General features: G+C 58.9%; 4 protein-coding genes and 1 long non-coding RNA gene across 5 annotated transcripts; 1 reads left to right on the top strand and 4 right to left on the bottom strand.

Annotated features, from left to right (window-relative positions):
- Positions 1-56,881: 56,881 nt before the first annotated feature.
- Positions 56,882-61,730, bottom strand: LOC123646248. Its single transcript, XM_045563017.1, has 2 exons — positions 59,399-61,730; positions 56,882-58,333 (listed from the first exon to the last, which is right to left on the bottom strand). Exons 1-2 carry the CDS (start codon positions 59,871-59,873, stop codon positions 58,155-58,157), a joined length of 654 nt encoding a protein of 217 aa, XP_045418973.1. The 5' UTR covers positions 59,874-61,730; the 3' UTR covers positions 56,882-58,154.
- LOC123645641 (ficolin-1-like) lies at positions 61,618-66,300 on the top strand. Its single transcript, XM_045562096.1, has 6 exons — positions 61,618-61,699; positions 63,077-63,160; positions 63,343-63,470; positions 63,907-64,040; positions 64,852-64,988; positions 66,053-66,300. The coding sequence occupies exons 1-6, from the start codon at positions 61,618-61,620 to the stop codon at positions 66,298-66,300; spliced, it is 813 nt and encodes a 270-aa protein (XP_045418052.1).
- A 5,223-nt stretch (positions 66,301-71,523) lies between these two features.
- Positions 71,524-74,128, bottom strand: LOC123645988. The gene is made up of 2 exons (XR_006737753.1): positions 72,881-74,128; positions 71,524-71,671 (listed from the first exon to the last, which is right to left on the bottom strand). It is a non-coding gene; the product is annotated as an uncharacterized LOC123645988 (long non-coding RNA).
- A 1,396-nt stretch (positions 74,129-75,524) lies between these two features.
- Positions 75,525-82,840, bottom strand: FCN2 (ficolin 2). Its single transcript, XM_045563037.1, has 9 exons — positions 82,686-82,840; positions 80,856-80,969; positions 80,020-80,073; positions 79,665-79,700; positions 78,893-78,925; positions 78,346-78,473; positions 77,779-77,908; positions 76,794-76,928; positions 75,525-76,233 (listed from the first exon to the last, which is right to left on the bottom strand). Exons 1-9 carry the CDS (start codon positions 82,753-82,755, stop codon positions 75,974-75,976), a joined length of 960 nt encoding a protein of 319 aa, XP_045418993.1. The 5' UTR covers positions 82,756-82,840; the 3' UTR covers positions 75,525-75,973.
- A 13,301-nt stretch (positions 82,841-96,141) lies between these two features.
- COL5A1 (collagen type V alpha 1 chain) lies at positions 96,142-244,820 on the bottom strand. The gene is given in 67 exon segments (XM_045563967.1): positions 96,142-98,476; positions 103,330-103,563; positions 107,572-107,640; positions 110,647-110,759; positions 111,629-111,884; positions 112,700-112,753; positions 113,096-113,131; positions 113,999-114,052; positions 115,206-115,313; positions 116,259-116,312; positions 116,402-116,455; positions 116,550-116,597; positions 116,599-116,658; positions 117,359-117,412; positions 118,089-118,142; positions 119,093-119,146; positions 119,432-119,485; positions 120,137-120,244; positions 120,925-120,978; positions 122,169-122,276; positions 122,376-122,429; positions 123,228-123,335; positions 123,438-123,491; positions 124,438-124,491; positions 125,515-125,622; positions 128,012-128,119; positions 129,087-129,140; positions 129,249-129,338; positions 130,737-130,844; positions 131,680-131,733; positions 134,995-135,048; positions 136,069-136,122; positions 136,575-136,619; positions 137,574-137,627; positions 137,757-137,801; positions 141,430-141,483; positions 143,761-143,814; positions 144,629-144,736; positions 146,069-146,122; positions 147,006-147,050; positions 151,982-152,035; positions 152,893-152,937; positions 157,216-157,269; positions 158,187-158,231; positions 158,470-158,523; positions 159,193-159,237; positions 159,936-159,989; positions 161,580-161,624; positions 163,558-163,611; positions 164,793-164,846; positions 166,193-166,246; positions 166,530-166,583; positions 166,945-166,998; positions 167,807-167,863; positions 169,299-169,391; positions 170,837-170,911; positions 173,609-173,671; positions 173,901-173,942; positions 177,771-177,827; positions 178,178-178,345; positions 179,349-179,588; positions 180,529-180,666; positions 181,870-182,001; positions 196,519-196,681; positions 197,608-197,821; positions 204,599-204,766; positions 244,307-244,820. Coding segments are annotated over 67 exon segments (5,529 nt in total). The 5' UTR covers positions 244,428-244,820; the 3' UTR covers positions 96,142-98,329.
- Positions 244,821-281,175: the final 36,355 nt, after the last annotated feature.

Genomic DNA, 281,175 nt, shown 5'->3' with positions numbered 1-281,175 from the left:
CTGGAAACATTACTGTGACATTGTCATGTATTTTCTCATAAAAGTGCGTGTGTGTGTGTGTGTGTGTGTGTGTGCGTGTGTGTGTGTGTGTGTGTTATTTCCGTCCGTCTTAAAGGCACAGAAACAGTGAGCGACTCAGTAGCAATGAACATCCTTAACATGCAAATTATGGTCTCTAAATACCAGGTTCCCTCTCTAGGAACCCAGGGTTCTTTGGAGAAATAGCTTGGTCCAGTCTGGGGGCAAGAACTGTGCCCGTCCGTGCCTGCGTGGGGAGCCCACTCCTCTATCCCACCCTTTCTCCTCACCTGCTTAACTTGCCTCCAGTCACACAGGCAATAGGACATTTGTAAAACTATAAGCATCACTTTTTAAAAAAAATAATCAATCCCCACTAAGCTTTCTTTGCGCAATGCACCGTGTGCCACCCCGTGCTGGTGCCCAGTCCTGAGACGTGGACAGGGCTGGTGCCTTTACGGAAGTCCCCGGGAGACACACCGCACAGGCAACAGAGAGGAATTTGGTGAACTCTCCTATGTACCGTGATGGGTGGAGCCAACAATGAGACCCTCAGTGTGACAGCCTGGGGGGCTTCCAGAAGCGAAGCTGCACTGAGGCAGGCGGGAGCCGCACCCCCCCACCCCCTACGCCCCCACCCCCGCCACAGGCTTCTCTCCCACATTGTCCCGGGGCGGGGGGTGGGGAAGAGTTTCGAATAGATTCTTCTGACGCAGTGACATACAGACTAGAAAGAGGGAACCAAACATCCCTGTGGCTTCACAGGGCAGGCAGGTTTTTTGAAGGAATTCGCTATAAATAATTGATGTTGACTTCTTCAGTTTCATAGAACGAAAATATTTCTTTGGTTGTCCTCTTTTTATAAGCTTGTTTGTTGGTATTTACTGCAGGATTTTAAATGCATGCATATTCACATTTCCATTTTTGATATTTTTAAATTATACTTAAAATGAAATTCTGTACCACAAATGAAAGGAAATAACTTCCTCAGCTTTTCGCCTTTAAAGCAGCGGCGCCAACCCCACCGCACGCCCGCGCTGCCTGCGCTTCCTGCCGCGCCTCACCAAGCAGGTGCCACAGGAAGCTTGGGACAACGGCTGAACAGGTGTGTAACCCGAAAATCGTCACCCAGACATCCTGGGGCCTTGCATAGCTCGGTGGACTCTCAGCCTGATTCTGACTGGATTTTTCATGGAAACCCCATCAGAGCAGGAGTAGGGAGCCGGATTGGGGGTGTGAGCTCACCTTTCTGTATAAAAGGTCCCCTTGGGGTCCAGATCTGTCCAGACATGGCGGGCGCCCTCAGAGCTGGGTGCCTGAGGATGGGACGTGAGTCAGAGGTGTCCACGGCTGAAGCGTGGCCAGCAGTGGCCTTCCACAGTGGGACAGCTCAGAGGAACCTGTGAGCTGAGGTTCAGCATCTGTCGGGGGCCTGGGCCCCTCAGCGACAGAGGCCGACAGAGCTGCTCACCCGCCCAGAGTGCTGTGGGTTCCTCTGGAAGATGCAAATCTCAGGACGCTGGCTCCAGGCACTTTGGTCGCCTCAGCGGAGAGCAGGAGCCGGTGACTGTGAGAATTTGCCCTGGGGACAGGGAGTGTCTATGTGTCCACAGCAAAACTCCTCAGAGAAGAATCGGCCTGTCCCGCGGGCCTGAGCTAACACGACAACCACAACCGCTATTTGGCACTCTGCAAGCACAGCTTCTGCTCCCCTGCCTCAGCATCTGGAGAGAGGGAGCCACAATGGCTTGTCACTCGTCCCCAGTGTCCTAGTGTCCCTCAGAGGACCTGCTCAGCATGGCCTGGCGAGGCTGGGGGCTCCCATCCACGGGATGAAGACGTGCAGAGCAGGCGGCGCTGGAGGCTGCGGGTCTGGATCCAGCCATGGGTAGTGGCTTGCTCATGTTGTCCCCTAGCCTGGGTGTGGGCGTGTCCAGCCGCGTCCACCTGGACCCCGAGGCCTGCGTCTCTGCAGCAAGCATCCTGGGCTCCAGCGTTCACTCCTAGCTGCCACTTTGGGAGTCACAGAAGGTGGGCTGTTCTGGGACAGTGGCCTTCTCTGTGCCCCTGGTGGCTCCCACTCGTGCACATGCATGAATTGTCTGCCTCAGAGCGTGTCCAGCCCCTTTGCCCAGCGGTCCCAGCACAGGGTGAGAATGTGGGACTCGTGAAGCCCTGTCCCAGGAAAGCCCCAAACGTTACAGCTGACTGCGGTCTCCTCAAGGAGGCTGTAGCCCTAGGATAAAAATTGCAAAAATTGTAATCATTCCTTTAAGACCTGACTCAATTCTAACCACCGGGCTTTGCTCGGGATGAGGATGGGCCAGACCAAGGGCCCAACGGCCACACGCATGTTCTGTTCCTTCACCTGTGTCGTCCCTGGGGGCCACACCACTGGGACCCCCAAGCTGTTTCTGGAGAGCTGGCTTGCAGCCTCCCAGCCCCCACCCTGAGAGCCTGGCAAAGCCCGTGTCTCCAGCAAAGGTCAGGCGAGAAGGAGGGTCAAGGAGCCAGGAGCACTGGAGGTGCACAGGGTCCCTGGATTAGACCAGAGATACGGGAATCGTGACCAGTGGGTCCCCATCAGAGACTGACTTTGTAGGAACTGAAAATTGGTTTTTAAGGGAGACATATGGATTTTTTAAAAGCAAAATATTTTATAGAAGACACAGCTTGAAGATGCACCCACTGTCCATGATGAGACAATTGGGCATAAAAATAACAACTGTGATAGATGAAAACACATCTAATATGTTGAAAATTCATGAGCTTGTAACTAAGCTAAAGAAAGCCACACTGGTCCCCGGGGAAGTTCTTCATCCAAGTCCTCCAGCTTAGACACTTGGGAAGGACGTGGCAGCAGCTGTCCTGGGCCTCCGGGAGGAAGACCGGGGGGCTTCAGATGCGTCACTGAGGCTGACGGCGTCTCAGCCCCGTACAGAGATGACGGGACGCCCTCCCACCGCAGCGCCCAGCGAGTGACCGCTCCACCCACGAAGAGCTCTTGCCGAAAAATCCAGCCCCCCTCTCATCAAGGCTCCGGGCCTAAAGATGTTACGGGAGATCCAGGGGACAGAGGGACATTTGGATGACAACACATGTGCAGCCAGCAAACTCCAGACTGTGGGGGATTCTATAGGGCAGATAATCTCATTCCTACAACAACAAATAGTAAGAAATAAAATGTGGGGGAGACCTGCTGTCCTAGTCTGCTGAGGCCCCCAGAACAAAACGCCACAGGCTGGGTGGCTGAAACAGCAGACATTTACTTCTCACGGTTCTGGAGCCGGGACGTCCGAGGTGTCCGCAGATCCCCGTCTGTCGAGGGCTCTCTTCCTGGATTGCGGACGGCCACCTCCTCGCTGTGTCCTCACACGAGAGCAGGCGAGCCCTCTGGTCGTTTCTTAACAAGGGCACTAATCTCACCCTGGGGGTCCCACCCTCAGGGCCTCACCTAAACCCACCTATTTCCCAAAGGTCCCGGCTCCTGATGCCCTCACATTGTGGGGTAGAGTTTCCACATGTGAGTTTCGGGAGGACACAAATATTGAGTCCATAACAACAGCATATTGAGGAAGCCCCTGAAAATCTGCCGATGAGATGCCCCGTGTGGACCCTGGATCCCGAGTCAAACGAGCCCACCGTAGAGACATTTCAGAAAAGCAGAGGGAACCTGAACACCCTCTGCTGGGTGATGTCAGGAAACTGGCGTTCATTTCATCAGCAGTGACCATGGTATCATGAGACGGTTCAAGAAAGCCTTTGTTAGAGAAACATCCAGAACCAACCAACAGATATAAATCTGGGATTTGCTCTCCAATGACCCAGCGTGGCGTGGGGAGTAGGCAGGGTATAAATTAACCGGTTACGTGTCGATAATTGCTTCATCTGGGTCATAGATAGGTACATGGTCGTTCATCACACTATGCTCTCAATTTTATATGTTTGAAACATTCCTTAATGAAAGGTTTTTCTCATTAAATTTTAAAATGAATTAGTATTGCTCTTGAATGGATTAATTTATCGACTTACCATATTTTTTTCGCCTGCAGGCCTGGCACCTGGGCCCAATCCTGGCCTCACCTGCACCTGTCCTGGTGCCCTGGGTGGGGGTGGGGGGGACCCCCCTGGGCCGTGCTCTGAGCGCTGGAAGCTGGCACTCCTGGGGAGGGGGCGGTGGCCCACCCACACCAGGGGACACCGAGGCCCCCTCCCCTCCCCAGCTGCGCTGACTCAGTTGCCCTGAGTGCAGATCTTAGCCACGGACTGTTCCATGACCTTGAGTGATGACATCACCTGAGCGTCAACCTCCTCTTCGGTACGTGCAGGGACAGAGCATGCTCAGAGTTGCCGTGCTGAGCGCACAGGGTGGGCACTCGCCAAGGATTCAGCACCGTGATCCTGGCAGAGACCGCCTGTGTGGTCGCAGTGTGTGTGGAGCTCTTCTTGCCACCCTCCGCCTCTGTCCCCTCCCTCCTGGGCCCGCTGGTGGTAAAGCCCGGGCCGAATGGGACCTGCAGGGTTGTGCTAACGGGCCCACGGTCCCCATTTAGATGAGAACCTTAAAATTCCAGGGCCGGCCCTGTTCTCAAGACCACCAGACTCCCCCTCCACCCCCAGCTTGACTCCCCTCTTCAGCGCCTGTCCTGCCCCGTCCCCGGTGTCAGAGATCTGCCCTAGCAGGGGCTCAGCGCTGCTCGGCCCCAGGGGCTCACGCCGGAACCTACGTGGAGACATGATGGGGACTCTTTGTGCAAGGCTGCAGCCAGCAGTCAGGACTGACTGCCAAGATCCGACTGGCCGGCCTCGGGGGGTGTAAGAAGACCAGACAGCGCCACAGGGATGCAGCGAGGGGACTCGAGTACTGTGTGTGCACATGTATGCGTGTGTGCATGCGTACATGTATGTGTGCATTGCTCGAGTGTGTGCAGGCACGTGCACATGTTTGTGTGTGATCCTGATGGGGAGAGAGGAGGGTGTGGGAAGCCCCCCAGCCCTGCAACCCTTTTCTCCTGATGGTGCAGACAGTGAGGAGGCTGCCTCCACCCTGGGAATCAGCTCTGAGATTCTGGTTTTTCTTGCGCCATCCTGTCCCGTGGAGTCAGCCAGACACTCCCCAGCGGTGCATAACACACGGGGGGCTACGCCGAGCTCTTACCACGTAGGGTCCCTCCTCCCACCCCTCCCCCTGGTATGCTGGACACGTTTAGGCAGAGGTTCAGGCCACCCAAGGTGTGTGCCTGAATGCTCATTCCTGGAAGCTGCCTTACCCGCCCCTACTTGGCCCCCCGCAGGAAATGGGAACAGGTGTGAGTGACTTTGAGGTATAACCTGCTCTCGAGACAGGGAGCAGCCCCACCTTCCCTCTCAATGGTCTCTCCCTCCACCCGCCCCAGAATCTGCAAACAAAGCTGTCTGGAGCAGGGCCAGGCAGGCAGCAATGCTGATTAGGGGAAGGTCCTCATCCACCCACCCAGGAGGGCTCATGGGCCCTGCCCGGAGAAGGAGTTGGCCACACGTATAGATGCTGGAGCTCAGAGGTGGGAGGGAGAGGCAGACGCCCTGACGAACTGCAGCTGGCTGTGCCCACCAGTGCCGTGACGTGGCGTGTAAGGCAGGAGCAGAGGTTGAGACCCAACCTAGCTGGGGGCTGGGAACTGCTCCCACCGAGGCAGAGGCAGGAAGTTTCCCTCTAGCAGGTGGTGGGAGGAGGGATCTCATGGCTGGGGGAGCCTGGGCCCCAGGGGCTGGTGCGCCCGGCAGCCCGAGGACCTGCCCAGGGGGGACGCCGGAGGTGGGGATCCCGCCTCTCTGTGCTCCCCCTGCCCCACTGGCCTCTGGCGAGTGGGTTTCAGTGCCCACTCCCAAGACAGGACGCCAAGTGGCCAGCGCAGTGGCTGCCTCTGAGCAAGGTCCCCTCCTGGCCCAGTCAGCTTTTGCAGGAGGGCCTGAGAGACGGTAATCTGGGATGTAGCACTGTGTCTTCTAGAAGCTTCTGGAAGAAGAGTTAAGTTGATGAGAGTGGGCCTGCTCTCTGCTCAGGGAGGGAAATGGGCTCCCATGGCCTGGGCAAGCGTAGCAGGCCCAGGTCCTTGGAGCAAAACTCCCCAAAACAGGGGGACCCGGCGGCACCCCGCGTTGCTGCCCCTGGGATCTAGGCTGCCAACTGATGTTCTCTCCCCATGGGTCCTGAGGACAGCTGGGGAGAGGATGGGGCGCTCATCTGGAGAGGGCAGGTCTGGTGGGGGCAGCTTCCACCACCCAAGCCGGCCCCCAGCAGGCAGGGCGAGGGTGAGGGTGGGGGGCGGAGGGCAGGGGCGGAGTGAGGGTCGAGGTGAGGGTGCACTATTTGGGGCAGGGGCCGGAGCCGCAGGGCTTCTCTGGGACAGGAGCAGCCCCACGGTGCAGGCCCTGCCCCTTGTGTCCTTCCCTCTGGGGCGGGGTGTGCAGCGGGAGCTCAGGACTGGGGTGGATTTCGGGCTGCACCCTCCTGCGCCAGCGTGTGGCCTGGGATGGGCTGAAGTGCGGCTTTGGAGCCGAGCACCCCTGCAGACCCCAGCGTGGACCTGAGGCCGGACGCGCCCGCCCCCACGGCTGCAGGCACTCACGGCCCCTCGCTGCCAGGCACTGAGGCTATTTCCACTTTTGCTCCTTGCAGGGCGATGCCGGGAGGGACAGCCCTGTGCCTGGCTGTGTGGGCGTGCCCACCTCACGTGCTAAGGGCGAGTGCTCGGGGCAGGACTGCAGGGGCCCTTGAAGGACGCTTCCTTCCTAGATTCTTTTCTGTGGGAGAGAAGGGACATGCTAGACCAGGAGAGCCTTGTTTTCCCTTTTTGAGACAGTGCCCACAGGGCAGCAGCCCCAAAAGGGGCTTCAGCGAGGGCTGCCAGGGGGCCCTGCAGCACCCAGCACCCGGGCCACCCTGTTCCTCTGCTGGGGCCCTCGGCGTCTGGCTGCACGGCCGCCTGCTCCCAGGAGAGCCGCGGGGGCGACCGAGGCGGCAGAGGCTGCATATTCATGAGGGCCACGCTGCAGATGCATCGCGGTTCTGGTTGTCATATTTCATGCTCATTTGCAGCACCAAGCCGGCTGCAGCCTGCCGCGCACTCCGCGGAAAATCCCCCTGGAGACTCGGGGCGGTGGCGCCTGCCCCAGCACTGGGAGTGTCTGCCCAGCAGCCGGGGGTTCTGGGCCAGGCAGGGGTCTGGGCACCTGACAGGGCCGTGGGGGCAGGACCGGGCTCCTCCCTGCAGAGGTGGCTCTGCTCTGTGCCGTGAGCACGACAGCAGGGACAGCCCCTCCGGGCCACCCCGCGGGGCCAGTGTCCCCTCATCCCCAGTCAGAAGTACTTCTCTGCCCCCGGTTTCTAGTCTTCACCCAGACCTGTCTTGCTGGGCAGCAGGGAAGGCGCCCCAAGTTCTAGCCGCCCTCCCCCCTTCACACTCACCAAGACGTTCCACCCACCCCCCACCCCCTCTCCCTCGCTGGTGCTAAGTAGCCAAGAACACAAGTCCACGCTGCTGTCACGAGGACTCTCCGCCACCCGCCCACTCCACCCCATGTCAGGCCGTGGGCTCAGCCTGGGAATAGAGGGGACCCGCGCCCAGAAGAGTGGAGTCAGGAGGAGATCGGGGCACGCCGGCACACAGAGGGGGTGACAGGGCGGGCTCTGGGAGGCGTGTGGAGACGCAGGACCCAGGCAGAGGGACAGCTTGCGGCAGGAAAGGCGGCAGCAGGCACGTGCAGAGCCTCCTGTCTCCTGTGCCAACATATGGGACTTTCCGTGGGAACCTTCTGGAGACAGTGTTTGTGCCCAAGTGTGATTCGAGGTGGAATTTTAGGCAGCCTCACAGGGCTGGAGAGCAAAGATGTTTTTTACTTGGAAAAGACCTTGCAGTGCCTTTCAAAGTACAGCCTGCTCCACCTTTGAATCCCTCTTGCCAGGGGCAAAGCAGCTCGCAGCTGGCCGTATCCCCAGAGACGTGCCCAGGAGACATCTCGCTCCTGCCCCGTGCGCGGCGGGGAGGACGCGGGGCTCCAGCTAAAGAGCAGGTTCAAAAATAGTCCCCTTCGCTCGCTCAGATCCCGTCAAAGCCAGAGCCCGAGAGACAGGTGGGTACCCACCGCTGAACCTTCCGATTCTGCTGCAGGACTTTGCAAGTGCTCCAGTGTGCAAGGACACACCAAGGACAGCTGGAACGGGCGGTAGGACGGGGACAGTGGAGCCAGCACAAAGCCCCATCGCTGTGCACCTCCCCACGGCTCTCACCCCGCCTCTGCTCTGGCCCTCCCAGGATGCCCGGGGCCGTGGGCAGCAGCAGCCCTGGCCACTGGGCCCGTGCGAGTAGCCCCGGGTCAGGGACAGGCCTGTGCTCTCTGGAACGGTCACTCTGCTCCGCCCACACATAAAGGCCGGGAGTTTTGCCCGCCTTCCTGAGGGCATAAACTGTTTGGAATCCCTCTGCGTCAGAAATGTGTCTCTGCTTCTCCATTTATGTATTGATTCAGTCATTTATTTATAACCAATGGAGTCGTGGATATTATTTTATACTTTGGATTATAATCTGACATGCTTTCTTTTGTTGTTCAAAGGTTTCCAGCTTGGGCCACTGGGCATACTTGCAGCCGTCCCCTGTGCCTCTGTGACATGTCCCCATCGTTGCGGGATGTTTTATTTGAGTGCCTCACTACTCCAGGGCACCACGAGTCTGCGCTCCAGGCCCACCTTGCCCCAGGGCTAGAAGCAGCCGTTGCTCCGGTTCCTCTAACTGCAGAACTGTGTTAGAGGCCGAGATCCGGGCACGGGGCATGTGTGTGGGCACTGTCAGTTGACAGTGAAGGGATGTCTGCGTGTTCACTAACCCGTGTCTGTGTGTGGATCTGTGAACGGTTCTCAGTGTGGCCCTCGGTGTCCGTATTGCGCCCTCGCGGGCACAGACCCCTGTCTCCAGCCGCAGGCCAGCGACACAGGGGTCCCAAGCAGGGGTGTCTGAGCTCAGGGAGACTGAACGGTGTAGGGCCCACCTGGGGGCCCCTGCAGTGAGGGGAAGCAGGAGCCCCTCGGTGCCCCCCTGCCCATACCCCATGGCGTCAGTCCAGGTTACTGGAATTGGCTCACAGTGATGGAGGCCAGGAAGTCCCCTAACCTGCCACCTGCAGGCTGGAGACCCAGGAAGGCCGGTGGGGTAGGTGGGTCTGTGTGTGCGCGCCCTCCAGGGAAGCCGACGACGGTGGAAGTCCTGGGCCAGCCGCGAAGGCCGGAGAGCCAGCGTCCCGGGGCAGGAGACGACGCTCCGGCTTGAGAAGAGAAGAAATGAGCGACCCCCTCCTCACCTGGCTGTCCTCATCGGGCCCTCGAGGGCTGGGGGAGGCCCACACTGGCGAGGACCGTCCCCTTGACTCACCCACCAGTGCAAACGCCAGTCAATTCCAGAAAGCCCCCACGACACACCCGGACAGGGCATTTTACCAGCCCTCTGGGCACCCCGCAGTCCAGTCGGGTTGACACATGAAATTAGCATCACAGCCACCATGGGGCTGTGATCCGTGTCATCTCCAGGGTGCTCCTGTAAGACTTGCTTGAAGAAAATCCTGTGGCAACACGAAGTTTGGAAACCACTGGCCTGGAGCGTGAGGAGGCTCGGCGGGAGGCTACGCGGGGCCTCCCCGCTGTGCCAGGCAGGTGGGTCACACTCTGACTGACAACGGTCAGGACCAGGAGCAGGCGCCCTGGCAGCCAGGTGGAGGACGGACGTGGGGCTGGAGCCAGAGGGACCAGTCTGTAAACTCGAAGAGGACGTAACCTTCCCCCAGGAGGAAAAGCAGGCGGCCCGAGCTCCGCAGTGTGATGGGGAGGGTGGGGATTAGAAAGGACAGGGGTGGGGTGGGGGAGGGGATGCCCAGACATGGTGTGAAGCTGGCCCCAGTGGCTTACAGGCTGTGGGACCTCGGGCCAGAAATAGCTTACCTGTCATGCAGTACAGGTCACCCTGTCACACACTTGACAAATTGATAGTTGTGTATCCGCCAGCACAGATCCGTAACAGAACAGCCCCATTGCTCAAACATTCCCCTGGACTGCCCTTCTGAGGTCAGCCCTCCTCACTCCATCCCCTGGCAACCGCTCACCTGTTCTCCAGCACTATAGTTTCGCCTTTTCCAGAATTTTACATAAATGCAATTGTACAGTATACAGCCTTGGGCCTGGCTTCTTCCACTCAGCAACATGTGGTGCATGTATTCATGCTGTTGCACAAACCAATGGTTCGCTCCTTTTCATTGCTGAGTGATTTTCCATTGTGTGGTGGTGCCACGGTTGGTTTATCCACGCACCTGCAGGACATCTGGGTGTTTCTGGCTTTCAGTGTTTGCAGATAAAGCTGCTATAATCATTTGCATATAGGTTTTTGTGTGAATTTAAGTTTTCATTTCACTTAGGTAAATAACCAGGAGCAGGATGGCTGGGTCCTAGGATAAGTGTGTATTTAACTTCACAAGAAACTGCCAAACTGTTTTCCAAAGCAGCCGTAGCTTTCTACATCCCACCAGTTGTGCAAGAGAGTGCCAGTTGCTCTGCCTCCTTGTCAGCACTTGGTATTGTCAGGTTTTTTTTTAATAATTTAGCCATTCTAATTAAAATATAGTGGCATCTCATGGCTTTAATTTTCATTTCCCTAGTGATCCACAACGTTGAATATCTGTTAGATGCTTGTTTGTCCTCTATGTGTCTTCCTTGGTAAAATGCAGGCTGAGATGTTTTGTTGAATTTTTTTATTTTCTTATGATTGAGTTTTGAAAGTTCTTCAATATTTTGGACGCAAAGCCATGCTTGCCTTGTTTCTAGTGTTAGGGTAAAAAACTCAGTATTTCACCGTTGAGTATGATGTCAGCTGTAGGATTTTTGGAGATGGCCTTTAGCGGGTTAAGAAAGTCTCTTTCTACACTTAGTTTACTGAGAATCTTATCATGAATGGATATTGTTAAATTTTGCAAAGTGCTTTTTTTATATCTATTGTAAGAATAATGTTTTTCTTCTTTAATGTGTTACTATGGTGAATTATATTAATTGATTTTTGAAGTATTAAACTAGCCTTGCTAAACCCCACTTAGTCGTGGCATGTTATCTTTTCTGCGTATTTGTTGGATTAAACTTGCCGACATTTTTTGACAATTTTTGCATCTATGTTCATGAGGGATACTGTTGTGTAGTTTTCTTTTCCTGTAATGTCTTTGTCTTATTTGGTAGTAGGATGATGCTGGCCTCATGAAATGAGGTGGGAGGGGTTTCCTCCTCTTCTGCGTTCTGGAAGAGGTGGTGCAGAATTGGCATTATCTCCTCCTTAACTATGGCTGGAATTCACCAGTAAAATCATTTGGGCCATAGGTTTTATTTCTGAGGATATTTTAACTATTAATTCAATTTCTTTATTTGATATAGAAATATTCAGGTTATCTATTTATTGTTGAATGAGTTTAATAATTTTTTGTCTTTCAAGGAATTGGTACCTTTTATCTACGTACTCAGATTTGTAGGCAGAGTTGTTCATAGCATTCTGGTAGCATACTTTTAATATTTGTAGAGTCAGTAGTGATAGTGTCCCTTTCATTCCTAATATTCATGTGTGTGTGTCTCTTTCTCTCCTGCCCTGCTCAATGTGACAAGAGATTTATCAATTTTAATCAATGTTTTCAAAGAATCAGATTTTGGATTTATAGATTTTTCTCTATCGTTTCTCTCTTCAATTGTATTAATTACCGCTCTTACTGCTATTATTCCCTTCCTTCTTCTTGCTTTGGATTTAATCTGCGCTTCTTTTTCTAGATTTTTAAGGTGGAAGCTTAGATTACTGATTCAAGACCTTCCTTCTTTTCTGTTATAGCATTTAAAGCTATAAATTTCATTGTAAGAGCTGCTTTACCTGCATCCCACAAATTTTGACGTGGGCTATTCTTATTTTCATCCAGTTCAAAATAGTGTGCCTTGAGATTTCCTCTTTGACTCGCAGGTCATTCAGAAAGATGTCTAATTTCTTAATACTTGGGGATTTTCCACATATCTTTCTGTTACTCATTTCTATGTTAAGGCTATCACAGTGTGAGGACTTACTTTCTATGATTTCTACTCTCAATCTGTTAAGATTTGTTTCATAGCCCATAACATGGTTTTTCTTAGTGAGGGTTCCATGCACCCCTGGGGAGGAACATGCATTCTGCTACTGTCGGGTGGAGTGTACTACATGTGCCAAGGAGGTCAAGCTGGTTGACAGGGTCACCCACACCCTTGCTGATGTTCTGTCGATTACTGAGACCACGATTGTTTAAAGCTCCTAAAATTATAGATTTGTCTATTTTACTTTTCAGTTCTATCAGTTTTTGCTTCAGGTATTTTGAAGCTATGTTCCTAAGTACGTGCATGTACTTTAGATGTTTATGTCTTCTCAGAAAATTGACTCTTTCATCATTATGTAATGTCCCTCTTCATCTCTGATAATTTTCCTTCTGAAGTCTACTTTGCCTGGTGTTAATATAGCTACTCCAGCTATAGTTGGGCCAGCACCCAAGAATATGCAATTCTAACACTTCTCGGTTAATTTTTATGCACATTTTAAGTGTGAGAACCCTGGCTGGAGGCATCATGAGCTCAGTGGGTGGAGATGGCTTGTCTCCTCTATTGAGCCACGCAGGAAGTGTGCTGCCAGGCACAGACGTGGTGTCAGGGGACCGGAGAGCTCCTGATGGGAGCTCTGGGGCCCATCCCTCCAGACTCCGTCCTCACAGTGTCGCATTCACGCCCCACTTCACAGCGCCAGACTCCAGCCCACCGCCTCCGCTTCCCCTCTGCCTTCCCGCCTTTGCTTCCACCATCGGGAATTTTGCCTTCTGGTCGGTGGAGACGCAGCACCCAACACTGCACTTCTGCGTGTCCTCTTTCCCCTCCCGGGAACGCTCCTTCCCCACGCACCGCCTGCGGGCAGACCGCTCCTTTCCAGTACCCTGTGCCACCACTGTCCCCGGGGACGCTTTCTCAGACCGGACCCTCCAGGGGCCCCTTCCTTGGGCGTGTCCCCACCAGGTCCTGGGCTGTGTGTGTGACAGGTGGCTCTCCAGCCCTGCGTCCTCCCTGTGTGGCCACAGCAGGCGCTCAGGAACATGCACATCGCCCGAGCGAGTGCTGAGATGAGACGGTGGCATCGATTTGCTAGACATTCTGGAAACAAGTGCCCTTCACAGTTCTTTAGAAAGGCAAGGCTGGTGATGGGGAAGGCAGTGCCGGCAAACACAATCTCCACGCTTGCTTGGAAGCATGTAGGTCAATATTTCCATTTCAAGGATGCAGCCGTCCCGTCAGTCCTGCCCGTCACTAAGTGGCGGGCGTGGAGAGCAGATGGAGCCCGGCCGCAGGAGCCGAGAGAGCCCCACGTGGGCAGCTCCGCTCCAGAAGGGTGAGGTGTTCTCTTCAGAAACGCCACAGTGAGTCACAGGTCCTCATTAGCGAGAGAAGTCAGAAATCTGGCTTTGAGCAGAAGGGAGGGGGCCGGCCGGCTCCGCTCTGGAAAGCGTTCCCGGGACTGGGGAGCCCAGCCCGCAGGACTGACGTCTCGTGGAGCGAACCTCAGTCTCCAGGAGGGAAGAGCAGACACGCCCCATCAGAGCTGAGCCAGGCGGGCACCGTGGCTGGGTTTAAAGTCGGTTACTGTTTTCCTGATTATGAAAGGGATACATAGCCATGATAGAAAATTGAGAAAATAACCCACATGGCGTGACAAAGGAAGTGCGTGCCCACAAGCTCACCAGAGATCATGAGTGCAGCTGCTGGGCACACACGGTGCTGGGCACACGTGCACCATCTCCCTCAATCCTCCCAAACCTGGACATAGTTTTCTTAACCTTCTGAGCCTCACTTTACCGACAAGGAGACTCAGACCTAGAGAGGCGAGGTGGCCTGTCCCTCACATGCCCCCGATGCCCTTGTGCAGCGGCAAAGACAAGGCCAAGCTGGGGCTGGCACCCAGGCCTGCAGGCCCCGCCTAGCCCCCCGCCTGGCCCCCACCTGGCCCCCACCTGGCCCCCCTACCTGCCGGGCGGTGCTGCAGCGGCTCCGTGCACTTCCGTGCCACCTTCTGTGCAGTCCAGCAAGCCTGGTGAGTTTGCTTTATAGAGCTGAGGTCTCACTGCACAGGTGGAAGGTGCATCTTCTGTTCCCTGTGTCATCTCCTACCATGCGTGTATCCTCCCCAGAATGCCCCGGGTGACAATGTCGTAGGGGCGGCCCTCAGCACAGGCAGCGGAGTTGGGCTGGGGAGCACGCCAGGCCCCGTGGTGACGGGGTGAACCGACGGGAAGTCTGAGGATCTGCGGTTGTGGTTCCGGTCCCTTTGCCCCTCAGTTTCCCCAAATCTGACAACAGGTCAGGTGCTTCCAGGATGCTGGGGGACACCACTGGAACAGGGGTCTCCAGGGACGGGGCCTCTGCTATTCCTGTCTTCAACCGCTGCCAACCAGTTTCCGGTGCTGCAGGAAGCTGGGGGGCTTCACACAAGATGCTGAGAAGGAGCAGTCAGCGACGTGGCAAGAGGCCCAAGAAGGCCGAGAGAGGCTAGGTGTTGGGGTCCCAGGTGGTGGAGGATTGGGGCGCAGGGATTGGGTGTGGGTTCCTGGCAGGTGGAGGTAGTGCTGGCCGAGGGGCCCGAAGACCAGGCCCAGATGCTAGGGTGCGATCCGGATGCACCGGAAGGCTGGTCTCTCTGCCTCTGCGGGTTTGCGAACCTCGTCTTCCCGTGTGAGCTCGAATGCCTCTGCCATTCCGTCTCCGGGGTCTTTTGTAAGGACAGAATGAATGGAAGGTGCGAGAGTGCTTTGTAAGCCGTAAAGCACTATACAAATGGGAGCTAATATTACTATTATTGCTATAATTATTGTTATTCCGAGTGCACAAAGATGACGGATAGCCTGCCCGGAGAGTCCAATCTGCCAAGAAATCCCTATATTTCAGCATGAAAATGCTTTGAAATCCGTGGAGGAAAGAGGCTTATAAACAAAGGCATTTGATTATCATTGTATTTGAGTTAACTCACATAAGACCTGACTTCACACAGGAAAAAGTCATCCACAAAAAATTAAGCTGGGCTTTCCCCCATCCCTTCCTGCCGTCACAAAACTCCGGGGCTTAAGAGATAAAAGTGCGGAATCCAATCAAGACGAGGCTTTCCGGAAATCCTGTCCCAGCAGGCAGCCATTAAACCACCTTTCCCCTTAGTCAGCTGGGGCTTAGGAGAAGGAAGTGCAAATGATTACCTAATGCCCTTCCAAGCCCAGCACCAGGTGCTGCTCATTGGCGTCCCAGCCAAGACCGGCTTGAAGGTCACACTGCACTGGCCCTGTGGCCACTGGTGCCTGGAGCCAAGGTCAGAAGGGTCTGCAGGGGCTGGAGCAGGCGTCCAGGCCCAGGCTGTGGGGCACAGCCCAGACAGCAAAGGAGGGGCCGGGACTTTTCTGACAGCTCTGTGTCCAGCCCAAACGCACCTCCTGGAGTATAGTAGCTGCTCAGTAAACGCACCTTGAGTGAAGGAGCAGAAAAAGCCATGTGAGAAACAGGCAGAGAGTCCTCGGCGGGGCGCTTGGGGCCATAAGAAACGCCCGTGGCCCAGGGCAACTGTTCCTGAATGTCACCCACCTCTGGGGACTTGAGGGTAGGGAGCACATGACCAGAGTCAGGCAGCTGCCATGCAGCACTCTGCCCTAAATGCTGGCAGGTGCCCATTGTCCACCACAGCCCCTAAGCCCCTTGTCCTAAAAGGCGCTGGGCCTGGCCCGCGATCTGGCACCCAGCCCCACTGCTGCCCACCCGTCACTCTCCCGAGGGAGGTGGGGCCCTTATGGCACCGTGGGCCCTGCATGAAAGGATTGGCCCAGCTGGGGCTCTGTGACCAGCCGTGAAGGACAGTGGGGCCGAGGGTCAGCTGCTGGCCCAGCCCTGGGCTAACGAGAACAGCGCCATCCTACGGTCCCCACTGAAGTCATCTGGCCCCCGGAATGTTGTCCAAATGGGACCCTGGGACCCAGGTGGAGGAGTGGCTGTGAGGAGCTTTGCCCAAACCTCCTTTGACGGCAGAAACAGCCACCGGCTCAGAGCATCAAAGGTCAGCTGCCACCGGGGTTTCGGGGATGCCAGATTTTCCCGGATCTTATGTTAGGAGCAAGCCTCATCACTCCTCTTTCTTACACCCCAGAAATCACCAGAACACAGGCTCCGCTGAGGCCCCCCTTTCTAAGGAAGTGTGTAGAGTTGGCATGGCCCGGGGAGAAAGCGTGAAGCAACGGGAACCCAAAGCGGAGAAAGCAGGCGTGTGCACGGCCTGGGCCCGGGAGAACGGCCTGTCGGCTGGGTCTGAAGTTGGGAACCCTGGGCCATCGGGGCAGGGAAGGTGTCCAGCTCAGCCCCCGCCTCCGGGAGTGTGTTAGATGCGTCACCTGTGACAAATGACCACAAACTGGTGGCTTAAAACCACAGAGGCTTATTTTCTCCCAGCTCTGGAGGGCAGAGGCCCAGGGTCAAGGTGTGGGAGGCCCATGCTCCCTCCGGGCTCTGGGAAGGATCCTCCCTCCGGGAGGCGCCAGGTGTTCCTCAGCTCGTGGCCACGTCACTCCAGCCTCTGCCTCCGTCTTCACGTGGCCTTCTCTGTGTCGAATCTCTCTCCCTTCCTCCCAGAAGGACCCTCGTGATAACGTTGGACCCACCCAGATCGTCGGAGCTCATCTCCCACTGTGACATCCCTGATCAGGTCTGCAAAGGCCCCGCTGCCGTATGAGGTAGTATTTGCAGGCTCGGGCCCCGGGACCTGACGCTTTGGGTGGGATCACAGCTGCCCCAGGCCGAGCAGACCCAGACAGGCCCCACCAGAGCAGGAGCCCGCAGCCCAAGTGCAGCGATGTCACAGGCTCCCGATGCACAATTCTCCGCAGCCGTTTTTTAGTTTAATTGGTCCGAGACGGATTTGGCTGGAAGGGACGTCCCAGGTGACAAATGGATGCAATAACACGCCCGTGAGTGGAGACCGGGCCAGCTCTGCCACTGTCCCCTCAGCTCCTCACGGCACGGGGGAGGCTGTGGTCCCGCCTGACGGAGGACCCTCAGGTATGGTGGCCACCCCGGAGGGGCCAGGACTCGTCCCTTGTTTCCCCTGGGACTCACCACCTGCCCCAGGCCAGCATTGGTCCTTCAAATCCACTTTCCTCGCCCAGGTGCATGTGATTCGATTCCCTTACCCAGTAACGCCCGGCTGGCTCCCTAGCAGAGGGCTCTGCGGCTTGGGCGACGACGGTGCTTAGATCACTCGCTGTCCCCGCTTCTCAAGTGGCCACTGGAGTACCAGCTAATCCCGTCATTTCTGTCTCCAGCCCAGACCTCGGGGGGCTGGGGACCCGGAGATAGGACTCCGCCCCGGACGTCTCTGGAACGTCCCTGCTGCAGGAGCAGAGGACACTGCACACAGGTGCCCATCGCCCTCGCCCCACGGCTGCCGTCTGGGGAGGACGAACCAGGATGGCCACGGAGGCACATCCTCGCTCAGGCTCCACGCAGGGGGTGGGCTCGCCTGCCTGGTCTACTTAGGGAAAGATCGAGTACAACAAAGACATGAATGTGCTTGGGCAGGAGGGAGGCTAGTGGGGTCCGCCCTTGTGAGCTTGTACACAACCCTGCCTCCGAGGGTCTGAAAGTGCCACCCAGGAAAAGGCTATTTCGAAGAAGAGTTAGAGCCACCCCCGCCCTTTCTCTGTCCCCCAAGAGGGTGGCCTGGCCCCAGGCGAGGGGGTCTGGGGAGGAAGGCCGGAGGTGATCCCTCCATCCTCGCTCGTGTCTTGTCTCGGAAGAAGACCTGTAGTTGTTTTCAAGGAATTATATACAATCAAATAACACGGGCTAATGAGCACACGCTTGGAGAGATACAGCCTGGTTTGGGTTCCTGCTGCGTCATCTGTTACACGCACGGACTTCAGCAAGTTGCTTCCCTTCTCTGAGCACTTACCTGCCTCCCTGTACCAGAGGGTAAGCGCGAACTCCTGACCTACGTTGTAGCCTCGCTTGCTGTTACCCACCCGCTTGCGGTCCCCAGAATAAATTCCCTTCCTTCCCCTCCTCTCCCCTCCCTCCTCCCGCAAACCCAGCCACGAGAGGACAGTGCGGGGCACACACACAAGCCAGACCGGGACACGGCGTCGGGGAGGCCCAAGCAAGGGCATTTCCGGAATGAGGCTTCCGCAAATATCCCAGAGAAGACCTCAGCTGTCAGCAGAACTGCCCCCCCCCACTCTCTGCAGCCTAATAGATGCTTTTTTATAAAAATCACTCCTGTCTTCATTCCCTGTTCCCTTTAGGGAGATCAGACAGCACTTCCTAAAGCTGTCTGCTCCCTTTCACGATGGGGCATTTGGTGCTACAAGACTTGGTCGTCTGCACCCCAGGCCCGGGGGCAGCCCCTGGCGGCAGCCCACCTGGAGCCGCCTGCAGACTGGCCGCCAGGTCCCAGGAGTCAGCTCCGTTGCGGAACTCTGAGCATCATCCTGGCCACTCCCCCGGGGAGCAGGCCACCTTCACCAGGCTCCCACGACTCGGGGGTTCAACTCCAGCCTGGGGAGTCTGAGGAGGGGGGGACTCCAGTGCCTACTGAGTGGGCAGCTGCGTCCTCACAGAGACCTGCAGGCAAAGCCCATGTCTTGGCTCGTGTCCAGATGCCTTTTGCTCTGTAAGGTCCGTGAGGAGGAGGTCCGAGTTGTCCAGCCGCACGCTGCACCCACCAGCAGGTGCCAGCCGTAGCCCGGGGGGGCCTGCAGCCAGGACCTCTGCCCACCCCATGCACGATCTGGGCCACAGCTGGGTGTGAGCCCGTCTTCCCAACTGCGTGACAGACTCTGGGCTCTCAAGCCCAGGCTCTAGCTGGTGTCAGAACGTCGCTCTTTCCCTGGCTAAGTCATGCTCCATTGCGTGTGTGCCGCATTCTGTTCACCCAGGCATCGGTTGATGGTGACGGAAACGCCCTCCTTGACCAAACCGTGCCGGCTCCTCTGAGTCCTCTTCTCGAGGAGGCCTTGACCTTGGCCTTGTGCCCTGCCCATGGCCTGCCAAGCCCAGCTTTAGCAAAAATCTTGCTGAATGGGTTTATTGAGAATCCTGTACTCTTAACACCCCGTTGTGTTCTGCATCCCCCACCCCTGCATCTAAATCCTTGGCCGGCCTTTAGCAAGAATGCTGTTAAGCCAGTGTAGCAACAGTTCCCTGCCCTTGACACCCCTGGGTTCCTCCTAGGCAGGGTCCCTGCACTGACCCCTCACTGCTCATTGGCTCACAGTCCCCAGCCGCCCCTGCTATATTCACAGCTGAGCTCAGCTCTACACCGAAGTCTTTTTCTCCAATTGCAGCAGCTCGAATAAAATCTGTCTTGCTATTTTTAACAAGTGTCTGGTGCAAATATTTTTTTTTTTACCTGGGGATGGGCCATGATTTCTGAGAAGGAAGAAGATTCTGGAAAAGACCCACCCAGGCACAGAAAGAGGCAGAGAAGGAGGGAGACAGGAGAGGGGAGACGTGGAAGGGGCAGGTGAGCTGTCCTGCAGGTCAGGGGCGGCCTGGCCCTGGGCCGTGCGGAGGGGAAGAGGCATCCGCACCTGCCTCTAGCAGCAAACCTGCCTTTGGGTCCCCTGGAGAGGATTTGATTTTTAGATCAAGGATTTGATTTTTAGAGGAGGAGCACAGTGGCTCAGGGTCCCACTCCGTTCTCTCTAATCAAGGGCCGCAGGGAAACAGCATTCGCTCTGAAACAGCCCCTGGCCCTCCCGCCCTTCTCCACTTTAATTGCAGTCAGGGCCAGCCACAGTGAGCAGCAGTAAATCAGGCGTCCATTGCGAGATCTGGGCCCCTTGAAAGTGAGGAATGGCAGGGCTGAGAAATAATTATTTGAAAAGGGCAGAGACGCCATGAAATTGCATCCCCGGGCTCTGTGAGTACGGATTTTAGCTCCATTTGTCTCCGTGCTCGCCTCTGACACACGGCCCTGTGCAGTCCGGCTGCGCGGCCAGGGCCCTGGTGGCCCCGAGGAGGGTCGCCCTGTGCCACCGGGCGGACAGCCTGTCCTACGCCCTTCCCTCACAGGCCTGCAGCACCCGTGGGACGACAGGGAGACAGGGCAGGGGTCACAGGCCCCTCTTAGGATCCTCTGGAGGGGGAGGCCACCACACGCACCAGTGCCCTCATGGGTAGGTGACAGGTAACAGACGCACCTCAGGAGATTCACGGGCCCCAGTGCATCTGTGCCTACAGGAAATGCTAGTAACATAAGATACCCTTTCTGGAAAAATGGAAGTAACTCAGTGGGGAAACCTGACAGCTCGACCTCAGCCAGTGGTCAAGCCCAGCACCAGCAGTGACGAGTCACGTTGACAGTGCGTAGCCCTGGCTGACGGGATGTGGTGGCAGGCATGTCCTCTCTGAGGGCTTTCTCCCCAGACCCCGTACCCCCGGCTAACCATGAGCAAAACAGCAGACGGATCCCCTGAGGGGTGTTCTCCAAATGCCTGCCCAGCACTCCCCGAAACCCTCGAGTTCATGACAGACAAGGGAAGTCTGAGAAACCATCACAGCCATGTGGCAACTAAATGTCATGTGCTGTCCTGGATGTGGTCCTGGGAGAGAGAAAGGACATCAGCAGAACAATTAGTGAAATCTTGATGAAGTCTAAAGTTTAACTGACACCATTGTGCTAGTGTTGCTCTTTTGGTTGTGACAAACATACGACGGTCATGGATGATGTTAACGGGAAGGACAGCAGGAGAAGGAGCTACAGGGACATTGCAGACACCTGGGCCCCTCCCTGGCCCCACACATAGGATGTGAGAAGAGCAAGACCCTGGAGACCCCTGGGCAGGACCTGGGCCCTCCTGCCCACCCGTCCCACTCCCTGCACCCGCGCCGCTGGCCCTGCCGCTTCCTCAGCTGCCCCAAGCGTAGCCCTGATGAAGGAAATTTAGGACATGGTGCCAGCAACACGGAGTTCTAATTGTCGAGTTGCCTTCGTGTACCAAATCCAACTTACTGACACACGGACCATCTGCCCCCGTGGGTCTCCCCAGCCCGCGGCAGGCCCGTGCCGAGCAACGCGGACTGACCTTCGGCCTTGGTGGAGGCCGGGGCGGAAGGTCTCCTGGACCTGCCTCGGACAGAAGAAATTCCGGGATCCTTGACACAAAGTCCAAGATGCTTGACAGGCCACGCCAGAGCTGTTACCTGGGACACGAAAGACGGCATCTCGCTCTTTGCTCAAACCTCTCGAGCCTCACTGAGTGGACACAGAAAGGAAGGAGGGCCGTTGTGGCCAGGAAGAGAGCTGTGTCCTTTATACCAGCGGGTCACCCCCAGGAGGGTGGCCAGCGGAGGGGCAGACCCCGCCTCGCAGCCCAGAGGAGAGACCCGAGGCGTTAGTGTCCTGCGGCCACTGCGCAAAGTTCCAGGAACTACACAGAGTAGCTACCAGCCCGCGCTCTCCCGCCGTGCCGCAGGCTGGACATCTGTCACCCAGTGCCGGCGGACACATCACGCAGTCTCTGCCCCACCGTGGAGCGGCCACCCGACCCCGCCCAGCCCCGTAGGTCTATGTCTCTCTCCCTTCCCACGAGGACCCCAGTCATGTAGCATGAGGGCCCCCCCACTCTGGTATGCCCTCTTCCTAACTAGGTACCTCTCTGCAAAGACCCTGTTCCCAAGTATGGTCGCATCTGAGGTGTCCAGGTTAGGGCTCCAACATATCTTCGCGGGAAGTCACGCGTGAGTCTCACACCTGCTGAAGATTTCCAGCTCTTTGTCAAAGACAAGCCATCTCCTTTCTTTCTCTCCCTCCTGGCAATGCCTCCAGGGCTGACTTCAATCCCTTTGTTACCACGAGGGGTCTGTGGGCCGGGGGAGGCACGCACTGGGGGTCACGCATCCTGGCGCCTCAGCCCCCAGCGCGGATCCCCCGCGAAGCCCACCCTTGCTGCGCGCACCTTTCCCACGTGGCCGGCGGAGCCTGAGAGACCCCACTGCTCCCCACCGTGCGAACAAGTCGCTGTGCTGCGTGAGGGATATTTTCAGCCACATGAAAAATATCCTTGTGGGAGGGAATTTTTAAGATCTCAAAGAAAAATAATAGCTGCGTACCACATCTGTTATTAAGTCTATTTTTGGAGAACTTTGCTGGTGCCTTTAGTCCCACCTTAACTACGGGTTAGAGAGAGTGATGTATAACCTCGCCGGCAAAGTCGAAACCCTGGTGGGATTCTGGGTTTGATTTATCTATTCAGGGCAAGGAGGCTTTTAACGTCACTGTCACTTCCCATCACCCACCACTTGGCAGGGAAAGACCACAAAGTCCAGGGGCAGGGAGTGGGGAGTGGACCCTGTGCTGACAGCGACAGCCACCTGCAACCTCTGCCGGAGGTGGCCGAGGGAGGCATCATGGGGACCCAGACCCTCCAGGGAGGAGCTGAGTCCTGGGCTCGGGCTGCCTGGAGCGAGGGTCACCGTGGCTGCCTGGGCTTGGGTGGACCACAGGAGGCCTGGGGGCTCGCCGGGGAGAGGCGCACACCGCACGTGTCATTTGCCCGCCAGCCGGAGGAGGAAGGGCCAGGCTGTCCTGCCATGGGCCTGTCCCGCTGTGCCTCATGTCCATCCACCTCAGCATCCCCCTCTCTGCTTCACGTTGGAAAACCCGGCAGCTTTCAAAGCTGCCAAGCCCAGATCCTGCCCCCGGCTCCGAAGGTGTGGCCTGGCACTGGGCTTCTCCCCGAGGGCAGGTGCAGAGCCTGCCAGGGCTCTCCGGGTGGGGCCCTGTGTCCAGAATGCGTCTCTGAGTCACTGTCCTCCCCAGACTCCTGCAAGCCAGGCAGTGGCTCCCACCCACCCGCCCACAAGACAGAAATAGGGGGTCACCGCCTGCTCCTGCCCCTCACCCCCCCTTCAGGGCCCCCGGCAGGTAGAGAGCATCCTTCTCTACTCCCTGAGCTCCGGCTTCCTCCAGGCCCCCTGCTGTGTGCAGCCCGTCCCCCTCCTGGCCAGTGTTCTCCTCCTTTTCCAGGACTTGCCTTAGAAGGTCCCTCCTTGGGAGACCCCCGACCCTCTCAAGCTGAGAGATGCCCAGGTACCCTGAAGTGCAGCTCCGGCTCCCCAGGGGTCAAGGGTGGGGAGCAGGTGTGCCCTAGCACAGCAGCTGGCACAAGGTGGGACCCCCACAGGTATGACCAGCGGAGGGATATCTGGAAGAGCTGTGGTCTCAGAAACCCGGAGGCTGCCAGAGGGGACGTGTGGCCTCAGGCACCAGCCCCAAGTCCTTGTGGGGACAATGAACTAGCTGGGGAGGGGGCGGCCAGAAGCTTGTTCCGCTCTCTGCTCCCCCGAGGAGAGCGCACAGGAGCCCTCCCTGTGCTAAGCTCAGGCCGTTTTCCCACACTGCCGCCTCCCGGCTGGAACTCTTTGCGAGGGGCCAACGATTTTTCCAAACCTTTAGTTGCTGGCCTCCTGGGGGTGGGTAGAAACCCACAAACACACACGAATTTGCACCGGGCTTCTTGCTGTTTGCCTTGCAGTTAATTACTCTGTGTGTCCTCTCCAAGCAGAGCTGGACTGCAGGCCAGGGGGCCTGGAATTGTCCTCAGAAGCTTAGACAAATGTCTCTCCTCTGCCCACGGAGGCCTTGGAACTGACCGGCTGAGAGAGGGCTGGAGAAGGCGGGACCGGAAAGCAGGCCTGGAAAGAGGTGGCAGGCGGGTGCCTGCAGGGGTCTCTGCAGCCGCTGCCTGGGCAAGGGCTCCTTCCAGCTCCACGAGGCCCGGGGCTGCTACCCAGGACCTAGAGATCTTTTCTGCCAGCAGTTTTCAAACTCTTTGCGTCAGAACCTGACACAGCACAGTCGTCCCTCAGTACCCCTGGGGGATGGGTGCCAGGACCCCCTGCAGATACCAAAAACCAGGACCGCTCAAGTCCCTGAATATAACATGCTGTAGCATTTGCATACCCTGCACACACCCTCTCGAATGCTAAAGCATCTCCAGGTCACTTCTAACACCTGATACAACGGGAATGCTACCTAAGCCGTTGTCCCACTGCATTGTCCAGGGAATAGTGACAAGGGAAAAGGTCTATGCATCTCATTACAGATGCAAACATCCGTTTCTTTCCCAACTATTTCTGGTCCACAGCTGGTTGAATCCACAGATCTGAAGCCCCCAGATGTGGAGGCCAGCTCTGTATAAACGGGAGAAACGTGGGAACACTCACTTGCTCCTCCCCTCCACCTCAGGTGGGGGTCCCAGATTTAACAAAATTGCAGGACGCCCAGTTAAACTTGAATTCCAGATAAATAACAAATAACTTTTAATATAAGCATGTCTCCCACAATATTTAAGACGTACTAAAAGATTAATGTTGTTTTTCTGAAATTCAAACTTACCTAGGATTTTATCTGGCAACTCTTCTCTCAGGTATCCACCACGTTCCCTGTGGCAGCCCCAGGGCCACCTCCACGGAGCTCTCAGGGCCTCACAACACTGAGAACAACCCATTGCTCTCCTGGACCAACCACAGTACTCAGACGGGGAAGCAATCCCAGAGAGTCTAACGGACAGACAAAAGACTATATATAGTCAGCTCTCCTGACTTACCTACCAACCATCCATCCATTTATCTACCTACCCAATGTATCTACCCATCCATCCATTTACTCATCCATCGATCCATCCATCCACCCATCCTTCCACCCATCCACCTATCCATCCATCCGTCCATCCACCCATCCACCCATCCATCCATTTGTCTACCTGCCAATGTATCTACCCATCCATACACTTACCCATCCATCCATCCATCCATCCACCCACCCATCTATCTAGCCAGCCAGAGCAAACAGTTATCCAGTACCAGTTAGCCTCTGGGCTTTGTACTGGCTTCTGAAAAAACAGAGCTAAACAAGATGGCGTTTACATCTGCCCATGGGCTCCACCAGCCACTGGGGGAACAGACAGTAGCCCACGCTGGCCTGCCAGGCAGGTGCCCTGGGTGAGAGCTGTAATCACAGTGGGCGTGGAGCCTGGGAGCCCTGGAGCTTTACGGGAGAGGGCCCCATGCTCTGCCATAGGGAGGGGCTGCCCCTGAAAGTGATCCCGAGGCTGTGTCTTAAAGGAGAGAAGGTAGAGGGAGGAGGGAAAGATCTTCCAGGCAACGGGAGCGGTGGACACATGGGGCCATGCAAAGCGCCAACTCTGGGTTGAGTTTCGTTCCGCCCCACGCACTGGGTTTGCTCCAGCATCAGACACTGGATTAGGGCCAGGAGTCTCCACCTCAACACGATGGACATCTTTAGACCAGATAATTCTTTGTTTAGCAGCATCCTTGGCCTCTACCCGCTAGATGCCTCAGAAGTTGTGACAACCAAAAATATCTCCAGATGTTGCTAATGTCCCCTAGGGGAGGGGTGGACTCTTCCCCAGCTGAGAACCACGGTGCTAGAGGCTGTGGGGTGGGGGGGCAAAGATCAAACAGGTGAGGCTCTTCTTCCCGGGGAGTTATGGGAATTTTCTTCTTAGAAACTCAGTGTAGCTGCAGTTGGTTGGGAAGTAGTTAGAAGAAAGTCAGTTATAACATACCCTGGATTGCAATATCATTTAAATATCTGTCATACCACAAGCAAACGCCGTGAAAATGCATAATAGTCCGCCCTTATCCACAGGAGATCTGTTCCAAGACCCCCAGTGGAGCCCTGGGCAGACCATGTTTTTCCTAGTCATGCACACCTGCGATAAATTTAATCTATAAATCAGGCACAGTGAGAGACTAACAACAATATCTAATAATAAAATAGGATTACAGCAATACACTGTAATGAAACTTATGCAAACGTGTCCTCTCTCCAAATATCTTACTGTACTGTGCTCACCCACGGTCGGGCCTTGGCCATGGGAAATGGAAACCTCGAAAACAAAACTGCATATCAGGGCAGACTGCCGTGTAACTATTCCACAGAGGGTAGCGACGTGAATTAGACCACTACTGTTAAACATATATCAGTAATATATATGTGTGTGTGTGTGTAAACAGTCAATAACATACTGAATTTTTTCACACTGTTTATAGAGCATAATTTGCAGCTGGTCTGTATTTGATTAAATACCATCATCTTTTATGTACAACTTACATAAGTAAATAGAGAAATCATTTACAGTCCGATGCCTCATGCAGAATTAATCTCGGCTCTGTCCTCACCGCAGCTCTCCGTGGCTGGGGACATGTGGTTAATTGAATTTGGGGGGGGATGGGGTGTCATCCGAGGCGGGCTGTAAACATCATTTCTCCGTTTTAATTTGTTGGAAGCTTCAAAAATTTTCTGTGAATGTGTGGATTAAAAACTGTAGTCGATCGTAATTTAATCAAATAAATCTTGTAGAAGTTTCAAAATAAGAAATTATTTAGCATGCTACTAGACAGGAAACCTCTCTTGGGAAATTATTTCCTTAGTTGTAACAACCCCAGTGTTTGACAGCAGATCGCCGGCGCTGGTCGTGGGCCAACGTCACAGCTCGGTTCTCACAGTCGGGGCAGGCTGCCTTGGCCGCAGTCCCTGGGGGGCAACCAGCTCCCCCCGAGCTCGGTTCTCAGGCTGGGAGCGCCCTTGGGCTGGCAGCCAGGCCCCTGGATGCTGCGGTGGGCACGCTGCCCCGCTCCTGGCGGGTGGGCCTCCAATCCTGCCTACGGTTCCGCAGAGCCCGTGTCCAGAGCCACGTGGTAGAGGGGACAGTCCAGGGACCAGACAGGCAGGTGGATACAAGAAAGACTCAAGCTGGTCCTCTTTCCAGGAGCCTCCAGAGAGCCCAGATTCTAGGACAGCGTCGGTTTTCTGAGCACTCTGCAGGAGTGACCTCCACATTTCACCCCCACAGGTGAGTTCCTGGGGCTGCCATGACTAAGTCCCACAAACTGGTGACTTCCAGCAACAGAAACTCCTTCTCTCACAATTCTGACGGGCAGAAGCCCAGAATTACGGTGTCGGCAGGGCCACCTTCCCTCTGGAGGCTCCAGGGAGGATCCTTCCTACTTCTTAGCTCCTGGTGGCTCCAGGCAGCCCTGGGCTTGTGGCTACATCACCCCGTCACTGCCTCCCTCTTCAGTCTCTCCTCTGTGTGTCTCGTCTTGTCATTGGATTTAGTGCCCACCCGGGTAATCCAGAACCATCTCATCTGGGGACCCTTAATTTAATTACATCCACAAAGACCTTTATTTTCTTCCAAATAAAGTCACAGTCAGAGGCTCCAGGAGGCACCTTCTGTTGTGACAAAGGAGGGCACTGCAGGCACTAAAGCCACCAGAGCCACCTCGTCTGTAGCCCTCTCCAGCTCACAGCATTCACTCCCTGCCCCAAATTCTTTGCTGGCCATTGTCCTTTGGTTCTTAGATGATCTTGCACGCCTCCTGTCCCCTCCTCACAAGGACTTCCTTGTTGTCACCACTGTACTTACACATGGGTGCTCAAACGTGCCCCAGAGAATCATCACTGTGAACTGTAGCAGAGGCAGCTAGAATGTCTCCAAACTGCTTCCTGCTCCCCCGGGGCCACGCGAGGCAGCGTCCCCAGCCTCTGGGTGGCTAAGTGTGGCCACGTGGCTGGGAAGTCGGTGGTAGTGTGAGCTCCTTCCATGGGGTCCACAGATCCTCCCAAGAGAGACCCTCTGGGATGCTGGAAGCCACGGTGAGTGGGGATGATGCAGACCCCCTGTCCCCTCTGGGAAGACACCTTCCTCCCTACCAGGGAGTCTCAGTCTCGACTTCACATGGGTGAAAAATAGGCACGGGGTGTTTGAGCTATTATACGTTAACTGTTATTAACTATTATTTATTATTCAATTGTCCCAAGCCAGCCCTGTACACCTACTAAGAAGAGTTACTCTGGCTCCTGGGTGCAGGGTGTGGGGTGCTGGGTACTGGGTGCAGGGTGCTGGGTGCAAGGTGCTGGGTACAGGGTACAGGGTATAGGGTTCAGGGTATAGGGCGCAGGGTGCTGGGTGGAGGGTGCAGGGTATAGGGTACAGGGTGCTGGGTGCAGGTCACAGGGTGCAGGGTATAGGGTGGAGGGTACAGGGTACAGGGTGCTGGGTGCAGGGAACAGGGTGCAGGGTATAGGGCAGAAGGTGGAGGGTACGGGTACAGGGTGCTGGATACTGGGTGCAGGTCACAGGGTGCAGGGTATAGGGTGGAGGGTGCAGGGTATAGGGTGCTGGGTGCAGGGTGCATGGTGCTGGGTGCAGGGTACAGGGTGCTGCATGCTGGGTGCTGAGTTTTATTCCCAAAACACAATCTGGACCATGTCATTTCTTTGCTTTAAAAATCTGTTGATGACAAGAAGCCTTTACCCAGCGGTGCCGAGGCTCCCACTGCACTCTGGGCAACCCAAGCTCCCAGGCAGCCCACAGTGGGGGCCTCCACCCCTGTCCTGCCCTGCTAACTGCCCAGCCTCCTCCTGACAGCTCTGCCCCTCAAGATGCCTGGGGGACCTCCTTCCTGGCCCTGCCCAGCCCCGCCTCCACTGTCCTGCTGCCTAGTGCAAAGCTTTCCACCGGAGTCACCTCTCCGGTGACCCCACCATCCAAGGCCCCCCAAGTCCTGTCCATGTCAACCTGCCATAGCGTCTTCTCAGCCTGTCCCCGGCTGGTCTGCTTGTCACTGCCTCTCCCCAACCCCCACCCCAGTTCCACTCCCCCCCATCCCCACAACGTGTCTCCTGACCACACAGTGTCCCCTACCTGGCACACAGTAGGGATTCAGCAAACACCTGTCATACGAATGCCACCAATCTCTGAGGGTAGCTAGGAACAGACAAAAATGAGTATGTGAAGCACTGAATACCAAGGGCCATCCTCTCCTGGGGCAAGGCCACCAGGAGGGCCTCTGACCTGGGCCGAGGACACACTTATTGATCTGCCCAGGAGGTGGCTCAGCCCTGACCGAGTATGCCGGGCCCTGAGGGGACAGACACCTGGACAGGCTCATCGGCTCCATCTGCTCCCCGAAGTGCAGGCTGCTGAGCAAAGGAACGGCTTCAATTTGCTAAAAAACGATTGATTTGGCTTTGTTCATGGAAGTATGAGTCATTTTAATTAGCACTATCTGATACTGTTGGAGATGAATTTTGCAAATGTTAGCAGCTCCATTTTTTCTCTTCCCAAAGTTATTGCAATAAAGTTAAAGAGGAGGCTGGGGGAGAAGCCCGGCGGCTCAGCCGGGGTGTGCCTGGGCCCATGCGTGGCCTTGCACGTTGCTGGGACTCCAGCGGTGCCGGTAGGGAAGGGGTGTTTCCTCCCTTACAGAAAGGCGTGGGCCGCACCGACAGAGAGCTGACTGTCCTTGGGTCTGGCCGAGGTCACATCAGGCCCACACCCTCCGTGGCCGGGAGAAAGTCACGTTGGTGGTGGCTCAGACACCAAGTTGTGCAGATTCATCCGCTGTTTGCGGAGTGAGTCCTCCTGCCGGACGCTGGCCGCAGCCTTTTGCCAGCGTGAGATTTTGTTCATTGCTCTCAGCCGCCTGGGACCCGCTGCGTATCATCTGTGAGCTGGGTAGACGGGGCAGTGGGGTCCCATCGGTGTCCCCTTGAGGGCCGTCCTTGTCCTCAGTAGCTGGGCTGCCAGCCCCGAGGGAGCTCCAGCCTGAGAACCGGGGTTGGAGGGAAGTGGTCGCCCCCAGGGGCGCAGCCAGCGCAGCGGGCGCCGGCCGTGAGAGCCGGAGCCGTGCAGGTGGCTGACGACCAGCTCGGGGGTCTGCTGTCAGACCTGCCTGGGGCTGCCACAGCTGGGGAAATAATTTCCCAAGAGAGGTTCGTCCCACCCTGGGCACCCTGCGGGCGGAGAGGATCAGCCCTGATCTACCAAGTCCCTGTGTTCTGTTCAGCACTCACCCTCTGTGCAGCCTGATTCCAGCCCAGTCCTGGTGCAGACGCCCACACGCAGCCTTTGCTGCTTGTGCGTCCATGTTTGTGTCCTCACTGTCAGCCTCGCGCTCCGGAACGTCGGCCCATGACAGCAAGGATCCTGCCCACGGGGATTGGGGAGTGTCTGTGACATAAACCAACAAGCAAATTAGTTCATGGAGCTTCCTGAAGATGGAGACTATTTTTTGGCAACTTTGCATTCCCCTGATACCTAGCACAGCACGCCGGACAGACGCCCCGTAAGTGTCCGTGGACGGAGGGAGGGAGAAGGGAGGGAGGGAAGATTCTTTCTAGACTCCGTTGCACATGACCAGCGTTGCAGCCTACAGAGTCCACTGAGTCCCACTCGGCGCCTGCGCTGTGAGGCTTTGGGCTGCACCTGGGTCCCAAGGGCCAGCTTAGACCCGTGAGACACCAGCGTGCCTCTTCTGCTGAGCCACAGCCCAGGCCCCCTGATGGGCTGTGTCTAGGCTCTGGAGTCGGCCCCCAGCCTCCGGCCCTGCCCCTGCTGTCCCCTAGGCAGGTACCCTGCACCTCTTGGAGACACTTTCCTCAGTGGTCAGATGAGGACCGTGACCCTCCCAGGATGGCCGTGAGGGTGGAGGGGCCAGGCCCGTCTGCTTGAGCCCTGGGACTGTCACGGACAGTGAGGGAGGACAGTCACGTATGTGGCAGGAGCATGTCTCCTCCCCGCTCAGTTTCTCTCTCCCAGCCCCAGGCACCGGTCACAGTGCAGGGCAGAGACGTCACCCCGCACAAGGATCCGCGCACGGGCTCCGTGTGAGCAGGCTGTGCCTCCCTGGATGCCCCGGGGCTGGGGTGGACACGCCCTCCCCAGAACGGATTCAGGCCAGCCCAGCCCATGCCTTTGGCTGGGCTGTATCCTCGGTCCCTGCCTCCAGGTTTGGGTGCTCAGCCGCCACCAAGGCTTTCCAGAGCAGCAGTGGCCGCTGGTGCGTCTTAGCAACACGGACCCACGTAATCCATAAGGCTTGTCGGGGACGATTTGGCTGGAGGAGCTGAGCACACAGACCTCTGGGGAGGGACGGGATTATTAAGGCTCTTCCTAGATTTTGCTCGAGATTTAGGCATTCTAAAAACCAGGCCAGAGGACAAGGAGAGGAAATGGGAATGTAACTCAAGATGGGACTGACGCTCGGTCTCCCCGATGTGGCTGCCGGGACCCAGGGCTTCCCCTGCTGCTAGAAGTGGGACGTGTCCTTCTGCGCCAACTGCAATTTGTGGTTAGCTACGCTTAGGCCCAGGCAACCGGAGCTTTCTGAGACGCCATCAGAAAACCCTCCGTGGACAGCAGATCTCGGTCTCCGAGCTCTCTCACCCGTCCTCTCGCTCGCACAGGGAGCTGTTGTTCACTGGAGCTCAGCGCGTGCCAGCCCTGGGCAGAACGCACGAGGCGGTGGTGTCTGGTCCCACTGCCAGGCAGCTGCTCGGGAATTCTCGTTACTGTGGTTCTGCCAGTCAGGGGTCAGAAATCCAGAGAGGTTAATTTACCTGCCTGGGGTCACACAGTGAAGGGGCTGAGACATTAGCCCGAGTCCTTATGTTCCCAAGGCCACTGCTCCCAGTCCCCCTGACACCGGCCAGCGGGCCGGCCATGCTCACCTGACAAGAGAGCTACACGATGACGAGACAGTGACAAGGCTGGCCGTGGCCGATGTCGGGTTAGAGGTACGTGAGGAATTCGTTACACGCTCCTGTCTACGTCAGTGTTTTCGAAGATGTTCATAATTAAGTTTAAAAAACTAAATAAACTCTAGATGTGCCCAGGACACTCCCAGAGCTATAGATTTGTGGTTTCAAAAGCTTTAGATAAAATGGCAAAACGACAGTTAAAGCAAACCTTCACCCCCACTCCCTTGCTACACAGGGAATTTCACTTGTGCCTTTGAGCCGCACTTGCTGGCTCTGCTGCTCGGGTAGCGGCCAGGAAGGGGACACGGCAGGACTCGGGCCTGTGAGTGCACCGGGGTCTGACGCCCAGTCGCTGCCGGGACCACAGCTGTGCTGGCGGCAGAGGGTGTCCTGGGCCGGCCCCGCCAGACCCCCACTGTGCAGGTTTCCTCCCTTCGCCCTAAAGTGGGGGCCTCCTCCAACCTCGGTGGAATCTTAGAGCAGCTGCCCTCCATTTAAATAATTTTTTAATTAAAAAATAAAGAGAAATTTTTAAATTCACATAATTAAACTGAAAACGCAGTGATCGCTGCCACCTTGCTGTCCGTCCTCCCAGGCTCCCTCTCCTCCCAGTCAAAGTAGGCACAGTAGTCGCCCCTTACGGGGGGCTACAAATCCCACCACGTGTTTTATAGGTGTCATCTCATCTCCAGCTTACAGCAGTCCTGCCGTAATTATTGCCTTTCGAATGCGAGGATCAGAGAGGGTAAGAAACTTGCCCAAGGTCACCCAGGATTCACCTGCAAAGGCGCTGATCTTCCTCTCAATGCTACCAACGGTCCTCACACGGGCAGGTCCCTTTGCAAACTGCAGTTCGTTCCCTGGGCCTTCCGTGCCACGCCCCTCTGCCCGGGCGGGAGGTCGGCTGCTGCAGCTTTCTCCCCCGCAGTTCTTGGACAGGCCGCGGGCTGTGACCCACGTGGTGTGTGGGAGCCTCGTCACGCAGGCAGCTGGCCAAGACCCCTCCCTGACCACACCTGAGTGAGGCTGCTCGGAGCCCCCTTCCCACCCAGCCTCGACCTCGATTCCGTGTCTGTGGCCACCGAGAACCCACCCACCCTCGCTACCGGATCAGACCCCTCACGCCCACCATCGACACCTAAACCCTCGGCCTGTCTGTGGCAAGAACCCCCTGCCCTTGACGCCTAACCGAGTTAGTAAGAACCCCCTGCCCTTGACGCCTAACCGAGTTACTAACCGAGTTAGTAATTTTCCATCCACTGATGCCCTCACGCTGCTCATTGGCCATAAATCCCCGGTTGTCTTGGCTGCATTTGGATCGAGCTCAGTTCTAAAAGTCTTTACCTACTGCAGCAGCTCGAATGAAATCTGCCTTGCTGTTTTTTACAAGTGTCAGATACAAAGTTATTCTTCTGCCAAGGTTATTTCTTTTGGGTAGTTGCTGAAGGAGATTTTGCCGGCAGAGAATGTGCGTTCTAAGGACTTGGTACGCCTTGCTGAGTTGCTCTGCACAAAGAAACAAAATGGGTCAGCCTGCACACCCACCGGCAGCAGGTGCTGGGGGCGGCACTGGTTTGATCGGCCCCTTTCTTCCAGGGCTGGCTCCTGGGCTCCCTTAGGTTGCTACGATTCTGTGGCTAAACCTGATCTCTGCAGTGACATCCCCCACCTGGCCTCCCAGGCCCCCATCACCCCAGCAGAGGTTTAGAAAGTGCTTCCCCCACTTCTTTAATTATAGAGTCAACAAATGCCCTGACTGCAGTGGTGAGGCTATTTTTGCTCTTTCCCCGGGAGGTTCTGTCTGGCTGTGTCCCCAGGTGCAAGGCCCTGTGCTGGGAAGACTTCACCCCTCAGATGTGGGGTCATCGGACTCCAGTGCCTGCGGCTTTCCAGGGCCTGGCCGGGCTCTCCAGGTGGACAGGCCTGGGCAGGGAGGCTCCCACGAGCCCACGGCCCGGCACCCCTAGGAGGGACTTTGCCCCGGGGTCTGTGAGTTTGGATGGGAAGAACATTACACCTTCATTTCCTCTTTTCCCTTAGTGATGGTATAGATAAGCACAGTAGCTGTGACTTTGTGCACAGGGAAAACAACATTTTCACATCTCAAGTGAGCTATTGCTGATATCTCTGAATACCCTCTATGTACACCACCACGTGGGAACCATGGGGCTGCCACGCCCACTGCCAGCCCCACGTGTGGCAGTCATCTTCCTGCCGTGGGACCAGGCAAGGGGCCGGCAGGGATCAGCCCACTGTGTCCCCCTTGAAGAAAATATTCATAACAGAATTTTCATGCAAGTAGTTTACTTTGTAATCCTGAGTATTTCATGTTAAGAATTTAAAAACCGACTTCTGAACAGGGCTCCATAGGCTCCACCAGAAGCCAAGGGGACCTATGGCCCAGAAGCTGTGACAAACGCCTGCCCCACAGGTGGGAGGGTCCCCTTCACAACTCAAGCACAACCTGAGGTCACTTAAAGACGGAGGCAACTCCCAGGGGCCCAGGAAACAGAGCAGGGCACCAGGAGGCTGGACGGATTCTTTCTGGACAGAAAATTGGATCCTGGACACGCCAGGCTCCCCTGAGTCCTGCCCTGCCGTGAATCCACATCCTGTTTGCACAGGGAGGACTGTATGAGCTGTTTCCCCCACACGTCTGGCCTGAGCGATTCGTGTATTTTTTATTGGCTTTATTGAGGTACAACTGATGTACAATAAACCGCACGTATTTAAAGTGTGCAATTTGGTAGGTTGTGACATGTGCACATACTCACGAAGCCACCACCACTGTCATGGCGACCAGCACGTGCCTCCCCGCACCAGTTTCCTTGCGCCCCTTGGAAGCTCCTCCCGCCCACTGCGCCCCGCGTCTTCCCTCCCTTCCAGGCAACTACTCACCTCCTTTTGGCCGCGGTAGATTAGTCTGCGTTTACACAAATGGCTCCTGTCCCTGAGCATAGTGACGCTGAGAGTCATCCAAATCCCTTTGAGCATCCACAGTTCGCTCCTCTGCACTGCTGAGCTGGAGCCCACGATGTAGACACACCATTTGTCCCCTTCCTCACTTGTTGGTGGCCATCTGGGTTTCCCGGTTTTTGACTGTTACAGACAAAGCTGAGAGCGCTGGAGTGCACGTCTTTGCGTGGACGCTTTCCCGTCTCTTGGGCAAATGCGGGTGCAGGGAGCGGCTGGGTCATACGGTGGGAGGATGTTTGTTTTCCGAAGTCCTGTTCCATCTCACGTCCACCAGCGGTGGGCAAGGGCTCCAGGTCTCCCCTGTCCTCACCAGCGCTCACCACGGGCAGGCCTCTCGACAGGCCTGTTCTTTTATTCATTTTAACAGGTGTTCAGTGATGTCTCATTGGGGTCACTACCGCATTTCCCTGGGGACTAAACGATACTGAACATTTTTACATGCTGTTTGTCACACGTATATCTTCTTAGGTGAGCTTTCCTCCATTTATTTGTGTTGTTTGTTGACTTATGATTGAGTTTTGAGATTTCTTTAGATATTCTGGTTATAAGTTCTTTAGCAGATAGGAGATTTGAAATTATTTTCTCACAGTCTGCGGTTTGTCTCTTAATGGTGTCTTTGGAAGAGCAGAAGTTCTTAATCTGTTTTTTTTTTTTTTTTTTGAGACAGGGTTTTCCTCTGTTACCTGGGCTAGAGTGCTGTGGAGTCAGCCTAGCTCACTGCAGCCTCCAACTCCTGGGCTCAGGTGATCCTCCTGCCTCAGCCTCCTGAATAGCTGGGACTACAGGTGTGTGCCACCATGTCCAGCTAATTTTTTCTATTTTTAGTAGAGACGGGGTGGTTACAGGGAGGGGGGAGAGGAACAAAGGCCGGGCTCTGGGGCAGGAAGGCACATGCAACCTGGGAGGAAGAGAGGGTGGCAGGTGCCGGGAGAGGGAGTGGACAGAGGGGCTCTGGCTGGACGAGGGTCCCGTGAGTGCCTTCCCTTGGGTGAGGACTGAGCGTCCACACCTATGAAGAACCATCTGAGTGTCTTGGTTGAATGGGAAGCTGGCTTGGGACAAGGGGTAGATCAGATGACCCTGAGATTAAATAGATTAAAATCCCTCATTTTTCTAGGTCATCTTTGAAAATTGGAACAAAGTTAGAGAAGACGTTCCCACGGTTGTGTGGAGACCTCCCGGCCAGGAGGTTTCTGCCGAGTGTCTGGTTCCTCCGTTGAGCACTTGGGGAGCCCCTTCCCCGTTCCGGCCCTGGGGATGCACCGAAAGCTCACGGCCAGGCGAAGAGCCGAGTGCGACGCCCTGCTCACCTGCTCACGTGCTGTGGAAGATTCCGACAAGGCCCCGGGGTGGGGGCTGCTCGGTTTCTCCTCCACTGGGAACAGGACAAGACGCAGACGCGGGGACTTCACCCGTACACCTGCCCACTCTCTGCCCCAGCGGAGAAAATGGGGATTTTTCAGGGACTCCAAGACTTGAACAGGACAATCACCTGGAAGTGCCTGTTCCTTGGTCACGCCCCTGAGTTGATCGGGAGGAGGACGGTGCCCAGGAACCAGGGAGGAAAGTGTCCCAGGACAGCTCTGTCTCCCAGAAGCATAAATCAGGTCCCAGGACAGTCCAGGCCCAGCCCGGCTCTGCCCCGCCCTGTCCTCTGCTCCAGCCCCGAGCTGTACTGTTCACCAGGGCCGGCGGGACCTTGGCACAGAGAAGAAACTTTCTACCGTGGCAAACTCACCAGACACCTTGTGTGTTCGGGCTGCTGGTCTCCAGGGACTGCAGATGCCACAACAAACACTCGTAGCCCGGCCATTTCATTTTTTCTTTCCTGCCTCCTGCGTAGCCCAGATACTCAAAACATCAGTGCAAAAGCAGCCACGGGGCCTGCTCTTCCCCGCCTCGCCCTTTAGGTGGGAAACGAGACTCAGATTAGGAGGGAGGGCTCCACCGAGGTCCCACAGGGAGGTAAAGACATAGCTGGGCGTCCAGTGACTCCCCCAAGTCCCCCGATGTCCAGTCCCGACTGCCTCCTCACTGGCCCACGTGTGCGGTCCCTTCCTGAGCCGGGAGTCTGTCTGGCCACGCTGGGTGGGGTGGGCGGAGCAGTTCCCGACACGCACGCTCGACCCCAGCGCACGTTACTGGCCCTTCATTCCCCAGCAGCACTGATGTCCTTGTCCCAAACTGTCCTGAAAAGCGCCGACCCACCAACACTCAGCCCTTGCTGGCAGGACCCGCTGCCATTTATTATCCATACCAGGGAGGCTTTAGGAGGGGCCGGGCGCTCATCGACCAGGAAGTATAATTATCGTTTCATTAAAGATTGATTACACATGTGGCTGGTCATTTAAATAATAGCTGTGCTGACACCGTTAATTGAATGATAAACGATCCCACCCTTGCTCCTCTGAGTCAATACAGAGAGGTGAGGCCAGCCCTTCCCTCCGCCCTGAGGTCCGACGGGGACCGGGGAAGGGCAGGCAAAGCTCAGGCCACAAACGACAGCAGCTTGAGGGTCAGAGATGCCAGGTGGGGGACACGCCAGCCTAACCAAGAGTTCATGGTTCATGTGGACACACGAAGCTGCCAAGAACTCAGTCAACTTTAAATGTCTCTGTGAGAAACTTAATTTCAATTTAACAAGACAGATACTGTGTGTGGTTTAATGTCACTTCATCATTAAAAGCAGATTGATGGTGGCTTATGGCGTCAGATGGCCCCACGCGGGATCGTGAGGTCAGCGTGGTCCTGCCAGAACTGAGAGCGCACCACGGCCGTGGGAGCCAGAGGGGGCCATCCAGGTGTGAGTGCATTCATTCACGAGTTCCTTCATTCATTCGCATCGCACGTGTCCCGCGTCCCGTGCTGTGAAGGGGTAAATGCGGGAGGCGGAACCCACAGCCCTCGCCATTCCCGGCTCCCAGCCAAGGGGGGAGGGAGGACGTTCAACAGGAAGGACCAGGCGGGGAGGCCTCATGCCTGTGAGAGCAGGGAGGGTACAGACCTGCGCTGGGATAGGGGGTTGGTGACCTGAGAACCGGTTACACGAGGAAGGCAGTCAGCACAGGCCCCCAGCCCAGCAGAGCATAAGCCCGGCTGTCCCCAAGCTTCCTTAGGGCCACAGCTGGAGCTGCCAGCAGAGAGCAGCCCGGCCAGCCGTCTGCAGTTGGGATCGGAGAGCGCAGGCGCGGCTGGGTCGTACGGGAGAGGGGAGGGTCCAGGGTGGCCGGCAGGAAGGTCAGGATGCAAGAGGGGGACGTTCAGGACCCCCAAGCCCAGGTGCTGAGCAGCAGGGAGGACAGGGCATTCTCGTCAGGTTGTCAAGGACTGGGGCTTGGGCCCCTCAAAACAACTGAGGGAACAGAGCCAAGACGGGGTCCCGCTGTGGTGCTTCTCTGCAGGCGGGGCTGGGAAGCAGGACTCTGGGCAGACTTCCTGGAGGAGGTGGCCTCTGGGTGGGCCAGGCATTCGGCATGTTCCAAGGGACAAGCACCCCCTGAGCCTTCCCTTCTCCCGTACTCAGTGGTGGGCTTCCTTCAGAATCTCCAGGGAAGTCGAGTCTCCGGCCAGACTGTGCTTCCCACTCACCCTTCCTGTCCCCAGGCCGGGTTTGAGCCCCAGAGGCTCTGCCTCCCGGGCCCCATCTGGCTTCTCCCACTGTGAACCGGGGGCGAGACCGGGGCCCTGGCCCGGCCCAGCACAGCCTTGCTCCGCGCTCTTCCCAGGGTTACCCCGGCCCCGCTCCACCGGGTCCCACTGCGAGAGGTGCCGATGGGCTGCTTCTCTGTCCCGCCCGAGAGCAGAGCTGCGGGCCAGCGGCGCGGCCACGCTCACACCGGAAGAGCCACGCTGGAGCCTCGCCGCCGGGGTAACGAGGGCGTGGTGTCCGCCAGGTGCTCCGGCTTCCCAGGCACTGCCACACCCCGCTTCCTCCCGCGTCTCAGGGGCCAATCCCCACCGGCAAGCGGACCAGGGCTCAGCCAGGCAGGCTGCAGTCACATGACCATCAGCAAAGGCACCAGGACCTGAGCCTTTCCCACGACAGAACTTTCTGGACCCTACACGTGGTTGGATCTCACACCAGTGAGGCCTTGGGGTGCCCTCAGGAGACGTCCCTCTTTGTCCTGGTCCTGGGTGTGCCTCAAGTCAGTGCAGCCGGCTCCAGAGGCTGTTTCGGGGATGATGCGACTGACCTTTCTGCACCGGAGCCACCTCGGCAGCCCTGGGATGTGGCGGGTGTGTGGGGGCACGGTCTGCACGGGGTGGGCTTCCCGCTGCTGCCCGTCAGCACCGTGGCCGTGGGCGGCTCACTTCCCCGGATATCTTGTGTTTGACAGGCGTCCCCAGCCTGGGCCCACCTGCTCATTTCCCGCCAATTCCCAGGCTGGGGCAGGAGCAGAGCCCGGCCCTAGCCACGCACATTCCAGGCCCAGGAGGTCCCCAAGGCAGCAGCACTTAACATGCACCTTGGGGGACCAGAGTCCCCGCTCAGTGTCACGGAGTCAGCATTTCCTGCAGCCACCGGCCTTGCTCCTCATTTCCTTGCATCAGGTGACCAGCGCCTGAGTTGTCACCACTAAGAAGCAGATGCGGGTTAAGTGCGCGGCCAGGCTCTGCGCCTAGTGAGCTGCGGGGATTGGCACCGCCGGGCGGCTGCTCTGCAGTTAGGACGGAGCAGGGTCCCTGGTGCCTCGGGGACACTGGGGAGGGAGGCAGCCGGGAACAGTCGGCCGAAGTTCTGCAGAAATCTGGGCTTTGTTTTTTCCTCTCTAATCACTGAGTTCTTATCCATTAAGTAGCAAACAATTGCTTTGTGGAAGTACACCTTGAGGTCAAATAAGCGAGTATATACAATAGAGAAGTGGCCCGATTATGTCTCTCTCTCTCTCTTTTTTTTCAAGGAAAAGGGACTAAAATGCAGCACTGTGGAAAATTAAAATCTTGAAAAGGCAGGATTAGAAAAATACCAGTTTGCCTCCCAAGCGGCCCTCCCTCCTTGAATAATCAGGCGAGATTCTGCTCCGCGCAGGCTGTTTTTGCTGAGGCTGCGGTTTGGGGCTCCAGGAGGGAGCTTCCTCGTGGGCGGCCCCGCGCCGGGGACAGGCCTGCCGGGCCACCCCACTTCCCACTCTGAGCTGCCAGCAGCCGCCCCGCCAGGGCCCAGGCCGGCCGCAGACACACTCTCTGCAGACCGGAGACGCCGTCCCCCTTCTCACAGTGGGGCAGCCTGGCCAGGGAGGGACACGGGTGCAGGCGGGTGTCCCGAGGGACCTGCATTCTCTCCGGCTCCAGGACGCGGTGGGGACGGCAGGAGGGGCCGATCCTTCCTTCAAGGTCAAGGGGAAAAGCAGGCATTTCCCAAGAGCATTTTAATGTGTCCTTTAAAGTTGATGAGAAATGAAAGCAGTCTCGTCGTGAAGAGCGAATGTGACAGTGGTAAGGTTCCGGGCGGGGGTGCCCTGCCGTGGGGCGGCTTCCCTCCTTTCACCCTGCGGCAGCCCTGAGGGAGGCACTGCCTTGTCCCCTATTACAGGAGGAACGTGAGACTCAGGGACGGGCCAATGTCCCCCAAGGAGGCTTGGCAGTGGGGCCCACACAGCTGGAGGCTTTCTCGGGGTCGCTGTGCTCAGCCTGGGTGGAGGGGGTTGGGCACCCGCCTGCCCCATCTGGGCTGGGAGCACTCTGGAGCCTATTTATTGCTTTCACATCGGGTGACCCCGGCTCCAAAGCCACTCCCTGGACCAGAGCCGCACAGGGTGTCTGCAGAGCCCGTGGGGTCCCCCCGGGCCTCCGGTACAGGGGAGGAAACGGCCGGACCTGCGGGAGTGTGAGGCGGGAGGCCCAGGCCTCCACTGCCACTGCCCACCTAGCCCTGCAAAGCCACCGTCCCCACCAGGGCCACGGCTGCTAAGTGCAGAGCAGGCCCGGCGGGCCCCCTGCTGCTGGGAGTCCCTCTCCCGCCTCCCTCTGTCCCCAGAGCAAGGCCTGGGGCCCACAAGGGCCTGCAGGTGCCACTCTCGAGGTCTCGTTCTGTGGGACAAATGGGCCGGAAACTGGTTCTCGGATAGGCTGTGGCCTCAGGCCGTTCGGCGCCCGCCCGGCCCGGGCACAGCCGCCTGTGCCGGGAAGGCCCAGTAGCGCAGCAGGTGGCATGTTCCAAGGCCGAGGACACTCCCACCTGGCGTCACCGACCTTGTTTCCTCCCCTCCCAGCCCGCTGGACTCGCTCTTCTGACCGAGCAGAGCCCACTTCCGCCCCGCAGAGCAGCCCCTGCGCCAGGCCGGTGAGTGGTGACACGGGAACACGCAGCCCTCGCAGAGCCAGCGTCCCGGGCGGTCCCCTGCAGCGGCGTTGGGAACTGAAGGCGCCGTACCCCCTCTCTGCTCGTTCCGGAGCCTTCAGAGTACCAGTCAGTCCCTGCATCAGCACAATCGCTTTAGGATCTTTATCTCCCAGTCTTAAAGCCACGCGTGTTAATCACGTAAGGCCACATGGCAGACAGAGCCCGAGTTCCTTCGCTCCACTCCGTGCCCGGCACGCAGATGCCTGTCCAGCTGGCACAGGTGGCACGGGTGGCACAGGGCCAGGCAAGCAGCAGTTCCGGTGGCTCCCCAAGGCCCACGTTCCAGACCCAGGTCCTTGCACAGGACGGTGGGAGGGCTGGGCAGACCCTGAGGGCAGGAGGGGCAGGCCTGGTGCCACAGAGCCACCCGAGAGACCGGGTCGGGGTGTGACACCCACGCGGCTGGTTACGCTCTCAGGCTGCCCGGCCCCGGCAGGTCCCACTCGGACGGCACAGGGAGGGAAGGGGGGCTGGAGTCCCCACCTCTCCCTCGCAAAGATGGCACATTCGTCACCTACTGCTGGGTAGCAAATCCCCTTAAGCAGTAGATGTCCTTGTCTCACGGTGTCTGTGCTTCAGGGATCAAGGGCAGCTGAGCGGTGGCTCTGCCCGGGGTCTGTCCCGGAGCTGCAGTCAGCTGTGGGCGGGGCGAGGGCGGGGCTGCCCAAATGGTCCAACTGGTTCTGCTCAGCACTGTCACCAACATCAACGGGCTACTCCGTGTAATCCCGGAGCAGTGGACACCTGGGGCTGCCCTGTGCACAGGGCCAGGGCTACCTCTGCCCCTGCTGTGGCCACACCGTCCTGTTGACTGGTGACTCCGTCCTAGCCTCCTCCGTGGGCACCGGGCTCCTGGCGGGCAGCTCTGCCTTGGTCCAGCTTAGCACCCGGTAGGCGCTGGGGACAGGTATCCTGTAAATGACTAAAAACAGGAGTGAGCGAGTAAGCATGAAGCCATCCCCACCGCAGACTCCCGTTAACGCCCTAACCCCCAGGACACCAGGATGGGACACATTTGGACACAGGACTTTCCCAGAGCTGCCTAAGTTAAAATGGGGCCATCAGGGTGGGTCCTAAGCCAGTCTGCCTGCTGTCCTTACAAGAAGAGGGGATGAGGACACAGACACCCAGAGAGGGCTGACCCTGTGCAGACACGGGCGAAGACGCCACCTACAAGCCAAGGAGAGAAGCCTCAGGTGGGGTCAGCCCTGCCGACACCTTGATCTCAGACTTGCAGCCTCAGAACCGGGGAGAGATGAATTCCCACTGTTTGAGCCACGGGTCTGCCGTGTGCTGTGTGTGGCGCCCGAGCGGGGTGCACAGAGGGCTTTGGAGCCGAGCGGGCGTGTGGCGGAGGGAGGGCCGACACCTTCAGCGTGTGGAGGATCAAGGGTGCGCCTGTCACAGGTTCCCGCAGGCCTGCCCGCGGCCCGCCCGCCTTGCCGCGGCCCCGCTCCCACCTGCCATCCCGGTCTCTGGCTCAGAGCCTGCTGGTTTGCCCTCATTAGCTGCTCCCGATCCCACTTTTAGTGCTTTTATTTCCACACCTCCGAGACGTCAGCACATTTCATTTGAGCGCCAGTGCGAGCCGAGAAGGCCAATTATTCCCCATTTGGAACAAGTTCTCTTCAGCGTGAAGAACTTCACATAAAAAGTTATTCATTTTATTTCAGGCAACTCGGAGAGAAGTTATGCCCCATGATGTGTTATAGGGGAAAGGTGCGAGCAAACGTGTGCGTGTGCGTGTGCGTGTGTGTGGTGCGTGGACGTATGTCCATGCAACACACGCAGGAGCCGGGCTGCAGACCCTGTGGCCCAGAGGGCTTCGCGTTTGCTGGGAGAGTCACTGTCACACAAGAGACCAGGGGCTGAATCTGGGCTCAGCCCCTTTCTGCACGATCAAGGGCAAGTTACTTAACCCCTCTGGGCCTCAGTTTCCCCATCTGCATATGTGGATAACGACCATTTCCATCTCAGACGTATAAAGGGATCAGCACGGTGCCACCCGGACAGTCGGCCAACTGCGCTGTCACTGCCATCGCTATGTGGCTTGTCCCTTCTGATAATCCGTGAGGCAGGCGGCATAGACGTTTCTAATGCTCCCATTATGCAGAAGAGGAAAGTGAGGCTCAAAAATGCTAGGGGTGTGTGAGCCGGGGCTCAAATGTGGTCTTCCGATGTCAAGCATGCTGCCCTGTAGGACAGGGGGGACAGGCGCCCCTCAGGGCAGAGACGGCGGCCACCTGGCCTGGACCGTGGAGGCCGTGAGCGCTACCCAAAGGAAGGGCGAGCCTCGCACAGGCGTGACTGACGTGGGAGATGCTTGTTTCAAGTCAGCACCTTCGTGTCCTCAGCAAGTTACCAGAGAGTTTTGTCAAGGGCATGTGGTTGCTTTTGTGGCCTTTAAAAAGCCCAGTTAAAGTTCATAGCTTCGGACGTGAGAGCTCACTCCCCCTGGTTGTGGAGTCTGCAGGTGGAGTGGTCTCGGGAGGGGACTGTCCTTGCCTCCTCCCGCTGGCCGCAGCGCCAGCCTGACGCCAGCCTCCCGGGAGGCGCCCGGCCGCGGGACGGACAGGGCAGATGAGGATGCACAGAGCGAGCCCAGCATGTTCTTCTGTGCGATCCCCAGACCGCGTCTGGGTCAGATCTCGGCCCCGAGGGCGGGGCTGCAGAGCACCCACACTGGTCACTGCCTGGGTGGGACATAGGCATCGGGGTCTCCAAAGGGGCTCCTGGCTGGGATCATGATGGTGACTTCAAACCTTTCCATCACCTCCCGCTGAGGGTGTGTCTGCAAACTGCTGGAGCATCGCGGACGTCCGTTTCCTGTGTCGTGTCCCGCCAGTAGCTGCAGGACACCGGGCAGTAGAGAAGAGCTGGCAGGGCCCGTCCGTGTGCCCAGCACCCTGCAGGGCAGAGGCCAGACAAAATTCCCGCCATGTCTGCGGGGCTGGCGGCGTAGCGGGGAAGAAAGGCCAGGAGCCAGCGTGTCCACTGACGGGTGTCCAGGCAGAGAGCAGGAGGGAGAGCAGGAGTGGGTTAGCCGCGGGAGGGGCCCGGGAGGCTGTGGGCCTGGCAGGGACTCAGAAGCAGGGGCGGGAATGGGACGCGGGAACTGCCGACCGCAGCACACACCGGTGCATCATGGACCTGGTAGGAGGCCGCGAGAGAAGGCCTCCTGAAGCAACACAGCTGGTGTCTTTGTCAGTCAGTGTGGTGGCAACGGCACATTATTCTGAGCTCTTAACAGACGACCAGGAGCCCTGGGTCCTGGCCCCAGCTCGCCACCAGCCTATGCCTGGCCCCTGGGCACGGCCCCTCCTGGCCTCATCTGCCCTCCCAGGAAACCAGGAGCTTGGGAGAGTTGGCTCCCGAGGCAGGCCGGCTGGAAAGTTCTCTGATTTTGTGACACATGGTGACGTCAGCCAGGAAGGGGCAGTGGGGCTGTGGGGTCCTGGGTGCCCAGCTGAGGGCTGACTGTCCACAGGGATCTGCCCGCCTCCCAGGAGCGTGGCGGGGCCTTGCTGCCGGGCGCCCATTGCCCTCCCCCGTCACACGGATCAGGGCAGCCCCTCCGCTGAGGAGCCGCTCACTGTCCGCCTTGGTCCTGGGCTTGTGCTGGGAATTAGCAATTTCTAAGGTCCTTTGTGGGTTAGGGACACAAGCTCTGCATTAGAGCCAGCGGGGAGCAAACGTCTGCAGTGTCCCCCTGTGGGGGCCACATCCAGGAGCGGAGAGGCTGGGACCTCCTTCCTGGCCCAGCCTCAGGCCCCCTCCTCCAAGCAGCTTTGGCAGAGCCCTGGGTACACCCGCAAAGCCCACGGCTGCCAAGGAGCTGCGGGGAAAGGTCATGTCGCCCTTGCCTGTGCAGCGCGGCTCTGCAGAAAGGGCCTAATTACTAATTAAAATCCGGGCGGCCCACGCTGGAATACTAATCCGTACAGCTGCACGGGCCGTAACGATGCATCTGCCCGCACGTCCTACAGAGCAGGGCGGCTGGGAGGGGAGGTGCTGGTTTCCACTGGCTTCAGGTTTCCAGCCCGGGACAGCCCCCCTCCTCCGCTTCTCCAAGCCCCCGCGGAGGGCCGGACTCACTCTTTCCTGGGGCCACAGGCAGAAGTGGGGCCTCCCAGAGAGTCGGGGCCTCTGCCCTACAACAGTCTTCTTGCTTCTGCCCAAGGAAACCCCTTCAGCCGGGAGAGCCCAGCTCGGGCCTGGCCTGGAAGGGACGTGATCCCTCTGAAGGGACCGGCAGCTTTGCCCAGGTGTCCCCACCCGTGACCCTGGGGTGAGGGCCCGTGGAGGAGCATCTCTGGGGCCTAGAAAAGCGCACTTTCCCCAGCACTGTGTGTGGGGAGGGTGAACAGCGCAGCTTGAGCGGCTCAGGGGTCGGCCTGGCTGGCAGCAGGAGGGCTGACGGCCCTGGGCCCCTCCCCGGGTCTCGCCTGGGCCACTCTCTCCTTCAGCCCCTGCACCCCAGCCACATCCCTTCCTTCCACCTGGCCCAGGTGGCCACGGCTGGCTGGTCCTCACGCTTCAGGCCCCCATGGGTGCCGTCTGCAGAGAGCAACCAGCCGGCCCCACCGACGGAGGTCCCCCCTGCAGTAGGTTTTGGTGGCCTCCCCCTTTGTTTTGTTCAGGGCCTTTGTCACCGTCTGAGATGGACTTACGCAATCTATGGTCAAGGGGCTCGTCCTTCCCCTGGGAGTGGCAGCTTCGTCGTGGCAGGGCCCTGCTTGGCTTGCTCACGGTCAGCGTGAGAAGCCAGCCCCCAGCACCTCGATGAACGGATGAAGGAACGACAGATGGTCGGACGGCCCCTGCCACCAGTACGTGGGCCAAAGAGTATGGCGGGCGCTGCATGGGGGCCCAGGGCTGGAGCCAGGAGCTGCAGCCATGGCCAAGGTGGTGTGGGACGACCCTATCGGGAGCCACGGCTGCCCAGGGACGCCTCAGCCTGCCCCAGCAGGAGAGAACCTTCCTGAGGTCTCGGAAGGAGGGCCAGGCAGGGTGGCCGTAGCGTAGACCCCTCTGCTCACTGGCTCCAAGATCCCCCAGGGCAGCCCAAGGCCAGGGCCACATGCCATCTGGAAGGCCCGGGTGGCACTTGGGGCTCTGGAAGGCCCGGGTGGAGGCACCCACCTTCCCCTCGGGATGATCCTCAGCTCGGCGCTGACGGAGAGCTCCTGCCCACACAGGAGCACTCCTGGTGCTCCAGATGCTTCCGGAATGAGGATTCGGGTCACCCCACCAGGCGAGGACCCACCGAGGGACCTGCCGAGGGCACAGGGAAGGTGGACGGCAATGGAAGGAAGCAGCTATAACACCAGCCACGGTCACGTGACCGGTTACAGACTCGAGGTGTGTGTTACGAGTTTTTATTTCTCATTTGGATTATTTGGACGTGAATCTGTCTGTGTTTCATCAGCCTCTTCCGTGTCCCTGCCGTGTCCCTGAGGTTGCACTGATATCGGTGGTGGGCAGCCCCCAAGATGGCCCCATGACCCACCTTGGTACTCGTGGCCTTTGCAGTCCCCTCCTCAGGCATGGGCTGGACCCAGGGCCTCACTTGTAATGGACGGTTAGACTGTGGCAAAGTGGGTTGTCACTTCCGTGACTAGAGACTGGGTTACACAGAGAGGGTGACCTCCACTTAGTGTGCCTGCCTTGCTTCCTCTCTCTGGGAGGAGCAAGCGGCCGCGTTATGAGTGGCCCCACGGAGAGACTCAGGCCAACAGCCACGTGCGAGATCTTGGGAGAGGATCCCGTCCACCCAGCGGGAGCCTTCGCAGCTGCCCGTGAGGTGCCGTGAGCGACGGCCGCCAGCTGCACCACGCCCTGATTCCGTCCACAGGAGGAGTGACACATTTGCCGTTTGAGGCCTCTAAGCTTCACACAGCGATAGATAATAAACACGCTCGGTACTTACATCCCAGGCACCAGAAGGGGAGTGTGACTTAGCTGGAAGAGGAATGGACGTCACCGAAGGGGAGAAAGGGACTTTGTGTCCTGCTCTGGGCAGGGGGTCGGTGTGTTTCCGGTGCAGCAGGCGCGAGCAGGGCTTTTGCGTGTGCCTGTATTTGGGCGTTAAGTGTGTGTAACTGTGCTCGCGTGGGCGCCAGGCTGACAAGTGGTGGTGGGGTCACGTTGTGTCCGCCCACCTGGGAGGAGCTGCACTGTGCAGACCGGGTCCGTCTGTGCCGAGAGGCTTTGTGCACGGGGGGTGGAGCAGCCCTGGGGAGGGGCTGCAGCCCCGCTGCTGTCGCGGGGGGTGGGGGCGCTTTGTCGCAGTGGCAGCAGCCGGGCCCGTGGCAACAACTGCTGCTCCCGCGGCTTCCTCTGCGGGTTCTCACACCCCCGGCCAGGCGTGTCCTTGAGCTCCCGTTGAAGGGCCTCAGCTTCCCCTGCGGGGCCCCCGCGTGGGCGAGGCCGTGGCAGTGAGATGGCCCTGCAGGGGACTGTCCAGCAGTGTCCAGGGTGTCCTGCACCCACCAGACAGGCGCTCTCGGTCCCGCCCGCCCTGCTGAACCCGGCTGCAGCACAGACCCACACAAGCGCCTCCGCAGACCGCAGTCGCATCAGGACAAATCCTACCGCAAATCCCTGAAATACATCTCCTGGCGGTTCTGCCTCTCTCACCAAAGCCTGATGCAAACCTAATCCCCGCGTAGTGAAACCCTGTCCTGCTACTCCCGCAGGGTAAGAAAGCTGCTCTTTGTGGCGTGCAGCAGCCACTGGGAGGACAGTGACAACGTCTGAGGCCAGCCAGACCTTCCGGCGAAAGCATCGTACAGGACACGGCTCCCACTCCAGCCCTGAGTCCTGCAAGGCGAGGAGGAAGAGGGGAGGGCGCACATCAAACCTGGGCACACAGGGGAACGGCCGCAGAAAAGGGTCCACCTGTGGGCATATCCTCCACGACCAGGGTCCACGCTGGAGCGGGGGTGACCCAGAGCCTGCCTCAGCCCCAGGCCAGCCTCACCAGTGCGCTCCGTGGGCCCCGGCCGGCAGCCAGCTCTGGCCCTCTCCAGGGACACGCGCCGGGTATTTAGGGCATGACAGCAATGCCCCTCCCAGGGCCGTTTGGAGAAATACGATTTTTGTTGCTGCTGCTGCTGTTTCCTAACACAGCTTGGTCTGGGCCCTCCAAGGGGCAGTTTATAGACACTGTAAATTGGTGGGTTTCTAAGGAAACCTGTCAGGACAGAACTTGGGTTTCAGGGATGGATCTGAGGCAGGCGTGGCCTAAAAGTGCCACGTGCTTTTGTAATATCACTTGCTTCCTGCTATTTGTGAGCACCGGCTGCTCTGAATGTGTTGTTACAAATCCAGGGCAAGAACAGCGTGGCTCTGTGCCTCAACTGCGCCAGAGCTATGTGGGGCTGCCCCGGAGAAGCCTCGGCCCTGGAGGGGTGCCCAGCCTCTCCCACCGGGAGCAGCAGTTCTTGGGCACACCCGACAGGTTCCCTTGTGAGTGTCACCTAAAGATCAAGAGACATTTATCATCCCCCCATGGCCCCCAGGAGGAGAAGGGAGCAGGAGGGCCACAGGGTTAGAGCCCAGCTCTGCAGGCAGGGTGTGACCTTGTGTAGGGAGCTCAAGGGCGAGCTCAGTTTCCCAGCCATATAATGGGCTTAAGGGTCTACCCAGGGTGGGAGACACCTGCATCCACACAGGTGGGCTGTTGGGTGGCCCTGAGCCACGCGGGATGCTGGCAGACTGGCCGCTGGGGTCGGGGAGGAGGTGGAGCTGCAGCTGCTGGGAGAGCCCAGCGGGGAGGGGAGGGCGCGGGTGGGTCAGCGCGAAAGTGCGGCGCTCCGGAGTTCTGGAATCTGAGCCAGAGCACGGCGACAGCTGAGCCAAAACGTGCTCAGTAAAAATACGGGAAGGAAGGATCGCAAATGCTAACAGCAGTTATTTCTAGGTGCTCTTTAATTTTCGTCGTTAATTTTCTGCATTTTGCCAAACTTTCTATAATGAGCACGCGTAGCCTTTATAATCAGAAGACTGAGAAAATCACCGTGATCAAAGCCACACTCATCAGAGCTGCTGTTGCTTGTGGTGGGGCACACACCGGGCCGTCCCGGCTGTTTGCATGTGTCAAGGCTCTTAGCTCATCCCCCGCCTGCAGGTGAGGAAGGGGCACAGGTGGAGGAAGTTGTGCCAGGTCATGTGGCTGGTGACTGCAGAAAAGCAATTCTTGGTCACACACTAACTTTTCAATGTCATCTGGGTTACCAGCGCCCGGTGGTATTTACAGAACGCCGTGGTCTGGACCGACTGCACGTCAGGCCCGAGTGGGTTCTGGGATGAGCGGGAGCCTGACCCGGCGGTGCCTCCCCAGACAGAGGCCATCAGTGACTGGCCCTGCAGCCCCCCAGCTGGGCCGGACAGCACCCCGTGCACCGGCACTGCCCCACCAGGGCCAGGGTGGGGGGTCCCCAGGTGGGCGCAGGGTGAAGTGCTTCAGGGAGCCAAAGGGCTTGAGGGAGGCGTGGGTGGACTGGGGCAGCCAGCGGGCCTGCGGCCCACGGCTCGCTGTCTGTGGCCTCCACGGTGCCTCTGCCGCCCCTGGGGGGGGGGGGTCCAGCCGGCCCTGACCCTCCCCCTCGGTGGGGCCGAGAGCCCCCAGGAGGGATATTGGAGCAGGGCCCGCTTTGGGGCCAGGAAGCCTCACTTAAGCCGTAGTGACTCGTCCAGCTGCAGGTGACACAGGGCCCGCGGCTGCACCAGGCAGGGCGGGGCACTTTTGTCCAATTCGGAGCTGAATCTTCCAGGCCCGTGGGACCTAGTGCAGTGTCCCCACAGCCGTGTGAGAAACCAGGTCGCCCACAGGGGATTGTGCGGGCAGCGCTGGCAGCTGGCAAGTGAGGCCGCCCACAGGGGCTCCTCTTGAAGGGAGGGACTTTCTAGCGCCTTCCCAGGGAGCCGAAGCCCCCGTGCTGCTATCGCTGCCCCCAGAGACACCAGGAGGGTGGTTCTGGTGGGGCTCAGCATCTGCATGTGAGAAATCTGTGTGGGGTCCCGACACAGAGCGGTGGGGGCCGTGCACCCCGTGGTAAGGAAATGGAGACTCCAAGGAGTTGCTTAAGGTCGCACATCGAGGATTGGTGTGAGCCGGGCCAGCAGATCTGCCCCAGGGGCTCTTCCTGTCCAAGATGCCCTGTGGCCTCCGTTTCCACCAGCAAGGGCTGGGGACAGCGGCTCTCCCACACCCCGGGGAGAGACACCACTTCCCAGGGTCTGCGAGGAGCAGACTGACCGGAGCAGACTGCGCTCAGAGGACAGCGTGTGGGGAGGGCCCGGCTCGCTCCAGAAATCTCCTCCCACCCTCAGTTTCCCCCTGTGTCAAATGACAGGCTCTGAGCTCTGAGGGTCGACTATATTATTGGAGAAAACACTGCAGAGAAGCCCTGACTCGGGAAAGCACCCCCCCACACACACTGCCCCCACCCCCCACCCCTCGGCAGGTTGACCCAGTGCTGCTCCTCTCCTGGCCCCGCCAGACACGCAGGTCACCTTTGCGCGTCGGTGGCAGGTGCAGAGCAGTCTGCTCCACGGCCACTGTTGGGGCACAGTGGGGCAAAAGGAATGTTTAATTTATTACCAGTTCCAAGAAGGGGGGAAATAATATTAATTCTGTCTTGAGCACCGAGAGCACTTTATTTACAGCCCCAAACTTTCACAACAATCTGAATGCGAAACAGGACGAGCCGTATTTTTAGCAGTTTGTCCCAATTGGAAAAGAAGGCATTTGCGAGCAACACGGCACCTTCCTTTAAACTGCTGGCTGAGAAAATGGCAAGACAGTCAGCGTTCTGGGGCGGCCGGGAAGATGTGCAGGTACCGGAGAGAGCAGAACAAAGCCACGTGCGAGACGCTCAAAGTCAACGGCAGCCCGCGCCACACAGAGCTGGGCGGCTTTCTTCTTATTTAAAATAACATCTCTATTGATTCCCGAATCCTTGCCCTGCGAGCTGGGGATGCAGGGAGATGCTCCGTGGATGAGCCTCGGGGGCAAGAGGCATCGTCCCTTCCTGAGCAAGCCCTACGGGACCCCTTCCGCTCTGCACCACGGTGGGCAGGCAGCGGGCACAGCTGACTCAGTTTCCCTGCTCTCAAGAGGAGAACCAGCACTGCTCTCCCCCGGGGGCTGAGATGATTAATGAACAGCGGAGCAGAGCTCTGCAGATGAAAAACATCCCCGCCGTCCCGGGGATTAATCATATGATGCATGTTCCATAACTGTGTGGCGACTTAATTACCTGGAGTCGACAAAATGATTTTCCTCTGGCTCCTCTCGGGAGAAACGGTCCCATTTTGGAGCCTGCGGTACAGATTCTCGGCAGAGAATCAAAGCTCTCTTTGCAGCAACAGAAAAGCTCGAGAGTGTTTTTATAGAATGAGAGAGAACAAAAGCAGCCTCCGCGGGCGCTCAGATTCTGGGGGGCAGAGCAGGGAGAGACAGAAGTGGCTCCTATTTTGTGATTTTAAAAAAATAGGACTTGGTCCTGCTTCCTCTGCGGCCCACCACGAAGAGTCCCTGGGCCCTCAGACAGCCTGCCCCAGGGCACAGGGGGCGAGGGGTGTGCGTGTGGCCTCGCCAGATGTGGCCTCTGTGCTGTCCTGGCTGGAACGCTCCAGCCAGTTTTGGGAGCGTGATCCCAAGACCCCTCATCAGGGAGTCTTGGGGGCAGGGGACTTGCCCTGTTGGCCTGCCCTGAGGCAATAACCACTGGGCTCCCCTCCCTGCTTGTCTGAAGGTTTGTCCTAGGTACACACAGCTCAGAGTCCCTGTAGATTGCCACGTGCCACTCAAACGTGAGCTGGTGGCCTCTGTGCTCTGTCACGAGGAGGGTTCCCGAGGCTCAGTCTGGTCATTCTTTAATGTCTGTGAAGCTTGCGGGGGCCCCTTCCCTGCAGAGGGTCCCAGTCGTCCCACCTCTGGAAGGGGACATTTGAGCGAGTCTGAAAGATCAGATACAGGTTTTGTTCCTATTTTTTGCACCTGGTAATTAAAGTAATAAATTCCCACTGCATAAGATTTGAAAAGCAAAGAGAAATAATCTAAGAAGCAGGGAAGCCGCCCCGGCGCACTGATGTCTTAGGGCGTTTATCTCCCGTCTTCCTCCCGCCACTGAGTTCTCCCACGCAGCTGGGGCGCCTTGAACAGGCGTCCGGCTTGACCTTCTCTCCTCGTGGGGAGGGAGGGCACAGGCACAGGGCGACCGGGTGGGATTTCTGGAGGATGCGTGGGCCTCTGCTCAGACGCCACCTCGGCAGAGGCCTCTGGGCCACTGTGGGCATGGGCTCCCCCAACACGGGGCTCCCGAGCGCCGGCTGCCTCTCCCACCACCCGGGGCAAGGTCGGGGAGCTCCTGAGAGGGGACCCGCCCTTGCATTCAGGGCTCTATTTCTAGGACAGGGCTGGGCCGAGGACCGGCGCTCAGCACAGGTGCCGAAGGGTGCAGGGCACTCCAGGAGGGGGCAGGGCAGGAGGAGCAGGGGTGGCCAGCTGCCCAGTGTCCTCGTCCCCCTGGAAACACACATGGCAGGTGCCAGCGAGAGTCCTTCCTGCTGCCTCTGCCTTTGCCCTGTGATTAGAGAATCATATTTCACCCTTGAGCCCCCGTGCTGGTGTCGGGAGGCCTCTTGCCCGTGTAGAATGTTGCCCAACACCGGCCCGTCTCGGGGTCCACTTGAAGGATGATGCTGTTAGCCATGGAGCGTGGGCTCTGCACGAATGGCAAGGACAGGGACAGAGAGCCCAGACCAGCGCCCAGAGCAACTGAGCTGCAGCCCATCTACGCAGAACAGAAGGATGCCCGAGGTCTGTCCCGGATGGCCAGCCCGGCCCTTAGTGGGGTGCTGGGAGCACCCTGTCTCCAGAGTTTGAGGTGCTGGAGCCTCTGTAGCTGTGGGCCCCACCCGCCCACCGTGTGCACTGCATCCTCCGGGGGGTGACCCTGTCCGGGGCCCATCGACAAGGGCAATTCCGCCTGTGCCTCTGTCCTCTCCCGCTGGAGGCACAGGGGGCTCAGTGGCCACGCCTCCCATCTGCCTTCAGAGCGGGAAAACCACCCTCCGGCTTTAATCAAGTCCCCGAGCCAGTTTCAGGCCTGCAGGGACCCCTTGAGACCAGTCTTCGCATATGTACCCGTCATTCCTCCACCAGTGGTCGCGAGTCAGTGACACGCCCAGCCTGAGCCAAGTGCGGGGCCACGACACTCAGGAAACGGGTACAGGCCGGAGACGAAGGTGCTGACCAGGCCATCCGGCCCCTCCATGAGCAAGACCCTGGCCCTGGGCTCCCCGCCGCCAGGGCAGTGAGGGCCACACCCATCTCTCTGGGCCCGCGCAGGGCTTTGACGGGCAGGGAAGCCAGTCCTGGTCCGGCCCAAGGTTTGGGTTTGCAGCCACCGGGCCGAGCAGGGAAGAGCCTCAGTGACTGGAGGAGCCTCGGCTCTCCCCTGTGTGATCCTGCACTGACCAACCCAGCACTGGCAGCTACAGTGAGGAGAGCACCGTGCGGCCATCGCCCACGACCGCCCAGGGCCTGCACTATAGCCGGGGCCGCACCTCCGACCCCGCCTGGCGTCTCTCAAAGGCTTAAAGCCCGTCCTGAGCTCCAGCTTAGGAACAAAACCTCCCACCTTGCCGGATGGGCCATGGCAGCCTGGATCCCAAATGCACCCTGCAGAGCACTGTCCTCCAGCCTCGGGTCCCAGTGGGCCAGCCAGGGACAGGGGAATCCCTGGACTGAGTCAGCTCCCTGGTTTACTCATCTGTTTGGTAGTGGAAGCACGTTCTAAAGGAAGGAGAAAAAGCAAACAAAACTCTTCCTTAAAGGTTAAGCTTACTGCTCTTTAGAGAGAGTAAATTATTTCAATCAGGTAATTTTTGTCACCTTTCTAGCCGAGCTAAACCAGAGAGGTGTGATTGGAGGAAACAGGGCTCCTTTGAAAGGTGAGCCAGGGTCGGGAGGTTCCCAGAGGGTGCTGGGGCAGTCAGGACCCTCCTCCTTGCAAAGCAGAGGGCGTGAGGACGAGGAAAGACGATTTGGTTGTTAGCACCATGGCAGGGAGTGTCAATCCAAGTCCCCTACTACTGTAAGGTCACCGTGAATATTATTCTCATCAACGGTGGCTGCAGCCTGCGTCTGGGCAGCGACCGCTCTGCAGTGACCCGAGGCCCCACCAGGCTCAGCACTAAGTAAAAACAACCCCGGGGCCACTCCAGGCATCCGCACCCTCGGGGACCAAATGCCCTCCTCCGTGCCTGTCCATGCGGTGGGCTGCCCAGGCCTTGGCCCCCTTGCTCACAGGAGAGGGGGCTGAAGAGACCTAGGCGTCCAGACCACCCTGAGGTCCACGACAGTCTCTGTCGGGCGCACAGGAGCGTGAGTGGCTGCACCCTGACTTTCCCTTAGGAGGACTTGCAGGTGGAGAGACTGTCGTAGCTGCCACCACAGCGTGTGTCATCCCAGACGGTCACCACGGCAGCCCCTGGTTTGCAACGCTCAAAAGAGGAGCCTTTCACCTCCCACGAGGCTGGGGAGTCAGCCAGTTTCCAAAGGCGGTTTGGGTTTAAACCACGAGATGCTGCAGGGATTTGCACTGCGCTGGGGAAAACCACGAGGCGCACTCTGACCTTGTTTCACTTCTTATTTGTTGCTGCTTTTGAAAGGTCTCTTACTGAAGCAATCTGTGGGCAAATCACACAAGCAAAGTGCTTGAGAAACAGGTTATAAGGTTATAACCTGCTTATCCAACTTGCTGATCAGATTTGGAAATTTCTAGAAGGATTCTTGCACTTAGAATGACCAACCCCCACTGTGGTTTGGCCAGAACTGAAGAGTTTGCCGGACATGGGACATTCACTGCTGGGACGGTGACAGTCCCAGGCAAACCAGGCAGGTGGACCAGCCTGAGTCCTGGTCATGCCCCTCGCCCCTCGCCACGATGAGTGGCAGGTGACCAGCCAGTCTGTCTGCCCTGGGATTCGTCACTTGGGGTGGGCGGGGCACACCCTCTCTTGCCCCCCGGTTCACAGAATAGAATGGAGGTGACTCAGTGGTGACTGTGGCCAGGTTCTCTCTGCCTCCCAAGGAGCGTCCTTCTGTAGCAGGAGAGAAAGACCCAAACAGGGCTGCGAGTGTGCACGTGTGAGCCTGCAGACCCGGCCGCCCGCCCACAGCTGTCTCCTGTGACCAGGACCAGGGACGCTGGAGGGTGGAAGGAGCCTCAGGGCCGGCGTCCTCCCCTCTGCTGTGGCGGAGAACCTGCTGCACAGAGGGGCTGTTCGGGGACCAGGGAAGCAGAGGAGCAGGTATTTATGTGCAATAAACATTTAATTCCACCCAGGGCTTCTCCTGTAGCATCGCGTATCTGAGATTAGTTTTATACATTCTACCCACATCACAATACCCTTCAGCAAGGTTAATCCTGTCCTAATGCGAGTTTAAAAATTAAATCCACTTCGACGAACAAATGTCCTGGGCGGCCTCATCCCGTTCTTTTATGCAGAGTAAATATGTTTGCGCAGCGGCTCAGGGCACAGACTCCGATCGGGTAACACCCGTGTCCAACACGGCCCCCGGCCCCCGGCCCATGCATTATATATGACGGGTCCCATCCTGCCTCGCCACTGCGCTGGCAAGCAGGCAGCGGCCTGTCAGTGTGTTTAAATCAGGAGTAAAACAGATTGTGTACCAGCTCCCGAGAACAAAAAGCAGTGGAATCATTTTGATTTTAAGAACAGCTGGTTTAACTTAGGTGAGAACATCCTCCTGGATCTTTCTTGTCTACTCAAGAATATATATATATATATAAAACTTAAAATATATATATATGTAAGTAAGCAAGAGCCACAGAAAAACACCTTGCACCCCCCAATCTACCTCCTTCCCCGGTTCCCCTGAGTTTCCAGAGGGTGACAATGACCTGTCCCCTACGCAGAGCTGAAGGGGGCACCGTGCGGCTTGTTCTCCCCACAGTGTTCCAGGGCTCGTAGTCTCCATTAAGACATTAAAACAGAACTCGGCAGACAGGCTCCTGCAGGGACTGCTGTCCTCGTTCACGTCTTCAGCGAGCGTCTCTGCAAGCACTTCCAGTCCCGGGGACGCTGGGGCGTTCTAACGGGGATTATCTGCCTCCTGAGGTATAAATTCCAATTTACTCTGACACAAACTATTACCCTGCAAACACTGGTCATCTGTCTTCAGGTGCCTGGCAGATATCCGGTGCCGGCATTATTATCTCTGGGAAATTAAAACGGGCCGCAGGGTGAGGGATGCTTCCTGCCCGAGCCCCAGGAACCTCTGCCCGGAGGTCGGGCTGACCTGGGCAGCGCCAGGTTGGCGTTCTCCTCCTGGGGCTGGCAGTGCCAGCGCCTCGCTCTCAACCCCCGCCCCTCACTAGGGCTGCCGAGCGCCTTGTTCCACAGCTGCCTGCAAGGGGCCCTATAGGGGCTGGTGCTCTGCAGCCCAGGGGTCCCGGCAGGGAGGAGGTGGCGAGCGGGGAGCAGGCAAGACAAGAAAAAGGAAGCAGGGAGCAGCGGGTAGGGCCCTGTCCCACCCTGAAATACCAGGAAGAGAAGTCACCCCGTCATGGTCTTCAGCATCAGCCCTCCCCCTGTGTCCAAGGACCCCGGGCCGGGTCCCTGGGTGTCGGGGACGCCCAGCAGCACCGTCTTCCCAGAATAGTGCTATTAAGACGTAATTCACATCCCATACAATTCCCTATTTAAAGGGCACAATTCCGTGGTTTTTAGCATATTCACAGAACTGTGCAGCCGTCACCATATTCTAGTTTTAGAACAGTGTCATCACCTAGAGAAAGCCTGTCGCTTGGCTGTCATCCCTCAGTCCCCCTGCCCCAGGCCACTGGCAACTTTCTGTGTCTGTGGATTCGCCCATTCTGGACACGTCACATAAACGGAGTCAAGACCGTGTGGTCTGCCCTCTTGGGCTTAGCGTGCCTTGAAGGGCCATCCGCATGGTGGCATGAGTCAAGCTCCACCCCTCCTACGGCCGACGGGACACCACCGACGGGTGGGCTACGTCTTGTTCATCCCTTCGTTACCGGGGGGCCTAGCGTTGCTGCCGCCTTTGGTTATTATGACTGATGCCGCGGCGAGCACGCACGTGCAGGTGTTTGTGTGGGGGTGTGTTTTTGCTTCTCTTGGGAACACACCGGGGAGGGCCACTGCGGGCCTGTGGTGACCCACGTGCGAGGAGCTGCCGGCCGGGTCCCATCTCACCCACCTGCTGAGCGCACTTCTGCTGTGCACAAGCACTGGGACAACCCCCCATGGGCAAGTGTGGCTTTCCCTGGACCCAATTCCCACGCAAGTTAGGACACTTTGCCCCAAATAAAACCCTGACACGAGAGCTGGGGGCCTGTTCCACGAGAGCTGAGTAACATCGCTCTAACCAGAAGGCTCCCAAGACACCACACTCTCGGACGGGAAGACCTAGTGTTACAAACATGTCAAGTGTCTGCCAATTAACCCATAAACAGTGCAATCCCAACCAAAAACAAGGACTTCAAAAGTGAGCCAAGGTTTCAGGTCCACAGATAGCTATATCAGCTTAGATAAGAAGAGTTAAGACGGTGGGCTTGTCCTGTGAGACGGTAAGACGTCCTGCAAAGATGCAGAAACACACACCAGGCGATATTGTCACAGACAGCAGGGCCAGAGCCGAGCGCTCAGGCATCCGGCTGGCATTGACCCCCGTGGGACGTTCAGACCCCACGAAGGTGGCGCCACAGAACACATATTTTGGTAGATGGCTGCTCGCTAGACAGAAGGCATTGATGAACTCAAAAACCGTAAGGGCTAAGTCAGTGGAGAGAGAGCTGGTCGGATGGAAGAAGATCCTTGCAAGTCTTAAGCCAACAAATGATCCATATCTCGAGTTCAAGGCGTACACCGTGAGAGGCAGCAGCCCTACGAGAAAAAAAATGGGCAAAAGCTATGAAGGAACAGTTTATATGAGAGAAAGTTACACCGGTAGCCTTGAAGCTAAGGAGTCTGGGCAAGAGGTTCAAAGTCACCAGCAGTGTTTGGAAAGCCAAGAGTTCAGCGTCAGTAGGGAGGCATAGAATCCCGCACAGCCCCCCACGGGGGCCAAGCCGTTCCAAACAGTCCAGCTTCACTTGGCCAAATTAAGATGCATTTGACCCAGAAATCCCAGTCTCGGTGTGAGCCAGGGGACTCTGGCACAGGCCCTTGGGGGGCTTCACTGCAGCGTGGGCAGTGGTGAGGGTGGGCCAGAGCCCCCTGGGTTGCCAGACCGGGCAGGTGGACAGGGAAAGGCAGTGGATGTGTCCAGGGATGGGCTTGCCTGCAGAACACAAGGGACGAAATTAGACACGCCACGGTGAAGCTGACAAAAGCCACACACACACACTGCTGGTGCCAGGGAAGTGGGATTCGGGAGGAGGTGCAACAAATGCCCCATCTACCTAAGTTAAAATACACAAGCTCATTTTGCAAGAACATGGTTAAAATATAAAGATGCCCACGGAACACATTAAAATGGGTGCTTAGGCGTGGAGAGGGGTGGGGAGGGAGCGTGGGGGCGGGAGGGAGAGAGAGGAGTCAGTGAGGACAGGATGGCAGGTGAGGGGCCCACCCCAGTCCTGGGGCTTCCAGGCGGATTTTCCACCTCTGGAGTGTGTGCTGGTGTTTGTGGAGCCCTGAGCATTCTCGGAGCATCCTGGGAGCATCCTCACACCCTGCACCCTGCTTTCTTCACCAGCATCCCCACCACAGCTCCCGGGGCACCAAGTCCACCACTCTTCCCTGGAGGCCCCGAAAGAGGACTGGGTCCCATCTGGGCGCTCCCTTGCTGGAGGGCCACGGCCGCCCGGCTGGGAGACCGAGCAAAGGGAGGAAGGCCAAGGAAACCGGTGTTGGACTGGGCGGGATCCACCCACACCTGACTCTACGTGGGGGATTTCAAAGGCTCAGCTGCACTCGTGTTTCCCCCAAGGGGCCTTTGGGTTAAGGGACAGCCCCTGACATCCCCGGAGACGTCAGTCGTAGCTGGGAAGGTCAGGTCCCAGCTCTTCTGAGCACGATGGGCTGGAATGTCCAAGTCACAAGGAATCCAGAGCCAGCAGCCCCGTCCCTGGGGACAGGCCTTGCTCAAAGACAGGCCCCTGCCCACACCGGACGGCCGACTCCACAGGCCAACGGACCGCCCGGAGTGGCTCCCCAGGTCGTGCCCACCCTTGGAACACTCCCGGGGGGGTGGCCTCAGCCTCCTTCCAGCCAGCCAGGCCCTCTCCACAGTGCCCACAAAGCCCTGTCCCCTGGTGGATGCTGAGTGAGGCCTGAGCAGGGTCCACCCTGGGCAGCACGGCACCACTGTCCCCCTCTCTCAGTACCTGTCTCCTGCTTGTACCTGCCGTCATCCACGCAGCCTGCAGGGAGGTGGCCCAAGGTCCACGTCCTGAATCAGCAGAACCGGGTCTGGGGGCGCCCAGGCCCTGCTCCTCACCCAGGGCTGCTGCTGCCAGGTGAGGCCCAGGGGCCTGGGCCAGAGGGGGGACCAGGGCTCCCTGAGGGTGACACCAGGAGGTGGGGGTGGGGGGCCCAGGGCTAGAAGGACCCTGATGGAGCGAGGTGGTGGAGCTCAGGCTGCAGCCACTCCGTGACCTGAGGGTCCTGCGGGAGGTTGGGGTGGAAGGTGCTCCGGCTCGCCCCTCCGCTCCTGTCCTGGAGCCAGCGCACAGCAGACCGGGCCGTCCTCTCTGGCGCAGGGACGAGGAGGTGGCAGCGTTGCAGCTGAGGCTGGAGCGGGCCAGGAAGCCCACAGGGAGGAAGTAGGGGTGGCGCGTCGGAGGCTGGAGAGGGAGCCCAGGGTGGACATTGCTCATTCATCCTACTCCCAGGTGCAGCCCCTGTGGATCCCACCCCCAAATCCGTGCCCTGGCAGGCTCTGGACCCCAACCTTTGACCTTTACCACTGCAAGATTATGAAAGCAACTGCCCAACTTTTCAGCTGTCATTGGGGATTAGCAAATCACTGTGGCAAAAGAGGCCCCAAATACTGGTTTCACTTCTGCGAGGTCTCCGTCCTTCCTTTGCTGCAGGGTGATCCTGCCCTGCATCGCTGGCTGGACCACGCCTTCAAGCAAATCTCTTCTTTAATGTTCTCTGTGCTTGTCCCCAGTAGGAGGCGGGGCCCCAGATACCTGAACTACCACTGCCAGAAGTCAAATGACTCTCACTGATCCAACTTTAAGATACTTTAACTTGTCAGAATCTTGCATTCTTTTATATTCTTAGGCGCTCATACTCTTGGAACATTGACTGGATATCTGGCTGCATTGTTGACATTGAACCTGAAATAATCCCATTGACAACACAAAGAAAAGTAAGTCCCCTCACACCTAGGGGGCTGCTGGCAGGTGGAGTGGAGGGACACAGGCCTGCTGGCTCGCTCCCTGTCCTAACTCAACCCTAGGTGACTCTCGCTCCTGAACTGGCTCTTCTCCGAGAAAGGAGGTTGTACTGCTGATGTCCAGACCTGTCCCGCCTGGTGCCTAGCTCAGGGACACTAAATGGCATCTGAGTCAGTGAAACCTACCCCCCCCTTGCCCCACCAATAGGCTGAAGCCACCCACAGAAGTATGCAAAGTCTAGTGTGGCAGTCCACAGAGGCTGGACACAAAGTCCTATGTGCCCTGAGCCGTCCCCTGCTTTGCTAAGCCCCTTGTCCGGCCATCAGTCCACTTCTCTCCCACTTGGGTTGGAAGCCCCAGCTACACACGCTGGGCCAGAGACACGGCAAACCAGTAACAGCTCCTCTCTGCTCGTCCCCTCCCGTGACCTTCCAGCTCTTCGTAGTGCCTGTTCCTCCATGTCCTCTGAAGCCCTTCTTGCCCACATGGTGTCCAGGCTGAGTGCGATTCACTGCACAAGATGCGGAATACGGCCTCAAAGATTTGGGGGGACAAGAAGTATCTTTACCATCAGGTGTAAGGAACAAGAACAACCCCAGTGATCCACAGGGTTCCAGACAGGGGATTCCAACGTCCGGCTCTTACTAGCCATGAGACTTCAATTTCTCCACCTGTAGTTGTCAGATAATTTGCTCTGCTCATTGGGGCTGGTGTGAGGATCATAAGGTGTCAGCAGCAATTGGGATACAAGAGGTGCTTAGCACTTTCTTCTCTCCCTTCCTGTTGACTGCCCAAGGACCATCTCAAACTCTGAATTTTCTGGAAATCAGATAAGGCAGGAAACCTTCTTCCGCAAAACCTTCCTTATCTCAGGGTATTGCTTGGGTGTAGCTGGGAATGAGAAGGGGGCTTGGCGGATGGGCTTTCCTTAAGCCACGAACCAGGCAGACTCTTGCCGGAGGGCTTGGGAGCTCTCTGGACTAGGAACAGGGTGTCTCTGTAGGGAAGCGAGCCCAGCTACGCAGGCGGCTTGCGGGGGCCTAGCTGGAAGGGAACATCTGCCTGTTGGTGCAACTGAACAACCTGTAGGAAGTGCGTGTCCCCAAGGGAACTGAGAAACCGCAGCCGTAACTAGGGCTGGCTTCCCCTGCCCTATGAGAGCTGGGAGCCTCTCTGCAGTCACAGCCCAGAGGGCAGGGAGCAGAGCAGAGTCGCCATGGCCCCAGGGGTCACAGTCCTGGTTGTCCTCTTCCTGCACGTCAAGGACCTGCCTGCCTGGGCTGCCGACACCTGTCCAGGTGAGACGAACACAGGTTCCCTGGTCTGTGAAAGCTGGTGACAACCCACTTAGTAACCGCCTCGGGTGTCCCGGGCAAAGCCCCCAGCACAGGACGTCTCAGGAACACGCACAGCAGCTCAGCCGCCCTCAGGCAGGGGGAGGGAGGCTCAGAAGAGCTGGGTCTTGGCGGGAGAGGAGATGGGGTTGCACTTTGAGTCCGTCTGCCCCTGAACCCCGGGATTTGCCCCGGGAACCCACAGACAGTTCCGGACTCTGTCACTCAGAAGGAAGAAAATACCGTTGACTTTTTCCATTTTCTTAAGGGCTTATTCTAGAGGCACTCTGAGATTTTCTAATCCAGTGGCCGCCGCACAGATGTTGGAAATGCGGGTCTCTGGCCGTGTCCCCAGAAAGCCTGACACGGGCAGGGGCCGAAAGGCAGTGACGGCTCCTCGCAGACGCCGCAGCGGCTGGCTCTGCGGACGCGGCGAGAGTGCTCCTGAGGACAGCTGGCCGCCCCGCGCGGGACTTATTTATGGGGGAAACATAAATAGTAAATTGCAGCCCGCTCTGGTGATCGAGGACCAGAGCACAGGAGGAAACATACCCCAGCGGCAGCTGCCGTGTCTCCCCGGGAGAGCACGGCCTAATTCTGTGGTTCCCAAGCTCTCCCTCGGGGGGACGTGTTAATTTTGTCACCCACAAAATTTAAAATGTACTTTTCAAAGAAGGAAACAATCTCTGTCCGGTCCCAGCAGTGCCACAGCTCGCTCTGTGTCCCTGGACCAGAAACGTCCTCTCTCCAGGTGACCCAGAAGACTCCTCGGCAGCCCAGTAACTCCACGATCATGTCCAAGGTCGGGCAGTGAAAATACTCATGTGAACCCAAATTCCCTGAGTTTCCGAGAAATATTTATTGTCGCTGTTTATTGAAACCACCCACTGTTAATGAAGCTCTTCCTAAAGGTCTTGAATTCTATAAGATTTTTGAAATTTTGTTCTATAATCCAATCCTTGCCATAGCCCTGTCATCAGCCCCACATGTCGCTGAGAGCACAGAGAGGGCAGGTGACGTGCCAGGACACACAGCACGGAGGAGGGGTCACCCTCAGGCAGGGTGGCCTCCAAGGCCAGGGCTCTGCCCCACATGTCTTCCCCGGGGGGAGGACAGACCAAGTCCCCACCACGCTGGGAAACCCGCACTCCCAGGCCCAGCCTGCAGCTGAGGCAGGTGGCTCTGGCTGCAGCCACCTGTCCAGACCCGATGTCACCAAGGGGGCCGGTGTCCCCGGTGGGGGTGGCTTCCCTGCAGGTCTGAGGGCCGTCAGCCCAGGGCGCTGGCGCTGACCCGGCACTCGTGTTTCCCTGCAGAGGTGAAGCTGTGTCCATGTCGCAGAGCACGGGCAGGGGCCTGCAGTCGGGCAGGTAGATGGTGTGCCAGCCACTCAGGAGGTGGCCCTGGCTAAGCAGCTCCCGACAGGTCCGCGGGCCTGGGGGGAAGCGGGGATGGACGCGGGCCCGGAGCCCTGGGCAGGGCAGGGGAGGGGGAGGCAGGCCCAGGGGGGAGAAGCAGGGGGATGGGGTCTGCAGGGAGGGTGGACGTGGAGGCCAGGACAGAGACAGGGCCCCAGCCCCCCCGCGTCCATCCCCGCTTCCCCCCAGGCCCGCGGACCTGTCGGGAGCTGCTCAGCCAGGGCCACCTCCTGAGTGGCTGGCACACCATCTACCTGCCCGACTGCAGGCCCCTGCCCGTGCTCTGCGACATGGACACAGACGGAGGGGGCTGGACCGTGAGTGTGGTCTGAGGGTCCCTGCGCTCAGGGGGCAGCCTGGGAATTCTGGAGACCGGGCTGTATGCCTGGCGGGAGAACACTCTGGAATTCTCTAGTCCCCTCCGAGTCTCAGGGAGACCCCCCTTCCCTGAGGATGAGGAGAATCAGAATGAGGAGGAGGTGACCTGGGGGTAAAAGTCCAGGCTGCAGGGTGAGGCTGGGGGAGGGGAGCCTCTGGCCTCCTGCTGTGTGGCGTTGCCCTTGTTGCCTGCCCTCTCTGAGCCTCCATTTCCTCCTTCCTCACGTGGGCTCTGAGATGAGACCGGGTGGGTGTGCTTGTGGCGCCGGCCTGCAGTGCTCTGCGAACTGTCAATTCCTGCTCCCGGGGAGGCCGGGGCCCCCTGTGCTGGGGACGTCGGCCTGGCCTCCTGTGTCCCGTCCCGCCTCTGTGCAGGTTTTCCAGCGGAGGGTGGACGGCTCCGTGGACTTCCATCGGGACTGGGCCTCGTACAAGCGGGGCTTCGGCAGTCAGCTGGGGGAGTTCTGGCTGGGGAACGACAACATCCACAGCCTGACCGCCCAGGGTAGGCCGGGCTGGGACTCGGGTGGGCCTGGGCCTGGACGCAGCTGCCCTGTCCCTGAGACCGGGCCATCTGGAACGTAGGATTGTCCTCTGTGCCTGCAGGGGGTCAGACTCTGAGCACACAGGGTCACACTGTTCCATCCTAGGACACGCATTCCCTGCTGTGGGCCCTGCGGGCTGGGATCAGAGGGTGTTCGAGCTTTGGGGTGAAGGCCTCTGCCAGGCTTGGTGCCACCTGTACCTTAGAGGCTGAGAGTGGGATCGAGAGAGACCTCCCCCCGTCTCCCACGGGTGGTCTGTCTTTGAAGCTGGCGCCATAGTTCCAGGGAAGCCCCTCCCTTGCCTTTTCTGCTCCGGCTCTGACAGGCCCCCAAACAGCCACACTCGCCTGAGTGAGAGGTCCTCCCCCACCCTCTGGTGCGTGGCAATTAGCCTCCCCCCGCCCCGCCCCGTCCCCCTGCCCCGTGGCAAGATGGGAGCCTCCACGCAGGTGCCGCAGTTTTGCGAAAGACGCTGCATTTCAGCTTCTCACCTGGCTGTGCTGGGGGCCTGCGCCGCCTGCCGGAGAGCTGGCACCTCGGGAGTGCCGCAGATGGGCGCCAACGGCGGATGTTCAGGCCTGGCTTACGAAGTTGCAGGGAAGGTGGAGAAGTGGGGGCCATCCCCGAGCTTCTCACGTCGGCAGGGTGTTCCCACATTCCCAGTTCATTTTTCCTGGATGCCCAGCTCGGACATCCCTTAAGAATTCACCCGACTTCGCCTCTGGTTCCTGGTGACAGAAGACCACCAGGCTGTTACCTTAAAATCTTTGTCCAGCAAGAACCTCGAGCTCCGTGTGGACCTTGTGGACTTCGAGGGCACCCGCCACTCTGCCAAGTACGGCTCGTTCCAGGTGGCGGGCGAGGCGGACAAGTACAAGCTGGCCCTGGGCACATTTGTCGAGGGCAACGCAGGTGCATGTCTGCGCTGGCCCGTGTGGCCTGGGCTGCAGAGCGGGGTCTGGGCAGCAGGGACAACCTGGCTCTGTGTCCCCCGGCGACCATGGGCTGGAGACCTCGCCTATTCGAGCCTGGTCTCTCCAGCCGCCATGCAGACCTAACGCCTGTGTCTCGGCAGCGTGGGATCACAGGGCACAGCTGGTTAATACACTACAGCTGTGTCTGCCCCACGTGTGCTGGGTGGGGCCTGAGACACTGACCGTCATCAAAGCTGGAAGAGGGTGGTCATTTCCCACAGGGCCTGAGAGCCCCGCTTCCCAAACTGTGTTCTGTGGAACACCAGCCCCGTGGGACATCCTTTACTGAAAAGGACTCAGGCCACAGGATTTGGGGAGGCATTTCCGACAGAGCATCCACCTGGGGAATTCCCAAAGCACATTCGCTCATTAAAGTCTCTGAGAACGGCCTCAGCGCGAGCCTGTTTACTGTGTTGTGCCCAGAGCTGCACAGAGCAAGGGGCTCCCCGGGGAAACGTCAGTGACGAGGGCCTTGCAGTTTGTACACCCCTGTTGTATGCATGATCCCCTGCGAGACCTCTGGGCAGGGAAGCAGAGCAGGCGGCAGCACCCCATTGCGTGGGTGGCACAGCAAGGCTCGGGTGACGCTGCTCACCTGGGGATGCAGAGCTGAGCTGCAGGCTCAGGGCACAGCAGCGGGCACGATGAGCCACGGAGGAGGCTGGCTGTACCCGCCCAGGGACCACCAGGGCAGAGGCAAGGTGCAGGCTGGAGGGTGGGGGGCGCTTCAGGGGAGAGAGTGGTCCCAACAGTTCTGGGGAACCCTGGAGGGAGGAAGGAGAAAAGGGTTGCGGGGATGAATTCCCAGACCAGGTGGGGAGAGATTACTTTTCACTCTCCTGCAGCCCCAAGCCTGGGCAGGTCGTGGATGCACCTGGCCCGCAGCTGACTCAGCTTTGCGGGGAAGCTGGCACCAGCTAGAGGCAGCCCCAGGGCCAGGGGATGGCCTCAGGATGCCTGGGCTGCTCTAACAGCCACAAACCCCACATTTTCTCTGAGCAGGTGACTCTCTGACATTCCACAACAACAATTTCTTCTCCACCAAACACAAGGACAACGACCTGAGCTCTTCCAGCTGCTCTGTGCTGTACCAGGGGGCCTGGTGGTACTCCGAATGCCACAAGTCTAACCTGAACGGTCACTACCTCCGGGGGCCGCACGAGAGCTATGCCAGTGGCATCAACTGGAAGATGGGCAGAGGCTACAACTACAGCTACAAGGTGTCGGAGATGAAGGTGCGGCTCACCTAGCCCACTGGGGCCTCGTCCACGGGCACCTGCTGGGGGAGCCACACCCGCAGACACGGTGGCATCAGACGTCCCCCTGTGTCCCCAGCAGGAACATGCTCATGCAGTGCTCCGTGGCTGGTCCTTTGCCCCTGCCCTGTAAACCCAACACACACGCCCCACAGCCTCACCAAAGAAAGAACTACACTCCTAAAAAATGTTTGCTTTCTGACAAGTTTTTCCAGATTAAATTTGTGTTTCCTGTGTACACTGGTTCTGAGCATTTTCCCACACCTGCTAAACAGCGTCACCCGGAGTCAGGACGGCCACTTAGCAGATCGCATGGCTGATGGCCAAAGAGACTGGGTGGCTTTTACATGGACTTTCAACCTCCCTTACTTGATGTGGGGTGACCCCCCCCCACTCCCAAGTCTCCAGTGGCCCCTCGTGACTCACAGCAGTTGACACGTCTTCAGGAAGGTTGCTTTGGCCTCGAAAACGCTCATAAACCCGGGGGAAGTTACGAAGTGGCCTTTTGTCTGGCCGCGGTGGCAGAGGTGGTGCTCTGGGCGCTGCCCACAGCAAAGAGACAAAACACCCGACGGCAGTGCCGGAGGAGGAGGGAGCGCATGGGACAGCTGGCTCCCACGGAGAAGGACGGAAGGGTCTTCCCCACTCACGAAGCCCTGGGCTCGGGGAGCTGCAGGCCTCCTCGCGGGAGCAGCACCAGCCTTCCGGGAGGCAAGGGAGGCGAGAGTCCCCCATCTCGCAGCAGGGGCGGGGTTTTCTCGGGACGCAAGAGGCACCAGGCACAAAGGGAACGTTGATGGGTGTGACCACGTTCAAGCCGAGAACCCCTGCTACCAAAGGACACTTTGAGCAAATACAACGGAAGTCACAGGGGGCAGAGTCGCTGTGCAAATGTGTACCTTTAGTTTTCTACTGTTGCTACAGCTAGTCACCACAAATGCAGTGGTTTAAAACAACAGGAAGTTGTTCCCTCGCAGCTCTGTGGGTTAGGAGTCCGCCAGAGGTCTTACTGGGTTGGAAGCGGGATATCTGCAGGGTTGGGTCCTTCCGGTGGCTCTAGGGAAGAAGCCGTGTCCTTGGCAGCTTCCCCGGGCTCTGGCCCTCCTTGGCTGGGCCCCTCCTCCAGCGGCACAGGCAGCTGCGCCACGGCTCTCCCTCTGGGCACAGCCAGGGACAGTTCTCCACGTTCACCATCTACACGATCGGACTGGGCCTCCCCGGCTAGTGCGAGATGACCCGTCTCCAGGTCTACACCCTTAATCGCATCAGCACGGTCTCTTTGCCGTGGATGTGTTCATACGTCTCAGGGCCGGGAATCTTTGGTGGCGATGCAGGCACATATCTGAAAGAACTCCTGCAAAAAAAAAAAAAAGAAAAAAAAGCTTGAAATAAAAAACAATTTTGAGAAATGTCTAGAAATGATTAATATAATGAAAGCCATAGAATTATGACTTTTGTGTTAAGGAATCTGGACAGATTTGGTATTTCATACTCTTACAATGTTTAAAGAATTCGGCCTATTATAAAGAAAGTTTCATCAATCCAATCTAAAATATGTAATTAACTAATTGACTTAGTCTTATAATATGACAAGGAAATCTTAGTGCATTTATACACAGTATTGGAATATTTAAGAGACTTTGGGCCCGTTGAGTTTCTAAGTTTAATTATTAGATTTCTTAAAATTAATTAGTACTAAGAAAGCTTTGTTCATTAGACAACTGAAATACTTAAGAAGAAATCTGAATATATTCCACTTATAATTGCCATCTAAAATATCTGAAGGCGTTTAATGAACTCAATTTGTAGTATCCAAAAGCCCTTAAAACGTGACTATGAAGATTTGCAGATCTTATAAATAGAAAAACCAGATCCGCAAGCCAAACTTAAAATATTAAGGATAAACTAAGTTTTTTAATCTATAGCTTTCAGAAACTAAACATTAATTTGAAGAAGCAAAGCAAACCTACAAAAAGTCTTTTCTAATCAACCAATTTTTCCCCGAACTCACATCATCAAAACTCAGTGAGTCTTTGTAATCTGAGGGATGGAATGAAATGCGTGAAAAGACAGCAGAGCCTCTTCCTCTCCAGCCCCTGCTGTTCTTCCCAGCCGGCGTCTCCCAAGCCGGAGTGCAGGCACAGCCCCATCCAGCAACGCCTGGGCATTTGTGGCCTTCTACACAGTGTTGTTCTTGTTCCTTTTTCTTTCCTTGTTGGCCACCTTTTGTATTAGTCGAATATTTTTATTATCCCATCTTCCCTCTATTAGCTTATAACTTGTCCATTCCTTTCCTATTCTTTGTTGTTTATGTTTGAGTTTGCAACGTATTTCCTGGGCTTCCTACAGTTTAACATAAATTATTCCTCCTACCACTTTGCCAACAAAGACCTTAAACACCTTTAACGACATCGAACCCCTTCCTGCCTTTCGTGCCTTTGTCACTTATCCCAACCATACATTTGTTTCCAACCCTACGATCCTTATTCAGACGGTTTTTCTAATATTTGAGTTTACTTTGGTTCAGACCACTGTCACCTTGTGTTCTGCGGGGTGGCTGGGGGCCTGGGGGCATGCAGCAGGCTCAGCTGTCAGCTCTGCCCACATGATGTGCTGCCACGTGGTTTCCTGCCACGGGTCATCATCCGAATGGACAGGAAGGGCTCCCGGTATCACCCGCTGAGATCTGGGTTTCAAAGATCTGGGATGGGGCCTCTGAGGAGTCTCCCAGGCGGCTCTGATGGGCAGTCAGGCGTGGGGACCACTGAGGTGCAAGTTTCAGAGAGCCGGGCGGGCAGCTTGATGATCTCAGCGCAAGCAAACCAAAGCCAGAGACCCTCTGACTCATCAGAGCAAAACTCGCACGAAAGAAGACAGCAGTCCTGGAAGGGAAAAGAGAGCTGCTCAATCTGACGCATATAGGTTTCTGTCGGCATCCGCGCTCACACGGCCCGGAGAAGCAAGAGCTGTGCAGCGGGTGGTTGGCAGGGACAGGCGGGGACAACACCTGGCCGCTCGCAGTCCTGAGCTTGTTGGGCTTGGGAAACGCCGCTTAGCTACTGAGGTGCTGCACCTGGAGCCAGGCGTGCCTGGCGTGTGATGGTATGGGGCTTTTGGGGGGTTGTTTTTTGTTTTCTCAGATAAGCATTCTGCCCTTTCTGGCAATACTGGCACACGACCTTGGAATTACTGCCCTACAGTTCACTCGGCCCACTCGAAAGTCAGCTCTTCCGGAGAAGCAGAGCTGGATTTGACAAGAGGAAGACCTTCCGATGTCAGCAACGGTCCGGGCCAGGCTGGGCTGGTGGTGGCTGTCCAGGACGGCAGTGGGCTGGGCTGGTGGCTGTCCAGGGCGGCAGGGAGCCTCTGGCACCTGCGGGTCTGTCCGGAGCCGCGGAGGCAGCGACTCCGGTTCTGGACCACGGCAGCTGCACCTTGTCTTCCAGTTCTGAGGTTCAATGGTTTATATCTGGACCCCAGTTAAAGTCTCGAACACCCTCCTGTCGGGGAAGGCGCTGGACTCCAGTGGCCCCGTCTGCTGCCCTGGGACAGATGGACTGTTCCAGATTGTTCCCGTTCCTGCTTCCTGACGGGACTTGTGCCACATCTCAGGGTGGGTGTGTGGGGCTCCCGGCCTCCTGTGAAGCTCCAGGAATCAGATAACTGGCCGCCCCCCACCCATATGGCCTTAGGCTGATTAGTCACAGTGACAATGGAAACCAAACTGGGTAGCCCAAGTGCGGCCGCAGAACTGGGGAGGCGAGGCTGGCACGGAGCCCGGAGTGCGCTTTAGAACCGGCAGGAGGAAGTAGGTTTCTTCTCTTCTCTCCCGCACCCCTGCCCTCGCCTGGCCACCTCCCTGCGAGGCTCGGGAACAGCAGCTGTCGAAACAAACTCGGGGCCCAGCACAGCGAGAGTCCGTTTCTTGCCGCAGCCTAGCGTGGCACGGAGGGAGGGCTGCTCTGCAGGGACACCGGGAGCCGGGTCCCCTCGCTGCATGGCTCTGTGTCTTCTCTTCCCGAGACCCGTCTCCACGCATATGTGCTTCGTCGCGAATTGTCCCTGTACCTGCCGTCTTAGGGCGTCTGTCTGCCTTGAAGCTGCAGTTGGGCAGGAAGGAGCTTTGCTACAAGGCTGAATCATTTTTTTCAAAAGTACATTTCACTGGTCTTTGTTATTCAAGAGCTTTAAAAATCTCCCCTCTTACTGTTCAGGGTCTGTAAATGTTCAGGCACTCTCCAGCCCTTCCAGACCTGCAATGCCCAGAGTCTTCATTCCGCTTTATTCCTGCTTGCAGCCTGCTGAGTTCTTCCCTAAGCTCTTCTTTCTCTTGTACCGCCTTGCGGGGTGTCTAACCTCTGCGGAATGGTCTGGCCACAGTGTGGAGGCCGGGAGGAGAGAGAGGAAGGACAGGCTGCGAGGCTCTTGGAGCACGTGGGCCGTGGCTTCACGTGGCTTCACGTGGCTTCACGTGGCTACAGGGCAAACCGTGCTGAGCTGAAGGTGTTTACTGCCAGTTCTAAAGCAACCACCAAAAGAACAGCTTCCGACACAGTCAAGCCACACAAAGTGCGTTCTCAGACCACCATGGAATTAATTATTATAGAAATAAAAAAAAGAAAGAATTCTAGAAAATCTGCACAAAATCCCCAATATCTGGATACCAAATAACATTCTTCTAAATAACACATGGTACACAGAAGAGGTTACGGGAGAAGTTAGGAAGCATTTTGAATTGAATAGAACCAAAACTGCGAGAGATCAGAATTTGCGGTGCGATGCCCAGGAGGAAATCACAGCCCCTTGCCCCTGGCCCCGGATCCATCCCTCAGCTCCCACCGTGAGAAGGAAGGAACGAAAAGCAATTTAAATCCAAAGTGAGGCAGAGAGAGTGAATAATAATGAAAAGGAACAGAAAATAGATGGAGAAAATCAATATGACCAAAAGCTAATTCTTTGAGGTCAATAAAATTTATAAACCTCTCACCAGACTGAGAAAAAAATGAGAGAGAGAGAGAGAGAAGCACAAAATATCACGACCAGGAAGAGAGAGATGATGTCCCTGCATAATCTGCAGATATTGCAAGAACTAGAAGGGATATTCTGAGCTATTTTGCGATGATACATTCAGCAACAGAAACGAATAATTCCTTGAACCACCTCAGTCACAGACACACCTGAGCAACCCTAGACGTAGAAAATGAACTGAAATTGTCATTAAGGCTTTATTTTTATTATAAAAAAAACTTTATCAAGATAATCTGGTACTGATGTGACAGTAGACATATAAACCAACGGAGCAGAACGGACAGTCCACAAACGGTTTCCAGCCCCAGTGCCTTTGCCGGTGAGGTCTACCAAACATCTAAGGAAGAAATACAATAATAGCAATTCTTCCCACACTCTTCCTGAAAACCAAAAAGTTAGAACTACTGCCCCACTCATTCTGAGACCAGCGTTTCCCCAACAGCAAAACTAGAAAAAAATCATTGCAAGAAAAACATAACTGTAGACCAATACCGCCCATGAACGCAGATACGACAATTTCGGGCAAAATCTTAGCAAATCGAACCCAGCAACATATTAAAAGAATCTATCACGAGCAAGTGAGGTTTAGCCCCGAATGGAAGGTTTGTTTACCATTTGAAAATCAATGTCATTCTTCATCTTAGTAAACTAACAAAGGAAAATCATACGATCATCTCAAAAACAAACAAACAAAAAAAGCCCCAGAAACATATTTGATAATCTCCGTCCATTCTACATGTTTTGACAGGCTCTCAGCAAGTAAGGAATGGAAAGTAATCGTTCTATCGGCGAGTAACAAGCTACGGCATCTTGTTGTCTTTTATCATCGCTTTGATTATCTCATAGTTTTTGTGGGTCGGGTGTCCACATACAGTTTAACTGAGTCCCTGGCTGAGGGTCTCAAGGTGACCACCAAGGCCGTGGTCGCATGGGAGGTTCAGCTGGGGAGGGATCTTTCCTTCAGCTCACCCAGTTCATTGGCAGAATCCAATCCCTTGAGGCTGTAGGAGCGAGGAATTCCTTTCTTGAAGGTTGGTGGCTGGAGCCTGCCCTTAGTTCATAAAGCTGCCGGCAATTCCCCTCCCGCGGGCTTCCCCAGAGTGGCCACTTCCAGCAAGAGAAGAACCGCTGTCTTGTGCAAAGTAATCACATGCACTCTGTTGTTAGAAGCCAGCCACGGGCCTGTCTACACTCAGGGAGGGGATCGGGCCAGGCTGTGAGCAGCTCGGTGCAAAAAAATCAATTTGCACTGGGTTCCACCTCTCACTTGTGGTAATTTATCGCGGCGGCGATAGAAAACCAATACACCCTATCTGTTGATAAAGGGCTCGTGTTCAGAACATAGAAAGAACTCTTGACACTCAGTTAAAAGAAAGCAAACCATCTAATTTTTAAAATAGGTACACAATCTGAAACGATGCTTCTCTGAAGACGGCACATGGACGGCAATAAGCGCGTGGAAAGATGCCCAAGTCGTCACGAGGAACACGCAAACGACACCACGTGAGACTTCCCCGCCCCTGTGAAAATGGCCAAAAGGACCCACCGTTTCCAGTGTTGAGGAGGGCGAGGAGCATCCGGGGCTGTCTGGCGCTGCTGGAGGGAACGGCGCAGCCACGGCAGGAAACAGCTTTGCAACTCCGTGAACAACTGGACACGCGCCTCCCATGGGATCCGGTGCCTCCGCTCCTGCACGTGCTCCTGGGAGAAGTGAAAACACACATGCACATGGAGACTCGTGCACGAACATTCCACAGTACGGCCTGCCCTGGCCCCAGACCGGAAGCGACCTGAATGTCCGCAGCAAGCGAATGATGAACAGCTGTGGTCCGTCCATGGTGCGTCACGTGGCAGCGCAGCGGAAGTAGCTGGAGGCTGCGCTGTGGCGTGGGCGCACCTCCAAGCTGGGCCGCGGCGGGAGAGGCTCAACGACAGAGCGTACAGAGTATGTGCTTCTATGTAGATACAATCTTAGAAAAGGCAGGCTGATCTGTAGTGACGGGGAGATGGGATCTTGCCTGGGGACACAGAGTGGGGCTGGCTGGGAGGCTGGATTGCCAGGGGGCCCCAGGAAACGTCCAGGTGTGACAGATACGTCGACTGTCTTGGTTGTGGTGATGGCTTCCCAGGCGCATTTGTGAAAACCACTCAAGTGTACACTTCCAAGACGGGCACCTTATCACATGTCAAGGAGGCCCCCGTGGGCTCCCACGAAAGTAAACCGCTTCCCAGCCGCTCTCAGGGCCTCTCCTCTAGGACAAGGGGTGGTCTGCCCACCTGCCTGGCACGGCGCACCTGCCAGCGACCCGCATCCTCCCCACAGCACCTGGTCCCTGCCCAGGCAAGAGCCTAATGCACCCTCCGCACCTGCCACGGTCCTCGAGGGAGGGGGCCCTGGAGCCGCAGAGAGGGAAAGAATGAAGAACTGGACGTGGACTCGGTTTGGGGTTATCCGTGAGTAAGCCCCACCCCTCTCTGCTTCCCACCGCTTTCCTGGGTCAGGACGATGATGTAACCCGGATGGCGAGTCCCTTGGAGTCAAGGGCATGCCACCCACCAGACTGCAGGGCCGGAGAGGACACAGGGGCCCTCAGGCCAGGGTGCGGTCCGTCATCCCAGGGACCACAGGCCCCAAACGCTATACCAAGTGGCCGGCCCGTGCGAGTCCACAGAGGAGCCGTAAAACCGACTCTCGGTGCTGAGCCTGGAGCCACATCCTGCTGATTCCGAGCACACGTTCTGAATAAATTAGAGCAGAGTGCCGACAGCGTCATCACACCAGGCCTGCCCACTCCCGGTGCTTCTGTGGGGCTCAAAAACTAAAATATGTAAAAAGCACGTCAGAAAACAAAATTCAGGGGCCCCCACGGTGGAGGACAGGGCTGGGAACTCCTGGACACCCTCCCCTCCTCCCCATTCCCAGGCCTAGACAGGCCCTGGTGGTCAAGAGTCCCAGCCCCCAGCCAGCCCAGGGACCCCCGTGCCTGTCACAAGGGCCAGGCGGGCAGGACTCCAGGCCGCTGAGTCAGAGCCGCTCGGGAGGCCCAGCCTGCCTCAGGGAGCATGTGGCGGGATCCGCTGTCTCCCACGCAGCGCTGAAGCCAGCAGAACTCGGGGAAGCTGGCATCTGCTGTCCCACGGCTGGGGTGGGCTGGGAGGTTTGCCAGGTGCCACCTCCACGTTAACTCCTTCAGGCCAGGCTGCCCCTGAGAGGGGTGACCCCGGCCCAGGGTGGAGCTGTCCCCAGGGAAGGCCAGGAGTGGACACGCAGCTCACCAGAGTCAGAACCAATGATCCATCCTCTCAGGCCTGGGCAAATCCACCCCACCAGGAAGCCTCCCAGCCACGGGCGTCTGTGGCCCTCCTGCAGCAGCCCCTCCCACGCTGGCCGGGCTGCCCTGCAGACGGTGAGCTCAGGAAAGCCGCAGTGCACGCCCCAGGGGCCTGTTCCGCGTGCACGTCAGCCCGCACCTGCGGACAGGAGCCGAGTCTCGCCCTGGCTCCCTGCACGTGTTAACGCAGGTCACAGTCCCTCCGAGGTCTTTGCTAGAGGCTCAAGGGTCTCCGTGGGTCACAGGTTGAGAAATGTTGTCTTAGCTAAACAGCCCACGGGACCCAGCAGGAGTCCCACCCCAGGGCAGAATCGGGCAGAGGAAAGACAGAAGATGCCCAGAGGAGAGAGAAACACAGGTGCGAAGCCGGGTCCTGCGGGGCAGGCAGCCCGGCCCAGGCAGCCCTCTCTGGGGGAAGCCACCCAAGCCCAGGAGGAACCTGTGTGGATGGCCGGCAGGAATGGAGGTGCTGGCAGTGCTTGTGCATTGACAGCTCTGTGGGCACAGCCCTCCGGCCTCGTCCGACAGGGAGCCCTGGAGGAAGGCAGGCCTTCGCTTTCCTGGAGTTCTCGCAGCGACAGCACGCGATGGCCTCACTTAGTCCTCGTTTTATCTTTGGTGAGTGAGGGGACCCAGGACAGCGAGTGGCAGGAAGCCTGGGTGCTGTAGGTCAGGGGTACAGCTGGGCACGGAGGCTGGGGACAGGTGCCGTCACCTCTGAGTGCAGGGCCGGCAGATTTCCGTAAAGGGCTGACTAGCACAGACTGAAGGTGTCACAGGTCACCCGGTCTCTGCTTCGACTACTCTGCCTGTCGCTTGAAAGCTACGGGGGAAAACGGAAACCAGCCACAGACAATGTGGCAGCCGTGGGCACGGCCGTGTGCAGTAACATTTTATTTGCAAACAGGCACCGCGTGTCCTGCTCTGTCCACGCCTGCCTCGGGCAGTCAGAGACTTTCTCAGCCCCGAGGCATCTAAGCCACCTGCAGTGCCAGGCCACAGGGCAGCAACAGCATTGGGACAGCCATGGGGACGTGACCAGCAAGGGGCAACGCAATGGCAAAGGCATCCTGTGTTTGTCTGTGAGGCAAGCGAATGTCTTTATTGGTGACGTGTTGCAGCGAGGTCTGGCGTGACGGTGGCCCTCAGCCTTGCAGACGGGGGGATACACAGCTCTGCGGGTCGTGGCCCACGGCAACGGGCTGAAGCTCCTTCACTCCCACCAGGACCAAGATCCCCCGGTTTCCTTCCTTTTGAGGCCTCAGGGACATGTCCCCCTGCTGCCAGCGTGCGTGGGGACCTCCTGCTCAGAGCCCCGAGCTCGTGAGCCGCACCTTCATCTCCGACACCTTGTAGCTGTAGTTGTACCCTTTCCCCGTCTTCCAGTTGATGCCATTTGCAAAGCTCCCATGAGACCCCCCGAGGTAGAGACCATTCAGGTTTGACCAGTGACAAGAGGCGTGCCACCAGGCTCCGTGGTACAGCACAGCACAATTTTCATCAGAAATGTCGTTGTCTTGGTCTTTGGTGGAGAAGGGGTGGTTGTTCTGGTATGTCAGAGAATCACCTGCTCAGAAGAAAAATGCAGGATTGTACACATAGTGCTAGGAAGCCTGGTTCCTGGGTCCAGCATAGAGCTGCCATATCCAGGGGCCCACGTTGTGCACTGCACAACTCCAAGGCACACCACTCGGTGAACACTTGCTCTGCTGATGCAGTAGCCTTGGCACCCCCTTGCCTGGTCTGCCCCTGCCACAAAACAGGCATTCTCCCACTTAGAAAGGAGACCGTCCTCCAAGGAGAGCTCCATGTGGCATAGAGTGGGAATTCAGTCCCTACAGAAATGCACTTAAGTTTCGTCTTTTCCCAGTATCCATCCATACTGGGAGCGATTAATAGTAGCGACCATTTATTGGACTTTTTACTAAATGTATTTCATAATCTTCATAAGTACCATTGACTGTAGGTAAATTATCTTGACGTGTGGATGAAGAAACTGGTTTAGAGAAGTTAAGTCACCACACAACGTCACACGGCAGAGGCAGAGCCAGGATGCTAAGCAGGTTGTCCCGGCTGCCCAGACCCCGCTCTGACGCGCCAGCCACACGGGCCAGAGCAGACATGCACCTGCGTTGCCCTCGACAAAGGCGCCGAGGACCAGCTTGTACTTGTCCGCCTCGCCCTCCACCTTAAACGAGCTGTACTTGGCAAAGTGGCGGGTGCCCTCGAAGTCCACAAGGTCCACGCGGAGCTCGCTGGTGCCTGTTGGAGATGGGTTTCAGGGTCCCAGCAGAAGCGTCCCTCTGCCTTCAGGCACGGGAGGTGGGAATTTGCCTAAGTTCTGGGCGGAGTCTGAAGTTGGCATCCAAGGGGAATATCCTCAAGTTCATCACAAAGGCCTTTGTTGTACGAGGGACCCTGGAGACCTGCTTCCCTCTGCTTTCTCTTCTGCACCCAGAATTCCTCTACTCAGACTTCTCCGATGGGACAAAACATTCCTTCAAAACCACTATTTCACTGTAACGGGTTGTGACGTCGTCACGAGCCCAGAACAGGAAACTGATCTTGTCCTTCCTTTATCTGGACAGGCCCCGGCACCTGAGTAACAGGCCACTGGGGAGGGAGGGACAAGATTCCAGTTTTCCAAGCATCAGGGACAATCTGATACTCGGGCGGGGGGCAGAGGACACAGATGCTGTTCTGATGCCCCCCAGAGCCGGCCCAGCTGTATGGGTGCCAGGACCAGCCCAGAGAGGAGTGTCCCTCCTCCTGACAGGCAGCTCTAGGGAGGAGGAAAGTGGGAGGACACGAAAACCAGAGCTTGGCCAAGCCCTAGAGGCCACTATGTCCCCACCCACTGTCAGCCTCTCAGGTGCAGGTGGCACCAAGCCTGGCAGAGGCCTTCACCCCAAAGCTCAAACACCCTCTGATCCCAGCCCGCAGGGCCCACAGCAGGGAATGCCTGTCCTAGGACGGCACAGTGTGACCCTGTGTGCTCAGAGTCTGACCCCCTGCAGGCCCAGAGGACCGTCCTACGTTCCAGACGGCCCAGTCTCAGGGACAGGGCAGCTGCGTCCAGGCCCAGGCCCACCCGAGTCCCGGCCCGGCCTACCCTGGGCGGTCAGGCTGTGGATGTTGTCATTCCCCAGCCAGAACTCCCCCAGTTGACTGCCGAAGCCCCGCTTGTACGAGGCCCAGTCCCGATGGAAGTCCACGGAGCCGTCCACCCTCCGCTGGAAAACCTGCACAGAGGCGGGACGGGACACAGGAGGCCAGGCCGACGTCCCCAGCACAGGGGGCCCTGGCCTCCCCGGGAGCAGGAATTGACAGTTCGCAGAGCTCTGCAGGCCGGTGCCACAAGCACACCCACCCGGTCTCATCTCAGAGCCCACGTGAGGAAGGAGGAAATGGAGGCTCAGAGAGGGCAGGCAACAAGGGCAACGCCACACAGCAGGAGGCCAGAGGCTCCCCTCCCCCAGCCTCACCCTGCAGCCTGGACTTTTACCCCCAGATCACCTCCTCCTCATTTCTGATTCTCCTCATCCTCAGGGAAGGGGGGTCTCCCTGAGACTCGGAGGGGACTAGAGAATTCCAGAGTGTTCTCCCGCCAGGCATACAGCCCGGTCTCCAGAACGCCCAGGCTGCCCCCTGTGCGCGGGGACCCTCAGGCCACACTCACAGTCCAGCCCCCTCCGTCCGTGTCCATGTCGCAGAGCACGGGCAGGGGCCTGCAGTCGGGCAGGTAGATGGTGTGCCAGCCGCTCAGGAGGTGGCCCTGGCTGAGCAGCTCCCGACAGGTCCGTGGGCCTGGGGGGAAGCGGGGATGGACGCGGGCCCGGAGCCCTGGGCAGGGCAGGGGAGGGGGAGGCAGGCTCAGGGGGGAGAAGCAGGGGGATGGGGTCTGCAGGGCGGGTGGACGTGGAGGCCGGGACGGAGACAGGGCCCCAGCCCCCCGCTGTCACAGCCACGCCACTCCCCTGGCCTCTCAGCTCCCAGCACGGCCCCTCCCTACTGTCCCGGGCCCCCGGCCTTTGGGGTAGATGGTGCCACATAGGGAAAGCACCGCAGAATGTGCTGGTTCTCCAGGCAGCAGCTGCCAGTGGCCGAGGGACCGAGGGAGCCCAGCGCGTGTGCAGAGCTCCGTCCTGGGATCTGCAGCGAGGGGCTGGGCGCAGGGGCCCTGGGGAGGGGACCGGTCAGGGAGGGGCCGGGGCCTCATCACCCACCTGTGGCACACGACTGCGTCTGCCCAGCATCCCCTGTTCGTGGGGAGAGAGGAGACACTCGTCACGAGGGGAGCTCAGAGCCCTGGTCCCCACCAGCCCCGACTGCTCCTGGACAAGGGGTGGAGCAGGGACAAAGCCCTGACCCAGGTGCTCCCAGGACGGTCACCCTCCAGCTCTGATTAAGGGCCGCTGGGCTCTGCCTCACTGGAGGGCACAGCCCAACCCTCGGGCGGTGGCCCTGCCACGTCTTGCTTTTCTCCTGGGGGCCATGGTGGCAGTGCCCGTCCCGCGGTACCCACTGGCCACACGCTGGGCCTCCCCCCTGGTCAAAGCGGGGTCGGCTCTTCCCTGTCCAGCTCATTCCGGGCTCGGAGGAGTCTCGGCCTTAGAGTCGGGTCACTGTGGGGAACCTGCTGGCAGCATCCGGTCCTCGGGCCTGTGCCCCAGTCTCCTCATTTTTATTGTAGACACAGGAGTCTTGCGTTTTTAGATTTTTACAATTTTTAAATAAATGAGCATCATTAGACAAAACTTTAAAGCACTAAAATGCCCCCATCTAAATTCCTAATCGTGTGACCTTGCCCGTCAGCGGGGTGACGGCGGGCAGACGCCATGCTTGCGCCCCACGGACTCTGAGGACCGAGTGTGTCGGGCCCTCCACCCTCCCTCACAGCCCAGAGCGACAGGGACCTGGGCTGAGGCCCCCAGGGCCTTGGGGGGCAGCCTGGGTGTGGAGGAGCCCTTCCCGGGATGCAGCCTGCAGAGGGCTCACCTTTCTCTCCTCGCGGCCCCTTCTCCCCGCGGTCCCCTGCAGAGAGAGGCAGGAGGGTGAGAGACCCCAGAGAGTCACCTCAGCCCACGGCCCCCGCCCGCTCTGGTTCCGCGCAGCAGAGCTGCTCTGGGGGGGCCGAGGGAAGGCGGCAGCCAGCCGGGCACAGTCCTGGACTCTTGCCCTGGGTGCCACACGCTCGTGTCCCCGCTGAGACACTAAGGCTTTAGGATGTCAGGATCCGACGCAGGGGAAGGGGACACTGAGGCCTTGACACACCAGGTCCCTCTCTGTCCCTCTCTCTCCCTCCCCGTTCACACACAGGCCCGAGCGTCCTCCCACTCTGTCCCCTCCTCACCTTTGGGCCCGGGTGGCCCTGCCTTCCCTGGGGCTCCGGCGGGTCCTCGTTCTCCTGGGAAATGCAAACACACGTCACTGAGAAAATTCGACCTAAACTGTTCTCCTGGGAAACCCTTGCCCCAAGCAGCAGGGTCCTGAGCCCTGTGCCCACTCTGGTCCCAGTGACCCTCAGATCTCGGCGCGGACACAGCCTGGCGGTGCCAGAGGGGGTGACGGAGCCTGCACAGTGGCGGGTGCTCCTGGTCAGGCCTGCCCCTGGGCTCGGGCTCAGGGTGGGGCGTCCCCAGCTCCTGTTTGCTCTTTGGTACAAACTGGGTGTCACAATGTGCTGACCCTGAGTCTGGGTCCCTGTCACTGGGCAGGTGCCCGCCCTGCTCTCGTTTGCTGGGAGGTGCTGGCCGTGCCTGAAGCTGCCTGAGCGGGTCCCGGCTCCCTCCTTACTGGTGTGTGAGCCCAGCAGGTCCGGGCCCCTCTGGGACTCAGTTTCCCCGTCTGAGGTGGGTGGAGAAGGCCATGGGCACCCATGTTTCGGTGAGACGAGGGAGGAACACACTGCGGGAGTCTCGCCAGCGGCCATGTGAGGCTGACATGGAGTCCAGGCCTGGCAACAGCCCCACAGAGATACGCCCAGATGCGAGCTCGGGACCAGCCAGGGGACCAGCTCCCGCCTGGGGCAGGTCCAGAGCCCCGCTGGACCCTGGGGTCGGCGCTGTCACTGGCTGTGAGCTGGGCCGAGACCACCGCTCCCGACCCCAGTGGGGCGTTGCCCACCCGGGCATCTGAGTTCAGAAGAGCCATCTCTGAACTCTGCCCACCCAGCCCGCGAGCACCCACCTCTCCCTCCGTGGGCGCCCGCCTCTCCCTTGGGCCCGGGGGCTCCGGGCAGCCCTGGGCAGCCTTGGAGGATGGTGAGCTTGTCGGAGCCCTCCACACCCAGCAGCTTCACCTCTGCAGGGAAACACAAGGGCCGGGTCAGCGCCAGCGCCCAGACCTGCAGGGAAGCCACCCCCACCGGGGACACCGGCCCCCTTGGTGACATCGGGTCTGGACAGGCGGCTGCAGCCAGAGCCACCTGCCTCAGCTGCAGGCTGGGCCTGGGAGTGCGGGTTTCCCAGCGTGGTGGGGACTTGGTCTGTCCTCTGCCCGGGGAAGACATGTGGGGCAGAGCCCTGGCCTTGGAGGCCACCCTGCCTGAAGGTGACCCCTCTTCCATGCTGTGTGTCCTGGCAGGTCACCTGCCCTCTCTGTGCTCTCAGCGACACGTGGGGCTGATGGCAGGGCTATGGCAGGGATTGGATTATAGAACAAAATTTCAAAAATCTTATAGAATTCAAGACCTTTAGGAAGAGCTTCATTAACAGTGGGTGGTTTCAATAAACAGCGACAATAAATATTTCTCGGAACTCAGGGAATTTGGGTTCACATGAGTATTTTCACTGCCCTATCTTGGCACGTGATCGTGGAGGTCCTGGGCTGCCGAGGGGTCGTCTGGGTCACCTGGAGAGAGGACGTGTCTGGTCCAGGGACGCAGAGCGAGCCGTGGCACTGCTGGGACCGGACAGAGATTGTTCCCTTGTTTGAAAAGTTCATTTTAAATTTTGTGGGTGACGAGATTAACACGTCCCCCTGAGGGACAACACAGAAATGGGGATCCAGGGGTGTGGTCCCGGCAGGCTTGGCAGCCACAGCATTTTGTGCGGTTTTGTGTATGTCCTCACCCCTTGCTCACTATTCAGAGCAAATATTGACTTTATCTTTTTTATTTCCTTAATTTTCCTCATTAAAAAAGAGCTCTTAATAATTTTAGATAATTAAAAAGACACATTTAGTGAAGAAAATTAACTCACCATAACATAAGCATCGGAGGGGCTGCGTTCTAGGCCTTTCTCTGCAGTGACATGGCAGCTGTCATTTACCCTGGGTCACCATGAACACATCGGGGACCGTGGTGGCCACCAGGACCTGTGCAGGTGCTCACCTGTGCTGAGGTCGGAGCAACGTCCTAAGCGTGGCCAGAAGCAGGTGGGACAGAGCCTCCTTGGGGTGGGATCTGGGGTGCAGCTGCTGGGCGGGGCACTTGGGGGCCCCCAGGAGCCCAGCGGAGGAGGCCTGGAGCCCGTGCAGGCCATGTCACCCGCTCTGTGCCATGTCAGGGCCACAGTGGCAGCTCCCTGTCCCAGAGCCCGGCAGAGCCCAGCCTGAATGACCTGCCGTGCTGGGCCTGACTCTGCTGGCCATGTTGGGCTGGGAGGCCTCCCAGAGACGGTCGTCACAGCCCCAGATCTGACGGGGGCCTGCCCCAGGCCAGCACCCTGCACACACTCCACGCCCTGGCACCGCCCATGCCCCGGGGCTCTCGTGACCGCTCTGGCGTGGTTGAGGCCCCGCAGGCCCTGCAGACGGAGCACCAGCCGGGCCCTGCAGACGGAGCACCTGGCTTTGGACCCGGCCGGGCTAGCTCCAGGATTCTGCTCACAGCCCCGTGTGAGGCTGCATCTGTTTCTTTGAGCTTCTGTCTCCTCTCATTATAAGTGGCCCTTTTAAAAAGGAATAAGGGCTGAATGTTGGCAAACGGCTTCCCGCTAGGCCTGGCACGCAGGGGTCAATAAGTGGCCGACAGCTTCCAGGGACACGATCCCTGTGCTCACCTGGGGTCTGACTCACCTGGACAGGTGTCGGCAGTCAGGGCTGTGGTGCACAGCAAGGGGATGACCAGGAGGACCGCCGTGGCCATGGTGGCTGAGCTCTGCCACTCTGGTCTCTGCCACCTAAGGAGCTCCCTGGCTCTTATGGGGCTGCGGCCGCCCCCTATAACCTCTGGCTCTGTTTCCCGTCCCGGTGGGGGTGGACACTTCCTCCTCACGCCTGCTGGCACCGACTGGAGATGGAGACAACCCAGCACCCACTTCTTCCACAGGCCCCACGTGCTTCCGGCTCAGTGGGCCTCACTTCCCAGCAGGGACTCGCTCTGCCCAGCAAGGGGCTCCCCAGGGCCGTGGGGGGGCCATGTGTGTCTTTAGAGAAAGCCCAGGCCCAGCCCCTCGGCTCTGCTCTGCCAGGAGCACTCCCTGAGGAGTCAGAAGAAGGGAGTGTTTACGGATCCAGCTCTTGAGCAATTCGCTTGCAGGTAACGGGCTTCAAGTCCGTGGAAGCTGAGGAACGTCCGCGGGGGTGGGAAGGCTCCCAGGGCCCTGGTTCCAACCGGAGCAAACCTGCAGCAGGTGGGAAGGGCACGGCCAGGCTGGGCGCCCGCAGAAGGGGTGACAGCCTGGTTCGTGGACCAGGCACCAGTCCAGTGGGGCTGCAGACACAGGACTGTGATTAGGCTGCAGTAGCTTCGGAGCAGCAATTGCTCCCAGGGGCCACTGGACACCCCCCCCCGTGGAGAGGACAGGCTGGATTGGCCCGGGTTTGGACGCTTTGCCACATGGCTCAGAGAAGAGTTCAAACCTCAAGCAAATGCTCGCCTTGGGTTTAGTCCCATTAGAGACAGAGGTGGCCGGTGTGCCCCCAACTCCCACCCACCCACAGCCCCTGCAAGGTGTCGAAAGGATTGGAATCGGTGACCCGGGTCAGACAAAGCCACGTGAGACATGGGTTCCATGTCATATCAGTTCCATGCCCCCAGAGTAGTGTGGGCCTGGGAACACGAAGCCGTTCAAAGACCTTCACTTTGACTCTCAAAAGCCGAGGAGACGCCAGGCCCCGTATGGGCAGAACATGGCCGGGAGCGGCAGGCCCCCCGGGGATGTGCAGAAACAGAACCCAGAGGCGCGGCCTCCCTCCTGCCACCTTCTCTCCGTGTCCTGGCTTCATGGGCACGATAAACACAGGGACAGGGAGCCGTCAGAGTGTTCACTGGAAGCCCACGGCAGCCTGCCATGGTCCCAGGTCCTCAGTCACCTGGGCTGCCTGCGTGGGGACTGCCCTCCTGAGCAGTAACCGTGTCTGCCTGAAGCTAGACGGGTTTGAGAGACTGGAATTCATAGCATGAATATTTCAGCGTGAGGAATCCACGTCGGCTTGGTATTTGGAGAACTGGCAATGCTTTAGAGTGTTTGGCCTATTACTGGGACGACCTGATAATCCAATTAAAAATGTGAAGTTGAGTCATCGCACGAGCTAGTGATTTTACGTGGAGATCTTGCTGTGTGGATGTAGTCTGGGAACATTTAAGAGACTTTCCCTAAGTTCGTCATATTCATATGTTTAAATTATTAGATTTCTAAAAATTAGCTTATATTCAGAAGGTTTTATTAAAGGGAGACAACTGAAATACTAAAACATAAATTTTAAACACATTAATTTTGGAAATGCAATTACAATGTTTAAAGCTGTTAAATTAACTAAGTCAGTGAACGGACCAAGGCCCCGTAAAGGAAGTCATTAAAATGTGCCTGCTGCAGATGTGGAATAAGGTTTCTAAGCCAAATTTAAAGGCTACGGAAGCACTGAACTTTTGAAGTTGTAATTTTAATAAATGGACAAATTATATTTGAATTGATCTTTTTAATCTTCAAGGTAACACCGCACTGAGTGATCTTCTCTGTGCAAGAAATTAAACAAAACCAAGCAAATAAAACACCACAGAGGAAGACAGCCCGCACCACGAGGACCAGGCACAGGTCAGCTGCTGCGGGTGGGGAAACTGAGGCCCAGAGAAGGGAAGAGGCTGCCGGGAGGCCACACAGCTCCCCTCTGCCTCCCATCCATCCCCTCCTCCCTCTGTCGGGATCCACACCTGCCCTGGGCGCCCAGCAGGGTCTGCGCCCCAAGCCGGGGCTCTGGCACCTTCCTCTCTCTGTAAGGGCTCCAGCCAGGAGTCAGACCCTCCCCAGCCCCGCAGGAGGTCATTTACATAGTCAATAAAAGATCAATCCAGGGACAATGACCAGAAACTAACATCCTGTGACTGGCTTCCTTGCACGCAGGGCCACACCTCTGCTCCTGAGCTTCCGGAATGCCGTCCGTGTTGGTGCCCTGGGGAAGCGTCCCTGGGCCAACACAGGCATCAGGCTTCCGGCGTGTTCTGGCCCCACAAGTAGGAGGGAAAAAGTGCTTATGTTTAATGAGCACCTACTACGTGCCAGGCACAGTTTTATGTCCTGTAATACAGTGGGGAACAAGACAGATAAGTCCCCGCACTCTTGGGAACTGTTCTATTGAGGGAAGACAGCAAACAAACAAGTAGACAAATTCATAATTACAATGTCATAACCTGTAACTGGAGAAAGCAATGTGGGCTACAAAGGAAACGTAAGTAGGGTGTATTATTAACGTAGCATAAACTGAAATCTCTGTGGCCTAAGACCCACACGTGTGCACACGTGTGCACACACACACACGCACACAAACTATCTCTCGCTCTCTCACTGTGAGTGCCCCTGGCCGCCAGCGTTCCTCCCGCACTGATTCTGGGTCTCAACTGCCTCCAGCACACAGCTCCGCCACCTTCCAGATGTGGCCCCTGCCCTGAATGTCACCTCCACTGCAGCCACCTAGAAGTGGAGGAGGCCGTGGGAGGGCTTCTGGGGCCGGTGGTGACACACCTCCTCCCCCTGCTACCCCTTGGCCCGACTGACCCGCAGCCCGGCGAGCACAAGGCACCCTGGGAAATGCCTGGTTGTGCGCCGGGGAAGGGGAAGCAGGTGCCGCTGAGCTCAGGAAAACGGGCTGGAGCTGTTTCAAGGTCACTGATTGCCTGGAATATGTTTTTCCATCCATTTGCTCCCATCCTGTTTATCCCTGAGAGAGCATTTCTCGTAAACAGCGTATCTCTGTGTCCTGCTGTGTTTTTAACCATCCTGACCACCTGCCTCGCGTGTTCAGGTGATTTGCATTAAGGCAATTACTGGCGGGGTCTGCGGGGCTCTGCGTCTGGCCACTTACTCTGCATCCTGCCCGTCTCTCCCGCCCGTCGTCCCTCAGGTTGGTCAAGAATTTCTAGCATTTCACTCTTTTTACTTCTGCCTCTCTGCACCCCATGTGAGCGGTTGCTCCAGGCACCACAGTGCTCATCTGCAGCTTGTCACTGTGTCCCTCAAACGACGATGACGCCACATCTCACGTAACAGAGGAAGCTCATGGCGAGATCCTTTTCCTATTGTTAGAGATTTTGCTTCTACACATATTATGAACCCCAAAACATATAATTATTATTTTTCTTTTAAAATTTCAAATTGTCTTTTAACAACATTTTTAAATGAGGGGAAATTATTCTGCAGACATGGTCAGATTGACCAGACTGACCACTTCCACGCCTCTCCCCCGGCCCGAGCATCGGCTCATCCAGCTTGTTGAAAGTCTCTCTGATCCCCTGACATTTAAGACGTGAGTCTTAATGACTCACGTGAAAGATATTGAGTCAGAAATGCAATATTTGGGGTAAAGTCTGACAGAAAGAGGGAAAAATCTTGGTGGATTTTAAGAAACAGCAAGGTGGCCAGGGCACCAGAGAGCAGTAAGGGAGATAATTGGTAGGAGCTAGTGTGGAAGGTATTGACCGTGCAGGGGCACCGGTACCCGCCCCCGCACAGGGTGGGGAGTCTGCGTGCAGGTGTGCTGGTGTCCCCTCCCACACAGGGGGGGGTGTCGGTGTGCAGGTGCGCTGACCCTCCCTCACTAATATTCTTTATATTTCTCTAGACTGTTGAAATAATCTGACAGGCCTGTGTGCCTCCCATGACTACCCTCCACACCAAAATGCCAGGCCTACGTTTCTGAAGCCACGCCGTGACCACACGCCACTCCTGTCCTCAGAACCCGCCCTGCACGTCTGTCCATCGTTCCGGAACAGGGTGGCAGCCTAGGAACTGACCAAAGCCACTGTCCGCACTCCAGGCCACGATTTCCTGCACCATCTTTTGTCATCCATCTCCCCTCTGGCCAGACAGCGGATGCCGTTATTGTCCGCATAGAATGCATTTATGTCCCCACCCCAGGGACACTCTCATGATGTCGCAACTGTGATCGCCCCTCCCCCATTCATCTTAAACCTCTTCTTTTTCAGTCATTTCATTCTTCTTTCTTCTGAGTAACAACAACATTCTCCCAGAGCGAAATTCGATGCCAACTGGGGTGGAACAAATCGCGGTGTGAGGCCAAGATTTCCCGCATCTGTGGCTGTGTCCACCCGGGTCTCAGGCAGAAACAAAACAACACCCCATGATAAGTGATCGAATGGGTGGGACTGGCCCTCGGTGCCACCTGGCAGCACGCTCCTGCCCTTGTGCCTTAGAGCAGCCTTTTCACACTTTCTGCCCTTCTCAGGATCTGTCCGTACCCACATTCTACTCTAAAGGCTGCCAAATGGATTCCAAAGGATCAGAACCTTGCCGCGCTGATAAGAAAAACACCTCTCAATTCTTTGGGAGAATTGCATTTTCATGAGATCCCAAGCTTTATACAGGAAGAGTAAACTTTAGCATCGGGGGTCCCGGGGGGGTATATTTTTGAGTCTTTGTGAAACCCATTGTGCAGGAAGGGTCTTGCTTTTCGTACAACCAGGCTGGGGTCAGAGCAAGAGTCTGGAAAACCTGTCAGATCCTGCATGTTGCAAGCAGCAGCTGCAACACCTGGGGACTTTTTAGAAACACGAATTCTTGGTGCTACTCTAGACTCACTGAGTCAGGCCCTCGCAGGGTGGGAGAGGCTGGAGAGCGGGTAGTAGGGGTCCCCTCCAACCTGCTTTAACAAACCTTCTAGGAGGCTCTGAAGCAGGTTCAAGTGTGAGAGCCTTGGCCAGCCCTTTCTGGGGACCTCCAGGCCTGCACCTCTGACTCCACAGGTTTCTCGGACAGGAGGAGAAGCAGCCTCCTCGCCTGCGACAGGCCCCTCTGCTCTTACTGCAGTTCCGCTCCTGGCACCTGGCCCCGGAAGCCCCGAGAGTGGAGCCGTGGGTCCACACCCCCCACACTGTAATTAGCCTAACTACGGAGCCCCGATGGACAGTCCACTCCACTCCCAACCGACTACCTGGGCCACGCTGGCTTCTGCTTCAATTTCCCTGCCTCTGCCTCTCAAGAACATGCAGAATGGGGTGGTCACGGCTCGCAGCCACGGGAACAGTCGTGATGGGGCTCAGGGCACGACTCTAGCAACCCCCACACCTTCCACAAAGGCCGGTGGGCGAGGCTCCAAGGAGGTGACCCCAGCCTGCCTGAGGAGGACGTGGTAAAATTTGTGCATCTTCCCAGAAGAGCTGAAGCCCAGCAGAGCTGGAGGACGCCGGCACGGCATTCGGCGAACCTCGCTGGGAGCTTCGCTAGCTCCTGCCCAGCCACTCCGCGTGACCCCTCAGCCCGAGTGCCACTGGGAGGGGGGACTCCAGCGCAGTAGGGGACTTCCCCTGGCTGAGGGTGGACAGGTGACTCAGGCCTAATTCACCCTCCCAGGCCTGGGTCAAGTCCACTCCCCCGGGGGTCTGTGTCCCTCCCCACAGCCTGCTGGTCGGCGTGGGCAGAGGAGCTCAGGGGACGTGCGGTGAGCACCTGAGGGCCCCATTCCCAGGTACACGCTGCCTTCCACTAGCACTGTGGTCACCTGGGGCAGAAGCTGTGTCTCCTCCGTGTTCACGTCTCCTGCATGTGCCACCGGTGGGGACAGAGGCTGGGCAAGGGGACCTGACAGCTGCGCCCCAGTGCACCCCCAGGCTGCCTTGGCTCCGGCATGGAATATGGGGCTCTTTTCACTCCACCGCGGGTGACCACCTCTTGTCACCTCCCCTGCTCTGTCGGAACTCGAGAGAGAGCTGCAGAGGGCCAGCTCCAGGGTCCAGCCGTCAGGTGCAAAGGGCCCGTTCTAGGACAAGCACTCCACGCAGGCTGTGGCAGACAGACGTCACAAAAGTTCGAATGACAAAGGTATCCCGATGGCATCCTCTGTACAGCATCAAACTCCACCTCTTGTCAAAGACAAGATCACACCTCCTCCTGAAAGCCCACCCTGAACACCTCAGCCCACTTTGAGCAGCCTGGGGGCTGCCAGCCTCGGGGTGGTTCTCTGGAGCCTTGGTCTCTTCAGATGTACTTGAGGTCACCTTGGGAAGGTCATTCTTCTCTCCACGTAGCCCCTGGTCAGCACAGGGCTGTGCCCCATGGAGATTGCACCATGGCTACTGTCAGAGCTGCAGTTCCCACACCCCAAAATCTCTTGGCTAGCAGGCAGCAAGCACAGCACTGGTGTGACTGGATGCTGATGACACAGGGCTACTGCACGACGGCTGGGACCTGGGGACAAAGTGCTTCCCACTCATTATTTCATACGAGCCTGCTGAACACTGACTGTCTGTTTGATGAGTGAGGAAACCAGGCAGCCGGACATCTGGATTCCAGCCTGTCCCCGTGCACGAAGGGTTAAGAAACGCGCGTCAGGTATCCGAGTGAGTGAGGAGCACGTCAGCATTTGCACTCGGCTCATGAACGCTGCAGCAGGCAGACCCCACGGTGGCCCACCTCGCCCCACCTCCTGCATCCTCGTCCTGTGCGTCCCCTGCCCTTGAGTGTGGGCTGGACATGGTAACGTGCTCCAAACCACAGAGCAAACGCAGGGGCGCCCCTCTCTGACGCAGGACCGTGCTTCTGTCTTGCCAGCAGACTTTGCTCTGGCTGGCTGTGACGCAGCAGGCTGCCTGCTGGAGGGGCCCCCGTCAGCAGCGCTCCAGGGCCCGAGTCCTGCCGGCCACCGTGGCAGTGAGATTGGAAGCACAACTTTCCACAGCTGAGCTTCCAGGTGAAAGCCCAGCCCGGGCTGACACCTGATTGCACCTTTGGGGAGGAGACCCGGAGGCAGAGACCCAGCTAGATGTTTCCAGGTCTCTGACCCGCAGAAGCTGTGCAGTGATGCCTGTGTGCTGTTTCGAGCCCCTGAGTTTCAGGATAATTTGCCACATGGCGGTAAATAACACAAACAGTAAGAGTGGTGCTCTCGGTCCGTCTCCCATCTCTAGGAATTGTCTCTTCAATAGTCCCAACCCCTGAGGAACTCCCAGTCTAGTGGTTTCCAGTTTGAAGATGACTCTGAGAAAGTCCCAAGGGGTCGTGGGATCCTGGCGCTGCTGAACACGTGAGTTCTCAGCACACGCCTGGGAGTCGGGCTTCTCCCAAGCCCATGTGACTGCCGTTTGTCCATTTGGAAAAATAAAACGTGCAGGATGTGCCCGTGCAGGATGTGCGTGTGGCTTTTGGTAAAGTACTCACTCCTGGGATATTACTGGCGAGTGACGTCTTCCTGGCTGGGGCACAAGAACGTGTTGCCACCCAATCAGGGTCACTTGCCCTCTGCCCAAGAGGAAACCAATGCACGGGGACAGCAGGTCTGCAGCAGAGGAGTTTGATCCACACAGCACTAACAGGGGGGACAGGAGAAATTTCTCAAATCTGCCTCCCTGAGAATTTGGGGGACGGGGTTTTTAAAGACAGTTTGGCGTAGACAATTGAGTCTGCTAATTGGCTGGATTCGGGGTGGAGCCACAGGGGTGCCGAAATTGCCTCCTTTGCTGACCAGGTTCTTGGGTGGAGTCACAAGACCAGTTGAGCCCGTTCCTTGGTATGGGCCGCTGGCCTGGGTGGTCAGCCGTTCCACTGGGATGCCGGGCCTGGAAGATTCCTCAGAAACTACCCCTAGGTTCTTTTAAAAAACCCCTAGGTGTTTTCTATGGAGAAAGCTAAGAATCTATGATCGCCAGCTGTGGCTCCAGAGTGGCAATTATAGAGACGTCAACAGGGGGAGAGTGGCTAGTTATGATCATTATTTTTAGCTGGGCCCTCATGGCAGTTCTCACCTTGCACCCCTTATCAATTTGCAGAGGGGGGTTCAAACAGATCCTAGTGCCCAAAACAGGCTACTGGGCCATCACGCCACCCTGAGTCCAGCAAAGGCGCCTATGTGTCCTTCCCGGCTTGTCCCAGGTGCACCAGGAGGAGGAGCAGGGGGAGGAGGCCCAGGCCTGGCCCCTCTGCACTTGTCGGCCTCTGCAGGGGGTGGTGACAATGGTCCACAGAGCTGGGGCAGGGTCTTCCAGGCCTCAGAATCTACTGGATACCTGGCCAGGCTGTCCCTGAGCCTCGTGCATCTGGAGGGACCCTGTTGATGCCGGAATGTCCCCTCTTCCACTGAGCACAGGTCAGGATGGGTTTCCTGGGGCCCACGGTGAAGTGACAATCTTGTCTTCCTGTCCCACTGGCTGATTTCCCAGGGGAAACCCGACAAATGTCCACGACTCCCATGCCGGTGTTGCCTCGGTGGTCACCCAGGGCTGTGTCACCTTGCACTGGGCCCTGCTTTCCCATGTCCAGTGTCTCGGTGGTATGACAGCTGGACACCCATCACTCTAAATAGCCGTATCGCATCCTCTGGATGCCATTGTCACCCCTTTGGGTTGAACTCTTGGGTTGACTTCTCGTCCTCTGTGGAAATTGTCGGATCAAGTCGCCTTCGTGGGACTGTGGGATCAGCAATAATGACTCCCTGCCGTGCTCCAGATGGGTTCGTCATTAGAAATATTTAAATCCGACCACGGCAGCTACATAATACATTAGTTTTATTTTATATGTATGTAAAATATGCATTTTATGTCTGTGTGTAAAATATATATGTAATGTTAAGTAAACATGCCTGTAACTTTATTCAGTGTGACGTGTTGGATCCCTATTTGTTAATTTTTAGCATTTAGACTCATTGCAGCTGTTGGTTCAACCCACTCTGCTCTGAGGGGTGACCTCAGCCCAAGGAGGTCCAGGCAGGTGGGGACGGACGTGGTGTTGTCTCTGTGTAACCGAAGAGAAGCAGGTGCCAAGCACAGCCGCTCACAGGGACGGGGGGTGGGGTGCAGGACTTAAATACCACAGGTCCGACCCCCAGCCCCATGTGGCCTCTTGCACACATGTGCATGTGTGTGCACATGTGTGTGCATGTGTGCATGTGGGGGGGCGTGTGTTCATGTGTGCATGTGTGCATGTGGGGGCATGTAGGGGGCATGTGTGTGCTTGTGTGTGCATGTGTGTGGGTGTGTGCATATGTGGGTGTGTGTGCATGTGTGCACATGTGCATGTGTGTGCATGTGGGGGCATGTGTGTGTTCATGTGTGCATGTGTGTGTGTGCATGTGCCTGTGCTCCTGCAGTGCTGCTAGGGAGACCTTGGCCATGGCCTGTGTTCCCCCAGATCCCCTCCCCTCACCTCCTACTTCCTCTTCTCAGCAAATCCTGTCAACTCCGTCTTTGAAATTCCCAGAACCTGACCCGTTCTCACTGTGGTCCGTGCTGCCATCAGCCCTCGCTTGAGTTATCGCTTGTCCCCTCGACTCTGCTCCGCACAGGCCCCTGGGTGAGCCTGACGATGCAGGTGGGCCACATCACAGCTCCAACACCCGCTGGGGTCTCCTCACCTCCCGCAGTGAGAGCTGGGAGCCACCCTGTGGCCGCCAAGCCCAGGCCCCCTGCACCCCACTCTGCGGCTGTCTCCTCCTCTGCTCTGCTCGGGCCACAGCAGCCTCCTTCCCTCCTCGACCTGCCAGCACGGCCCTGCCCCTGAGCCTTTGCCCCGCTGTTCCTCGACCTGCAATGCCCTTCCTGCCGACGGCTGCAGAGCGCCTCCCCACCCGTCCTGCCAGTCTCCAGGCAGAGGGAACCTGCACGGGCCCCGGTCACCTGAGAGCATTTCAACCACTGCTCCACACGCGTACCACACAGCATGCCATGTGCACACACACGCACCACAGTTTCCCTCCCCTCTCCTCTGGGCCCCCGTACCATGCCCTCGCCTTGCGGGTGCTGGTGACCCCCGGAGCGGCAGCTTCCTCAGGCAGATTCCCCCTGCCTGGCCTGGTGTGTGCATGCGCTCAGTGAGTTGCCACTGAATGAATGAATGAAGGAAGGAAGGAAGGAAGGAACGTGTGGCAGGAGAACTGCGTGGCGGCAGGAGGGGGAGGGGGCAGGGAAGGCAGACGGGGGGGCCATGCTCCCTCCAGGCTCCTTCCCGGGGAAGCGCCCCATCCCCACCCCAAGAAGTCATGGAGCTCCCCGCCAGGACAAGGCCAGCTCTCCTGGCCACAACCACCGCTTAGCCGCAGCCTCCCTGGGACTGAGAGATCGCGGATCCCAGCTGTCCTGGCCCAGCCCGGCAGGCTGGCTGAGAGGCCGGTGTCTCCTCGCCCCGTCTGTTACGTGTCTCGCCTGTGGTCCAAACCGAGGCGGCTGGGACCAGCCTCAGCCGTCAGAGGCCACGGGACCTGCTGGACACACAGGTTCCTTTGCCCCACGCTTAGAGCCCAGAGCCCAGCTCTGCAGGAACGAGGCCCCCTGGCAGAGCCCCTGCACACACCCCCTCCTGCCTTCCCTCCTCTCAGCCATCCCGAGGACGTCCCAGGACATGGGACACCAGCGCTAAGACAAAGGGGCTGAGGGACGTCTTTTCCAATACAGGAGCTTGAGTCATTCCAGCTCCAACGGTGAACCACTGCTCTCTCTTGCGGGCACAGATGGCTTCCTCCTCCAAGGACCGACCGGCCCTCTGGGAAGGCTGAAAACAGAAGGGCATCTATCAGCCAGGCCTGTTGGGGTCCACGCAGAGTCCCATCCTGGGCCCTGGCACTGTCATTTCTGGGGGCAGGAGGAGGCGCTGTCCTCTCTTCTCAGGTTGAGCACCCCGTATTCCGTCTCTAGAAGGCCCAGCCGGGTGCGGACGCGCTGGGGCACCTGTGAGCCTTCCCGATGCGTCGCTGGGGACCGGGCAGTGGGCTCTGCTCACAGTCCCGAGGATGCCCACGGGTGAGCACCCACCGGGCACCAGGCACCAGGCACAGGGCTGAGTCCCCAGCCCCAGCCTGCGGCAGCTGCTTCTCTCAGCCAGGTTTAGGGACCGGGCAAGAGGCACAGAGACCTGGGGGCTCCACGAGGCTCCCCAAGGGCCTCACCCCTGGGGGTCTCACTCAGGGGCCTGCAGCCTCAGTCACTACCCTCCCTCTGCCCCTGGCCAGCCCCCTTGGAGGTCGAATTCACAGTACTTTCCTCAGGCAGGGGGAGTTACATTATAACCCAGGGGACGAGTGTCACTTTGTCCCCAGGATGCTCTAGCAGAAGGACCGGCTCTCCCCTTGCCCAGCCTCAGCCCGTCTTGGAGCATGGCCCGGGAAGAGGGGGCCTCTGGGTCGGGGGCGTCTACCTGGGTGGTGGCATTAAAGTGTTACTCTGCGTGTGGGAGGCTGCCCCCGCGGGTCCCCGTCCCTCCACTCCCTGGTGGGGGGACCCGCCAGCCACACGGACGGACACTCCGTGGGGGGTGCAGCCCCCTGAGGCTGAGCAGTTTTCTGGCCACGTGCTGCTCCTGACAGTTCTGAGGGTCACTGTAGGTCTCAGTCGCTGCCTCCCCCCGACCTGGCTGGAGGCTCTCTCTGCAGGACACCTCAGGGATGCCACCAGCTCCCGGCTGTGCGATTCCAGGCGCTTCCCGCAAGGACACCCGTGCCACGGCGCCGCTGGACTCTGCCGCAGGGACCTCAGGCCTCTCAGGCTTTGACGACCGTCAGTGTCCGTCTCCTGAGCCGCTGTCCCCAGCCGTGACAGCTCTATCGGATGCCACCGCCAGCCGTTCTGAGACTGTAAGACACGAACTGAACCTGCCGCTCAGATTCACGATGAGTTTTAATTGACATCTGCTCCTCAAAGCATTTCTCAGTTTGGTCTTTAAAACGTTGATGTTGAGAAACAGCTGCTTCCTCCAACCCTGCAAACGGTGGATGTGTGGACTCTGTTTCCTGTGGTTCTTTCCAGAGCTTATCTCTGTCGCTAAGGCCTTGCCAAGTGCAGTCAAGGGCCACCCGAGTTCCCGTCACTGTAGTCCCCGGCCTCTTCCCCTAAGGCTCCGAGTTATTAGTTCGTAACCTGCCTGCAAGCTGTCAGTTCCCAACAGCAGTTTTAGGGAATGTTCTGCCCCTGCAGCGGGGCTCAGCCGTCCTCTGTCCAGCTGTGCTCCGTCCTCGGCCGGCAGGCCCCATGCCCCCCTGCCCCGACCTAGGCCAGGCTGCAGGTTTCCCTCCTGCTGTGGTTGTAGACGCAGCCCCCTCCCGGCGGCAATTCTCACGTGATTCAGGATCACCCCAGTCGGTGGCTCTTAAGCTTGAACGTGCATCGGTCACCTGGAGGCCCTGTTAAAACGCAGAGTCCCAGGCCCGCTCCCAAAGCGTCTGACTCACCAAGTCTGGGGGGAGGCTCAGGAACCTGGACTTCTAACAAGGCGACGCTCCCGCTCCCCGCCCACAGAGCCCCGTCTAGGTGAGGCTGCAGAAACAAACAGTCCCCTGCAGCAGGGGCCTACGACAGCGGCGTCTCCCGCTTGCGCTAGAAGTCCAGGCAGCCCGGCCTGGAGCTCACTCAGGGAACCCGCTAGTGGTGCAGCCACTCCGTGGAACATGGCAGGTGACACGCAGGAGTGGACTGCTCCTTCAGGCTGGAAGTCACGTGTGTGTGTCATGTGTGCTTAAGGTCACTGGGTGGGACAAGCCCCCTGCACCCTCTCCCCAGCCGCAGGGGCCAGGGGGTCTGCCCCTGGCACAGCTGCCCAGGACGGAGAGCGAGGTGCACGCCGTGGCCTGGATGCCCACGGCCCGGCAGGCCTCTCCGGCTGCGCCCCAGGGAGACAGCTGTCCACGCCAGCCTCCGCCACTCCTGAGGGAAGAGCTTCGCCCGAGCGTGGCCGGGGCAGCCCCTTCCTCCCTCTTTCTGTGCCCACCGCCAGTACTTTGAGAGCTCCTGGCGTCCTGGGACCGTGTGTGGTCAGCGTGGGTTTGACGCGAGGGAAGGGCCTGGTCGCACTGAGGAAGACGACATCACATCTGTTCACGGTGGAAACAGGAAACTCCGTTTATTGAAAAAACTTACAATTATTCCTTCGTTACACAGGTTCAAAATATTTTGAAACACCCTTTCCTGGGCATTACAGTTAAAACTTAAGACATGTCTCTTGGATTTTTAGGAAATGTACAATGTGTCATTTGACATTATATTTTAAAGGGGCCTGATGTCCTAGAATCTTCACCGTGAGTTTTCTGCTTACCGTTTTTTCTTCTCACCAACATCGGCCAATTATATTTATTGGGAGGAAAAAATAAAATTACACCAAAAGAATTTCTGCAAATATAAGAAGTAACTTTATTGCAATATAAGGTAGCTAGAGTGGTCTGGGGGCAACGGGACACATTTTGAACTTCCATACGAATTACAGTGACCATGAAGGGACTGACAGAGGAAGAAAATGACAAAATAAAAGAACAAATCCGGTGGGGTGAGAAATCAAAACAGAATCACATGACCTAGACAAAATCCACAGGGCATCACATGACAATCCTCGATATGGCTTTTCTTTTGAAGAGAGGAAGGTGACAGTCACTGCAGACGCTGGCATCCTGGGCTCTAGAGACTCTCCAAGCCAGACTTTTCTTTGGCAAGAGCTAGGCTTGTTTTTCCAGGGAAATTCGGGAAGTCTGTGTTGGGGACGTGTCCGTCCTGGGCTGCTCCGCTGCGGTTTCCTACGCGGGAGCCGCGTGCTGAGGCGGCGGGGGGTGGACAGCACCAGAGCCACGGCAGCTCCGCGGGGCCCACAGTGGAAGGAAAGGGCGTGGCGTGGGGCCACTTTTCACAGTCAAGGGCTCACCTTTCCTGGCTGCCCCCGCGGGTCCTCCTGCCCGAGCACGGCAGCCCCCTGGCCTCGACGGACGGCACGAGAAGGTCCCCAGAGGGCACCTTCCCAGCCCGGGCTCCAGAGCAGCGGAAACCTGCGGCCAGGACGTTTGCGGATGGAAGTCGAATTGCTTATGTGGGAACGAGGAGCGGCTGGCAGCCCTGGAGAGACTCACAGAGTTAATTGCACATTTCTCCGTCCGCCAAGGCCGCGTCGAAGGCGGCCCGGCTGGGACAGCGCAGGGGACAACCGAATGGCTTCCATTCAGTTCTTGGAACAGACACAGAAATTAGCACCACAAACATTCGGCAACCGAATACAGTCTGCTCTGGTTACACCACGCACAACACAGGAAGAGTCTTTTTATTTTGTGTGTGTTTCCAGATCAAGTAGGCACAACCCAGCGCTCGTAACAGGCCTCGGCGCAGACTGGCCGCCATCGCAGCGCCCGTGCCCAGTGGGCAGGAGGGCGACCTGCGTTGCCGCAGAGTCCTCGGCAAAAACTCAGGGGAGGCAGCCACCGGGATGAAGGAAGCAGGGAGAATGAGGCTGGCCAGGTGCCCCAGCGTTGCCTTCAAGGAGATCTTAAAACAGATAGCACCACAAGAGAGAAGTGTAAAAAGTCAGCACCAGTTTCGTTTAATTGTCATCTACAGAAAGTGTGGTTTCCCTGCCCTGGACACTCTCCCGTCAGGCTACGCAGGAAGGAAAATGGAAGGAGGAAGCAGTTAAAATCAACTGAAGTCTGGGTTTTCGTCTAAGTGCCTGAAGAAGAGGCAAAAGTATCAAATTCTTTTTTCCTCCCCATAACAAGAAAGCTCTAGAGCCGATGGGACCGCGGTCTGGAAGGGGCGCTGGTGGCTGCTTTCCCACTGCGGCGCGAGGCCTGGCTGCCGGCACCTTCCGATGGACTGCATGCTCCCGGCGGGGCGGGGACTCCCCGGTTGTGACCGGAACTGGCCGCGCCCACAACCCTCCCTCCCCCTCGCTCTGTCCTGTGGGACCGAGGCTGGTTCCGTGCATGATGGAAGGCCAGGCACACTTAACATTTATAACAATACAATACAAATATTTACTTAAAACTCACAAAAACATAAGCACCTTTAATCCATCAGGAAGGCACATGCAGAATGACATTTGGCCTCGAAATGGATTGTGTTGAGGGTTGTTAAAAACAGAGGCTTTGGTGACGGTGGGTGGCCTTTACCAGGCTCGCCTCAGAACACTTTTGAAGGTCAGGGAAATACACATCTTCAAGTTGAATTTAAAAACAAAAACGTGACATCCCAACACGGCAGCCCCACCCCACCCCTGCAAATTATTCGCGGACAGGACATACGAGCGGGGCGGGAGGTGTGGCCCGCGTCCCTGTGGCATGTGGTGTAGACCGGGTGGGCACGGCCCCAGGCTGTGGTGCAGCTAGGTCATGTGATTCGGCTCCGGGTGGGACGTGGCTCTTCCCTCTGTCCTCCCTCTGGGCTTGGGGTCCAGCACCGTGGGGTCCGGGCGTGGATGAAGTCGGGTGGGAGGGGAGCAGGAAACCTTCACTGTCCAGGATCGGAGTGTGCACGGGACACTCACGAGCGACGTGCTGAGGTCACGAGGTTGCGCTGGGAAGACCGGGCTCTGCGGCTCCTAGCCCATGAAGCAAGCCGGCCCCACCTCAAATCCAAATTTCTGTGACGCTTCACCGAAGTCATTGAACATGATGTCCACGATGGGCACTTGCTCCACTTTGGGGGTGTCGAGCTCCAGAACCGTCTTCTGATAGCCTTTCTTGGTCTAGGGGAGGGGAGGTTAACCACAGAGGACAGGAGGCGGAGGTTAACCACAGCGCGGCCCCTGGGGTAGCCCATCACCCGCCACCTACCTGCCTGTCTCCATGCCCCAACCCCTGCGCAGGCAGAGATTCACCCTGTCCCTTCGGGTAAGTGCTGGAGGGACCGTGCTGCCCAGGGCACGTGGTGACCCCACGACCATCCCACGCATCCCCCATGGGCGTCAGGGAGGTGCTGGGCCTCCCCCGAGACTTCCCGCACGGCCGGGAGGCACAAGGAGGTCCAGGCCCAACCAACCCCACTGCCCCGGCCCGCTGTGGCAGGTTCTGCTTCCAGGCAGCACCGCCAGGACCCGGCACGGGCTACGGAAAGGCGGGGCCCCCTGCAAAATCAAAATAGGGGGCTTGTGCTCAAAAGTGAAGGATTCCAAGATGGCACCAGCAGAGCATTGGGCCACACGATGGCCCTTGTCACACCCAGGAGGCTGGCCCTGCCCTAGGCACTCAGCCCTAGGCACTCAGCAGGCTGGGTCACTCAGAAGTGAGAAGATTCTTCCTGTTCACAAGTGCGGGAAGGGGAGGGGACCTCACCATCTGGTCCAGAGGTAAACTGAGGCACAGAGTGACAGGGACAGTGCCCCAAACGTGAGGCCTGCAGGACGACTCAGCTCCCACCCCTTTCTCAGACGTGACAACCCTGTCGGGCAGGATGTGAGCCTGGGAGAGGACCCTGCCCTTGCAGGCCACGTCTCCCAGAACACAGGGAGCAAAGCCGCAGGAGTATCTGGTCCCAAAAGCCACCCAAACTCAACTGAGCCTTCAGGACACTTATGAACTGGCCCTGTCATCCCGCCAACTTCCCTATGTCTGCGTCTTTCCTGTGAACCACACAGGATTCTGCCTGCCAACCCGACTTGGACAAGTGGCTTTCGCTACCTCGGACAGAGATGAGACTTGTAATCTCAGCTGGATCTGGGCCCAGGAAGAGTCTCCCTCCGCTGCCCAATCCCTGAAAAAGCCACCCGAGGGAAGAGCAAGCAGGAGCCAGCGAGGACTCCATCCCAGGGGCAGTGTCTCCAGGACACACCCAGCAGAGGGTGCTGGCAGGGACCCCGAGGCCAGAGACCCCAACCTCAGTCCTGCCCCTGAGGTGGTTCACCTTCCCGACCGAGGAGGAAGGCAGGGCCTCGAGTCTGCGTCCCCCCAGGTGATGGTGTTAGGAGGTGGGGCGTCTGGGAGGTGATTAGGTTGAGGGGGGAGCCCTGGCACCTTGTAAAAGAGGCCCCCTCTCTGCAGCTGCAACCCGAGGGGCCCTCACCAGAACCTGACCCTGCTGGCACCCAGCCTCAGACTTCCAGCCTCCAGAACTGTCACAAATAAACGCCTGCTGCTTACAAGCCACCCGGTCTCTGGGGACTTGTTAGGCAGCCCAAACGCACCAGACCCTGAGCAAGATACTCCCGCACTTCTGACTCTCGGGCCGAGTGACATAACAGGTGTCCGTTGTTTGAAGCTGATAAACGTTGAGGGCTAATGTGTTACAAGCAACAGATAATCAGTACACTCTCATGACTCAGTTTCCTCAGCTGGCACAGGGATGCCACCTTCGCAGAGGAGGTGGGAGAATGACATGCACCTCATCTGCCCTGCCCTCGAGCCTGGCACCAGCTCTCTGAGCGTCTCTGACGTCACCTTCGCATTTCACCCTCCCCCCAGGCCTTGTCCTCCCCTCACCCCTGCCTTGGTGAGAGCGTTTCTCCTCACTGCGGCCGCTCAGGCTGGAATAGTTTAAAGCCGGGATTAGAACAGCAGCGAGAACACGGGTTCTCCTGGGAGCTTGTTAGCACCGCACAGCTCCGACCCCATGCCAGAGGTGTGAGTCAGGGGGCCTGGGGGGGGTCCAGGACCTGCATTCTGTTTAATAGGCGTCTCAGACAATTCTGACACACGTGGTGCCCAGCCAGCCTTTGGGAGATGCTGTCTCGAAGGACGTCACCACAGGGCAGCTCAGGAATGCCACCGCACAAACACTGACGGATCCAAACAACTCGGGTCTCAGGGCAGCCCTGCCCTGTGGCCTTGAGCCTGCCTGGGGGTCGTGGGAGGAGGGCAGGGCCAGGTGCAGCCTGCAGCTGCTGGGAGGGAGAGGAGGGCAGCAGGGGCTGGACACACTGTCCAAGACACGTGGCCACCACGTCCTCCAGGTGTGAAGCCTTGGGAGGCTGCTGACCTCCTCACCCTGCCTCCAGCCCGCAGGGAGGTGCCGGAGACCCCCTCTGCCCATCCGAGCCCCACGTCCTGCGGCCTCTGCTCCCTGGCCCAGTCTGACCCGGGAACCAAATGAGATGGCCGGGCCTGGCCTCCACCGGGCCGGTGCTGTCACGGGGAGTTGTGTGACCTCAGTGACACGGCGGGAAACCAGCCAGCTCGCCAGGCGGGCCGGGCCCACCCACACTGTCCACCGCCCCGGGAAGGCAAGGGCCCACCCGCGCCGTCCCCCGCCCTGGGAAGGCAAGCAAACGGGCCTCCTCGGGCAGCATGGGCCTCTCCCACCGGGGACAGCAGCGCGTGCCAAACCGGCGGGTGATTTCACCTGGATTTATGGGGCCCCCTGCTCCAATTACCAGAGCACTTAGAAGGGGCGTATTTAGAGCCGGCCGCCGAGTGCGCTGTTACCCCGTTATTCCAGAGGCATCAATAGCCATTACGGGTGGCAACGGCCCCCGAGGGCACACAAAGCCGCGCAAACAACAGGATTTATGTGGCGCGGCTCCTTGGCCCTCTTGCCGGGTGATTTGTGCCTCTCTGCAGGGCCCGCTCCGCAGCCCCGTCAATCAGGCACCCGGCCGATGGCGCCCGCAGCGCAATTCCAATTTCTCGGCTGTTACTAAAATATGAACCAAGCGGGCCTCCGGGGGCTAAGGCAGGCCTTCCCGCAGCCGGCCCACGTTCCGAGTCAGGGCCTCCTGCGGGAGCCCCGTGATTAAGTGGGAGGGGTGTGACTTTCCACTTACGGCTGAACTTTCCAGAGGTCTGGGGTGGGCTGAGCACCCAGGGGTCCAGGCCGGCTTCCCCGTGTGCCGTTCCCCACGGATGCCCCGCACCCATCCCAGCGCCCTTCCTTCCACTGGCATCTCCCTCCGGCCCGCTGCAGGCAGGGCTAGGAGATCGGGTTCTGGGCCCAACAGCATTGCCAGAAACTTCTGGGGCCTCCCAGTTTTGCCGTTGGAATGAGTAGGGGGTGGGAGTTTCCGGAGAAACTGGGATGGAAGAAGTTGAATCTTCCAGAAAGCTCTTCAGAGCAGCGGGAGCCCATCCGAGCCAGGGTAGGGAGCCAGGGGCCGGCCTGCCCTCTCACTCCGAGGTTCTTAAAGCTCTGTTCCTTTCACCAGATGACACATACTGGGCCAACCACAGTGTTTACCTTTTCGCCAAGGAAGCCAGGAAGCTCAAAGCCTAATGCAGGGCTCTATCTACTCAGGTCCTGCCTCTCTTCTATAGGTTCCTGATTTCTGTTCACCTCCATGTTTACTGCCTTGCACTTGGGGGCCCATGCTGTCTAAAAATAGTCACAGGAGCTGGGGTACATCTGGGGTTTGTGGTGGGTTGGACACAACTCTGAGCTCTTTTTAGGCAGGATTTGATTTACTCCCCGAAAAGCTCAGAGGCAGGTGCTGCTGCTGTCCTCGTTTGGGGAAGGCAGAGGCGGACTCGGGAAGCGGCCTGGGCCACATGTCAGAACAGGCGCGCATGCCAGAGGGAAGGTGCCCTGGTGTTCTGGGGCTCCCTTCCCCCCGGAACGGGCTCCCCGACCTACACGGGGAGGAGTTCTGCACGTCCACAGTCAGACCGAAGCACCGGCTCAGACGAATCCCAGAGGGTGGCAGTGCGGGGAGGGAGGCTGAGCCGGGGTGAAGGCACCCCTGCCACGCGTGGCCTGGCCGTGCCCCGTCCCAGCACAGCTTTAAACTCAAAGCAGCCCTCGGGCGGTCAGAGCCGATCCTTTTGGAGGGCAAAGGAGCTGAACTCGTCAGGCCTCAGGGCCAGGCGCTCCTCAGGCTGGGCAGGGAGGCAGGACGGGACCCGGGTCTGCCTGGCGCCACGTCCTGCTCTCAGGGGCCCCGGGCGGGCCAGGCCCTGAGTCAGCACCGTGCTCTCGCACTCCCCTGGGCGAGCCCGGCTCAGTCCGGACAGAGAGTAGGACGGGTGTGCAAGCCGGGGCAGCGGGGTGGGGGTGTGAACACCGCTCCAGCCCCGACCAGCCGCGCGGCCTCAGCAAGCCTCTGTCCACGCTGCCCTGCGAGCAGAGCCACCCTTCCCACGGGGAGACGCATAGGGTGTGCCGGGCACCAGGAGAGCTGGTGACTGCGGCCACGGCGGGAGCTGCTGCCACTCTCAGAGTCTGCAGAGCATTTCCCAGGGCGGCTGCGTTCTCGCGAGCAGGCCCAGAGGTGGTCCCGGCCCCCCCGGGGAAAGGATCTGCCGAGGAGAGGGAGGCGCCGAGTTCCGAGTTGGAACCGACAACAGGTCTTCAGCTCTTTGCCCCGTGTCGCACCCAGGGATGGTGAGGAACCCGGGACCCTGGCTTTTCCTGCCAGGCCTCAGACTTCCTTCCTGACCCATGGCACTATGGAAGGTTCCAGAAGCTCTGGCTACATATGCTCGGGATTTTAAGTCTTCTGGCAACTGTGGGGCTGCCTGTGGGAAGGGGCTTCATCTGGGGCCCTCCCTGCCCCTCCAGCAGGCAGCTGGGGCCCGGCACGCAGCGGGCGCCCCATGGCGGGTGCTGAGTGAGGAGTGAGCCCCACGGAGCCACAGGCACACGATGCCACCCAGGGTGGGGACACGGGACACTCACAGCGCAACCGTCCACCAGGGCGCGGATGTAGGGGCTGTTGTCATAGGACATCTCCTCGTCATTGGAGCCCAGGAAGCGGATGGCCTTATCGTAGCTGCCCGTGGCTGCGTCCTGCCAGGCCACCGACTGGTAGCAGTTGTAGGTGACGTTCTGGTGGGCAGAGGCGCTCAGCAGCCGCAGGAAGGTCATCTGCACCACACCCACGGGGTTGCCCTCGGCGTCCACGTAGGAGAGCTGGTTGGGGGAGAGGAAGGGTCGGGGGTCAGTGGGGCAGGGACACACATGGCAGCAAAGCCCTAGTGCACACCATGCCGTGCGTCACCTGTGCCCTGTCTCCCGCAGGGCACTGCCTGGAAACACGCTGCACCCACAGACCCCTGAGGCCAGCGCCCTCCAGCTCTCTTGGGGGCTCCCAGGAGCAAAGTGAAACACGCCTCACTCCTTCAGGGACTTAAATGACCCACACACTCCTCTTGGTCTGGTGGCCCCCACTTATCCTCAGGGCTCAGCTCACATGCTACCTCCTCCAGGAACCCCATCTGGGTTAGATCCTCCTGCACTTGCTGCATGGCAGCCCTCTCCCGCCCTGCACCCAGCATGTCCTTCCTAGGTGGTGCTCTGGCGCTGCCTGGTTTGCACATGTTGAACGAACAGGGAGCCATTCTCAAAAACACGTCCTGCATTAAGATGGGCCCTCTCATCCCTGCAACATGAGCACCCTGCAGCCACTGCCGGACCAGGCGCCAGGGCCCAGAGGCCAGACTTGCCTCCCCCAGTGGCTGTGGGGGGTGCAGGGCCAGAGAGCGGGATGAGGATGGAGGTCTCTGGGGCCCGCTCCAGCTGGACCACACTTCTGCCTGCTCCCCTGGCAGTCCTGTGCCCTCCCTCTGCCCGAGCCCTGCACGGCTCCTCCCTGCCTGGGACGCTGTCCACCCGCGCCCTGGCAGGAGCTGCCACCACTGCTGTCCTCTGGGTCACAGCCCAAACAACAGCTCCCAGTCTTCCTCCTCACCCTCAGCCTCTACGCTGCTGTGGACCCCCAGTCTGTTTCCCCAGCCCCCCTGCATCCTCCACACCAGCCCTGGCCTCTGTGTCAGGGCCCCAGTACCCTGTGTGACCCCACGGCTGGACCGTGAGCTCCGTGAGAAGAGGGGCCATGTACGTATGTCCCTATCGTTGTGCCCCAAGGCCAGCGAAGGAAGGTGCTCCTGAGATCACATGAGTAAAAGGAAGACCGTCTGCCAAGCGCCCAGAATGGGCGAGGCCCCGGTCGGGTAGCCCAGGAGAAGCTGGACCTCAGGGGGCTCTCAGGACAACTGGGGTGAGGCGCGGCTGCCAGGCAGCAGGGCCGGCCTGAGGGAGGCAGGGCCATGGTGGTGGCTGGGGCTCAGGGGTTACAGGATGGCTTTGGCGCAGCGCTAAAGAAAGGCCACTCTTCCCTTCCAGGGATGGCCTTCCAGGGCAGCGAGCAGGCCTTCCTGCGGCCGGGGCTCCGTCAGCTGCCTTGCTGTGCGGAAGGGGCAGCCCAGGACTCTGGTGACAGGACTGCCACTGAGAGTCCCGGCCCTACGGCAAGTCCAGGGGAGGCGCCAGGGAAAGATAACAGGCTACGTCTCAAGTGGCTTCTCGGGCGTCACCAGCTGGGTACCCAAAGCTGGGCTGTCCAGCTCAGCCAGCCCAGGGGCAGGGGGTCCCAAGAGATGTGTCTCAATTTCGGCATCTCTTTTGCAAACTCAAGCTTTCTGAAGCACTCAACGGTGCCGGGGACGAGGCTGCTTCCTAGCCCCCGAAACGAGGCCTGTGCCCTCTCTCCCCGCCCCGCAGGCCCCCGAAGGCGCTTCTTAGGGAAGGCCTGGCTGAGCAGGGCTGGGCCCGTCCGGGCTGCAGCGTCGGGGACTGGGGAAGACAAACACCAGCGTCTGAGACCAGCTGTCCCCACCCCTGGGCAGCTGCCACCCCAACACTATTCTGCTTCAGACCCTGTCCCCAGCCCACCCCAAGAGACCCACGTGGAACACGTGAGGAATTTAAATCAATATCGCCGGGAGTGTGAGGGCCGGGGGTGTGGGGGGGACACGCTTCATAACCTGCTTTTTGAAGAGCTCCAGCTAGAGAGAACCGGAAGGAAAGAGGGAGGCCGCCCCTTCCCGCCAGGGCTGTGGGACACACCGGGTCCCCAAGCCACCGGCAAACTCCACACGCGTGCGGACGGGCCAAGGACAACTCCGGTGGCCCTTGAGGAGGAAAGCGAGATACCAACCGCGGTCCGCGCCTCCGGAGCTCGTCTGGGCGGAAGTGACTGACTCGGGAAAGCGGGCATGCGGCGGGGGCGCGGCAGCACCGCCAGGAAGGACCTGAAGCCCAGCGCCCACCCGCCTGCGGGGAGCCCAGACCCCCAGGGCCAGACGCGGCCTCCTGCGGGGAGGGGTCGCCACGGCGTGGTCTCAGCGTGGCAGGGGCCGGGCAGCGCCCGCAGGGGGAGCCCGAGACCTTTGAGGGGAGACCCCCGCCGGCCTCCTGCCCACGGAGGAAGCTCCCAGAGCGAGAGGTGAGGGTGCGGGAAGACCCCAGGGGTAAGCGGGAGTCTCCCCTGCAGGCCCTGCACGCCCTGCCCCCGTCAATGGGGGGCCGCAGTCGGAGGAAGCCACGTGGGCTGGCAGCCATGGCGGGTATTTTATAACTGCTTCCTCCGAATGAGGAAAGTGGACATTTTCCACTTTTCACATTTGGGAGGGTGGGGAGAGGGACCCTGGAGACCGAGCGCCGTCACGGGAGGGGAGGCGGGGCTGCGCGCAGGCGGTAACCCAGCGGGACCGCAGGACGGACCCTGCCGCCTCCTCGGCAGCTTCGCCCCCCACGGCCCCTTCCCTGCCTGCTCCTTTACGCCCACGTCCCCACCCTCTGTCCACCCAGGCCGAGTGGCCCTGGCCACTGGCCTCCCTGAGTGCTGTCCATTCAGGTCCTTCCTGTGCCGGCCGCTCACTGGGAGGACAAACGAGGGGGAAGAGGCAACACGGGGGAGGAGGAGGAGGACAGGTGCCTGGGCCGCAGCGCAGCACGCAGAGGGGGCCCCGCACACGCGGGAGAGTGTGCACAGACCGTCAGCGACCGGGCAGCAGCGGGAATGGCTTGAGCGTCAACAAGGGCACAAGACACCAATGACTAGCCAGGAAGTGTCCAGGTAAGGGACCGCGGGCTTCAGAGGCGTGGACAGAGCAAAAGTGGCCAGCAGCCACTGCTCTCTGAATCCCTGGGGGGGGGACGTGGCCTCTGCACCCTCCCGGAGGGGCTGGGGCTGGTGCTGTCAGGGTGCAGCGACAGGGGCTGATGGTCAGGCCAGAAGCCACATAAGCCAGGCTGGCTGCTGGGTGAGAAAGGATGTCCGTCCAGGGCCCCCTGATCCCAGGAAGGGAACTCTGGGCTCCGATGGCACCTGGAGCCCGTCTGCATTCTGGAAGGTTGATCCCCTCACTTGCTGGAGACCAGCACAGGACTTGGCTTTATTCCAGAAAAGGGCCCAAACCCAACCTGCGACCTGCAGGGAAATGCTGCCCGGTACGGAGGCAGCGCTGGGCCCACACGTGGGTCCAAACCAGCTTTGGTGTCTACGCTGGCCACAAAAGTGTGGCTCTTTCAAGGAATGCCAAGCTGTCGTCCTTTCAGGGACGGGTCATGTAAGTGTGGCCCCCAGGAGTTAGAACACAAGCAACACAGTCGTGCAGGGTGCAGCTGAGAGCCGCACGGCCGGGTGGGCCGTCAGGGGTCCCTGGGCTGCAGGAAGAGGGGAGGGACAGCGTGGGTCCCGGCAAGAACTCGGCATAGTTGGGAGGTCGAGGATCCGTTTCCTCTGACCTGCCACGGGACTGAGCGGGAGCCCCTGGCCCCTGGAGTCTCTGACCTCAGTTCCCAGGAAGCGGGGGCCCTGCGGTCGGAGGCGGTGGACCGGCCTGGTGTGGGGCTCACACCCAGCTCTGGGTGCACTAAGTCTACACTGAAAACCAACCGCCTACTCCAGGCTGAAATGAAGTCTCCTTGGGATGGGGAGGGCGGGAGGTGGGGACTCCACACCCAGCTGAATCTTGCAGTCACGCGGCGTGGAGCGGTTTGGCCAAACGGCAAGAGCAGGTGTGTCGCACGGCGGCCGTTAGTCCCAAGCAGAGCCGTGAGCCAGCCTGAGCCGCCGTGAGCCGGCCGTGTCGCAAGCACACAGCGCCCGGTGGCCGGGCCAGGATGGCCACTTACCAGGGAGCCGCGCTTGTACTGACTATACCAGGTGGCGGGCTGCTCTTTGGGCCAGCGGGCCATTTTACTCTGCAAGATACGAGACGGGCGGGTTTATGGCCACACCGCGCGGCCGCGAGAAGCACCTTACCAGTTTCCCGCGCTTGAATTCACTGAACCAGGAACCTGGGTTCTCTTTGGGCCAAGAAGTGATTCTGGCCTAAACGTCCGGCAGGGGAGGCGAAGAGGGAGAGAAACAGAAAAGGAAAGGGTTACTTCTCCCGCGTCCAGACGAGCCCTGGCTCCCCGGCCCTTGCGTCCTCCGTCACGTCACCGGGCGCTGCGGCGGCACTCGCTGGGGGCTGGCTCGCCGTGGGAGCCTGGGAGCAGGGCCCTCGGGGACAGACTGGGACGATGAAGATGAGGACAACAGCCCAGGGTGATAACAGGTGCCAGGCGCCTGCCAGGGTGCTCCGCGGGCAGGTCGCACTTAGCAGGCCTCACACTCAGGCCTTGAGCACGTGCTCGGCCTCAGCGGCTGCTGGGAGTGCTTGTTGAGTGAATGAATGAATGAATGAATGAAGGAAGGATCCTTAGTGCTGAAGGCAACAGAAGCCAACGTTTCCTGATGGGCGAGGGATGTGTGGGCATCCTCTCCTGTCCTCACGGCCCGGGGGCCGCGCCAGTTGTGCGTGTGTGGTGTGGTGTGTAGTGTGGAGTATGTGTGTGTGTGCTGTGTGTGTGGTATGTGCACTTGCACTGTGTTTATGTGTGTGTGGTGTGGTTTGTGGTGTGTATGTTGCAGTTTGTGGTATGCGGTGTGTATGTGCATGTAGTATGTGCATCTGTATTGTGTTTGTATGTGTGTGGTGTGGTGTGGTGTGTGCGTGGTGTGGTGTGTATGCGCATTGTGTGTGTGTGTGGTGGGGGTCTTCTCTGGGGACTGGGGACCCTCCAAGCCCCTGCTGGTCTCCTGCTGACAAGAGACCAAGGCCAGCTCCTCCAGGGCCTTCCTGGAGTCGCAGCACGAAGCCACACACTTTGTCACCAGGGACAGCCCTGCCCCCTCTGGGAGGGCCCCAGGTGGGGTCTGCTGAGCGGCAGACACAGGGGACAGGCCAGCCAAGCAGGCCGTGGTGATGCTGTGGGACGGATGGATGGACGGCTGGGCCCTCCTCTAGGAGGGAGACCTGCTGGGCTGCACGAGCAGGAACAAGGGGACCGCAGCCACCCGTGGGTTTACTTGGGGCAGGTGTGTAGAGAAAGAGCCCAGGGGGCAGCCCGTCCCCAGCCTGGGCTGACGCAGGTCCCACAGGGCCCGGGCCCCAGTCACTCGTGGTGAGGAAGCGGAAGTCCGATCCACACTGACTCCCCAGCCTTCTCCTCCGAGGGGCCTTGTGCCAGGAGCGCCAGAAAAGGGGACCCACTGGAGGAAAAGGGGTGTCCAACCTGCCTCTCGCCCCACCCAGAACTCTCCCGCCCTCTCCCTTGTTTCCAAGTCTGCTGCTGTCGACGCCAAGCTCGGGGACATGAGGGTAACCTCCGCCTGGGACAGTCCAGAGATGGGGCAAGCACGAGCTTCACCCCCACCTTCTGCTGTGAACCTGCAGTTCCAAGGAGGCCTGCGGCCCACGGCCACCCGGGGAGGGTCTCTGTTTGCTCTGGGCCGAGTGGCCACGGCCCGGCCGCGGACACCTGGGGGGAAGAGCAAGGAGCTGTGGGTCACCCAGGGGCCTCAGGCTGCTGACACCAGCCACGGCTGCCCAGGAAGCCACCGCGCATCAGGGAGTCTGTCTCGCGAGTTCTCCAGCAGCGAGGCCATTTGCAGAGGACAGGCCGTGAAAGAGGGATGAGAAGCAACATCCTCCTAACTGAACTCTGTCCCGGCCTCCGGCCAAACGGAAGGAAGCAAGAACTGAGGTGGAAGGGCCCGATGCGCGAATCCTCTTTCCACAGTGCGGGAGGCTGGCTGCTAGGAAAGCAGGTTCCGGAGGATTTACAACGTCAAGGTGGGGGAAGGCACACATGCCCGAGAGCCCCACAAATCTCCCAGCCAGTGTGCCGTGCGCCGCCAGCAGGCTCCGCCCCAAGGGGGTGCTGGCACTCACCGCGTTTAGGTGTGATATAGGGAGTGATGGGGTGGCGACCCCCAGGGAGAACTTAGCTGCTCTCCCTCCGGCAGGAACCGCTCCTGCGGGCCCCGAGGCCACTGGGAAGCTGCAGCTGTGCAGCGCAGCACACGTATGTGCTGGACCCACGTGGCAAACAGGCTGTGGCCTCCAGAAGACAGCGGCCTCCAGCTGGGGTCACGTGACAAGAGTGAGCCTCCGAGGGGGACCTCACGGAGGAACTGTCTGTTCAGGCTCATGCCGGCTTGAAGGCTGGAGTCCTAGTCATCCTCCCGGTTAGAGAAGGGACCTTGTCCTCCTCTCTGTCCTGGGCCAATGTGGCCCCTGCCCCAGGTGCACGCTTGAAGGACAACACAGGCCCGCGCACATGCCTGCCTCACCCGCAAATCCGTGTGCGCACGCACCTGTCCACACAAACTCCTGCCGCAGAGCTGAGGCCCCTGGAAGGGCTATTTAAGTGACATTCCACAAAGTGTCAATGACTCAGAACCGAGCTACTCACCCCTAATTCCTTACTGTTACAGACAGACTTTACAATAAAGCACTTGGAAGGGACTGGAGCAAACCCCATGGAAATAAGCCGGTACTATGCATTTAGGCAGGGGTAGCCTCCAGATGTCTTTGGGTCACTTTATTATACTTGTCCCCAAATTCCCTCACTGGGGTTTCAGAGGGTCTCACTGAGTCGCCTGAGAAAGGCTTTTCACCCAGCGGGTGAAGTCCCCACACTGGGTGGCAGGTGGAAAAGCCTCAGCCTTCCGTAACCTAGGCTGCATAAACCCATTTTACTGATAAAAATTCTCTTCCTAAAACAACTTCAGGCCTACTTCTAGAAGAACACTCACGAAACTGCTCGATTCCTGGTTTTCAGCCTTCAAGCTGCGTACACGAGAAACCCGTGAAGCCCCGAGCCTGCCCTGTCACTGGATGAAGCCTGCCGGGCCGAGCAGGGGACACAGGAACTCACCCCCTCCGACTTCTTGTCCGGGAAGACGCACGTCGACCCTCCGGCCGTGAAGTTGCAGTAAACTTTGAAGGAGTCCCTGGAGCACCCTTGGTTGGGATCTACCCAGTATTCACCTGGATTTCAGGGACAGGGAGGAAGGCAGGGTTATGAGAATTGCTCCCCGGCTGGTTCCAGAAGCTGCTGCGACATTCCAGTCCTGCAGGTAAAATGCCGGCCAGCGCCCCAGCGCCACTAACAGGGCCTGTTTCACTGCTGGGCCCGTGGAGACACATGGACGCTCGTTCACCAAGAACCCAGCGGGAGCGTGGAGCACGTTGCACACATGCTCTGGGGACAGAGTGGGGGGGCCCGGCCCACTCTCTGGGTGGACAGAAATGCAGAGAATGTTCCGGAATGAACTCTGGCAGTTCATGCAGGTGGAATCAGGGTCTACTGGAATTACAGACTCCCTCGAATCTTGTAGAAGCATTCAGGCTCCCCGGAGGGAAGACGGCCAGTGTGATTTTGTTGTGCAGCAGGTGCGGGATTTGCTGACAGCGAGGGGGTAGTTTAGGATTTGGCGGTAAACAGGGTATAAAGCCTGCTCGCTCAGGTACCGGCCTGACACTGACCCCGACGCGCACCCTCACTGGGGCCTTGCTATGTGCCAGCCAAAAGCACGTCGAGGGCGGTCTCGGGTCACTGTCTTCCCACAGGGAGTTTTCACTCCCACCTGACAGGTGGACATGAGGCGGGGCCCGCAGGCTACTGCCCAAAGACAGCTAAGGCGAGCCTAGAACCCGGCTGTCCGGCCTCACAGCCTTGGCCTCCTTCCCTGCCTCCTGGGACCGCACTGCCTCACCCCTGCAGTGCCCCCGTGAGGTCAACCCGGGGAGCCCCCTGCTCTGCACCCCAAGACGGGAGGTGGTGCCTGGCTGCTGTCCTCACGTCAGTCTGTCTGTCCCAGGGCCCCCGTGGGCCGGCCCGCTGCCCCGGCCCTCACCGTCGGGAAAGTCGGGGTGGCAGAGCTGCAGGTCCTTGCAGGTACGGGCGGGGTTCTGCTGCGTGCCCAGCGGCCGCTTCATCTGCTCTATCTCCAGCTTCAGCGAGTTGAGCGAGCCGAAGATCTCCTCCATGCCGTCCGCGTAGTCCACGTAGCTCTCGCTGTTGCCGTCGTCCAGCAGCTGGCTGGCGTCGATGTTCCGCCGCGTCCTGGACGCCTGGATCGGCAGGGGCTGGATGACCTCGCCCGGGGGGCCCTGGGGTGCAGGACAGGGAGTGGTGGGTGGGAGGGGACTCGAGGGGGCCTGGGGTGGTGGGGGCCACCTGGGCACCTGGGCTGCACAGACATCTGTCTATCCCGGCACCGCTTTCTTCCCTCTTCCCTGGCTCTGGAACATTCCACACCCATCCCCTCTGCTGGGTTTCTGCCTGTGCTGAGTGCCTCTCCGTGAGCCTTGTCCTGGGTGCCCCGAGGCCCAGCCCCTCCTGCCTCTGTGGCCTCGCGCCCTGTCTGCTGTTCTGTCCTCAGCTGGACCAAGCCTTGCAGAAAGTGACAGATCTCCCCCGCCCCCGTCCCTGCAGCCCGCCGGGGCCAGTGGGGGCTGCTGACCCAAGAGCCCTTCACCTCCAGGCGGCCCCGGCGGGCAGAGACTACACGGCCAAAGGGGGCGTCCCTGGTGCACTCGCCACACCTGGTTTACCACAAGCTTCAACCGCACCTGGGGGGCCTGGCCTGGTGCACCCCATATGCACGCACACACATGTACCATATACACACATATGTACACATGTGTGTGTGCACGCAATCTCTCTCTCTCTCACCTGGCCCACTGTTCTTCCCAGGGCCAGTTGGACCGTGAGCCCTGTGGACAGGCCTGTGTGACTCAGTTTTCCCTGTTGCACCCAAGGGATGAGCCCCCCAGGGACAAGCCCCCGAGGGATGAGCCACCCAGGCACCCAGCACAGGTTTCATCAAGTCTCAGCCCCACAAACAGATGCTTCCCGTGACACCCACGCAGTCAGCCAGAACCCCCACCACCCGCCCCCCACCCCTGCTCCGAGGGATACGTACCGGCGGGCCGGGGGGTCCGGGGTGGCCTGCCTCACCCTTTGGGCCAGTTGGACCCTGGGGAAGGAGAATAGAACCAACACGTGGTCACAGGGGCACCTGATGACTTTGAATCCACCCTCAGCTCTCGAATGGTCCCCGAAACCTGTGAGGGGGAGGGATGGGGACAGCAGAGACCCCTCCACGCTCCTGCACGCCCTGAGACCAGAACTTGGGGGACAGGGTCCTTCCTACGGCAGGGGCAAGCGGCCTTGGCGTCTGGTCTGAGACGTGCCCAGACAATTTGGAAAGGGAGGAAGAGCCCAAGACCAGGGCCACCCTGAGCACAGACGGCGTCCAGGGCAGTTCTCAGCAGGGGACCACGCTCAGCCCCGCTGCCCGGGTCAGGGCAGTACTTACCGAGGAGCCCTTAGCACCTTTTGGACCCGGAGGACCCTGTAGGAGCGGAGGACAGAGTGTCAGAGAGCAGGCCCCGCATCTCTGGGCCCAGCCTAACGATCCTGCCCTGCCTGGGCTTCACCCCCTTGTGCCTGTGTCCCCCACCCACGAGTCTGCGTCTGCACTTGCCTGGCGGAGGCAGGGCAAGGCCAGGGCGTGGCTGGCACTCGTCCCACAGAGAGGCACGGGGCTGCCCTGCCTCCCTGCCAAGCTGGGAGGTCACAGCTCAGGCGGCCACCGAAGGACAGGGGAAAAGAGCACGCCCTGGCCTCAGCAGGCTGGACAGATGTGCTCTGCCTCCTCTCCCGCTGCAGACAGCAGGGGCCGGCCGTTGGGACACACGTCCCCCCTTGGGACACATGTCCCCCCTTGGGACACACGTCTCCGAGGCCCAGCCTGCACAGACCGGGTGGGGGCAAGTAGAGACTCGGGCCTCCGGGATGCCCTTGGGGTACTATCTCCCGGCAATGTGGGGGGCCCCAGGCTGAGGGGCAGAGGAGGGGACCCCAACTTTTCAGGTCTGGGTCAAGCCAGCCTGCTCATGCAGATTTGAGGGCCTGGAGAGCCAGGTACTGCAACCTGCCCCCCCCCCAGGTGCCCACAGACCACAGACAGGTGTCCTCATTCCCTGAAGGGCCCAGAGGCAGAGGCTCCGGCCCCAGCTCCCCAACCAGAAACCAGGGCCCAGCAACCCCGCTTCCTTGCTCCTGTCACTGAAAACCCCAGTGTGGGGTTCATGGGCAAATGTACCCATTAACCCCATTAATGGGGTCCGTTCTGCTGTCCAAGTGACTGTACGTAACTGTCCAGCCCCACCGAGGCCCAGATCCCCCCACCCCTGCCCCCACCCCCCCAGATACACACCGGCAAGCCAGGGGGGCCGGGGGGTCCGAGTGGGCCGGAGGGGCCAGTGATACCCTGAAAAGGAGCAGAGAGCACAAGTCGTCACCCTCAGAAGAGGAGGAACTGTGGCACAGTGTGTCACCAGCCCCCCGACTGTCTCTTCCCTACGGCAACCCCTCCGGCCCGTCACAGCCGTGTCTGGGCTGCTCTCCAGTCCCAGGGCCGGAGCACTGTCCGGGGAGCCGTCCACCCTGGCAGGCCTGAGCATCACCCCGAGGCCGACAGCCCCCAGCGCTGTTCCCTGTCCGGGCTGGAAGGACTGTCTTGCACCCACAGGGCCACGGGGAGGTGACTTTGGGTTGAGACATCCCTTTTCACGCTTGCTCCGACGCCCCGGCCCTGACTTGATCCCTTCTCTGTCTCTGTTCATGGCATTGGTGTCCCCACTAAAAGAAGCCCAGGCTGGGCAGTGAGCGTCCTGCAGTCTTTTCCTGTCTGTCTGTCCTGCCCAGCCTCTAGATGTGCTTTTAGCATCCTCGGAGCACATGACCTCTGCTCGGACCCCCTCCCCGGCTGGCTCCTTCCCGCGCAGCTCGGGGTGGTGGTGCAGAGCAGTTTCCGAGAGCTTTGCCACCAGCGCCCGCGCAGCCGGGGGGTGCCCCGAGCCCCTGTACCTGAGCCCCAGACTCCACACAGACTGTCGCCGGGGCTTAAGCCACGAGCAAGGGTGGTGGAAGGCTGGCAGCCCAACGTCACCAGGGAGGCATGATGTCCTCCCTGTCCTTGGTCGTGCAGGGACGACTCCGGCTTTGGGCCATTTGAAGCGGCCCACAGATCCTCCAGCCTGCACCTCTGGGTCAGCCCCTGCCACCAGCAGCACTGCCAAGACCACGGTGTGGGTCGGGGGCAAGTGAGCAAAGAGGGTGGGCACAGAGGGGTGCTTTCCTTGTGGCTGTGGGGAGACACGTGATCTGACCCCTGAGTCCCTCCAGCTCTGAGGCCACCACGGCAACGCGGAGGGGGCACTGCCTGCCAGTCAGCGCAGCTCCCTGTGCCCTGGGAGAGCCCGTCCCCCACAACAGTCCCTGTCTGCAAAGTAGGACGCCTGGGTCTGCCGGACACGAGGACATCCTTCCAGGCTCTAACCTGCCTCAGGTCCTCTGGGGACTAGAGCCCGGGGTTCTTAGTTGCTTCTCACCAGCCCAGGGCAAGAGGTCATCTCACCCACCTGTTCTCCCTTAGGACCCGGCGAGCCCTGGGGGCCGGGGAGGCCACGGTCACCCTTCTCACCCTGTTCACCCGGAGGTCCGATGAGCCCAATCAGGCCGGGATGACCCTGTTGGAAAGCAAAGACATGAAGGGGCGTTTGCCTCACACCTGACTACGCTGGGCCAGGGGCCGCAGCGGGATAGCCCTGCCACGGAAGCCACGGAGCCATCAGCGAGCCACCAGCGAGCATCTCCTGGAAGGGAACAAACCGCAGGCACAAGTCACGCCTGAAAACAGACGGCGACATAGACACAGCCCAGAGGGACGAAAGGGCTGCTCCGGAATGGGAATTTTTATGTCTTTCTATGTGAGTCCTCTCTCCGTGGCCGGTGGTGAATGCGCACACCTGCTCTCGCAAAGAACTGGAACAAACTCTGCGGACGGACACAGAAGGACAGCCGCAAGAATCACAGAGACTATAATCATTTGTCATTTCCTTTAAAGAGAAGAATCCACGGCATGTGCTTTATACGGTTGTTTATATGTTTTTCTGCATGTTTATATAGCCCACAGAAAGTTCCGGAAGGATCCCCCGGCTTTCCCTGCTTTGGGGCTTGGGGGCGGGTGGGGTAGACACTAGAGGGAGAAGAGGCCTCGTTCCCTTCTTTACGTACGACTGTGTGGCCTGTGAGTACATTTTACGTTTGTAAATAAGTCAGTGTAAGTAGCAAAAAATCACTAGCCGTTAAAAAGTGAACGGGCTCCGTCCCGCTGCCCAGCCCCCACAATGCCCACGGGGGGAGGGCCAAGGCCACCGTGCCCAGGGCCAGTGGCTGCTCCTGGGGTGCCAGACGCCCTCCAGCCGGGGCCTCGGCATCAGCCAGAAGTTCCCTGCCAGCTCTCGGGGCCGTGGGGACCTCCCTGCAGGTGGGGACGAGCCTCCAGAGCAGAGGTCCATGTCCCCTTGTTTGATTGACCCCCCAGGACCCCTCACAGCTCACAGCAGGCCCGTGACAATGCGGGCCCGCGTCAGCAGCCGAGGATATGGGAGGGGGGCCTGGGGTCCCCTTACCTTTTCACCTTTGGGACCAGAGTCTCCTTTGAGGCCGGGGAGTCCTGGGGGACCCTGTGGGAGGAGGGAGAGGGGTCAGAGTCCTCATCCCAGAAAGTTCAGGTGGCAAATCCGGGCCCACTGCCCTGGGGAATGTCACTCACCAGAGGGCCGGGGGGACCGTCCGGGCCTGGGGACCCCGGGAGACCTTGTTCACCCTGAAACACAGAGACCCGCCGCGTGAGTGCCCCGGGGCCCACACCTCTCCCCTCAGCAGCCCCTGCGCCTCCCGGGCCTGCCCAGCCCACTCACCACGGGGCCTGGGATCCCACGCAGGCCGTCGGGCCCCGGCTTCCCCGGGGGCGCCCTGCGGGCCGATGGGGCCAGTCTTCCCAGGGGGGCCTTCCAGGCCGGCTTCTCCCTGCAGGGCGGCAAGCACCGAGTGGCATCCGGGTTGCTCCGGTTCTCCACACCACTATGTAAGCTGCCCTGGCCAACGCTCCCGCTAACTTCCTCAGCCAACAGGCTGCCCAGCCTCCCTCCATCCACACCAACCACGGCCACGGTGGCCACAGCCGCCATTTCCCACGCAGGGGTGGACCTGGAGACCCCCACTGCTGTGTCATTTATCAACAGGCATCCCCAGAAGGGAGGTGATGGTACCATCCCAGGCCCACCCGTCACCTCACTTCGAGGACGGCCTCCTGAGTGATCCAGGGGCCAGGCCCTATGATAACTGCCTGGGCCCCCCGTCTTTCCCTTGGCCCCCTGCAGTGGGCACTGTCATCATCCCCATTGCAGGGGTGGGCAGCTGCAGTGTGGCCGGCTCTCTGCCACAGGGGGACTCCGCCCTGGGATCCCCAACTCCCGCACCCACTCGCCTCTGCCCCCACAGGCTGGGGGGAGGGCAGACTGCGGTGCCAGGATCAGACGCTCGTGCCCCCAGCCACACCTGCTGCCTCCCGTAGAGAGAACCGGCTCTCCCCCACAGGCTGTCCGTGAGCCAGGGCCCCAGGGACCACTCCCGGCTCTGTGGCCTCCTCTGTCCACACGCTGCCCCCTCCCACCCACCGGTCCCCTCTGGAAGGTGTGTGCACGGCCCGGCACGGCCGGAACGTTACCTTGGCTCCTTTCTCTCCCTGTCTGCCTTCAGGGCCTGCAGGGCCCGGGGGACCCTGGAACAAGTAAGGGGACAACAGTGGCTTGTGTGGCCTGCAGCAGCAGAGTGATGAGCTCAGCATGTGGACACAGACAGGCCTGGGCCCCAGGCAGGGGTGCGGGCTGTGGGTCTGCCCCTGGCTGCCGCCAACACGGACGCAGGCCCTCAGCACGGGTCCCAAAGACCCCAGTCCCAGACAACAGCCCCGCGGGCCATCTGTAGAGACGTTTGACACCGCGAGTGCTGGGTGGCGTTTGACACCGCGAGTGCTGGGCACACCAGGCAGCTCCGTTTATTGCAGCAGCGGGAAATGGCTAGATCATGTGCTGTGCACAGAACGCCTCGTCATTTGTCCCGAGTTTTAGGTAAAATCTGAGCCGGGGAAAAGGAGTCTCTCAGCTCTGCGGCTGTTTTTCTCCCATGATGGATGTTTCGGATGGTGTCAGCGTGGCCTGTCCCACAAGGTGCAGACACATGGCCCCAGCGGGTCTGCAGTGGGCCGACGTGGCAGGAAGCTGAGCGGGGAACACACTCCAAATGCAAGCGTCTTCCCACCAGGGCTGCTCGGAGCACCACGGCCCAGCCCAGATGTGAGCCAAGGCGGTGAAGGAGTCGGGGGGGGGGGCAGGGGGGGCGGGGACAAGCGTCATGCAGGGCGTTGACACCAAGGGTGCACTTGCAGAACTATTTACCCTTTTTCCTGGAGGCCCGGACGGACCTGGTTCACCAGTGGGGCCCGGGGATCCCTGGTGTTGGAGAAAGAACACACGGAGTATTAGCACCAGGGCCTGCCAGACGAAACCACGGCAAACCTCGCGGAATCTCAATCTCATCTGTCCTCGGCCAGCACAGAGGTCCCGAGAGAGGGTGGCCTGGGACTGCTCTGCTGCAGCCCCACACTGCGCACACGGCCCGGCCTGCAGTCTGGCTGCCTGTCTGAGAACTTTCCCACGACGGGCATGATCCTCACCACAACCTGCCACGGGGGGTCCTTAGCATCCCCCTACACAGAAGTGGGGACACGTACCGTCCCCAGGGCACAGGCCAGCATGTGGCGAAATGGGGACATCTGTAGGAGAATCTGGCCCCAGAGCCGTGTCCCTGACCCCTTCTTTGCACAGCTGCCCATGGCAAACCAGTGACACAGGCCTTTTGCCCTTGAGTCCATGATTCCGGCAGCAGTTTGCCCTGCCTGGTGCAGGGGCGGGGCAAGGGAGACCCACGAGACCCTCCAAGCCGCATCCTGCCCAGGGGCCTGTTAGGGTCGATCCATCCCTGAGAGATTGCCTTGGCTCCAGGCAGTGTTTACGACACTCTGCAAGGTCTAGTTCGAGCTCAGTCAAGGCAGGAAGGGCCTGTGGGTGGGGTGCTCGCCCCGCGAGGATGGGGGTCAGGGTGCGGGGAAGCACTGCTGCTACTGCCGGGCGTAGGGGCGGGCCCTGCGAGCCCTGGCACTGTGAGCAAAATACTGCTGGGACTGAACATGCCAGGACTGAGCACGCACTTTTCTTTTCTGAAAAGAGGGTCCATAGTTTTTAACAGACCCTCAGATGGAGTTTGCCAGCCGCTGCCACGGTCGAGAATCACACGAGGGGCTGGGCTCAGGTTTTTCTCAGCAATGAACTGGGCAAGCTGCAAAGTGCCAGGAACACACCGGCAGCCCCCACCACGACGTCAGGTAGGGCTGTGGACTCACCGTCTGCCCAGGTTCACCGTCGTCTCCTTTGTCACCAGGGGGACCATCTTGACCCTGTGGGGACAGAACCAGGCTCCTTGCTGACTTCGACAGCACCCTGAGTTCACCCACTAGTGCCCAACGCATTCTCAGCCCTGTCCCCAAATCAGATCCACCCTGGCACCAGCACACGGCTGCTCAAAGGGGGACACGTTTTCTCCATCTGATCATCGGCACGTGATACCCCTGGGAGAGTGCCACACCCCAGCGAAAGGAAACCACCAGAAGAAAGGGGGGAGGGGCTGTCAGGGGCCACAGCGGCTGTGGGGATCGAGGGCCTTTGCCCTCGTGGGCACCTACCGCGGGGCCGGGCTCTCCAGGGGGGCCAGGATCTCCAGGAAAACCCACTGGGCCCTAAAACGGAGAGAGAGAGAGAGAGAGGGGCAGCCATGGCCATCACCCACCTGCTAAGACCACACTTGGCCACACAGTCACTTGCCCCAGAAAACCACCTGCCACCGTCCGGCTCCTAGAGCCATCCAACAACTCTGACACTTCGGGGGACACTATGACCCAGAAGCCCTGTCACGTGCAGTGTCGCACGAAGCCAGCAAGCCTGGCCGGTGGGCAGAGTCAGGCTCAGCCGGTCTCTTGCTTTCCGGAGCATGCGTCCTGCCCACACATCCACTCCCGGGAGCTCCAGGCAGAGACCAAAACCTGGACCTTCAGGTTTCTAGAACATGCCTCTCCGAAGCCACTCCGATGCCAAATCAGGGCAGGCCAGAGGCGGGGCATCCCCCGGGGCGACTGTCATGTGTGCGTCCATGTTGGCGGCCGCTAGTCTGTGCAGGGGACTCCCCGGAGGCTTCCTCCTCTGCCCACGCCTGCCCTCATGTCCACTAGGTCACACGGCAGCCGGTGTGCAAACCTCTAGACTTTGGAGACATGCACGGGTCCCGAAGCCATTCCCAGAGCACAGCATGCACTGCCGACAAGTCACATGCTCTGGGGTGCGGGGATCCCCAGCCCCGCTCCGGGGCCCCCCAGCTTCACAGCAGTACTCACGGGGCTGCCTTTGGGACCGTCGTCTCCGGGAGGGCCTTTGGGTCCGGGGGGTCCCGCAGCACCAGAAGGGCCGGACTCGCCCTTCTCCCCCCTTTCTCCTTTGGGTCCCTGGAGGGCAGAGCCAGGGCTTCAGGGCTGACACGGCAGGCGCTGGCCTGCGGGTGCCTCCCAGGTCCTCAGCACGCCCAGACAGCCTCTCCAAGTGTCTGCGGCGCCAGCCCAGGGCCAGCCACTGCCCCCCCGTGTGCCCGAGATGGCCGCGGAGCCTGGGATTTCCGGGGCTCTCTAAGGCCAAGACGCAGCTCTCCGGGAGGGACTGACTCCCGGGTCAGACAGCAGCAGGGCCACAGTGCTCAGGTGGGGGCGGCAGCTGAACACCCAGGAGGCCTCGGCCACCTGCTGTCCCCAGCTGCCGCCTGGGCCCAAAGCCACCCTCGAGCTGGCCGCACAGTGAACGTTCATCTGGACTTTGAAGGCCTGGCGTGATGGGTGACAACAGTTGCCCCCACATTTATGGTAGCCTGAGAAAAGGCCTGGGACATCACGGACAGCAGTCACTGTGGGCCACTGGTCATGGGCGGTCGCTAAAGTCTGTGCACACGCACACACACGTGTGCACACACGTGCTCACTCCCTGACTTGTTACAGTAACTCTGAGGTGGGCACATGAGGGCTTATGACTCCCATTTTATGAATGGGGAAACTGAGGCAGGGACAGGTGCTTCTGATCCAGCACCTGTCCACATGGCCGCTCAGGTGCGTCCCGCCCCCCACGCCGACTCACTCACCGGGAGGCCTCCTTCTCCCGGAAGGCCAGGCTCGCCAGCTTCGCCAGGCTCACCCTAGGGAGACATGAGGTACGGTGAGGTCCTAGTGGGAACAGCGGCCCCAGCGTCAAGCACCTGCCAAATCCCACCTGTGGGCCACCAGGTACCGGGGACCCAGGGGTTAGTGGACGGTGGCCAGTCCCCAGATGGCTCCCTGGATTGGAGGGGGGACGTGAGGAGTGTGATGGACGCAGGGAGGGACGTCCAGACTGCAGGGGACATGGCCTAAGAAGGCTTTCCCGAGAACCGTGCCCCGGGGGCTTTGTAGGGTCATTAAGAGAAGCAAAGTGGGCAGATGGGATGGTATCCAGGCGGTGACAGCAGGGCAGAGGCAGGGAGAAAGCCACACACACTCCTCGGGGCCACGGCCACCGGGACGGACACAGGGAAGGGGGCCTGGGCAGGGGCAGCCGAGGGACGGTGGGAGAAAGATGCCGCCATCCCCTGTGGGCATGGCAGGGAGTATTTCTCTTTAATTTCCGTATCATAAAAAATGAGCAGTGATTGAAAGCATCTTTCAATTTCATGGCCAATGTCAGAAAGAAAACTCTGGAAACGGCCCACAGGGAGCTCAAGAGCACAGGCGCACGCCCCTGTCTTCCCTCTTGTCCAGAAGAGCAAAGGTCAGTTCTTACAGTCAGGCAGACTCCGCAGCACCGGCGGGGAGTCCCACCCACCACGTGTGCACACACACACGCACAGATGTATACACACAAGCATGCACACGTATGTATACAGATGTGCACACATGCACTCGTGCACATGCCTGGACACACATGCACACACAGCTCCATCATGTTCCTTGAGTCATCCTGAGGGCTTGGGCCCTAAAATCCGGGCCCCAAACGGGGAGGCCCCAGGTTACGGGAACAGAATTTGGCTGAAGTGGAAACTGCAGGCTCAGCGACTCCAGCACTCCCAGGACTGACGGTAACTTCCATGCTCGCTAAATCTTGGGACGGTGGCAGGGGCTTTGCTGGTGGGGGACACCATTTGGAAATGCCACAAAAGGCTGCCACCAGTGAACACATTGGAGTTTCACGCTCCATTTCGCAAATCTTCTTCTAAGTTTCAAAATGTATTTGTTGGAATGACTTGGCCAGGCCCTTGTACACTTCTGCGTGTACACACACATGTACACACACGTGTACACACACACACTCCTCAGTCACAGATCTGCTACTGCAGCAGGCACAGGGCCTTACCTTCTCCCCCACAGCACCAGGATTTCCTATTCCGCCCGGAGGACCTTGTGGCCCGTCAGCACCTGGAGCTCCGGAGGGTCCTCGGGGGCCAGGGGGACCTGGAGGGCCCTAGGGACAGGGAGAGGCCATTGAGCCCAGAGGAAATGCAAACTTCCCCAAACGTCAGCCAGCTGCCATGGCAAGGTCTTGGTGTCCGGACACACTTACCATCTGGCCCACGTCTCCTGTCTCACCCTTTTCACCTGGAGGTCCCGGCAAGCCCTGGGAACAGGAAGAGCGCAGTGAGGCCCTGAGCTGTCACCCCCACACACAGTTCTGACCACCTCCGCCGACACGAGGCGCTGAGCCTCCCGGCCCTGGGGCGTGCTGCTGCGGAGCAGCTACCCACGAAGACGTCCCGGTTCCAAGTCTCCAAGCCAGCCCAGGGAAACGACCAGGGAAGAACGCAAAGATTTATGACAAAGGTGCTTACGGCCGGGCCCAGAAAGCAGTAAAACCTAATGAGCCAACAGCAGGGAAACGCCTGGATAAATTATGTCACCGCCAGATGCCGGGTTACTGCGTAGTGACTAAAAATCATGTTTCCCAAATAAATAAAAAGCCATTTGTTCAAAGCACAGTTAACGACATTCAATGCACCTCAAAACGTCAAATGCGGAAAGCAGCGTACAAACTTCCTACATAACATATGACGTGATTCAGATTTTGCAAAACCCAAACAAAATTGGGTATGTGCCTGTGCGTACGTGAAAGCAGGAGTTGAACAGGCAGGGGGACGAAATGTGCCCAAATGTCCATAGTTTATTACTCGGCAGCGTTTAGAAGCCGTTTGTTTTCTTACGAATTATCAGTTTCTACAGTTAGCATGGACGTACATGCGATTGTTTAAATAAGAGCAGGAAATTGGGGATGCCTGGAATTCTGGGAATCTGCGGCACTTCTGATCAGACGGGGGGCCCAGGAGGCCCCTGAAGCCCAGCCAGTGTCCCCCTCCTTAGAGCCAGGGGCAGAGGGCACAGCCAAGATGCAGGAGGCATCTGAAGCAGACTCGGCACTCACCTGCAGCCCCACTGGCCCGGGGGGCCCAGGGAAACCTCGGGGACCCTCATCACCCTTCTGCCCGAAAAGGCCCTGCTGGCCGCGAGGACCTGGCTCGCCGTCCGCTCCCTGCAGGGAAATCATTGAGCCGCAGGTGAGGACCAGTCACGGGTGACACGGCGGCTCGAGGGGTGCGGGTCTTTCTGAAGGTCACCGGCCGCAGATACTCACGGAGGGGCCTGGCTGTCCGATGGGGCCCTGGGGACCCGTCGGCCCGGGAGGACCCTGTGGGGAGCAAGACAGAGCGTGGGTTGCTTCCCAAATCTCGGATAAGGCCGAGGGAGGGGGCGAACCATGTCCCAAGCTGGGGACTGTCAGCACCAGGGGCTAATGCACCCAAGGTCATCAGTTTGGACCCCAAAGGTGTCATTCATCAGAGGGAACATCGAACGACGGTGCGGGCCACGCCACAGGCTCTGGGAAGATGGCCATGTTCTTGGTTTGACTCCGAGCACATCATTATGGTGACAGAGGCAGCTGCTCCCAATGTCTCCCGAGAGGTCACCGTGCATCACCTCAGGCCACCACTCACCCATGGCACGAGCACGTGAGACCCCCCTCAATGAGGGTGTGGGTGCACACAGCTCACCCAACGCCCTCACGCCCCATCCTGTGTGCACTGCCACCGCCAGAACCCGCCAGTCCAGGACATGTGGGAGCCTGGCGTGGTGGGAGGGACACAGCCCTGGGGAGGGCCTCCCGGGAGCAGGGCTCTTTCCTGCCCGGAATCTAAATATTGGGAGATAGAGAGACACTTCCACCGTCGGGAAGAAGCTGCTAGGAGAGTGACGGGCTTTTGTGAGAACACACGGGTATTTCTGAACAGGTGAAAAACAAAAACAGGGGAACTTAGCAGGTGTTTGGTCAATGGCACTGCCCCTGCCGGAATATTCTGGTTTCTTCAGCCTCCAGGGCCACGAGCAGGTTACAGAACCAAAAACCTCAGGGACAGAAATGCCCAGTTGGCTTCATGCCACCAACCCTGGGAATGCCTCCTGTTCATTGAAACAGCGAGAGAGTCACTCGCAGACACGCACACGCACACACACGGATATCCTCCAAACACACACACTCCAGATTTCAGCTGTGTCCTATCCGTCATCAGCCACGTCAGTAGGGACCGTGCACAGCCCTGAGCACGTGGCCGGCGGCGTGGCACTGCCGCGCTTACCTGCTCGCCTTTGTCTCCCTTGCTGCCCTTCTGCCCTGGCTCCCCGATCTCGCCCTGGGGGGAGACGTGGAAGGTTCCGTTAGGCGGCCAGTGCCCGCTCAGGCCACGCCCGCTCCCCGTGATTAATTCCGCTGGGAAGAACAGCGTCCTCCGCAGGCGGCCCTAGAAGCTTCTCGAGAAGAAATGCTTCCCTACGTGGATGTGATTTCCTCCTCAAGACAAGGGCTAAAAGGGACGAGGTCTCATCTGGTCTGATGCGACTGTGACTTGGTGATACGGGAAGGGACACACTGAAACCGTGTGCTCCTTCCGACCGGACTGCGACCACGACGCAACAACAGGCAACGCAGTCGCTGTGTTTCCAAAGAAGTTATTAAAACCTTCTCCGGGGCTTCTGTCGGGCAAGGCTGTCCTCCACCGAGATGCAAGGTGCCATCCACACAGAGGTGACAAAGTCAGAAATGTCACCAGAGAGTTATCATAAATGGAAAGTTAACTGAAGAGCTAAATCTCGCTGCCTTCATTACACGAAGTATAAGACAAGGTCCTGCGATAATAGCGTCAGGATTATAAAGCACATTCCTAATGACAGGGAGCCCTGATAATTCAAGCGAAGACATTTAAAAATAGATGTGGAGTAAAACCTCATTACAGCGGCTCCGCGGGCTCAGGACTGAAATGATTCAGTGGGGACAGGGAGCATCTGTCTGCTCTGGACACAACAGGGCTTGAGGCAACTTCCAGAGGACACAAGAGGAAAGTGGTTTCCCAGTGTGCCCAGGCAGGCCAGGGATTTCGTTTACTGCCGGTCACGTGTGTGCTGCTCTAAATCGTCCTCTAACACCAGGACTGCAGGGGGCTTGTGGGCTGGGTCTGCCAGCTGCCTCCACCCGCGGGCGCCCCACCGTTCCCCCTCCCCCGCCTGCACCCGCGGGAGTCCCACCGTTCCCCCTCCCCCACCTGCACCCGCGGGAGTCCCACCGTTCCCCCTCCCCCACCTGCACCCGCGGGAGTCCCACCGTTCCCCCTCCCCGCCGGCCTGGCCGGGTGTGGCCGAGCGTCACTCTGTGCTCTTACCTTATCTCCGTCTTCTCCGGGAGGACCCACAGGGCCAGCTGGACCTGGGAGCCCCACGGGACCCTGGAGACCATCTCGGCCAGCAGGGCCTTGTGGGCCCTTCTCGCCCTAGAGGACAGAAGACGCCTGGTCAAACGTGGCTCCGGTGTGGGAATCTCCCACCAGCAGCCCATCACCCCAGAGGGACCCGTGGGCAGGAAGGTGGGCGCTCCTGGGCGTGCCCGTCACCACAACCCGGGGCGCTCCAGCCAGAGCAGAGCCCAGCCCGGGGCCATAGCTTCTGCTGCCTGACTTCACTTAGTCCACACTCATCCTATGAAGGGGGAAACTGAGGCACAGTTAGAGCCAGGATCCAAACCCAGCCAACCAAATTCCTGAGCCTGTGCCTGGATTATCTAAGCCAGTGACCAGGAAGGCCCGAGCAGCCTCCACCAGCTTTCTGGCTCTTTGATTTCTCTGCAGACATCCTCCCTGCACACACACCTGGATATGTATGTACACACAGACAGACACGCACATGTGCACACACAGAAGTGCAAGCACACATGCATACATGCACAAACAAGCACACTGCCATGTATGTTCACATGCACACACGAACACACATGCACCTGCACACACAGATATGCATGTACACACATACAGACATGCATATGTACACACACAGAAGTGCATGCACACAGGCACAAACAAGCACGCTGCCATGTATGTTCACACGCACACATGAACATACCTGCACACACATACACACAGGGCATGCACACACGGACGTGCATAGACCCCCCGCTATTATTGTGCATCCTTATAACTTTGACTCATTTTCCTCCCAACCGCCCCCTTGGCAGTCTCCAGTGACCCCTACCGAGTTCCTGCTTTGCTCACTTTTACCAGCCATCACGTCACCCTGTGAGTGGCTTGAATTTTCTCACCCCAGCAGGAATCCCCTTCCGCCAACAGATACACAGAAAGAGGGTGTACCCACTGGGGAGGGGCAGAGGAGAGAAACGTCGTTTGGTGTTTGGACCTGAATGTGACCGGCATTGGGTCCTACGTCACCGTCCCCTTGTATCATCCCCTCCCTGCACGACTCACTTCCGACTCCTCCAGTTCGGTCTCATCCTGACACACTTCTACCCCGCTGGGCCAGAAAATGGCTTGGCGAGGTGTAGGGCTTTCGTGGGACCACCCTGTCCCACACTGCTGGTCAGGTCGGGAGTTCTTGGAGACACCCCGACCTTTTCTTGACCTTTTGTTCTCTCTGCATCTGTTCTGGGAGAATAACAAGCTTCTCCCTGGATAGAGCTACTCCGGCAAGGTTTCTGCTTAAATATTTACTCTTGAAACAATGAACTAAGCCGCGTCCCCTGACGCCGTGTGCACTCTGTCCACGTGCACTGAATGACGCCCAACAAGCTCTGGTTTTCTGGCTCGGAATCCAGCCGGATCCTGGGTCACCGCTGGAATGGTGAGATGCCGCGGAAACTGCCAGTAACATATTGGACAGATTCTCAGCGGTGCAGACGTTCCCAGCGTGGCTTCAGCGGGAGCTCTTGCCCGGGGAACACAGGCTGTTCTCTCCAGCCACGAGCCTCTGAGAGCGAAACACACGAGGCAAATCGCACCTTCCTAGCACAAACTCAGTTCGACACGCCTGTGTTGACATCTGCGGAATCCCCCAGAACTCAGGCTCGCCGGGCCTCCCGAGTAGAGAAGGAGAAGGGGGCTGAGCTGGCATTGGCCTCCGCGGCTCTCAGAATGCAGGGGCAGGTGGGAGGCCGTAGCGCCGTGGGGCCGGGAGAGCCGCTCCTGGACGCAGGGTGCTCTGCGGGCTCTCCAGGGAGGGGCTGGCGGGGGGCGCCTCGGCAGGGAGGGGGCTCATCCGCGATGCGGGTGGCTCTCAGACACACTCCTCCCTGCTCCTGAGGCTTCACAGAGCTGGCAGGACTCGGGGTTCACCAAGAGGTCGGCTTGTCGTGGGCACAGAGGACAAAGTCCTACTTCCCTTAGCCACCTCCCATCCTTCCTTGCTGGACACCTTTGCCCCACGGCTGCCCCTAGACCAACAAAGGGGAGTGACAGTTCCAAATGTCCATCTTTCTCATCAAAAGACCAGCCATGGGGCTTTGGGCCAGCAGGGAGGAGCGTTCCCACAGAGACAGCTGTGGCCCATCCACACACGTGGCACTCAGAGCAGGGACCAAGTCCAAATCCACAGGGGACAGACTGCCTCTGCCCCTCCTTCCGTAGCCACGTGCAGGTGCAGACAGGCCGAGCCCTGCCAGCATCGTGCCCCCGGGCACCCTCCAGCTCGGCCGACACTGGGGCTCCCCCCTGCAGACCCCAGTCAAGATGCCTCGGAACACACATCCCAGAAGGTGATCCCCAGTCCCCAGGGAAATACTCCTGGGGCTGTCACAGGGGCAAGGACAAGGCTGGATGGGAGGTCGACCCCAGCACTGCCCAGGGGAGGGCTCCACCGACCCAAGGCTGTACTTACGGGAGCCCCTTTCTCTCCAGCCGGCCCTGGAGGTCCCTGCGGCCCAGGTCTCCCCGGAATTCCGATGGGTCCGGCAGCACCGGCTGGACCTCTCTCCCCTGGAGAGCCCTGGGAGGGCCAAGAAAATGGTCTGTTTGAAAAGCTGTCGTAATCCCTGGACACGACTTCCTGAGGCACCACTCGCTCCCTCCAGAGCCCACAGTGGCTCCCTATGTCCTCTGTGTGCACAATCCACTGGTCCAGCAGTGGAGGCTGCGAGCCTTCAGGGCCCTCTTAGCTCTCTCTCGTATTCCAGGCTCACTCGCCCCCGCCCCGACAGCTGACAAGTCTTCCTCCCGGGCTTGCCTTCAGCGAGCCCCTCCTTAGAAGCCGGGGCCCCTCCCGCCTTCAGGACCTGCAGTGCAGAGCGCACTTGCCCAGAGGCAGCACTGCCCACGGCGGGCACCCGGCCTGATCTGGGGTCACATGGAGAGGCCACTGCTGTCCGGGAGGCCGGCCCTCCACCCGGCTTTATCAGAGGAGAGGCAGGAGTCCGTGGTGGTGCCACCTGGGGGGCAGGGGCAGCCCCCACGTGGCCCCCAAGTCCTCCAGATCACAGTTAATGGCTGGGGAACATGGAATCCTTAGGCCTCTCATAGCTAGCATCGTGAAGTAGGGAGGGGTCACCTAGTGTGATGGACAGCAAGCAAGAACCCCTCCACCGACAGGTCTGGGGGACGGGCCTCAAGCCCGCGAGGGGCAGCTCCCCCCTGGGCACCCTCAGGCCCAGCCCTGCTGGCCAGCGCAGACCTACAAGAGGCCTGTGGGCTCCACCTTGCTCCTCCTGGGAGAGCACTGGACAGGCCACCCAGGCCTCCCGTTGCCCGTATGATGTGCCCCTGGGCCCCTTCCTCATCCCGGCTGCCAGCTGGGGACACGCTGTCCGCACCCTCCCGAAGGGCAGCTTCCCCACCAGGTCCTCAGCAGGACGTATGGGGGGCCCGGGCAGCTGTATATGTTCTCGACTCCCAGGACCGCCCTGTGTGGCTGCAGGTGGGTTTCAAAGAAGAGGATGGGACAAAAGGCTTTGACTCACCGCAGGGCCGGGTGGGCCGGGAGGGCCTTCGCTGCCTTTCAGTCCAAGAGCTCCCTGCAAAGCACGATGACGTGGGTCAAAGGCAAGAGGGCAGAGACCCCCCCCCCCCCGACCAGGGCTGCACAGTGCCCATGTTTACCCCCCGCCTGCCCCCTCACTCACCACTGGGCCGGGAAGCCCCCGATCCCCAGGGAAGCCACGCAGTCCCGGGGGGCCGTCTTTCCCGGGGATGCCAGCAGGGCCTGGGTCACCCTGGAAACAGAGATTAGCTTTCACGGGAGCCAGGGACGCAGACCTCGCATCAGCCTCGCAGTGACACCTGGATCAGGGTCTGCTGGGAGCTAGGGCAGGACTTTCGTGCCAAGTCCACCTGGGATGTGGGCTGGACTGGGTCTTCCCCGGCCCCTTGGCATTAAATGAATTTCTGAGTCTTGACTGGACTCGCTGGCAGCCCACACGCTGGAGCCCACGCCTGGGCGCCACGCTCGCCCGGCTGGCTCTGTGTGCGGATCCAGCCACCCACCGGCCTCATCTGCCACTCGCCACCTGTGCTCCCTGGAGCTCCAGAGCCCTTGTCCCAAAGTCCCACAGGGCCACGATGGGCCGAGGGGCAGCTGAGGGTGACCTCTACCTCTCCCGTGCATCGGCGCTCCTCGGGGACTGTGCTCAGATAAAGGAATCCGCAGCTAAAAGCGCTAAAAGCACTGCCCTAAATGGCCTCATCACACGGGGGACTCGCTTCTAGCCTGAAAGCGCAGCTTCTGAGAGGAGGCACCACCGAGCCTGGGCCTTCCCCGAGGTACATTAAGCTTCGATATCTTCCAGCACTTTCTCTAGGGTCCAACGTGGGAGGACAGGGGTCGTCCCAAACCAGCGGGTCAAATGCCACTGCCTTCTTCCCGCTCAGAGCTTTCCTTGTGTCTAAGGTACACGCACACGAGCGCGTACACAAATACCCACGTGTGTACACACTCATTCTGGTACACACATGCACACGTGTGTGCGATGTTTTCTGTATTTCTTTATTTGCTTCGCTATTTTCACATTTATTCCTCTATGTAGTCATAGGAAAGGCCGGAGAGCCTGCATTTGCTGCACCTCTCACTGAGGAGCTGAAAAAGGAAGGGCTATTTGTACCCATGGTGACATGCAGGAAGCTCCAACCACCTACCTGGGGCCTCCCGCACCAGAGGGGGCACAGAAAGGGGACAGTTAGGGCTGACACTGACAGGGCCATAGAAACACATTAGCTACTCACTTTCATAGTTTATTTTTCAGCCTCTTATGGTGAGAGATTTTTTTAAAGGGTCATTTTCTACTAAATTTGCTGTGGGCACACGGAGTGTAAGAGCTTGTCACTGTTTCTGGGAGCCGGGCCGGCCGCAGGGGAAGAGCAGCCGGCAGAGGGGGAGGGTGGTTTGGACCCCCGGGCTGTCACACGCACCCACTGCTGTGCGGGCAGCTCCAATGCTCATGCAAATCAAGAGATAGAGAGGCGGACTTAGGGCTTTAGAGCAAACTGGCACAAAGCGCATCTGTTTGAGGAATTGCCCATTTATCAGAAAAGAACACGAGAAAACAGAGATACAGTCCCCAAAGTGATTCCTTAGGAAAAGCCCAGCCTTGATACAGAAGGTTCCAGAAACTTACCTTCGTCCCTTCTTTTCCAGCAAGGCCCGGGAGCCCCTGTTCACCCGGGGGGCCAGGGGGCCCAGGATGGCCACGCTCACCCATTGGGCCCGTTTCTCCTGTGGGACCCTGGGGGGAAATCAGCATCAGCCACCGAATGGCTTCAGGTGACTTGCAAGAGGGTGACCTTCTCTTCCCAAATCTCAGGACAGAGGGGAGGCAAAGGGCCCCTTGCAGGCCCCTGAACCGGCACATTCCTCTGGCAAAACCCAAAAGAACAAAGCAAGCCACCCCCACCTGGCCCCACGCCACGGCCTGGTTGGGCCCTCCCTCCCCCTGCCCGGCACCTTCCGAGAGGCACAGCAAGGCCATGGCTGAATTAGCCACAGGAGAGGCTGGCGGGGGAGCCGTACTGAGGTGGGAGCCGACGTGCCCTTCAGCTCTGGGACCGCAGCAGGTCCTATTTACTGCTACATTAGGGTTGACCTTTGCAAGAAGCAAGTCCACTGCTCCCCACTGTGTGTGGCCTGAGCCCTCAGTCCTGGCGCTGAGCCACTCCTGTCATTGACCTGCCAGCGGTTAGAGTCGCAGGCCCAGGGCCCTGGCAGGATGCAGTGGCAGGAGAGTTCGGCTGCCCCGGACGGACGCCCACAGCAAGGACAAGTGGACACAGCTGGGTCTGCGCTGGGGCCCCGCCCCTGAGCCTGGCCCACGAGCCTCAGGCAGGTGCCTGTGCTCGGCCTGCTGGGTCCTCGGTGCGTGTTTGTCACATGACTCGCTCTCCGCTCCCGGTACGGGTTCTGTGTGGGGCGAACCTCCTCGTGTTAACGAGCATTATGGGACCTAACATTCTGTCCCAGCACCTGCATCCCCAGAATCGTGGGGGGACTCACGGCTGAGCCACGACCCTCCCGTGTGGGTGGGTGGTGCAGAGGACCCGGGGTCCAGGGAGGCGGTATCTCACCTGAGGGCCAACCACGCCTGGGGGCCCCGGAGGGCCGGTCTTGCCTTGGAAGCCCTGCGGAGAGAGAGTCCACACTGAGACCGCTGGCAGGCCCACGCCGCCCCCACCCCTCCCACCCATCCCCAAATAGCGCACGTCCCCGACTTCTCCGAGAGGGCCCGTCCCGTCCCAGTTGTGACTCATTTCATGAAGCTAACGACGCCAGGCAGTCGGGCTCTCCAGCAGCTTCTCCGCCGCCATTTCTGTGCTACAATCATTCGTCTTTGCATGTCACTAAGGGTTCATTTTCTGAGCAGACAAGGCGCCGTTCCTAGACTTGGGAGCTACCTCTGGGCTGTTTCTCATTAGTGGCTTTGCGGGACTTGCCTGCTTTTGTCATTAAATGCCTCTGATGCACAACAGGTGACTTTGCCAGCATGTTCCTCTGCGTGGACTTGGAAGGGGCAGGAGCGAGGCCTTGCTGCCTTCGCACCAGCAGCCTGGCTGTGTTATTTTTAGCCGGATTCAACAGGAGTGTCTCCTCTCTGCACATTCTCGTGTGTGCAGCAATCCTGGCTTGGTTTGGGGTATCTGCTATGATTTCTAGGCTCTCTTTCAAAGGAGAAAGAGCGAGAACCTTAGGCAATGTGAGAGGAATTTCTGGGCACGTCTGTAGAGCACAGCAGGTGTCAAACGAGATGCCATCTGCAGGTGCCACCTGACACTTGCGGGGACATGCAGATGTTCTGCCTGGAGGCCTGAGAGGGAAGCTCCAGACTCTGGAGAAGGAAGCGGCTGGCTTTGCGGCCACAGCGAGGACTGGAATGTGAGCGAAGCCAGCCTCGGGGCCGCGGCCTCCCTGTGCTGACGGCTGTGTGCTAGGGCCTGAGATCCCACACTGCGCTGCTGAGCGCGGGAACCAGTGGCAGATTCAGCCTCTCTGCAGATTCTAGGAGGGCCGTTCCCTCTAAGCCCAGCTGAGCTGTGTACAACGGGCTAGAACGATCATTTTAATGCGGTATTCTCCGTAGCATGCACTTACAAGGTCAGAAACAAGGGGTGGTGGACAGGTTGGACTCCCGCTCAGTGGACCAGGGGAGGAGTGCCCTCGGGTAGGCAGCAGGCTCGGTTAAGTCTTGCACTTTCAGGGTTAACCACGGAAACGAGAAAGGCCTCCCCTCTGGCCCCCAGCCATCCACAGCTGCTGAGGATGGATCTGTCCTCAGCCGTTCGCGGAGAATAGGCTTTTGGGCCACATTTGCAAGAAGCAAGGGCCACTCGTGTTTTCATTCCCAAAAGAAAGAAAAAAATCAACACCCCAGGGAAGATCTTTCTGGAAGTGTTGCCTGGACTAGCCCATGGAGGAAACTTTATGTCCCAAGTCGGTCTCAGAGATGGGGGGTGTCCACCGACATGATCCCAGCGCCCCTGTGCCCAAGGAGGCAGCTTGGGGCGGCAGAAGGTAGCTGGACAGTCCACACCTAACTTGCCGAGCAAAGACAAGCAGCTTAATTATTTTACCAGCCTCTTCCCAGAGTACGTCAGAGGGAGAAAAGCACATAATATGCAAAACCTTCTATCTTGTCTCCTTGCCAAGGCGTTAGAGAAAAATATGCAAAGCTCAGAAGAAATGTTTTAATTTTTCTCCATAAACAAAAGAGCACAGTAATCCTCATTTATCAGCCAGCACCGCTACGCAGAACACCGGTGAAGGTATAATTAAAAGAGGTTTCATCGCAATGAACCAAAGACAGATAACGGGGATTTTTTGAGAAGCAGGTACCCAGAATATATTAAACATGGCATTCCAGAGCCCGTTTCACGAGACGGCCGACTTCTGCTGGGAGAGTGTTTTGTAGACTTTGGCCACTAAGAAACTGGCTGTGGGGACAAAGGGGCGACCCTGACACCCCCGTGTGCCTCCAACTCTCCTTGCGGAAATGCGTGCATCTGCGCACTTCATCCTTTCAACTGGATGAAGCAGGTGCAAACACAGGGGTGGGACCCAGCATGGTGACAAGAAAGTCACCCAGCACCACAAGTCCCCAGGTATTCAAAGCCTGGTGCCCCGAGGCTGCAAGTGCCACCAAGGGTACAGGTGCGCCAATGCCCTTTCCCAGGGCGTGCCTGCAGGGAACTGAGCTGGATGCCAACGGTGGACGGGGCCAGCAAAGGACCACATTTCTGCTAAATAGCTTTTCCCCCAGCTGAAAATGTTGGGGTCATTCAGTGTCTAGATGATGCAGCCCATAACGTGCATTTCTAAAGGCAAGGGCAAGGTGGAAGGTGAGCCTGTGATCACAAAGATGCTGATCATGTGCACGCACTGTCCCCAACGTTCTTGGGAGACACTTTTTCTGTGAACGGGGGTGGGGGGTGGTTTCAGGATGATTCCAGTGCGTTATGTTTATTGTGCAGTCAAACCTCTCTGCTAATGACCATCTGTATTTGCAGCCGTTCCCCAGCGCCAGCATCACCGCCTCAGCTCCTCCTCAGATTGGATGCCACCTAGATCCCTCGCATGTGCAGTTTACAGTAGGGTTTGCGCTCCCATGAGAATCCAATGCCACCGCTGATGTGACAGGAGGCGGGGCTTATGCAGAGATGTGAGCGAGGGGGAGCGGCTGTAAATGCAGACGAAGCTTTGTGTGCTCACCTCCTGCTGTGCCGCCGGTTCCTACAGGCCACAGACTGGTACCGGTCTGCAGCCCGGGGCTTGGGGACCACAGATGTGCACAGCCAAGTGCCCAGAAAAAGGCCAAATTCCAGCCGGACTGGGCACCTGTCTTCTATACTATAAAAGAGGAAGTTGAAGCGCCCAGTCCCCTGGACTGGAGCTGGAACGACCTGGATCAACGGGGCTGCACTAGCACAAGGCCCAGCATCAAACAACCGAATGACACAGCCCAAAACGAAGACCCTTTTCTGATTAAAACACATGTCATTCAAGCTAGGTCGCAGTCACCATCATTCTAGGGGGAGACAGAGGTTGGATGCACAAGGTTTTGGTCACCCATGATATTTAGTTTGTGTCTTGGTTTTAAATGTGACTCTGGCCAAAGTCTCCAAGACCAGCAAAAAGGTAGTACCTGCCTTCTGCACAGAGATGTCACAGGGCACCGCGTAGCCGTTCCGTACCAAGCTCTCCCTGCACGGCCTGACCCACGTTCACAGGAGACAGCCCGGCCCCTGAGAGCCTTCCCGAGACACCAGGCTCTCCCACGCCGAGGGTCCCCCTAGGCCACGCCGGGCAGTGGGGCTGTACCCATGTGCCGGCGTGTGGGAAACCAGCCAGCGAGGGTGGCAGCCCACGCACCCCGGCACCACGACACTCACCGTCTCGCCTCTCTGTCCAGGGTGTCCTGGGAGCCCGTCCTTGCCCGGGGGGCCCTGAAGAAAGAACCAAAGACGTTTCTCTCAGCTCTGAGAAGCGCCCACCTTGGGGATTTAGTGCCACACCCGGCAACCATTTCACTTCCACGGCTCCTGCCCTGGGAGCATCCTCTGAGAAAGGCAGTCACCCAACAGTCACAGTGACGGTGACGACCAAACTGGGCAGTAGGGAGCAGCCCGTCCCAGGTGCCATCGTAGCGTCTGCCCCACCCCACTGAGGGACGTGCTGTCACCCTCCTCGTCTCCCAGGGGAGAAACGGAGGCAGAAGGGCCAGTCGACTTCCCCGGTGCCCTGGGACCCACGTCTGTCTGGCTCCAAAGTCAAACTGCCCCCACCCACCGCCCTCCACGACCCGCTCGGCAACAAGCCCACCGGCAGGTGCTTTTTCTTTTTAGAGGCTCTTAGGGGAAACCCACTGGACCCGGTGTAAGTCGAATTGTGCCCCCAAAAGAAACGCTGAAGTCCTAACCCCAGAAACCGTGAACGTGACCTCGCTTGAAGCAGGGCCTTTGCCAGTGTAAGCGAGTCAAAAATAACGTCATACCGGATTAGGGTGGGCCCCAACCCAGCCACCAGTGTCCTCATAAAGAGAGGTTTGAAGACACAGAGAGACAGAGAGGAGAAGGCCCCACCAGGGTGACGTGTCCACAGGGTCACCGAGGATTGGCCGCAACCCCAGACTCCTGGGAGGCGACACTGACCCTGTCCGGAGCCACAGAAGGAACCAACCCCGACACCGTGATGGCAGACCTGTGGCCTCCGGAACTGCGAGACAGTCGTTTCTGTCTAGTGGAGGAAGGTGTCCACACGTGGCTGTCCCATGCAGAGGGCCATGGGCAGCCTCAGCCCAGGGGGGCCCCTCCTGCTGGCTCCGCCAGGGTCACCTCCTGCCTCCCTCTGCCCACCTGCCCGCCATGAGGAGCTCTGAGCTGCCCCGGGAAAGAGAAGCATGCCCAGGACATGCCGACACCCGCGGGGCCAACCGTGCCAGCCCAGCGAGGAAGTGTGCTACTTACAGGGGGGCCCTTTGGTCCAGGAAACCCCGTGGGTCCTTGGGGTCCGTTGGGTCCCTGGGGACAGAGAATGGCCAGTTTGAGGACAAAAGCCCTCCCTCCCCCCAGCAGCTCCCAGTGCCGTCTGCCCGCGTGGCCGCTGTCTGCGAGCAGGCATCACTTCCCACCGCCCCCAAGTCCTTCCTCCGCCATCCCAGGCCCGCCCTCGCCACAGAGAAATGGGGGGCCCAGTCGGGGTGCCGAGGGGGCCAGGCCACAGGACAATGCTGCAGGGCCCACCTCCTGTCATCCCAGCCACCTCCCAAACCCCAAGACCAGGGCCGGGGGTCGGCATCTCACGCCAACAGAAGAGTCCGCTCCCGGGGATCCACCCCCAGACTGCGGGAAAACCCTCTCCTCTGCAGGGTCTGGCTGCACCCCCTCCCCCAGCCCAGCCCGAAAGCCGTGCAGAGGGGCCAAGTGACACAGGCTGCCTCCTGGGAGACGTCCCCAAGGCTCACGATGCTTACCCGTTCACCGGGAGGGCCGGCCGGGCCATCACCTCCGGAGTTGCCCTTGGGAGGAAGGGAGAGAAAAGCTTCTTATCGTAATCAGTTGGATGAAAAGACTCCAGCCCGCGACTCACGGAAACCTCCGGGCCCAGCGCTGGCTGTGAGCACCTCCCAAGGTCGCCCTGGCCCTGGGTGAGGACAGAGTGCCCGTGCCCATCAGCCGCTCCCAGTACTGGCCCGTTCCCTGCCTGCAGCTCACAGCTGACCACAAGCGGACTCTAACGGGGATCTGATATTTCCAGAACAGTCTTCTGAGCCAGACAAAGGCTGTGCTCCAGCCAGGGGGCATGGCAAGAAGTCAGGCGAAGGCAGAGCACAGGGATCCACCGTGGCCCCACGGGACGGCAGCCGTGCCAGGTTCCCACAGGTGAGCGTCAGCTCCCCGGGGACGCGAGACCCACCCCAGGGCTCGTCGCAGAAGCACCTATGGGAGCCCCGGGTGCTGCGTTCTGGGGGGCCAGGGGCTGGGCCGAGGGAAAGGCTCCTTGGCTGGCATCCATGGGCGCCCGTCCTGGACCCCGGGGGACAGGCTGCTCGCTGGCACGCACAGGGCAGGCTCGGGGGGGCTCGGCGTGCCAGAAAGCCCTTTCTTTGGTTTCTGGTAAAGCTCTCTGTGCAGCTTTCAAACCGCTTTTCAAAAAAAGAAACAGGGACTCCCCACCAGACTGGCGAGGCCGCTTTCGGGCCCCGGCGCTGCCGCCTCTGAGGTGCCATCGTGAGCGGCCCGGTCCTGCTCCGCCCGCAGGGCCCGCGCCCATGAGCGTCACCCTCAGCTCCTCGATTCCATTGACCCGACTCATCTAGAGGCCGCTGAAGGGGACGAGCTCCCTAAGTACACCCCCAAAAAGTCTGGTTTTTCAATGAAAAAGGCCATGGATACCCCCAGGGTGCTCGATGTCCCAGGTGGCAGCACTGTGACCTCGGTCCCCGCCCACTACAGAGGAGACCAGGACATACCTTGGGGCCGGGCTTCCCAGTGATGCCCCGGGGGCCTCTCTCGCCCCTCGGACCCTGGACAGCCGGGAGAGAAGAGAGGTCAGCTCAAGTCCTGCAGACTCAGAGATGTCCCCGCTCCCCACACATGCGCCCGAAAACGTGCTCCCGGCTCCCACAGCGGCCCTCAAGACAACAGGACGTTACCGTTGGGCCTCGCTGCCCCCTCGGTCCGGGCTTCCCGGGGATCCCCTAGAATCAGAGAAGGGGCCGGTCAGTCACGCTCAGAATGCCTGGCACCGTGCGGTGGCAGCCCTTGCCCGGGTCACTTAGCGACTGAGTCCCAGCAAGGCCAGCAGGGACACAGGCCTTCCCAGCCCCCGCAGCAGCGTTATTTTAGCAGGAGCCTCACCAGGACAGTGATGCCCACCGCCCACCCCGCAGTCCCCTGAGAACCCAGTTCTACCCCTGCAGCCCGACAGGCCTTGCGACCAGCATCCGGGCTCCTCGCCTTAAAGCATCTCCCCACCCGTCCTCCGCCCTCCCTCTCTGTCTCCCCTCCTCGGCAGGAGGGAAATCATTATTGCAAGAAAAGAGAAGAAAGTCAACCCCTTTCATACATAATTTACTTTTGCTACAGTTAAGAATATTAGCCATTAAATTTTCAGCAGGCTCTGCACATGGGGAAACTTGCAATTTAATATATAAATCATGTATCTGAGAGTCACGTGCTTCTCCACTAGTAGAATTGAGACTCCTTTATCTGTTGTTGTTCTGCATTTTCCAAACCACAGAAAGCAAATGCGCTGCATTTATTTTTCTCCAAAGCGAAGACGCGATAGCTGGGAATGCAGTTTCCCCGCAGGGTGGGGGCAGGGAAGGTGCCTCCCAGCTCCTCGTCCTGAATCGTATCTGGCTGCTAACGAGAGAGCCGGGCGGATCCGTGTCACCAAAGGCCGCCTGATAAGTTTCCTCGCACCACGTTGCATTCATTTGCTGCCAGAATCAGAACCGCTTTCTGGAGTCTCCCATTTTGAAATGCATTTAATAAGGCCATTTATAATGATGAATTAATTATGTTGCTTTTTAACGACACACTCTGGTTCCACCGCTTCAATTATATGGCAATGTCCTTTGCCTTCAAATAAATATTTGCATGTGAAAGTTAACGAAACATCTGCCTTCTTCAGCGACAGACGTTTCTCCCTCGTGGACGCCCATGACCAGCCTGGCTACTCCCTGGCACCTATGGACAAGCCCCGGCTGCCGGGTCTGCTCACTCCCAGCCTCCGCCAAAATGAAACCCCTCAATCCTCAGCCGACACCACAGGACCGAACCGCGGCCCTGATCCTGCAGCACGAAGGCTCCCAGCTACGTCCACGCTAACTGTGCCCGGGCAGAGGCACCAGGGCCTTGGCGGGGGCAACACGGAGTCTCCGCCGCACATTCTGCCTGGGCCTCCCAGGCAGCGTCTTGCTCACCAGCTCTCTGGCCCAAGCCAAGGAGTTTCGCGTGCCGGTGACGGGCGCTGTGGAACAGACGTGCCCCTGTGTCTGCCTAGCAGCCTCCTAACACCTGCTTGTGCATGCCCATCCTCTTGTCCCCGCTGGGAAGGAACGCACAGTCCCAGCGATGGCCTTGCACACGCTCTCCACTCGAGCCGAGAAGCCAGACACGGGCTGGAGACGTCTTCAGGCGGCGGGTGGGTGGGTACGTCCAAGGGCTGGTCTTCCCCCTCCCCAGCAGGGCCCCGGCACATGACAAGGACGTCAGAAGTTCTCGCTGTCTGAGCGGATGAACCGCCTCTGTGCGAAACCCCGGGTTGTGAGGTGCAGACCCGAGGGCTAAAGGAGCCCGCCCACGACGGCAAAATCAGCCCAGCGGGCTCAGGACACGAGCCAGCGCCTGGAGGCTTCGGGGTGACCCGACGGGAGCCTTCAGCTGGTGAACAGAAGAGGACGGGCCGGCTCCTGCGGACGGCGGGAAGGGCCAGCTAACCCAGCGCACTGAGGGCGCCCCCCTCTCTCATTGCCCAACCTCGGCACAGGGCAACACGCTGCCCAGAAACCTGCCCCGTACGTCAGACGTCTGTCCACAGTGGCGACCCCCAGAAGGCTCCCAGGGCAACGGCTGTGCTCAGTCTCCCAAACACCGTGGGGAGGGTGCAGACGGCCGGGCTCCCGCCCTCCATGCCACGTGTGTACGAGGAGGTGGACGCCTCCTCCCTCCACCTGAGGGCTGTGCTGCGAGTTGTGCCACCCAGGGAGCGGCCAGGGCTGGACACCAGCCACCGCAGAGCAGCCGTGAGCAGCTTCCCTTGCGTCTGGGGCCTGGCAGGGGCCTGGCAGGTTTTGGCTTGAGTCGGGCTCTGTGTTTTGTCTGGTGACCCCAGCGCAGATGCCGGACAACAGCCAGGAGGGCCCTGGGGGTGCCCAGAGCATCTGTCCAAACCCTCGGCTCAGGGACCGGGAGGCTGAGGTGCCAGAGGGCAGAGTCCGGGGAGCAAGCGGAGTCTCTGGCTACTCCAGGTGACCTAAGGGGGCCTCGATCTCTAGTCCTACATGGTCCTCCACGGAAAGGGTTTGTGGTCAAACCACATTACCAGCTGCTGAAGGTCACGTCCCTCCCCCGGGGACACTCACTGCCGTGCAGTGGGAGAGGCCCCAGGTACGGAAGCCGTGCGCCTGGTCACCCCAGCAGTCCCCAGGCTTCCCAGAGGGCACCCACGAGTATTGCAGAGGACAGTCTCTCCCCAGAGACACTAGTCAGGCCATCTCGGGAAGGAAGAGTGACAGACAGATGGGTAGAGACAGACGGACAGGACGGACGGGTACATGAGTGGACGACAGCTAAACAGACATAGGCAGAGGAACAACAGAAGGGAGATGGGTAGACAGAGACACGGAGACAGATGTGACAGTCCCCTGGTCTGAGCTGTGCCCTCAGACAGTCCCTGTTGGCCTGTTGTGTGACTCTGGCAGAACACGTTTGCTGTCAAGGTCCTGGCTGTCTCCACGTCCCTGTCCCTGTCTGTAAGGGAGCGCAGGGCCTCTGCCTTCAATGTGACCTTCACCGGGAGCCCCGAGCCTGAGGTGGCCCTGCAGCCCCGAAACTCCACCTGTGGCAGAACAACAGGGGGCCCAGCAGGATGGGGGACGGGCCCCAGGCTCGGGTTGGGGGCGCTGCAGCCTGTGAGAGCCGCTGTCCTTTGGGTGCAGGTCCTGCCCGCACCCGCTCTGTGCATGTCTGCTCAGCACGCCACACTCCTGTGGGCACGGCCGAGGGGGCCGCCGTGCTCCTGTCTTCTCGCCTGGCCACGCTCAGGCACCGTGACCTTGTTGAGGAGCGTCCTGGGCAGCTCCTGCGTGCAGGCCTGCGCAGCAGGGACGCCTAAGCGGGGAGGACACAGCTGCCCAGCGTGCCTCGCTCGGGGAGAACAAAGGGTGACCAAATGTGTGGCAAAGGCGGGGGTTCGTGGCAGTGGCAGCTCGCCAACGGGGAAGGACTGAATCGGGACATTCAGAGACAGAAAAGAAAACTCCTTTTCTCTTTGCTTTTAAAAATAGCTTAGAGGAAAAGTCCACTTGGGTAGAAAGGGAGGAATCCGGTTTCCACTAATGGCCCAGCAGAGCTTTCCGGGTCGCGGCACTTAGCAGAGAGCTCTACCTCTCCGCACTCTCCCTCCCTGGCCTCCGCCCGCCTGTCGCATCACGGCCAGCCCAGAGCCCGGAGCATGTGGCCTGCGCCTAGCGCCGAAGGTCCCATGCTCACGGCTGGCAGCAAAACGGTGACACACAAGCAGGTCACTGATTGGAGAACCAGCTACCAAGCACCAAGGTCCCGAGCAAGCCACCCGCGCAGCGGCCAGACTGTCCTTACCCTGCCGCCCTTCTCTCCGTTGGCACCAGGAAATCCAGGGAATCCAATGGAGCCCTGAAAGAGAGTCGGGGCAGAGGTATGAACGTGGGGCCGGACGATGGGTCACGTGGCCTGTGCCACCTGGGGGAGGAGTCTGCTACAGCGCACGGCCTCTGACCCCGGTGCCACCCGCCCACCTGCCTGACACCCACCCACCACACCCCCCCTCCCACCCGCTCACCCACCCTCCCGTCCACTCACCCACCCATCTATCCACCCACCCGCTCGCCCACCCTCCCGTCCACTCACCCACCCATCTATCTGCCCACCCGCTTGCCCACCCTCCCGTCCACTCACCCACCCATCTATCTGCCCACCCACTCGCCCACCCTCCCGTCCACTCACCCACCCATCTATCTGCCCACCCGCTCGCCCACCCTCCCGTCCACTCACCCACCCATCTATCCGCCCACCCACTTGCCCACCCTCCCGTCCACTCACCCACCCATCTATCCACCCACCCGCTCGCCCACCCTCCCGTCCACTTACCCACCCATCTATCCGCCCACCCGCTCGCCCACCCTCCCGTCCACTCGCCCACCCATCTATCCGCCCACCCACTCGCCCGCCCGACACCCACCCACCCATCTACTCCGTAAGTAACTTGCTGAGCGTTTTGCAGACTTCATTCACATCCAAAACCCCAAACGGAGTCTCAGCCTCCCTCCCCCACACCGTGTCTGTGAAACGCTGGCAGGTGTTTCGGGGGAAAAGGGGACGGACGCTACTAAGATTAACTGGAGAGAAGACGTGAGTCTCACATTGTGACACTTTGTTTGCTGTGCCTTGCTGCCACGTTTTGCTGTCTTCCCACAATACCGCTAAAGACGGCACGTTGGCTTGCAGAGCCAGAAACGAATGCAAATTCATGCCTCGATTATGGCATCTAACAGCTATTTAGTTCTAGAAATCTAGGTGCACAGACAAAAGGTGAACTTAAGGACTTGGATCTGGCAAAGACGGAAACACTTCCCACGTGGAGGAAGAGGTGCAGAGAGACCCTGTCTGAGGCCCGCCCGCCTGCCCACCACGCCGGCGCTGGTTACAGCCCTCGGCAGCCCTCTGCCCTCTGCGGGGCTTCGAATCCTAAAATCCTGACCTGAACTCGTGCCTGTAGCCATTAAGAGCTCCCAGATTTCCAAACCCCGTGCTTCTCACAGGGGACTGAGCTCAGCCAGCCACACGCACGCCCTCCTGCCACCCCGGGCAGGACACTGGACGGAGGAAAGCCCCACGCAGGGGACCCAGAGCTCAGGTCAGGACTTGGGTTGCGTGTGCCAGCCCAGCACTACCTCCGGACCTGCCCGAGGACACGCCTACAGTTTCCAAGTCCTGCCCCTTTCCAAAAAGCTGCCTAAACTTGACCGGCACCCTCCCATCTGTCTCAAACGTTTCCAATTCTCTCCTCGCCTCTCCCAAAGGGACATGTATTTGTGGAGAAAAAATGTGCCCATCAGCTCCTCTTCACCCACGTCTGGGTGACAGTGCCGTGGTCAACAGCTACGTCACAGCCACGTGGAACGCGCCGCTGTTGGACACTAAACAAAATCCCCGGTCTGCAGCACACTGCCCCTCTGCACATGGCATGCATGTCCACATGCGAGCGTGGACATCAGTGCTCCACAAGAAGGGCGGGAGGGCGTCTCCCCAACCTGTGTGGAAATGCCCGCAGGCCCCAGCCCACGGCCACCCGCCTGCGTGCACAGGGCCTCGGGTGAGGCCGAGGGGCTCCGGCTAAAAGGAGGCGTCCGAGGGCACCAACGCGGATCTGAGCGACAGTCCCTCGCTTCTGCTGTTAATCACGTCTCTAGTGCAGGCAGCTGGTTATTTTTTAAGGAAGAACCATGAATAATAAAATGCGGGATTTGAAAAAAAAAACGTTTTCAATGATTTCCAAAGCCTTGAGGAGCTGTTTCACTTAAACCTGAACATGATTCCACACAAGAAAGGTTTCCTTTTCCTTTCATGCTCTATTATGAGCAAACAGCCCTCAAATCGCCCCAGTGGGCAGAGCCGAGAGGGGCTATTGCGGGAGTTCGGGGTGTGGACGAAGGCCCCCAGCCGGGCAGCAGGTGCAGAGGGCCCCAGGGCTGTGCCGCCGGCCCACGCAGGCCCTGGCCCCAAGCACCTCCTTGCAACTGGGCAGATTAACCCGCAGGCACTTGAGAGGCACCGAGTGTCACCTCCCCCCATCACCCGAGCCACGCGGGGAGGACGGACGAGCAGGTGCAGGGTGGGCAGTGGAGCATCCCCACGGCGTCTGCTGGGACACCTCACACGGTCACAAGTTACCTTGGGCCCCTGTCTTCCTGGGTAGCCGGGTAACCCCGGGACGCCGAGCTTTCCCTGCGGAGGAGGAAGAGCGGCATTAACGGAGGGCACCGTGTTCCATGGATCGTTCGCTCTGAGCACAGGCAAAGCCCAGTGCTCTGGCAGGGGCTGGCGGTGCCTAAGGCCAGAGGATGCGCATCACAGAGAGCCCCTGCCTGTCCCCTGGGACGGAGTCACCAAGCCCCAAGGGAGTAAGGGGCACGGATCGGGGGCTGAGAAGCACAGGCCCGAGAGGAGGCTGATGCCACTGTGGAAGCAGATGTGCTGGAGGCCGATGCCCTGAAGAAGAGCGTCTCTCCCTGGGGGAAGTGTCCTCGCCCTTCGGCATGCGTCCCAGCCCTGGGGCAGGCCAGGCGGGAAGTGTGTGCCACTCCAAGTGCTCGTTCCTGCCAGGACTGAGGGGGGCAGGACGAGAGTGGGCAGCTGCTGGCCCCGGGCAGCCTCTGGCAGCTGGAAATGGCAGGCCAGAGACGCCAGGCTGCCATGCCTTGAGGCCATCGTGGCAGACACTATTATTGGCCCCAGTGTGGAGGTGGGAACTCAACAAGGACAGGGGGCCAAGTGTGGGCAGCAGGCCGCAGACCTCCAAGCTTTGTGACCACCTGGAGGAAGGAACTCCTCCAACAGAGGGCTAATAGGGCCCCACTCAGGACCAGAAAGGCACGGTCCATCCACACATATTCCCTGGAGGGAGGGCCAGGGGCCTGGGGTGGACAGGCAGGAGCCTGGCCAGCAATCACCCCCACGCCTGGGGAAGGAAGGGCCCGGATAATGCATTTGGGGGGCACAGATCCCTCCAGGGCAGTGTCCAGCATCCGGCATCACGAACCTTCTCCCCAGGGGGCCCCAGAGTACCAGGATCGCCATTGGGACCTCCACGACCTTTGGGGCCTTCAGGGCCATCTTCTCCCCTAGGACCAGGTGGGCCGATCTCCCCCTGCAAGTCAGAAAAGAGGAGGTGAGAGAGACCCTCACAGTGACCCCCACCACCATTCTGAGAGTGAGGGGACAGGTCACAGGCGCCGTGGTCAGAGCCACCGGGCCAGCTCGGCCTCACAGTGAGGCCACTGAGCCACTCCTCACGACCCGGCAACACGAGCCCACCGGGCAGCAGACTGCAGGGCTCTGCCGTGCGGCCCTGGCACGAGGCTTCCTGCTATTTATTTTCTCAAGGCTTCACACACTCCTACTTCCCAATTACCTTGTCTAAATTGAGTGCCTCTTGGCTAAAATAACTTTGGTTAACAATAGTGGCTCTGAATTGCTACTTCTCCAAATAGAGCAGGATGACTGGGAGCCGCTCTGTTCTTCTGAAAGCCCAGGAGGTCTACAAACGGACCATGGCCCTGCTTCCGGCAGTGCCTGGGCGTGACAGGCACTCAGAGACGGAAGGGCTGGAATTCTGCCTGGTCCAACTTCCCCAAGTTACAGATGGGGGCTCCGGGGCTGGCCCGGGCCAACAGCACGCCGGGGCTGCGCCCACCCGGATGCAGGGGCACCGGATTCCTCCTGCCGGGGCTCCTGCTCCCCCTGGGGGCATCAGGGAAACCCCCAGTTGTCCACACCAGCAGCCGGCCTGCCCCGGCAGCCCTGCCCGGAAACTTGCTCCCGTGCCATTTGTGCCACCTTCTCTCTGCCTTATGAACACACAGCCCGCGGCGTTCTGCAGGTGCCAGCCATGTGAGCAAAGCCCAGCCCCTGCGAGCCCCCGTGGGATCTGTCTGGAGCAGAGATAAATTATTCACTAAAAAAACAAGCCAGGTTGCTGTGGCTTCTCCTGGTACCCAGTATGAGATCACGGAACACAGGGACGGCCTGGGGCCCTAATGAGTCCACAAAGCCCTGTCTGGGGACCAAGCTGCTGGCCCTGTGGCCTGGGCAGACTGCTGTGCCCCTGGGCGTACTGGGTCGTTTCCATAACCTCGCTCCTTTGTCTCCCAGGCACCTCCCCTCGTCTTCTGAGTCAGGCAAATTGCTCCGCAACCCACAGTGTCAGCCAGAAGACAATTGACTCCCCCCTGACCCACCTGTGCAGGACACAGGGCAGAGGAGCCAGGTGGCCACAGTCATCCCAGGCCCCAAGCGGGGAGGAGGTGAGAGCCAGGCCCCCGGGCTCCAGGCCACCCGCCCTTCCATCCCACAGTCTCTGCAGACGTGTCGCCTCCATTCTGAGAGCTGTCCTGTGGCTCCAAAAGCCCCCAGCCCCTCCCGCAGGGCCCCCAGCCCACCTACTTTTCCCCAGCCCAAGTCCCAAACCCGGCGTCCTCACCCGGTCTCCCTTGATGCCCATGTCTCCTTTAAAGCCAGGAAAGCCGTCTTCACCCTGCACGAGGGATGAGAGAAGGCCTCAGTCTAGACACAAGAACCCCCCTCCCGCACTCCCCTTGCCGAGCGACACTCGGCACCCCCAGCATCCTCGGGCTGCAGCATGTGCACCGGGCAGGGTGGACTTGGGTGCCTGTCCCTTGTGAGTAGCTCCTCTTAACCCTTCGCACTCCCAGACACAAAGCTCTGCGGTGCTGGCTGGCTCAGTGCCCGGCAGCTGGGGGGCAGCAGCCCTGGTCTTGGGGGGCCCAGTTTGATGCTGAGCCTTCCGCGTGGCGGTGCCTCAGAGCCCGGCTGCCTGAGCCCTGGGCACCATTTCTCAGAGCAGCTCTGTCCTGTCCGCTGGGCGCTGCGGGCCCTGACGGATGACGGGTGACACTGGAGGAGGCAGCTGGGCAGAAATGTCTCCCAGACTGAGCTGCTGGCCCTGCTGCCACGGCGGATACGCGCAGGGACAGGCTCTACGAGGGACAGCTTCTCCCAGACACGGCCCCGGGGAAGGGAGCAGCCTGCCTTTGACATGGAGCGGGGCTGTCGATGCTGTGTGTGAACTTGGGGGTTCACAAGTGAGGCCGTCCAAGGTCAGTGGCCTGCTGTCCACTCGGGTCCCAGGTCTGGACTCCCCAACCCAGGACGCCCGAGTGAAACCCCTGTGCCTGTCCCACAGGGCAGGGCCGGCACCCGGGGGAGGGGCCTTGCTCGGGCCTTTCTCTCCTGATTCAGGGGCCACATCTTGGTCCAGGAAGAGCGAAAGGACAGGATCTGGGGACACAGATCTGTGTCCCCTCCGTACACAGAGGTGGCATCCACCTCGGCTGGCTCTAGGCAGCACGGTGGCACAAGGAATCAGCTGTGGCCGGGCTGGGCCGGGGAACACTCACCTTCTCACCCTTCGTGCCTTTCAGGCCACGGATGCCGTCCGCCCCCTGTGCGGGCAAGGGAAGGAAGGAGAGAGCAGTTACGGGCCGGAGCCTCCAGCGAGCGCCCACAGCACAGCTCTGAGCCCCGAGCACGGAGACAGGCTCAGCTCTCCGTGGCAGAGAGACGAGCCCACCCCGCACCCCTCGGACAAGCGTCCTAGCACACGTCCCCAGTCGAAGGAGGAAGGTCTCCTGTCCTCACAGGGACCGCGCAAGGCCCAGCGGAGGCCCAGCGCGTCCTCGATTCCTGGGCTGACCTCCACGGACGTCTCCCTTCTACGCAAGAGGCCCAAACCCACCCAGCCCTTCCGAGGGCCCACAGCTCACAGCCAACACCCCCGTCTCGGCCCCCCCCCTCCCCGTTTCCCACGCTAACGTCTCAGAGGTTTGGGGAACAAGTGGGACGAGGTGTCTACGTCAGGCCAACTTGTCCATGTCCCAGCCCCTGCTCTATGGCCTCTGACAATGTCCCAGATGTCTTCGTGCCTCAGTTTCCTCATTTGGGAAGTAGCAATGATGACAATCCTTACCTCGTTACTGCTGCTGGGAGGGGCACACCTGCAAGGCCTGCGGGACAGCGCCAGGCACGCAGCAGGTGTGCGATAACAGCAGCTATGTGCCATCTGGTTATTGTAATTCAGTATTGTCATTAATGTGTGACATGTTATAATATCATCAATTAATGATAACAACACTCATTATGGTTGTACTCAGTTGAGGACACCCCATCTCATCTCCCTGCTAAACAGGAATCTTAAGGGCAGGCCCAGGCCACTTCCCCGACTCTCTCACTGTGCCGAGAGCCTCGGCCGGTGGAGGTAAAATCCATGGAAGGGAATTACGCAGCCACGTCCTGGCTATTAATTCCTTTCGCCCTCCCAGCAGGGCGGCCTGGAGCTACAGAGACTGAGCGCTGAGTCCGGTGGCAACCTCGGCCACCTGCCCACGGGGCGCCACAGACAGCCAGGCTGCAGGACCCGGGGCTGCCGGCTGCCCTCTGTGGCCAGCGCTTCCCACGGGCTTTGCAGTTCCAGCCTTTCCCTGGGTCCCGGGCAGGGCGGGGTCTGGGAAGAGCCGGACAGGAGGGCTGGACACCGAGGTGCTCTGCAGAGCTGCGGTGGGGCAGGGGCTGCACGGCCTCGCCCGCCCCGGAGAAACAGCAGATGCGACTCCAGGAGCACCATGAGCCCCGCAGTTACCCCGAAACCCCATTCCCCAGGGCCTGGCGCATCAGGAGACGTGAGAGGGCTCGGCCAGGCGCACACACACTCGGCTGTGGACAGTGACGCCGTCTCCATGCCCAGGCCATTACGGCTAACGGAGAGGCCCCTGGCGCAGGGCAGAGGCAGCAGGAGGGTGGGGGCCGGAGGAAGCTGGGCAGCTCAGAGTGGCTCTCGCTCGTTCCGCCCGACACTAGACACACTAACGTGGACGGAAGCTACGGTGCCTGGCTCGGCCCCGGGGACAGCTGGGAACAGCTGCAGAAACAGCGCGGGCCAGGCAGGGAGGCCGGCACCAAGCGAGCTCCACCATGCTTGTGTCCCCCTGAGCCTCTGACGGGATGCAGAGTTCAAAACGGAGAAGAAGCAGACACAGGGGGGCGGATCGTGGGTGTGCGTGTCGGGCCGAGGCAGCCGGCCGGGTGGGAGCTGCCCACAGCAGCCCCTGCCCATGGCAGGTGCCAAAACATCAGTGGGCCCAAAGCACCATGGCAGCAAGCAGGGACTCAGCTTAGCCCACTGCCCCTAGGCCCGCAGTCTCCAGGCACTTTCTGTTTTGATTCTGAGCAGGGTGGCTTCTTCCAAAGTCGACCTGGCCAGAAGCCCCCAAGGGCACAGAGAACAGGCGGGGCTGCCGGGCAGACAGGGGCAGGGGACATGCAGGGCCCACCTGCTGTCTCAGCGCATCCAGGTTCCCTGCAGAGCAGGGTTTCAGAATAGCACTAGAGCCACACGCAGGAGGACGTGTTAGGAGAGGAGGTATTTTCTTTTTTAGGGCAGTTTTGAATTCTCTCCACACTTGTTAAGTAAGATAGCAATTTTAGATTCCACTTGCTTGCTCTGAAGCTCACATGAAAACCGCAGGTGTGGCTGAGAATACAGAGAGGCTTCAACCAACATGGGGACCCGGGTTTAACCCGTTCAGTGACGTTTGCTCCTAGAGTCAGGCACTGTCTGGCTCTAGCTCCCTCCCTCGTGCAGGTCCAGGGATGGGTTTGTGTGGCTGGTGCTTCCTTCCAGCAGTGCTGAATGCCCCGGCACGGCGTGGGGGCGTCTGGTGCCCACTCTCCTCCCTCTGGCTGAGTGGGCTGGGGGACACCACCCCCGCCCTGCCCATCCTTATGAAAACGAGACCAGACAAGCACTAAGACGCCTCCCAGGCCTGAGTGTGGCCATGTTATGACCCACATCAGAGCAACGGGACCAACCAGATGAGAACAGGGCTTCTCAGCTGCAGAGCCGCTGACGTTTGGGTCAGGGAGTTCCTCGTTGTGGGGGATGTTGCCTGCATTACAGGGGTTCAGCAGCACCCTGGCTTCTGCCCATTGGGTGACAGGGGCCCTCCCCAGTCACACAGGAACCGGCTCCCGTTGAGGCCGGCTGGGCTGGGGCATCCCTTACCGCGCTGGTGGGCCACTGTGGGGACGGGGAGAAGCAGTCACAGAATGGCAGGGGCAGACGAGGAGACGGCCCAGAGAGTGGCAGGGCTTTGCCCCAGGCCTGGGTGTGATTTACAGTTGGGGTCTTCTGGCAGCCCACCCCGCAGCCGTGTGCTACCTGAGCGGTGGATGTGACTTTGCTGGCAGCTAAGCCCACACACATGGCCCTTCAGAAGGACAGGACAGAAGGAAACCCTGAGGAAAGTCAAAGGCCAGTGAAATCAAAGGAACACAAAGCCGCTATGGTCTGAGCATCTGTGTCCTCCAAAATCCATATGGTGAGCCCTAATAACCAGTGCAGCGGTATTGAGAGGTGGCCTTTGGGAGGTGCCTGGGTCATGCGGGTGGAGCCGTAGTGAACAGAATTGGAGCCGTATGTGAGGCCAGGTGCTGCCCCTTCCGCCACGAGGACACGGGCGTGGCCTAGGAACCGCGGAGCTGCCCCGCCAGACACGGAGTGAGTCTGCCGGTGCCTTGGACCTCCCGGCCTCTAGAACGGTACGAGCTAACCTTCTGTTGTCCATCAGCTACCAGTTTGTGGTATTTTTGTGATGACAGCTTGAACAAAGACAAAATCCTTTCTCAGCGGGAAGGTGGGGCTTTGGTGGAAAATGACTAGATCTCTCTCACCAGGACTGTCTCTAACGGTGACCACGCGGCCAGCCCATGGCCACCATCGCGCCATTCGGGCCGAGGCTCATCAGGCAGCTGGTGCCACCCACATTCTGTAGTGCCCAGGGGGACGAGAATCGATTTCCCCAATGAAAACAGTTTTAAACCTGGGTTTTCCTTCCTCCCTCTGCTTCCAAGTCTCACTGGATTGCTCATGTCGTGAGTGAATTTTAATCAGACACGATAAGAGCATTCTCCATAAACATTGTACAGCAAACACCTTTTTAGCTCACAGCGACGGCACTACGCCATTAGCCGTGGACGGGAGCTGGCAAGGCTTTTGCTACACGAGAAGAATCTGTAAAATACCCATGCATGGAACTCACATACTCAGCATTCCTGCTAAATTATCACCTTTATAAAATTTACTAGGTGCTTTGTTGGTAAAATGTACTTTAGGGACAGACCTGACTGGCCCAAGGCTCCCAACCATTGGGAGGTCTCTCTTCAGCGGCTCTCGAACTTGGAACATCCTGGCTGCTGGCAAATGGGAGCCGGGGCCCCCAGGGACAAGGATGAGGCACTTAGTTAGGAATCAGCAGTCTGGTCTGAGTCCTTCCTGACTGCAGTGCTGATTTCAGTGTAATCTGGGACAAATCACTGGAGACTGAGGTCTTGGGTGTTCTGTCCTCCAGGCCCCAGGGCTGCCACATGCTTCCGACGTGCAGCAATGAAAGTTTAGCACGCTTGGGACTGCAGGTGCGGGCAGGGGAGCTCAGCGGTGTGTTTGTACAAACCCCTCCAGCTGTAAACCAGCTGTGTAATACACACACACACACACACACACACACACACACGCATGTGCATACTCCTTCGCACCAAGCTAAAATCACTCTGAAGGAAAGAATCACCACAAGCATTTCTGTGCGGCTTTAAGACGCTGCAACGTCTCGGAGGAAGAAGAGAGCTTGTCCACGTACACTCGCAGGGGTACATCCCTCTGCATGCAAACAGGCCATGTGTCCCGAGAGCAGTGTGGCTCCAGAAGGACACAGCCCCCAGCAGACACTGCGAGTTCGCTGTGACAGCGGGGACTCGTGTTCTGGGGCCGTCTGGAGCTCTGTGGCCCGTGTGACAAGGTTCTGGGAGGAGCCCTTCGCGGCAGAAGCCCGACTGTGAGTAAGTGGACATCTCCCTTGAACCCCGTCTCGCGACAAGGCTGGCCCACCCAGATGTACCCACGGGGACAGACTCTAGACTCTCTCTTTCACTCTCTGAACATGCAAATGGCTCAGAAGGGACGTTTCCGAGCTGCCCCAGGAAAGAGGCCATGCTCTGCCTCAGCCCAGCTCTGCTGTCCACGGGGAGGGCAAGAGAAGTCCGACAATGGAGATACTAACAGAGGTGTGGGGTGAAAGGACACGCTCCTGTCCTGACAGTTGGCCACCAGCGTGCTGGCGGCTTTGTCACAGGCTGGCTGGAGACTGTCCCCACGCCCAGTCAGCCCTCCCAACTCAGGCTGGCCACATCCCCCCAGCTCAGGCCCACTGCCCTGGGGCCCAGTGTCCCCAGTTTGGGCTGGAGGGAGGTTTAACCACAGAGGAATCCCTTAAAACCAGGCCGGCCATGCCCTGCAGGAAGACCTGCAACTGCAGGAATCTCTCACCTTGACTCCTCGAGGACCTGGGTAGCCGATTGGACCCTGGGGGCCAGGCGGACCCTAAAACGAAAGGGAAAAAAACCATTGGCTCCATGTCAGGGGGGGTACCTGGTCCACTCCAGTTAGCTTGTGGGTCCTTCCAGCATGAGTGGAACTGAGCCAAGTCCCTCCTGCTGTGGACAAAGTGAACACCCGGGCAGGGCCCTCCAGAGGCTCCCGTGGGAGACAGCAGAGGCGCCTGCGGACAGCTACGGCCGACAGAGCAGCAGGTCGTGTCCATGGTGAGCAAGGACACCTCTGCTCCAGGCCAGTCGGCAGCCCAGGAATTACGGGGTGGGCTGGGAGTGGAGCCGGCGAAAGGTCGGCTCTGCTGCACTGCACGGACAGAGTTGTCCTTGCAGAAATGCATCCCAAGCCTAGGGACTCCAGAAAGAAACAGGAGAGCCTCTGGCTGGGGGAAGGGGATAAGGACTGGCTGTCCAGGAAGGGCTGTCCTCCCACAGTCAGAGGGCCTTGGCCGTGACCGTCACAGCTCCCCAGGACAGGGCACCCTTGGCTCCTGGTGGGGCAGCAGCCACGCCTCCCACCGGCCCGGGGACCTGCGCAGCGAAGGGTCCCCTCAGTCCCCCTCAGGCCCTTTCCTCCCAGCGTCTAGAACAGCCCTCTGCCCCCAGAGAGGACCGGCCCGTGGGCCCCTGTGCGAGGCCGCAGCTCCGTGAGGCCAGGCGCCGTCTGCCTGGCCCCCGCCCCTGTGCTGACAGGACGCCAGGCACGCGGCAGACCCAAGCTCAGTGGGTGGCGGGGGACGAGGGCTCGCCCTTGTTCAGGCTGAAAACCCAGTTCTCGGAATGCCGGTGTGTGCGGCAGGCTCCAGATGCAGACTGGTCCGCACAGCCCCGGGCGCGGCAAGTACCCACCTGACCTCCTTTCTCTCCTGGAGGGCCTTCTTTGCCAGGGTGCCCCTGCCACAAAAGAAAAGGCCCCAGTCAGTCACCCGCCACCTCAGCAAGCAGCCGCCTCAGGGCTCACCTCCCTCCGTGGCAGCACAGAACGCGGCCGTGATGGCCGACGTCCCCCCACTTCCTTCCCTCGCCAGGGACAGGGCGGGCGCCAAGTCCAGGGTGGCAGAGGGCAGCCAAGCATGGCCCTGAGCCTCAGCTCCCTCATCTGCACGATGGGCACAGCAGGCCCCAGCCCCCGCCAGGCCTCGGCAATGGTCAGAGCTTGCGGTGGCAGGAATGTGCACAGCTGGCCTACACGGTGGCTCCAGGCTCAGCCCCACCCTCTCGTGCAGACTCCACAGGCCACGGACACGTGCCTGGGGACAGGGACACTGAGGGCATCTGCTCGAGGTCACCTGGCAACATGAACCTGGGAGCAAGGAGCTGGGCCCGGACGCTGGACTCCCCACTCCGGGACCGGCAGCCATGGCATTGTCTGCAAACCTGGGAGTCTCTGATCACTGGGGCAACCAGAGGAAAGGCAAGGCTGCCACGGGGCCCCAGCACATCCCCAGTTCCCCCCGGTCCCGGCCCCGTCCACCTGGGCCCGGACCAATCCCGTTCCCAGGGATGCAGGTTTCTCTGACTTTCCGACCCAGGCTGGTCACTAGGTTTAACGCCTTGGAGCTCACAGTCGGGTAGCCAAGCATACGGGATAAAAGCAGAAAGACCAATGTTCGCCGTGTGGAGAGAGAGCTCCACCAACAAGGATTCCAGGAAAGAGACTGTGCAGTGTGGCGAGGTGGCTGGCAGGGCGAGGTCTGACTCTACTGGACACACCCAACCTGCTGTGTGACCTTGGGCAAGTCACTTGCCCTCACTGGGCCTCCACTTCTTCACATGTAAAATGAGAGTACGGATTAGGTGTTCTTTTACCTTGAGCATCCTAAAGATCTGGGACTCTGTTTCTAGATATGGCAGTGCTAAGGGGACCCAAGTCTCTTCAGTAAATGATCTGTGTGTGGCTTTTATTTATTTATTTATTTATTTTTTGAGACAGGGTCTCTCACTCTGTCACCCAGGCTGGAGTGCAGTGGCACTATCATAGCTCCGTCACTGCATCCTCAGACTCCTGGGCTCAGTGATCCTCCCACCTCAGCCTCTAGAGTAGCTGGCACTATAGGTGTGCACCACCACACTCAGCTATAGTTTTTATTTTTGTAGATCTGGGGTTTCACTGTGTTGCCCAGTCTGATCTGGAACTACTGGGCTCAAGAAATCTCCCACCTCGGCCTCCCAAAGTGCTGGGATTACAGGCGTGGGCCACCTGAGCCACCGCACCTGGCTTTGAGTGTGGTTTCTAAATTCGTATTAGTTGTACAGTTGGATTTGAGGCCTTTGCAAATAGCCTATCTGGATGGGAAAGCGAGTCGGGTGCAAAAGTTCCCTTTCAGGGAGCCCGTGGCACGCGGAGGTTTTGAGAAAACTCAAGCACTGGCAGGACCACGCCTGCTGCTCTGGTCCGGAGGGGCACCCTTGGCCACCAGGAGGCCATCGCCAAACGAGGCTCACAGTGCCAGCTCCTCATGGTGGCAGGGCTGGACCCAGGGAGTAGGAGAGGGGCCTGTTCCGGGGGCCCAGAGGGGCGCTTTGTGGGCCTTTATCGCAGTTTCCATCAGACACAGACATTTTTCTGTTAAGGAACTCGGGGTGGCGGCATCTGTGGGTGGCTGAGCGCCCGGCTCCAGAGGGAGGCGCCGCGGGGCAGACCCCGCACCCGGTCACCTTGGCAGGCTGGCGACCTTGTCACGTGACGATTCCTCAGCCATGGCAGGAGACAGCAGCCTGCCTGCACCGGGCTGCCGCGCGGACTGCCGCGAGTCCGGAAAGCGCCAACATCGCCCGTGACCGCGACGGCCAGTGAACGTCAGCGGGCGGCATTGTTGTGACGAGCATTCGCGATGAGGGCAAATTCCTTTAGAGACATCCTAAGCCACGGTTACAGGACGAGAGCAGCCGGGAGTGGAAGGCAGAACATGGTCATTAAAAATGTGTGAACAGGAAGAGACCGAGAGGAACCAGGACCGGACGACGAGAGTGACGGATTCTTCCGCAGTGAGGGGCCCGAGCCCCCTCCTCTCTCTCCACTCGTTTGCATTTTCCAGTCCTCTGCAGTGAGCGTCACTTTTATAATGGAAAAATAATAACGCTTAAATTATTTGTATTAGATATTTTTCTGATTAAAAAAGTAATATATGTTCATTGCAGGCGATTAGGCGAGCAGAGGGGAAATTAAAACCTTCATAACCTCAGCAGGCAGCGCGGCGGAGGCTAATTGCGTGATGTAGACCTTTTGCGCTATTTTCTCTGCATATATGCGTGCAGAATTGGCATCGCAGGATAGATTTTTAATTCAATATCATACTGTGAGCATTTTTTCTCATGTCACAGAATATTTGTTGAAATTCAATTTTTACTGGCTCCATGATATTCCGTCACGCCGTAATTCATTTAGCCGTTTCCCCGTTGTGTGCTGTCAGGAATTACTGAACAGTATATTTCAGCGTATTGAGTCTGCGTTGCTGCTTTGAAACGCCGTATACTTCTTGATGGGTTTTAAATTAATCTTCCTTTCTTCAAAACCAAAAGCAAACCCATGCAAGGGGAAAAAACATCCCTATTGTGCTACTTCTCTAAAGGAGAATTTTTTTAAATCACTTTTTCCTTCCAAATTCTCGTAAGGCAACTGGATCCATGTCTTCGGGCCGACCCATGGCTTCCCTCCTGTTTGAAGCACCTTCAAGCGCGAGTCGGCAGAGCCGGACTCAAACACATCCACGGTTTAAAGGTTTAGATGTAGGTCGGGAAGAGAAACGCGGTGTACGAGTGGCAGGCCACTGGCCACACAGGCAGGGGGTTCCTCAAGGGCCCCTCTTCCCCCACAGAATTCGAAAGGAAACCAGGGACCCTAACTCACTGGTGGCTCCAATGTGGGGAGGGGGTTCCAGGGCACAGCCAGTCAGGGCAGCCGAGGGCCCAGAGAGGACAGTCAGTCAGGGAAGGGGGGCTGCAGCCCCCCCCACCCCAGCACAGCTCCTCCCCGAGGGCCCCGGCCTGGCCACTGCGTCACAGGAGCAGGAACCACGGCAGGAAGGACACACATCAGCCTGTCATCAGCAGCTTCACCCATGGAGACGAGGTCACAGGTGGTTTCCAATTGGTTGTCATTTTATTTATTTTCCTAATTTTCTATAACAAGACGTGTTATTTTTATAATTAGAAAATGCAATTAAATATAAATGTACGTTAAAGGACACAAATGACCCATTGGAAGAGATTAATCACTTAGTCATTAGCACACTTAGCAAACTCCCACGTGGCCGGGAGACTGCGGGTCCCCAAAGTGGCCCACGCGGCGTGACAACACTCGTGGTCTGCTTGTTCCCGTCGAGAAAGGCGATCTGTGATTTGTGACTCACTGGACCAAATGATTATCAGCCACGGGAATGTTGCGTGGGAAGCAGGCACCGATTAATTGTCAACATATTTAACTTTCTCGCTTCGTTTTTAATGGCCTTATTAAAACCATAAAATACACTGTGTTTTAAATAATTAATTTAGCTAAACTTGTCTTCTGAAACAGGCTTTCAGCATCCACTGAATACTCAAAAAACAAACAAAAAGCCCAGCCGCAACTTACAGAGGGTGGTGGGGAGAGGTTCACACTCGCGCGCACACACGTGTGCACACAGGCACGCATGCACGCACGTGTCCTCAGCGTCCCCCACTTCCCCACGCCGCCCCTCCACACAGCCTGGCTGCAGATTGGATTTGTCACTCACTCGCTATTTCCAGGCAGAATCTAATTTAGCTCCACAGCTGTGCGCTCGCACATTGCAAACGCACTTGCTCACCGCCCTCCCTTCTCCGTGCGTGAACACTAAAAATACACACGGCCCACCCTGCCTCCTCGCTCCCAACACGGGGGCCGCACGCGATGGCTCGGTGCCCGGCCCGGCCCTGCTCATTGTTCAGGACTCTGAGGCTGAGTTCCGGTAATTAAACAGCACACCCTAATAAGTAATTAACATTCCCCTCTGCTTAAAACATGTTGTGCAAAGCGTGTCCCAAACCCAATAATCACCGAGCAGTCAAGCTTCAGACCGAACGGGGCTTCATCCACAGAGCCCAGAGAGAGTACATGAGGCCCAGTGTCCCCTGGGAGCCGGGGTCCTTGGCCCCATCACTGGCGTGCAGACGGGGGTGGTGTGTGGGGGTAAGAGGGGCAGGGCTACTCACCGGGGGTCCGTCGGCACCGGGCATTCCTGGGAGGCCTGGTTTACCCAAGGGACCCTAGAACAAACCGGAGACTCCATGAGGAGACACCTGGGCTTGCCCAACCTCTCGACACATCCCCAAGGTCACTTCTGAACATCCCTGCCCCAAGAACGCTTGCCAAGAAGCGTGGCGGAGGCGCTGAGCTGCCACGGGCCGAAAGCGGCACCTACAGGGGAGGCGCCTCACCTCTTGCTGTCCCAGCACCTTCAGGTTTTACTGTAGGGACAAAACCGCCCCACCAAGTGCTGTGCCCCTTCTCCCCTCACAGCTGCCTGTGCAGACGCCGTGTCCCCAGGAGCCCTTCCCGCACGCCTGGCAGGATCCTCCCTTGTGTTTCCTGCAAACACCCCCAGGGCCTGGCACAGTGTCCAGCTAAGGCAGTTCACCGTCCCTTAGGTAGATGGGGGTCCCCAGCCCGGCATCAGCCCAGCCCTCTGCATTCCAGGGATTCTTGTGACCAGGGTCACCCCCTAGAGGTGCTGCCTGAGCTGCCCAGTGCCAGGCTAAGGCACAAGCTCCAGGAGGGCAAAGGCTTCCAGCTCTCACTCCAGGGCCTGGGACCCAGTCAGTGCTGGAGATACATTTAGGGTTGCCAAATTTAGCAAAACAGGACAACTAAAACAACAACAACAGGGAAACAACAAATAGTTCAAACGTAACTGGGTGTCCAGTATTATTTTTCTTGTTAAACCTGGCAACCCCTATACATACTGGAGAATGAATGAACAGGTAAATTTACGAATCGGTGAGGAACACAGATCCAAGGTCTTCCTCGTGCCTGTCACCCAGTTCCTAGGACTCTGAGCTTCAGCGCCCCTGGGGGACACTGGGGCACGTGCTGTGAGCCAGCAATGGCCGAGGTCCTGGGCCTGGGCCAGGAAGTGCACCTGCAGGCAGAAGGTGGCCCCACCACACAGCCAAGACCCACCTACCTTTTCTCCTGGAGGACCGATTGCGCCCTGGGGGCCTGGAAGACCCTAGGAGGGGAAGAGGGGAAGGTGAGCGAGCTGCCTGACTCACTGCCCTCCCTGCCATCCCCCGGTCTCCCCACCGGCCAGCTCCCTCATCCGGGCACCTTTCCCTCCAGGCAAGGTGAGGGGCTGCAAGGTGGAGGGGGCAGAGCCCCTGTGGTCGTTCCCAGGGAACTGGACTGGAGATGCCCCCCAAATCCACCCCCAGCCTGATGCCAGGGCCTTCTTTCCCAGTCTCACTTACCTGGGCGCCCGGGTTACCCTGCTGTCCGGGGGGGCCAGGCTCTCCCTGGGGACCCTACAGGAGACAAAAGCAAAGGCACCGAAGTGGGCTGTGGAACTGTACCCCCTTCCTTGGGGCCTCGTCCCCGCCCCCCAGTCCTGGCCTCTCCTCCTTTCAAACTGCTCCTGCGTGCCTGAGGCCCGCGGCAAGGGGAGATGCCCTCGGCAGCCGGAGGGAAGAGGCAGGTGGGTCCCGCCGCAGAGAACAGAGTGAGGACTCGGCCCCTCCGAGGCTGCTGGCGTGGACGCCGACACAGGGAGCGCCGACTTGTCCGGGAAACACACCCGGACACCCGTCAGGGAAGGAACGCGCAAAAGGAACTGGCCAGAAACATTTACTTGGCAGAAACCTTCCACATCACCCTGTCCTGCTTACGCCTCCCAGTGCCCTTGAAACTGACGTGGGTGTCCAGGAGACGGGTGTCCCGGCGTTGAAAGGTGACATGTTTATCACTAGCTGCCCGTGCGCAGTAGGAAAGTGGTCTCCCCCCACGCCTGTGCTGAGCTGCCCTGACTGCGTGGAACCGGTGCCGACTCCAGGCTTTCGGCACCGCCGCTCTGCCCCAGAGGGTGGCACCAGGGCGGTGTGTCTGTGCCCTGCTCTCACCTCCCCGGCTACGTGGACAGCAACACCAACAGGGCAAGGAGCGCGCCAGGGGACATCTCCCGGGTCCCGGGGACTTACCACGTTTCCTTTGGGGCCTGGTTGGCCATCCATACCCGTGACACCCTGCATCAGATTTAGAAAGAAAAAACATACACTGAATGCAGAAGAATTAACAACGCCCAAAAGGAAAAGCACACCCAAGCAGGCTGGGATGCCTGCCCCACGCTGTACCAGAGGACGGCACAGTCTGTGGGGAAGGGGAACAACCGGATCCTAAATCCCTTCCCTGGAGGGTCCATCGATTCGCCCAGTAGCCCTCGCTAAGGGCCAAGCGAGCTGCCAGGCCCCAGATCCCATGGGGCAGGCCCCGAGTCCCAGAAAAGTGGGTCAGAGGGCTGATAAGGGACAGGGACAGGCCCTGGCCTAGGGCAGCCGCCACTGGGGCAGAGCCCCACGGGAACCACGGGCTTCTCCTCTTTCCAGAATTATCACAGGAGCTGCTGGGAGTTCTTTCAAGCAGGGAGGAAACCTGGCACCCTGAGCTTCTGCCTGTAACCCAGGCAGCACTTGCTGTGTGCTGGAAAGGAGCGCGCCTGCGTGCGAGGGGGCTGTGGGCCGGCTAGCCTCGGGCCCCCACTGCAGACCCGCACCCGTGGGAGCTGGGGTTTTTCGCAGGTGAGCATTAAAGACCAGCTGCAGGCAGGTGTGCAGAGTGGTCAGCACAGATTCGCCTCCCCAGTGCCCGAGTGGGCTACCAGCTGAGCAGTGGGGTCTCGAAGGCCATGGTGGGGACAGACATGCAGAGAAGTGATAGGACTTACAGGAGGTCCAGGAGGGCCTGGGGGCCCCTTTGGCCCAAGCAGACCACGTGGCCCCTGCAAGAGGAAAAAGCAAAGAAAGTTTCAACCCAGCCAGGAATCCCAGCCCTCCTCCCCGTCCCAGGCAGACCCTGGGCCCTGTTGGCCCCGACACCGCCCGGAGCCTTGGCTGGTGACTCGGGTCTCCGCGTCTCCCGGGAGCGTGACTGAGACGCCCTCTCAGCCTGCCTCATCTCCTCACTCCACCCCCATCAGCACTGGGAACAGGGCGGGTGCCTGGAGTTGAGGGGGGCTCAGACAGGGCACCAGGCAGCACCCCCAGGGAAAGGGGCCTTTCGAATCTCCTGGCACTTCTGACACCTGCCCTGGGCGGGCACAAACGCTCTCCCGGAGAAGCGCCCCACAGTTGCACCCGCTGCATGAGCACTGCTTTTGTCCGACTCCTGCTCCCAGCTCCCTCTCCAGTCCGTTTCTGCAATGACACTGGGACCAGACAGCCGAGGCTGCGGGGAGGGGAGGCAGGAGAAACCAGGTCTCCCACGGGAGCCTCACACCAGGATGCGTGGAGGGAATGTGTGGAGCTCAGATCCTTTCCGGGACGGCCACTATGGCCAGGAGCTGACCCCTCCCCTAGCAGGGAGGGGCACGTGAGAAGAGCCCCCCAGCCTGCGGGCAGCACAGCCGAGGCCCCGCTGCGCCTAGGATGGTCACAGACTGGTGAGCTGAGCGGCGGTCACTATCTGCCACTGGGTGCTCCCCCCGTGACAACCCCACCCCGCCGTGAGGGGTTAACCAGCCTGTGGCCAAGCCACACGGGCGGCGAGTGCCCTTGATTCTGATAGAACCTTTTCAGATTCAGTAGAAGAGAATCCTTGTCACGTTCATTGCCCCTTAAATGTTTCCTTCGTTATTTTAATACCTAGTCCCATAAATGCGTTTTAGAAGCTAATAGCCCAGAAGGTATATTGCTCAGGCGTGTGCTAAGAGAGAGCGCCGCGGAACTCTCCTCCGCGGCTGACCAGACAGCGAGGCTGTGATTTAGCCCCACAAGAGTCACACACGCCGACCCTGCCCTCCGCGATGCTGGTCTGTGAGATTTCCCATCCATTAGCACCGCCGGACGCACACAGCTGTGCCGACTCGGGTAATGACAAAACAGACAATTTAAAGCAACAGTAAGTGAAAAGTAATTAATGTCCTTTTGTCATTGAGGAAATCTGCGTTGGGCCTAAATCCGAGTCAGCTTAGGGAAAAGAACCTCTCGACGCCGGGGCTGGGTGCGCTGGAGGGACCCGCTCTGGGAAGGCGCAGCACCAGCGGCTGCTGCAAACCCGGCTGGTTCAGGCTCAGCCACTGTCCCAGACGCCCACCGCAGCTGCAGTGCGGACCCCGACCACGGGCCCCCGGACGTCCACCACGTCCCTCAAGGGCCCGCACTTCCCCCCCGCAGGAAAGGCTCAGACCAGGTCCTGGGCGCTGCCCGGCCAGCCGGCCACTCGCTCCCTCCCTTCTTCCCCAGGACAATGCCCCGGTTTGCCTGTTCTCAAGGCCGAGCCCCCTAATCTAAACTGGAGTGGCTCCAGGAGCCTTCTCACGAACGCTGTCGCCATGCCGACCACCCACAGTCCCGCCGGGCAGTGCACTTACGGGCTCCCCAGGAAGGCCCCTGGGCCCGACTTCTCCATCGTCACCCTGTGGAGGACAAAAAGGGCAGGATTTTTAGGGACAAGCTGTAAAGCCTGGACACCAGAGAGGCCATGTTCCTGCAGCCGTGGAGGAGTCTCTGGCCTGGGGCTGCTTCAGCGTACGCTAGAGTTACCCATCCCCGCGCCAGCTGGGAAGGCCTGGAATGTCCTCGCTGCAAGTTGTGCAGATGCTGCAGGCGACAGTGAGGCCCGGGTGCTGAGACACCTGCTCGGGAGCTCGCAAGCCACAGCTCCAGGGGGGAAGCTGGGCAGAAAGACCACTTCACTCAAAGGGTTGGTTCCCTTGATGAACAACATGTACCCAAGCAGGGGACCAGGGCACAACCACAAGATCCCTGGGCCACCTCCTGGGGAGACAGAGGACTCAGCCTGACAAGCACACCAGGAAGAGCCTTTCCCTTCCGGCTCCAGAAAGGCGCGCTCCCCTAGATCCACCAGCTCACACCTAGGGCTGCTCGCCAGCACGCCGTGCCCGGTTAACGCCCCGCCTCTCCCTCCTGCCCTCCCTGAACGTGCAAGCACACATGCTCACACATAGCCCGCTCGAATGAGGGTGCACACACACCCACACATGCACCCTGTGCATGCACAGTCATACACACAGCCATGCACACATGCCTGTGCACACACACAGCCATGCACACGTGTGCACACACACCCACATGTGCACTCTGTGCATGCAGTCATACACACAGCCATGCACACATGCCTGTGCACACAAACAGCCATGCATACATATGTGTGCACACACCCACACATACACCCTATGCATGCAGTCATACACACAGCCATGCACACATGCCTGTATAACACACAGCCATGCACATATATGTATGCACACATACACATACACTTTGTGCACCCACATGCACAGTCATGCCTATATGCATGCACACAGGCACACACATACACCTTGTGCACCCACACGCACAGTCAGGCCTACATGCATGCACACAGGTACACACATACGCCCTGTGCGTGTACATGCACACAGTCACACACATGCACACACACATGCATGCACACACGTCTCCCCTGAATCAAGAAGCACAGACATCTAGAAGGATCCCTCTCTCCTTCCTCATCTTGCAGCGGACTGTGCTGAGGCCCAGACAGGAGAGGTGCCCTGACAGCATCAGCCTGCAAGCTGGTGAGACAGAAACGCCACTGCAGCCTGCTCCTCCTCTTTCCCCACTTCCCGGGGCTTCTCAAACCTTTTCCCTAAAACACCCCTAACACCCGAAGCCATTGTCCCCGTGACTGGGATGCATGGGAGAGGAGTCCATCTGCACAGTGGCCCAGACATTGTGCTCAGCCTCCAGCCCCGCGAGGATGCGCATGCCAGATCCCCAGAGCTCCAGATACACGTGCCCCAGGCCCCATTCCCTGCATCCACACGGAGAACAGCTCCCCTCCCGTGTTATCCAAATGGTCAGTCACCTGCTCCCTCCACCTTTAGAGCCATGGAGTGTTACTTCCTATGCCCCACCCTACTCTTCCCCGCAAACCCCTGCGCTTGGCCCCCGCTGCCTCCACTTGGCTCCCCATCCAGAGGAGGTGCACAGAGACGCTGAGCCCAGGGAAATCTCTGGCGTCTTTCCTCCCAGGGGCCGGGGCTCCCATCTCCTGCAGTTCCAGGTGGCCTTTCTGAGACCTGTGAGAGGCGACCCCCAGCTCCACCCGCTCGCAGGAAGGACCGGGTCGGTGGGAAGGCTTGCAATGGGCGCTGTCTCCAACGCACCGCAGCCTCCTGGCAGCACGCGACCACTTCGCCCACTCGGGAGTCCCTCTCTGCTCCCAGCCGCCCTCCCCCCGTAGCTGGCCGGGCCCCCGCCACACGCCCTTCCCTGGTGGCTGTTCTGCGGCTCACGGAGGAGCAGCACAGGCAGACGCAGCCGGAGCGACGACGGGATACCTACCCTTTCTCCATCCTCTCCTGGAGGCCCTGGCGGACCAGAAGGACCAGGGTCACCCTAGGAAGCGAATGGGGCAGTGTTAGTCTCTCCTGAGTGGGTCCCCCAAGTTCCCCACTTTGTTTTCTCTGATTCTGATAGTGAGACTCCCAAGTGCTCAGAGGAACCCTCCGGCATGAGGATGATTCTTTCCGAGATGGCGTCTGCCAAGGGCCGGGCTGCGAGACCCTCACCTCGGTCTCACCGGGGGACCCCATGATGGGAGGGTTGCCAGACTGGGCACCCAGTGGGCTGGGCGGAGGCCACAGACACACAGGCACCCTGGGGACACTGATCCGAGCTGGCCTTGGCTGGGACCTCTGGGGGAGTGGGGCACGTCGGCAGCCCGCCCCTCGCACCCACGGGAAGAGCCACCAGCTCACGGCTGCAGAACTCGCATGCAGTTGGTGCTCACGATGTGCTCATCAGTCAGTCAAAACGACTGGCAGTGAATCAGGGACTGTCCTCGTGGCTGTGCAGTTTCCACATGGCTGTTAGAGAACGTGGTGCAGCCGCTTTGGATAAACTGCAGCAGCTTCATGGCAGTGCGTGACGGAACGGAGGTAATTCTGACTGGCCAGTCAACGAACTGTGTGTGTGTGTGAGTGTGTGTGTGTGTCTGTGTGTGTGTGTCTCTGTGTGTGTGCCTGTGTGTATGAGTGTGTGTGTGTGTGCACGTGCATGTGTGGGCAGGTGTCTGTGTGTGCCTGTGTGTGTATATACATGTACACATGTGCCTGTATGTCCTCAATGTACTAAAACACAAAAGAGGCATCAGAGACGTCTACTTGAAAAGAGAACAGGCGAGAGAGAAAGGGTCTGACAAGCCACAGAGAGCCGCCGCGTCGCGTACACCCCAAATGGGAGAGAAAGCCGGGCGGGCGGCCAGGTGTGGCCTCGCCCTCCCACTGCTCCTTCACGGGAACAGCCGCTGGCATCGGCCCGAGCCCCTGGGGCCACCACTTTCATGGTGCAAAGTGTCCTCAGCAGCTCCCGCAACGGCAGCTGCCTGGGTCTCCCCAGATGCAAAGGATCCCGGGAGGCAGGAGAGGATTTCTGAAAGGAAGGACCCACCGCTCACCCCTTTACGCCCCTCCAGTGACAGGGCCCATCTGGCTAGTTCATCACAAGCTGCAGATGGGAAATCCAACTGCTTTGGGCTAACAAAGACATCACCTTGGGGTTCATAAGAAAACGCTTACCCTGTGGCCCTTCTCACCCGGCAACCCAGCCAGGCCATCGAAGCCGCGGTCACCCTGCAAGGAGCACAGAAAGGCCACGTCACACACCACCGTGCAGATGCAGATGCAGTGGCGGCTGCCCTTCCTTGGGCCCTGTGTCACGCAGCGTCCATGCAGCCCGGACCCCGGATCCTTGGTGGCCACCGGCCAGCCCTCCCGCCACAGCCAACCTCTGCACCCCCAGACACCAACACGGGCTGCAGAGGGAGAGGTGGCTTTTGTCCCTGAGTCCCAGGCCTCGGGCCTTGAGGGGTGCTCCTTGTGGCATTCCGGAGAGCTGCTGCGGCGTCAATGTGCACGAGAGCCCCCAAGAACACAAGGACCCCGTCACAGCTCAGCGCGGCACGCTCAGTGCCCAGAGGCCTGCCTGGCACACAGAAGGTGCTCATGCTCTTTGGCGGGGGGACTGGCGCTGCTGGCCCCCGGCACCCTGGCTCCCTGGCCGGCAGGAACATGCCCCGTCTCACGGCTGTTGCAAACCACGAGGGTAGGATATTTTAGGTTTTCGGTAATTTTGTTGCTGAAAGAAGACCACAGTCTACTGAGACAGATCCAGTAAGACCGCATTCTCCATCTACCTCCCAGGTCACTCCTCAGCTCAGGACTCACGGGAAGCACATTGGACTTCAGCCAAGACTGTTCACAGGGGAGCAGGGGTAGGGGACACCTGGCATTCTGTGGTGACCCAGCCTCCGTCCCTCTTCCACATAATAGCTGCCGTCCCCTTGTTGGCCCCTCATTGGAGAAGGTCACTTATTCCTCTGGCACCTCCCATGGCCTTGGACAAACGCTCCCAGCAGCTGAGACAGGGGCAGACCAGGAGCGGGGGAGGTGCCGCACACCCAAGTCAGGGCAGAGGATGGACAGGGTGACGCCCAGCGGGGACGGGGGCAGTGTCAGCGGCCCCAGCGGACGAGCTCCTGGCACGGGCTTGCTCCTGCCCCCACCGGGCTCCTGCAGTCACCACGGGCAACCCCTGGGAGCCCAGACACCCCCAGCCTGGACAAGATGACCTCCTGCCCCTGGACTTGGACTTGTCCCTGCCTGTGTGGCCTCATCCCCCGTGCTTTCAGGAGCGGTGTCACGGCCGGGCTGCCATCCCCACCCGGGCTCACCCACAGGAAAGGAACAAACTTCCCCCCAAGCAAACTAACTGTGACGGCCACACGTGCTTGTGAAAAGCAGTACCCCCCCAACCCCAGTCTTCATGTCAAAGGCCAGAGCGACTGACCCAAACGAGTCATCACTTGTCATCATAACCACAGCCATCACACAACGAGCATCTTGGTCGTGTCATCAGCATGGCCATAGGGACGATGGGGACCAAGGCACCGGGGTATCAGAGGGCAAGGGCAGCCTACCTTGGGGCCAGTCTGTCCAGGCATTCCTCTGGCTCCGTCACTCCCAGCCCGACCCTGGAACAGAGGAAAAGAGTCAACACAAAAGAGCCCAATGTCACTAAGGCCCCTGGGCAGCATATGCCCCCCACACCCCGGGACACAGAGCGCCCTCCGGAGCAGCTGGCTGGGACGTGGCCTTAGGGATGGACGTGCCCTCAAAGGGAAGGAGCAGCCTGCCTGGTGCAGCCCAGCGGGCCCGCAGCTCCAGGCACCGCTGAGGGGCAGCCCCACCCCAGAGCAGGGCTCTGTCAGCCCGAACTGCCGTCACTGGGCGCCAGTTCACAGCACCAACACTCACCCGTCGTCCGGGCTTCCCTGCCGGACCAGGCGGGCCCTGCACTCCTCGGGGACCCTGCCAGGAATTAGAGGACAGAGGGTCAGTGGTGCGTCTGTCTTTTTCAGAGGAAGGAGCAAAGTCTCGTCCCTGTGTGTGCCAACCCAGCCCGTGGCTCGTGGCCCCAGCTGCCAACACGCGGGCATCCCAGGACAGCGCATGGATCTGCCCAGAGTGGGGGCAAGGGACAGAAAACACAGCCAGCTCCTTCCTGCCACTGGCACCAGTGACTTCTGTCCCACTCTCAGTGTTGCATAAAGGATGACAATTCCCACCCACTTCCTTGAAGAAACGCAGCGACTGGGCCACCGCCACTCGCAGTCACTGTGCCCAAGAATGGGGACGCCCTCCAGGGGCCAAAGGCAAGGCTGCCACGTACCTGTGGCCCCATGTCTCCCGGCTCGCCCTTCAGTCCTCCACTCCCAGGCGGGCCCTAGGGAGACAGTTTGGGTTAACACCGCTCAGAGGAGGGACAGGCGCAGCTGAAGGCTGTTGGGGGGACGAGTTGGGGGGGGTAGGAGCTACACTTGGATCTGCCCTGTGGGGCAGGGCCTCGCCCCAAAGCCCAAAGCCAGCACATGGCATTAGGCACCCACAGCCCGACCCGCCTGCCTCGAACAGAACCAGCACGGGAAACTGTCTGGATCACTTCCCAGTCTGGAATGAAATTCTGGACTTGGGAGCTCACGAGAGCCACAAACTCGTGGAGACATTTCTGTCTCCGGGACAAACTTGACTGCAGTCCCTCAAAGTCCCCAGCTTCAGGCAATGTGTGCACACGCCATGCCACGCCATGCCGTCAGTGCAAGATCCCCCCGATGCGGGCGCTGACGCTGACTCTGCCCCTGTGAGTGGGGACTGAGTCCAGACCCGGGGCGGACAGCAAGACAGGGCCCCCGTGGCACCGAAACCCTGCATCTCCCTACAAACTCACACTTCGTGGAGATCCCAAAACCCAGCCCCGGTGCCCCACACAGTGCCTGCACCTGAGTGACCCGGGCACACACCGTGCGTGTCTTGTGCACCAAGGACCTGGTGAGAGCTGAGCGGAGGCCACAGGGCCAGCGCAGGGCCAGGCGGGACACGCTGTGGCTGGCCCCACATTGAGTTATCCTGACTTTAAAACAAGGCTGCAAAGATCGATGGGGCCTGGAGGGAGAAAGCTCGGATCCCTGGTTCATGAGGCAACGTCTTGGCCAGTCTGAGTGGGGGCCTGGCTCCCACATCTGCCAATCACTTACCATGGGGCCAGGTCTCCCCGTGAGACCCATCGGGCCAGCCGGTCCCCTCAATGCCAGCTGCAAAGGAAGATGGGACACGCTGAGGAAGGGGCGAGGCCAGCAGGGAAGGGGCAGACTGGACAGGAGAAGGACAGAGGCTCTGCGGGCAAAGGTCCCCTGATCTCCCGGGAGCCCACCCACCTTACTGCTGCGGGGCTCTCAGTGCCAATCGAGTGCAGCTGGGGTTGGCACCCACCTCCTCCCTTTGGGGGCCCTGTGAGCTCCTTCCTCTCTGTCCCCACCCTCACAGCGAGGGCCGCTCTCTGCCCTTCGCCCTTGGCTGAACTGGAAACAAGCCTCCCTGTCCAGGTGGGGTCGGGGGATGCTTCCCACGGAGCCCAGGTCGCGTCTCGACAGACTTTGTTTCCCGGGAGGCACTTTGATCACACTCCAGCGACGGGGGAGGTGTTTGGGGGGTGGGAAACCCACACTGGGCTGTCACCCCATCCAGATGTGACCCCACCTGCCACCTCAGAGGCTCAACCTGCTTTCCCCAAGCAGCGCTTCTGCTCCTGCTACGTGACTCTGTTTCCCCAGCAAGACGCCATTTTATTGCAGAAGATTATTTTCCACTATGAAATCTTACAAGCCCCTCACCACTCGGCTTCGATTAAAATACCCACCGACGAGAGGCCGGCCAGACAGGCCCAAGTCAATAAATCCAGCGCAGGTAATGGGGTTTGTTACGCACTGTGTTGCATCATTCGGGCAATTTGTTCCATAGCAACAACTCGATACCTACGCCGTCCTGCAATTACCCATGCGCTCTGCTCATTAACATCTACTTCGGCCGCGCAGGAGCCACATAAATATTCCTCAAACGAGGGATATTCAGCAGCTTCCTTGCGCGCTCCACTGAAGGATCACCCGCCCACCCCACCCGCGGGGCGGCGTCTACTCCTGCCGCGGGCGATCGGCAAGGCAGCTCGCTAATTAGCCAACTTGCAACAAGGCAGCAAATGCTCCTCTGCAGACCCTACTCCTTGGGACCCCCCACGCCGAGAGCCAGGGGCTCCAGGGCCCAAGGGGGTCTCGCCCAGAGGTGCCCGGCTGTGCCCAGCCCCAGCCCAGGAGCTCGAGGCAGCCCCGGAGCACCACTCCCAGGAGCCACTGTGGTTTCCCTGTGCATCCCGGAGCCCAGCAGAGAGCCCGCGTTCAGGGCAGGGCGGCCAAGGGCGGAAGTGGGCCCGTCAGGTCAGAGGTAACGGAGGGGCCCAGAGGCCCTCACAGAGTTAGAACCTGGACCCTCAGAGAGGACAAGGAACCCTGAGAAACCTCCCCATTCCTCATGCACACAGGACACGGAGGACTGGATGGTTCCACACTCCAGACCCACAGGCAGGCATGTGGGGTCAGGGAGGCACCGGCCCTCCAACAGGCCTGAGCCAGGCCCAGGCCCGTCAGCCCACGAGCGGGGCCCTGACCCCGCAGCACCCGGGAGCCGCACACTCACCCTGGCCTGCTGGAGGATGGCTTGCGCCTGGGACTCCTGGGCTGAGACCATGGGGCCTTTGGAGCCTGCGTCACCACCACCGCCAAATCGGAACTGCAGGTGCAAGACAAGTGTCACCGGGGGGCACTGATGTTGAGCCCGGCCCGGACCCCAGGCCAAGGCCACGCCCACAGTCCTCCTGGGTGACCGCAGAGCCTTGGAGGGTCTGGTGTGGCACCCTTTGGCCCCAGACCCTATGGCAAACACTGTCTACCCCAGGGGTGTGGAAATGCCCCCAGCCCCCATCAATTTCAGCCCCAGGGACCCCTGGTGACACCCTCCCCGTGTCCAGGAAGCCCTTGCTGGTGTCCAGAGCATCTCACCCCGAGACCCCACAGCCCCCAGGTATTGCTGAGAAAAGCCAAGGGCAGAATGGAACTGGCTGCATGGAGGAGGCCTGGGAAAGACGTCCCCACCCTATGACGGGGCTCCCTGACCCTGCCCAGCCCCCGGGCGCCAGATGGGCAGTTAGCACCGGGTCCCAGAAGGCAAACCTCAATCACAAGACTGATGCACAAGACCAGCTGGTGGCCTGGGAGAGGTCCTCACCCTCCCGGCCGGCTCCCCATGAAGGAGATGGTCTCATCCCTTCAGCGGACCCCCAAGCTCAGGGGAGGTCAAGTTCAGGGAGGGCCTGAGTGGTGGGTGGGATGCCCACACAGCTTTCTTTCAGACAGAGGGACCCATTCCCTCCTGGAGCTCCACCCTCGCCAGCGCCCGGGGACAGGCGGGCACTTTGCCCACGCAGCCCATCCGCCTCGTCAGTAGGGACACCCCGAGGAGCCCAGGGGGCCGAGCCTGGGCGTTTGGTGGCTCACAGCTATCAGAGGGGAGCCTGAGGCACTCCCGCCTGTAAAATGTACCTTGGGGTACGATGGAGATGGTGCCTTTATCAGGGACCCCAAGAAAAAACATGAGAACCAAATGTCACCACCTCCCATATCTGCCCTCAAAAGGGGAGCCCCTGTGAGCTTCCCGCCTTCTCCACACGGGCCCGTCGTGAGGGCTGGGGTGCTTGGGGCTGAGGGGCAGGGAGGTGCACCAGCGGGGCGACTGCCCACCACGGGGCGCTACGTCAGGGGACGTGCTGGACCCTGGGGGCCAGGCCAGGCTGCCTGCGAGCTGCCCCCTGAGCCCCCGGGGGTCCATCTGTGAAGCAGAGGTCAGAGGGCCTCCTCCTCCACTCTGCCACGGACACAGAAAACAGGGGCCTGGGCCTCATTTGGTCACGCTGCTTAGATCGAAATCTAGAAAGTTCTGGAGTAAAACCACCGTGGCTACAAAAGATGGCAGATGACCAAAGAAGTAGCTTCCAAGGCCACACCTTGGCTGTCTCCTGCTGACAAGCATGGCTGGTTCCCCGGGAGCTGAGCGCTCAACTCTGCGTGGCAGGGAGGGAGAAAGGCCGCCCGCACCAAGAGCCCAGTTTCAGGAGCTCCCGCCCTGGCCCCCGAGTGATCCCACCCTCCCAGCCGCCCGCCCACAGGCCAGGTACTCACCGGCAGCATGAGCATGGTCCCGGGGGGGCCGGGCAGCCCGTCGGCCCCAGGAAGGCCTGGGCGTCCAGGGGGACCCTGTGGACGAGGGGAGAGGGAGGCTGGGTCAGTGAGCGGCCAGGGCAGGGCCGGGCTGTGGTGAGAACGGGGTGGGGGGGGGGGCGGAAGACGTGGCCCACCCGGGAAACACCCTGAAAGTACACAGAGGGTGCAGGACCCCACGGCAGGGAATGTTCCAGAAACCCCAGCCCAGAGAAGGGAGGGACATGGCTGTGAGCTGAGGATCAGGAAAGGCAGAGGGTGAGGAGGGACGGAGGCCTGGCTGGGTCTCGAGGAATTCGGGGAGAAGAGAGGCGGGAGGTCGCCTTGCAGGGGGGGTGGGCAGTGTCAGCCCCGTCATTCCAGGAACCCCCTCCCTGGCTTTACACCAACAGGAAACAAGAACTCGAGCCTCAAGGCCCCTTCCTTTGTGGAGCCACTTCTGCACCTTGCATTTCCCAGGCTCCCAAGTCCAGCCACTTCCTCTGGTTTTCACCGCGTGGCTGTGACGGCCCCGTGCCCGTAAGATTAGAAAGTGCTAATAAAGTTGTACCCTATTTCCGCCTATGACTCTGTCTCTCGTCAGCTTAGCAGGCCCCGGACGCTGAACCTCAGAGGGTAGAGAAAGTTTTCCCTCTATGACACGGGGACCCTGAGGTCGCCCGCGGCAAGCAGCAGGGCGGGGTGCCCACCCCACGCCCGGGGACCGCGCACAGGGCATGAGCAGATGAGCAAGATCCGCGCACGCGGAGAAGCTGGGCCGGGAGCAGGGCGGGCGTCCTGAGTGGAGGAGTGGGCAGCACTGGGCTCCTGGCAACACCCTCCCACGTGGAAGGGCCCCGGGGAGGCCAGTGGGCTGCAGGTGTCCCCAGACTCCAAGGACAGCAGGTTTGGGAGGACTTGGCTTCTCTGCCGACCCCGGCCTCCGTGCCCTTGCTCCTGGACCCTGACTTGAATTGAAGGGGAGCAGCTGGCTCAGGCAGCGGTTCCCCGAGGCACGGGCAGGGCCACCTGCCTCTGGCCCTGAGCCAGGTCCAGCCCAAAGGCAGGGACCAAGTGGAGAGGGTGCCCTCCGGCTCACACCACTGGGCTCCCAGCGCTAGGCCAGGGCCAGCACCGTGGGCATCTGATCCCCCTGTGCTATCGCCCATCCTACATCTGGGGAGAAAGCAGCAACCCCCAACGCCGTGTGGCCCACTCTCACTAGCATGTAGACTCAGCCAGACGTGTGGGTCCCTCCAACGGTGGTTCTGCAGGGGGAGACTTGGCCACCGCCCCATGTCACACAGATCTGTGGGGAGGGGTCTCCGGAGGGAACTGGGCTAGGCTGCAGCCCCGACACCAGCAGAGTTTGAGTCGTGCAAGAACAGTGGCCCTCCCTGTGGCCTGTCTGGGACGGTGGCTCCGTGGCAGAGGCAGGAGGCAGGCCAGCTCAGCACTCCAGAGCCCAGCCAAGCCCCCGACTCCTGCCATGTCCCTCGCTACAGAGCCAGACCTCCCTCCTCTGGGCGCCCAAAGCCCTGGCCCTGAGAAGCAACGTTGCGGAGAATCTTCCTGTGTGGCCCAGTCTGACCGGGACGGCTCTCAGAGGTCACCCAGACACAGAATGACAACTCCTCTCCCTACCAACCCAAATCCTACTCCTGCGAAGGTCACCCTCGGCGCTCACCTGGCCCCTCCCCAGCACGTGCCCCATGAAGGGTGACAAGCTCCCCCTCACCTCCTGCCCAGGAGGACCGGGCTCCTGTGAGAACCTAAGGTCCGGCCACGGCTTACTCTCCCCGAACCCGCCCAGTCTTCCTGGGGCTACGGGGCCTCCACCTCACCGCCCTGAGCATTGCTGCAAAGCCACCAGGCACTGACACAAGACGCCCTAGACAAGTCCCCGCACAGTTGCTTCTGAAAGCAGGGTCAGGGTCAGGGTCCCTAGCCGTGGGCACCCTGACGTCACACACCACCTCCCATGTGACCCGACCCGGCCCTCCATCCGCCCACCCAAATACCTGCACGGTCCACACCCCGCTCCGGGCCGTGGGCCAGGCCCTGGGATAACACCCACCCAGAGCCACCCACGCCTGCTCCTCTCAGCCCCGCTTGCCACTCCTGGTCCCATCCTGTCACACTCACAGTCACCAGGACAGCAGGAAACGCAACAGCAGAAAGAGAAAACACAAGAGCCCTGCCACAACGACCCGCCAGGCTGCAGTACTCAGAGCGCCCGCCAGGTGTCACACGGGAACCGCGGCGGCACAGCTTCACACACACACACACACACACACGCACACACGCACACACGCACACACGCAACACAAGGACACGTCCTCTGACCCAGGGCCAGGAGGGGTGAGTGGGGAGGGTCAAGGCCCACGGAGGTCTCCAGCAGAGGAGGGACAAGGCGGGCTCCGGACAGGGAGGCCGTGCCCGGCAAGGACAGAGACGGCCCAGGAGCTCTGCAGCTGCCACTGCTGGGACCCGGCAGGGCAGCCTTGCGGCCCACGGGGCTCGCTCTTCCCGGAACCGCCTGTCCCCAGCACGGGGCTGAATGACAGCCGACCTCTGGGGGTGTCTGAAGAGGGGGTGGTGTTAGCAGCAGCTGGGGCGGGGGCAATTTGAAGAAGGAAATTGATGTGCCCGCTGTCACCTCCACACCCAGGGACAAACTGAGCCATAGAGCAGGGAGGATGCAGGGACAGCCCCACCGCATGGCAATCTCAGGGACTCGAGTCAACCTCTTACCCTTTCTCCAGGGTCACCGACTTGGCCTACGGGACCAGTAGTTCCTGGAGGTCCAGGAAGACCCTGGAATGAAAAATAAAGTCAAGATGGAGTTAAAGATCCAGGACAGGCAAAGCCCCTCCCCACCGGGCTCAGCCAGGGTGCAGGTGGGGGCCGGGACCACTGGGCTCCAGGCGTCTGCAACAGGGACGACCCCCCTCTTCTCCATCCAAGAGATTTGAGGGGTGTCACCAACCCTGCCCCCCCAAGAGCACCTCCCACAAGTCACAGGAAAATAAAACCTGATACTCACGGCGGGGCCTTCCGGGCCAGGCGGCCCCTCGACGAGCATGCCCTGGAAGGGACGGAGAGAGGCGAGTGAGACCCTCTCCCAACACCCGGCCCCAGCTGCCTGCACAGCCTCCAGCTGGATGGCCGAGAGGCCCACAGACCCCGGCCCTGGGCAGCTCTTGGCTGTCCTGGTGGGCTCGCGGGCAGCAGAGTCTCCAACGGGGGCCGTGCCGGGGGCCACAGTGACTGTCCCCCTGGCATCCCAAGGCTGAACAAGCCCTGGCCAGTGGCCAGTGACTGAGAGGCTCCCGTGAGAGCAGCAGCAAGAGAAGCACCTGAAGATGCCACGACGGGGGAGGGACCCGACCACCAGGCTGCCTGGTCTGCCGCCCAAGGGAGGGGTGGACCCCAGGACACGGGGCCCCGGTGGATTCGGGGAGATGAGGGAAAGAGGCATCACAGGCCCCAGGCTGGATTTCTGTCCCCAGCCAGGACAACTGTCAGGCCTGGTGCTGTGGCCTCCAGCCCTCTCCTCCCCCTGGGTGGTAAATGCTTCCTCCCACGCACACAGCAGCAGCCCAGAGCATGGGGGACACCCGGCCACATCCACCTGGGTGCTCGGCTGCCCTCCCTCCCCAGCCACCCCCTCACCAGCCAAGGCCCACCTGCCTGGAGCCGCCACCTCACTCGCTCTAATCCCAAATGGGGACGAGGCCTCCTGCCCTCAGTTGCCTGAGCCCCAGGAGAGGCAATGTGGGCAGTGACGTGGGCAGTGACATGGGCAAAGCGGGAGCAGGGGCTGCAGCTCCCTGCTGGACGGAGCCCCCAGCCCAGGAGGCACTCCCTGCTCTGGGACCCCATTTCCAGCCCATATCCCAGAGCAGGGCTTTTCTCTTCACTTCTGACCTGTCAATGCCAGGGTCGGGCACCCCCTGCCCTACATGTCCTCCACATTCCACGCCCACTTCGGGGGACCTGAGGCAACGTGCTCCCGCCCGGGGAGGGGAAGGGAACCCCACCCGGCAGGATCTGCACGCTAAGAGGGCAGCGGGATGGCACCTGGGTGTCCTGGGACCACGCACGCTGGACTGGACCCCGCATGCTTCACGGCGTAGCCACATGTGGGGCAACAAACAGTGGTAGCCCTTCCCTGTTAATTCCTGTGACCCCTGGAGCGGGGTGAGAGGGCACCTGGCCCCAAGTAGGTCTCCCTGTCTTTCCTTCCTCCAGACCAAGGGGAAACCAGCGAGGCCGCACTCGGGGACTCTGCTGCAAAAGGGAGCAAGTCCTCTTGGGGAGCCTGGGCAGGTGCCATGGTTTGCAAGTGGCCCGCAAAGTTCACGCTGGGAACCCAATCCCCAGGGCAGCAGCGTGGGGAGGCAGAGCCTTTGAGAAGTGACCAGATCCTGAGGGCTCTGCCTTCCCGCACGGACTGATGCCGTGTCGCGGGAGCGGGTTTGTTGTAAAGGATGAGTTTGGCTCCCTTCTCTCTCTCCCGCCTTCTGCCGCGTCATGACGCAGCACAAGTCCTTGCCAGACACCCATGGCACGCTCGTGGGCATCCCAGCCTCCAGAGCCACGAGCCAATGAACTTCCGCTCATTGTCAACTACCCGGCTGTGGTGCTCTGCTACAGTGGCACAAAGCGACCGAGACAGCACACCGCCAGTGACGAAAGGGTGTGCCCAGCAGAGGAGTGCGGCTGCCAGCAGGCTGGGCACCACAGGCTGGGCACCAGGCTGGTGACGGACACACAGTCAGGGGGCTACAGAGCTCCCCAGCACCCCCATTCTGCCCACCAGGGCCCCCCAGTCACCGGGAAGATGTACACTGTGTTCACACAGACGTACATTCAGAGAAACACGTGTACGTATGATACATACAGAGAGTTCAGCCAAACAGCCTCCGAAACCCCAGCTCCCCTCTTCCCCTCTGACAAAGACAGCCGGGAAGGCTCAGCACCTGAGCTGGGATTAAGTGGGAAGCCACTGGCCAGGCAGGGCCCGGGGCCGCAGCTGTCTTCCCCGACACACAGGCCGTTGTTCTCGGGGAACTGGGGCAAGGCGGGCGGGGATCTCCCGAGAGAGCCGACCCCAGATGGCTCCAGCTCGGCTTGGGAAGGAAGCTGGGAACGGCCGGTGCGCGGGTTCAGCAGAGGGGATTCCTGGACCTTCCCAGGCAGAGCTGTGGCCAGCTCCACCCCCGGCCCAGCCCAGCTCCACTGCCAGCGACACGGGCCACCAGGGCAGCGGCATGAGGGGAGGGGTCTCGCCACGGTTGATAAAACTGCACTACATCCTGGCAATTTGCCAAGAGGGCGCTTAGGTGCTCTTTAAGAAAGGACACAAGGGGATGGGTATGTCACTTTGCTTGAGGTAGCAGTCACTCCATCATACATACGTACACCAAGATAAGTAAAGCAAACATCGTTAATCACATGCGATTTAGAAAAAGAAATAAAAGATTTCAGACTTTGCTGAAGTCAAAACAATGCTTAACCAAGGTCCACCCATCTGTCAAACAACACATTGAAAACAGAAAAAACTGACAGCAGAAGGTGGAGACAGAGATCAGAGGGCCCCGAGGGACGCCCACCCGCTGGCCTAAGCCCCTGGGTCTGGCCCTCCCCGCCCCTGAGGTCCGGCACAGCCGAAGCACCGGGGCTGAGAAACGGCCTCCCCGCAGCTGAGCGGATTCTTGTCCTTTTAAGGATCCTCTGGTCTCACCACCAGGGAGCGGGTGCATCCGAGCGGGAAGGGGCCCGGCTCGTGCGTGGTACGGGTGCACTGCCCGAGAGGGACGCCGTGTAGGCAGGTGCCAGGAGGACAGGGGACGAGTCTCCCAGGACTGGGCCATCTGTTCACGTGCGGCTAAGACTCTGAGGACATCTGGCAATGCTCCGGGCTGAGAAATTCCAACTATGTACGTGATCTCTCCAGGGGACCAGCCAAAGGCCCAGGGACACTCTGAGCAGGCGGGGGCTGGGAAAGAGTGACTGTCAGCCGGGGGAGGGGATCTTTCCTCAACGCATCCAGATGGCCCCGTTTTCCCCCCAGCGAAGGTGAGATGGGATTTTGGAGCTGCGGCATTTGCGCTGGACCACGTCCGCTGCCTCAGCCCGCGCCTCCGGCCCCCTGCCACTGCCCTGCCCAACGGATCACAGCGCATCTCGCCTGTGGGGTGTCAAGCCCCTGACCTCAGCACCTCTGAGACCCCAGGGTGGACCCTAGGGCCCCCTCAGGGACAAGGATGTCCCAGCACAGGGAGGGACCCCCACCAAACCCACCGACCCAGGAGGGGCATCGGGAACATCCTGTCACAGTCCCACATTGTGAGACACCAAGTCACCCACGACCCCATGGCCTAACACAGCGGGTTTCACTCAACGGGGTTCTCGGCACAGGGCTGTTTTGTGTAAGTCCCTTGGCAAACAGCCCTCCAGGTTTCAAGTTTCAGCAAACCTATTCCAAGTGGTTGCATAAAGGCGTGGACAGGCGGAGCCATGGCTGACCACTCCCGCCCCACGGCCTCAGCAGACTCACAGCGAACCCCCGCCCGCCACCCACCGCCCTCTGCCCACTGCCTGCCGCCTCCTAAAACATTCCGAGTCCTTTGTATCTCAGGTAAGACTGACATCACGAGGCCCCCAGACTTACGTCCAGGGCAGAGTCTTGATCAGTGCATACCCACCCCCTCCCTCAAGGCCTAGAACATTCTTCCACCTGGGGCTCTTCACGAGTCTCGGTGACAAGCAGGGTGGGCAGCCCGTGAGGTCAGGTGGCTCCTGGCACTGACCAATGCGCAGAGGCGCAGAGCACCCAGGGGCCTGGTCGCAGCCCCCATGCCCCCCAGCCGCAGACGCCCGTCCAGGAGGGGCAGGAAAACGTCCTCACCGGCTCGATGATGGCTGGTTCTCCCTTTTGGCCTTTCTCGCCGCGAGGTCCTCCGATCTGGGGATGGTAAGATACGGACAGAGAGAGAATGAGAGAGAGGGAGGAAGGAAGTCCACGTGACGCAAACCCTCGGGCTCGGCAAAGCCACTGCGCCTCACAGCCGGGACTCTTCCCCAGGCCCAGAAGGGCCAGCGCGAGCCAGACGGCGAGTGAGTCCCCGAGGCCACACACAGATGGGGACGAACGGCTGCTACAGGGGCCGTTTGCCGGTGCAGACTGGGCCCCCGCCACACTCTTCCCCGTCACAGCCTGAGCGCTGAGGTCTCGTCACAAGGACGGCTGAGGGACGGCGCACACACCCCTGCACCCGCCGAGCCCCGCCCTGGGCGGTGCCCGTGCCCCCTCACCCCTTCGTAGATGGTGTCCTGGTTCGCCGGCATCCCAGGCCCGATCTCCGAGGGGGAGATGGTGGGGTCGTAGTACGGGTCGTAGTAGTTCTCGTCGAGGTTCCGGATGGTTTCTTCGGTGAACTCTCCCTCCAAGTCGTCCCTTCCTTCCCCGGGAGATGGAGCTGGCTGCAGGGGACAGGAGGGAGCAGCAGCGTCACCCGGGAGAGGGTGGCCTCTGACAGGCACCGTGCCCACACCACGGACACCAGGTGAGCTGGACAGAGACCACGCCCTCCTCGGGCTCCAGGTCCAATGCCCTCAGGACTTCAAGGCCACACAACTGGAGTCTGGAGTCCCGCCTGTGGGACCAAGGTCCTGGGGCCCCTACTTCCTCCCACAATGGGGAAAATCAACCCAAACCTGCCAAGGCGCCGCGGCACCACACGCCAGCTGCACCACACACCCATGGCCTCCGGGTCTCGAGATAACACGTCCCTGACCCCACGACCACAGACGCAGGGGTTTGGACCCCTTGGAACCGGGCGTCCTGGCTGGCACTGAAGAACCCAGCATCACATGGGCGCGATCTCTGAGCACCTGTTACGCGCTGTGCTGTCGGAGATCCCTCCCCAGTCCAAAGACCCCACCAGCCGTGGAGGCGGCAGTGCCAGTGCCATGTTGTAAGTGAGCACCCAAGACCCAGAGAGGAGAGGTCACTCTCCAAGGTCACGGGCAGGATTTCGAGCCAGGCTTCCTGATGGGAGGCCCAGTAACCAACAATGCCTGGCCTCACGGTCACAGCTGTCCGCCCAGATCCTGGCTCACAGGCCTGTCCGGCCAGACCACTTCCCGGCCACAGGCGGGGACTCTATGTCCAAGCAGGTCCCTCCCTGTCAGTCTTCACCCAAACCCAGGGAGACCTGCGGGCTCGGGGCAGTTCACAGGTGAGAGCACTGAGTAACTCAGCGCATCGGAGATTCCGAATTTGCTGGGCAACGGCATCCCCTGGGGAGCACTGAAATAGCCCCGCTGCAAAGAGCCAACGGCCACAGCTGGCGGGTGTGGGGACACAGGGGCCACCCACGGACACCCCAGGTGGAACGGAGAAAGGAGGCAGCTCAGGGTCCTGACCCAGCCCTGGCCCTTCTGCCCTCCCCTGGACCAAGCTGACCAGAAAGAAAGCAATTACGTTGGAGGCGTTGGTGGTGTCAACAGTGCTGGTGGGAATCTCGGCGCCTGCGCTGGGGTCGGTGGGCTGGTCGGGGTTCTCCATGCCCTCGCCGTAGTTGAGGTCGTCGAAAGGGGAGGCCGTGTAGTAGTCCTCGCTGGGCACGTAGTCGTAGTCCACTATGCCAGGGTCCTCTTCCTCCCCAGCCCTTTCGCTGGTCTCGAGTGTAGGGGCGGCGTCCGTAGGGGGCAGGGTCAGCTCCTGGGCACCAAGGGCAGGGACACGGAGTCAGGGCCAAGGTGGGGTAGTGGCCACGTGCAAGCACCTCTGAGCATGACAGTAGGTGGCAAAGCCAGGTCTGTGCGACCTGTGGACCCACGGACAAGGCAGCCTCCATCCACCCAGGTGAGCCAAAGGGGGACGGCCCAGCCGCCAGCCCAGTCACTGAGAGCTGGGAATGGCTTGAGGCCATTCAGTTCCACATGGGAAAAGGGTGAATCATATCTCGAAATTTAAAGAAGCAAAGTAGCAGAACATTCCAGGCTCTTCCAGCAATATGGGACAACCAGGTCATCTTTCCCCAAAAGGACACACTGGCAGACACTCACAGCCACTCACACACGCCCTGCCCGCCGCTCACACACGCCCTGCCCTCCGATCACGGACGGTGTGCCGAGGACGTCACGGCCACCCTCCCCACAGTGCCCACCGTCACGCTCGCTGCCCCAGCCGGGCACTGCTGGGCACGTCCCTCGGGGGGTCTCAGCACCGCTCACACTCGCTCCAAAGCCTCCCGTGCTTCCGAGCCAAAGTGACGGCAGCACAGAGAGGGGAGGCCCCTTAGACCGACCCTCAGACCACACTGTGACCCGCCGGGGGGGCCCTGAGCTCGCCTCTCGCACCACAGCTGCACCACAGCTGAGGAACCCGAGACCCAAACTCGTCCTGGGGCCTCCTCAAGCCAGGTGGACACAGGATGGGGACCAAGGGCCAGTGCCCGGCTGCAGTGGGAACCACGTTCCGGCACACCTCCCATCTCAGGATGTCCGGCACGGAGGAAAGCCCAACGCCGCCTGTGAGTGCAAAGCTCAGGCAGCCTGGGGCGGCCACTCCACCTCCAGCCTCCCCCCAGCAGCCTCCCGCCTCTTCCGGCCTCACCCTCCCTGCGCCACGCCCAGCCCAGCACCCATGCAGTCCAGACCTCGGGGATCTCGGTGGTTTCTCTCGCAGCTTCCACGGGCTTCTTGGTGGGGGTGGGCTCCTTCCCCAGGTCGTCCGGGTCCTCGTAGTAGGGATACTCATAGTAATAGGTCTCACCCTCGCCGTCCCCTTCTGGGTACTGAAAGTGAATTGTGGCCACGTGAAGCAGGAGCGCAGCCTGCCTGGCCTCTCTACCCACCTCCCCGGCTGGGATGAGCGACACCGAGTCCGGCCGGGGGTCCCAGATGGGGTCCTTCCCTCCCAGCCCCTGGGAAGCTGAGCCAGCTCTGCCAGAAGCCCAAGAGATGAAAAGTCCCCTTGAGCAGAAGTCAGAGGAAGTTGAACCCTAATGGTGGAGACTTCTCACCCTCTGGCCAGAGGAGCCCAGGGCCAGGACACAAGACTGAACAGCGGCTTCACCTGGCCTTGCAGCTGCCACTGAGCTCCCGGCCCACAGCCCCAAGCTACAAAGCCCAGGGACCACGGGAAGGCCCTCACTGGGACCGAGGAGAGGGTCATGCCTGCAGAGCCAGGAGGGGCCGGGAGGCCTGGGCTGCAGGAACTCAGCTGGCAACTCCATCTAGCCCCATTCTTAGGGTTTGTAAGACGCGGCCTGGGCCATAGGATCCCAACCTTCACGAAAGCCACCTGTCCTCCTCTTCTGACTGGAGGTGAGAAGGAAGCCCGAGGAGAATACACAGAAGGATTTTATATCACTTAGCAAAAGTGAGAGTCAAACTTGACCGGGGGTAGGAGAGGATTTTCACGTACAGGCGGCAGAACCGCCAGTGCAGCAGACTGGGTGCCGCTGGAGTGTGGGGCCGGCGGGTAAGGAAGGCCACCCTGCGGCCACAGTGGGCCCCAGTCAGAGGGACAGAGTGTCAGGGACATCACTGCCACTCTGGGGTCAGAGGACCAGCCATTCTACGGTGGACACTTGCAAGCCATGTCCTCCTTGGCGAGCTGCAGACGGCCCCCAGCAGATGGAGTCCACGGGGCACCTGCAGCAGCCCTGCACACAAACACCCCCTCGGGGACATGAGCCAGAAGGTGAGAGACACCTGGCCTGACTCATCTAGGAACACGTTTGAAAGGGTAAAGGAGAGGGTCACTGACGACAGCCTCTGTGACTCATCACCGAGGGAAGCCCTGTGCAGTAAAGTGAGTCAGACATTCCACAGTTCACCCCCAGGCCCACTCGTACTCTCACCCAGCAGGTTTATCTAAATGCAGGGTCCCATGGCTCCTGCGTCCCTCCACAATTACCCTGCCTGCTGGACCCCACCCCCTCCCAGGGGCTCTGCCCACGGCCCCGCCATGAACCCAGCCGGAGCTGACTCACATATTCATCTGGATTGGGGTCTTGCGACTGTGGGGTGTCAGGAACCGCGGTGTCACAGTCGGGGCTGTAGTGCTCGCAGTAATCGTAAGCTGCCCGGTGGTCCGAGACAAAGAGCAGCTGCTGGATGTCACCCTGGAAAAGGACAGAAGCTCATGAACAAGCAGCACATAGGACACTCACATGGGGACTGGGAGACCCAGCCTTGAAACAAGAGAGAAGCCCAGGCCAAACCTCAAGGGGAGTTTGTCCTCAGAGCCAGACTCCCTGGAAGCTGCAGCCCACAAAAGCTGCTCAAGCTAGGCTGGTCCATCCATCCATCCACCCATCCGTCTATCCATTCTTCCATCTATCCATACATCTATCCCTCCACTCATCCATCCACTTGTCCATCTATCCATCCACTCATCCGTCCACCCATCCATCCACTTATCCATCTGCTCATCCATCCATTCACTCATCCATCCATCCACCCAACCACCCAACCATCTATCCACTCATTCATCCATCTATCCATCCACCCACTCATTCATCCATCCGTCTACTCTTTCATCCATCCATCCACCCATCCATCAACTCATTTATCCATCCATCCACTCTTCCATCCATCCATCTATCGACCCACTCATTCATCCATACATCTACTCTTTCATCCATCCATCCATCCACCCACTCATTCATCCATCCATCCATCCATCCACCCACTCATTCATCCATCTATCCATCCACTCATCCATCCACTTGTCCATCTATCCATCCACTCATTCATCTGCACATCCATCCATTCAGTCATCCATCCAACCATCCATCCATCCATCCATCTATTCTTCCATCCATTCACTCGACAGCCATTACTGTGCAGCTACTTAGCTCCAGCCACTGCATCACACACCAGAGATGCAGCTATGACCCAGACCCCATGCTTTATGGTGCCCACATTCTCCCTAGGGCACCACAGACTTGTCTGTGCCCTATTGGTAGATCACATCTGCCAGACCCCATAGCCACCAGGCTTCCTTTGATGCTCCCATGGGTCCCACAGCCTCTTTCTAGCCAGCAGCTCCTGAAGGGCAGAGCCTCGAGTGGAGTCAGACAATGCAGTGCCCTGGGCCCAACCCAAAGGAGCTGGTGACCACTCTGCACATGTCAGAACCACAGGCCCCAGCAAGGAAGCTGTGCCCACCCTGGCTTTCGTTTGGTGAAGCATGTGAGCCCCTTCTCTGCTGGTCTCTGGGCTGTACCCAGAAGGCAGAGGGAGGCACATGAAGAGACCAGATGTGGCCTCCCATCTGTAGGACCATGGCGGTGCTGCACAGATCTGTCATCTGAAATCACTAAGTGTGGTCCACAGGTGGCCCCCGGGGGCTGTGAGGCAGGGTGCCAGTGGTATGCGCCACCCTGGGGACAGGATTCACTGCCCTCCTGGGCTTCCCAAAGGCTCTGTGGGAAACTGGTCCAGAGATGGGCTGAGGTGGGGGTGGCTCACTGTTAGAACTGGGGGACAGCCTCACTGCAGAAAAGCCAGGCCCCACCTGTCCCTGAGGCTGGTCCCAAATGCTTGGGCCCCCACCTGGGTTTAGAAACCTCGAATGATTTGTGAGGAGCTCGGACCTCAGAACTGCCCCAAGCAGACCCGACTCCGTCCAGATGGCCCTGCAGAGTGGGAGCCCCCTCCTGCCCTGACTCCAGCCCATGTCCACATCCAGATCTGCCTCTGGATGGCATGCAGATGGACAGTCCTTCCTCAGGACACTGTGCCGCAGCCAAGCCACAGCCTCCTGCCACCTCCCCTGGCCTCGCCCTCTCTGGAAGGTGGAGGCAACGGGGCTGTTGCTTTCTCAGGTCTGCCACTGCCCGGTGGAGACAGGTGCCCATTCACTAACAGGACCTGCCAGGGAAACCTCTGTCACCTCCCTTTGACAGATGGGGAGATGCAGCTCAGACAGGAGAGGTCACTGGCCCCAAACACAGGGCCACAAATGTGGTGGCTGGGACCTGGGGTCCTTGAGCCCAGTGCAGCCCCTGACCCCCAACTAGCCGCCCCCACCTGCTCTGTCCTGCACCTCTGCGGGCTGACGGAGCAGCCCAGGCAGAGGTGGATGCCCCCTGGCCAGCGTCGGAGACCCGAGGCCTGGGAGCTCCCCTGGCTGCCACGTACCTGCTGCCTCATCTGAACCTTCAGGGAACTGCGAGCCCTAACATCACCTGGCACCACACACAGCATTGCCGAGCCCTCGAACCCGGGCCCACCCCCTGCAGGATGAGGCAGGACAGTGGTAAGAGGGGCATTGGTGGGGCGCACGCTCGCCCTGGCCCTGGGCTGGGGCATCTCCCAGCCTGGTGGTGGGGAGGGGTCCTTTCCTGCCACAGACTTCAGCTCCAGGGCTGTAGCCCACCAGGGACAGGTGTGGCGGGGTGGGGCATGGGGAGTGACCCCAGACAGCTGCCTGCCACCACCCTGCCCGGGACCCCATCACAGCATCTCCAGGGGAAAACAGGAGAGGAACCAACGCCCAAACTAGACGCTTCACTCTACACGTCACACCACTGCTCCCCACCTCCCGAGGCCAGCAGGGCTGCCCACTTGCCTGCCTCTCTCTCCCCACCCCTCCGTCCCCACCCCTCTCTCCCTCCCCGCTCCCCTCCCTCCCTCCCTCCCTCCCGTGGACAGCAGAGGCTCTCGGCCCATGCTGTAAACTCCCCAGCAGACGAGAACCATATGACAGGAACAGTGAATCAAAACCACACATTTTTATTAAGCAACACGACTTCTGGTTCAGATTTCATCCAATTCAAACATAATATTTTTTCCTTTCAACTGGCAACTCGACATCTGAATCTATAACCTCCAAATGCACTTCACGGCAGCAGAAGCCTCGGGGCCTCGGGGGGCAGCCGTGGCCCTGGCACCTGCTACCCCCTCAATCTAGCAGCCACAGGCCTGCCTCCTGCAGACTGCAGGCTCCTCGGGCCGCGGACATGTCCCGCACACTCTCGCACCCGCGTGCCCAGCAGAGCGGCCACAGCTTGAGGGCCCTGCCTCGGGTGGCCTGCGCTGGCAGCAGTGGGCACACGCCGCCCACGCACACCTTGCGATGACCAAGTCCCAAGGCTGGGTAGCAAACACCCACGAGCAGGCAGGAAGCTGGACGTGCCCCGGTGCCCAGCCCAGCTCCCTGGCCTGCTGCCACCTGCCCACACCATGCAGAGCGGGCACACAGTCCAGGTGGGGCGCGAAGCCCTCCCCCCCCCAGGCACCGCCCCCACCACCTCCCCAGCTCACCAAATCCTCGAGTGGATTTTCACTCCGGAAAACGTGCCGGTTTGTCCGGTGGGAATGTCCACCAAAGGGCAGGGGTCTAAGGGGAGGGAAACTGCTGCAAACCCACCTGCGGGACTCTCTGAGACCACCTGCCTCTGCCCCGGGCCACCAGTCACTGTACTGTGCAGACCCAGGTGCCTGCCTCCCTCAGGGGCTGCACTTGGTCAACCGTTTTGAGCAAGATGACGTCACAATGGATCCAAAAGCACTGAGGGGGGCCAGAGGGGACAGAGGCGGCAGCCCTAATGGGCCAGGGGCACAGGGCAGCCCTGGGTGGGGCGCCACAGGGCAGCTCCCTGAAGTGCTCCTAAGTCCCTGAAACCCGTGTCGTCACTGATCCGGTAAATGCTGTGATGGATGCAGGGTGGAGAGAAGTCCCGGCCTCCTGCCCCATTCTCTGTCACACATGTGTCCTGACACCGCAAACCCTGGGTACCCCGAGAAACTCACTGTCACGGGTCTGGAGACCTGGGATTCAGGAGCCAGGAAAGCTCCAGGGATTTCAGGGTGTGGCCAGAACTGGACCCACCGCTTGAGAGCAAGAACACCTTCCTGTGTGCCCAGCGGACCTCAGGAATTCCTTCTGGAACACTGAACTAGAGGCTCCTCTCTGGACGCAAGTGAGGGGCGTGTGGAGACCGCCCGGCCCGGCTGTCCGCCAGCCAGGCAGCCCCACTCAGATGGGGACCCTCGGCCTCGCTCCCGCCCCACCCTGCTGCGTGGACCAGACGACGCTGCCGGAAGCTCAGAAAAGCCCTCGGCAGGGCTCTGCCTCCCACTGGACTCCTCCTCGCTGTGATCAGATACAACCTCAGAATCCTTCTCAACCTAGGGCTTTTGGCAGCCACTACTGAATGCCTTGGAGATGGAGCACCACCCCGGACACCCCAATCTGACATATACCACCTTTCAGGTACAAAACTGATGATCGAAACTCCATGGTTGTATTTTGAGAGCATTCCCATGGTGCCTCGTGTGATACAAAGCTCCAAACTACAGACTGAGACTCACTTACTAAGCCCCCTCCCTTGGCGAAGCCTTTCACAGCCCTTGCTGGCGGTGGCCCCTGCTTGGGCTTGGTGTGTCTGTGTTTTAGGGCGACAGGGACAGGCAGCTGGATTCTGGGGCTGGCTCACGACGCTTGGCTACGGCCACAGAGACCATACAGAGATGCCTCGGGCTGCAGCTGCACGGGACCCAACACGGGGCCTGCACGAGGCCGCCTGCAGGCCAGGATCACCCGGCCCTTCCCCTGCCGAGTGGGTGGGCCCTGACCCCAGGAGCCTGCAGAAAGGCCAGCTGCTCCCCTCACCCCCCGGCACCCAACAGTCCCCGGAACCAGCCTGACGCCCAGCCCAGCAGTGCCTGTGGCTCCCGTCTGATGTCACGTCCAACTGCTGGGTGCTACTGCACACATACCCCGTCCCTGGCCGGGATGACAGACGTGACCCCCAACCTTCCCCAGAACCGCCCCTTCCTCCCCTTCCTCCCTTTCCTGGCTCCTTTCTCCCATCTGTCCTCCTGCAAACAATCACAGCCACTCCCCCCTGTGCTGGCCCCCTGCCCTGGACAGGAGTGTGGTGTGATGAGCCGCCCACCCCAGCCCCCCGAGCCGTGAGGTGAGGCCGTGAGGTGCTGTTTCTCACTCTCTGCTGTCCAACGCTTTCTCACAGAGTCTTCCAGCCCCCTGCAGGGCCAGACAGCCCCCAAACACAGGTAGGGCAGCCAAGCAACCCCACAGCCCACCTGCAGGCCGGCAGCAGGACCTGGGGTTGCCTGGTGTGTGTGTGACCCTGTGTGTGTGCCTGCATGTGTGTATGTGTGTGTGGCATGTGAGCCCGTGTGTACATATGTGCACGCCTATGTGTGGTGTGGTATTTGTGCAGGTGCATGTGTACATGTGTACGTGTATGTGTATGTGTGTACATGCATTTGTGCACCACGGTGTCTGTGTATGTGTGCACATGTGTGTATACATGCATGTGTCTGGTGTGTGTTGTGTGTATGTGCACACAGAGCAGGCTGCTGACTGCAGAGGGCACTGGCAGGGGCACCGAGGTGCCCAGGACTCAGTCCCCTCTTGCAGGGCACACGCACAGTTACTATCCTAGAGCTACATGGTACGAGTCCAGGCCATGGCGCCAAGTCACACATCCTGCACATGGGACGACCTTGGGTCCCCACTCCGCACACCCGGTCCCATCATCCATGTGGCCCTAGGAGCAGGGGCAGGCACCCGCCCAGTTCTCCAGGTGAAGGCAGGCCGCCCCTATTCCCGGGCTGAGACCTGCCACCTGCACAGCTGGCCCTGTGGCTGCCAAAGTCGCTGCCCAGAGTAGCAGCTGGCGGGCGTTTTAATGCCATCCCTGGCTCTGAAAACTGACCACCGCGAGCTTTCCCCTTTTACATGCCTGCTTTCTACCCCCTGCCAGGTAAATAAATCTCTGCCAAGTGCCTGGAAGTTTCCTCCACTGTGCCCAGGGTCATTACGGCCATTCTGCTCCGCTGTGCAGCCTCTGTGCCCTCAGCGACATCAGTGGCCGGTGTTTCTGCACCAGACAGGCCAGGCAGCCTCGGAAACCATCGCACTCGACCACAGTGGGGGTGTGTTGTCCTTGGCTCTGGCAGGGCCGGGAGCATTCTGCTGAGAGAATCAGTTCTGCCTGTTCCGATAATGAGATTGAATCCACACTGTGTTTCTGTTATGAGCCGAGGAAATTGCAAAGTTTTCACTGCAGTGCTTTGCCACCCCGGGGGCTGTGGAGCCGGAAACGTGAGCTCACCAATTAGAGAGGCTCTGCCGCCAGGGCCTCCCAGGCCACGCTGCGTCTCGTGGCCTCTCCCTGCAATCGCACGCCCACCTCTGATCTCCTCCCTCGCACCCGCTAATTCTGCATCCCCCTTCAACCCAATCCCCTGTCCCTGGGGAGAGCCAGCCCCCGCCAGGACGGCCTGGCACCCGGGCCCCCTCCCTGTCCAACCCAAACAGGCTCCGCAGGGATCCCAGCTGAGCACTTTGCCTGCCCTGCGGATTTTATCATCTAATTTTAGCCAGAGCACTTCACGTTCGTAAACGGAGAGACACAAACCATTTGAGAAGACAAACCCTTCTTGTTCGAGGCTGCGGGTGAGCTGGTCGGCAAGTGTGTTGTCCGTGGAGCAGAACCAAGAGGAAAGCGCCGAGTGCCCGGCTGCCCGCCGGCCCTGGCCACGTGTCTCCCCGGCGCCCACTTCCCTGGCCTGGGGAGAGGGCCAGGCCTTCCAGCCCCCTGCAAAGTGCAGCCCAGCCTCAGTGAGTGTGCTGACTGCAGCCTAGAGAGGGTCTGGGGGTCCCCAGCTGTGTCACGGGATGGAGGGAGGTGGACCCTGGCACACCTGGTTCACAGCCCAACCGTGCCCCTGGCCAGCTCGGCGGTCTCGGGTGCGTTCACACACTCTCCTCGTCTGACAGTGGGGACGGACACGACACCCGCCCCACAGCTGCTGGGGAGGGGGTGGCATCCAGCCCTGGGCCTCTGCAAACAGGGCTGGGGTGTGGCTGCGTTTCCCCATGGTAACAAGTGACCGACGCAGCCCCCCGTGGACAGGGCACCCTCCCTTGCGGGGCTTCCCTCCGGCCCAGGGCCTGCTGGACTCTAAGACAGACACGGTGAGGGCAGACTGGCTGGGTGCCACGGGGCCCTCCCACCAGCCACTTCCCTGATGTCCTCAGGGCTTCGCATGTGAGAGGCCACCAGATTGTCCCATTCCAGCTCTCATGGGCCTTAAAAAGTCACATTTACAACGTTGCTTTGATGTTTTTCCTTCATAAATCACACAAAATTGAAAAACAAAGTGCCCCAAGCCAGAGGAGGTCTAAATAATCTTTTCCATGATCCTCAGAGCCCCCATGGAGTCTGAGAATCAGTTTGACACTATTAACATGAGTGTTACAGAAATATTTTCACGCGCTTGCCAACTACGTCCTACATGTCCCCCTCATGCACGTGTGTGTGCCCAGCCCCTCCAGTCCCAGTCTGAGGCTCACCTGCAGCCACCAGCCCGGGATGTCTAGGGCTGGGGCTACTCACAACTGCACTGGGTGGCAGGCTGCAAAATGCCACCCATGTGTCTCCACCGCAGGGCGGGCGGCACAGACGCGGGGCAGGGTGGCTGATGCAGACTCTGAAGCTGGCCGCAGCGACGACAGGGTCGGCTGAGCTGACTGAGAGCGGGAGGCTCCATCTCCAGACTGAGGGACAGGTGGACAGCCCCCTCCTCAAAGGCTCACCGTCACCTAAAGGGCATGGGCCTCACGGACAAAGGTCCACGCCTGTCACCGGGCAGTGCATGAGCGCGCTGTTCCATCCCTTTCTGCACCCAGACTCTCAGAGCAGCAACCCTGCAGAAACGGTGCTCCCCGAACACGGGGCATCGCTGAGCACAGGGACACGCACCCCCAAGCCCTGTGGGAGGGAGCCAGGCCACCCTGGGCACCGCTGCTCAGGGGAAGCTGGCACAGGGATGCGGTGTTAACCACAGGTGGCCAGAGCACTCACCCCTCCCTTGTCATCGTGAGGACCTAAGCACAGAACTGATGGCTCCAGGTCCCCTTTGCAGGTAAGACGGTAACGAGATCCACCTCACGGGAGGGTCCTGAGGACCGGATGGGGTCGCACCTGCAGAACACTGCCCAGGCCAACCCACATCCCCCAGCACAACCACGGCCACGGCCACACTGCCACCGTCCCTGCCGTCCCCTCCACCACTGTCACCTCCATCACCTCCACCACAATGACATCACACCACAATGGCATCACACCATTCCTATCATCACTATCACCACCACGATCAACACTATCCCCCTCCCATTGCTATCACCATCATCATCACCATCACATTCACCACCATCACCATCAGCAGCACACCCACCATAGCAAATGTCACTGTCACCTTCACCACCATCACCACCATCACCATCATCACCACCATCACCACCATCATCACCACCACACCCACCACCACCTTCACCACCATCTCCACCATTATCATCACCACCATCATCACCATCGTCACATTCACCACCGTCACCATCAGCAGCGTGCCCACCACAGTGAATGTCACCATCACCTTTACCACCATCTCCACCATCATCATCACCAAAATCACCACCACCATCATCACCATCTCCACCATCACCACTACCATCATCACCACCATCTCCACCACCATCATCACCATCATCACCATCACCACCATCATCACCACCACCTCCACCATCACCATCACCACCATCACGACCACCATCATCATCACCATCATCATCACCACCACCACCACCATCACCACCACCATCATCACCATCACCATCACCACCACCATCACCACCGCCATCATCACCACCACCACCATCACCGCCACCATCACCACCATCACCATCACCATCACCATCACCACCACCACCATCACCACCACCATCATCACCACCACCACCATCACCACCACCATCATCACCACCACCACCATCACCACCACCATCACCACCACCATCATCACCACCACCACCATCACCACCACCATCACCACCACCATCACCACCACCATCACCACCACCATCATCACCACCACCACCATCACCACCACCATCACCACCACCATCATCACCACCACCACCATCACCACCACCATCACCACCACCATCACCACCACCATCATCACCATCACCATCACCACCACCATCATCACCATCACCATTATCACCACCACACCCACCACCACCTTCACCACCATCTCTACCACCATCATCACCACCATCATCGCCATCGTCATCCTCACTACCACACCCATCACCATCACCATCATCTTCACCACCACACACGGGGCCACATGTGCTACAGGCCCACACCCAGTCCCATGAATAGGGTGTCACCCACCTGGCCCCTGGGCTATCTGCTCTAGGTCTCCCCAAAGTGAGGGAAAGGCGGGGCACACAGACCCCGAGCTGTCCAAGGTCATGGCAGCTGTTTCTCTCAAGGCACCAAAGGGCAGAGGCACATGGCCATGGCAGGGCCATGCCCGCTCTGGGAGCTCTTCTCCCTGCCCCCCCAGAAGGGTCCCCTCCCGCCCCTGCAACTGCACCCAACAAACATGGCAGCAGCAGCAAGACAGGGGTGATGATGAAGATGATGATAAGAATTATAACTACAATAATAATAAACACCGACCCCCCAGGTGTGGTCAGAGCTGACAGCTCGCGGCACAGCACCTGTGATCTCCCTGAAGGGTGCCAGGCTGGCAGCGCTGGCGCAAGGTGCGTGCCCTGCAGGAAGGGCTTCCCAGGCTTCCCCTCCTTTCATCCAGACCACAGGCCTCACATCCCCGTCTTCTAGATGAGGAAGCTGAGCTCAGGCTGCCCAAGGCCATAGGAACGGCAAGGGGAGGGCCAGGGCTCGACTGCAGCGCCCCCCAGCGCCCCCCAGCCACCATGCTGAGGAGGAAGCCCCACTCTCGCGGCAGGACCGCCGGCCCATCAGCCAGCAGTGGCAGCTCCCAGGCTCAGGCTGGCAGCTGCCTCGGCCACGTGCCCCCCGGGAAGGCACTGGCCTCCACCCCCCGCCCACACGACACTGCCCGCTCCAGATGCCCTCCTTCCTGTGACTTTCCAGCGCTGCAGGTCCCTTCCCAGAGCCCCATGATGCCTGTCCCCTCGGGACCCGCCGATCAGAACGTCCACTGCAAGCCTGGCATGACCCGCGGACGGGGCCAGCTGGGAGCTTGGCCTGCTGCTTACGGTTTCCACAGGACAAACTCAGAACCCCTCGGGCCAGGCAGCAGGAAGGGCCGGGTCCCACAGCCAGCCTGACTCTGTGGGGTCTCCCGGGACCCCTCCTCGCTGGGTCCCCTGGGTGAGGAAGCTTCTGCGGCTGCTTGCCAGCAACTTCCCTCAACACGGATCATTCAGCTTGGTGGCTGGCACCAGCCCAGCCGGCGCCCAGCCACCGTGTGAGGCAGCGGGCCAGGCCCACGCGTGCCCCCCTGGCCTGGCCTTCCTGGACCAGAACCAGAGATGAAATGCACCTCCCTGTTCTACCTGCAGTGGCCTCAGGGGGCCAGTTGGTCGCCCATCCACGCCAGGAGCTGCACCCAGGGCTGCCCTGACCACCCCTCCAGCCGGGAAGAGCGACCCTGTCACCTCCCCAGCACAACTCAGCAGCCCACGCAAAGGCCTGGGTTGGAAACCAGCCAGCCACACCCAGAGACCAACTTCTAAGCCCCCTGCTCTGTGAGAACGCAGAGCATCCTTGTCCAGGCTGGTCTGGGGAAGGGGCTGAGTGGAGGCCCCGAAAAGATGCACCCCAGTCTTACCGAACCCCCAGAACCTGTATTCATGGGAGACCTCATCTGGAAATAAGGATCTCTGCAGATAGAATTAAATTAATGATCTCGAAATGAGAACATCCTAGATTAGGGTGGGCCCTAAACCCAAGGACAAGTGGCCTTACAGGAGACACAGGGAGGAGACACTGGGAGGAGAGGAGAGGCTGAGTGACAATGGAGGCAGGGGGTGGGGTGATGTGGCCACAAGCCAAGGAACACCTGGGCCACCAGGAGCCAGAAGAGGCAGGAAGGATCCTCCCGAGGGAGTGTGGCCCTGCCACACCTGGATCTTGGAATTGTGGCCTCCAGAACTGGGAGAAACTAAATCTCTGTTGTTTTCCACCAAGCCATGATCATGTGTTGTAGCAGTGACTAGACGTGAGCCCCTGAGCCTATGTCCTCCCACGCTGTGCCTCCAAGTCCAGCCCGGGGGAGCCCTCAGCAAGCAGGGGAGTGACGGGGGCTTCTAGAAGGATCTGGAGGCTCAGAGGGCCCAGCCTGGATTCTAGAGTGGGGACACGGACCTGGGCCTCTGACGCCTTCACCAGCCGCAGGAAGGCGGTTCCCCTGCACAGGGGAGTCCCGGACCGCCCAGTGGGTAAGAAAGTGCCCCCTCAGCAAACGCCCCATTCCCGCCCTGCAGAGCGAAATTCCAGGAAAGAACGTGTCAGTGGAAAAGCCAGGCTCCTGGAAAAAGAGAATCAGGGATTAGGTAAAGCACTTGCTGTTTTTCAAAGGCTGAAACGGGGGCGGACAGACGGAGACCATCGGCTGCCGGGTAGGACGCCATCACTTCTCCCGCCGGCACCCAGGGGTTTGCAGGGAAAGTGCGGGTTTATGGTGTGTTTGGTCTTGCTGCCCCTTGAAACATTCAACGGCTTAAAAGCGCGTTTGGCTCCGAGCCCAGAACTGGCTGGCTGTCCCCAGAGGGGCCTCATCCTCCTCCACGGCCCCCCTTCCTGTCACAGCTCACCCAAAGAGGGGGTCCTTCCAGCATGGCGCCCCACTGCAGAGGCCCTCCTGCGGCCAGGCACCCAGGCCCTGGCTGCCCCATCCCGTGCCTAGTCCACCCCAGACCCTCCGCCAGGAACGCTGCCACTGCAGGGGGAGCACAGAGTCCACCGGAGCAGTGGCCAGGCAGCCCACGCTCCACCCGCAGCCGTGGGAGGGTGCTGGGACAGAGTCCCCATCACGCACGAGAAGGACAGTCCTGGGAGCCTCAGCCCTTGAAACAGCTTGTTCCAGCTCTTCCTAGAAGGTTCCAGGGCTTCACAGACCTCACGGGCCAGGGGACTCAGGTATTCTCAGAGCCTGTGCGGGGCTACGGAGACAGAGTGCCAGAGGCCCGGGGCAAGGCCGGGCACCATGGCACCATCGGGGCAGCCCCGGTCCAACGTCCTGTCTGGCCTCCGGCCGCCAGGATCCTACCCAGCTGGGGAAGGTCCTACTCGGCTGTCGTTTAGCTAGATGACCTTCGGCAAGTACCTCAACCTCCCTGGTGCTGGCTTCCTGAGCTACAGGGTGGCGGCGAGACCCCCTCTTGCTGGGCGCCGGGGGACTGGTGGAGACAGAGTAGGAGGGCTGCTGACATGAGGCTGCCTTGCCTCTTGCCTGGCTACGTCCTGCCACTGAAAGAAACTCACGCCCGCCCTGTGCCAGGCGCCAAGCGCTCTCTCTGGCCATTGTGTCTGTTTCCGAAAACACAAAGCTGGTTCCTGACTAAGCCCTGGATTGAAAGGAGACTTCCCTGCATGAGCGGCTCTGGCTCCCCTGCCCTGCCCCTCCCTGCATGGTGGCTGCTGTGGGCGTGGAGATTTTCTTGACCACGGTTGTTCGTGGCCTGCGGGAGAGCTCACCCAGCCCAGGCCCCGAGCGCTGCCGGTCAGGTTCACACCGGAAAACTGTCCACGTGCCACAGTGAGAGCACAAGAGCTGGCCAAGGCTGCCTGCTTTGCCCAGATTCTCCCGCCAGCAAGAGGCACACCTGGCACTGGGTCCCCGTCCGTGCGACCCCTGAGCCAGCTTTGAGCACCTGCTCCCCAGGAGAGCACAGAGGCCGCGTCCTGCCCGGCCGAGGACGGCCCCGGCGTCCTGCAGTTCATTCCAGTCTCTGGGCAAGTCCCGTCAGAAGCGTGCCCGGAGGGTGTGTCTGGATCCCTGGCACTGTGGCAGTGCCGGCAGGCCCCACGCGCCCGCCCCGCCCTGCTGAACCCCAGGCTGCCACTTGCTGGAAACCTGAGCCGCGGGCGCCGGGCCTGGCGGAGCCCCACCCACCCCTCCTCCTCCACGGGCCCACCCGTGTCCACACAGCAGCGGCTGCCTTGGTCTTTCCCGGGCCGTCAGCGCTGGCCGCTGGCCCTGCCGCTCCACCTGCCTCCACGCTGGACCAGCACCTGCAGTGCAGCTACCACCAGGTGCCGGTCACCGGGAGGCGGCGAGCCGGCGCTTTGCCGCATTCAACCTCGCGGAATTTTGCCACAGCTCCACGACGTGCCCACATTCACAATCCCATTTTATAGATGGAAAAGTCAGGGTGTAGAAGTAGCTCGGCAGCTTGCCCCGGGCCCAAATCCAACACGTGACAGAGCTCAGCGTCATAGCCCAGGTTGTCCAACCTCGGCCGTGGTGACGCCGCACAGTGCCCACTGCGATGTTCTGGAAGCTGAGACTGGAATTTCACCCCCCGCACACATACAGCTGCAGGGCCGGTACGACCGCCCCGGTCCCCACTAGCAGACGTCACTACCATTACCGCAGAGGTGGAATAAGCACACGTATGTCTCCATCGTGTGCCCGCGGCAGAGCCCCAAGACTGAGTCAACGCCATGTCCTGTCCGGTGGCCCCCAAGTCACCAAGAAGACACACAGCCTGGAGGACCCCGCCTCAGAAATGGCACAGGGAGGGCCGGACACAGAGAGGGCATCCTATGCCACCAAGCGAGCGAGAGGCTCCAGGGAGCTACGCCGGCTCTCAGGCATTCCAGGAGGAACCGCCGCCCTGCCCTGCCCTGCCCTGCCCTGTCCTGCCCTGCCCCGTCTCTGGGGCCCTGGCAGAGGAAACCTGGGAGCCAACATTGCCCTCAGAAACCATCCAGCCCATGGTTTTCAAACCCACTGAGCCCCACAGCCCTTGGTGCACCCCGCATCTGCAAAGCCCAATTTGTGTAAAAGGAAAAGAAGCCCAGCAGGGGGTCCTGGCTGCCCCCAACCCAAGCTGAGGGCGCATCAGTCCCTGAAGTGCTCTTGGGACACAGTCTCTGGGCCCTGCATGGACCGCTGTCCCAGCTCCTCAGGAGGCAGAGCCCTGGAACCCGACTCCTGGAGGCCCCACGTGACTCTGTGGCCCTCCCCTGGGCAGCAGGGATCACTGGTCACCTGTGTCCTGGCAGTGGGACAGGGTGCTCCCACACTGCCTCAGGCTGAGCCCCAGGCCACGAAGGCTCCACGGCTGGAGTGGAGGCCCCAGACCCCACTCTGCCCGGCCCCCAGACCCCAGGCTCTGAGGCAGCCCCCAGGAAGCAGGGCTCTGGCTGGACACCGCTGGGGGCTGCTGGGTCAGGGCACCCCAGGTTGGGTCGGCAGGGGTCTTCCTGGTACAACACGCAGTGGCCAGCTCTGCCCCCCAAGTCCCCCGAGCGTGACCACCCCCTTCCCAGCACGGCCTCAGCGGCGGGAAAGCAGAAGTCGCGCTTCCACAGGCCCCGGGGCAAGGCTGGCCAGAGCCCCGGGTCCTCCCCACGCTGGCACCAGCAGGCACACGTCAGGCCCCTGGGACAAGGGCGGCCACTGCCATCCCCCACGTGGCCTGCAGACGGTGGCAGGTCTGGCCCCTCCATTTCTACAGGCCACACACACCCCTCGGGACAGCGGCAGAGGCTGCCGACCAACAGACACCGTGACCACGTCAGAACGCCAGCCCGTCCCCGACGGACAAGACGGGCCTCGGGGTAGCACGGGGCACGGGCACCGCTCACCTCGAACACCTCCTCGTCCAGAATGCGCGTGCCGAACACGATGATGCCGTTCACGTCTACCATGGGGTGGTCGCTGCGGTCGAGGAACTTGGTGCTCTTCTTCTTACAGTCGAGGATCAGGGTGACGTTTTTCTTGTGGACACTGAGAGCAATCCGGTGCCACCTGCAAGGAAAGGGACAGCCCCGGGGGTGAGGAGGGGCTTGCGGTGCCGAATGCCAATCCCAGGGGCCTGTGCAGACCCTGCGAGACACAGGGGGAGCCCCGCTGCAGCTCGGCCAGGCCTCTGGGCTCAGACGAGTCCGGGCACAGATCCCAGCAGCACCACGTGCCGTGGGGAGATCCGCTCAAACCCCGAAAACCTCGGAATTCTCATCTCCAGATGAGGACAGCTGTGCGAACCCTGTAAGCTCCTCGGGAAGCCCGAGTGCAAGGATGGGTGTGGGGCACTCAGCACAGGGTGGGCTCCCAACAGCAGCTGTCACAGCCCTGGGGCAGCCGTCACGTCCCGGCATTGGCACGAGACTACAAGTCCTATGTCTGAAGCCCGACGCAAACCGCAGAGACGACAATTTTCACGGGAACAGTGGAACCAACGCATCTACGGGGAAGTCTTAATGAGGGACACAGAGTCACAGCCTGTCAAAGACCTTAAGGTCTTCAAAGATTGTCACCCACAACCTTGGATGTGTTTGCCACAAACAAGGTGACTGTCACCCACCAGTGTCTGGGTGTGCACCCACCAGAGAATTCCGGCAAGATGTGCCTTTGTTTCTCCCCACCAACCACTCCCACGTCCAACGTGTGCATCCTGAAGGTGCCTTCAAGCCTGCCCGCAACACGCCGGGCGTCACAACCCCCTACGTCCCTTCTGACGCAAACCAGCCGGTGTTTGACACGTTTTAGTGCATTTTACACATGGAGGGGAAAAGACCCCCACAGCCACGGGGGTCAGCCAGGTCTCGGGGCTCCAGCTCCCCACCCTCTCCTCTTGGTGTCACCACACCTGCCGTGACACCCACATCCAGCCAGCGGGCGTCAGCCTGCTCTGCCCTCCAGCAGGAGGACAGGGTTCCCACCGTGCCACTTACTTGCCATCCGACAGGTTGATGCCCCTGAAGAGGGGGTAGTCCTCCGGCCCGGGCTTCCCCGTGTGGTCCTCGTAGAGGAAGACGGGAGAGCGCCCCATCTCCAGCCCGATCTGTTGGATGCCCTGCTCGTTGTAGATGGAGACCAGGAAGGCCTGGCTGCCTTTCTTGGCTTTCACAGTGGTTAGGATGGAGAAGTCCTCAGGAAACGCAGATGCTGCAGCAGAGGACGGGGGTGAGGACGCAGTCAGGAAGCCCCCACCCACGCCCAACCAACTCGGGGACCTGGCAAGCTTTGCCACGCATGGCGTACACAGCCACCTGCTGCGCATCTGCGCTTTGATCAAACTGTTCCTGCAGCCCTTTCCTACTGCCACTTGGCCAAGCCAGCCCCCTCCAAGATCAATTCGAATGCAGCTCCTCCACGAAACTTGACTGGTCCTTCCAGCTGGGAGCCCTCGTACCCTGTCCTCAGTTCCTGCACCTCAGTACGTCTGCACAGAAGCCAGGCTGTGAGCGTCCTCTGGGCAGAGGCTGTTTCTGATGCCCCTGTGTATCCTCCACGCGCCCACCCACTCAGCACTCGCTGGAGGCAGGAGGGAGATGGGAGGGAGACGGGAGGGACGGGGAAGGAGGGAGGAAGGGGGAAGGAAGGCGACAGCCGTGGGACCACGGCTAGAACTGCACTTTCTGATATTTCCTGGTCAACATGTAAAACACAGAAAAAGCAGAAATAAATCCAAAGACTGCAATCCAAATTTAAAATTAAAAAAAAAAAAAAATTCCTAGTATGTTGACAGGCGGAAACGCCCCTGACAGGCGGAAAGGCCCCTCTAACACAGGCCGCGAACAGTCGGAGTCACTAAAGGCAGAGCCCGCGCCACACGCTTGCCCTCAGTGCGCCGGCGGGCCAGGAAACCTCGGCCCCTCCTCTGTGTCGCCCTGGGGGTAAGGTCAGCCACGCGCGCCGCGTGTGACCTGCGGTTCTGCCAGGAGCCCGGCGCTGGCACACGGCCTGTGGCCACTCACAGCGCGGTTGGTGTCGAAGCGCCCGCCAAGTCGGTGCTTCTGAGAGCTGCCAGAGCAGGGGCCCCGGCGAGGTGGCAACACGGGCACACTGAAGGGGCAGGGACCTGCTGCCAGGGCCGCCTTATGCTCGCTGACCCTCCCGAGGGTTTGAGGAACCGGAAGACGGCGAGAATCCACCCCCAGAGCCACCCTCTGGGTCAACCAGACGGCCCAGGAGGCCCCGGCCCTGCCAGTGGCAGAGCAGGGCTGGGCGCAGTGGCGCATGCAGCTATCCGAGGGCGCCCTCTGCTGACGGAATCGCGGTGCAGCGGGGCCGCCTCTGCTTCCCACCATGGGAGCCGGGGAGCCCGTGCCCTGTTGGGAGAGGGGACAGCAAAGGCCCCCACGCCCAACAGTGTCCTGACACTCCCAGGAGGGCAGAGCAGGACACCGCCTGCCGCGGCCTCGGCACCCTCGGTGGGACACGGGACGGAGAGCCCCCCGGACGGCCAGTAGAGAGGGAGGCCCGGCCCCTCCGGATGGTTAAACCAACCAGGGCCCCAAAGCCCAGCCCAGAGCCCTGCGCGAGACCTCAGGGCTGCGACTGCAGCTGAGAAGCCATCACGTGGGCGTCCCAACCCGCTCGCAGAGGTGCTGACCCGAGGCCCAGGGCTCCCAGCTCAGGGTCAGGCACCCTGTGTGGACAAGCCGGATGCCTTGGTCTGTCTGCTGTGCTCAGAGCCATGATGCAGCTGTCCCCACAGAGGCCTGGGTCACGGGTGGGCCTGGCTCAAGGTCCCCACCCCCCATGCTGACGGACAGCTTCAAGCGGTGGGTGACAATGGTCAATGCAGCCATCCAAGGGAAGGCAGGTGTCACCGAGGAGCCGGTACAGCTGCCCTCCACTGCTGGACAGGAAGCCGCTGGGGAAGAGATTTGTTGGGGTCACCATTGCCACACAGCCATCAGCTTCACACTGTCCCTCCAAGTGTGGGATGTGGGCGAGGAATCTGCGATGACAGCCTTAGCGGGTACCCTATGGGGGGGTAAGAAGCCCTGTGCACACCCACGGTGGAGACGCCGGCTGGCAAGGCCAGCGGCAGGGTCTCGGATGCCCCCCACGGTCCTGAGTGAGTGGCACCCACGCCCAGGGCGGAGTCCCACCTGGAGCGGCACACAGGTCCCCACCACACCCAGGAGGGTGGCGCAGCCGTTGGCCACTCCCTCGCTCTCACCGCAGAGGGTCACCTGGCTCCCGCCCCAGCCCAGGACGCCGCTGGGTCCCACGGTCACTGTCTTAGCAGCGAAGGAAGGGAAAGGGGAGAGCGCATTTCCGCAGCTCGACACACCGCGAGGACCGCCGGCCGCCACGTCTCGCAGCTCATTAAGATGCTGTTTCTCAAGTTCTAACATCACTATAGTAACAAATTTTCTCAGCTCACATAAAACTCGAAAGGCTAAGTTATGTTTAACATAAATCTCTCTCCTGGCAAAATAACAATGGATTTATTGTCACTGAAAGATGGTCCACAGGCGTCACGACAGGAGCCGGGACGCCGCCGCGCCCTGTGATCTACGGGGTCTGGGTGGTGCGGGAGGCGCAGGGCGGCCGCCGGACACTCCGTATCTCACTGCCCCTGGGAAGCCGCAGCCGAGGGGTGGCGCCGCGAGAGGCCTGGTTACCCCCTGACAGCATTTCCCCTGCACCTCCGCCGAGGCCCTGGGGCAAGAGCAGTTTTAGGTATACAGGAGGAGCCTAATAAATGCATTTGCCATGAAACTGAACCAACAGCTATTGGGCATATTGACGGATCACTTGATTTGCTCATGTGATCAATAAGCACTAATTGGTCCCCTGTGTGCCAGGCTCTAGGAGACACAGACAAAGACATACATGTGGTCCCTGTCCTCAGGAAGTGACATTTCCACAATGGAGACAAAAACAATAATCAAATAAGTTAATCAAATAATTGCAAAGTGTGCGATAGGGGGAGATGACGGACACAGTCCAGAGGATACAGGGGACAAGATATGATGTCAAGGTCCGGCTAACTCTGGCAGGGGGACAGGAACATGGGAGGGGATGTTCCTGCCGGCCCCTGGTGGCACCAGGCTGAGGAGGACAGAGTGCCAGGGCCGAGGGCTCAGGATCTAAGGGGGTGAGGGGAGGACCACACAGGAGACTCCTCAGCTTCAGTGTCAGATTTGGGCTGGAGCTATGTGAGGGGCCCTGGAGCTGCCACCCGGCAGCCCCAGTGGGGGGACGTGGTCCTGGGACCTCCAGTGTGGCCTCCAGGCCTCACTGCATTCGCTGTGGCCAGAAAAAAGGTTCCAATGCCCTGCACTAGTCCACCCCCAGGAGACACCTGGGATCCGAGGTGGGGAGAAGAAGAAGGGCCCTCTAATCCCAAACAGATTATCAGGCACAGAACATGCCCTAGCCAGGTGGGACCCTCACTTCCTACTGCACAGGGTCCCCAGGGCCAGGCCACCCCCTAGCCAGGTGGGACCCTCACTTCCTACTGCACAGGGTCCCCAGGGCCAGGCCACCCCCTAGCCAGGTGGGACCCTCACTTCCTACTGCACAGGGTCCCCAGGGCCAGGCCACCCCCTAGCCAGGTGGGACCCTCACTTCCTACTGCACAGGGTTCCCAGGGCCAGGCCACCCCCTAGCCAGGTGGGACCCTCACTTCCCACTGTCGGGAGAGGGGCAACAACCGCTGCTCGGGCAGCAGATGCTGAGCTCACTGAAGGAGCCGCAGCCCAGGCCTGAGCACGCTGCCCTCGGCCCTTCCTGCATCCTCATCCCGTATCACCTGCCTGTGCAGCCGCACCCTGTCCTCCCTTGTCCCTATGTCCCCTGGCCAGCTGCGAAGTTTCCTGTGGCCCAGAGTGGACAGGCTGGTTCCACCATCACTGACAGGGGTCAGAGGGTGCAGTGAGGGGCAGGGGACCTTCTGGATGGAGGCAGATTTGGAGCCCGGCCCTTGGTGAAGGGAGAGGCTGTGGGGAATCTGGAGTCGGTTCACAGGACGCCGATGGCACCCGCCCACCCTGGCCTGGGACCCTGAGCAGGAGGAGCATGTGCGAGGCCGAGAGGGTGTGGACAGGGATGAGCAGAGAGAAGACGCAGGGGGACAGGCCCCTCGTCACTGCATGGAGCAGAGAGGGAGGCTGGGGTGCGGCCCCGGGAAGGCAGCACTGGGTGGGCGCCCGTCACTGCTGCAGGTGTGGCCCTTGGGACAACGGCCTCCCCTGGTCGTCTTCCAAGGGGACCACTCGGATCCTGGGTGATTACAGCCAGGCGGTGCTGAGTCAACGGATGCAGGGAGCACCTCACAGTTCCTGGGGTGGATGGGGGTCCCCCAAAGCACAGGCAGCCTGGGGCACACTCGCCTGCCGCATTTAGGGGGGGTCCCGTGGGCGGCTCCTGCCAGGGTCCCAGCCAGTCTAACCTGAGGAGACATCCCCGCTGCAGGCAGAGCAGGAAAAGAGCTGGGGATCCCCAGAAGCGAGCAGGCACCCTCCATGCCTTGCTGGCCACCCCAAAGTGGCCCCTCTGGGCTCCGCCTTAGTCCTCACGGCGTGGTCCACGCGTGTCAGGACCATCCACTACCAACTATTGGGAAAATCTGTGGCTTGGAGTCGCACCCTGTGGTCCGACGGATCCCAGAACCCAGATTACTGGGTCCAAGGAGACTCGAAAAGCTCTTGAACTGGGGAGGAATTTTAGCCTCTGTCCTGCCCTACGTGCAGGCAACGCTAAGGGCTTAACTGCACTTGCTCAGAGGGCAGCAGAGGGCGACTCTTTGGGAACTGCCGACGTGCGGGACCTTGACTCTCCTGGTCTGTCTGTGGCTGGACCCCAGTGCCCAGGTCACGGGCCACTCGTGCAGCTGCTGGGCACGGGAGTGGGTGGGGGCGGAGGTCAGGGCTGGGAGGAGGGCGGCCCACGTCCACGCGTTTGACTGCACACGCTGAGCGGTTTTCAAACGGACGATGTCAAACGGCCGTCCACATCCCACCGCCGAGGGAGCGTCTCAGTCAGCCGGGCAGGAGGGATCAAAGCAGGGAAGAGCACGGTGGCCCGCGTGCTCAGACGGTCGGGACAGAAAGGAGCAGAGGCTCAGTGGGGTCACCAGGTCTGAAGCAGCGAGGTCACAGCCCCGTGTCTGTGACACTGTGCCCTGAACGTCCTTCCCGGCCCAGCACTGGGGACCTGCGTGAGGGACTCCACGGAAATCCCTGCTCAGCCCGTTCTGGAGCCTCCTCTCGGCCACCTGCCACCAATGAGGCGACCGCAGGTCCCGACCGTTCTGCTGTATCAGCTGATTATTACCAGCGGGCCCCGCAGGCGCACTTTGAACACTTCCGAGGACTCAGAAAACAACACAGACTTGAAAGAAATTCCCAACGTGCCACTCAGCAGTTTGTCCTAGATCTCTAGTAATCACCTGATTCCTGAGAGCCCGTGCTAGCTCTTGCCACAAGACGACCCAGCAGGGAGGAGACGACACGGACACAGACTCCAGCAAGGTTCTTGCCGGTGCCCCAGAAGTAGGTGTCGGGTAAGACCAAGCAAACTGGCGAGAGACGCCTCCGAGGGTCAGGTGCCCCCTTTGCACACCGTGCCCCGGCAGGGCCACTGCCACGTGTGTCACACAGCTGGCGTTTGTGCCACGGCTCCGCGTCCATGCCGGCTTCAGCCGTCAGCTCTCGCGAGCCCTTCCCTGGACCCAGGCTCTAGCTCAGGAATCCTAAGCCCGGGTGGGGGCAGAAAATCGTGCAACTTCCAGGCACAGATGCAAGGGAGGGTTCACTGCACGATTCCAAAGGATGCGATCTCCCCAGAAGGTTCAGAATCGCGCCTCCAGACGCAAGGAAAAACCTAGTCCCTGCAGGTCTCTGTAAGGAGAGGTCGTCCTTCCTTGGACGTCCTAAGGCCAGGTGGGTGTCCCCAGCCAGGGGCAACTCTGGCTCCCGAAGGCGGCCCTTTCCGAGACCTGAGGCTGCCGAGCTGCAAGGCAGGGGCTCGGCCCTGAGTTGTGTCCTCCAACCAAAATGACATCCTTGAAAAGAGCTGGCCCTGGTGTCACAGACAACCTGAAAGTCGCGGCGTTTGCAAAGGAAGGCTGAGAAAACAGTCGGGGACGAGCACGCAGAGCAGGAGGGTCAGAGCAGGCGACGGCACAGCCACCAAGGAGGGTGGCCGCCCGGGCCCCAGCGGGGACACGCGATCAGCAGAGACCCCCCACTACTCATTAAAAACTGCCCTAGCTCCGGCTTCAATATCGGGGTCACATCCAGGTCACCAAAAAGATGGAGCACTCTCCTCTAATAATTAGAAAACACCTCATAGAGAGAATTCCTCTGCCCAAGGTCCCTGGTCCCTGTCTCGTCTGAATCAGAAAGAGGAGCTCGTTTCAGGCCAAGCCCCAGCACCTGCCGAGGCCGGGGAACGAGCTTGTCCCTCACTGAGTACGTGCCCAGATGAGCCCAGAGGGTCTAATTAACTCGAGTGGGGCTGGGGGGTGACACTGTGCCCCAAGGCCGGGTGACAGGGACAACCTGGACACTGATTCTTACCCGCTAACACGGCTTTCTGCCCAGGTATATAATTAAGAGCAGAGATCAGGCGCTTGGCAATTGATTCTCATTAAAAGGCTCTGCTCTCCTGCTGGGAGTCACGATGTGTGATTCATGTGTCTCTTAGTGTCATTGCCCCCAATTAAGCCTCTGTCTGGAAGTACTTCCTTCCCCGCGACCCCGAGGTCCCTCTTAACCTCGACCCCAGGAACCATCCATCTCCTTCCACACTTGGAGTCCCGGTGGCCCGTCTGCACCCGGAGACACACCTGCCGGAAAGCGGAGGGTGCAGAGGCCTCACACACCCCACTTTGGAACTGCCTTTTCTCTACAGGGAAACCAGCTGGACTCACGACAGGGGCTTCGTGCAAAACCCAGCACAGAAATGTGCGTCTCCTACCCGGGTACAGCTGCTTGGTGGGCGCGCTGAGCTGCGCGTCTTTGGTGACTCTGTAGGCTACGTCCGGGCCTTTGGAGGATCGCCGCGTCGCACAGAGACCTGTGGTCTTCGTTATTCCATCAGGCAAGTTGGGAAAATCTAGAACCTTCAGGAGATCTGCTGGCTGAGCTGAAATGACAGAGGAGGAGTGGGATTAGCCACGGAGAGGAAAGCAGCACCCCAGGAGTGACCCGGGAGCACCCCAGAGGGTTGCGATGACCCCAGCCAGCCGCTCGCCACCGCCCCACCCTGCACCGCCACACGTATCTGGCATCCGGAAGACACCGCGGCCCAGCGCAGCCCCGGGAGCTGGGAGAGCCAGGCACCACGCCCGGGAGAAGGGGAGAAGGGTCCCGTCCCCGGCCTGCAAGCAGCCACACACCAGGAGCAAACCCCCCCGCCCACCGCCGCCTTCCTCATTTCACTCCCAGATCCTCAGGGGCAAGAGCCACCCAACCCCAGCCCCCCGATGCCCCCTCTCAGCAGCCACGTGGGGAAGCCGCGCCAGACACACGCTGGAAGGCCGCGGAAGACCCTGCTGGCAGAACCGTCTTTAAAGAGTGTGGCTGGCTGAGACGGGAGTGACTGACAGCTCAAGAACCTGCTGTGCCACCTCTAGAGTTTCATGGCTGGAGCCGCGGCCAAGGAGGACAACAGGAAATGTCACTGGCACATTTCCCCCTCGTTGTCTGATTAAAGTGTCATTTCCCCGTAGCGGTTCACAGCAAACGTTTAGCACACGTTTGCCCCGGACCTGGACCGACACCACCAAACAACGTGGAGCAGACAGCAAGGGAGGAGCAGACCCTGCTCCCTCCCGGAAGGTTCCTGGCCCTCCATCCAGGGGCCCCTCAGAGAAGGGCAGGGAGATGCCGACCCCCCAACCACCCGAAGCTTGGCCATTCGCGGGCGAGCTCAAGGTTACCCCCAGACACAGAAGTTGGCCTCCATCTGGCAGCGCCTCCTCCCACACCACGAGGACCCCAGAGCCGCGACCACCACAAGGCGCCTGCCCTGAGCCAGGTCAGTTTCACGTGGAAAGTTCAGCTCATGTTACCACAAGCAAGAGGCTCCCTGGGAGTCCGGACATTGCGGTGACAGAACAAGTGTGCCTGCGGCCGGGACGCCACCCTGGGGAAGGCAGGAGCCCACCGACCAGTACCCACCTGCCCATGGGTGTGGACAGGGCTGGCCATGCCCCTTCTGCCAGGCAATCAGAGCACGATGCTACCTTGTCTCAGGTGATCGGCTGGGGACGGACACGTGCCCGGGCCAGGCCAGTGGGGCTCCATCCTGGGGCTTTTTCCTTTGGGAAGGAGGGGCCCTCCCTGCTCTGCTGGCTCCAAGCACAGAAGAGGAACTCGGAGCTGTGGGCTGCTGTCTCCCAGGGGTGGGGCTGCCGGTCTGAGGATGCAGAGAGAGACTCCTGCCACACTGGTTGGGCAGCTGGATCAAGCTGTGCCTGAAGGTGGTCATCTACACAAACTAATATGTTCATTCTTACGCTCATGCCAATTTGGGTTAGGTTCCAACATCAGCCACTGAAACACGAGTGCCCATCCCTGGGTGCAGCAGGGTGAGGCAGTCCTGCCGCTAGAGCTGGGGCTCTCCTGAACTTTCAGTTCCGTGACTCCCTGGCTTCCTCACCAGGTAGGTGTTACTACACACCTGACACCGGCTCAAGAGGAAACTCTCGCTTTTTTCTCAAGGGTGGGAGACCTGGAGGTGAGAAGGGACAGCCAGCGCAGGGGAACCCTGCAGTCAGCTGCACCTGGGCACCCCCGCCAGGGAAGGTGGGTGCTGGAGACAGCCATGCAGCTCCACGGCAGGGCCAAGCAAGCCCTTAGCAAGAGCCCCACCCACCCCAAGCACCTGTCCCCCCAGGAAGGCAGGCCTGGGAGGGAGCAGGCATGGGGCACACTGCACGGGCCACACACACGCAGAGCTGGGCCAGGCTCTGAAGGAGACGGGGCGGGGCCAAAGCTGCAACATGAAGCACCCCCGGTACTCAGTTCCCAGAGTTGCGAGGTCCCCTGCCTTTGGGGCACCATCTCTACAACATGGCTTTGCTGCTGTCCTCTGTCAACATAATCAAGAAACCAGAACACGGAGGGTTGAGGACTTGCCACTTCAGCATGGTGGGGGGCAGCGTGGGGACCCAGGACACTTGGGTCCAGGCGTCCAGGCTGGCCTCCCCTAGTTTACAGAATCGCCGCCTCTTGTGGTCCCTCCAATTTCCTGGGTGGTCTCCGCTGCCACCAGGGCCCAGCCCACCCAGCACTGTCGGTCCCTCAGGCACCTGTGCCACCCCCACTCGCTGCCCCCAAGCCCCCGCGGGGCCCTCGCCTTCCACATCAGAAGCGATGCCGGGTGCAGGTGCCTGGTGAGGCTCCAGGGCACAGCCAGGCCTGGACTCGGCCGTGGGAAGCGATGACCGCACCAGCTGCCGGCCACCTGCCGAGGATGACACAGCGCCCAGCCCTGGGTCCGCTCTCAGACCTGATTCCAAGATGGGTGGTGGCCAGGGGAGGACATCAGGGATCCCGGCTGCGGCTTCCTGGCCTCGCATCGTAACACACCCGTGATGCTCTTCCCAGGCCGCCGGCTTGCGGGCCCTTTCTCCATCGCCCAACGCACAGAGCTGTTTTCCAGCAGGCTTCGAGCGTGTGTTCTCAGACCTCTGTTGCAACAAGTTTAAAAGGCCACCAGACCTTTCCCAGGCCCAGTGCCACCCTCCTGCCGGCCAGGGGATTCCTGTGCCAGAGCTAAAAAAAAAATTAACTTTTAAAAAAGGTGTGGGGAGGCCTGAGAGGAGTCTGGCAGCGCAGGCTCCGCGCGACCTGCCTTCCCATCTCCCCCAGGACGAGACTCCGCCCGGCACAGCACCCGGGAGCAGGTGGGTGTGGGTTTGAAGCCAGCGTCACCCCCTGCTAGGGAAGAGCTCGGTGGGTGAGGCCAGGGAGGACTGCCCCCGCGCGCAGTCCTGTGCTCTGTGGCTCAGCACACACGAGCCCTGCCCTCGTGCTCTTGCTCCCGATGGCGGGGCAGGAAAACATCCCCAGCGGTGGTTCCAGCAGGGCTCACTGTGTGTCCCCGGCGCTCAGGGCAGACAGAGACGGCACTGCCCGTGTGGGGTCCACACCCAGCGTGGGGCCCACTCTGCAAGGTGAGGGTCCTGTGACGTGCCCAGAGGCTCCTGAGACCCTCCACCTGGTGCAAACAAGCCATCTGCAAAAGCTTCATGACACAGAAGTTGTGTTGCTTCCACGTAACCCTCGCCGTGACTGGCTCACACGGTGATAAGTCCCCAGAGAGCAGCAGGTGCCCTGCCCTGCCTTGGCCACCCAAGCCCCACCCAGTCCCCCCACAAGCACCTTCCACTCCACACAGTCTGGATGCTAAAAACTACATTTCCCAGATGCCCTTGCCACAAGGATTTGGGAGGTAAATTCGATTCTACCAATCAAGGAGTGTCCCCTGGAGCTGGAAATGTGAGAGGAAGGTGGCAGCCCATCCTGTGCAGCCAGCAGAGCCACACGAGGCACCAGCATGCAGAGGCAGTCCTGGCGTCCGGGCGGCATAGGTGCCAGGGCCTTGGGACCTGTGAGTTCCTGCAGTCTGGGTGGCAGCCTCACTATGGTGGCAGAATCCGGAATCTGAAGCCTGGCGTCAATGCCACCACCATCCTGCCAGCCTCCGCGAATGGAACGCTCAGGGGGCGCCTTGCCAAGCACTGACCCCAGCGCCTCATCTCCCTGGCGGGGAGGGGACGCCTGGGACAGAAAGGAGTCACAGCCAGAGAGTCCCCCTGAGGCCGGTGGGGGCGATGTGGTGCGACAGAGCTGCTTCCAGGTGGCAGCACCCACCCGGCCCAGAAACACCGACACACACAGGGGCAGGAAAGGGGCGGAGCTGTCTGCGCTGGGCGGGGCAGAGCCCAGCGGGCACGAGAGCTGGCACACGCCACACACACGCGGCACAGCCGTGTTTGTTGAGTGAGCACGCCCACGGCTGTGTGCATGACAGGCCAGGGGTGGGGAAAATGACAATTTTACTGCTGTTCTACTTTTGTGAATTGAACCTCACCTCACCTTGGCACACGAGCTACGGCTGGTGTCTGGCGATGGGCTCCGCTCAGGCCACAGCGAGCTGCGGGCAGAGGCGGCCCCGCCTGGCCCCCACCGTCCCCCCACCCCCACCCCCGTCCAGGAAGGCAGTGGGGCCCGAGGCCCTGAGACGGCCGTGCAGGTTGTGCGTCGGATCTTTCCCTCTAATTCTATTCCTTTTGTCCCCTAAATAAGTGACACGTTGTTAAGCACTGGCAACGGCACAGACGCCTTTGAAGCTCAGATCACCTATCTCTGCGGGATGACTGCTTGGCTACTGTCCCCTCCACCCTACAGGTTAGGAGTTGTGACCCGCCACACCCTGCTCCTTCTTGCCAGCAATGCACCGGGGAGGTCCCTGGGCCACCGAATCCATACCGCGTCCTCGGATCCCACCAGGTTACTCATGACTGGCTTCTCCATGGGGGTGGTGACCCTTCCCTCACCCCCATCCCAGTGCCCCCTAAGCCGGAGCAGGTGTCCCTGAGGCCAGAGCAGGTGCCCCCAAAGCCGGAGCAGGTGTCCCCGAAGCCGGAGCGGGTGCCCCAGAAGCTGGAGCCAGTGCCCCCTAAGCCGGAACAGGTATCCCCGAAGCCAGAGCCGGTGCCCCCGAAGCCGGAGTGGGTCCCCCGAAGCTGGAGCAGCTGCCCGCTGCCGCTACTTCACCATCAAGAAGCGCTTCTCGGAGCGCAGGCTCATCTGCCAGTCTGACCTCCATGCCCTGCCCCGGACCCCTGGCTCCCACCAGCTCATGCCCACAGGGAGGGGCCAGTACTCACAGCACCTTTACCTCGGGGACAGGTTATTTCCAACCCCTCCCCGCAGTGGCTGGATCCAGCGGTCCCGGGCTCAGGGATCTCCGGGCAATGAGCCAGCCCTGTCTGGGTCTCTCTGCCCGACTTTGCCTACAGAGCCCCCGTCCACACACCTGCCATGGAGGCCAAAGGGTCACACATGCACGGGGCATTCAGGATCCCAGCTGCTGGGCAGTGCAGCCGGGGTAAGGCGAGGCATGTGGCTCCGGTCCCCGGCACTCTGCTCTTGCCACACTCAGGCCCATGCTGGGGTGGCTCCAGGCCCCCAGCCGGAGCAGGGCAGCATTTCTGCCTGGCCCCTGAAGCCCCAGGGCCCATCCTCCCCAAGGCCACACCCGGCACTCACAGCACCAAGGTCTCCAGATACCGACCAAGGGCCAAATCCTGCCAATGTCTGGGGACTGCCACAGCGAAGCCAGCGAGAGGGACTCGATGGAATGAACCAGCTTGGGACGGGGCAGGGGGGTGGGGAAGATGGAGAGAGCTGGTTGGGGGAGCTCTGGGGAGGACTGTGTAGGCTCCAAAGTCAACATTGTTATTGTTAAGAGAAAATTTAAGAGCCGTCTACATAAGCACCAAGCTTTAAGTCTTTGAAGTTCTTGGGACAGCGCTACCTAACACGTTCAAGTGAGGTGCAGAGGAGGGTGAGGCTAGGGCAGGGCTGGGGCCGGTGCCCTCCTCAGCCCCCAGCCCGCCCGGGTGGCATCTCCAAGCCACAAGGGCAGGACGCAGCTGGCAGCCCCCCTGCCCTCCCTGGGACTGTGACCCTGCAACTGCTACGCGCACGTCTCTGCAGACTGCAAACCCCGGGAGGGCGGGGGCCCAGCACAGCCCAGCAGACACGCAGTAACTGCTAAGACGCCCTCGGTCTGTTTTGTGTTTGTGAAGGACTCACTGCTGACCCGGACCTGGGACAGGCAGCTACGCCCACGGCTGTCCCTGTGAGTTCCCTTCCAACACGTCCCGGACGCAAAAGAGCAAAGGAGCCACAGCTCTTAACCGACAAGACTGAGGGACGGCCGGTGAGGGAGGGTCTGGCCCAGGGCTAAGGCCCCCCACACCCCACCTCCACCGTGTGGCCTCATCAGTGAGGTCAGCTCAGCAGGTTGAAAAACAAACAGGCGCTTTGGAGGCTCCAACTGGCATTCTTCTCCGGTGACTAACCCATGGGGACGGGGTGGGGGGATATGCCGAGGGCCTGGGGGCTGCAGGCAGCGTGTCCCGGGAGCCTGGCAGGTGGCTTCCCGCTCCCGCTGCCCAGGGCTGCACTGCAGGGTGGAGACCGGAGCCCCAGCGCCCACAAAGCCAGGGCCTGCGCCCAGCTCACTGCCACATGGGAAACGGCCGCCCTGACCCACCGAAAACACCCATCAACTTCCAACTCCTCTGCCCCACATCAAGCCCTCACCTTCGCCCTGTGGCCCGGCGGGATTTCCCCAGAGGCCCCGGCTCTCAGCGGCCCATCCTCTCACCAGTGCCACAGCACTCAGCGTAGCACGACCCCGTCCCGGTGCGTCAGAGCAGTGCCCCCTGGGGTTGTGCAGTGCACAGCATGAGCAACCTCTTCCAGCCCCGGGCCCTGCCTCAAGGCCTTTTGCACCCCTAGGCCCTCTCTGGGCATGGCACAGAGGAGGGCAGCTGTGTGGAGCTGGACACTGGACTGGCACCTGGCTCTGCCCCCCCACAGCGCAGGCCCTGGTCCTCATCCTTGGCCGCGGGTCTTGGAGGCTCACAGGCAGGAACGGATGCAGGGACTTCCTGGCAGGAGCTGGCACCTGGAAGGGTCTTGCTGTCCCCACCCCCCACCCCGTCAGCCTCTGCTGAAGTGTCTCTGACCACCTGTCGGGCCGCCTGTCCCAGAGCCTTCAGGGCCTGAGCCTGGCCCACACTGGGACACCACTCGCCCGGCCCACTGTCTTTCATGGGGCGAGGACACAGCCCATCAGCCCAGCCGGGGACCCTGTTTCAACCTTCACCCCTGATGGCGGCCCCGAGCGGGCCCCCTGGCGCCCGTGTGTTTGCCCATAACTTCTGGCTCACTGTTTCCATTTCTAAGAGCAAAGGACCCACCCAAACAGCCTCCTGGGGGATGCCTTCTCCTGACCAGAGGGCATCACTGCCCGCACCACGCTTAGCATACGATGCTCTGTGCGAGTCACTCGTGCAAGTCACCCACCTGGCTGGCCCCACCCCGCTCCATCCCCGGGGTGGGCTTGGCGTGGATCTCAGATCCCCCATACGTGAGCCCGTGGCCCTAGGCAAAGGGGGTCTCATCATGGAGGGCCCCTCGCGGGGTCAGGGCTGGCGGGAGTCCAGTGGCTGCCTGCAGCTCGTGGGCAGTGCTGGCTCAGCCGCCCAGCCTGAGATCTGACCACCAGACAACGCCGGGCCACCTCCCCAGGCCCCCAGGCAGCACCACAAAGCAGGAACGAGGCAGGGAGGGGCCGTGGGCTGCAGGCTGTGGCCCCAGGGACTGCGTTTCTGTGACCAGACAAGGAGGCCCAGAGACAGAAGCATATTTCAGCAGGGTCCTCGCTACCACACCGCGGTATCGTTTAAGGGTGACACACCGTGAAGGGAGGCTCAGCATGCAGTGAGATTGACGGGACCTGAAAGGCTGAAGGCATCTGGGACAACAGAGGGCAGAGGCCACATGACCCTGTCACAGAGCTGATGACCACCAGTGGGGACCAGCACGCAGGGCTCCACTCGGATTCTGCTCAGGCACCCAGCACAGACCCACACCCCGCCCACCAGGCAGGGGAACACCGACCCCCGACCCCTGCACCTCCTCCCAGGACTGGGAGCCCCCCCCACCGGGCAGTAGGCTCTGCCTTGGGAAAAGGCAGGCTTTTCAGGGGTCACCCAGGTACAACCAGGCTGAGCTCCCCGCTGCCGCTCCGTGACCCAGGGCCGAGACCGCCTTCTCTTCCCGGCAAATGCCCATCCCATTTTGTCTGTGCCCTGGAGGGCGAGAGTCCTGTCGGGTCACGCAGGGACGCAGCAGCTCCACAGCTAGCACCGCCCACACCCTGCCCCAAGGGATCCCTGAGGCGCGGCTGCACACACAGGGGCCGGAGGCCAGCGCAACCAGCCCGTCATGGGGGGCTGGCTGAGGCCTTGGCACCCCATGTGCCTACAGGCCCTGGGCTTGTGCCCAAACACCTCGCCTCCCTCATTCACGACAGCAGCCCCCAGAGTCGGCCCCTGCGTCTGTACATATGAAACTCAGACTGAGAGCGGGTAGGGAAGTCGCCCAAGGGCCCACTGAGGTCCACACAGCCGTCTGTTTGGGCCCAAAGTCTTGGTTCTTCCCTCTGCACCACGGGGCAGACGCTCGGTGAACGCTGCTGAGACGCTGCAGACGGACGGCTGGGGGCCTCCTTCCACGGGGGGGTCATCGGGGGCGCCGGGCAGTGACCAAGACAGGGAGGCTCGCCCCGGGGACAAGCGGACGTGTTCTTGGCTAGATGTTCAGGACTTTGGAGACCCTGCGTGGACAGAAGGACCCCAGGATCCGAGCTGCGGGGACGACAGGGAATCACAACCCCGGCGGATGGGACAGGGACGAGGCGGAGGGGCCTCTCCTGTCTAACTTTCTAAATGTTAAGATGCCACACTGGGTGCCACTCGAGAAGGCAGCCTGGAGACACAGCCTCCCCTGTTCCTGCATCTGCACAGGGCTGCAGCTGAGCTCGGCAAACCCTCATTAAAGGACTGAGGCCCCGGCACCCGGAGGAGGAACGAGAGCATGGGGACGGGCAGGGAAGGGACAGAAGGATGAGGTGGAAGGAGGGGACAGAAGGATGGGGACAGACGGTGGGAGGAGCAGGGGTGGGGGTGGATCGGTGTGGGCCTGAAGGAATCAGGAGCACCGTCATCCCGAACACCCAGGGGATAAACCTCAATTTCTCAGAGACTTGGGCACCAACATCCACCGACACTTCCCCGGCCTGGGAGGCCTCGCTCTCCCCCAGGACCAGTGAAGGGCCGCATCTTGTCCCCATGGCAACCGCCTCCCAGGCAGAGGCACTCTGCACTTGGGCCCAGCACCTCGGAGGCCTGCCTGGAGGAATGGCGGATGCTCTGGGTAGTGCAGACGTGTGGGCCTCCCGCGGCCTCCTGGGGAGTCAGGCCACTTGGGACAGACCCCAGAGGGGAACTGCTGCCCAGCCCCCATGCCAGCAGGGCAGGGAAAGTGCCTCGGGCCTGGCCTGACTCCCAGGCTGGGCTGGAGAACACATGGGCTGCCTTGACCTTCTGCCTCTCCCGGGCCAAAGGCTCTCGTCTCCTGCCCAGCAAGTTGAGAGCTCCGAGAAGCCATTTTATGGTGAAAGTTCAGCTGGCATCACCCCACTTAGGAACACACTGTGGCTATGGAGGGGCCGCAGCGCGAGGCAATTCCCCCCTGCACCTCATCGGGGGGCCGGCTGCCCGTCTCCCACCTGCCCCTGAGGCTGGCCTAGAGTTTGGACACCTGGCACCTCCACTTCCCTTGCACACTGGCCAGGCGCCAGCCGGGTGCCCTCTGCAAGGTGTGAGCACACGTGCCTGCCCCCACCCTAAACCCGCAGGCACCGACAGTCCAGCTGGTGACACCCGGATGGAACGGTCACCCCCGATGCACACATACTGCTGCCCGATGAAAGCCGTGCCCAACCGAGGACGCAGCGGAGGGACGGGCTGACCAGGCTGCCGTGTGCAGACACAAAAGACCCTGGAGGGGGACTGACAGAGCACCGTGCACACTCTGGGGCCACACAGGAATGCCCCGGGCACAGGCCACCCACCTGCCCACGGGGCAGCACTCGCCAGATGCAGCACAGAGTCCCAGGCAAGGGCAGGGCTGGGCCACCTCTGTGACTGGCTCCTGCTGTTCCTGCAGCCGCAGCTGCATAGACCAGACCCAAGACTCCGCATTGAGAACTGGCAGGAAACGCCAGCAGCCAGGGGACAACCTGTCCCGAAGAAGTTCCAGACGCACCCAATTCCCAGAGCACCTGCGCTGCAGCTTCTTGTGCGGGCCGTCGCTGCCCTCCACCTGTCTGTCGGAATAGGTGTTCCTCTAGCCCTGTCATTTCTCAAAGGACTGTGAGCAGAACAGAACGTCACCAGGGACACCCTGCCCGCAGCCATCTGCCAGAGATGGCACACCACAGTGCTGCCGCCCGGCACCGCGCACATGGGCACTGCCAGCGGGAGCCTCTCACTCCGCAAGCAGAACCCACAAGCGTGACGGGGAGCCAGGTGAGTAGCCAGGTCTCCTCAAGGTACGTCATCGCCTTGTCCTGGAGGACAGGGGCTGGGGGTGGCGCCAGCAGCCAGATTCCACCTGCTGGGGTTGGCCGTGTTTGCACAGGCGAGCTCCGCATGGTCCACCTGCTTCCAGGAGAACCCAGAGGGTGGGTGGCTGCCACTGGCCCCGGTGCCACACTGGCAGAGGGGTGAGGACAGGCCCATGTCTTCCATCTCTGCACCCTGGGCCTCGCCCAGGCCTGGCACCCGAGAAGTGCTCACGAAGCCGTACTAAGGGTGGAGGGCAGGCACGAGACAACTGCAGAACTGCACCAGCTTCAGACCAGACTCTCACGGGCCCGGCAGACCCAAACGGCTCCTTGAAATGGACAAGCGGCACCAGTCACTGGCTCAGCTGGGCTGCCACAGGGCCTCATGCAGTCATTTTCCACTGAGCACCTGTGACACACCAGGTGCAGGTTGAAGGTCCACACCATTCCTGAATGAACCCTTCTGTCCTTCCAGAGTCAGGGGCAAGGCCCTGGCCCCACTGACCGGAGCATTTCCAGAAAGTCTGTCCCCACAGGAGGCACACGGACCTCCTGCATGTTCTGGCAGAGACTTCAGGCCTTAGAAGGCAATGACAAACATCTTCCCCTATACTGAAATGCTCAACAGAACCAGGTACAAGGACAGACCCTAAAAACCACAAGCAGCTCCACCACGCTAGGCCTCAGTTTCCCCACTATAAAGCAGGTGTAATAGCAGGACTGGCCTCCCCCAGGACGCTGTGAATGGCAGCTGAAATTAGCAGCTATGATGAGGCTGGATGCTCACGCTCCTTCGCACCCTTGAGATATTTTGACTAAAGTGGCATCCAAGAGAGACCCTTTGCCTAAAGAAGGTCAAGGAGAGTGAGAAAACCCACCACAAACTGTGATGAACCTCCACTGCCTGGGCCCTCAGTGTCTCCCCGGGACCCCTCTCAGCCAGACATGCCAGCCCCCCAGCACTGGACCGGCAGGAGGGGCTCCAGTGACCTGCTGTTCCCTGGACTGTGAGCTCCGTACCCTTAACCACAGGGGGAGGAGAGAGCTCAGCCCTGAGCAGATGCTCAGTGCACAAAGAAAGGAAGGAAGACACGAGCAAGGCAGGTGATGAGCAAAGCAAGGAACAAATCAACAAACCAACCAATAAACAGATGATCAAACCAACCAGTGAGCAAATGAAGAAACAACTCAACCAATAAACTAGTGAAGGAACAAGCAAACCAACCAACCAATGAACAAATGAGCAAACCAACCAATGAATAAATGAGCAAACCAACCAAAGAATAAATGAAGGAACAAATGAACACACCAACAAATGAACAAGTGAATCAACAAACCAACAAACAAATAAGGGAGGAACAAATGAACAAATCAACCAACGGACAAATTAAAGAACAGTGCATTCTGCGGACTCAAGTTAAATGCCCGCAGCAGCAGAAGCCTTGGGGCAGCAATTCTGCGGCAGCTCCACTGGGATGTGCTCATGCATTGACCTGGCGTTTCCCCCTTCAGGGCCGAATCCTGCAGGGAGTTCTACTCTGTGCAAGGACACCCAAGGCTTGCCTGTAACAGCAACGAACTGGACACAGTAAATGCTCATCAGTCAGGTCTGGTGAAACCAACAAAGTTGCAACTGTGACACACACTGCAGGGGCTGGACAGAAAGGGGTGGATCCGGATGGCCCCACACGGAACAACGGTGGAGACGCATCACTAAGTGGAAATAGCAAGTCGTGGAAACATTTGTAAAGCTCCACCCCTTTTATGTCAAAATAAATGAAAGATGTCAATGTGATCTGAAAACACATGATGTAAACACACACGAAAAACGTTTAGAACAATAGCAGTCAAATATTAAGGGGCCACCTCTGGGGCAGGGCGGAGATTTGGTAGAATAATGGAAGGGAATGTCTGCTTCTCACTCTCCAAAGACATCTGCTTCTTAAAACTCATGCAAGTGTATAGCCGCATAAAACATGCCTAATTTTATTCACAAAAAAATGCCAAAGCAAAATTTTAAAGCGTAGAAGTTTAAAAATGGCCATAAACTCTTGAATGCAAGGTGGGCTCTGTGACAGTGTGACCAGCGGAATGTGATGGAAGCCACACAGTGCTAGCTCCCGGACCTGCACGTTAAGACACTGGCAGGTTCTACCTCCCGTGTCTCTGGGAACACTGCTTGGAACCCAGAAACCATGCTGTGGGGAAGCCCAAGCAGCCCCTGGGAGAGTCCCAGGAGAAGAGTAACCCAGGCCCCCAGCCAACAGCCGCAGTGTGGCTCCCAGACGACAGCCAGCGCCAACGGCCAACCACAGGGGAAATGGATCCTTCAGCCCCGGTCACGCTACTCAAACTGCAGCCACGTGGAAGCCAACAAGCCCTGCCCAAAATGCAGATTCTCAACCAAAATTAGAGTTTGCTATTGTCTCGAGACATTAAGTCGGGGTGACTTTCATGCAGCAGTAGTTGGCCTCAAGAAAAGGCAATAAACAGGGAGACATAACAGATACACGGAGACGCTCTTGCAGCTACAGAGGAGGGGGAACTAACAGCAAGCCATGTTCAATGTCACTAGCAGTTAAATAAATACAGATGAAGTCACCTTTGTCTCCCATCAAACCGGAAAAATATATACATACACTTTTGAGACAGAGTCTCGCTCTGTTGCCCTGGGTAGAGTGAAGTGGCATCATCACAGATCACTGCAGCCTCAAACTCCTGGGCTCAAGCGATCCTCCTGCCTCAGCCTCCCAAGTAGCTGGGACTACAGGCATGCACCACCTCACACAGCTAATTTTTTCTATTTTTAGTAGAGACAGGGTCTCATTCTTGCTCAGGCTAGTCTTGAACTCCTGACCTCAAGCAATCCTCCCTCCTCGGCCTCCCAGAGTGCTAGGATTACAGTGTGAGCCACCACACCCAGCCCAAAATATTTTTTTTAATGGACCAAATTTTGGCAAGGATGCCAATTCTCATTCGGCACACATGGGAGTCTAAATTGACACCTTTCAGGAGACAGTTTGACAGTTGGCACTAAAAGTCTTAAAACCATTCATTGTCTTCATGCACCTGTGGGCATTTACCTTTAGCACTGATCAGAGACACACACGATGCTGACTGACCACAGTGGCTCTGTGCAACACCAAGACACTTGGAAAGAAAGCAAGTGTTCCACCTGCAGGGACTAAATACATATGGTGCACTCTGCATAGCAGAACATCGCAAGCCATTAATATATGTCTTAATATTACATTAACATTTATTTCATTTATTAATAATTATTAATATGAATAAGAGGATATTTAATCATGTAAGGAATTGCTCATGGTACTTTTTGTTTCTGTTAAGTCAGGTTTACGGGGGTATAATTCACATACAGTGAAATTCACTCTTTTTAAATGTGCAGTTCAGTGAGTTTTGATAAATGGATAATCCCGTAACCCCCACCACAATCGAGATACAGAATGTCGCTGTCACCCGGGGAGCTCTGGTCTGGCCACTGCGGATGTTTTCTCTGTCCCTGTAGTTTGCCTTTCCCCCAGAGTCACATAAAGGGAATCATGTCACCTGTGGTCCTGGTGTCTGCTTCTGTCACTTGGCACAAGCCCCATGCCAGCCTGTGTCAGGGACCTGCTCCTTCTGCTGCCCGTGGTGTCCCACCGCAGGGATGTGTTCCACGTGTTCATCCCTGAGCTAGTTGATGACACGTGGGCTCTTTCCAGTTTGAGGCTATTATAATAAAGCAGCCTGTGAACGTTCACATACATGTCTCCGTGTGGACACACGTCATCATTTCTCTTGAGCGAATACCTAGACGTGAAATTGCCGTGTCCTGTGGCACGCGCATGGTTAATTTTATTAAAAATCGCCACACTGTTTTCCAAAGCAGGTGCACATTTTGCATCCCCATCCAGAATGCGTGACGGTTCCCATACCCTCCCCAGCACTGATGCATGTGGTGGGATCTCCTCGTGGCCTTAATTTGCATTTCTGTGATAACTAATGCCGACAAACATCTTCCCAGGTGCATATCAGCCATTCCTGTGTCTTCTTTTGGGAAACATCTGTTCAAATCTTTTGCCCAGTTTTAAATTGGGTCACTGGTCTTCTTGAGTGAAGTTGTAATCATATTTTATATATTCCAGACATAAGTTCCTTATCAGATGTGTGTTTTGCAAATACTTTATTCCTCTCTTATTACTTTTCCATTTTCTTAACAGTGCCTTTTGAAGAGCACAAGGTTTTACTTTAATAAAATCTGATTTATCAGCTTTCTTTTTAAATCTATTATGGCTCATAGTTTTGTGTCCTTAGAAATCTTTGCCTAACTCAAGGTCAGAAAACTCAAGATTTTCTTTTTTGTTTTATCCTTTATATTAATAGCTTTAAATTGTACATTTAGATCTATGATCCATGTTAGTTTTTGTATATTATTTGAGGTAAGGGTCAAGGTGTATTTTATTGCAACTGGAAGTCCAATTATTTCAGCATCATTTTTTGATTAAGACGATCCTCTTATTGAATTATCTTATCACTTTTTTGGAAAATCAAATGATTATATGTGAGTCTGTTTCTGGACTCTGCTCCGTTCCACTGGTCTGTGTGTCTTTCTGTCAACACTACATGCCTCGATCACAGCAGCTCTAGAGTAAGTCTTAAAATCACACAGCACAAGCCTGCCAGGGGTCTTCCTTTTCAAAACTGTTGTAATTATTTTAGGTTCTTGGCATTTCCATATAAATTTCAGAATTATCTTGTCAATCTCTATTTTTAAAAAGCCTGCTGGAATTTTAATTGGCATTACATTAAATCTGTAAATCAGTTTGGGAGAAAATAATATCTTAATATGGAGTCTTCTGGTCTATGAGAACGATCTATCTCTGCATTTCTTTAGATCTTTGATTTCTCTAAGAAATATTTTGTAATTTTCAGCAATAGGTCTTGCACTTCTTTGTTTAATGTATCTCTTAAACATTTCGTATTTTGATGCTATTACAATGGCTTTTTACATTTATATTTCCTTTTTTTATTATGTTTCTTTTTCCACATACCTTGGAATAGATTTCTATTTCCAACTGTTCATTGCTACTATCTAGAAATATAATTAATTTTTATATATTGGCTTTGTACCCTGTCACCATGATAAACTTACTAGTTCTAGAAGTTAATTTGTAGTGGCTTAAAATTTTTTACATAGTCAATAAAGTGGTCTGCAAATACAAACAGTTTTACTTCTGCCTTTCTAATCTATATGCCTTTTATTTTATTTTCTTGCCTTATTCCGTAGGCCAGGACTGCATCCAGTGCCGGACAGGGTGACAGGAGCAGATGTCCACACCTTGTTCCTGATCTTGGGGGAAAAAACTCAGCATGTAGATTTCATGCAGACGTCCTTCACCAGGTTCAGGGGATTCCCTTTTATTCCTCGTTTCCTGAGATTGGCTCATCATATTTTAAGTTTAAAACTATTACAAAGTAGTGTGTAATCCCAATTTTGTAAATACAGACATAGAACAAATAGTAGGAAATAAATACCTCAAAATGTTCCTTTAGTAATTTCTTTGGCTGCACTTAATAGAAACCAGTATCACCATCATCACCATCATCACCATAATCGTAATGGTTTAAACAAGTAAGGGATTATGATATTTTTATTTTTGGTAGTTTATACTTTTTGGTAGTTTTAACATTTTTACAATGAACCTGCACTGCTTTTGTGACAGATTAATGGAATAATAAATGCCAATCAACGTGCAGAGGAAAGGGCATTATGTAGTTAAATATGCAGCCTCTCTCCACGTCTACCTGAAACTGCAGACAGTCACAGACCTCCTGGCCCGCACCCTGGCAATGGGTGATTCTCAACAGGCCTTTATAAAACAAAACCACACACACACTTCCCAGGAATGTCTCATTCCCAGGGCTGTGACATCGGAAGTGGGCCACCCCACACACCATGAGCCCTCACAGGGCCCCTTGGTCAGGCCCAAGTGCAGCTCACACGAGTCCTTTCGGGCTAAAATGTGGACAACGACCAGCGTATCCGCTGGCTCGCGGCTCCTCCCCAGCACGGGAGTCCACCGACATTTGCCTTAGATTCCCGTCAGAACAGACAGCTTCAGACAGAGAAGAAAACTGCCCCCGGAGATGGTTTAACACCCATTAAACGCTGCAAAGCAAACAACATGACAGATGAAGTTAAAAGGAAGATATTTCCAGCCACAAATGACAGCCCCCTGTCCACTCAACTCCTTCGCACACACGTCCAGCTATGTTATTCCCGAGCAGGCCCAGATGGAGCGCCCGGAGCCCAGGCTGCCAGTGCTCCTGGGACAGTTTTGTTGGTCCTGTTGATGCCGCTCTGAAATTATTTCATTCAAGTATGTGATGCAAGTGAAAGAACAACACACGGGGTCGCTCTGACCTTTGCGGGAATATTTTACATGACCTCCCCGAGGACCAGAAGGCCTCCATAACCAGAGCTACGCAGGCTTTCAAAACGCTCTAGGACTCAAAACCAGCAGCGCGGACACTAAATGAACACAGAACTGGGTAAGGACCACATAAAGGCCCCCAAAACATGCACCACAAATTGGGGGCAGAACTCAGAACCTGCTTCCAGCCATAAGCCTGCAGCACCAGTCCCAGCTGAACTCCCTGGGCCCCACACTCAGCGGGTTAACGAAGCCGAGTTTCAAGGTCTCCTCCAGGGTGCACAGCGAGGGGTTCTCCCGGTGTCACATTTGCAGGCCCAGAAAACTCAGTCAGCCCTCCCGGAAGTGGGGGAGTCAAGTGTGTGGAGCTGAAATCCTCATCCACCCTGCTGCCCAGAACGAGGCAGGCAAAGGTAAGAGCAGCCTCCCTTACCTCCATGGCCTCTCCCCCTCTGCCCCAGCCCAGGCCGGCCCCTCTCTCACCCATCTCTGGGCACCCCCGGACATCAGCTCCACCCCACCCCACACCCTGGGGGTGCTCTGGTGTAGAGTGTAGGCCCCAAACACTTCACCCAGTGTGACCATCCGGTGGGGAGGAAAGCCCAGAATCCGCAGAACCCTGACATCACTGTCTACTCCAGCAGCCACAGCAGGGACTCAGCAAATGCACAGATGGCCAAAGAGGGGGAGAAGGACAGAGGAAGTAATTAGCATCTATTGAATGTCTACTAGGCATTCTAGAAGGTTCTAGAAGATACTCTTACATTTTTCTAAGTGGGAGGAGGGATATAAAGCCCTAAAAACATGTGAGTTGTTATTGTTATTAATAATTCAACTCCACATGACAACCTTGTGGAGCAGGAAGTACTGCTTCCTTCTCCAGGTAGGAAACTAGAGCTCACCTAAAGGCCCAGGGGACGTGGGACATGCCGCAGGTCCAGTGAACGGCCCAGCCAGGTCTCCGGCATGAAAAAACAGCTCGCTCTGCCTCGCCAGGAGCAGAGAGGGGGCAGTGATTGGCATAACAGGGTGAGCAGCCCCAGTTATCTAACACGGGATCCACCTGGGTTTAACAGCTGAGGATAATGCTGCCCAGGGCATGGTAGCTCGGGTGGTAATTCTGGAGATAATTGCCTGCTGGTTGGAATGTAATTCTGCAACAAAAAGGCTTTAAAATGGCCCTAGGCTTGGATGCAGTGAGTCAACGTCTAGAAATCCACCCCAAGGAAAGAATCAGAGAGGCAGAAAGGACTTACCAGAAAGATGTTCATCCAAGTGTTATTTATAACAGCAACAGCTGGAAGCAGCCCAAACCCAACACGAGAGGAACAGTTAAGTAAACTGTAAGACAAGCGCACAATGGCGTGCTCAGCAGCCACTGGGATATTTACAGAGTTTATAAGGACAGGGGGAAGTGTCCCTGTCTAAAGGCAGGACACAACACTGTTTCTACACATGAGCTCACCATGTAAAGGAAAAATGTGAGGAAAGGGAAAGAAAAAGTCATTTTGATATTTCCCAGAGTTGTTATGACTATTTTTATAGACAGGAAAAGTTAACAAATTTATTTGGAGAATCAGTAGAATCTCTGACTCTATAAGCAAATATCCTGGAACATGTGGACTTTCTACCTCCCAGTTCTCACCACAGTTTTCCGACGTCTTTCTGCCAGCAGGGCACTTTCCTCCCTTCCCTGCCGTCCACACCCTGCCTCAGCAGAGAGCCCTGCTCTGAACTCCTAAAAGGCACTCAGCACCTCGTCAGTGTTCTGACTACACTGGCTACCGCTCCTGCAACTGGATTTCTCTTGCCTCTCAGCTCAAGCCAACAAACATAGCTTGAGAATCCAGTTGTGTCTGGTGCTATTCTGAGCACAGCAGAAGCTGAAGTGAGTCAGCCCCTCCTTGCCCTCAGGGAGCCCTGGTGTAGGCAGCAGAAGTCTGAGGTGTTCATAAACCACTGTAACACAAAATGCAAAGTGCTACTGTAGATGAGGCAGCCCAGTGCTATGATGGAAGGAAGGATGGATTAGATGGATAGATAAGTAAATGAAGGGATGAGTGAATGGATGGATGGATGGATGGATGGAAGGATGGTGGATGGGTGAATGGATGGGTGGATAGATGGATGGATGAGTGAGTGAATGGGTGGGTGGATGGATGGAAGGATGGTGGATGGGTGGATGGATGGGTGAATGGAGGCAAGGATGGTGAATGAGTGGGTGGATGGATGGAAGGATGGTGGGTGGATGGATGGGTGGATGGATGGAAGGATGGCGGATGGGTGGATGGATGGATGGATGGATGGGTGAATGGATGGGTGGATGAACGGAAGGATGGTGGATGGGTGAATGGATAGATAGATGGATCAGTGACTACATGGATTTATGGTTTGCATGGCTAGGCGAGTGGGTGGATGGATATATGGGTGGGTGGGTGATTGGATATATTTATGGTCTGGATCAGTGGATGGAGGAATGGATGGTTGAATGGATAGGTAGGTGGATAAGTAGATGGACAGATGGACAGGTGGGTGGATGAACTGATAGTTGGATGAATGGGTGGGTGAGTGATTGGAAGGAAGTGTGGTTTGGAAGGATGGATGTGTGTATGGATAGGAGGATGGCTATGTGGGTAGATTAATGGGTGGGTAAAGACAGCAATGCACCTTTGCTAATTCAAATTGAATTTAAGGAACCCAAGGCCTCATTTCTTGCCGCTGTCCCTCTCTTGCTACCCCAACTCATGCTATGCTGTAGTCAAGTGAAACCCCTCACTCCAAAACCAAGATCACACCACACCAAGGCCTTTGAAAATTCTGTTCCCCATACATGGAATCCTTCTCTTCCCCTGACTCCCACTCCTAGCAAATCCCTATTCATCTTGTAGACCTGAACTGGACAACTCTACCTCTGAGAAAGATTTCCTTAAGCCCCAGGCTGGATTGGTGGCCCTCCTCAGTGATCATTCTTATTGTATACTAGTTGACCATTTTTGGCCAGCAGATGTCAATTTCACATGGATCACAAGGTCCTCTGATTGTCCAATCCCAGCAGAACTGAGGACTCGAGGGCAGGGTCCACACTCATCCTTTTGCTTCCAGCATTTGGTGCCGTGATTACCCCAAAGTGCCTGGCACATCCATAAACTGTCAGAGGAACAAGTGCACTAAGGATCTAAACTCCTGTCCCACCCCGAAAGCTCTTGTTCCAAAACAACAGACCAGCTCGGGCTCTCCTGGTAGGAGCAACAGTGGCTGAAGTTTGGGGGTAAAGTTCACATTCCCACAGGAACCTCGCAGAAACAAGACATAAATGGCCTAGGGAGTGAGTGGGGATTTCGGCTTTTTTCTAGGACAAAGGAATCTCTGTTGCCTACACACAGCCACTTCCCCTAGGGCCAGGCTCTTGTCACCCCCTCCCCTGACTGTCCACACCTGGGGGCTTCCAGGTGAGGGACCCTCAAGCCTCCTGTCTGGACTGGCTTCCCGGGAGGTGGGGTGCCTTCAAGCAGAGAATCAGCCCGTAAGGGAGACTGCAAGGACATCTGTGACTCAGCACTGTGGAAAGGGACAAACCTAATGACAGCAGGTGGCCCTGCTGCTGGACACCAAGGTGGGACCAGCCCAGCCGGAGCCAACATCAAGGATGATGTGGACAGCCTCATGGCCCTAATCAGGAGTGGGTGGGGATGGGGCAGGGTTACAAGTGACAACCGAGCCGGGTACGCTGGAGGGTGCCTATGCATCAGAGGTCACAGGTCACACCCACCTCCACACCTTCAACTGCTGAGCCCTAAGGCTTCCCCCTGCAAGGGCTATGGCTCGAGTGTCCTTGGGCTACACACATTCCCCCCTGCCCACCCCTGACTCCACCCCCGAGCCCTGACTCCACAGCCCCTGGGCCTGAGAGGGCCTGGAGGTGTTTGCAAAGCCTGGGTGCCCACAGAACGGGCAGTCGGCAGGTGCCATTCACGGCCAGGCTGCTGCTGACTGTGCTCAGGCACAACAAAAGTGCAGCCACTCCAGAGGGAGCACCAGACGACGGGGCCACCGCACCTCGCACAGGTTCCGGGCTAGATCCAGGACTCCAGCTCTCGGCCGCAGGGTTCCGGGCAGTCTCCTCCCTGTTCCTCGTTTCTCAGACAAGCTGATTATCATACCTGCCCCAGAGGATGAAAACATAACATCTGTGGAGCTCAGTGCCTGACCCACAGGAGTGCTTGAAATATGGCCCATGTCACTGTGCCACCACCTGTCATCCTCACTGGGGTCACATGGTTCCCACCCTGAGGAGTTTTGAGTTATTTTGCAAAGGTAACTCGACATATATGTCATGAAAGGAGAAAACGGTGAATTTAACAAAGGACCAGAATCTTACCCCATTGCACAGATGAAGAAACTGAGTTCAAAAGAGTCTCCTGCACCAAAAATCTTACAGAGTCAGTGCCCGGCCAGGGCCAGCCCAGGCTCAGGTCCCCACATACCAGCAGAAGGAGAGGGCCATGGCAGCTGGCCACACCCCATCCCCCAGGCACCCCACTGAGGGAGCCCCCTGGGAGGGAAGGACAGACTCACTTCCCCGCCCTGCAGGCAAACAATAGGCAAAGGCCTTGGCCCTGAGGGGCCTCAGCCACCTGGGAGGGAGGCAGAGGGCAGAGCGCACCAGGCTGGGACCTGCCCAGACTGGCACAACCTTTGTGCCCCTGAGCACGAGCCCTCTAAAACCCACCCACACCCAGTGACACCCAAGGTATAAGCCCTGCTAAGGAGAGAATTCTCCTCCCTGGGCAGATCCACCAGAGGCCAAAATCTGCGCTTGAAAGAAGAGGGTCACGCGCCCAAGTGGAACAAGCAGGAGCCTGCACTGAGCCCGGAGACCCAGGCCCAGTGTCTAGGCCCCTAATTTGCTAAATGACTCCGGGAGAGGTATGTGCCGGCCTCAGTTTCCCCACCTATAAAATGAGTGGACAGAGATTACTGAGGACAATTTCAGTTCCGAAAATGTCTAGGCGGACATTCGTATTTCCAAAGCTTTACTAAATGATACACATGCAATCAATCCAGCCTCTTCCCGCATTGGTCTTGTGATCTTGCCTTTGTCCTTTGTTAAAATTTATTTTATAACACCTCAGCCTGTTTTAATTGACTGAGTCGTTTCAGCCAAAAGGCACACAGCTCCCAGAGCAGCCAGCCCCCTCGCTGTCACCTACACACCTGTCAGCCACCTACCTGCTGAAGCAAAGCTCTCGTGCCTCCCAAAAGCTGCAGGCGGGAAGCTCGCCCCCCCGCACCCGCGGCCCACTCCAGAGAAAACGGTGCATCCCAGTGTCCGTGCAGCCGCCTTATGAGCTGCGCATATACGAGCCTAGATTTGTGTGTCTTTTCTTCTATCAGAGGCGGGTCTCTGTTGTGAGGAACGTCCTTCACCTTCCTTTGCTTTACTTAACGTATCTTGGAGGTTGGTCCTTTGCAGTAAACATCAAGCCAGGTAGGCTCCGTCCTCTTAGCTGCTGCATCTCGTCTGTTCCGTGGATACATAGTGAGGAACCTCAACGGCTCCCCCTCACGAGCATTTGGATGTTGGGATCCTCCGCTCTTCGGAGCACTGCACAGTGGTTCTTCTGCAGATAGGTCTCCACCTGCACGTCTGTAGGCACATTCCAAGGACCAGAGCTGGTGCCAAAGAGCAGGTGCACTTTAACAGTTTGATAGATGTCGATCGCCAAGTGCCTTTCGGGAAGGCCATGAGCACGCCCGCTTCCCCTCACTGGGGCTGTCCTCAGGTGTGTCCCCCGCCCATCACCCTTGGGATTCGCCTGCCTTCTCTCCTTGTAAGGTTAAATGTCTGCTCACCTGTTTAAAAGTTACTTGTCTTTTCTTTCCTGAGAGCTGTTCGTGTGTTTGGTGACTGGCCTTTCCTTACTGGTTTGCAGTAGCTCCTTACACATCAGCCCCTTTCTGTCATGCACACTTGTGTTCCTTTCTTACAGTGAGTAGTTGTTTACTTGGTTTTCTTTTGTACAGACAAAAAATCTTGACTTTTATGGAGTGCATTTTCTTTCTCTTATAACTTCTGGGGTTTACGTCGTACTTGGAACGGCTTCCCCATTCCCAGATTATAAAACTCAAGTCTCCCATGTTTTCTTCTAGTAGTTTTATGGTTTCATTTTTAAAGCTCACATCTTTGATCCATCTGGAATGCTTTCTGGTGCAAGAGTAAGGCAGGATCCAGCTCCTCTTTCCCAGATGGCCTCTGCGCCATTCCAGCCCAGCTCGGTGACTCACCCTTTCTTCCCGCCAACGTGCAAGCCTGGCTTTCAAAGCAAAGGCTACGCACCCCCCAGCTGACCGACTCCCATGGGGTGGGGGCTGCTCACCCAGCCCCTGAGAGGCTCCCCTCCCCCAGGTGCAGCCCAGGGAGGCCCCAGGCCCCTGGTGGAAGCCCCAGGTGAAGAGCACACGGCAGGCTTCCTCCACGCATCGCCACTTACGGTATCAGAAAAGGGGAAGTGGCCTGAACACCCAGTGACAGGAGACACTTTAATAGACTTTCTGCAGTGGTCACGAGTGACAACCGAACGCCCACAGGCTAACGTGACGGGAGAAAGTCCGAATCTGCCGTGTCCAGACGCCGAGGCATTTGCCTTCTGGGAGGGCCGATTGGGACAGAAGCCCTGGGACCGTGTCCATGGGGACCATGTCCCCAATCTGCCACCCTGATGCATGGCCCTCCGTCCTCTACTCTTCGTACTCAGACACTGTGGAATCTGAGTTTGGGGACTGTGAGTGATTTTTATATTCTTCTTTGTATATTTCGGTATTTTCCAAAATGACCATAATGAAATGTATCCCTTTCATTATATATACATGTGTGTGTGTGCAGTGAAAGAAGGAAGAGGGGGAAGAGACAAATGCTCACGCAAGGGAGTCTCTTCCTCCACCAAGTGGCTGTGGCCCTCCCCGGCAGGGCTCAGCCGACGGCTCAGCACAGCCCTGACACGGCAGGCCCAGGAGCGGCTGCCCCCGCCGTACCTCCGGCCAGGCATCTCCCCCTGGGTGTAGGGGCTCGCTCCCCAGCCCAGCGAGCCGCCAGCCCAGCCTCGGGCAGGCACAGCCTCAGGACAGCAGGGGGTGGGGGCGAGAGGGAGAGAGGGAGAGAGGGAGAGAGGGAGATGGGGTGTGCTTTGTCCTAGAAAAGGCCATGGGCTGACCCCAGGATGGGGAGTCGGATGTCCAAAGCCTCAGGGCCCGCCCCATCCTCCCGGGACACCCCCTCTTCTCCCCGGGGCCAGACTGGGCGCTGTTCAGCCAGGGCCTGTGCCTGGTCTACCGCACGGCAACTAGCGGGCACAGGCGCTCACGAAACATCAAGTTACATTTGGGGAAGGTGGTCTCTTCCCCAGCCCCTCGGCAAAGCTACCACAGTGCCTTTGACAGTACACTTGCCCACAAAGACGCGTGCCAAGTTTAATCCGGAAGCAGTATTTTTAGTAAATGTCCAAACATGGGGCCTGACAGGACAGGCACACAGTAGGTGTGCCGTAGACGTTTATTAGGTTCAGTGAACCAGGTCGACAAGGCTTTTCTATGGTTAACGGCTTTGGAGTTTAGAGTTATAGACTCTGGCGCAAACTCTGTGGCCCGAGGAAGACGTGATTAACAACAGACTTGGGGCCCCGTTTTCCAGAGCGGAGCGTTCCGTGCGAGTTAGCTCACTCCCAGCCCGCTGGTGACCGCCCGCACCCCCGCCTCATCTGCGCTGTGGAGGGCCAGGCCGGGAAGCAGATCAGAGGAGAGATAAGGGCAGCTCGTGGAGAAATCCTCCCATCTGGCTGCTCTCGCACCAGCCCCCACTGCCACCCTCACGCGATCACCCAGGGAACACGGGTGTCCCTGTTGGAGGGTTGGACAGTCCTCGGCAGAAAGCGCTCTGCACCTAGCTACGGATCAGCCGGGTGCTGGAGAGGGCTGGGGGCCCCGCTGGCACCGCAGGCCTGAGAACACCAGCTTCAGAGCGTCCCGGGCTGTCAGGCAAGTCCAGGTGGAAGGAAGGAGGCAGCTGGACTGGGCGCGAAAGCAGCTGAGTCGTCGGAGAAAAATGTGCGAAATGTTGAGCCTGACATGTCCCAGGGAGGGTGGCCGGCCCCAGCCCCACAGATGTCAGGACCATCCCTGGATGAGTTATGCTCTGGCTGTTTACACTCTTGGAGAAACCAGATCAGGAAATATTTTAATAGGTGACTAGAAAGAGTCCAGACCACCTTCTCCAGAGGATTTTTTTTTTTTTTTTTTGGCCAAGATATTGACCAGGCATCGAAGTTTATGGGGAAAGGCACAAGCCCGGAGCCCAGTGCTTTCATGTGGGCTCAAACTCGGCACAGGGAGGGCTGGGTCACAGAATCCAATGACAGGCGCAGAGCCGGCCCAGCCTCTGCACACGCAGCCACGCCAGGGATGGGCTCGGAGCAGGGCGGCCTCCGTGTACGGGGGAGGCGCGAGAGGGTACGCCCCGTGCCCCACCAGCGCGACCTGGAAGCAGAAGCAGTCGGAGGCGAGGGCTGGGAAGGGAAGAATGGGTCTGAGGAAGAGCAGGCGGAAGCTGACAGCAACCAAAGAATTCCCAAACGGGGCTGCAAGATTTTCCCTAAGTTATTTACAGGGTGAGATGATTGATCCCGGAATTAAAGCAGTTTGGGTCAAAAGGGCCTGGGAGGTTCATCTGGAGAGATTACAGAGCAGGGGCTGGAGGGGCGAGGCGGGGCTGGCGGGGGGGGGGGGCGGTGGCAATGGCACAGCAGAGAGGGCTCTGGAGTGGACGAGCGCCGTGGCCGCGTCTCGGCTCTGCTGCCTGATGGGCCCGACCCCTGGGCAAGCCGTCCTGGAGGCAGGAGAACCATCCTGACCTCACAGGGCTGCTGAGTGGAGTGGACATCACAGGGACAAAAAGGCACCCAGGGCCGGGAGGCGCTCGCCACACCGCCAGCCATGTGCCCGCACGACTGGGGACGCCAGGACACGGGGGCTGAAACCTGCCTTGGTACACAGCATGCCTGCTGCAAACTGGGACTCTGCCTGGGGATCCCCCGACAGATCTGGGGTGGTGCCAAAAGCGACATGAGGCACACGCTGAGTCAGATTAATGGCAGATGGGGGACGATCAGGGGAGCCCTGAGCCCACAGATCCCCATGTGACAAGCACTGCCGGGGGAGGTTCCCTGGGCCGAGCATGGGGAGGGTGTCTCCCAGGCCTCCCCAAGCACCTTCCCTGAGCCTTCCTTTCCTGCCAGCCCCTCTGGGGCCATCAACACAGCATGTCCCGACTCTGCCAGGCGCTGAGCTGGGGCCACCCCTCCGGCACCCTCATCCTCCCCCAGGAGAGCCCAGGCAGCCGTGGGTCGGGGCTTCCCACCTCCTAACATCTGTCACCCCTCCTCAGGAAGCCAGCTCAGAACATGGCAGTGCTCCGGGTTGGCCGACACCCCCGGAGTTCACAGGGCACCCTCAGTTCTACCAACAGCTACTCACGGAGCACCGAGGAACGTAAGAGATGCAGGAGACCCCGCCTGTTCCGTGAAGGTCTCAACTGTGCCTCCTCAGACCTTCACCACAAACCTGCGAGGCAGGTAGACATCAGCAGCTCTGCTGCACACGTGAGGACCGAGGCACAGGGGACAGATGGCGGCCCGAGGTGGCACCGCCAGTGCTGTACAACCTCCCCAGCGGGGCCCGGTCTTGCTGATGTCTGCTAGAGCTGGGGTGCAATACCGCCCTTGGCCTCCAGGTGGACCCCTCCCACTCCTGGCCTCCAGCCAGGTAGGCCGGGGGCTCCAGGGTCCTTACGGTGAACCGGGGCCTTGCTCTGCCGCTGCGGACCGTGAATTCCCGCCACTGAGGCCACCTGCACCTAGACATGCCCAGGACCACACATGCAGGATCATCCCTAGGGCCTTCATTTCAAATACATTGAAATTCCCTAACTTCTCCCAAATCTGTCTGGCACATGCGGTAGCAGCAGGCACCAAACTGTGCAGGACTTTGATTCTTTAGGAACTGGGTCCGTTGCAAGGGAAACCGAGGTTAGAGCTCCGCTGAGCCTGGTCCTCAGCAAGCCTGCGTGCTCGCCCCGGCACACGGGACGCACCGTTTGCTGATGATCCAAAGGGCAGCTCAGAACTCAGGCCTGGCACAGCTTTGCTCAGGTTCGTACTTTTCTCTTCCGCAGCACTGACAGTTTAAAGAGGTGGATCGGTCCCGGTCCCGGCCCAGGAGTGCCATGGAAAAGCTGCACCCCCCGCAGCCCTGGGAACATCTGCTCGGTGGCTCCTCCCCACCCTGGCAGGCGTACGCCCTCCCCCACCCCCGTCCTTATCTGTCACAGCATCTGGCCAGCTGCCCTCGGCCTTCACCGTGTGTCAGCTGATACTGAACAGGCAGCACCTACCTGGCTGAGATCCTCGCCTATCACTCTTTCCTTCCCACTAAGATGGAAAAAGTGACTCAGGCGGGGCGGCTTACCCCTTAAACAAACAGTCCACCGCAGCTGGAGGCAGATCTCATCCAAGACAGCGCGAGGAGGACCCTGCGGGGCCCTGGGTTCGGTGGCTTTGGAAAGTGGGAGCTGAGTGACGGGAAGCAGAAGGCCCTGCTCCCTCCTGGGACCCCCACCCAGGGCCAGAGAAGCCCTGGGAGGGCAGGGAGGACAAAGGGCTGTTCGTGGAGTCACCAGGTTTCACCCACCTCCTCCTCTTCTTTCTCAGCCTCTACTGCTGGGACGAAGACCCCAGAGAAAAAGACAAAAGCATCGTGCCTCCAGTGGGGACCAAACCTACCTCCCCTGGCTGCTCGGTGCTCTCTGGAGGCCGACTCTCAGCACGGGGCCTATGCCCCAGAGGCCGGGCAAAATCCAATTCCCACAACACAGAGGCTGTTTCAAAGGCTCCATCTCTGCCACTTACTAGCTGCAGGACTTCTCTGTGCCTCCGTTTTCTCACCTGTAAAATGGGCTGATACCCCTTGCCTTGGAAAGATGCCATCAGGATAAAACAAAGTGTGAAAGCACTTAGTGTCAGGTACAACAAGAAAGTAAAAGAAACCCAACCAACCCGGAGAGTCTTACTTCACCTGCAGAGAAAGTTCCCAAGCAACACCCCCCCATCACCGTCACATGTTCTTTCTGCCTTAATCCACACCTCGGAGCTGGCCCGGAGCCAGGGCCCCCCAGCGGCTCTCCACCCTCCCCTGACCACAGGGCTCCTACAGGATGGGGGGCAGCCGCCTGCCCCTCTCTCCGGGACAGAGCAGAAGGGGTGTCAACTCCCATTTAGGACCCCCCCACATGACTTTCAGCCCACAGGCTCATGCCCTTGGACGACAGCCCCTCCCCAGAGCCTGCAGAGCGCTCCAGGGCCAGGCAGCTGTTTGTAATTCGGCTGCCCCGGCCCCAGGAAAGGGAGGCGCAGCTTGTCCACATGCAGGGGCCCAGGGCGCTGCAGGGCGTGCAGGGACAGGCGCAGTGTGTGGCCCCTCCCCAGGACATCCCAGCGCTGGAGAGACCGGCGGGCCTGCGAAGGAAAGAAGAGGGACGTCTCCACTGTGGCACTTTCCTTGTTACCAATTCGCAAGGAAGGGTTAAGACGTCCTCAAGCCCTGTGTTTGCGGTGTGATGAATAAACCACGGGGTTGCCAGCTTCCAGCACCTTCCAGCGTGGGTGCCATCTGCCTGCAGAGGGGTGAGCTGCCCACCACTAGAGGTGTTTGGTGAACGTCGGTCCTCAGAGCCTGCCCGGGACAGCAAGGTCCCGACTTAGGGGTCCTGAGACCCCTCGCAGCCCTTGGAGGCCAAGAAAAGACCTTCCGGGTGTGAACACCATCCCCTGGCAGAGATTCAAGATGGCTGGGGTCCTTTCCCCAGTGACAGGACACCGGGCATAGCCCGCCGCAGCAGGCAGTGTCTCCAGGCCTGGTCCATCACCTGGCATCAAAGCCAGTCCAAGGGCCAGGACTCCCGGGGTCTGGTTCACTCGCTCACGGCCCGCGGCCCCAGGAACCCCCACATCTCTGACTTTATCCGTCTGCAAAATGGCCCAAGGCCAGAGGCCAGACCTGCGAGCCCTCCCAGAAAGCATCCAGTTCCTTCTGCAGAAGGCTGGGGCACGTGCCCGCCAGGCCCCTGCACTCCTGGGGGGAGGAGATGCATGTGGAGAAACTCCCGGAATCGACCGCAGCCCCCCGCCCCCACGTTACCTGCAAAGTGCACCCCACCCACCGATGCACCCCGGGTCACCAGCAGAGCCCCTGAACCTGCAAAGAGCAGTTCTATTTCTTCTTTCACACTTTATAGAAACTACAATTACTGCCACCCAGCCTCTGCCAACAATCATGACAGCAACGTAAAATGATAACAATCTGTAACAATCATCGTTACACAGTAATAACTATAACCACGGCCACAGCAGTAGCAAGCACTGTTATTAACACCACGGTGGCACCCGTTGGCTTCCCTGAGCGCAGGCCGTGCCCTGCGTGCCGGCCTGCAAAGGGCTCTATGCCCACACCAACACCCCTTCCTTTCATCCTCACGCTGCCCTTCCAGGCAGGCGATGCTGCCTCCGATCCGAGAGGGCAGACGAGCCGGGGTCCAAACCCGCTGTCGTGGCCCCCACACCGGTGTCCCTGCACACCCCGGCATCCCTGCACACCCCAGCTTCCCTCCTCACCCCTGAACTTCCTTTCAAAAGTCAGAGAGCTGGTGATGGGGCCAGGCCCTACTCAAGGACCAAGGTAAGGACCCTCCTATCTGCTGTGCCCAGTGTTGCCCAAAGTGTCCTCAGCCGGGCACCAGCAGCAGTGGTGGGGGGCGAGCCAGGGAGCTCATGAAACCGCAGGCCCCAGGCTTTGCCCCAGGCCCTCGGGGCCCGAACCTGCAAGGCTGGCCGCTGTGTGGAGGCCCCGCGCCACCCCCGGTGCTCGTCTTCCGGCATGCCTCGCTGAGCCCCCCCAAAGCCCCACCTCGCAGGAGGCTGGACCTGCCCATCGTCCTTCTCTGCTCTCGTCAACCCCAAAACACCAGGCAACTCCAGGCCATGGTCACAGACCCAGAGCACTCCAACCCTCTGCAAAATGCCAGTGCAGCTTGGGACCAGCACTCCGTGCCAGGGCATTCCTGGAGGGGGGGGGGCCCTGCTGCAGGTGCCAAGGGCTCCGACGAGCCCACGTGCTGATGTGGCCGTAGAAGGACAGCTTGGGTGGGGCTTCCCTGACACGGGGCATAGTACCCCACAGCTCCCCTCGTGTCCCAGACACCAGGCACCCTCTCTGGGTCCTGAGCCCCGGCCGGCGGGCTGGGTCAAGCCTGGCCACATGTCCTCATCTCTGCTGCTTGGCCACAGCCAGCTCTCAGCAGCGGCTGAGTCCCCGGAGACAGGGAGTCACCAAGCTCTGAGCCCAGGAGGGTCCCTTGCTCCGGTCAGGCCCCGCAGGGCAGGTCACTCAGTAAATCGAAGGCTGCACCTGACGGCGGATGGGAGGTGTCCTCTTGTGTCAGGAGCATCTGCTCAGGGACCTGCCGAGCTGGCAGAAGAGTCTGGAGCCCACACCATCAGCCCAGTTCACACCATCCTTGGACCTAAAGAAGGCCAAATGTTGGTCCCTCAGGTATCTCCTGTGGCACCTTAACAATCCCGAGCAGCTCAGCTTCATGGCACGAGTGAGCTCTGGCATGTCACCTACACGGAGGCCTCCTCTGTCTCCTAACGTCACGCATTTAACACAGTGACAGTAAAGGCCACGGCCAGTGCTGTGGGAGTCCCGTGTGAGCAGTTTACATGTGCAAATTCCTACAGTCCTTACAGCATGCCTCTGAAACATACTATTTTCATGCCCATTTGATAGATGGGGAAACTGAGGCACAAGAGGCACTGCTGGGTGCTTTAGCTGTGCTGAGCCCAGGCACTTGGGGACGGGCACACAAGCGAGCTGAGTGGCTGGGGACTCGAGAAGCAGCGGCCACCCCTCCCGGCTTGGGGCCTCCACGGGGCACTGGACTCTCTAAGCTCCACCTCTGCATCCCAGATCATCACCTTGCTGTGGCACCAAGACTAAAGCACGGAAGCTCACGCCCAGGGAAGCGCGGCTCTTGCAGCTCACACACAGACAGGGCGCGACCCGGGCAGCCTTGGATGGCGTCCGGAAGACGCACAGACAGACAGACTCCGGCGAGATCGGCTGAGTTTTGAGTAGGAGTCCTTGTCTTTCAGAGACACACGCTGAAATGGTTACAGAACAAGGGAGGTGACGTCAGGAATCTGGTTCAAGATCGTCGGGGCGGAGGGGCCTGGGTGGGCGCCCGGCTGGAGCAAGGCTGGCCCCAGGGGAGCCCGTGTGCAACACACGGTTTGTTGGGCTGTGTTTGAACTTTCCCGTAACAACAACAACAACAATAATAATAGACTCTCACAGCCAAATCCATGGGAAATCCGTTAACTCAAAACTCCCCCTCACCCAGGGTCCCTCTGCTCCCTGAGACCTGTCCAGGCAGCAGGATCATGGGGTCTGTCCCTTGGAGAAGAGCACCCATGCCCCACGGGCGGGGCGGGGAGACAGCATCACAGCTCCTTGCTGAGGGTGAGGCCGCCCTGGACAAGGGAGGCAGGGTGGGTTCGCACACACCCTCTCTCCTGCCTGGGCACTTCTCCCTGGAGGTCCCCTCCCGCCCCGATCACCACCATCTGTGCTGAAACACAAGCCACGTGGGTCAAGGGTGCTGAGCCACTAGTGGCTTTCAAACTGTGGTCCCCGGACCCCCAGTATCTACATGGTCTGGAAACTCCTTAGAAATGCAGTTTCCTGGGCCCCACCCCAGGCCTCCTGAGTCAGAAACAATCTGTGCTTTAAGAGCCCCCCAGGGGATTCGGATACACGGTCTACACCACACACAGAAACCCAGGACCCAGTCTAAGCGAGGACGCCCCCTCTTGTCTGACTGACAGATTAACTACTCTAAGACCACGGGAGGGGCCACGGAGTCTCAGCTTTGCTTCCTCCACCCCAGGGTTCCTCAAATCAGGACCTGTGACACTAGGGGCTGGCTCTATCTTTGGAGGTGAATGGCATCACTACTACATTGGCCCAAGGATGTGCCACGTGTTCCCAATGTTCAGCTGAGCTTTCTCCACTGCCCAAGCAGTACTTTTTGAGCTACACAAGCATTATTGAAACCATGAACCTAAATAATGTTAATAATAATTCCATGGAAAACAACTGCAGTTGGAAACCCTGTCCCTGCCCTTCTACCCAGGAACGTGCCCTTCACCCCACCATGCCCTGCCGTCGGCCAAGCGTGTTGAACAGACGTAGTGTCACTTTCTCCCTCTTTCCAAAAAGCAGCCTAGGACGTCACCAGCCCCCTCCTTCAGAAGAAGGAAGAGCAATGTCTACAAGGAGCACGGGCCCCACTTTCTCTTTCCCCCCTTTCCCAGGAGAAGAACACAGAACTGGCTCGGAAAGAGGAAGTGGAACCACTGCTCAGCATTTCAGATCATCCCCAAAGGGAAAAAAGAAAAGGAAAAGGTGGGAGAAGAAAGCAAACAGCAAAGACGGATCCCGGTGACCTCACCGAGTACAGGGCCCTGGGACGGCCATGAGGACACGAGGAATCACCTCACCCAGAAGGGCCCCTGGTGAACATGGCTCAGCTTCCCAAGGCCAAACTGAGCTCGAGGCTGGGGGCACGCCCCTCCTTCCCCTGCCACCAGCACACCTGCACCCTCCCTTCCTGCAGGCTCTCAGGCGCCAGGCAGCCCCTCCCACCCCAGGCTTGTCTGCTGCCCCCCACAACAGGCCCCAGTAACTGATCTAAATGGGCCATGGCCCCCGTGCCCAGTGGGCGTACGGCTGGACCACTGTGCTCTCCAAGAGGAAGGCCTCGATGTCCAGCAAGATGAAACCACAGCTGTGCTCGCCAGTGTGCATTCTTATGTATCAAAAACACAGGAGAAACCGAGGCGGAGGCTCCATGCTACGCACCACCATTGGCAGGGGCCACAGCTGTCTCTCTGAAGCACAGGCACGGGCTGCCGTGGGGGCTGTCCCACAGCAAACAGAGGCAGGAAGCAGCTGAGCCACGCCCCTTCACCTGGCTTCCAGAATGCGCTGGCGGCCACTGTCTCAGTGCACTTGACTGTCATGACAGGCACCAAAACGTAAGCCGTGCCTGGCACTGGGAGGTGGAGGGTGCTTTTTGTGCCTTTTGCCAGCCAGACCTGAAGAGCTAGACTTGCACACCTGCAGATGGGGCCAATCCACCTGGTGAGGAAGGCTGGCCCGAGGACCACAGGTGCTGCACAGGTGACATCCGACAGCATATAAATATAAATATGCACAAGGGCCAGAGAAAGAACACGAATGGCAAAGTGCCATCTGCATCCATCAACTGGGCGCCTTCACACATGTCAGGGGTGCACCCCACAGCGCTCGACTGGGGCGGGTCTGCAGCCGCACCCTCGAAAACCAGGCTGCTTTGTGATTGGCCAGGGCCAGTAGGTACCGCCCTCTGATTGGCCAATCCCCCCATTGGCTGGTATGTGCCTCCCTCTGATTGGCCAATCCCCCCATTGGCTGGTATGTGCCTCCCTCTGATTGGCCAGCACCCCACTAGGGCTGGCAGGTGCCTCCCTCTGATTGGCCCATGGCCACATCCGCTTTAACTGCACTTTGCTGGACAAAATCGCCTGTTCAGCTGTCTGACTCCCCCGCTGCACCGAAGTTCCTATAGGGCAAAGGCTCCTCTGCTGCTCACCTGTGCACCTGCAAGGGTCAGACAGGTGTTGGAGGTCCATAAACGCTGTCGAGCAAAACTGCTGACACACCCACTTTCTACACACAGGGACTGGCCCGTTCCCTCTGAACACCCTGCACGAGCTGAGTCCACCTGCAGCGTCCCCACCAGCACGAGGGTGGCGGTCACTCCACGCTTCCCACTTAGGTTAAAATGCTCACCCTTTCTCACTGGGAGACCACTGCTTCTCTAGTGCAAGCCTCAGAGTTTTTCAACTTAAGTCACTCCCCCACATACATGTATTTTGATGTCACTTTGTAGCATTTACTTTAAAAAAGGGGAGGAGGTGAGGTGCCAGCAGGAAAGAAAAGGACAGAAGAGGGACTTTCTCCCAGAGAGCACAGGCCTCAGGAACAAAAGACAGAGGCATCCTCCATTTCGTGGACAGAGACGTCCCCGCACACAGGCTAGGCTCCTGCCCCTAGGGCTCCGAGTAATTAAATTTTGAGCAAAGTGGGTCAGACTGTGGTTCCATTTCTTAGGTCTGAGTCACCAAAGGATGGTGACATTTACTGCTAATGTGGGGTTATTACTTCGGTTGAGATTCTTCCAGAATAACTATTGTGCTGATAGGAAGCTGATGGCTCGATGGCTGAGACTATTTGACACAGATGACACAGAGTGACCTGCCTCACCCACATCGTGTGTGCGACAGCCCATCCATTCACTCACTCCATGAACCCCAGCGGCCTGGAGCTGGGCTGATGCGAAACAGCATCTGAGACGGCTCAGCTCCCTCCGCCCACCCCCGAACGCACCCTCTGAACTTGGCCCAGCCCGGGACCACACAAGGACATACATCCACACGGCTGGGGCTCAGAACCTCGGAGGTAGGCATGAGTGGCCCGATGAACTCACCAGTGGATGCTTTCCATGTTACCTGCTCTCACGCTCACCTGTGAGGGAGGCACCACTCGCCCTGCTCAGCATAGCGAGGGAGCCCCCGGGCCCGCAAGCAGAGAGCTGAGAACCGGTAACCGCAGCCTTGAGCTGTGCTGGAGCCCCTGGGGTCGTGACGGTGACAACAGGGGCTCGCTCTGTGCTTACATGGCCATGCGCTGAGCCCTCATGAAAATCCTGCTGCAGCTGCATCATCACCCCCTTCTCACAGATGGGGAAACTGAGGCACCGGGGGGTGAAATGCACAGCTGGAAGGAGCTGGAGCCAGGGTAGGAGCCCAGGCTATCTAGCCAGGCTGCCTGCCCTTCCCCGTCACGCCATACCCGGGTCTTTGTGCCGTGTCCCGTGGCAGCTGCAGTTCTGCCGGCGACCGGGACCAAAGCAGACTCCGCCTTCAGGCTCTCGGTATCCAAGAGCCAGGCCAGAAAGTTCCAAACTAACATTTGGCAAAGTGCTGACACCAGATGAGTCAATTATATGGGAGAATATAAATAGAGGGAAAGCAGAAGCTATAATATAACATCGCCCTCCTGTGAGCAAAAACAGACACATCAAGTTGTCGGACCCTGCTGGACCCAGCCTGCCCTGCAGCAGAACCAGAGCCGTGAGGTCACCCAGAGGGCTCCACGGCCACGTATCGCCTCTTCCTCTCACATCCGGCAGGGGGTGGGGCATGGTGAGCAAGGAGACGTCACCGTGCCATGAGCTCCCCAAACACAGTGGGCCTTGCATGCACAAGCAAGTCGGGACAGCCTTGTAAATACATGGGCGTGAACATGCGTGTGTGTGCACGCTCACACACACACATATACCCACAAGTACACACACAGATATGTCATACACACAGACACAAAAACACACAGGCACATGGATCACACGCCATGCAAACATGCACACTGTACACACACGCACACGCCCTGACGCACACAGGAGTACAGCCCTAGGATCAGCTTGTCAAACATTTCCGCACGCATTGCCTCGCGTGACCTGTATGGGGACCCCACAGGGTCACGTGGGACAGTGCACCCACTGTGCAGACTGACCCCTCTGGGGGATCAGAGCCCGCGGGGGTCTCACCAGCGGCCAGTGCCGACTTGTGCCCAGGCACACCTCCCTCTGCTGTGCTTCTGGAGCAGTTGTGTGTAAAGAGGACCATGGGAACGCTATGCTTTCTCCTTCTGCAAACACACCCCTCAAACGGAAGCTGCGATCACATCCTGCACTCACGGTGCTTACTGCAGGTCAGGCGCGACACTGAGCTGTTTGTGGGTATTGCCTCGAGGAACCTTCACAGCCACCCCTCAAAGCGAGAAATGCGACTCTCCCCATTTTCAGGAGGGAAAACTGCAGTGTGGTGACTTGTCCCAGCCCAGCCAGCCTGAGAGCCTTGCAGAGGCAGAGAAACAAAGTCTGCACGGTACCAGCCTGTGATTGCCCACGCTGTCCCGGGGCTCAGCAGCTGATTGCCAAAGAATGTCCCCTCCCACATCCGATCACCTGACATCCTGCACAGGTACCCCAAATTGTCACCAGAAGCCCCACATCCCAAACCGAGGCAGTCACCTGTCTTCAGGGCTGTGCAGACCACTCTCACTGTGCCAGGGGGCCTCCCGCCCCAGTGCAGGGATGTGGGAGGAGTGGGGCAGAGAAGGGGTTAAAGAAGCACCCAGAACCTACCACTGGTTTCTCCTGTGGGGCACTTATGTCCTCCTGGCAAGGGGCTCCCGCAAAGGGGTGCTGGGGCCGCCTGCAGCCAACCGCGTTAATGAGGGGCTTTCCAGGCAGGGGAAGTGGCCCCGGAGAACTCTGGGACAGGGGTTGGAGTGTCCTGCCAGGAGGGAGGGACGAAGGGTGAGATTAAAACCAGAGATGGATGAGGGCCTGCGAAGGAGACTCCTTTCTGCAACAAAAGGAGGGGAAGGCCAGTGCAACGTCACCTCCTCCAGGAAGCCCCTCAGCTCTCCCCAGTGGAGGCTACACTCCCAGATGTAGAGTATTGTTTTAAACAACACTCAGCGTGTCCCACACGGCCACGAGTAAAACGAACAACAGTGTCTGCCTGTCAGCCTGGCTGCCCTGGCGAGAATGAGGGGTCCCCCCATGTGCCTCTGTCTCCCCACAGTCCCCAGGCCCCGCAAACATTTGGAGAGGCCTCTTTAGGCAAGAGGAGGCTGTGGCCAATCAGGTCCCTTCTCTGAAAGGCACTGGAATAAAAAAAAAAAAACAGGGAGGGAGGGAAAAAGGGAAGAAAGGAGGGAAGGAAGGAAGGAAGGAGGGAGGGAAGGAAGGAGGGAGAGGAGGAGGGAGGGTAGAAAGGAAGAAAGGAACTTAGACTCCGTGTTGGCCAAATGGAACGCCTCCCTCAGGGCCCTGATTAGACTGGGCCCCAGGCCGGGACCACGCTCAGGGCACTGGGCCTCTCCCAGGGACATAATAAACCGATGTGAAATGACCCCTGCCTGGGGTCCCTGCTCCAGGCCCCTGTCCCCTCGCTGGCCTACGTGAGGACCCAACGAGATGATGTGGCTGGTGCTCAACACGGGCCAGGCAAGTGCCAGAAATTCATCCCCATATGTAACTGTCTAAAGGCTGCTCCCAGACCCATGTGACGTGACGGGGAGGGACAGATCCCACGAGGCTCCTGAGTGGGTGCCCTCAGGGGAGTGGGTGACTCATCCTTGGCCTCCAGGGGCTGCTCTCTGTCACTGTTATCAAGTGGAGTGCTGGGTCTGTTCCCCACACCCCCTGCTCCAGCCCACAAAGTCTGTACCCCAAGAAGATGGGATGGGGCGGTCCAGGCAAGAGACAGGCCAGACAGCTGGAAGGCAGGGACCAGGCTGGCATCAGCTGTGCTCAGCTAAGGGTGTGGCGGTGGGGAGAGTCCAGAAATGTCTGAAGGGTGGGGCAAAGGGGCCGACTCTGGCCAGCACCCCAGAAACAGCCCGGGAGCGACAGCTCTGTAGGAGACACGGAGGGCCTGGCACCGGAAGGACGCTCCTGCCCAGGGCCACTGCTGGGTGCTTGCAGCCCTGCGCAGGGCCGCAACTCCAAGCCCTCCGGCCACTGAGATCCGGACCAGAGGAGGGAGGGGGCTCCAGGGCTGGGGGAGTCACCGGGCTTCTGAACCCCTCCCACCGTCTGTTCTTTCTCGGGGAGCAAGAGGGAGAGGGTAGAGGATGGAAAAGGATGTCTTTCCAGCCAACTTGATTGAGTCAGAGGAAATTTAACCATTTGATATCTGTCAAGTCTCACAAAACTTGGCCGACTCTCCCACAAATTATTGCAAAAAGCGATCACGTGACTGGAGTCAACCAATGGTGTGCCCAGGAGATGACCTCAATTTCCAAATATTGGGGTCATGTTTCATTTCCCATACTCTCCTTCCCCGTTATGATGTTAAGCAGCCCCAAATGCAATCTTACTTTTCATTCCTTCACACACTTGGCCTAGAAGAAGGTAGGAAAAAGAGCTGTGTTCAGAGAAAACTCGGAAAACATCTGGCAAATCCCAAGATGGAGAAGAGAAACGGCCCACTCTGAGGACCTCCCCCCGCGCCTGCATCTGGCCGCGCACTGAGGATGACTTCCAAACGGTCCCACCCTGGTTGGTGCAGAGGGGTTTGCAAACCCCACCAGGAAAAGCGGCTTCTTCACAGGCTCCTAAACGTCTGTTTTGACAAAGACAAAATGTCCAACTCCACAGCCAGCTGCCCTGTGCCATCCTGGCAGTCCCACAGACGGGGGAGGGAGGGGGAAGGAGGCGGGGGAGGGGTGGATGCAGGGTCCGCCAGCTGCACCGCCAGCGCGGCCTTCTGGGTGACGATTTCCCTGCAGGATTCCCTCCTGAGCCCCTGGGGAAAACCCCACAGAGGCACTGAGACCGGGCCAAGGCCCCGGGAAATGGCATGGTCCCCTGACCACATCCTCCTCCTCCTCCTCCTCTCCACTCCACTCTTCTATGAACCTCTATTGTCCCCCACCTTCGACTAACCCCTGGAGAAACACAAAGCCAGTTAGCCCAGGGTCACGGGAGAGTTGGTGGCAGCCCCGGATGAGATCCCCAGTCCTGGGAGCCAGGTCAGGCTCCTCGCTCCTCCCCAAGGCCCGGAGCAGCCCCCAACACTGACTCCTCATCCGCACCAGCCCAGCAAGCACTGGTCATGCCAGGAAAAAAGGAAAAGAATCTTTTAATTGGCAAGTGGAACGTGGAATGATTCTTCTCACTTGTCTTCCCATCACCGAGCAGAGAAAGCAGCCTTCTCCCTGGGGACAGCTAGCTGGCACAGTTCTCCATTGAGCCCCTTCCCTCCGCACCAGAAGCTCTGAGTCGTCATCTCCTCACCTGCCCGTGGGGACTCAGGGCACCTTCCGGGGCTTTGGGCTCTGATATCTGAGGGTCTGTGAAGACCCACCCCAGAGCTACCACCAAAGGTGACGCCTAGGAAAACACTCCCCCGTCAGGTAGCTGTGCCAGAGAGTCGGAACTGCGAGAACCCGGGCAGGGCACAGTCAGCACCCGCCTCGAGGAGCCCCCCAGGGAAGCGGGGCTCCTTCCAAGGGCAGGAGGAATCCCACAGCTGCTTGTCATCCAAACCACTCACAGCCCTGCCCCCAAGACCCGCTCCTGGCCCTGCTCCAGGCATACAATCTCTGCGCAGGGAACCTAAGAAACGCTGCCTCCCATGGGGTACAGGGGGGCTGGCGCTGTGGGGTTAGGAGCAGGGCTGGTCTACCACCCTGCAAGGCTCCCCAGTGCTACTGAGCACTTAGGCGGCCAGGATTGCAAGAAACTCTGTCCCCAGGGAAAGCAGGGAGACAGCCCAGCCTAGGGGGAGACCGCTCCTGGGGCAAGTCCGGCTCTGGGGGCAGAAGGTTTTCGGATTCCCCCCACTCCAGAAGCCCCGCAGGATGAGTCCAGATTTGAGGACGGTGACTCTAGGGGGCGACCCTGTCCGGCTTTCAGCAGAGGAAGTTCTGCTGCGGGGCAGTGTGGGCAGAGCTGGGCGCCTGTGATGTGGGACGGAGAACGCAAGGTTTCGGGACAAAAGTTTGCCCGCCTCGTGGACAGCCCCTCTGGCGGGTCCAACTCACAGCCCCACCCGGCCCGCAAGTTTGGGGACTCTGGCGGCGCGTCTCCCCCTCCGGGCCCCCAGCCAATGGCATTCGCTGTCTCGTGCATTCCACAGGCCAAGAGGGAAAGTTCGCAGGCGCGGAAGAGGCGGGCGAAGGCGCCGGGGATGACAGCGGCGCCGGGCCGCGCGCCCCGTCCAGCAGCCCCGCGCCCCCGCGCACTCACCTGCGCGGCTCGGAGGCGGCGCCCACAGCAGCAGGAGCAGCAGAAGCGGCAGCGGCGGGGGCAGCAGCGGGGCGCCCGGGCGGCGCGGGCTGCGCGCTTTCCAGCGGGTGTGGACGTCCATGCCGGCGGGGCGCAGGCTGGGGCGCACAGGGGCGCTTGGAGGCGCACGGGGACGCACGGGGGCGCGGGGCTCGGCCCGGGCGGCGGACTCAGCAGGGACCGCGCCACTTCAGGAGGGCATGGGGAGCTCGGCGCCTGCCCGTCCTCCTTTGTGACGGTGGCTCTTCTGGAAGGGGCGGCTGGCGCGCTCGCCCACGGGCGGGAGGGCTTGATTCTGGCCCGCGGGGCGGCCGGGACCCCGCTCGGCTCGCTCTCCCTCGCCTCCTCCTCCTCCCGCAACTCCTTCTCGCCTCCTCCTCGTCGCCGCCGCCCCGCGACCCGCTCCCCGTGGGCGCTCCGCTCGAGTGAGGTCCTGCGCCAGCCGCGGGGACGAGGAGTGCGGACCTCGCCTCGGGCGCCGTGCACTTTTTTCCCCCTTTCCTCCCTCCCTCTCTCCTGGCAGGCCGCCGCGGAGGCTGTCGATCCCGGAGGCCCGCAGCAAATCAGAGCCCGGCGCTGCGCTCGGCCCGGCCGGCCCCCGCCTCCCACTGGGCGCCGCGGGCGAGGGGTGGGGACAGCGGGCGAGTCGCGGCGAGGAAGGGGCTGGCCCGGGGCGGGAGCGGACGTGGGGCGGGCGCGGCGCCCCTGCTCCTTCTCCGAGCGGGCGGCGGCCGGGGGCGGCCTTGGGGCGCAGCGGCCCACCCTGGTCCCCCACTCTGCCCTCCCCAGGTGCCCGCACCTGGCGGAGCTCCAAGATCCAGTGCGGAGGGGCTGCAAAGTTTGATCGCTTTGGGTTCGAAAGAAAGAGTTGCAGCTCACCCCGCCTAACTTTGTCATTAACGGAGGAACTCAGAGCTCCTCTTCTGGGTGGAGACTAAACTTCCACTCCAGCCAGATCGGGGCGCCCAAGACTGTGGCGACGTGTCAACCCGGACAGAGGACCTTCCACCTCCCTCTTAACTGCAGATTGGCGTGGGACCCCAGTTAGGGTCTGACGTCCCAAGAGGCCCCAAACCTCCATGTACTTGGACACCGAACATCTGGGTTATTAATCAGAAGTTTGGCTCTGCTGTCCCGCCCTCCCCCCAGACCCCTTCCCCTCGCTCCTGCCTACTCCCTGGTGGCCCTTCTGCAATAAAAAGGAAACCAAAGAAGACATCCCCTTTGGGAGTTGACAGCTGGCTAGGCAGAGGGCATTCCTGATCTGCTGCCCTGGGGGAGGAGCCGCGGGAGCTCCCCTTCCCGCCTGCACTTCTGGGAGCCCTTCCCAGGTCTCCGAGGTCTCGGAGGTCTCCCAGGCAGGGGGCCTGCCAGGCTCTGGGTGGTGGGTGGGAGTCTCCCCCTCAGACTTCCCCAAGCCCAGGGGGCCTCTCCGCACAGCCTGCTGAAGCCTGACCCTCATGTCTTCCTGGAGGGCTGCAGGGTTGTTGTGAAAACAAGGAATGGAAGTGAATCAAGAAGGCTTTTCAAAGCCCAAGCCATCCCCATTCCCTTTGAGCAAACAATTCAGCCAGCAGTGCCAGACAGGGCTGGGACTCCCCTCTCCAGTTACGTCTCCAGACTGGGCGTGAAATTCCCCAAATGCCCTTTAATCCCCAACACTCTGGAAACAGGAGATGAGGAAGACAGGCAGAGGTTAAGTTTGCGGGATGGCCCTGAGCTGGCTCTTGAGCGAGTGGCAGGCAGGTCCCCCAGGGCTCACTAGTGGCTCAGCCTTCAGCCTCCGTACCTGCCGCGTGAACTGCTGTAGGTATTCAGCAGCGCACAGGACAGGAATGAGAAGCTCTGTGCGCACGGCGGGGAGGGTGCTTGAGATGCATTCTGCAAAGCCAATGTTATATTTGATTTTTATATTTCTTTATTATTTGATTATTTTTTACAACTTGTGTAGATCATATATATGATGGGGGAAATGTGTACATATGTGAGTTGGGAGGTGTGTGCCTATGCATATGTGAGTGTGTGTGTACATGTGTGAGAGAGGTGTGTGCATGTGTGTGCATGCATGTGTACATGTGTGAGAGAGGTGTGTGCATGTGTGTGCATGTGTGTGTGCAGGTGTCTGGAGGTGCGTGTGTTGGATAAGCTGTAGCGCTTGAGCTTTTGTTCCCTGTGCCTCTCAGTGAGTGAGCAGTTCCACCTAACACTCCCTGAGCACCAGCCCCACGTGGCCCCTGGAGTGCCCCCACACCCACCATAGGAAGGCCAGCTGTCCCCTAAAGACAGGGGTGCTGGCACAAGTCAGTGGCTTGATTATCAGGAGAGAGTGCAGACTCTCCGATCCCACCCTTGGGAATGTTATCCTTTTCCCCAAGGACACATGGGTCTCCTTTTCCAACAGTCACACGCGTGCATCGGTGCTTGTCAGCAGCCCTCCAGACACCGGAAACTCAGAACCGGCGTCTGAACTTTGCCCTGGGTTAACACTAGTCCCTTAAGTGCTGAAAGTCAAGTGACCACCCCAAGGTCCCCCCAAGATTTGACCTCCCAACAACAATAAGAAGACACAGGCTTGCAACTCACGGATGCAGCAGCCGGGACAGGCATTTTATCCTATCCTGGAGAGTGAGTGGGGCAGTGGCTTGGCCAGGTCGGCAAATGTGCTTCCACCCTCATCCGAGCCTGCAGTGGGGCAGAAAGACAAGTTTCTGTCCCACCAGGTAACTCAGAGAAAAGTCCCCAAACTCAGCGGCCTGATCCAGGACAGCAGGAGGTGGCTGTGACTGCAAGGGTGAGGACTAGCATTGTATCGGTGGCAGTAGGAATATCAGCCTGGCAGGCCTCCTGCCAGAGGGACCTCAGAGGGCTCACACAAGTGTAGGTGGCAGATAGGGATGCCCTCCGCTCAGCCGCTGTCCGCCCCCAGAGGGGCTGCCTTCTTGGTTTCCTCTGCACTGCATGCAGCGCCGCACGGCACACCGTGTGTGCACCAGTTCTCAGTGTGCAACCGTAGGGAATGCTGTTGGCGTTTGTCCAGTGGGTCACAGAGGGTAAGGGACTTCCCAAGGTACCAACTCATCCATAGGAGAGTCAGGATTGGAACCTGGGTCTCCACACTTACGGCCCAGCACACATGCTGCCTGTCTCCACATGTCATCCAGACCAGACACCTGCCTGAGACCGTCCTGCCCAGACTCAAACCTGCATCCTGCGCTGGTGGCCGCGGCTGCATCCTTCAGCTGGTCTCCCAGGACCCGGCCAACCCCAGAGCCACACAGACTTCTGCTAGAATCCTAGCGGCCCAGGCATCGGCCATGCGACCTTGGGCAAGTGAGTTCCCCTTTCTGAGCCTCAATTTGTTATCTGTGAGTCGGGGATGAGGAAACAGACCTCTGCGGACCCCTGTGAAGCTTAGACGAGAAGATGGGGGAGGGAGGCCTGGCTGGGTGCTGGGTGCTGGGACATGGGCGTCCCCTGCCCTCCCCTCTGCCCGCATCCTCCAGCTGGATGCTCTTCTGCCCCTGACCCTCCAAGACGTCTGTTCTCCCTCCAGGGCACCCATTTACCTGCATCATCTCACTCAACCCAGCAACAACCCTTTGAAACAGGAAGAAATGGAGGCCCAGGGAGGTCAAGCTATTCGCTCAAGGTTGCACAGCAAGGGCATGGCTGAGCCCAGACTGGGATCCCAGATCTTCCTGACTCAGCCCTTAGCCGCCGTGTGACCCTGTGCTACACAAGCAGAGTGGACCAGGGAGGACCTGAGGGCTGGCCAAGGCAGAGGGCGAGTCCTGCTGGCTGCAGAACTCCCGAGCCCGTGCCGCCCCTGGTTTGCCTCTGACCCCTCGGCCTTGACCCCAGCCCATGCAAGCTGCAGCTTCTCAGCAGACCAGGGGCCACTGCTCTGCCCACAGAGCCAGCAGGACTCTCCCTCCATGCCAGGGTGTGGGGAGGAAGGGACAGGGCCTCTTGTATCCCAGTGTCATCTCTGAGCAATTACTTGGAAAAGTGACCACCTTCAAGGCCTCGGACAAAGTGGGTCCCTTGTCACCTTGTTTTCGAAGCGTTCTTCTTCGTCCTGTGTCCACCCAATGGAGGAGAGGGTCAGGGGGCCGAGGGCGGCTCCTGAGGTTGCTGGGCTCCCGTGCGTGAGTCGCCCGGGCTGCAGTGACAAGGCGCCACAGGCTGGGTGGCTTAAGCAGCAGGAACTTGTCTCTCAGTCCTGGCGGCTGCAAGTCCAAGACCAAAGTGTGGGCAGAGTTGTTTCCACCTGAGTCCTCTCTCCCTGGCTCGCAGATGCCGCCTTCCCCCTGTGCCCTCACGTGGTCACCCCTCTGTGTGTCTGTGTCTTAATCTCCTTTCTTACAAGGACACCGGTCAGATTGGAGGACGGCCCACACTAATGATCCCATTTTAACTTAATTATCTCCTTGCTGGCCCCGTCTGCAAACGGTCGTGCTCTGGGGCGTGGGGGCTCTGGACTCCAGGGGGTGCAGGTCAGCCCACAGCACCTCCGCAACCCCACCTCCGGCCCTTCTGCAGAGACCCAGGGGTGGAGGGCTCTGCTTTCCAGGACAATAGGGGCTTTTCGCGGCCTAAGGCACCCTCCTACTGCGTGGAGGCAGGGGTGAGGGGCAGTGACCTTGTCCAGCAAGAGGGACCTCCAACTGAACGTGCTGCCGCTCTGGCCACTTGGCCCCTTTAGCACATGGCACTGAGCCTCTCCTCAGTGGCACTGCCCACCCTGCCGGGGGGAGTGGGGCAGGGAGGACGGCCCAGAGCACAGATTCAGACACAGCCGCCTCTTCCAAAGGCTTCCAGCCCGTTCCAGAGCCTCCTCTCTCTTCCACAACTTGCCTGTCCTTTTCAGTGAATGGGGTGGGCCCTGGCCAGCACCAGGAACACCCTCTTATCCAGATGTGGCACGGTACAGGTGACTAAATTGCAGCCTTTGTGACAAGCGTTTCTGAGAGCGGGTGTGCACAGAGCAGGAGTGTATGGGAGCAGGTGTGGATGGAGCCAGGTGTGCACCAGGGCAGGTATGCACAGGGCAGGTGTGTATGGGAGCAGGTGTGGATGGAGCCAGGTGTGTACCAGGGCAGGTGTGCACAGGGCAGGTGTGTATGGGAGCAGGTGTGCACGGGGCCAGGTGTGCACAGGGACACACAGCCAGGCATTGTCAGTGGGACACAGGCCTCGGAACACTGTGTCGCCCTGTCTGCACTGCCTCTGCCTCTGGAGAAGCAGCCACAGGTCCGACGTCGGCCCTGCCTGAAGTCTGTGCGCCATGGAGACGTGAGAGTGAGTGAGAGTGAGTGAGAGTGAGTGAGAGTGGAGCCAGCTGGGAAGAGCCCCTAGTCCTAGTCCTAGTGTTCACACTGAACCCCAGGGCCCAAGGTTCGGTCTACACTGCTGTGGGCATAACTGAAATGGTTTGTCCATGAAGCCCTCCCCGTCTGTGCCTGAACCTCCACCAGGGTAGTGGGGGTTATGGATTTTAGGGGGGTGATTTCAGGGGGACTTAGGAAGTGAAGGCCTCTTCCTCCCCCGACCCCAGCTGCCCCCATCCCAGAATCGAGCAAACACACTCTCCCCCTCCCAGAACTCCCAGCCAGGACCCCACGGCACCGGGACCCCGGCCCGAGCAGGCACACCCACACCAGTGAGACCAAACCTACACGCCTAACGAGGGCTGCAGTTCCCTCCCCTCATGGCTGCGGAGCATCTGCGGGGGCCAGGAAGCAGGGCTCTCAACAGCCAGCCTCCCGCCCTGGAGTACAGGGACAGCAAGCATAAGTCACTGAGGATCAGGGCTGTGACACAGATGAGGAAAGCAGCCCTGCGTCCCCACGCTGCCCAGCTGTTTCCATGTCCTGTCCGCGAGGGCCTGGCTTTACTGGACCTGAATGTCCCATCAGCTGCCAAGTAAACCTCACAAAATGATGGAATTTCCAGGCAAGACAGCCCATGACAAGCAGCAGCCCGACTTTAGACACACGGATGAGCTGCAGTTTATCCAGACAACAGTGGGCCGACACTCACCGTCCACACCGAGGCTGGCCAGGCATGGCACCTCCAAGGACAGCGCTTCATGGAGAAAGGTGGCCTTTGCAGCCCGGGAAAAATGCCGGCTGGGAAGATCCCCACTGACTCTTTCAGAGCCCCCTCTGCATGGGAGGAGCGAGATGCTCCTCAGGGACCAGCGAGATCGTCCAGATGCACACGGCATTTCTAGGGTGTCTGTGACGTGCCCCACACGGGGGTCGCCCTGGATTGTTCCTGGCACAAGCACCCACGGAGCCCCGAGCAGGCGGCCCCCTGAGTGTGAGCAGCTGAGCTGCCTCACCAGGGACTCAAAGGCTGCGTTTCCCCACTCCGGCTCGAGCCCTGCTCCAGGAGACGGGGCAGGTGTGCACCCCGGCACGGGTCACTGTGAGGGACACCTGAGATGCCTCCTGGATGGTGCCAGGCACAGAGTAGGTGCTCGGAAAAGGCTCCACCTGCCCTGCTTCCTGCATCTGGATCCATCGGGGAAACTGAGCCTCAGGGCGTGAAACAATTAACCAGGAAGCAGAGGGGTTGAGGCGAGCCCCACCCAGGCCTGAGCAGGGCTTTCCATTGACCACGCTCACCTGAGCACCTCTCCAGGACTCTGAGTGCAGGGTGGTGGCACCTGCGGAAACACCTAGTGGACTGCAGACGACTTCCTCGGAGCCATGAGGGGTCCCTGCTCCCATCTGCAGAGTGGGCTGCCCAGACCCCCTGGGGACCCAGACTCCCCGGCCCCCTGCCAGGAGCTGAGTCCTTTGCCCAAATAGCCCTTCCTGGAGCTCAGACGCCCCCTGCTCAGGGGCGACCCCCATCCAAGGACTGGTTGTGGGAAGGTTAGAGGTCCTGTCGCCCTGCTGGGATGTGGGACAACTGTGAGGGGCTGTCCCTGCTCCAGGGCCCTGCAGGAGGGGCTCTGCGAGGCTGCCCTTGCCCTGCCACTGGCCTCATGCCCAGAGCCCTCCCAGGGACCCCAACGCCCCAGCGACAGGTGGCTGCAGGGCTTGGCGTGGGCACTGGGAGGGGCAGCAGCGGGTGTAGGAGCACAGCCCAGGGCCCAGGCCCGGCCAGGGGGAGGAGGGCCCTCTGTACTGTGAGGACCTGGGTCCCCCAGGTGCAGGGAGCCCACCTGGCCCCTCCTGGTTTGGGCTTCACCGTGGGATGCACATTTCTGTGCAAGGCACACCTGAGGGATAACTGGACCCTCGTTCAGGACGAAGCCTGTGGGTGTTTCACGGCCCACAAGCACACGCTCCACCTCCCGGGCGGTGGGGCCGTTCTGGGCTGGACAGCATCCCAGCAGGGCTGCTTGGTGGAACCAGCCGAGCTCATTTTCTGAAAGTTCCGGTCCAAGAGCCCTGGCAGCTTCGTCTCGGTCCTTGCGTTCGTGTCCTGGAGCTGCCACAGCAAAGGGGCTTAAAACAGCAGAAATGTTTCTCTCCCAAACCAGAAGTCAGGACCAGAAGTCAGGACTACGGTGCCCAGGGCCGTGCTCCGGCGCTCCCTCCCGAGGCTGCAGGGGACGGTCCTCACGGCCTCCTCGGCGTCCCTGCGGACTCTGCCTGCGTCTTCGCGCCTCGTCCTCAGCGGGTGCCTGTTGTTGACCTCCTCTGCCTCCCTCCTACGTGGTCACCGCGATGGCATTCGGGGTCCCCTGGCTGATCCAGGGTGACCTCCGCATCTCAGCATCCTTAACTTAATCACATCTGCCAGGCCCTTTCCAAATAAGGTCACGTCACAGCTCCAGGGTTACAACATGGTCCTATATTTTTGGCCGCCTTTCAGCCCACTACCGTCCTGGACATGACAACACAGGCCTCCGTGCCCACATGCCCACGTGCCCACGTGCTCCTGCCCACGGAGGCCAGGAAGACAGCGGAGCAGAGACGGCCACGGCTGGGAACGAGGGGCCAGTTGTTCCTGCTGCGCAGCCGGGTGCCGGGGCAGAGACCTGTCCCCAACGGGAGGGTACAAGCTGGCAAGGGGACAAGGGAGCCTGGGCGGAGGCCGTGTGCGACGGTGCGTTGCTAGGCGAGACACACGCCGTCTGGAACTGTTGTTTGTTCCAGGAGCCTCTAGTCTTGTTTTCCTTTGTGGTGTTGAACCCATGTTTTCAATGGAAATATCTCCCAGATTAGATTTTCTTCCATAAGAGGAAGTAAAAAGGAATATAGAATTTAAAATGAGTCTCCCAACTGGAGTGAACCCAGGGGTCGTATTTATTCCGTCCCCAAAGTCGCTGGGCCTGGTCTGCGCCGGGAGGCTGCACGTGACTGCATGGCCCAGGGGCAGGAGGAGGAGGAGAGAGACCCCGGGCACACAGCCCACCCGCCCTCTTTAATCCCCACTTCCCCCGTGACACAGCAGCTTGCAGGGGACACTCACGCTCAGGGTTTGGAGCATCCAAGGCCACCAAGTACCCAGGTGGAGGGGCCGGGATGACATTCCAGGCCCATCCCCCCAGGCACCTACTCTTTCCACACGACCTTCCAGCTGCAATATTCCTGATGCTCAGGGCCTGTGGGCCCACAGGACAGGGGTGTGTGGGGGGCAGCTGGGGGACCCTGCGAAAGGCTGGCTGTGGCAGGTGACACTGGGTCCCAAAGAGAGGTCCACATCCCAACCCCTGGAACCTGGGAATGGGGTCTCATTTGGGAAAAGGGCCTTGGCAGTGTGTTAAGACTTACAAGTGAGTTAAGACTTTGAGGTGCAGAGGTCATGCTGGGCTGCCGGGTGGGCCCTAAATGCCGTCAGAGTCCTTGGGAGGAGGCAGAGGAGATTGTAAACAGCCACACAGGAGAGAAGGCCACGAGAAGACGGAGGCAGAGATTGGAACGAAGCGGCCACGAGCCAAGAACACTGGAGCCACCAAAGCTGGAGAAGGCAGGGAGGACCCTCCTCTTCCTCCGAGGAGCCCCCAGAGGGAGCGTGGCCCTGCGGCATCTGGACTTCTGACTTCTGGGCTCCAGAGCTGTGGGAGGAGATACTCTGCTGTTCTAATCACCAGCTGTGGTGTCGTGTCACCGCAGCCACAGGACACTGACGTGCCGTCCACTGGGGTCTCCCTGCTTCCCCATGCAAATGCCCAAAGCTCGGAGCTGGGGAGCCCAGTGAGCTCCCCGCTGTCAGGCATGGTGATGCATCTCCAGCCGCCTGCTGCCACCCCCACTCCCCTGTTCCGGCAATAACTGCCACCATCTCTTCTGCTCCCAGGCACGGCTGTCTCAGGTACCTGGCATCGGGAGCTGACCACCCATCGGTGACGTCTCAGACTTGCCAACCTGCCTGAGCTCAGAACACGTGGGCTCTGCAGCCCGAGTCTGCCGTGCCCATCCACATCTCACCTCTCCGCTCAGGAAAAGCCAAGCCTCGTGCCAGGGAAAATGAATCGGAATGTTGTGCGGCGTTAATGAGACCCTGAGCTTGGGCATCTCCGGCTGCTGCCCCTGGGGAGACACTTCCCTGTCCAGGGCGCCGCGCCAACGCCCCTGCCCGATTAGGAATTTTCCCCGCTTTGAAGCCGGTGGGCCTGTGCCAGTTTGGAACATGGCAATCCAGCTCCTTGCGGGAGAATAAAAGCAGCACACAGACAGTAAATGCTGGCAGAGATGTAGTTCTCTTTATTTTTGTCAACAAGGAGATTTGTCTTAATAAGAACCAGCAGCATCGAGGTTGCAGATTTTCCATCCCGCAGGTCTCAGTGGCCCCAGCCTGGCTGCCCACCCCACAGGGCAGCAGGGGACTCTGGGGACAGTGGGTTGGAGGGAAGGAGCTGGGGGACAGGGAGAGCATCGGGGAGAGGGGCCACAGCACGCAGCAGGGCCGTCCCCATTCCCCCCCTCTCTCTTGGCCTCTCCCCTTCCTGCCAATCGTCCCCCTCTGTGGGCACCGATGCCACGGTCCCCCTGCAGTTCCCTCTCTGCAAACTGACCAGGTGAGGTTGCCACCCCCTTCCCTTCTTGCATGAGGGAGCCATGAAGAACAGATGTGCCTGGGCAAGGTACTGAGCCTCAGTTTCCCTCTCTGTAAAATGGAGGGATTTGGGGGGTTGTCATGAGGATTCAGTGAGATAACAGGTGCCCTCACGCCCTGGCCCGCAAAGGCACTTGAGTCACACTTGCTGGTGTCACTGAGGCTTGGCCTGGCCGGGGAGGGTTCTCAACCTGGCCAGCCTGCAGACCGCAGAGGCTCGGAGGCCCAGACACTGGTCACAACCGCAGGACTGGTGGCAGCGCCTTCCCCACGGTCCCGGGGACCAGGCCACCTGGAATGCCTGTCCCTTTATCCCAGAAGACCTGGCAGCCCTAATTGAAACCTGGACAGACGGTTTCGCTGAGGTCGGTCCACTTCCCAGACGTCAGGAGGGTCCGGAGCTGGGCCGCAGCCAGCGGGTGGTGTGCGTCTCTCCCCGCTCTGTGTCCCTGGCGGCGTCGGGACCGCCTGGAGCCGGCCGCAGCGGGAGTGCTTACCCCGAGACGCGGGCGCATGCTACACATCAGGGCCTCCTCCTGAGGGGTGAGCCACTGGCCCCTAACACCCCGCGGTCCCCGCGAGCCGGCTCCTGACGTGGCCTGTCCTCCTGAGGCCCCGTGGTGGCCGCTGTCTGTCTCCGAGCCCTCACCGTGACGTGTCAGGCCCTCAGGGCAGGATGGGAAGCAGATTGTCCCGTTATCCATTTTAAAAACCCGGATTTCCTGTGAGGCGGCCATCTGCTCGCTGGAGGAGCGGCCTTCCCCGCAGCTGCTGTCGGACATGTGGGGCCGTCCCGGGCCGGGAGCTGCTCCACGGGGGCAGGAGAGGAGGCACCGCCGGGTGGTGCCTGGGGCAGCTCCCCTCTCTCTGCACATGTGTCTGGGGCCTGTTTCTCCTGTCCGAGACCCCCACGACTCAGTGCACGGAGAGCAAGGAGGGACTTCCGTGTCAACAAAGGCCCCTTTTGCCCGATGACTAACGGTGCCTAACCCCTCCCACTTCTGTCACCCCGAGGTCCTCCCAGGCAAAACAGAACACATGCACCGTCCCTTGCACAGGCCTGGCAAGAATTTAGTGCTTGGTGACAAATGTCCCAGGCCCACATTTGCACCGGATCGTGGAACCCCAGGGCCGGGGGCCTGTCCGAGGTGAGCCAGTGAAGGCCAGCGCTGCCACTCAGGAGGCGGCTTCCCGTGTCCCAGCCCCTGGCCGAGGTGCTGGGCGGGCACCACCCCCTGCCCACAGCGGGGTCTGAGGCTGCCTGGGTCCACAGCCAAGCTGTGGCCGTCACTCCGGCCCGAGAGGGACATCCTGCATACAAAATGTGCCGTTTTGGTCTGTTTTGTTTACTTTTTAAACAAATTAAAACAATGAGTGGTAGATTTAAAACTGGGTTGACTAACAGTCTTTGGGGGCAGGGGGCAGTGACTGTATTTGCCTGATGATGAGTCTTGAGTTAATGTCACAGAAGAAAGATGGGTGTCATCCAGGGAACATAAATATTTCCTTTGCTTGTTGTTTACAGTTCGCACGATCTTTCAGACACATCATTTCTTTCGTACCTCACAGGAAGCCCGAGAAGAGAGCCAGGACAGCGCGTGCCACAGACAGCTGCCCTGAACCTCGGCACCGCTCGGAGCGATGCCCAGAGGAGAGCGCGGGGCTCCTGGCCGCAGGTTCAGCCCCATTCCCTGCAGAGCAGCTATCGTGCAAGCAATAGACTGCGGTGAGTGTCCAGCATCTGCCAGGCACTGAGACGTACAATTGTATTCCATTCTCGCAACACCCCTGGGATGTGGACGCCACCAGCCCGGCCACGAGAATCAGCCCCAGAGCTTAGGGAGGGAGGAACTGTCCAGGCTGGATGACCAAGTCGTCCCGGCCCCACGACTGGGCTTTCAATCTGTCTTTACACCTTCACACCTTCCTCACTCAGGTAACTGAGCAGCTCTCCCCTGTGCTGAGACCTCTTGCTGGACTGAATTGTGGTCAGGCAAAGCCCTGCTGCTCGTTAGGAGGGAGAGCGCAGGCTCATGTTCAGAGGTACAAGTAGGTGTGAGGCTGAGAGGCCGCTGGGTGTGCCCGAGAGAGTGCTCGCTGCAGCATCGGGAGGGCCTGCGGGGTCAGCGATTGCCCAATGCAGTGGCTGACCTACTTTTTCTCTTCCTCTCTGGACGAGACTGACTGCTCCGTGGAGACTGTGCCCCCATCCGCGGCTCCGCGGTACCCCCCAGGCTGCATGAGTCAATGGCAGGAAAGTCTCCGTCACTCCCAGCGATGAGCAATCACAGAGGCTGGTGGGTGTCTGGAGGGACAGACAGCTCCCTTCTCTGCAGAGGAGACAGTTTCCAATGACTGGAGAATGAGGAAGTCCGCAGGCCTCACCCCTAGCCCACTGGCCCGGCCAGGTGGTGACTAAGGGACGTGGGCTCATGCAGACCTTAAGGTTGGTGGACCCTGAACCGGCAGAGGCTGGCTCCAGGTGGCCCAGGGGACGGGAACACAGCGTCATGCTGGGAAGTCTGAGAAGGGAAGGCTGGAGGGTGGCTTGGGTGGCCTTGGCCCTTCTGTGGCAACGCGGTGGCCGCTACAGGGCTCCTGGCCCGTCAGCAGTCCCTTGGTGCATGACAGTCGGCCAGTGGAATTGATGGGGGGTCTGGTTCTTTCTTACAGGGTGTGAGGACTTTTTTATTTTAGCTTCTGGAGAAAGGCTCTCTCTCTCAGAGAATCTGAACGCCCAGACATAAGACAGAGCTGACACTGACCCTGCTCTTCCTGCAGCGCCGGGGGAGCTCTCAAACTGTCCAAGTGGCGGGTGAACAAACTCCTGCACGAACGTCCCGGCCTGTCGTGTGACCTCAGGGCACTTGTTTGTCTCCTCTGAACTTCAGCGTCCTCCTCCCCGGGTCCTGGTGGGGACGGAACCGGGAAACTCACGCTGGGCGTGGCTCCCGCGCTGGCCGGCAGCACGTGCTCCGCGGGGCTCAGCTGCAAGGCGTGGACCGGAGCTCAACGAGCTCAGCGGATCTACACCTGCGCTGTGCGGCGTGGCCGCCACCAGGCCACTGCGGTTATTTCATTATTAGTTTAAAAGTCATTACAATTAAACAAAATGCAAATTCAGTTCCTCAGTCACACGAGCTACACTTCAAGTGTTCAATGGCCACAGGTGGGTAGTGGCTACCGATTGCCCCCACGGAGGCGAACACCTCCGAGGTGCAGAGTTCCGCGGGACACAGCAGCCTTGGTCTGGAACAGCGGGAGGCCATTGGTCAGCTGGGATACCTGGAGAAACGCACATTCCTGCACCCCCTGCAGAGACTACACCGAGGAGCCCAGGGCCTGGTGCCCAGGACGCCAGGATCAGCCATGGCACCACGCCTGTGAACCTGCAGGTGCTTTTCCCGAGTGGTGCCAGAGCAGTAGACACTGTGACAGCAGCCTGCCCAGGCCCACGGCTGGGGAGGGAGCTGCCCACTCACGGGGCTTCTGTCCTCGCTATCTGTCCCTGGTGAGCCCCAAAGGCTCTGTCCCCCAGGCCACCTGCATCTTCAAGGCCCCCACATTTGCTGGGTGAGAGGAACTCACGCCCTTGGCTCCCGGGGACCTGAAAACTGCAGTTCGCTGCACTCTGGGCACCCGGCGTGAGAGAACCGTCATTTCCTTGTCAAGCCCAGAGGCTCAGAAACACGGTGCTCGTCATGGAACCACGTGTGAACACAGTCCACTGAAACGCATCCCCCGCCCTCCAGCGTTTCCGTGGCGATGACTTTCAAACAGAGGGGACCTGGCAAGGAAGCCACGGACCAGCTTCTTGAAAACTAATCATGGAGCGTTGGCTCGAGCCAGGCTTGGTTTCTGCATAACTGATGTTTATTTCTGTCCATTTGGAGCTTTCAGAGTCTGCTCTGGATGCACTTGAATCCTGGAAAAGGCATCAGTGGGACCCGGAGCGGAACTCTGACTGCTGGACTGCGTGGCCGCGGCAGCTGCCGCTCAGCACCAGCACAGCCCTGCCCTGCCCTGCCAGGCTGCCGACCCCGGCCACAGAACCTTCCGCAGCTCACTCGAGCCCACGGTGGTCTCTGATCCAAAGCCAGCCCCTTTCACACGACCCAAAGTGGATTTCACATGATGTCGGATGGCTCCCGGTCCCCATTCAGTCATCAGATCTCAGAAGTCACCAGACCTGAGCCCGCTCGGGCACCGGCAGCACAGCCACAAAGTGGGGCGGGCACGGCCCTGCCTGAGCGGGCTCAGTGGAATGACACCCGTGTCAGCAGCCCACACCGTGCCCCTCCCAGACACACACAGTCGAGTCGTGTGTGAGCCCAGAGAGCCAAAGCTAATTCTGGGGGAGGAATTGGGACGGACGGAGTGGAGGGGGAGGGGGAGGGGGAGGGGGAGGAGGGCAGGGGCAGGAGGGGGAGGAAGGCTTTGCGGAGGCAGAACACTTGCGAGAATGCATGGCTAGGAGAGTCACAGGACTCCTGGGAGTTGGATTGCACACAAAGTACAGAAGGCCCTCAGGGGACTTGCCTGGGTGCTGGGAGGATGGAAAGGGCATGGGAGGCACCGGTGGGCAGTCGCCTGCTAGTCACAAGGGCCTTGGCTGCCATCGTTCCTGTGAGTTTTGTCCCCAACTCATTAAAATGAATTAAAAGCTCGAGCCAGCTTCCCCGTGTACCCCTGCTCCTCGGGCTCCTGCCCAGGCCCTTGCATGCAGGTACCCTGAGAGGGACCCTAAAAGGCTCAGGGCTCTCAGACAGATGAGCACCCCTGGGGGTGCAGCTTGATACACTGAGACCCCGGAGCCCCAGCACCAGTGCTCGCGGTTTCCCGCCGGCCCGGCTGCGTCCAACCTGCGCTTCCTGTGCGGCTTCTCCAGAGCAGGCAGGTGCCGGGCGGATCGTTCTTTGTCGCGGCCTGTCCCACGCGCTGCGGGATGCACAGCAACACCCAGCCTCTGCCCGTCTGATGCTGGCAGCACCCCCTGCCATAAGGAGCACTCCCAGACACTGCCAGGTGTGCCCTGGGGGGCACCTGCCTGTGGTTGAGAACCGCGGACACGCATGGCTCCGTGGGCCCTGGGGGGACTCCCGCAGGCCCCAGGCTGTGTTCACGCGCCCCAGCTCTTGCTCCAGGGACAGGGGCCCTCACTCTGGCCTCTGGGCAGGTGACCACAGGGCTACACCCTAAAAGGTTCAGCCCCTCGATCTGGAACATGAGAATCTTCCTCTGTAAAGGGTGGGACAGTACGTGTCCGGCTTCTCCGCCGTCACCGCTCAGCTCTGCGGTGGAAGGGTGGACATGGCCCCAGGTAACACGTAAGTGATGGGCGGGGCTCTGCTCCACAGAAACTTTCTTTATGGACACTGAAATTTAAATTGCATATAATTTTCACTTGTCATGAAATACTGTTCTTTCTATTCCAAGCATTTGAAGGTAGAAAAACCACTGTCAGCTTATGGGCGGCAGACACAGGCCTGGGGTGGACCGGCCAGCGGCTGTCATGGACTGGCCCCCGCTGTGGCCCAAGCCCCTCCTGTTGCAGATGAGCCAGCGGGTCTGTCCAGAGGCGTGAGCCACAAGTGGCATGCGAGAGCAGCTGTCCCAGGGCCGGACTCCACCCCTGTAGCTGCTATCCCGCCACAGCTCGGGTCACACACCCTGAGCCTGGGTGGGCTCAGGACACACTTGAAGCCCCGTTCTCCCCCAGGCAAGGGTGGGGGTGCGGGTGAGGGGAAAGAGGCTGACGCTAGTGGAAAGAGCTGGGCTAATCCCCCTCTGGGCAGCAGGGCAGGGGCAGCTGCCTTATCAGAGCCCGGCTGCTCCACGTATCCGGCACGAGTCTCAGCAGCCATGTGGTTGGCCCGACACACGAAACGACCCGAAACACCCTCACCCTGAAGGACCAACCACCCCCCAGGGCCCAGGCTGCCCTGTTCGAGGCTCGGCCTCAAACCCCCCCAAGATGCCAATTTCATGCCCAAGCACAACTGGCACTTGCAGGTCAGAGGGGACAAGCCAAGAACCACAATTGCTGGACTCGCCATCTGGGCTTGCTGCGGCCAAGACACAATTAGGATCCCAGCGGGGCAGGGGCCTGGGCTCTGCTGCAGGGCAGGACACGTCAGCTGTGGTTGAGGGTGGGCCCGTGGGCTGTGTGGGCGAGCAGGGCACGGCCGGCCTCAGAGAGGACAGGAAGGTAGCCCACGTGAGCTCGGCCGGTCAGAACCCAGGCCAGGCCTGAGTGAGCCCCACCACGCGTGGCTCTCGCTGGGCAGGGGCCGGGCTCTGCCCCTAACGTGCCACAGCCTTGCAGAGAGTGAAGCGTGGACATGCACGCCACATCCACCCCAGTACATGCACCCCTCATCCACCCCAGGACATGCACCCCACATCTGCCCCAGGACGTGCAACGCTCTATCTCTTCCAGCCGCCGTGGCTGTACAGCAGACGGCACAGGGCCCCTGCCGAGGACCTCCCTGTCACTTTGAAAAGCTGGACATGCCATAAAGACACTGCCTGCTGTTTCCATGCACATCATCCCAGAGGAGCCTGGGGGCCCACAGGAACCCTGGTGAGGGACACCAAGCCCAGGGCAGATGCCAGGTGTCAGCTCTGCCCAGACAGGAAACCAGGCCGGCAGGGCCCGGGTACTTGGTCGGCTGCTCTGGGCTCTGTTTCCCTCGCCATAGAGGGAGGATGGGGCAGGAAGGGTCTGGGTTTCAAACGCAATATTGCCCCACCTGCCACCCCATCCGTGCGAAGTCCAGGCACGCAGGCTCAGAGGTTCACCCTCAGGAAACCGAGGGCACAGGGCACTGGGGACTTGGCTCCAGATAGCTGCTGGTTCACGTCCCGGCCCCTACCCGGTCACCCCATGTCTGAGTACAGGTGTCCCCCGGCCTCAGAAGGTGGTCAGGGGTCCTGCTGGGCGCTGCATTGAGGGTGGCAGCTGACTACCCACGGGGTGGCTCTGGCCACGTCTCCCAGGCTGGGCTTCCTCTCGGTTTCCTCTGCCGTCCCCGGGGAGGGTCAGAGCAGGTCTGGTCTTCACAAAGCCGCACTTCCCCTAATCCCGGCAAGGTGGGGGTGGGCAGCCCAGCGAGATGGTCTTATCTTCCCAGAGGGGAGCGCCCTCCGCCCCCACACACCAGAGGCTCAGGCTGGAGCTGCCCTTCACCCTGCGGGGGGTCAGACCAAGCTCAGCGCCACTCGGACTCCAGGTGTGGCTGTGTCCTGTGCAGGCCAATGGCTCCTGCGATGGACAGAAACAGTTGCCACGTGTGGGCGTGGGGGCAGAGTGCGCCACCTCCTCCCCCCTCCAGTCCTCGGGGCCCCTCCCAGCAGGAAGCCCTCAATTCCCAGCCTGGAATTCCTGCCCTCGTCCTCTGGCGCTGATCCAGCCCCAGTCAGACCCTCCCTCGGTCTGCACCAGCCTTTGCTAGGCTTGCGGTTTTCCAGGTGTTGTCACAAGCCTGGGGACTCCCAGGTGGCACCATGCAGGGCCCGCTGTGAGGAGACCCTGCTGCTTGGGGAGAGGGACCTAGGAACAGGCCTTCAGAAGCCCCCAGGGCAGAGGAGGGTGCCCAGGGCGGGGGTGCGGGGGTGGGGGGGCAGGATCTACTCCCCCACAGCACGGCCCTGTGTGTGTTTCTTCCCCACACCCCAGCCCCAGAACCCTGTGTCAGCCCACCTGCCCTGCAGACGGCCCCGCACTGTCGTTCCAAACCCGGTAGGTGAGGGGCTCCATCCCCACATGGGCACCCGTGGCCTCCTGTCCACCCTGGTCACAGGGAGGGACCAGCAAGCTGGGCACGTCCCAGAGTCCTACAGAAGGGAAGCGGATGAGCCTCAGGACAAACAAATGCTGATGAGTCTTAGGAAATGGAAAACATCAAATCCTTTCTCTGGCAAGAGAACCAAGAGCAGAGCTGGGAAGCCAAGGAGGGTTCCGGCGCTGGCCTTGGGGCCCGGGAGCAGATGGTCCACGCATCAGGCCGCGGAGCCAGCGCCTGGCGCCAGCTCTCGGGAACCCGCGTGCACAGGCTGCGGGAGGCTCGCAAAGCAACTGGGTCTGAGGCTGGCGCGAGGGGCAGGGTGGCCGGGGTGCCCTGTCTGGGGCCCTGAGGTCCAACAGCCAGGACTCAGTGAGGGGCTTTCTGGGGACAGGACACTGGGCCCAGTGGCAGCAGGCGGAGGGCAGAGCCCTGCAGTCCAGAAGGCATGAAGCTGGCAGAAGGACGGGGGTCTGGGGTCTCACTCTGGGTAAGGTGCTGGCGGCCCTGCCAGGCAGGGGAGGTGTCCTGAGATCCATTACCGGCCCCAGCAGCCGGGGGGCTTCGTCTGCAGGTAGTAGAAGGCGGGCGGCCCCGCACCAAGGGGCCTGCCTGGCAGGGGCCCGGCCACTGTCCTCACAGGGTTGCACAGCGGCGACCCACACACCTGTGCCCTGGGGCAGAAGAGAACTGGGTTCTTCTGACCTCTGAAGACGGTGTGAAGAGCTAAGGACCTTTCCCAGAAAACCCCTCTGCTCCCGCCCGGCACGGTCACAGAGAATAAGAACACAACCCCGTGACTGGCTGAAAGTCTGGGGCTGGGAACAGGGTCACCGCGTGGGACAGTCCTCAGGGCCCTCCCCTGCCTGCCAGTCCAGTCACTGCTGGGGGTCAGCCCTCTGTGGACCCTGCAGGACGTCCCCGCTCCGGCCAGCTTGACCTCCGCCCCCACCTTCCCTGTGCAGGCGGGGCCTGGGCTGCTGCAGGAAATCACCCATTGCCGGAGCATGAGCCCCCCAGAAATAAGGGGGTGGAGGCCCCACGGGTGACCCTGGAACCAACAGGAGCGGGAGCTGGTGGGTAAACTCCTCCCCCTGAAATGACGGTCCCAAGACCCAGAGTGACACTTCCCAGAACCTGTCTCATGAGAGACTTACCTCCACCCCAGTCCCATGTCTGCTCCCCACTGCACCCCCAAATAGAGCTGTAGCGTGGAAGCCTCTGCCGAAGGCTAAGACAGCTGCGTTCTCTGAGCACACGGGTGGCACAGAAAACGGTGAACCCAAAGCTGTCAGCCAACCAGAACAATCTGGATAAGAAATTATAGGACCTGCTAAAACTGTGTTTTAATAAGCTCGAAATCCAAGAAATGGGAAGAAAGCATGAAAAAATAAACTCATCTGAGTAATACCTCAAGAAAAAAAAAAAAAGCTCTGGGCCAAGACATTTCATGAGAGCTCTTTCAAATACCCTAAAATCGTTATTAGAATTCTATGTACCAGAGATTTCCATTCCCAGGCTGTGTAAATGGTTCTAGATCACAAAAGGAATGACAATTCTTCAATTCACTTTATAGACCTGCACAATCCTTATGTCAAAATCAAACACAGGAAATAAAAACTCATGTGTGAGTGAGTCTGTGGGTAAAACACTGTCTGAAGACTCTTATTCTCAGACATGGCGTCACTCAATTCATTTAGATTTTCTTGAAAGTCTCAATAAAATTAACAATTCTCTCCATGAAAGATCTTGAACATATTTTATCAGATTTACCACTATTTTGTTTTAAATGCAATTATTATTAATAATAGTATTTTTATTACAGTATAATTAAATATGGTACGATGCAAAAATCCTCTGTGTGCATCTCCCAGCGTTTTACACGTTTGCACCACAGGGTCACGGCCCAGATGGGATAGGTAGCATTTGCATCACTCTGGAAGGCTCCACCGCCTTTCTAGGCTACACCCACCCCAGAAGGAACCACCGTCCTCGGTGTGATCCCTGCCAATCAGCATTGCCTATTCACAAATTCCAAATACGTGAAAGTCAACAGTGTGTACTCTTTCGTGTCTGACTTCTCTCGCTGAGAACAGTGTTTGCAGATCATCCATGTTACTGTGCATATCAGTAGGTTGCTGGGCTTTCGTTTTGTTTGGTTTTGCTGGAAAATATTCCACTGACGAATACACCACGGTTTGCTCAGCCATCCTCGCTTGGTGGCCATTTGGGTTGTTTCCAATCTGGGGCTATTACGGGTAAAGCTTCTACAACATGTGTGTGTGTGTGTGTGTGTGTGTGTGTGTGTGTGTGTTTATATTTGCATTTCTCTTGGACAGCTATCTAGAAGTAATTACTGGGTCATTTAGGTTTTAGCCACTCCGATGGGTGTGCCCATCTTTTTATGGTTTATATTTGCGCATTCCTGGTGACAAATTATGTTGAGCATCTCTCATGTGCCTGTTGGCTATTCAGCATCTTTATTATGAGGTTTTATTAATTTTTTAACTTTTAAGCTTCGGCTTTTTATCTTTTTATTAATCAGTTGTAGGAATTCTTTATATATTCTGGCCTAATTTCTTTGCAGACATATACATTGTAGATATTTTATTTTCTACTAACATATCAATTGCTTTTACTTCCTTAGTGGTTTTTGAGTAGCAGAGGGTTTAAATATTTATTCAATCCAATATGTCAGTTATTACTTTTATGTTTAGTGCCTTTTATATCTCATTAAGCAATCTTTGCTTACCGCATGAAGACAGTCTCTGGCATTACCTTTTAGAGACTTTATAGTTTCAGCTTTCACGATTAGGTTTATGACTCATATTAAATTAATTTTGTTCATGTGTTGAAGTAAAAGATCAAGGTTTTGTTTTGGTTTTTTTCTGAATAAATATCCAGTTCTTTCGACACCATTTACTGAAAAGACTTTCATTTTCCAAACTGAATTTAATGCCTGTGTATGAGTTTATTTCTAGACTGCTTTGTTTAATTAATCTATAAGTCTGTTCCTACACTAACGTCACACCATCCTAACAACTATAACTCTATAAAAAGTTGCGAAATTTGATAGTATAAATTCTCCAACATTTTCTTCTTCTCCAAAATTATTTTACCCAGTTATTCTATGTCCTTTTCATTTCCATATACATTTTTAGGATCAATTTATAAATTTCTATAAAAAATCCTTTTGTTCATTCATTTCCCTCCTGTATCAGCTTTTTAGTTAAATGGATATTTTAGAAATTGAAATACAGGTTCTTGACTTATTAGCCTTCTAGGTATATCCTAGTCAAAATGCTAACATTCATACATAAATTCTTAAAAACAGCCAGGGGTAGGGACATACTATCTCCAAAGGAGCAACAGTGAACACAATGGCTGACTTTTTAACAAGATAATAGAAACCAAAAGACAATGGATTGACATCTTTAGGGTGCTTTAAAAAAATGTTAATACTGAATTCTTCAGGCAATGAAAACATCTTTCACAAATTGAATAAAGCAAAGATGCTGTCATACAATAAAAGGAAAGCTGAAAGAAAATGTCACCAGCAAAGGCAGGCTGTCTGGAAAGTATCCAGCCATGTAATGTGAAAAATAGAGACATTTACTGATAAAGATACAAGATACAAAAAACATGGTACACAGGACAATGACGCCTCCGTCCCTTTCAAAGTGGGCACCCTGGGACCTCACACAGTTCTCCCAGCATCTCTTCCCCTAACCTGTCCACGTCCAACATGCCCAGGTGTTCTGCTTGCTGCAGGCCTTCCAGAACGGGGGTCACTTTCAGCAGATTCTCGACCATCTTTGAGGTGTTTGTGCCACACTTTATTTGCACCGCGCTCATTGCATCGTCTGAAAAGCCTCTGAGTCATCCAAACAGTTTCCATGGAGGGAAGTCCAAGCTTAACGCAAAATCTGATGCAGATTCGCTGCTCTCCTCACTCCGTCATGTGCAATGTGACGGCCACACAGTGCACGTGCTCACTCAGTGGCGTCTAGCGCCCCACAGACTAGCACAGTGAAGTCGTCACTGTTCACACATGCGTGTCCCAGTCCACTCTTCTTGGCTGCCGGGTGACATCGATGAGACGAGACTGTTCTCATTACATTAATATTAACAATGGCTGGATACTTTCCGGACAGCCCTCATACACGTAGTACAAGAAATATTGAAGGAAGTTCTTCACGGTGAAGAAAAATCACCCCAGATAGAATCACAGACCTGTAAGAAGACGTGAAGAGGCCCCCCAAGTGGATAAATATCAGTGTTTATTATTGAAGACAACATCAGTAACATTTAACATTCTTGATGTTAAATACGGGTGAAACAAAATATAAGACAGTAGCACAGAGGGGTGGGGCTGTGTGTCAATGGAGTTAAACTGGTGTAAAGCTCTTGCATTTTGGGGGGACGTGATTCAGTAAATCTTCTTTTCTTAAGGTCTATCTGGTATTAGCGTAGCTGTGTCATATTTTTGTTAGTATGTACTCGGTCTGTTAACTTTCATCCTTTACTTCCGACCTTTCTGTATCCTTATGTGTCAGACAGGTCTCTTTTAAACAGCTTATGATTGGATTTTTAAAAACATGGTTTGGCAATTTTTGTCTTTTAATTCAGTTTTTAGTTCACTTACATTCACTTTAGTCATGAATATGTAAATTTATGTCCATCGGTGATTTTGTACTTTTTCTTTACCTCTGCTCTTTTGTTTATTTTTCTTCTTTTTTCTACTCCCTGTGGATTGATTTAATGATTAAGTCCAGGTTTCCCTTTATAGTTCTACATACTACTTGTACTGTTTTCTTGGCTATCTTAGACATTTTAACATATACATTACATGTAACATATACATGAAAACCCAAGGTCAATCAACATATTTACTTCCAAACAATAAAGATTTGAAACATTTTAGTTCAAACCATTCCCTCTGCCTCCTGACTTGAATATTATTATAATTTTAAGAGCACTATGCAGCATTTTTACTCTTTTGCACTGTGGGTATCTAGTTCCTTTGGCCCACGGACCTACCACTGTCCTTGCACATCTCACCTCCCACCTATGATTACCTCTACTCTGCTGACATAGCTCCACCAGCATTTCCCTTAGGGAAGCTTTACAGTAGAGACACTCTTGTTTGTCTAAAAACGTTCTTATTTTGCCCATATTCCTGAAAGGTATTTCCTTTGGGTATGCAAATGTATGCAAATTAAAGGTAGACTTTCTCCATCCCCCCACCCACCAAAAAAAAAGTAAAGATATGAGTCCCCTCTCTGGTGGCTTCCACTGGTGACGCTGAGAAGCCAGGTGCCATCCCATTGTCATTCCTTTGTGGGAAACTTGTGTTTTCTCTCTGGTATTTTTAAGATCATCTCTTATTCTTTAGAGTTCTGCGTTTTCTCTCTTATGTCTCCAGCTCTAGTGTGATTTTTATTTGTTTTGCTTTGGATTTTATAGTCTTGATGAATATGAATATTAGGGTCTGTTATCAGTTCTTGGAAATTTGTAGCCATTATTTCACCAAATATTTTCTCTTTCTCCTCTGACCGGGTGTAAGTTAAGCTGTTTCACTCTGTTCCCATCATTATTTATCTCCCTTTCATACCTTCCGCTGTTTGTTTCTGTGCTGCCTTTAGGTAATTTCTACGGCTCTATCTCCCAGTCCATTGATTCTCTCTTTGGTTATGTCTAATCTGTAGCTAAACCCATCTACTGAGTTCTTAATTTCAGTTAAAATGGTTTTCATTTTTAGTGACTATATTTGGCCCTTTTTTTCAAGTCTGCTGGGTGCTTACTCAGAATCTCTTGCTGCGTTCTCACATTTGCAATCTCCTTTTTTATTCCTTAGCCAAATCAAGCATACTCGTGTTATTGTTTCATACTTCCAATGTGCGCAGTGCTGTGGTTCCGACTCTTCCAGTTGTTTTGCTTTTGGTTTTCACTTGGATCTTCTTCCGGGCCTCTTCCTTTGTGTGTAATGTGATTTCGACTGTGAACTCAAACCACTTGCAAAAATTTGGGGGAATTATTTCAGGCCTGATTGGAAGCTAAGCTTCTGCAGAGAGAGTTTATTCTCCCTTCTTTAAAGTACCTCAAGGTGCTGCCAACCCATGACCACTCTAAACTAAATTTTTGGGTTAAGGCTCCTTGGACCACCTAGGTGGTGTGAACTTGGGCTGCAAACCATGTGAGGGCTGGCTTGTGGTTACAAATTCCAGGGAGATTTTTTCTGTACGCAGTGCCAGATTCTTTGTAGATGGTCTTTCTGACTGCTCTGGGGAATGTTGGGGGTATGTCTGATTCCCCCTCACTGGCATGAGTCCTCTGGAGATGCACCAGCGGGCTCTATCTTAGTCCATTTTCTGTTGCTTATAACAGAATACCTGAAAATAAGGGATTATAAAGAAAGGAATTTATTTCTTACAGTTAATGGAGGCTGAGAAGCCCGAGCTCAAGGACTGCATTTGGTGAGGACCCTCTTGCTGGTGGGGACACCTCCTCTGGGGTGGCACCGGGCATCACATGGACAGGGGCTGAGTGTGCTGACTCAGGTCAGTCTCTCTTCCTCCTCCTACAAAGCCACCAGTCCCACTCCCGTAATTATCCACTGATCCACGAACTCAGTAATCTGTGAATCCGTGGTTCTGAGCGTGGGTTAATCCATTCCTGAGGGCAGAGCTCTCACAGCCCAATCACCTTGTACAGCCCCACCTCTCAATACGGCCACACTGGGAACTGAATTTCAGCACGAGTTCTGGAGGGGCAAACATTCAAACCACAGCAGCCCCTGTTAGAATCTCCTCACTGGGCGAGTCTCAGCCTTTGCTGTTTCCTGCACCCTGGCAGGCCACAGACAGAGGCCACATTCACCTGGGGCTGTCATGGCAAAGACCTGCTCTGGCACCTGGGTGATTTTGCCTCAGAGAATCTCTTCTTTCTTGCCAGGAGGGCCCTTTGACAAAGTGGTTTTAAAATTAATCTCACAGAATAAACAGGTGAGAAGCATAGCCAAGCCATTTTGGGGAAAATAAATAGTGGCCACGCCGCACACATTACTGCCCCACATCTAATGTCCCTCATTAAAGCGTGGTCTAAAGCCCCAGTCATTTCAAACGTGTGGCACAACTAGAGGTCAGTAAAAACAAATAGAAGATCTAGAAATCGGCCTGGTTATAAGCAGCATTTTAAATCAGCGGCAATAGAAAGAATTTGTCAGCAAATGACCGATGGTTGGGAAACTGTCGGCCATTTGGAGGAACACTCCGTTAGGGTTAGGGTGCACACCGAAGCAGTCCCAAGGAACTCAAGAGTCAAATGTGAGAAGCGAAAACATAGAGCGATGTTAAAAGTGAAGAATAATATTTATACAATCTGCAGATGGGAAAGACATTTGTCAGCATCAAAAGCAAAGGCAGAAAACATGCAATAAGATAAAAAGTATTTAAACTTCTGTCAGTAAAAGAACACGGTGAATCAAACCGCTGGGCGGAGACAAGCCGAGGAAGTCCACGGACTCACGTGAGACCCAGACTGTTATTCTTTCCCTTTAAAGATCCACTGCAAATTAACAAAGCAGAGGTTCGAAGATGACATAAACAGAAAATTTACACCAAATATTGCTCAACAGGCTTTTGAAACAAGTGTTCCTGTTCACTAATAATCAAAGAATGTACGTTGGAGAGACCGCGGCTTCCCGGCCCAGCAGGGCTCGTCAGGGACACAGCTGCTGGCAGGGCGCTTCTGCAGGACGGTTTGGTTTGGCGTCACGTGTCAAGAGCTGTGAAGGATTCCAGCATTTTGACTTAGCAATTCCCCTCGTACAATTCTCTCTCAGGCCAGGATAAATATAACATGATTATTACCACAAAAACAGTAACAAAATCAATATCCAACAGTAGAAACTGGCGAGGCATATTATGGTATATCCAAAGAATACGACACATGATAAAACAGTCTTAAAAATTAGGCCTTGGACAAAGGAACAAAGGCAACATAATGGAGCAAAGATCGTCTTTTTAACAAATGATACTAGAAAAACCGTACATTCTCACGTAAAAAATTAACCTAGAACAGACCTATATCTTCACAAAAATTAACTCAAATGAATGATAGGCCTAAATTTAAAGCACAAAACTATAAAACTCCTAGAGGATAACAGGAGAAAACCTTAGTGACCTCGGGTATGGTGATGATGTTTTAGGTACAATACCAAAGGCATAGTCCATAAAAGGAATAATTAATAAGCTTGAGTGAATTCAAATTCAAAACATTTGCCTTTCAAAAGACACCGTCAAGAGAATGAGAAGGCAAGCCACAGGCTGTTGGAAAGTATTTGCAAAAGAAACATCTTTGTGTATTTTAGATTGCTATCCAGAATATGCCAAGAACTCTTAAAACTTAACAAGAAAACTAACAATCCAATTTAAGAAGGGGCAAAGCATCTGAACAGACACCTCACCCAAAAAGACACACAGGTGTTGACCATCATGTGCCACCAGGGAAGTGCAGACTAGAGCAGCGACACGGCGCTACACGCCCGTTAGGACGGCGGAATCCGCAGCACCGACAGCATCGAACGCCGATGAGGCCGTGGAGCAGCGGGAACTTCCCTCCACTGCTGGGAGGACGCGAAACCAGGCGGCCACTTTGGGAGACAGTCTGGCAGCTTCTCACAAAACTAAACAAGCTCTTACCATACAATGAAGCAATCACACTCCTTGGTAGTTATCCAAGGGAATTAAAAACTTATGTCCACAAGAAACATGCACATGGATGTTTATAGCAGCGTTAGTCATAACTGCCAAAACTCGGAGGCAATCAGGATGTGCTTTAGTCGGGGAATGGGTACATAAACCGTGGTATATCCAAACAATGAAATAGTATTCAGAGCTAAAAAGAAATCAGCTACCAAGGTGTGAAAAGACATGGAAAACACTTGAATGCATACCACTAAGTGAAAGAAGCCAACCTGAAAAGGACCCTAGGATTCCACCTGTGTGACATTCTGGAAAAGGCAAAAGGATGGAGACAGTTTGAGAATGAAGTTGCAGCTGAATGTGCGTGGATGGAGTTTGAGTCCGAATTCTGGCTCCTAGAAAGAGCTCTGCCCTGGACAGCTGACCTCAGCTTTTCCTGCAGCGTGGTGTCTGGTGAAAGGAGGGCACGGAGACCCCTCAGGGGCTGCCACGGGGAGACCCTGATAAACTGCTGACATGTGGAAAGGCTCTGCCAGCTGTGAAGTGCGGTGCAATTGCTCCTCTAACTCCAAGCGAGACTCGCTTTGACTCAGGTGTACCCAGAGTTGGCATCAACACAACACAGACCTCCCAAGGGCCCAGGACCCCGGGAGGAGCCAAGGAGGGAAGTCCCGGGGCGGAGGAGTTGTGGCGGAGAGAGACCTGCACTTCCAGCACAAGTTCTCTCCTCCTCTCTCCCCCTCCACCGTCTCTGTCTTCTCTCCCTTCCTCCTTCCATCCTCCCTCCTTCTCTCTCTCCCCCTTTCCTCTCTCATTTGTTCATTCACGCAAACACCTACCAGGTGTCTCCTGCATCCCAGGTCTGTGCTAGGCCTGTGAAAAGGAGCCTGGCTCAGACCCTGACCCCAAGGAACGTCACTTTGGGGACAGCCACTTTTATCACCCCCGGCTGCCACTCACTTCCACAGCGTTGCCTTCTGCCCCTCCGTCCTCACTCCCGGGGCGGAATCCCAGCCACGATCACGTTCCCACAGGCTCACGTCCCCACCGGGAAGTCCCTCCCCATCCCGTCCCTCTTGGTGACGAGGCCCTCTGGTCCCACTCCCACTGTGGCCTCACAATGGCCGCCTTGTGCTCGCCTGGCTGCCCCAGGCCCGAGAGACCCCTGCTTCTCTGCCGCCTTATCTGCCATCGCTGTGCTCCCGCCCACGACTGTCCCCCGCCGGATAACAGCCACAGCGGAAAGGACATGTTTCCATCGTCATGGAGAAGCCCAACAGCAGCCGGCTAGAAAAGAGTCACCCGTCTCTGCCCCTCCCCTCGAGAGCACAGAGCCGACAACCCCAGTGCTCACAGGGGCCGCCTTGTCTGGGAGGGCCGGCCAGGGCGTCCGGCGGGCGAGGGGTGGAGCGGTCCACGCTGTGCTCGATGCCCTGTTTCTCCAAGAAGAAAAGGGCCAGGGACAGGAAGGACAGGACAGCGCGGTCTTTGTCAGGAAGCGGGGGCATCACAGACCGCGGCTGTCCTGGGGGCTCCGACAATTACCAGCTTGTCAAATGAAACCCATCTACGCGCATTTTAAAGGAGCCGGCTCTCAGGGCCAGAGCATTCGGCCATCTGCCGCTGCTCCTCCCCATAAGGACCGCGCTCCATCCCCGTGAGGACCGCGCTCCATCCCCGTGAGGACCGTGCTCCACCCCGTGAGGACCGTGCTCCACCCCGTGAGGACCGTGCTCCTCCCCATAAGGACAGTGCTCCACTGGGGCATGTGCTCCGTGTTTCCCAGTCTCCGTTTCTGGCAGCCCCAGAGGTGGGAATTGGGGAACCTCTCAGACGGATCCCTCAGCCCTTGGTTTTCAGAGATTCCACTCGCCGGTCGGGACGTGAATCACACTTAGGGTTTGGAAAGAGTAGCAGGATCAAGGCCCACTGAGGTTTGGGGCCCACCCCAGATACAGTGTCGGGGTTGGGGCAGGGGCGCTGGCCAGATGCTGGCAGGGCAGATCCCCTGGGCCGAGCCTGGGGGCGGAGGTGGGGGTGGAGGCTGCCAAGCAGAAGGTAGGACTGAGTCACTGGCCAACGTTCCCAGAACTCTGGACTCATCCCGTTAACCATCTCAGACCACAAACACTCGCTGACTCCTGGTCCTACAATTCCCTGTTCTCAAAGCATTTCCAGGGGTGTCCCATAATCCCCAGAATAAAGCTGTTCTTCACGCAAGCACACAGAATCCCTGCAGGGAATTATCACACATCCAGAACGTTGGCAAGAGACCGGGCAGGGGAGCTGCAGTCTCGCCACCAGGTCCGGCCACCTAGTGATGGAGGAAGGTAGCCCTAGAGAGACAGAAGCCACTTGTTCCTTTACAAACAGAGAAACTGAGGCCCAGGGAGGGAAAGGGAGCCCCCTACACACACGTCACAGGGTATTACCTACCCAACACAAACGTCTACTCTGGACATTTCCATCATTAGGGTTTACTCCTACATGGCCCGCTGAAGACATGTATGCATTTTTCAGCTTTATAACCAAATTTGCAAGAATTCACATGGAACTAATTCGTCGCTGCCACCTCCCACCCCGTGACTCCCCTTTGTGCATCTGCATCTTGCTGTCCTGCCTGCCAGAGTGCACCCTCCGGGGATACTCTCCCAGAGGCTGTGCTGGCGAAAGGGGGTGGCCGTCTGTTGCTGTCACACACGGCCGGCCACTCGTTGGGCACCGAATTTAGCGTCACAGCCTTTATCCTTCACAGTTCGCTGGGATGGTGCTAGTTGCACTTTGTGTTGCAGAGAGATCTTGACACCAGCTTGATTTCTGCTCCTCCGTAAATAAATGGTTTTCCCCATCCCAGGAGGACACGAACCACGAGAAAGGGCTTTGGTGTTTCCCACAAGAACTGAAAAGCCGCTCGGCCCAGACCCCTCAGAAAACCTGGACTCTGACTTCCTGCTGTCATCAGCTGGTCGTGCCCTTGAGGGTGGCTTCACCCATTTCTGTAAAGAGATAATTTTTCCTTCCTGTATCTGTCAGCTCAGGCTTGGTTATGTCGGAGGAACAAACATCCCCCAACATCGCAGTGGTTTCAGATGGCAAGGAGGTGTCTCTCACTGCTGCGAGGGCCAGGGAGGCCCTGGGTACCTCCTGCCACCTTCTCCCAGTGACCCTGGCCCCTGGAGGCTTCAGCCCATCGCCATGGCAGAGGGTGTGACAAGTGCTCTTTGTCTCCTGCTGCCCCTGCTGGAAGGTGACGATTCAAGTGCTGCAGCGAGTGGCATGGCCACCCCCCTACTGCAAGCGGGAGGAAGTGCTGCCCCCCTTGCCCAGAAGGAGGAAGGACCACCACACTCCCCCCAGGGACTGCGTGAGGCGAGGAGACCCTGAGCATGCGGTGGGTGGCACTCCCAGGTACGTGCCAGGGCAGCCAGCACAGTGGCCATGGACCCTGGCCTGGGCACCTAGTTGTCACCAGCAGTTAACCTTGTGGAAGCCAGGATGGCCAGGTGATGGGTCTCTCTCTTCTCTGCAACCCCCGGAAGCACACGGGGGGATGGCACCTGAAGTGGCTTGGGGGCAGTGGGCACCCAGGGCAGGAGCTCGGGCTGGGACAGCCCAGGGCAGGCCTGGCCGGCAGTGGAGTGGGGACGCTCATCCTGTTTGCCTGTCACTTGCCTGTGTGGACTTTGTCTTCTCGTCTCCCTTCATCTGATGCAGGTCGAGGGCCTTAATCTGCTCGGGGGTCGCTAATGGACACTCCTTTAAAAAGCAAGAATGTTACGACCTAGAAAAACAGGACTGTCTAATTTCCTAAATCCCCAGTTCCTTTTGATCGTTAAGAAGCTGACTTGTTTTATCTGAAGCTCAAGATGTAACAGAACCCAGGGGCAGAGGTGGCTTCAAGTGCAAAGCCCCGTAGAACGGAGCACGGCGTGCCCAGCGCAGCGCAGGGAAACGCACCCACACGTGGCCACTTCCCTTCCCCTCTGCATCGCCTCTGCTCCCCTCTCTCCCTCTCTGCTCTCCCTGTGTGTGCATCTCTCCCTCCCTCTCCAGTGACAGCACACATGTCACTGGAAGCCCCCGCAGCCACCATGCTAATGCCTGAAGAATCCACATTTTAGGTGTTTGGGGAAAGAACCACGCCCTCCTGCTCACTGAGACAGGACAGGACTAGACTCCCTGGCTCGCCCTGTCTCTGGCCTAGACCACTCGAACCCAAGCCAGGCGCCCTGGGAACTCCAGCCCCGGGGCACAGAGGCCTCCTTGCTCACGGCACACGGGCTGCCGGGCTCTCCGTGTCCAGGAAGCCAGTAAACAAGCTGGCAGAGTCCGCCGGAGACCAGTGGGCTGATGACAATTGCAGACTCTGCTGGAACGGCCAGTCCGGGCGCCGAGAGACAGCAGGCGCCTCTTCCAGGATCTCATGTTTTCTGCGCTTTCCCCAGAGAGTCTGCCCGATGGGGACGCGTGTGGGGCTCTGGCTTCCCGCGTGGCCGAGACTCGGAGCGGCGTGGCTGGACCCTGCGGCACACGCACCCTGGCTGCTCCTATTCCGCAGGACCCGCCTGTGCCGCAGGAGCCACAAGAAGCAGGTGTGTGTCCCTGGGCGGCGTCCGGGCCAAGCGCGGGCCTGGCGGAAGCTCTCACGGCCAAACGCAGCCACGCGCCGGGTGTGGCTCGGTCTGGGTCTGAGGGCCCGAGAATGAGGAGCACCAGTGTCGGAGGGCCGGAGCGGTGACAGTCCCAGCGCGAGACAGAGCGAGCTCCTCTCCTCTGCCTTCCTTTCCGCCCACGCGCCCAGCAGGCTGGAGGGGCTGCCCACCCCGCGAGGGCCTGCTTCACTCGGCTCACCCGCTTGGTGCCGGCCTCTCGGGAAGCCCCTCACAGCCACGTCCAGGAAGGACGCTTGGCCGCCCGTCTGGGCATCCCTCAGCCCAGTCCAGCCGACAGGTGAAATGCAGCATCCCGGGGGCCGGCCGGGCAAGCGCGAAACCCGCAGGGCGCCTGTCGGGAGACGCAGGCTGGTCACCCCGGGCAGGGGCCAAGGCTGTGGTCCAGAGAGAGTTTCTTCTCCTCCAGGGAAGCTCAGCCCTGCTCTGCCCCAGACCTTGCAGGAAAACCCCCTCACTCAGGGTCGGCAGACTGTGGGCTTTAGTCCCGTCCGCAAACACCCTCGTGCCTCGCTGAGAGTGTGTCTGATGGAATGACGGGGCCCTGGAGCCTTGCCAAGCAGACGCAGGGAATGGGCCGTCACGGCCCCCAGGCAGGGAGCTGCTGCTGGTACCTGCGGTTTATGGACGACACAAACACAGCGAAGGTCAGGTGGCTGGTGCCGGCCACCCCGGGGCTGGGCATCGTCTCAGCCAGCTGTCAGCTGCCCTCCCTCAAGTGCACCTCCCGGAAGTCCCCACGCCGTGCACCCTCCTGGGAGAGTGACAGCCAGCGTGCCCACCTTCTCCACACAGAGGATGCAGGCGCAGCAGGGGGTGACGCAGACCCTGCCTGTCCTCGGGGCCTCCACGCTGAGGGTCCAGGCCAACTCCAGGCTAATCGCTGACTCCCAGGCTGGCAGTGAGGTGTCCTGAGACCCATGACAAGGGCTCCGATTGGCTGGGGTGAGGGAGGCTTCCTGCAAAGGGACACAGAAGCCAGTTCAGGGTGGTGAGTGCCGGAGTCGGCGCAGGCTGCCACGGCGAATTATCACAGTCTGGGGGCCCAGGCAACGAGCTATGTCTTCTCACAGCTGGAGGCTGGAAGTCCAAGCTCGGGCGCTGGCAGGCCCGGTGCCTGGTGAGGGCCCCTGCCCGGCTGGCGGGAACTCACGGCCCCCTGTGTGCTCGTGCGGCAGAGAGAGGGACAAGCTCCCTGATGTCTCCTCTCACAAGGACGCTAGTGCCATCGGGGGCCCACCCTCATGGCCTCATCAAACCCCAATCACTTCCAGAGGCCCCACCTCCAGGACCATCCCGTGGGGCGTGGGGATTCCACACAGGAATTTCAGGGACACAATGCTCCGTCCACAGCCTTGAGTGGAGTTAGACCACCAAGGGTTGCAGGAGCGGGTGGTGGGGAAGGGGCCGGAGCCCATGAGAGGAGCGGTGCAGGCCACACTCTCCGCAGGGGTCTCGCGGATTCCAGCGCCCCGGCCCCAAGAGGGTGAGCTGGCTGGGTCGGGCAGTGGTGGAGGCCTGGCTGGAAGGGGGCGCAGACTGGACCCCTCAGCAGGCGTAGTGCTGGGCGACCCCTGTGAATCGGTGCCTGGGGCCTCCCCTCCTGGGCAGGTGCTGCCGGGGGATGGGGGGCCCTCATGAGGGGTGGTGGTGGCCCCTGGGTCCCTCGCTTCTCCCCTGAGCACCCCATGTCCAGGGTGGGGGCTCCTTGGAGTCCCCTGGGGCTGGGTCACTGGGCTATTGGGGGATTTAAGCCAGGCGGGGGCCCCTCCTGCCTCCCCCCACACCTGGCTTTCTTCCCGTCCCCTCACGGGACCACAGACGGTCCAGCAGATGGAGTCCCTGTGACCCACCCTTAGCAGGGCAGGCGAGGCCTCCTCGCTTCCTGCAGAAGAAGAAACAGTGGCGGGTGCCCAGCCCTGCACCGGCGGCCCCAGGACGCCACCTCGCTGCAGCTCTGGGTCCGAGAGAGCCTCCCCGGGCCCCGGGCATTGTCAGCCCCCAGCCCTCCAGGAAGTAATGCCAGAGGCAGCACGTGGCCTGGGGTGGGGGGGCTCGGAAGCAAACACACAGAGCAGAGCCTGCTGTGAGGCCCACGTGGCCCCCACCCGCTGAGCCGCCCCTCCTGGTGTGGACCCCCAGACCAGCCCTTCTCCCACCAGCCGGGCGCCCCGCAGGAGGAAGAAGCTGATTGCACACGGCCCGGAGCACGCGCAAGCCTGGCCCTTGGGAGATGGTTCCTGAACGCTTGTGGGGGCAAGACAGGTCCTCAGGGGGCTCCTTCGAGGCCCTTTGTTGGTTCAGTCATTCAACAAATATCAACAGAACATGTGTGTGAGATTCCACGGTCAACGTTAGGTAAGCCAGCCTAAACAGAGAGAAAGGCAAAGAGAAAAGGAAAGGAGGGAAGGAGGGAGAGTCAGCATGAGGGAGGGAGGGAGGGAGGGAGGGAGGCAGAGGGGCCTCTTGACCAGTGAGGTCCACAGGGTGGGGGGAGGGGATAGATGGGGGAGCCTGGGGGGCTGCAGCGGTGAGGGTGACAGGACCTCTCCCAGCGCTGGGGTCCCACCTAGCCCTCCAGCCCTTTCAGGAGCAATTCCTAGTCCCCCAGGGGGTGGTCTGCAGCTCCAAGGGGTGTCCTAGGAGAGCAACGGGGGGAGGACAGGGACATGACTTCACTCGAACGTGGCATCCACCCAGCCGGGCCTCTCCCAGTCTGGGGCCTCTACGTGGGGCATCCTGGGCCCCCACCCAAGAACCCCGAGTCCTGGGCCCGGCGTGCACAAGCCTGGCCTGCGCCTGGGAACCCCAGGGGCCCTGAGGCCAGGCCAGGAGGGGGCGGCGAGGCCAGCGAGGATGCTTGCCGGGTGAGTCAGAGCAGATGTGGCTGTGTCATGACACACTCGTCCACGGAGGCAGGAGAAGGCCTCTGCTCCCCACCCCCGAAAGGGGAGGCCCTGGGAGGGAGAAAGGAGGGCCGGCCACAGACAAAGTCCTCAGAGTGCACGGCCCACGGCCCGGGCCAGCGAGAGTCAGTGCGCATCTGCAGTGAAGAAAGTTCTGTCTTGTTCTGAGCACCCAAGTCTGCCGCAGCCAGCGGCGGCAGATAGCAGCTGAGGCTCATGGCCAGCTCGGCCTTCGGCCTTGGGCAGTGATATAAATAACTGCTTTCGCAATGTGGATTGTTCGAAAGGACACAATGAAAGGGACCTGGAAGCTGATCTCAGGCCGGGCCTGTGACCTCGGGGTCACCGCTGGCTCTGTGGCTCACTGCAGCACGGCTTGCTAACCACAGCGGCAGCGTCTGGGTGCTGGGGGCTGGCTCTGCCGGGGGGGGGCCTGGCGACACAGGTGGGGGTATCGGCGTCGGACCCCGAGAATCACCCCGCGGATACCGAGCCCCACCTCGGCTATGCCGCTTCCAAACAGAAAAGGCCACAGATAGTCTCCTGTGACTAATTCGTTCCAGAAGGCACCAGACTGAATATTGCTACTGTAGATAGATTTCTTCATTATCCTGGGGCATTTTTTGGCCAAAAGACTAAGGAAAAAAACCCAGGAAAGCGTCAGTAAGCATCTGGGCTCCCAGCGGTCCCCGGCAGGGTGCAGGAGGAGGGGCGCGGGAGGCTGGGATGGGCAGCTGTCCCTGCTGTGGCTGTCATCCCTGTGGCTGTCCCCGCTGTGGCTGTCATCCCTGTGGTCCAGCTCCCCAGCATGCTCACTCACCGGGAGTCCTGTGTCCCTGAGACTACTCGGGACGCGGCAGATGCTCGACGGCCCAGGTGGGGGCGAGTTGGGCAGTGATTCCTGATGTCACCTGGGACTTCATTTATAGAGGTCCAGGGGTGGTGACACCAAAAGAAGAGTTTATTACTCACAGCTCCCGGGAGACGGGGTCACGCTCGCCGCACAGGACCATGCTGGCCCCCCACTGCACACAACGCCCCCCAAGAACAGGCGCTGTGCATGTCCACGGGTTTCCCCAGTGCCCGGTGTGGTCTTGCCACGCCCTGGCTGCGCCGAGGACATGTGCCCAATGAATGACAGGGAGCTTGTTACCGGCGTACCAGGGCCGGTCACTCCGTTTCAGTCCCACTTGCACCCTCGGTGAGGTCTGCCCCCTCCAGGAACTGCCTCCTGCGCTTCCGCTTGCCCTGCCCCGCGCTGGGTCACGAGCTGTCACACACGTCCTCTGTCAAGCCCTCCCCCGACACTGCCCTCCTGACCCCACCAAGGGTAACCACTGCCCTGACTCTGACGCCACGGATTAAAGTTGCCTGTTTCTGAAGCACACGCGAGTGCCATCACACGGCACACGCCTGCTTGTTTTCTCTCTGCCCAGAAGTCTTTCCCTCCACGTTGTTTGTAAGATCGCGCCCTGGGAGTCCACGCAGCGAGACTCTACTCAGCCTTGTTGCTGCCCGGGATTCTTTTGTGGAACACAGCAGGTGAGAAACCCATTGCAGTGATGACAGACACGGGTTTGTCCAGTTTGGGCTGTAGCAGACACGGCTACGATGCACATTCCTGAACACGCACTTGGCTAGACACATACACACATGCTCACTGGGTATATGCCAAGGAGTGAGGTTGGGGGGGGTCCCAGGGTTTGCTTGTTTTCAACTTTAGCAGACAAGGTCAAAGTGCACCAGGTCGCACTGCTACCAACAGAGTGTGCGAATAAGAGTTTTTCCATATTCTCATCAACATGCAGTTTTCAGTCATTTTTAATTTGAGCCATTTTGGAGTAGTACGTCATTGTGTTTTGTTTTGTTTTAAATATTTATCAAGGTGAAATTCACATAAGATTAGCCATTTTAAAATGAACAATTCTACAGCATTTAGTACATTCACAATTGGTGCCAGCACCACCTCTGTCTAGTTCTAGAACATTCCCAACACTCCAAAGTGAGCCCCCTTAGCCTCCTGTGCCTCTGCCCCCAGCCCCGGGAGCCACGAGTCCTCATCCTGGCCCTGTGCATTTGCCTGGTCTGGGTTTCACGTGGACAGAATCACACACACGTGGCCTGCTGCCACTGGCTTCTTGCACTTAGCGTGTCTTCAGGGCTCTTCCGTGCTGTCACCTGAGTCAGTCCTCCGTCCCTTTCCGTGGCTGAATGACAGACCCCTGCATGGACAGACTCCGGCTGCGCTGCTGTAGTTTGACTCACACCTGCCTGACCTCTGAGGGACCGGGCACCGTCCTGGTGTTTGCCAGCCGCTGGCACAGCCTCTTACCTGAGGCTCCTGCTCCTACCTCTTGACCACTCTTCTGCTGGGTGTGCGTCTTCTCCATGCAGATTTGCCAGAGGTGTTACGTTCTCTGGATTCAGGTCCTTCCTCAGTTATATGTGTTGTCGATATCTTCCTCCACTCTGGTTTTCATTTTCATCCTCAGTGGTGTTTTTTTTTTTTTTTTTTGGAGACAGAGTCTCACTCTGTTGTCCCGACATCAGCCTTGCTCACAGCAACCTCAAACTCCTAGGCTCGAGCAATCCTCCTGCCTCAGCCTCCTGAGTAGCTGGGACTACAGTCATGTGCCACCATGCCCAGCTAATTTTTTCTATATATCTATTTTTAGCTGTCCATATAATTTCTTTCTATTTTTAGTAGAGATGGGGTCTCGCTCTTGCTCAGGCTGGTCTCGAACT

Source organism: Lemur catta, chromosome 10 (assembly GCF_020740605.2).
Source record: "Lemur catta isolate mLemCat1 chromosome 10, mLemCat1.pri, whole genome shotgun sequence".
Lineage (NCBI taxonomy): Eukaryota > Metazoa > Chordata > Mammalia > Primates > Lemuridae > Lemur > Lemur catta.
This window is presented reverse-complemented; position numbering and strand designations above follow the sequence as displayed.

What these genes read in the sequence shown, in the direction of transcription:
- LOC123646248 (XM_045563017.1), bottom strand. Translation starts at nt 59,873, where the DNA reads ATGAGCAATGTCCACCCTGGGCTCCCTCTCCAGCCTCCGACGCGCCAC. An exon ending in GGCTGCGTGGATGACGGCAG is followed by an intron (nt 58,334 to 59,398) that starts GTACAAGCAGGA and finishes TGTGTTCTGCAG; the next exon opens with GCAAGCCCATCCCTGGACAC.
- LOC123645641 (XM_045562096.1), top strand. Translation starts at nt 61,618, where the DNA reads ATGGCCCCAGGGGTCACAGTCCTGGTTGTCCTCTTCCTGCACGTCAAG. An exon ending in GGCTAAGCAGCTCCCGACAG is followed by an intron (nt 63,161 to 63,342) that starts GTCCGCGGGCCT and finishes GCTTCCCCCCAG; the next exon opens with GCCCGCGGACCTGTCGGGAG. An exon ending in CAGACGGAGGGGGCTGGACC is followed by an intron (nt 63,471 to 63,906) that starts GTGAGTGTGGTC and finishes GCCTCTGTGCAG; the next exon opens with GTTTTCCAGCGGAGGGTGGA.
- FCN2 (XM_045563037.1), bottom strand. Translation starts at nt 82,755, where the DNA reads ATGGCCACGGCGGTCCTCCTGGTCATCCCCTTGCTGTGCACCACAGCC. An exon ending in GACTGCCGACACCTGTCCAG is followed by an intron (nt 80,970 to 82,685) that starts GTGAGTCAGACC and finishes GTTTCCCTGCAG; the next exon opens with AGGTGAAGCTGCTGGGTGTG. An exon ending in GGGGCCGCGAGGAGAGAAAG is followed by an intron (nt 78,926 to 79,664) that starts GTGAGCCCTCTG and finishes CCCCACGAACAG; the next exon opens with GGGATGCTGGGCAGACGCAG.